Below are 288,358 nucleotides of genomic sequence, written 5' to 3'. Positions count from 1 at the left end.
GCCTTGGCAGCTCTCTTTCGGAAGGGTTTGTCAGAAGCCGTAAAAGATACTATGGTGGGATTTCCTGTTCCCTCTGGTCTGGACGATTCTATGTCATTAGCCATTCAGGTTGATCGGCGTTTATGTGAACGCAGGACTGCACGAGAGGTGTTGCCACCTGTTGAACAAGTGTCTGAACCTATGCAATGTGATAGAGTTTTGTCCAGGGAGCAACGTCAGAAGTTCAAAAAGCGTAATAAGCTGTGTTTTTTTGTGGAGATGCCTCGCATATTATTTCTGTCTGTCCTAAACGAGAGAAACGTTTTGCACACACGTTTTCTGTGGGTGGTGTTCAACCTAAGTTTCTTCTGGCAATTACTCTGATCTGCTCCCTGTCCACATTTTCCGCCAAGGCTTTTGTGGATTCGGGAGCAGCCCTGAACCTAATGGACTTGGATTTTGCTAAATGTTGTGGATTTCCTATGACACCTCTGCGGACGCCTATCCCTTTGAGGGGGATTGATGCTACTCCTTTGGTGAAAAATAAACCTCAGTTTTGGACCCAGGTGGTAATGCGGGTCGCCCCAAACCATCAAGAAAATTGCAGATTTTTGGTGTTGCATAATTTGCATGATACCATTGTTCTGGGGTTTCCCTGGTTGCAAATTCATAATCCAGTTTTGGACTGGAAATCTGTGTCTGTGGTGAGTTGGGGTTGTCGGTGTGCCCTTAGTGAGGCTCCGTTTTTTTCCACCTCTCCTCAGTCGCATGATGTTCCTGACTATTTGGCGGACTTTTATGATGTATTTAGTGAGAATGAGTCTGCGTCTTTGCCTCCTCATAGGAGTTATGACTGTGCAATTGAACTGAGCCCGGGGTGTAAATTTCCTAAGGGTCGGCTCTTCAATTTATCTGTACCCGAGCACGAGGCTATGCGATCCTATATTAAGGAGGCGTTGGAGAAGGGTCATATTAGACCATCCTCTTCACCATTAGGTGCTGGGTTTTTTTGGTGCCAAAAAGGATGGTTCATTAAGGCCTTGTATTGATTATCGTGCCCTCAACAAAATTACTATTAAATATCAGTATCCGTTACCCCTGATTTCGGATCTATTCTCCAGAGTTAAAGGTGCTTGCTGGTTTACCAAGCTTGACCTCAGGGGGGCGTATAATCTTATCCGCATTAAGCATGGGGATGAATGGAAGATGGCGTTTCATACTCTAGAGGGACATTTTGAGTACCTGGTGATGCCTTTTGGGCTCACTAATGCCCCTTCTGTCTTCCAGTGCTTCATGAACGACATTTTCCGAGACTTTGTGGATACATTTTTGATTATCTATCTGGATGATATTTTGATCTTCTCCAAGGATTGGGATTCACATGTGGAACATGTTCAGACGGTGTTCCGGATCTTGAGGGAGAATTCCCTGTATGTCAAAGGATCAAAATGCCTTTTTGGGGTACAGAGGATTTCATTTTTGGGATTTATTTTGTCTCCGTCAACTATTGAAATGGACCCAGCCAAGGTACAGGCCATTTATGATTGGGTTCAGCCCACTTCTTTGAAGGCCCTTCAGAAGTTTTTGGGTTTAGCTAATTTTTATCGGAAATTTATAGCAAAATGTTCTAGTATTGCCAAGCCATTGACTGATCTGACTAAGAAGGGTGCTGATGTGTTGAATTGGACTCCGGAGGCTGTTTCTTCCTTTCAGGAGCTGAAGCGAAGATTCACTTCTTCCCCGGTTTAGCGGCAACCTGATGTCTCACTACCGTTCCAGGTAGAGGTGGACGCTTCTGAGATTGGTGCAGGAGCTGTTTTGTCCCAAAAGGATCCTGTAACATCTAAAATGAATCCCTGTGCTTTCTTTTCCCGAAAGTTCTCCCCATCTGAACGTAACTATGATGTGGGGAATCGGGAACTGTTGGCCATGAAATGGGCATTTGAGGAGTGGAGACATTGGTTGGAGGGAGCTAAACATCAAGTCATGGTCCTCACTGACCACAAGAATTTGATTTACCTGGAGTCGGCCAAACGCTTGAACCCTAGACAGGCTAGATGGGCCTTGTTTTTTACACGTTTTGATTTTGTGGTCTCTTTTCTTCCTGGCACTAAGAATGTCAAGGCTGACGCTCTTTCTAGGAGCTTCTTTGCTGATTCTCCTGTGGTGACCAAGCCTGCTACCATCTTAGGCAAAGGGGTAGTTCTTTCTGCCATCTCGCCCGATTTGAGACGTGCTCTGGAAGAGTTCCAGGAGGACAAACCTGAGCGTTGTCCCAGTGGAAAGTTGTATGTTCCTGACCAGTGGAAGAAGAGAGTGATGTCTGAAGTTCATTGCTCTGCATTGGCTGGTCATCCAGGTATTTTTGGTACTAGAGATCTGGTGAGTCGGTCTTTTTGGTGGCCCGCCTTGTCTCGTGATGTCAGAAATTTTGTGCAGTCCTGTGGGACTTGCTCCCGGTCTAAACCTTGTTCTCGCTCTAGTGGGTTGTTGATGCCTTTGCCGGTCCCCAGGAGGCCATGGACCCATATTTCAATGGATTTCATCTCTGATATGCCTGTCTCTCAGAGAATAACTGTTATTTGGGTGATTTGGGATAGGTTCTCTAAGATGGTTCATCTTGTACCACTCCCTAAGTTGCCATCTTCTTCTGAGTTGGTGCCCCTGTTTTTGCAACAGGTGGTTCGCTTGCACGAGATTCCTAAGAACATTGTATCTGACAGAGGAGCTCAGTTTGTGTCTAGATTTTGGAGGATGTTCTGTTCCAAGCTGGGAATTCAGTTGTCCTTCTCCTCTGCGTTTCACCCTCAGACCAATGGGCAGACGGAGAGAACAAACCAGACCTTGGAGTCGTATTTGAGATGTTTTATTTCCGCTGATCAGGATGATTGGGTTTCATTTTTGCCCTTGGCCGAATTTGCTTTAAATAATAGAGCTAGTTCTGCCACTTTGATGTCACCTTTTTTGTAACTTTGGGTTTCATCCTCGATTTTCTTCAGGGCAGGTGGAGCCTTCTGCCTGCCCAGTTGTTGACACTGTGGTGGAGAGAATGCACCAGATCTGGGACCAAGTGGTGGATAAGTTATCTCTCTCCCAGGAAAAGGCCCAGCGGTTTTCCAACTGACATAGGACCGTTGGTTCCCAGTTTAAGGTGGGTGATATGGTTTGGTTATCATCAAAAAATATCGCTATGAAGGTAGCTTTTCCTAAGTTTAAGCCTAGATTTATTGGGCCTTACAAGATTTTGGAGATCATTAATCCGGTCTCTTTTCGGTTGGCTCTTCCTGTCACATTTAAAATCCATAATGTGTTTCATAAGTCCTTGTTGAAGAGGTTTGTTGAACCAGTAGTTCCTGGGGTGGCACCTCCGGACCCTGTATTGGTTGAAGGTAACATGGAATATGAGGTAGAGAAGATACTGGATTCCCGTCTGGCTAGACAGAGACTCCAGTATTTGGTTAAGTGGAAGGGTTATGGTCAGGAGTATAATTCCTGGGTCTCTGCCTCTGATATTCATGCCAAAAGATTGGTGCGTGCCTTTCATCGGGCTCACCCTGATCGCCCTGGTGGCATGGATGAGGGTTCGGTGACCCCTCCTCAAGGGGGAGGTACTGTTATGAGTTCATTTTCCCCTTCACCATTGAAGTCTGATGAACTCCCTCTTCTGGTGAAGGAAGGTAGTGAGGCTGATTACCAAGCACCTGAGCTGGGAGAGGATGACTGGGCGACGGGGATCTCTGACTGGATATAAGGCAGCCGACGCCTTCTGCCTCGCTGGTGATTTCTCTGTGGAATTCTAGGAGACCAGTCTGATTCCTGCTCCTCAAAAGCTAAGTTTTCTGCTTTGCCTTTTTGCATTTGTGTTTTGGTTTTAGTTTACCTTGCTTTTCTGGATTCTGCCATTCCCTGCTGGGGTGAGCTGAATTCCTTTTTTGTCGGTTTGCTCTGTCTTCAGAAAATACCTGAGTACTGACATAGTCTTTTTGAAGCCTAGCGTCTTCAGGGCCTTTTTCCCTGTCAGTCTGTTGGCTCTTATTTTGATAGGGTTTTTCGTGGATTGCAGACAGCAGCTTTCCTATCCTGTCCTATCTAGTTAGCTTGGGCCCCATCATTTGCTCAGTCTATCTTTCTGTCTGTGTGAGTGTTTTTTCAACTTGCTTCACCGTCATTATATGTTGGGGGCTGCCTATTGCTTTGGGGTCTGCTCTGGGGCAGTTTAGATTTCCCTTTCTGTCTTTAGGCTAGGCAGTTCTCCGGCTGTGATCGAGGGGTCTAGGGCATCGTAGGAACCCCCCACGGCTACTGCTAGTTGTTGATAGGTTCAGGGGTCTGCAATCCGATAGCTGCCAACTTCTCTGGTTTTCTGGACTTAGCTAGCATTTCTGTTTTTGCCTCCTACGGTGACTCATTCATAACACCTGCCTTCCTAAAGCTAAGTTTTCTCTGCTATTGTTCATATGAGTTTTGTCTGGTTTACTTAGTTTTTGTCTTCAGCCAGCCCTGGCTGGGACTGGGCTGAATCCCCATTTTGTCTCTGATCAGTTGATCTCTTTTGCTCTGTCTTCAGAATATACCTGAGTGCTGATATAGTGATATGAAGTCTAGCGACTTCAGGGCCTTTTTCTATCAGACGTGTTGGACATTCTTTTTGGCAGGGTTTTTTGCGTGATTGCAGACAGCAGCTTTTCTTTCCTGTCCTTTCTAGTTAGCGAGGGCCCCATCGTTTGCTCAGCCTATCTTTCTACCTGTGTCTGTGTTTTCATCTTGTTTCACCGACAATACATGTTGGGGTCTGCTCTGGGGCAGTTTAGATTTTCCCTTTCTTTCTTTAGGCTTATTTAGTTCTCCGGCCGTGACGAGGCGTCTAGGACCACCGTAGGCACGCTCCACGGCTACTGCTAGTTGTTGTGGATAGGATCAGGGGTCTGCAATCCGCTAGTTACCAACCTCTCCGGTTTTCTGGGCTTAGGTTGCTTTTTGTTTTTTCCTCCTCGGTGACTCATTCATAACACACGGTCCATACCACGATATACTCTAAAACCTCAGGACATAGTTCACATTTCACATGACACAATATATGTAAAAGACGCATAACATTATTCATACTATATAAGTTTCATACTGCCCGGAGATGGGCTAAAGGCAAATGTCATTTCATGCTGGTATGGCGACATTTTCCAGAAATGTATTTTGCATAAGACATTGGGAAAGCGGAAGAACTCTGCTGAGATTGCTTCTTTCTTCATCTGAATCCAATATGAGAATATGACTCTGGAGCGCAAAGAACTTCTGTAGACAGTGTGAGGTAGCGCTGTTATTCAGATAGGGGATCCTCGCTAGGCAGCGAACAAAACACATCCGGCACCGTGTTTTCATAAATCATAACATAGTACATGCGGTTTATTCCTCCATCATAAACCCACAGAAGCAACATAAACGGCATATAACAGCATAGCGTCCATTATAGCTTCAATCTGGTAGCAATGTCCAGCATACACAGGCTCTTCAGCCTCATAATTATCTCACCCACGTCGGGGTTCTCTGATGGCTGTTGCTCCATGCTGCAGATATCCACTCTCTCCTCTGGGACTCTCAGACGCTGGCAGCCATTACACCCAGCCACACACAGGCTGTTAGCCAGGAGACAACTCTCCTCACGGGACCTTCCGCTCTGGAACAACCAGGTCCCTGCATTCACTTCATGTGACCTACCCTGGCCACATTATATGGTCCATAGCCACGCCCACCGGGTCACATGACTATGACCTCATCACAGGTCCTTCACACACTCACATAGTCTTTTACAATAGGGTTCTTAAACACAGCCCCTTGGTGGGTTTGTAGGTACCCAGGTCCGCCAAACTCTCTAGTTACCTGGAGACTTCTCCCTTACACCTTGAAACAACACCTCAGCAATATCATTGCTGATCAATACGCATACATAAGTCTCCATCTTAAGGCCACCCACCTTGAGATACATAACCATCCTTCAGGATTCTGCCACTCATCCTTTCTCTTGGGACATCCACACAGCGCCCCCTAGTGGACACAGTGGTTACTACACCACAACGGATACAATATAGAATGGGGGAGAAAGCACAAGCTCTGGATTCAGGAAAGGAAAATCTACATTTTACATTAGGCTGCATTAACATCAGGAGCTGTATTCAAAGTTAGGCTTCAAGCTGGATACAACACATTTCTATTAGCTAAAATGTTTCTGTAAATGGTCTGAATACTGAATGATTGACAGCATGAAACTTCTTTGTGTAAGACATTTGTATTTAATGATGGATTTGTTTCCCCATCATTCATGTTAGGGACAATTTGAAAAGAAGCCAATTAACCTATCAGTATATTTTTGGAGTGTGGGAGGAAACCGGAGAACCCGGAGAAAACCCGCGCAGACACGGGGAGAACATACAAACTCCATGCAGATGTACGTGGTGGGATTTGCTTCAGACGTGCGAAATGCAGATTTCCACTCATCCCTCTCCCGCATACAGATGAGATTGTATGCCCCCTTAGGTCCAACTTAAAGAACCACCTGGCCCCCGACATTTGATTGTACAAATCGGGTATAAGTGGGAGGGGATAAGTGTTTCTTATAGTGATTTTATTAAATTCTTGAAAATGGAGGCATGGGCGTAAACCACCTGTTAGGCGTCAGGTTTCTCCCTTTGCACAGGAAGAATCCCGAGCCTTGCCTTCTGCGGTCTCCCATTCAGTCCTGGCCACAGAGGAGCCTGCTCAGCAAAGACGTCGTTCCCGACGCCTTGCTCAGGCTAGTGCTGTCAGGTTGGTTGCTGCTTCCATCCCTGGTTCAGCTATAGCAGCCTGCACTAGTCAGCGGCAAGCAGCTCCTGGGACTAAGCCCCTTTTTCGCTCCACTGAGCATGCCCGTGGCTTAACCTCCCATTGGAGTTCAGGGGTCACATGCTCAGGTCCCTTGTCTGTTCCGATTGGACCATCAAGAAGGTCCTGGAAGGACGCTGCTATAAAAGGATGGCATGGTTGCTCGGCCATGCGCTAGTATAGACTCTAATTGTTATTTGTGTGTATGATGATGGATACATGCATCTGGTGATTGACTCATTAAGACTCCCTCCCTCTGGTTGTGTTTGTGTTAGGGATTCAGAGTTAGAGTCAGCGCAAACGGGTGGCTATGCTCACGCCACTGTGCTCCTAGTTCTCGGCACACACTATCGTCCTATGGTGTTGCCCCCTGAGGGGCACTAACGTACCGCGGAAAGTGACAGCCACCACCTGTGCAGTGCCGTGCGCAACCTGTGCGCTTATCTGGCCCAATCAGGGGCGATTGGCAGCGTCCGCCTGAGCGGCACTGTGCACACTTGCACGCTCATCTGTAATTATATCTGTTTTCCTGGCAACGCAGTTGCGCTGCCGCACGCTAGTGAGTCGAGAGGGTCTCTATCCCTGCATCCTGGGGGCAGAGTCCTGAGACTCTACACTAGCGCTCCATTTGCCGAATCCTCTGGAATCAACAGGCTCTGGCATTTGTGCCAGTGAACTCTGTGAAATAACAGAGTTCGCTTCTGTACACATCGGATCAGTGGTTACCCGCCGGTGTTTAGTTTGCACTCTGCCATTACCAAGCAGCAGTTTACCATCTCTGCACGGTGGACTCTGGGTTGCGATTGCACTTCCTTATATTTCATATTTAGTGCGATCCGTAACCCTAACACCACTATCCTTTTTCTTCACAAAAAATAACCCTGCCGCCACAGGAGAGAAAGATGGCCAAATGTGCCACTTACGGAGGCTATCAGAGATGTACTCCTTGATAGTGGCCCGCTCAGGGATGGAGAGATTGTACAGACAGACTTTGGGCAATTTGGCACTGGGAACAAGATCAACAGCACAATCGAATGGGCGGCGTGGTGGTAGAACCTCAGCCTCCTTTTCAGAGAACACATCCTCAAAGTCCTTCAGGTACTCCGGAATGCCCTCCAGACTGACGTATGACACAGATACTGTAACAAGACATTTCTTAGAACAATTGGGGCCCCATTTAACAATGTACCGAGATTCACAGTTTATCACAGGATTAGGTAATTGCAACTAGGGGAACCCCAACACCAGTCCTGCAGGCAGATTGTCCATAACAAAACAAATACATTCCTGGTGCAAGGAACTCACTTTAAGGAGAAACTCCTCTGAAACAAATTTGATGCCATTCTTAGCCAGTGATGTTTTGTCAATGGCAACAACATGAATAGGAGTCTCTAGCCTAACTGTCCCTAACTTACACCTGGACACCAAGTCAGAGTTAATAAAGTTCATGGATGACCCGCAATCTACGAAGGCAGAAGTGGATGCGGAGCCACTCCCACAACAAAGTTCCACTTCCAACAAAATTTTTGAAAATGCAGAAAAAGGTACCTGAGAGTCTGTGTGACTTCCATGACAATCACCCAGACTCAGCCGCTTGTTGGTCGGTGGACAGTAGGAGCAGTCCTTTTTCCAATGTCCGGGATATCTGCGGTAAAAACACAATTTTCCTTCACGCCGCTGTCTCCTCTCCTTCTCCTCGATGTTGGTGGTCTCCACCTCCATAGGTTCAGATGGAGGCAAAACAGGACCAGCAGAGAGCAACAAAACCTCTCGCTGTGCGACACCTCTCGCCCGCAGCCCCGATGCATACGTATAGCCTGAGTCATAGCTTCCTCCATTGAGCTGGAAGGTGGATGGAGAACAGAGCGTCCTTCAGGTAATTCGCCAGTCCACAACTGAACTGACATCTCTACAGACATCCATTCAGGGACAGTAGGGGGCAGCGAGAAAGCCCAAGATTGAGGACCCTCCCTTAGTGAGGAGATAATTATCCCTACCCGCTGAGTCTCATCCCCAGACGATCAAGGTCTAAGAGAAAACAATTTACAACTCTCCCTGAACATATGAAATGTATCTTTTTCGCCAGAAAAGGTGTCAGGAAGCTAACCGAGGGTTTGGGAGAGTGCACAACAACATCAACTGAATCAACAGGTCGACTATCAGCAAGTTTTTTCTGTAAGAGTATGAGACGTGGCAAGGGCCCGATGTTCCACAGAAAAAACCCACATCTTCCCGGTCAACCTGGACACCTCATCTGCCAAGTTACAAAGCGGATCCATGACCAGAGGAAAAAAAATGCAAAATCCCCTTTAAATGGGTGGGTCAGCTATAATATAATGTACTGCTGTAGTGCAGTAGAGCGCAACCTCCACCAAGGGGTGCTGGTGAGGGAAGAGAGGTTGCACACACAGCGTAGTAACAGAGAGCAGCAGCACAGGTGTCACAGGTAATGAAAGAGTGGTCAGACAAGCTGAATCAGAAAATGTCAGGAGCAGAAGTACCAAAGGTCACAGCAGTACACGTAGTCAGAAACAAGCCAGAAGCACGAGCTACCGGAAACGTAGTATCCAAAATGTGAGACGGAAGACGTAGTCGGTGTACAAGCCAGTGAGTCAAAGCCAGTCGGAGACCGTGGTATGAGAGACGGAAAACAAGAGGCAGTGTCCAGACATCAGATAGTGTCATACACAAGTAAGGGAAGTCAGAGGCAGAATGATCACTAGTAGTGATGGGCGAGCAATAAAATGCTCGGGTGCTCGTTGCTCGGGTTGAACAAATTGGAATACTCGAGTACTCGGACAGAACAATGAGCCAAATGTAAGTCTATGGGAGACCCTAGCATTTTTGCCGCGATCCCCCTGGGGGTCCTTTAAAGGTCTAAAAACGTCTGAAAATGATGGAGACACTGCTCAAATGACACGGTGACATCATGTGGTTCGCCCCTGGAAGCATTCCTGACTCCTAGTTCACAAGTTTTTCAGAGTTTCATGCCATTTTTACCGATGCGCCTAAAAAAATAACAAACCGAAAACAAAATGGATTTTGCTGGGAAATATGTTAAGGTACATCCTTTCCAGGTTAATGACTTGCATATAAGGCAAAATAATTAACCCCAGACCAAAATGTTCCTCCCCTACTTGGGCTATGTTCAGACGCAGCATTTTTGAAGCGTTTTTCAACTTTAACATTGCTTTCAACCAATACAAATGCATTCACTGGGAAATGTCATTGTAACATTTAACAACCCTAGCTGGCCATGTGGTGTGTGACACATAAGCAGACACATCTTGTTTCACTTTTGAAGGAGGGATTCTTAAAGTCACAGAGCCTATTTTTACAGGGGCATCAGGCGGCATTAATCTTCTTGAAGGGCCATTATTAATCAGTGGGACTCCTAAAATGTTATTAACTATGCAGTGAGAGGATGGGCTGCCAAGAATTATGACGCACCACAATACCCCTTTCACGAAAGGTACAGGAGGGCTTCCTGAAAAATGTTGCATTGAATGCAAGGCCTGGCCTGCCCGAAAGTTACATGCACCCCAATAAGCTTTTCAAGCCACGTACTGGATGTCCACCGGAAAATCCACCTCACATTATTCATTTCGTAATCCCAAACTAATTTCTTATGCATTGTCTGCAAGGCCTACCCTGCTGCCAAGTTATCTGCACCCCCAATATGCCTTTGAAACCACATACTGGATGGGCACAGGAAAATCCACTTCACATTATTCATTTTGTACTCCCATTCTATTTTCTTATGCATAGACTGCAAGGCCTACCCTGCTACCAAGTCATATGCACCCCAATATCCCCAATCCCCCCTTGGAAGAAACATGTAGGAGAGCCTATTAGCAAAAAATGACAGCTGCCTTTCCGTGCTTCAGCAGTGATTGAAGATTCCGGCTCACCCACTGGTGTGTGATGTCCCCACACGTTGGAACTTCACACTCCATATGTTGGAAAGGATTTGTGTCACTGTTTTGCACTATAGGAATGGAGAAAAGCGCAAATAGGGTCTTATCCAACAAACAGGGTAAAAAAGGTATTAAAATTCTACTCACCTGATATAGGAGAGGTATAGCGCATGGAATTATTAGTCAGCTGCTGCACGTCCAAAAGGTCAGACAAGTGACCGCCGAGACATGGAAAGGATTTGTGAGCAGAAGCGGGCAGTTGTTGAATATCAGCATAAACAAGGCCGTCGTGTTTCAGGTTTGACACCACACATAAGACCTCAGGAGTGGATATGGATGTCAGAGATACGTAGCATCCTCCAAAACTTAGAGGAGTCCAGCAAGATGGTGAGCGGCGAAGACGCCATAATTAGAGTCACTATCCCGCTCATCTGCATTCTTAAAAGCTCTTTGCTCACAATGAAAGAGGATGCATTGCAGTTGGAGCACGAGGACAAGGATCAAGGAACCATACAGGGTGATGACACTGCCCAGCCTCATGTCATCGCAACGTGGATTGGTTGACAATGAGGAAGAGGAGGAAGAACAGGAGCTACTTTCATGCGCTATAGACAGAACTACAACAACAACTGTCATACCATCTGTTCAGCGTGGATGGCCTGAGGAAAGAGAACAAGAAGAAGAGGAGGAGGAGGACTCCTTGGTCAGTCGTCCTGTTGGTGAGGACACGGAAGGCTTGCCTGTTACCAGTCTGGCACGCATGGCTGACATTATATTGCGCTGCCTTTACCGTGATCCTCGTATTGTCAAAATATTTGGTAACAGTCATTACTGGCTAGTGACACTTTTAAACCCACATGTTAGGCAGCGCTCACCAAGTGTATTGGGGAACACTCACTTGGCAGCGGATTCACGTCACACAGGAACGCTTTCCGTTAAACAGTCTATGTGGTTTATTAAACAGCATAAACCATGTTAGACAACACAAAGAAAATAGTCTTGCATCAGACAGATTAATCCTTAATGTCCGTAGTAGAGCTTTGCTCTCTCAGTCCTGTGGCCACACAGGATGTGCTATGTCCAGTAACAGGCTCTATTGCCTCAACACAGTTGTTTCCTCCTGTCCGGGGTTACCTCTGAGGAGCTCCTGCTCCAGACACCGACTCTTGGTTAGTCCTTTCTCTCGGGGAAGCGGCTGCAGTGGGCTCACCGATCCGGACAGTGCCTTATTCACTAGGCCGCCCCACGGTTCCAGAACCACAGCCAGGCAGGGGCTTCTCCAAACGCAGGCCATCACAGACTCTGCTCACACACGTGGCCGGTCCGGGTGCTGTTCAGCGATTCGACCCTACTCCTTGGGTCTCCCAACACACCGACCTCACCAGGTCCAGGGCTTCAGCGGGTGCTATTCAGGACGTCCGTCCTGTCAGGAACACCACACTGCACTTGCTCACTGAGCCAGTGCGCATGTGCTGAGTATGCAAACTGTGCTCTAAGATACCTGTGGAGCGGGCAGCAGCAGTGAAGATGCGTGCTTCAGACCAACAGAACCTGAAGCACGTGACTGCTATGGGCATGGCCTAAACTCCAGAGAGCTAGGAGCTGCAGGAAAACTCCTAGAAAGGTAACTATGGGATAAAGTTACCAAGGGGCATAGACAGACATAAACCAGATCAGGCCGGGTCAAAGCACGAGATAGCACGACGATACCAAAGGGCTAGACAGAACGGATAGTCAGGATGTAGCCAAGAAGTCAGAAACCAGAGAAACAGATATACAGTACAGAATCAACAGGCTAACTCACAACGGGGGACCGAACCGGGTCAGAACCATAGAAGCAAGCTAGAAGGCAGGCAAACGGCACAGGAACACAGGGGTCACCACACTCGGCAGATGGCAAAAGTATAACTGAGGGGGATTGGAGTATCCCAGAGCTATAAGAAGCTCTCCCCGAACCAAAGAGAGGCCACAATAATTAACCCCAGGTGTGCAGGTCAGAACCTGCCCTGGGATCAAGACATTAACTCCTGGCGTGCAGACAAAAACCTGCACTGGGATCATGACAGTACCCCCCTCTCAACGGGGGCTTCTGGACCCCCAGGCTTCCCCGGGTATTTGGCATGGAAAGCCCAAACCAGGCGATCCGCATATACTGAGTGAGCAGGGACCATTGAGCGATCCTCCAATCCATATCCCTTGCAGTGGACCAGGTACTTCAAGGAGCGGCGCACCCGCCGAGAGTCCACAATATGTCCGACCTCATACTCCAAGTGACCCTCCACCAACACTGGAGGAACAACAGACTCGGAGTCCTCCTTGACAGACCCCATGGGTTTCAACAGAGATTTATGGAACACATTGGATATTTTTAAGGAGGCGGGGAGACACAACCTATATGCCACTGGGTTGACTATCTCCATAATCTCGTAGGGACCAATGAACTTTGGTCCCAATTTAACTGAGAGATATTACGCTTGACTTCAGCCCAGAGGTTTTTTAACCATTGAACGGACCCCTCTGCCCCTGGACAACCAGAATCCACCCGTGAAAACTCCCCAAAATGAGGATTAAACCTATAATTGATCAGGAATGGAGACATGTTAGTGGACTGACTCACCCGGTTGTTAAAAGCGAATTTGGCCAGCGGTAACACATCACACCAATCCTCCTGTCTGGCGGAGGTCAGACACCTGAGAATTTGTTCCAGGGATTGATTGGTGCGCTCTGTCTGACCATTACTCTCCGGGTGATATGCCGAGGAGATGGAGAGTGAGATGCCCAATTTCATACAGAATGCCCTCCAAAATTTGGCCACAAACTGCACACCTTTGTCAGACACCACATTCAGGGGTACCCCATGCAATCGGACCACATGCTGCACAAACAACTTAGACAATGTTTCTGCTGAGGGTAATGCTGCCAAGGGAATGAAATGGGCCTGTTTTGAAAACCTATCCACCACCACCCAGATCACGGTATTGCCCCTGGAAGGTGGAGGACCGGAAATAAAGTCCATGGAGAGATGAGTCCATGGCCTATCTGGAACCGGTAAAGGTATGAGTTCCCCAGCTGACCGGTTGTGCAAACTTTTGGAACGGGCACACACACCACAAGCAGAAATGAATTTCTTGACATCGGACCCCAGTGAAGGCCACCAAAAAACCCTGGCTAATGCCTCTCTAGTGGCCGTGATACCGGGATGAGCACTCAGCCTAGACTCATGAAACTCCTGCAGAAGTCTAGGCCGCAATAAATCTGGAACAAACAATTTATCCCCTGGCCTGGTCGCCGGAGCTAGGAACGGAGCCCTCAAAATTTCTTGCTCCAACTTAGATGAGACCCCCGCCACTACCACCCCATGGGGAAGAATGGAGGACGGCGGCTCAGGGGGAGACACCGGGTCAAAACTTCTGGACAGGGCATCCACTTTAACATTTTTGTTCCCCGGCCAAAAAGTAATGGAGAATTTAAATCGTGAAAAAAAAGTGACCAACGACCTTGTCTAGGAGTAAGCGTCTTAGCAGATTCAAGGTATGACAAATTTTTGTGATCCATGATAACAGTGATAGGATGAGCCGCCCCTTCCAAAAAGTGTCTCAATCCTTCGAATGCCAGCATGACCGCAAGAAGTTCTCTATTGCCTACATCATAGTTTCTCTCGGCGGAAGAGAACTTCTTGGAGAAGAAAGCACAGGGTTTGAGATTAGTAAGGGTGGCCAGACCCTGGGACAGCACAGCCCCCCCCCCCACTTCAGAAGCATCCACCTCCACAATGAATGGTTTGGACGGGTTTGACTGGACCAACACCGGGTGGACATGAAACATTTCTTAAGAGCTGAGAAGGACTCCTTAGCGAGTCCCGACCAATTTTTTACATCAGCCCCCTTCTGGGTAAGATCCGTGAGTGGTTTAACCACTTGTGAGAAACCTTTAATGAATCTCCGGTAATAGTTTGCAAATCCTATGAAGCGCTGGAGCCCCTTGATATCTCGAGGCTGAACCCAGTCAGCGATCGCCAACACCTTCTTAAGATCCATACGAAACCCCTCACAGGACACAATCAGCCCTAAAAAAAGACAGTTCCTGTACGAAAAATGAACATTTTTCCAATTTAACAAACAATTGATTCTCCCTGAGTCTCTGGAGAACTGTCCGTAGGTGTTGCAAATGAGACTGACTGTTCGGGGACTACACCAAAATGTCATCCAAATAAATTATAACAAAATGGCCTATCAGGTCAGAAAACACAACATTGATAAAGTTCTGGAAAAGAGCGGGGGCATTAGTTAATCCAAACGGCATAACCAGGTTTTCAAAGAGTCCCTCTGATGTGAGGAACGCAGTTTTCCACTCATCCCCTTCCTGAACCCTTATCAGGTTGTAGGCCCCCTGGAGATCTAATTTGGAGAACCATTGGGCCCCAGATAACTGGTTACACAAGTCTGGGATGAGGGGAAGCAGGTAAGTGTTGCTATCCGTTATCTTGTTAAGTTCCCGAAAGTCGAGGCACGGCCGCAAACCACCATCTTTCTTCACAAAGAAAAATCCTGCTGGCATGGGTGACACAGAAGGCCTGATATGCCCTTTGCGGAGACTCTCAGCTATGTAGTCCTTCATGGCTTGGCGCTCCGGCCCAGACAAATTGAACAACCGAGCCTTAGGTAACTTGGCCCCGGGTACGAACTCAATGGCACAATTGTAGGGTCTATGTGGTGGCAGCACCTCAGCCTCACTTTCGGAAAATACGTCTTTGAAAATCTTCAGGTACTCCGGAATACCTTCCAGACCGACAGACGACACAGATACGGATTTAACAGAGTTAACAAGAGATCCCAGGTTACAACATTTATCTTTGCATCCCCATTGAGTGATCTCCCGTGTTACCCAATCGATGGTAGGATTATGGCTTTGAAACCAAGGCATTCCCAGTACCAGTCCTGCAGGCAAGTTATCTAACACAAGACAGCTTAGTTTTTCCACATGAATGGGACCCACTTTTAGAGAAAAAACTTCAGACCTTCAACAGATACAAAAAAAGTTTTTTATAGTTCCAGCACACGATGTGAAAAAATTAAGAAAAGCCTTTATTTAATCCATAATTAAAAAATGCAATTCCAGTGATGATAAAAGCATGTGTAGGCTTACGCGTTTCGGATCATATTTGACCCTTAATCATAGCATAAAATACTGAATAAATGTTGCACTTATCAAGGAAAAGCAACCAGATGGGTGTTACCCAAGGCAGCCTTCTCTGGTTGCTTTTCCTTGATAAGTGCAACATTTATTCAGTATTTTATGCTATGATTAAGGGTCAAATATGATCCGAAACGCGTAAGCCTACACATGCTTTTATCATCACTGGAATTGCATTTTTTAATTATGGATTAAATAAAGGCTTTTCTTAATTTTTTCACATCGTGTGCTGGAACTATAAAAAACTTTTTTTCATTGAGCATTTCTCCCAGATGGGGATGGATCCACTCCGTGCACCGAGATTATGGAAAGGAGGACTGGGCAGGCTGAACCAGGTGAGCTGAAGATCTATCCTACATTGTTCTTCAACAGATACAGTCCTGGGTAAGAGAGGAAGAGTCAATTGCCACAAGATTAACAGGATCCTGAAGCCTGACTGTCCCTATCTTATTAAGATTCATAATCCGGGTATCAGTCAGGTTCACAGCAGAGCCACAGTCAACAAAAGCAGTAGTCTGAACAGGACCATTACCAAGTTCCAGTTCCTCCTGAAGCACTATTTTTGCAAGTGAGGAAAATTGTACCTGAAGGTCAGGGTAGCCTCCTCGACTACTACACAGACCTCGTCGTTTCCCGCCATCTTGGAGGATGACGGACAGGAGGGGCAGTCCTTCTTCCAATGTCCAGATTCCCCACAATAGAAACACTACTGCTTCACCTGGCGGCGTCTTCTTTCCTTCTCCTCACAGGTGACAGCGCTCATCTCCATAGCCACAGGAGTAGTCCGGGTCTCACCTCCACTGGAGAATAATGATGTTTCAAGTTGCATAACACCTCTAGCCCGCAGTCTGCGATCCATGCGAACCGCTTGGGTCATGGCATCCTCCAGGGAGTCAGGTGGAGGATGGAGTGCCATCCTTCAGACGTTCACACAGGCCTCTACGGAACAACCCCCGAAGGGCGGCATCACTTCAAGAAATCTCGACTGCCCAACGTCTAAATTCAGAGCAGAACCACTCAGCCGAGTGCTTCCCCTGACAGACACTCATCACCTTGTCCTCAGCCAAACGCACTCTATCCGGCTCATCGCAAATATGCCCTAAGGCCTCAAAAAACACATCCACAGTCATTCTCTCCGGGGCAGAAGAGGAAAGAGAAAATGCCCAGGCTTGTGGGGCCCCCCTAAGCAGGGACATAACTACGCCAACCCTCTGTTTCTCATCCCCAGAGAAACGGGGTCTCAAGGAGAAAAAGAGCTTACAGCTCTCCTTAAACGCTCTAAATTCATTTTTGTTACCAGCAAACGTATCAGGTAACTTAACCGGGGATTCGGGTGGGACTAAAATGACATCTCTAGTCCCCAACTGCCCAAACCCTGCGGAAAGAGCCCCCCTGAACAGAGTCCACAGCCTGCCGTTGGGACTGGGCCAGAGTTTGGTGTTCCAAACTTAGCTTCTGCAGCGACTGAGTCAAGCATTTCACCTGCTCAGATAAAGCATGCATTGGGTCCATGCTGCAGAAGCGGGAGAAAGAAAAAAAACAAAGTTCAGGTCAGTTATAATGTCAGGAACACCACACTGCACTTGCTCACTGAGCCAGTGCGCATGTCCTGAGTAAGACAAACTGTGCTCTAAGATAACTGTGGAGCGGGCAGCAGCAGTGAAGATGCGTGCTTCAGACCATCAGGACCTGAAGCACGTGACTGCTATGGGCATGGCCTAAACTCCAGAGAGCTAGGAGCTGCAGGAAAACTCCTAGAAAGGTAACTACGGGACAAAGTTACCAAGGCGCATAGACCAGCTCAGGCCGGGGTTAAAGCACGAGATAGCATGACAATACCAAAGTGCTAGACAGAATGGATAGTCAGGACGTAGCCAAGAAATCAGAAACCAGAGAAACAGATATACAGGAGAGAATCAACAGGCAAACTCCCAACGGGGGACAGAACTGAGTCAGAACCATAGAAACAAGCTAGAAGGCAGGCAAACGGCACAGGCACACAGGGGTCACCACACTCGACCAATGGCAAAAGTATAACTGACGGGGATTGGAGTATCCCAGAGCTATAAGAAGCTCTCCCCGAACCAAAGAAAGGCCACAATAATTAACCCCAGGTGTGCAGGTCATAACCTGCCCTGGGATCAAGACATTAACTCCTGGCGTGCAGACAAAAACCTACACTGGGATCATGACATGTCCCCTCCTGAGACCGTCCAACATTCACGCCTCACCGGGTGCTATACAGGGATCCGTCCCTACTCCCAGGGACTCCCAACACACCGGCCTTATCAGGTCCAAGGTCGCAGCAGGTGCTATTCAGGAAGGCAGCACACCTTCCAACACCTAGACCTTCCAGGACCTTCCACCCTGAACCATTCAGGTACACACTCTCTCCCCATGTGACCAGACCTCAGGCACCTTATATGGTCCATAACCACACCAAGAGTTGAGGTATGGATCACATGGTTATGACCTCACTTAAGGTCTTCTTTCATACAGCCACACACACACACAGGCTTTATCCTGGGCGATCAGACACACGCCCCTAGGTGGGTTTGTAGGTGACTGGTGTCACCCATCTCACCAAGTCACCTGGAAGCTTTCGCTGATACACTGTAGCAAACCCTCAGCAGTACCTCTGCTGATCAACGCACGTTCCAGCTTCCATCACAAGGCAACCACACTTGTGATACATATCGGCCATTCACAACCTTGCCAGTCAGCATTTTCCCTATTACAATGAAGGAACACCTGCATGCATGTCCCATACAGCGCCCCCTAGCTGTCACAGGGGTCACTGCATCATATAACCCCCTCTGTTCAAACTTGTGGGGTTGAACACTTGTCACACACTAGGTGCCTCGAGACCAGGTACCCACTGTCACCTTGCCCTACAAGTCGAGAGGACCATCTCAGTCTGTTTTGGGCATCATTCGGCATCATATTTATGTTAGTCCTCTTCCGCCCCCAGTGGTCAGTATATCGGCCTTGAGCTTTGGCCTTCCAGTCAAAGTCCGTCTGCGTCCCCAGACCCTTTTAGTCTCCACACTTTTCCCGTATGCTCCGTCACCGGACTTTTCTCTCCATGACCGGCTTTCCCGTTTGGTGCGGTCGTAAGTCCTACTTAGTGTCGAGCCCACTGTCTGGTCTGAGTCTGACTCATCTAGTACATCAAAGGAGCTACTGTCTGGGTTTCTCAGCCTCCTACTGTGAGTAGAACTGCCACTTGCAGATTTGCGACGCTCTTGTCTTGCTGAAAATCTTTGGCTACCCGCCATCTCATTATTTGGAGGGTAGCTACGGGTCCTTATACCCCGGGATGAAGGCGGCCGCCACCTGATGTTCTGCATCTGTTTCTTAATCTGCAGTCGGTTCAGCCTTAACTGCTCTATCTCCTGCAGGTACGTTACCCGATATTCTAGGAGCATTCGGAAGTTCCTAAGGCTTTCCATGGAGCCAATAATAGTGATTGGAATCATGCTATCTTCACCAGATACCTGGACTTCACCATCAGGTGGGATCCTCACCCTCGCCACACTGGATCTATTCACAAGGTTTTGCATCACTTTCCCGAGTCTTCCAACGACTCTCCCCACCAGATGTTTAGGTACAGGAATTACGTCTTCCACCAAGCCCAGCCGATTTTTAGTTTCCCTCGCCAGCTCCAGACGTCGAGCGGCTTTCACATTACTCCGCATGATCATCTCTTTAGCGTGGAGGCATTGCAGATGCATATCCGTCAGGACAGCCACCCGCTTCACTGTGTCTTCCCTGGTTGACAGTACCACCAACTGCTGAGTCTCAGGTGCCCAGTGCACCCCACACGCTTTGACCGCTTTTTTAAAAGCCTCATGCACACCCTCACCGGTACAGGCTTCTTGCACGTCTTCGGGTACGTCAGTCAAGCATTTGAAGATCGAGGGCTCACTCTCTTCATGGGCAGATGGCTCCTGGTTTACCTCGGACACTTCCCTCAAGACATCTGCCACGATCGGGTGACTGTCTTGTTCAGCTCTTAGCTCACACTATTCCTGAGACTTACCATCTTCAGGACACCTTGCCAAGATGGACATTTGCAGTTCCGCCTTGTTATTACTCAGGCACGACTGCTGTACGTCTTTGACCACCAATTTCTCCTCCTGCAGGAGACCTCTTAATGCTCCTCTGAGCACTTCCACCTCTTCCCTTAGGGTCTTATTCACACCTTGCCACTTTGTCAGGTGACCTCTGAGCTCAGAGACTTCCTTCTCCAGCTCCTCCACTCTGTGCTCGGCCGTTTGTCTCAGGGCCTTAACTGCTGAGAACTCGGACTCTAGGTGGTGCAGCCGCTCCAACTGCACGGCGTTGGCGACTTCCTTACTCACCACCTTCAAACATTCCTTCACCAGCTGTTGACATATCTCTTCGTGCCCTCTCTCCAAGTTTCATATGTGCGCTTCTACCTGGTACAAACTGTCAGCTCGCTCTTTCCACGTGCACATTTCCGTGGTCAGTTTGTCTACCTGACCCACTAGTTGTCGGGTGATAGTGGTTAAATAGGAGAGCTTCTCTTCTTTGTCTAGCTTCTCAGAGGGTGCAGTTTGTTCAGACCCTTTCTGGCCTTTACCTCTCCGGCGACGGGACGAAGACTTGCCACTTAGTCCTGAGTCAGTCTTACTGTTCTCCTTTCCACTGTCGTCACCGTCTGAATGGGAGTCACCACCTCCCGACCGGTGATCCTGTACACTTTGTGGAGTACTGTCATCACACTGGGTCCTAGCTTCTGTCTGCACAACATTGTCCTCAGCCCTAGTGGTTGCTAATGGCAATAACATGTCACCCCCGGTGTCTGTGTCACACCCCACTGTATGGAAAACACTCACGTTGCTCTCTGTTCGGGTGTCAGCTCTATTTTCTTTTTCTTCCACATCATCATCAGTCACACTGTGGTACCCGTCAGGTGACATCATGTCCGTAAGTTGGGCAGACTCACCCATCCCTCTGGTCACCCAGACGTCTGACCCGTCAATGTTGGTATGTGTTACTGCCTTCATGTATGCAGCTCCATCAGGAGTGAGTCCCCCATCCTTCTGCTGTAGAGGAATTCCCTTCTCCCACATGTCTGAAAATATCTTAGAGTCCTGGCCTATGATTACCGGACAAGATAAATTCGGGACTATAGCGACATCCTGTCCTTTACTGTCCCAGATCGTCTCAAGGATCACCCTGGCCACTGGATAGTCATTAGTGCTCCCATGGACGCAAGTGACCCTGACCTTCCTATTGGGTATTACAAATCCCTGGGGCGCCACCCTCACTAGAGACACTGAACTCCCAGAATCGATAAGTCCGCACATTTCCTCCTCATTCATCTGCAGAGCACACCCACGTAGCCTCTTGCTGGGTGGGTAGTTTATATAGCAGACTGGGCACACATAGTAGTGTTGCCCCTGGCAACCGTCTGTCTGCGCCACCCCTTTATCTTTGGGATGCTCTGTCCCCATTCACAGGGACTCCACCCCCTTTTGGGCAGCTACTCCCTTTTGTGACTCCACCCCTTTTTGGGATACCGCCCCTTTTCAGGCACCCATCACTGTTTTGGGTTACCGCCCTCTGTTTTGGGACACCACCCCCATTTAGGGACACCACCCCTCTCTGGGTACACTCCGTGGACTCCCCAAGGGCAGTCTCAGGACCAAGTTCACACAGTTCCTTATGTCTTTCTGGGCTGGTACTGGCCCTTTAAGAGGTTGCACAGTCTGTACCTCTGACGTCTCTATGACACCCCAGCAGCTCCTGCTGGCACTGCCACAGCTCCTGCTGTAGCCACAATTACCGGCACCTCCGACTGCCGCTCACAAGCAGCTGCTGTTGTCACTGCAGCTCCTGCTGTCACAAGTTCATTCATACTTCCGCTGCGCCGTCTTCATGGACCCGCCAATACACAGCAACCTTCGTAGCCCTGCCGAGTTACAGCCAGCCGCTTGTCACCTTCGTGACCCCACCGAGCCACCGCCAGTTAACTTGAGAGAAAAAAAAAACTTTGTGACCCTACAGAGTCACAGCAAAACACCTCACACGTGCCTCCTGGATCGTTGCCCCTAGCAACCAAGCTTGTAGACCTCATCCGTTGCCCCAAGCAACAAGGCTACAAAAGTGCCCTTAGCAGTCTCCACCATATGTAAGGCAGCGCTCACCGAGTGTATTGGGGAACACTCACTTGGCAGCGGATTCACGTCACACAGGAACACTTTCCGTTAAACAGTCTACGTGGTTTATTAAACAGCATAAATCATGTTAGGCAACACAAAGAAAACAGTCTTGCATCAGACAGATTAATCCTTATTGTCCGTAGTAGAGTTTCGCTCTCTCAGTCCTGTGTCCACATAGGATGTGCCATGTCCCGTAACAGGCTCTATTGCCTCAACAGTTATTTCCCCCTGTCGAGGGTTACCTCTGAGGAGCTCCTGCTCCAGACACCGACTCTTGATTAGTCCTTTCTACCGGGGAAGCGGCCGCACTGGGCTCACCCATCTGGACAGTGCCTTATTCACTAGGCCGCCCCACGGTTCCAGAACCACAGCCAGGCAGGGGCTTCCCCAAACGCAGGCCGTCATAGACTCTGCTCACACACATGGCTGGTCCGGGTGCTATTCAAGGATCCGTCCCTACTCCCAGGGTCTCCCAACACACCGGCCTCACCAGGTCCAAGGTCGCAGCAGGTGCTATTCAGGAAGGCAGCACACCTTCCAACACCTAGACCTTCCAGGACCTTCCACCCTGAACCATTCAGGTACACACTCTCTCCCCATGTCACCAGACCTTAGGCACCTTTTTTTTAAACCAGTTATTTTTATTTAGGTTTCAAAAGATTTTAAACAATAAACAGTGGATATCAATATACATGTAACAATTCACATATCTTGTAGTAATACAATCATAGCCATCCCCCCCTCCCCCCTCCCCCAATACTCCTTGTGCCGGGTATACTTGAGAATCTTAGCAATCATATCACCGCCATCCAGGCGGACCATATTTTTTCGAAAGTTCTTTCACCATGCCTTCGCCTGTAAATGCTTTCCTCTAAATGCATTACCGTACGTGTCTGAGCAATAAATTCCCTCCTAGTGGGGGGTTCCGAATCCTTCCATTTTCGTGCTATTAGTTTGCGTGCCACATACAGCAACCTCGCTATTGCCACTTTGTAATGTTCTGAGACAGGTATCCCATCCACCTCCCCCAAAACACACAGCACTGGATTCCTGTCGAGCGTACATGCATAAGCTCTCTCAATTTTGTTGATAACGACCAGCCAGTATGCCACCAGCCGCGGACACGACCATAGCATGTGTAACAGTCCGGCCTGGTCTGTGCCACATCTAGGGCAGCTAGAGTCTCCCCTCAAGCCCGCCTTGAATAGGACCAGCGGTGTTTTGTATGTTCTATGTATTACATATAATTGGGAGAGCCGTGCCTGCTCGCTTAGAGAGATCTTCGGGACATATTCAAGAATAGCCTCCCATTGTTCTGTTGTGAGGGTACCCACCTCCCTTTCCCATTTACTCTTTGCAGTGAGGTGATTGTCCCCCAGATAGGAGTGTAGTAGATCATGATATATGCTCGATATAACTCCCCTCGTCCCTCCCTTCATAAACACAAAGTCTAGTACAATGTCGCCCTGAACCGTCATGGCTCCCAATCTACACTGTGCCCTCCAAGCATGTCGAAGCATATAGTATTGAAACCCCCATACCGAAGGCAAATCAAATCCTCTCTCAATGTCTCAAAGGTCTTCAGGTCCGTTCCACTCTGCAGCTGGCACACATATCTCACTCCTTTCGCCTTCCAATTGCCCATTTGACGCAGCTTATTAAGTTCCGGCAGATGCTCATTGTCCCACACCGGTGAGTACCTAGTCAGCTCATCCACCCCTCTGATCCTTTTAATGGTGTCCCATACCTTCTGAATCATGCCTATGGTAGGATATGGTGCTCCCAGTTTCTTAAAGGTACCATCCTCTAGACCCTGGATAAGTGGGCGTCTCCCCGTCACATGTACCAGCACCCGGTGAGCTGCTCCTCCACAATCGAGCTCTCTCCATCCCCTGACATGCTGGCCCTGTACTGCCAAGAAATAGACCCATGGATTTGGTGCGGCCAGTCCTCCCTCTTCCTTTCCTTTTTGCAGAGTTCCAAATTTAATCCGTGCCTGCTTCTTGCCCCATATCAAGGATCTGAAGATAGAATCAAAGCCCCGAAACCGTTTTTTTGGTAGCCATATCGGCGAATTGTGCCAAACGTACATTAGTTGTGGCATAAGGACCATCTGAATCAGGTTAGTTCTACCCGTTACCGTTAAAGCCAATTTGCACCATGCACCTATTTTCCCTTTAAATTTCTCTAGCAGAGGAACCAAATTCAGACCCGTGAATCGGGACAGTGGAAGAGCTACCCATATCCCTAGGTATTTAAACTGTGAAACTAGCTGGAGTTGTTTCCCCCTCTCATCTATCTCCTCCGCTTCTATTGCTCTATCCACAGCCATGACATAAGACTTGTGCCAATTTATCTCCAGTCCCGAAATGCTCCCAAATTGTTTAATTACATCCATCGCGCACCCCAGTGTCTCTCCTGCACTTTCCAAAAACAACAGGATGTCGTCGGCATACAATGATATTTTTTCTTCCAGCTTCCCAAATTTAAATCCGACCACTCCCCTCTCAGCTCTGATCTTGGCCGCCAGGGGCTCCACTGCCACCGCGAACAATAGCGGGGACAGCGGACACCCCTGCCTTGTGCCCCTATGCAAGTCAAACATCCCGGACTGTTCTCCATTCACCTTAACTACCGCCTTTGGGGATGAGTACAATAACTTCACCCAGGCCATGAACGCGGGGCCGAATCCCATCAGTTCCATGATTTTCCATAAGTATTGCCATTCCACGCTATCAAATGCTTTCCTAGCGTCCAATGACATCACTATCCTCCTGCCACCATTATCAGCAGGCAGTTGCATATTAAGAAATAATCTTCTTAAGTTAACAGCCGTGGAACGGTTAGGCATAAAGCCCGACTGGTCCTCGTGTATAATGGTATGCGCAACCCCAGTGAGCCGGGTGGCCAGGATCTTAGCGAGTATTTTGACATCCGTTGTCAACAACGAAATGGGCCTGTACGACTCCGCATCCATGGGATCTTTTCCCTCCTTCGGCAGAACTACTATCACCGCTTCCTCCATTGATCTCGGCAGTGCCCCCGTCACTAAAGCCTCATCAAACACAGATTTCAATTTCGGAGCCAGCAGTTCCACTAACTCCCTGTACACCTCCCCAGGTAGACCATCAGCTCCCGGTGATTTGTTATTGGGCATAGACAGTATTGCACATTCCACCTCCTCCACAATCACAGGTTCTTCCAACCTCAACCTATCTTCCTCAGACAATTTAGGTAGTGAAATGCCTTCCAAAAAATTCTCCACATCCCCCTCTGTGTCCCGTGCTCTCGAAGTGTACAGTGCCATGTAATATGTCTTGTAGACCTCCAGTATGTCCTTTGTGTCTGTCAGAGTCGCCCCTGTTTGATCTCTCAGTTTATACACCCTGGAAGACTCCCTCTGTGCCGCAGATATCACCGCCAACAAGTGACCTACTCTCTCTCCTTCTTCAAAGAATTGGGCTTGCTGAAATGCCCTTTTCCTCTCAGCTTGCATCATGTGCAGTTTATCAACTGCCTCCTGAGCCAATTTTAGTCTATTGTGAGCTTCACTCGTTGGCGCCAAAATCATGTCTGCCTCCGCTCTTGTCAGGTCATCCTTTATTTGTTGATCTGCCAATTTAGTTTTGGTCTTACACCTCGCAATCTCACTTATAAAAAGTCCCCTCGTAAACGCCTTCATGGCATCCCATACCGTTGTGGCCTCAGTACTCCCTTCGTTCATTTGGAAGAAGTGCTCTAGCTCTTTGGTTATGCCACCCATGTCCACCACTTTAAGCCACGTCGGGTGAAGACGCCAACCTCCCCTCTGACCCTGAGCAGATCTCACCAGAAGCGTGACCACCATAGGACCATGATCCGAGAGAGTCCTCTGTAGGTATTCCACCTCCCCCACCATCCCGTCCATAGCGGTATCCCCCAAAGCCAGGTCTATCCTCGACAATGTTCCATGTGTTGCCGAATGACATGAAAAAGTCCTCTTACCCTCATTTCGTACTCTCCCCAGATCTACCAGCCCAAGTTCCCCTACATACCTGCCAAAGGCAGTCATCCTGTCCTGTCCAGCTTCCGTACCTGCCGGTCTTACTTTATCCCAATAATCATTCATAGTGTTGTTAACATCTCCCATAATCAACAACGGAGTCTCCCCCCATCTGCCCGTCAGTTCCAGTACTGCTTGTAGTTTCTTTTTAGAGTAAGGTGGAGGGATATATAAAGCCACTAAAATCATTTTGTGTCCGAACAATCTGCAAGCAATCCATACATACTGCCCTTCACTGTCTACATGCACTTCCAGCTCTTCATAATGTGTGTTTTTGTGTATTAGGACTGACACCCCCCTGGAGTACGAGGAATAAGTAGAATGATATGTCTTTAGCATCCAGGCTCTTGACAACCAGTGCATAGTGTCTCTAGTGAGATGTGTCTCCTGCAAGCACACGATCATAGGTTCACAGGATTTGATATGATTCAGAACAGCCGCCCTCTTAACCTTATCAGATATACCATGTACATTCCAACTTAACATCCGAACAGTACGGTTACTCATTGTGCATTAGAAAGAACAATCCATCATCATCAAGTAACATCATTACATTGTGGTCCTAATCATACCCGGTCAAACAGCATGAAAACCCCCATCTCCATACAAATCCGCCCCACCCACCTCCCCCCATCCCTCTCCGCTTCCCCTCCCCCCACCCTTCCCCTTTTGCAGTTGTCACTCTCTCCCCAACGTGAGAATGGGAGCTCAAAGAACCTGAGCAACGTCTCAGTATTCCGCACTTCAACATGCGTCGTGTCCTCCTCCATCATTGGCAGCCTCTCCGCCATATTGTCAACAGTATGCATAGTCCCGAACCATTAGTCAAACAATTAACCATAATACGTAGATCCCAGTGGGGAGTTCTCCCCCTCCTCTGCGCTCCTATTTCGCAGAGTAAAGCAGTGCCACAACCCTGTCCAGTGATCAGTCTAGCAGGGTCATGTGGTCATATTGCCATTATCTTCTCTCAATTTGCTCCGGTTGCGCTCCAACCACGAAGCAGCCTCAACCGGTGACGGGAAAAAAATGACCTTTCCAAAAGCTTCCACTCTTAATTTAGCAGGATAAATTGTAGAGTATTTCAAATGCAAAGAGCGGAGCTGTTTCTTCACTTCGCCATACCGCAGTCGCAACTTTTGCACCTCGGCTGAGTAATCCGGGTATATTTCGATTCGTTTGCCCTCCAGGTTAAGATCTGTCAACTTTCCAGCCTTTCGTAAGATAGTGTCCCTGTCTCTGCAATTCAGGATTCTGGCTAGCATCGTGCGAGGTCCATCTCCCGGCACTGGGGGTCTCATGGGTACGCGATGGGCACGCTCCACCGCAAACACTCTCGACAAGTTATCAGCACCAAACTTGTCCAGCAGCCAGGTTTTAATAAAGGCTGTGGGGTCAGCACCCTCAGCTCTCTCAGGGATGCCCACAATGCGCAAATTGTTCCTACATGACCGGTTTTCCAGGTCATCATTTTTATTGGCTACTACCGTGATCCTCTGAGTGTGCTGTTGTTGTGTCTTTTGCACTGAGGTTAAGTGATCTTCTGTTACACCAACTCTGTCCTCCACCTCAGTTAATCTGGCTGTAACTTCCTGCATAGATGTTTTTATGCCTCCCATTTCTTCTTTCAGGCAATTCACCTGCTTTGTTAGAGCAGTTAAGGCAGTCTTGCAGTATAAGACAGCTTGGAATACATCCCGCAGGGTGGGGTCTGCTACATCTGCACTTTCAGCTAACTGCACAGTGTCACCATCCCCCTCTTCCTCCTGCTCCAGCTCTGCATTCAGCACAGGCATCTCCTCATCGTCTTCCTCCTCATCTCTGTGCTTCTCACTCCCTCCATTTCCTTCTTCATCTGTCTCTATGCCCCTCACATACCTGTTCAGCCGGGCTGAGACTTCCAGCCTCTGTGCATAGGCTGTGTTTCTTCTTCCCGCCTCCTCCTCTCTCTCAGCACCATCTTGGACTGAGGCACTGCTGCAGGCTCCGACATCTTTCTGCCTTTTGCGGCCCATGTCTGTCTCTCTGAGTCTGGCAGAAGCTCGCCCCTGACTCCTGGGACCTTCAGACATCTGATCCTGGTAAAGGAATTAGCTGGTTCGGGCTCTGTGCAGGATAATTGAGGCTAATGGTGGCAGAGAAGCACAGCCACCCGACTTCTCACATCAAGAGCTAGGCCCCGCCCCCAGACCTTAGGCACCTTATATGATCCATAACCACACCCAGAGGTGAGGTATGGATCACATGGTTATGATCTCACTAAAGGTCTTCTTTCACACGGCCGCATACACACAGGCTTTATCCTGGGTGATCCGACACACGCCCCTAGGTGGGTTTGTAGGTGACTGGTCCCATCTATCTCACCAAGTCACCTGGAAGCTTTCCCTGATACACTGCAGCAAACCCTCAGGAGTACCTCTGCTGATCAACACATGTTCCAGCTTCCATCACAAGGCACCCACACTTGTGATATATATCGGCCATTCACAACCCTGCCGGTCACCATTTTCCCTATTGCAATGAAGGAACGCCTGCATGCATGTCCCATACAGCACCCCCTAGCTGTCACAGGGGTCACTGCATCACACATGCTACAGGGATATCTTTGTATCTCTTGTTCCAGAGGCAGACAGGTGTACCAAAATGGTGCAGTACCGGATAGCTTTTTAGAAAATGTTGAACAATGAGGTTAAGCACATGGGCCAGGCATGGTACGCAGGGCTGCCACTAGGAATTTCGGGGCCCCATACTGGCAAAATTTATGGGGCCCCCCTTGAGACTCCGCCCAGGCTCCACTCCCAGTTCCGCCTCCACCTTAGCTCCTCCTCCACCATGCAAACCTTCCAAAATCCCTCCACCCTTTCACGTCTAAGCTACTGGATTATCCTGAGCACTTCTGCCTTATGTTATCATTGGGCATTTGGTTTTACAGCAGGTCAGGATCATCCAGTAGCTTATATATACATTGCTATTGGTGAGTCGAAGTCAATAATTCCTTCCCCCTCCCCCTTCGACTCCCCAATAGCAATGTATATACACGGTAAACACAATCGCATACTGAAATGGTGGACAAAAAAAATACATGGACTTGTTATTTACTCACACAGCCGGTGTTGCCGCCGCTGTGCCCACCACCCAGTCAAGAAGAATCTAATGGTCGTCTCAGCCTGCCCACCGCTGTCGCCTCAGCCTGCCCACCAAATAAATGGAAAGTGTATATTATTGCATATATAATCACCGATTATACACTACAAAAAAATATCTTTATTGGTAATTATTAAAAACCGATAAATTATAGAACGTAACTAAGTAATTATGTAAAAAAACAAAAACAAATAAATTAGGAGTCAAAAGTAAAGGGCTGATCACCCCATTTTGTTTACTAACTTTTATACAGTCATAATTCAAAAACTCTTTAGGGTATGTTCCCACGGTCAGTAAACGCTAAGGTAAAGTAGACCCCTTAAGGAACTTATCTAGAAGTGTGGTGAGCACTTTGAACCCCCAAGTGCTTCACAGTTTATAATGTAGAGCCATAAAGATATAAAATCTAAGTTTTTTTTCACAAAAATGATCTTTTCCCCCCCTATGTTTTATTTTCCCAAGTGTAACATGAGAAATTGGACCCTAACAGTTGTTGTGCAATTTGTCCTGAGTAGGCTGATACCCCATGTAGGACTATGGGCTGAGCTGCAGGTGGAGACAGTCAACATGCTGGTACTGGTCTGCACAGTCTGTGCTGACTAAAAGGATAGGACTACGGGCTTAGCTGTAGGTGGAGACAGTCAACATGTTGGTACTGGTCACAGCACAGTCAATGCTGACTAAAAGGATAGGACTATGGACTGAGCTGCAGGTGGAGACAGTCAATGTGTCTACTAATCATGGACGCTGGAGATTTGTCACCCTTGGCCCTGGCTCACCCCATCAGCCCCCTGTCTCACTCCATCATCAGCCGGGCCCCCTGGCTCCCCCCATCATCAGCCAGGCCCCCAGGTCCCCGAGACCCCCATCATCAGCCAGGCCCCCGGCTCCCCCATGATCAGCCACCGGGCCCCCGGCTCCCCCATGAACAGCCGCCGGGCCCCTGCCTTCCTCATGAACAGCCGCCGGGCCCCTGGCTCCCTCATGAACAGCCGCCGGACCCCTGGCTCCCCTATGATCAGCCACCGGGCCCCTGGCTCCCCCATGAACAAAAGCCGGGCCCCTGACTCCCCCATGAACAGCCGCCAGACCCCTGGCTCCCTCATGAACAGCCGCCGGGCCCCTGGCTCCCTCATGAACAGCCGCTGGGCCCCTGGCTCCCTCATGATCAAAAGCCAGACCCCTGGCTCCCCCATGATCAGCCACCGGGCCCCTGGCTCCCCCATGAACAAAAGCCAGGCCCCTGGCTCCCCCATGAACAAAAGCTGGGCCCCTGGCTCCCCCAGACCTCCATCATCAGCCGGGCCCCTGGCTCCCCCAGACCTCCATCATCAGCCGGGCCCCTGGCTCCTGGGTCCCCCACCCCCCATGTTCAGCCGAGCCTCAGGCGCCCCTCAGCCCCTGGCTCCACCCAGACTCCCCATGATCAGCCGGGCCCTGACAGAGACGTAAAAAGATACTTATTACCTTACCTGTCCTGCTCACTCACCATCCATCGCACCGACATCTTCTGCCACCGGCGCAGCCGCTCCCAGTCCCATGCCGACGCCACGTGGCACGGACGTGCACACCGCTCTCTTCTTCCTGCTCAGCTGCCCTGGAATGAGGAAGTGGAGAGCAGAGGCCAGCGTGTAACATCACGTGAGGGGGCGGCGCTGGACCATGGTGCACTGCAGCACTGGGGAGGGAGGAGGGGCCCGGCAGGTGCTGCGCCGATATCCAGACCAGACCAGTCTAGCATGGATGTGTCAGGGCAGCAGAGCAGGGCTGAGGGGGGGCCCGGCCGGGACCCGAGCACGGACCGGGCTGCCAGCGTGCTTGGGCGCCGCCGGGCCCAGGCTGGCCCCCCTAATCACCGGGGCCCCATACACCTGTAAGGGCTGTCATGCCCTGATGGCGGCCCTGATGGTACGTGTGTCAGTTCGCCTCGCCTCAGAGCCGCCACCAGGTTCCTGGCATTTTCACACATAACCATGCCTGGCTGGAGATTCAGCAGTGTCAGCCACATCTGCCTGCTCTTTCAAAGCTGTCAACAACTCTTCAGCATTGTGCGGTTTGTCACCTAAGCAAATTAGCTTCAGAACAGCCTGTTGCCGCTTTGCTTTGGCAGTGCTGCAGTGCTTCCAGCTTGTGACTGATGTGCTCCTTTCGGACATGGAGGCTGAAGAGGAGGAGGAGGAGGTGCAGGAGCTGTACAAAGTGGGGGCAACCTTGATTGTCATAGGGCCCGCAATCCTGGGCGTCGGGAGGACATGTTTCATCCCAAGGTCTGACTGAGTCCCGGCTCCCACTATGTTAACCCAGTGTGCCGTCAGCGAGATGTAACGTCCCTGGCCACAAGCCCTTGTCCACATGTCCATGGTTAGGTGTACTTTCCCAGTAACTGCATTGTTGAGGGCACGGCTAATGTTGTGGGACACGTGCTTGTGTAATGCTTGGATGGCACAGCGGGAGAAATAGTGGCGGCTGGGGACCGAGTACCTTGGGATGGCCGCCACCATCAGTTTGCGGAAAACTTCCATCTCCACGAGCCTAAAAGGCAACATTTCGACTGCAAGCAGACGAGAAATATGAGGATTGAGTACTGTGGCCTGTGGGGTGTTGGCTGCGTATTTATGATTACGTTCCAATGACTTGGGTATGGACAACTGAAGGCTGCGCTGGGACACGGACATGGTCATGCTTGATGATGCTGGAATTTGACTGTGGGCAACTGCAGGTGCAGGGCAGGAGGCATCTTCGCATGCACCATGGACAGGGGATTGGCTTGCACGCACAACAGTGGAAGAAGCAGTGGTGTCACCCGCAGACACTGTTCCTGGAGCCAGGTGTTGGTCCCACAAAGTCGGGTGCTTTGCTGCCATGTGCCTGATCATGCTGGCGGTGGTAAGGCTGGTAGTTTTGCTACCCCTGCTGATGCTGGCATGACAGGTGTTACAAATGGCCTGTTTGGGGTTATCGGCAGAGTCTTTAAAAATTAACCAGACTCGGGAAGACCTAACAGTTGGACTGGCAACTTCCGTCAGGTTGGTGTTATGGGGAACGGTTGCACGCCTTCTGTCTTCAGCCACCACACTGCTTCTTCCTGCCTGGAGTGGTGCGACACCTACCTCCATCTGTGTGCTGCTGTCCTCGCTGTGCATGTTCTCCTGTGAGGTTAGGTCTGCTACTACATCATCCACCACCTCATCTTCCCCACCCTGGGCCTCCTCCTGACTTTCCGGCAATTATGTCTCATCATTGTCTACCTCTTGTGACCGTGGCTGCTCAATGATTTGTGCATCGCTACATGAAATATCATCTTGTCCCGCTTCAAATGGACCGGGCAAGAGGCACGAATCTCCAAATGGAAAACTGAACAGCTCTTCGGAGTGTCCGAGTGTGGGATCAGTTGTCTCAGAGCACTCAGCATGTTGAGAGGAAGGAGGATCAGGGTAAGGAATATGCAGTCCCGATTCACGGCAACTGTGACTTGACCGTGTTGAAGACAGGTTGCTGGTGGTGGTGCATAAGTAACTGGAAGTATTATCTGCTATCCAACTAACAACCTTTTCACACTGCTCGGGCTTCAATAGTGCTGTCTTGCCACGGTCCCCTAGGACTTTGGACACTAAGGTCCAGCTAGAAGATGTGGGTGTTTTTGGTGGCCCAATTTCATCTTGCCCACGTCCTCGGCCTGCACCATCACCATCACGTCCACTTCCCCGACCCTTGCCACGCGCTTTGCCCATTGTAAATGGACTAGAATATTAGACACGTTCAACACAAAAGGGTGATTTGGGAGGCAACTTGTATGTGATACGTGTGCTGGAAAACCACACGTTTACCTATCTGTACTTTAGGTTAAAATGTGCTTTGCCTTATCAGATTTAATAAGTACTATAACAGACTGCGAATAAAATACAATGTATAGGCCATTATATACAATAAAGTTAGAGTTTTGCACCACTTGCCTCTCTTATATGCTCTTAATTGTGAGTATTACTGGGTTCTTTGGTGCCAGTCTTATGCCTTCTACATTGCCCCTGTACACCAGAAGATAAGGCACTCTTCATAGTACCTGTGTCGAGCTATGAGTTCCGGACATTGCACAAATCTTAACAAGGGATTCCAGTAAGGCCTCCCACTGCTCTAAACAATAGGTGCATGCTGGCCCTACCAGCCCACTGAGCTTGAACTTAGTTACTCTACGTCCCTATCTGAACCCTACCGAGAAGCAGCCAATTTCACTAGCACTATTCCCTTCCCACTTCGGGCTAGTCCCAAACATTAACTGCATCTTATTCTGTTTCAGCTAACTACAGCCAGTATCTTAAAACCGTATGTACTAAGCAAATTACACTCTATCTTATGTCCAAAATCCTAATCTATATCTTACTCTATGCTGTACAGTACCAGCACTATGCATACTACCACGGTCCATACCACGATATACTCTAAAACCTCAGGACATAGTTCACATTTCACATGACACAATATATGTAAAAGACGCATAACATTCACACTATATCACACGTGATTGGTGACTTCAGGGGCAGGAGCACAATAGTACAGTCCACCACTCTTGCAGTGGCACCAGTGGTACTAGGGTTTCCTTTGCCTTGGGTAACATTCAGTTAGATTAGCAAGCCTTGTATATAAACACCTTGGCCAACACAGAGTGGCATCTTGGCACCCAGTGCTTCTCATATGCCCGTGTGTGGCACAATAGAAGAGGTGTGGTCAGCATCTTTGGTTAATACACCAAAGGTATTGGCTTGTTATCATGAGCAGGAAAAAACCCTGAATGCCCTTGACTCCTCTGTGACTTTCAGTTTGGCTCTGCTATCAGATATATTACTTATTATAGATGTGCTATATCTGCAGTCTATGGATTACTATATGCACCCAAGACAGAAGTTTCATACAGCCCGGAGATGGGCTAAAGGCACAGGTTATTTCATGCTGGTATGGCGACATTTTCCAGAAATGTATTTTGCATAAGACATTAGGAAAGAAGAAGAACTCTGCTGAGATTGCTTTCTTCTTCATCTGAATCCAATCTGAGAATATGAGTAATATGAGTCCGGAGCGCAAAGTACTTCTGGAGACGGATACATTAAAGAATGGGGGATATATTAAGATATTGCCCTGATGACAGAGAAAGCACAAGCTCTGGATTCAGGAAAGGAAAATCTACATTTTGCATTAGGCTGCATTAACATCAGGAGCTGTATTCAAAGTTAGGCTTCAAGCTGGATCCAACACATTTCTATTAGCTAAAATGTTTCTGTAAATGGTCTGAATACTGAATGATTGACAGCATGAAACTTCTTTGTGTAAGATATTTGTATTTAATGATGGATTTGTTTCCCCATCATTCATGTTAGGGACAATTTGAAAAGAAGCCAATTAACCTATCAGTATATTTTTGGAGTGTGGGAGGAAACCGGAGAACCCGGAGGAAACCCACACAGACACGGGGAGAACATACAATCTCCATGCAGACGTACATGGTCGGATTAACTTCCACAACCCAAGTACTGCAGACACCAGTGCTAACCACTGAGCCACCGTGCTGCCCGTGAGATGTTATTATGGTGGAAGACTGAGATGTGACTTTCCACCAGTCTTCTGGATGACTTGATCTATATGTTGCCATCTTGGCCGGGCCGATGGTCGGACTGATGATAGAGCTGGGTGGTCACTGATGGATCTTCTCAGGTTACAAGAACCAACTTGCTGTTACAGTAGCCACACCAAAACCTCTTGGTGTCGAGAGAATCCGTCCAACGTCCGACTCTGGGGTAGGAGATAAAGCTTACATTAAAGACTGATCCTAAATGTGCAATCACATCTAACTTCAATGACAGAGACCTTTCAGTGTCTGCCTGCAGACGCTGTGAAGCAAGCAGTGATAGTAACTAACACATACACCCCAGGACCAGTATCAGGCTCCCGTCTATCCGTCATTTATCTTACCTGTACGGGCATTTTGAGCATAGGTATATCACCGGGTAGTGGTACTCCCAACTGTGGAGTACAGTAATGGGTGGGAGGTCAGGGTGGTTCTGTGCGACCTTCCCACAATATTGCTCCCATAGCTGGTGATGGGCATATTCTCCATTGCCATCGATGACCCAGCATGCAGCATGACACATCTCATGGATCATTGTGTCTCGGAGTCGTTCTGAGGACAAAGCAGCATTTAATTGCAATCGGGAGTAAAGATGTATAGAAGATGTCAGACAGGCAAATCTATAAATTGTGCCTGATGTGAAGTTTACCTGCAGAATCGCAGACTTTATCCGATAACTGGATGATGGCATAGCGCTGCCCATTATTCTCCCGAAAACCGGTGCGACCGGCCGTTTTACACAGCCTTTTATTCCAGCTTATGTCCATATACGCAGGAAGCTACAGAGTAAAGAAGGAGAAAATACTGAATATAGAGGTATATACTATTTACACTGGATACACTAACCCTATCTCTAACCCTCCAGCCAATATCCCCCATATCACCCAATACTTATAGACTATAGAGGTATATACTATTTACACTGGATACACTAACCCTATCTCTAACCCTCCAGCCACTATCCCCCATATCACCCAATACTTATAGACTATAGAGGTATATACTAGATACACTGGATACACTAACCCTTGGTCTAACCCTTCATCCCTGTATCTCCCTATTCTGGGCTGTGTGTTATAACTTAATACCTTGTTATCAAAGACGGTCCTGTTATAAAACTTGTACAGACGCCGTATCAACTTCTCTTTGTTCTTATGGAAGTTGGTGACATATATGGATTTGGGAGAAGACAGATCTCTCAGGAAACAGCAATTGGTGGGACGCTCCTGTCTCCTAGTCACAGAACATCAGAGAGGATCACACATCAATACTGGTTATATACTAAGGCCATACACGACCTGCAGACACACAGCTGACAATTTATGGGAGAAAATGCTAATAACAGCGCCACCTAGCGACCAGATAACATGAACATGACCCAGATAATATTGTTATATAGGAATACATTACCTCGCTGTCTTCTCTTCTACAAAGCTGGATCGGGGAGAACTGTGCTCTGGAGAAAAGAACAAATATCGTCATTTACTTATGTGTCGTTCAGTTTTCCTAATCAATAAAAAGTCTCATTTCTTATTTTACAGGAAGGAGTTTATGATCCTTCGAGACTCTTTATTACAGACCTGACTCTGTATTTAGCAGGTGGGAGCCAGAGCCGCCATCTTCATATCCAAGGCTAATTGGAGACCTTGGAATAAGTGGACGATACTGAAATAAAGAAACACAAAGACCTAAACATTGAGACTGAGGGAGAAGCAGCGATATAGCGGTATAATCACAGAATGCGGCGTCCACCAATCTCCGGCAGACGCCCGGAGCCGCAGACAGCGCTGGAGAGAAGTGAGCGCTCACCTGACGGAGATTCTCATCACCGCTGCTGTCCTGTATGTCGGACGCAGAGACTATGAGGCATTTTTTATCAACCGGTAACTGGGAAAGGAAAAGAGATAAATAACGACATTTCTATAACTTGAAATTTCCATAAGTCACAATCACTGAGAATTCCAGGCCTGGAACTACTGCTGTGCACTGAAATATGGGCACTACTAAATGTACCACAGGGCGGTATTTCACGTGTCACAGCATGGGCACTGGTGGAGGAACACCCAGGAGGAAAAACTAAGACTAAATCATTTCATATCGATGCCGCCACTCACCTGGTCATTAATGCCGACATCCTCTATATCAGACTCGATAATAAAGCGACGTTTGCGCATATTATTACACATTTTGCTCAACAGAAATAGCAAAACCTTCACTCCACAAACTCTAAAAACCCTCAAAGCCTGTGACAGCGAGCGGAACTTTCATCAGCTCTTCATACTGTGACATCACAACTCGTGTGATATCAACATTCCATGTAGAACACTGATGTGACATCACCAAGTGCATCACGTTTTTTCTCCACTTCTTCCAAGAGCCATAACTTTATTATTTTTCCATCAATATAGCCATATGAAGGCTTGTTTTTGCGGGATGAATTGTACTTTTCAATGACACCATTCATTCTACCACATAGTGTACTGAAAAACGGTGAAAAAAATCCAAATGCATTGAAAGTGCAAAAAAAAAGTGCAATTCCACATTTGTTTTTTTTTCTATTTACCACGTTCACCATATGGTAAAACTAACAGGGCTTGTGCGGACACTGATAGTTGGGGCTCCTGTTGAAGAAATGTGTCTGGGCCCCCCTCCTTTTATGGCGACAAAGCTACAGATATATATGCCACACACACAAACATATATTCAGGGCCGGTTTTAGAAAAATTGGGGCCATGAACAAAATTCAAAGTGGTGCCTCCAATCCTGAAATATTCCACCAACAACACTGTTAGGCCATGTCCATGTAAAATAAGTACGTGTTACACCGATATCGGAATCACCAGTGTTTTCAATCAGTGTGTCGTCCATGTGCCATCTGTGTTTTTCCGTTAGGGATACTGGAAATGAACTTGGAAAGCTTCTCACATTGTCAATGTAAAGCACAGACGACACACGTACAGCACATGGACGGCACACGGACGGCATTTTAACACCGTGGATCCATTATATGTCCATTTTGCAAGCCGGTGAGAAAATTTCGCTATATAGATGCCATACGGATGTCACATGGATGCTTATATGCGAGAAAATTGCGTCCTTGCATTGCACACGGATGACATATGGATCACCCACATAGAGAGACACTCACATAGAGACACACACAGAGAGACACACAGACACCTATATAGAGAGACACACAAAGACACGCAGAGACACCCACATAGAGAGACACCCACATAGAGAGACATCCACATAGAGAGTCACACACACAGACACACGCACAGAGCCACCCACATAGAGAGACACACACACAGTCACACACACAAAGAGAAAAAAAATGCTAGACACCTGGGCATTGAACATGTTCAATAGCCAGTTATTATTATAACCTTGCATCCCAGTAAAAATTTGCTAGCAAAATATGACAATTGAGCCAAAGAAAATTAGAAATATCTTTGGAAAAATATTAAATTCTTTACATGTTAAATCATGGTTAAGCCATAAATGAGTGTTTTATATCAAAGTAAATGAGTATTTGATTTTTCGATAAATGGCTTCCAAGGACTGTCTGAGAGAATGCTCAAGATGTTTTTTAAAAATGGAGACAAACCCAGAAATAATTAAATGCACAAGAAAAGCACAAATAGTGTGTTAAAATCAAATTGACTATCATGGACAAAGGGAACAAGCCAGATGTTCTCTGTGACCAAAGTACTGTCACAGATAGAACACAGTTCAGAATATGCAATATTTTAATATTAGCTATAGTCAACAAATGTAACATGTACTTAACTGATCTGAGGATTTAGACCTGCACTACACGGTGACTTTTTGTATTTGTAATCTTTGATTGCAGTTGCAACTCACAAGATTGCATACTACTAAATGTATTTCTCTGCACCGCAGTCAAGCAGACATTTAATAGGCTATAGGTGTTAGGCTTGCAGTGGGACGCCCTTCCTGATCTTTTTTGCTTGTCCCCTGCTATCAATCCAACCTGGCACACACTCAAGCTCAGGGAACTTTGTGCTGAGCTTAATGTTTTCCAGAGTTAGTGCTATAGCCCTGTTTCGGGATTTGATCCAGGGACCTATTGCTGCATGGTCAGTTTTCCTCTCTGCTGGGCTCTGTCCAAATGCTGATGGTTTCTTTTGTCTTGGATTTCTTTTCTTTGTTGGCTTCTCTCTAGGTGTTTTCCATTTTCCCTGTTGGCTCTATCCTATCACATTTTCCAATAGGCTTTATATGTTCACCTTTCACTTACCTCACTTGCTGGCTATAAATATAGATTTGTGTTTGGAGTTCCTTTTCCTCAGCTAGAAGTTTACCTTGCGCAGTAAGCCCCAGTTTTTCCTGCTGCAAATCTGTGAGTTTTTCCTCCCCTGCATTTTTCCCTTCTCCACTTTTGGGGGTCTGGCAGGTTTCACTTATTCTGTTTGTCTTTTGGCTCTCTATATTTATTCTTGTCTATCCTTTGTGAACGTGTTTTGGTTTCTCACCCTGAGTTCTCATGTCTCCCTGCATGCTTTCCTATACCGTTGTTAGAATAGTGTTGTGGCCTTCTCTCTGGTTCCTCAAAAGGTACGAGAAATCCTTCTATGGCACTTTAAGGAGCCAAGTCCGAGAAGATGTATTTAGTTGTGTGGCTAGGGCCTTTTCTAGTCTATACAGGGACCAGTTGGGTACAAGTGCGACTTCTCTATTTGGTAGTTTTTTCCCTCCTCTTTTACCCTTGTGAGTGTGTGAGCATGATCATAACAGTTGGCTGGTCCCTTGTTGGCTCTATTTCCATTCCTACTCCTTATCAAGTGCCACTGATTATGCATGTGTCATGTGTTCTCCTGTAGATGGCCCCTTGGGCTGCTGAACACTGTAGTTTCCACATGGATTAATGTCACTGAGTCAACTTAATAGAATAGACTCACTGACAATCTTTTTTCCATTGCTCATCAGAGGGGCTTATATCACCGATGTTATACTAACATTAGTTTTGTACTGGGAAACAGGGGCCAGTATATGACCAATGAGTTATTCTAAATGTATTCCCAGGCCCCACTGAATTATACAAGAGAATATATCACCCACTCCATAGTAAGCAATTATTCTGATATAAGTAGACTATTTTGCATGTTAAGGAATGTTCATACAACTTTTTTGGTTTTGGATTCTGCTCCAAAATTTGTGTGAAAAGAGGTATTCTTTGATTTTAGTTGCACATATGCATCGTTGTTAGGATAAATGCAAACAAAGCATTTGTCTTGTGGCTTTTTAACAGCATTCTACAGTACCAGCTAAGTAGATATGATTTAGAAATGTTCATCTAAGTAATGCAGAGGTTTTCTGCTTGGAAATTATGTAGTTTGGATTTTACAAAGCATAGGGAGGAATCCACCTCATTTGGGGCTCTATTGCGGGTCTCTCTGTGATTACGGGCTTGAGCGCACACCGCGCATGCGCTGTGTTGCGGTGAGGCGGCCGGCGTTCTAGTGGGTGTCGCATCGCTATGTTACATGCCCGGTCATGTGACCGGATCATGTGATCTGGTGACGCGCGCCCTGAGCGCCGCCCCCCTCGCCGCGTCACAATATGGTGGTGATGCGCCACACACAGCTGTGGATATTCAGAGACACATGCAGGGGCTATTTAAAGGGGTCAGTCTTGATGCTTACATACCTCCTGATGAAACTGCAGAGGCGGTGAAACGCGCGTCGGGGTGCGTTACGGGTCTTCAACCAGGTGGCAGCATGACGACAGGTATATTTATACTATATGTACTGTGAATGAAATGATGTTTATTTAAACTACATGGGATTTATATTCTTTCCCATCTGGTGCACTAAGGGGATGAATATCATGTGAGCATAAAATTGTTTTGCTTATGAAGGAGTAATGTTTCTATATCCCCTTACATGGTGCATAATTGGGATCTGCACTACATGAGTCCATGCTATGTTTTGCCTATATGTTGTGACTCTATAGAATTTTTCTTATCCACAACAATGCTTGTTTGTGCATCCAGGTGAGGTATTTACCTCTTTATATGTGCTCTGTATCTTTTATGTGCATTATATAGTGTTTATATGATACTTTTGTATTTATTGAAATAAAATTTGTATTTTTGGATCTTTTTGCTCCTTTTTGTTCTCTTTTGGTGGTATGCTTGGAAGTTATGTAGTTTGGATTTTACAAAGCATAGGGAGGATTCCACCATAAAAACCTCATGTAACACATGCAGATTTTCTTTTCCCACAGATTTGCTGCAGTTCAGGGATAACATGCGCTTAGGATTTACAAATTTACAAATGTATCCCATTTACAGGTACTTTTAAAAATGATCAATTTTTTTCTGCAATTTTGAAATTGACCAAAGGGGATGAATGACAGGTCATCTATGGAGGTAAATGCCCCTCAGATGTTTCCATCTTCCGTATTGGTGTTTAAACATACACTTAAGATTAGGGATAGCCTTCAAGAACACACACCATTTTCTTAGAGGTCATTCCATTCACCCCCTTACTCATAGGTCTTTGCAGCTGAAATATATAATGGTTTTCTCTGGACTCTGAGGAATTTTGGGTAATTACTTGGGACTTAATAGAGCTGGTATTGGGTTTGAATTAGTGATCTGAGGCAGAGGGTGAAGAACAGGAAAGTCAGCCAAGCTATCAAAAAAGACGTCAACTTTGAAATACTTGATTATTAGAGTTGCTGTCACTTCTTGTTTCTTCTAGAAAATCCCTCTATTGCTCTATAAATAACTATTTTGGAGCATCTTAGCTTAGAACTCTGTGTTGTGGTGTTCCTCTGGTATTCCTTATGAAAAGTTATGAAAGAAGCCTGGCCTGCAAGGAAATTTTTTTGTGATGCAACTAATGGATTTTAATTATGGTGTAGCCCAATAGCGAAAGTCAATTAGTTGCTTTCCAAAAAGTCTTCATGTATGTCAGTCCTCCATCCAGAGGCGTTCATAGAAATCATGGAGCCCCAAAGCAGAAGTCCTAATTGCACCCATTCCACATAAACCTCCAAAGAAAAAAATTCTAATAATATTCAATGTGCTCACACAGGAGCATATCTCACAACTTTGCAACCCCTACAATGTAATTTTGCCCCTATTGATGTCCTTTAGCGTTCCCACGCACCACCCAGATACCCCTTTAATGGCCCCCCTAAAATATGATGCCAACAAATGTGCCCCTAAAACACAGTAACATACCCCCACAGTGAATTCTTTCACAATACCCTCTACCCTGCAGTACCCCCACCTGAAAAGTATGATACCCCCACAGTGACCTCCAACACTGTATGATTGCCCCCCATAGTCTCCCACACAGTATGATGGACCCCACACATCCCTCCACACTGTATAATGGTCTGCACACATAATGGTCACCACTAGCTATTCACACAGTATAATGGCTTTGGCACAACCTTCCACATTGTGTAATGGATACCAAACAACTATTCACATTGTATCATGGCCTATATACAATATAATGGCCACCCTACAGTCCTCCAAACAGTATAATGACCCCCCCATGCAGCCCTCCAAACAGTGTAATGGCCCCCACATGGTCCTCAAAAATTATGATGGCATGGTATTGATCTACCTCGGCCAGATCTTTGTGGTTGAGGCCCTTAAGCCCTTCCAGATGCTAAAAGAAGTCCTAAACCTTCTAAACAATTACCTTTTCCACTACTTACAATTGTGATATGCCCTTCAGACCTTGTTCCTGAGTTCACCTCCTTCCTCATGTCCCAAGTGCTATTGGATCAACCTGGATCTGGCCTTATATCCCTTTTACATGCTCTTTCAGGGCCGGACTGGGACTAAAATTCAGCCCTGGCATTTGAAGTTACACAGGCCCACTAGTCACATGGTGACTATATAATATTTTTGTACACTTGTAGGTTACAAGAAGTGAGAGGAGATTAACACGACTATATAACATGTAGTCAGAGCTGTGCCCAGTATTTCAGCTCAGTCCTATTTATTGCTTTTAGGTACAGTACTCCTCCCAAAGCTCTGTCCCCTTTTGTACGCACGATGACAGAATTCCTGGCAGAACTGCTATCCATTGCCGCCCCTATCATACCTCCCAACTTTTGAAGAAGGGGAAGAGGGACAAAGACTGCGGCGCGCCGCTGCAAATTTTAGGCCACGCCCCAGCCACACCCATTTCACAACTAGTCACACCCATGTCCACGCCCAACCGCACCCATTTAGCACTGCTGATCACACTGACTGGTACTGAGGGCACAGTGGCTGGCATTATGGGCACACTGACTGGCACTAAGGAAGAGAGAAAACAGAGAGAGAGAGAAAAAAGAAAACAGAGAGAGAGAAAGGAGAGCGAGAGAGAAAGAAAGAAAGAGGGGAAAGAAAGAACAGAGAGAGACAGAGAGAGAAATAAAGAAGTAAAGAAAAGAAAGAACAGAGAGAAAGAAAGAGAGGAAAGAAAAAGAAAGAGGGGAAAGAAAGAACAGAGAGAGAGAGAAAGAAAAAAGAAAGATTAGAGAGAGAAAGAAAGGACAGAGAGAGAAAGAAAATGAGGGAAAGACAGAATAGAGAATGAGAAAGAACAGAGAAAGAAAGAAAGAAACAGAGAGAAATAAATAAAGAAATATTCTATAAAGATAATATAGCAGCCTGGCTCCCATTGTAGTGCCCACCTGAGCCTCCCGATGCAGGACATTTCATGATCCGCTCACATGGCTGGCATCCCCGATTCCAAGGCGATCCTGCTGTCTGCGCTGTCAGAGGAGGACATGGTGATGGATCTGAAGCATCCCTAGTTCCGTCACAATCTCCTCATGAAATTATCTAATTTCCGGTCAGCTTCCAGCACATCACTTCAGGTGGAACGTCATGTGCGAGTTTTAAAATGCTCCTCGGGGCTCCGCCATGTACTCCTGTGTCCGTGGGAAAAGCCCGCTTTGTATGCTTCGTACACACTTGGCTCCGCTCCGTTCATTCCGTACACATATGGCTCCACTCCGTACACCTCATACATGCGCGGCTCCGCTCCGTACACCTCGTACACACGCGGCTCCGTTCCGAACACCTCATACACACGCGGCTCCTCTCCGTACACCTCGTACATGCGGCTCCGTTCCATACACCTCGTACACACACGGCTCCTCTCCGTACACCCCATACACACACGGCTCCTCTCCGTACACACGCGACTCCGCTCCGTAAACCCCGTACACATCTCTGCTATGTACACCTCGTACACACACGGCTCTGCTCCGTACACCTCGTACACACACGGCTCCGCTCCGTACACCTCGTACACATGCGGCTTCGCTCCTTACACCTCGTACACGCACGGCTCCGCACACCTCGTACACACATGGCTCCGCTCCGTACACCTCGTACACACACGGCTCCTCTCCGTACACCCTGTACACACACGGCTCCTCTCCGTACACCTAGTAAACCCACACGGCTCCGCTCCGTAAACCCCATACACATCTCCGCTATGTACACCTCGTACACACACGGCTCTGCTCCATACACCTCGTACACACGCGGCTCCGCTCCGTAAACCCCGTACACATCTCCGCTATGTACACCTCATACACACACGGCTCTGCTCCGTACACCTCGTACACACACGGCTCTGCTCCGTACACCTCGTACACATGCGGCTTCGCTCCGTACACCTCGTACACGCACGGCTCCGCACACCTTGTACACACATGACTCCGCTCCGTACACCTCGTACACACACACCTCCACTCCGTACACCTCGTACACACGCGGCTCCTCTCCGTACACCTCGTACACACGCGGCTCCGCTCCGTAAACCCCGTACACATCTCCGCTATGTACACCTCGTACACACACGGCTCTGCTCCGTACACCTCGTACACATGCGGCTTCGCTCCGTACACCTCGTACTCGCACGGCTCCGCACACCTCGTACACACATGGCTCCGCTCCGTACACCTCGTACACACATGGCTCCTCTCCGTACACCTCGTACACACGCGGCTCCGCTCCGTACACCTCGTACACACGGCTCCTCTCCGTACACCTCGTACACACACGGCTCCGCTCAGTACACCTCATACACACACGGCTCCTCTCCGTACACCTCGTACACGCACGGCTCCGCACACCTCGTACACACATGGCTCCGCTCCGTACACCTCGTACACACACGGCTCCTCTCCGTACACCTCGTACACACGCAGCTCCTCTCCGTACACCTCATACACACACGGCTCCTCTCCGTACACCTCGTACACACACGGCTCTGCTCCGTACACCTCGTACACACACGGCTCTGCTCCGTACACCTCGTACACATGCGGCTCCGCTCCGTACACCTCGTACACACATGCGGCTCCACTCCGTACACCTCGTACACACATGGCTCCGCTCCGTACACCTCGTACACACACGGCTCTGATCCGTACACCTCGTACACACGCAGCTCCGCTCCGTACACCTCATACACACATGCGGCTCCGCTCCGTACACCTCATACACACACGGCTCCTCTCCGTACACCTCGTACACACACGGCTCCTCTCCGTACACCTCATACACACACGGCTCCTCTCCGTACACCTCGTACACACACGGCTCTGCTCCGTACACCTCGTACACACACGGCTCTGCTCCGTACACCTCGTACACATGCGGCTCCGCTCCGTACACCTCGTACACACATGCGGCTCCACTCCGTACACCTCGTACACACATGGCTCCGCTCCGTACACCTCGTACACACACGGCTCTGATCCGTATACCTCGTACACACACAACTCTGCTACATCTATCCTGTAAACCCCTCCTGATCTCACACATACTTCCCCCATCCACCACCATGACAACCAGCACAGCCGAGTCCTGCAGACACCAAGAGGCAGGGCTGTGCGCACAGGACCTGTGATGAGGTCACAGGAGGGGCGGAGTCAGGGGGTCACACGATCAGGGGTCTGGACAAAGGCTCCTGATCATGTGACCCCTGACTCCTCCCCTCCTGTGACCTCATCAAAGGTCCTGTGTACAGAGAAGAGAGCAGGCAAGCGACGCTGTGAGTGGCTGCGGACGGGGGGGTCTCATGCTAGGGCATGGATGGAAGGCGAGGATGGAGTGCGTGGGGGGAGGTCTCATGCTAGGACGAGAATGAAGTGCCAGTGGCCCCATCAGCTGGCAAGTGGCCAGTGGCCAGATGATCAGGCGCTGCCGCCTGCGGCCCAGCGGTTGGGTATATTACCAATCCGGGCCTGTGCTCTTTTGCTGGCATGCAGCGGAGAATCCCTACATGACCTAACAATAAGCAAGTGGGAGACTGTTGTGTGGGACTGATAAACGATGTGCACTTAGAGCTCCCTTTGGAAGCCCCTCAATAACTTTCCCCTAACTATACTGAAATAGTCACACAGTTACTGTAGCTGCAATCAATCACTTCCTATAACTATCAACAAGCTTCTTACACCTCTCACCTGGAATTTTGGAGCACTCTTTCTGCAAACTGCTCCAGGTCTCTCATATTTGAAGGTGTCTTCTTCCCAACAGCAATTTTAAGACCTCTCAGCAGATATTCAGTGGGATTTAGAAACCGACTCATTGCAGCTACTTCAGAACTCTCCAGCGTTTTGTTTCCATCTATTTCTGGGTGCTTCTTGAAGTATGTTTGGGGTTGTAATAAACTGCAGGTACTGAGGATGTCACCACGGATCCGAGACAGACCAAGAGTTAAAGGTTTATTTACAAGGATTTTCTCTCCAGGCAGGGAGAAGCAGTGGGGGTTAAATGTGACAGTATAAAACAATAGAACGGCACAATGAAGCTGTAGAAAGCAATTGTCATGATACCAGCACTTCTGGGGTTACTGTTTTGATCTCAGTGCAGACTCTTACCTGCACACCTGGGGCTTATTATGGTGGCCTCTCATTGGTCCTGGGAAAGCTTCTTATAGCCTCAGGACGCTCCCATCCCTGTCAGTTATACTTTCGCCCTTGGCATAGTGTGGTGACCCCTGAGTGTGTTTGTGCTGTGTTCTGGTTGCCTGATACTTTGTGTATGACTCGGTCTGGTCTCTGGATATTGCTTGTTGGATTCTGCTTGGTACCTTCTATGTCTGTTTGGTTTTGACCCTGTCAGGAACACCGCACTGCACTTGCTCACTGAGCCGGTGCGCGTGTCCTGAGTAAGACAACCTGTGCTCAGAGATACCTGTGGAGCGGGCTGCAGCAGAGAAGATGCATGCTTCAGACCCACAGGACTTGAAGCATGTGACTGCTGGGGGCGTGGCCTAAACTCCCGAGAGCTAGGAGCTGCAGGAAAACTCCTAGAATTGTAACTATTGAACAAAGTTACTAATAGGCATAGACAGGGAAATAAACCAGATCAGGCCGGGGTCAAAGCACAAGATAGCACGACAATTACCAAAGGGCAAGACAGAACAGATAGTCAAAACGTAGCCAAGAAGTCAGAAGCCAGGGAAGCAGATATACAGTACAGAATCAACAGGCAAACTCACAATGGGGGACAGAACCGGATCAGAACCATATAAGCAAGTTATAAGACAACGAACAGGCACACAGGGCTCACAACACTCGGCCAAAGGCAAAAGTATAAATGACAGGGATTGGAGTATCTCAGGGCAATAAAAAGCTCTGCCTGAACCAAAGAGAGGCCACAATAATTAACCCCAGGTGTGCAGGTCAAAGCCTGCACTGAGCTCAAGACATTAACCCCTGAGGAGCAGGTCAAAACCTGCACTGGGATCATGACAGACCCCTGCTTGGCCCCGACTATCCGTTGTGTCTCATTCCTGGTACTTTACTGCTATCTCTGTGTATGACCTCCATTTTGCCTGACTCTGAGCATTACTGTAGTTGTTTAATATAACCGATACAATGGGTGAAAAACACTTTCCAAAGGCCCCAATGGGGATGGGCAACTCCACCCATAATCAGAATTTACGCATTAGAGGAGCATCCAGCCCTACATAGACCATGACAAAAATTGCATATAAAAATATTCCTTTTATTGATCATCACATAAAACCACAATAAACATAGTAATGATAGATGAAGTTGTCGGTGTTGAGAGACAATCAGGCACGTTCCTGGAGACAGATACTCACCCACATGGGTAAGCCTTTAAGGGCACTTTAATCTGCACCGTCACTTTATGGGAGAATTACTTTAGGACAATCACATGTACCATTCTCTTATAGTCCTGTCACCCTGCATTGGACTTTCCCTCCCTGGTTATATGTTTTGAGTCTGAAATTGCAGTATAGTCAGATCTTGTGTTTTATTTTATCATTCTACTCTCCCTTCTGGAGATTTTTTCTGTATGGTGCACATTGTAGTGCCCTGGTTGTGAGTATCTCCGGGATTTCTGTTTGTTTCTCAACACCGACCACTTCATCTATCATTACTATGTTTATTGTGGTTTTATGTGATGATTAATAAAAGGAATATTTTTATATGCAATTTTTGTCATGGTCTATGTAGGGCTGGATGCTCCTCTAATGCGTGATTTCTGATTACTGTAGTTGTGTCCTGCCGATCTCTGGAAGCAGGACTATAAGCCCCGCCCCTTGCAGTCACATGACCGTAGGTCCTTCACTGCTTGCTAAACTTCAGCATCCCCAGGTCCTGTTTGTCTGTACTTTCCGGCCGTACTTGACCCCGGGCTCCCCTACAGTGCGGGTGAGTCCCTGCTCAGCGGAGGCTGCACGCCGGCGCTGACAGGACCCTGAAATTATAACAGACCATTACGTTTTGGGGGGGTTTTTGTGCAGAGAATTATGGATTCCATACAGTCTCTGGCTGACCAGATGAAAAATCTGAGTCAGATGTTTCAGGGTTTATCTCTGGAACAGCAAGCTCTTGCTCGCTCTCAGCAGCAGGTTTCTGAGACTGTGCGAGGGGCTTTATCTGCTGGGTCTCTGGTGGCCGGGGCGAGTGATGTTGTTCTGGTGTCCCCAGAACCACCTGTTAAACTGCCTGACTTCTTTTCTGGGAACAAAAAGGAGTTCAGGATCTTCATGGAGGGTTGCAAACTTTTTTTAAGTTTGAGACCACGTTCCTCTGGAGTCGAAAACCAGAAGGTAGGGGTCATTATGTCCTTATTAAGAGGGTCCCCACAAGCTTGGGCTTTCTCCCTTCCTCCCACTGCCCCGAGAGAGTGTCTGTGAATGCATTCTTTGAGGCCCTCGGGCACATATATGATGAGCCTGACCGAGAGCGATTGGCAGAGGACATGGTGATGAGCGTCTGTCAGGGGAAACACTCGGCTGAGTGGTTTTGTACTGAATTCTGCCGCTGGGCTGCAGAGATCTCTTGGGGCGACGCCGTGCTTCGAGGACTCTTTCGCAGAAGCTTGTCTGAGCGGCTGCAGGATGCCTTGGCGTTACATCCCCCACTAACTCTATCGAGGACACCATGACCCTGGCCGTCCGGATGGACCGCAGGCTGCGGGCCAGAGGGGTGATGCAGGTGGAGACTCCATTGTTCCCCAGTGGAAAAGAGACTGCCCCTGAGCTCATGGACGTTGGCACCCTCTCCCTGAAGGATACGGAGAGGAAACACCGGAAGGACAAGCAGTTTTTGCTTTTACTGTGCTAAAACGGGACATTGGAAAAGGGAGTGTCCTGATTGCCCATCTTCGACCCGGTCGGCGGGAAATGACTAGGTCTGGGTAGTCAGCGGGGAGACTACTCAGACCCTCAGATACCCTTTTCCTCGTTTTCTAAAGTTTTACTATTACATTCCGTCCAGGGTCAAAGAATGTCAAGGCTGACGCCTTATCTCGCAGTTTTCTTCCTGTGTCTTCCCCTGAGCCACCATCCTCCATTCTGCACCCTGGGGTTGTGTTAGCAGGGATCTCGTCTAAATTGGAACGGGAAATTGAGGGGGCCCAGTCGCTGGCTCCTGCGGCCAAGCCAGGGGGCAAGTTGTTTGTCCCAGAGCAACTTCGCCTTAAACTCTTGCAGGAGTTCCATGAATCCAAGCTGTGTGCTCACCCTGGTATATCAGCCACGCGTCTGGCGGTGGCTAGGATCTTCTGGTGGCCTACCCTTGGTTCTGATATAAAGAAATTCATTTCTGGTTGTGGGGTCTGCGCTCGTTCTAAAAGCTCTCATAGCCAGCCGGCGAGGGAGCTGATGCCCTTGGCAGTTCCCGAAAGACCATGGACCCACCTGTCCATGGATTTTATTACCAATCTTCCCTCTTCCAGGGGTTATACGGTGGTATGGGTAGTGGTGGAAAGATTTTCAAAGCAGGCTCATTTTGAACCCCTTATTATTAACCTAAAGAAATTTCCGTGGCCAAACGGACATGCCTCTCATGCCTAGAACTACAACCGAAGAAAAAAACCCAATATAACTAGGATATCATAATAATATTTGTAAATTTAAAATAGTACAGTGACTAAAGGCGGACAAAATTGTCACAAAATATAGAGAGGGTTTAATTGAATGATGTCAATTTTATTACACATATATAAATATATATTAATAAAGACAAACAAAGTGCTTAATGGTGAGGTAGATAGAAAGTAACAGCTAAAGGATAATGGCAAAATACATAGATAACAAATATGGTGCCAGACAGAAAAAGCATCTCTGGATAAGATTCTACATATATCAGAGATCAAGGAGTAAATACTGGAGTTGGGATTATATAAATCGTGCTAAAATAGCTTAAGCTTAGAGCCTATATAAAATGATTCATGACGGACATCGTATAATGCACAAGCATCCGGTTTATCATAGGCAATGTTATCTAAGCATGCACTGAATCCCCAATATATAATTTCAAAATACAGATATACTGATCCTATAGCTATGTTCTTAATACACTAAGGATATAATAGCCAAGATCTATTAAAGGGGCAAAAAAACGAGTTTAAATAATCCAGAAGCTCGATTATAAGCCATGTGTATAGTTATCACGCTAATGAGTCAGGAGAGTGCTTGAGACTCTTAATATAAACCCGCAAAATTCCCATATATAAAGCTCCAAGAGTTACAAGGCAAATATACCGGCCAGATGAAAGTATATGAAATTAAATACCTTGCGACATGATCCTTGTAGAATGCAGAGCCGCCCATGAGACGCACAAAAGCCCCGACGCGCGTTTCACCGTCCTCGGTTTCGTCAGGTTTCGTCATTTTGAACCCCTGTCCGCATTACCTTCAGCTGAGACCTTATCCAGATTGTTTGTGCAGCATGTGGTCCGCTTGCATGGGGTACCCCTGAATGTGGTGTCTGATCGTGGTGTGCAGTTTGTGGCTAAGCTTTGGCATGCTTTCTGCAAAAAATTAGGGATGTCTCTGTCCTTTTCGTCTGCATACCATCCCGAGAGTAATGGTCAGACGGAACGCACTAATCAGTCTCTGGAACAGATCCTCAGATATCTGACTTCTGCTAGACAGAATGACTGGTGTGATATACTGCCGTTGGCTGAATTTGCCTTCAATAGTCGGGTGAGTCAATCCACTGGTATGTCTCCTTTCTTGATCAACTAAGGGTTTAGTCCTCATTTTGGTGAGTTTTCTCGTCTGGATTCGGGGTGTCCCGGGGCTGAGGACTCTGTTCAGCGGTTAAAAGATACATGGGCAGAAGTCCAGCGGCGTATATCTAGGTCTCAATGCAGGTATAAGTTTTTCGCAGACAGGAAACGAACACCTGGTTCCATGTTTCAGGTTGGAGAGAAAGTTTGGCTCTCCACGCAAAACATTAAGTTAAAGATTCCGTCAGCCAAGTTGGGCCCCAAATTCATTGGCCCATACAAGATTGTGGAAAAAATCAATCCAGTGGCGTACAGGCTGTACCTTCCACCCTCTTTCAAGATCCCTAACGTCTTCCATAAATCTCTACTGAAGCCTTTTGAAGGAGTCCGGGGAGAATCTGAGTCCACTGCTCCTCCGGTTTCGGTTGAGGAACATGTGGAATATGAGATTGGTCATATCGTAGATTCCAGGTTGGTACGGCGGTCAGTACAGTACCTGGTTCATTGGAAGGGGTATGGGACAGAGGACAGGTCCTGGGTGCCGGCCCGGTTGACGCATGCGGATCGCCTGGTTTGGGCTTTCCATGCTAGGTAACCGGGCAAGCCTGGGGGTCCAGAGGCCCCCCGTTGAGAGGGGGGTACTGTCATGATACCAGTGCTGGTGGACCTGCACTTCTGGGGTTAATGTTTTGATCTCAGTGCAGACTCTTACCTGCACACCTGGGGCTTGTTATGGTGGCCTCTCATTGGTTCTGGGAAAGCTTCTTATAGCCTCAGGAAGCTCCCATCCCCGTCAGTTATACTTTCACCCTTAGCAGAGTTGTGTTGACCCCTGAGTGTGTTTGTGCTGTGTTCTGGTTGCCTGATTCTTTGTGTACGACTCGGACTGTTGTCTGGATATTGCTTGTTGGATTCTGCTTGGTACCTTCTATGTCAGTTTGGTTTTGACCCCTGCTTGGCCCCGACTATGCGTTCTGTCTCATCCCTGGTACTTTACTGCTATCTCTGTGTATGACCTCCGTTTTGCCTGACTCTGAGCATTCCTGTAGTTGTGCCCTGCCGATCTCTGGAAGCAGGACGCTAAGCCCCGCCCCTTGCAGTCACATGACCGTAGGTCCTTCACTGCTTGCTAAACTTCAGCGTCCCCAGGTCCTGTTTGTCTGTACTTTCCAGCCGTACCTGACCCCGGGCCCCCTACAGTACGAGTGAGTCCCTGCTCAGCGGAGGCTGCACGCCGGCGCTGACTGGACCCTGACAGCAATCAAACAGTTATGCAGGCATTGAAATGGTTAACCTCAGAAAAATAGAACTTATCAGTCCAGAGAAAGCTTGATTGAAGGGGTCTACTTCTCACACATTGGCACCGACAACAGCGGCACTTGCATTTCTAGAGTCTCTTTTCTAAATGAAGCTGGGACCTCAGGGGTTAAAGCAGGAGCAGGGAGACGCTATGAACCTGAGTCTCCCCTGCTCTGAGTCTCTATATGATACCCCGACTGTCTCTCCACAGGAACGATGCTGCGCACACTGAGAAGTCTCTCTGCCACACTCAGGGGCCCCAGCTTGTCACTGCTTTCTCCAGGACTGCGCTCTCAGGTCACTGTCTCTGCATTGTCCTCTAGTCACGGAGGCTACCAGATCTATGTACTCACATACGGCGCTCTCTACACCTCGTCCTTCGGTCTCTGGATGACAGGTCCTCGTTCTCTGGGAACGCGGTGCTGCAGCCTGGCATCTGTCCCACGCGCTCTGGTCTGCCTCTGGCGTGCTCTGCTCTGTGTCTGACGCGCTCTGCTTTCGCGCCCTTTCCCTGCACAGCTTCCTGTCCAGCATCTCTTCTCTCTTGTCACAGCCCCCCACGGTCACATGGTTCAGTCTGTCTGGGCCCGAATGTCTTCCCCCCGGCAACCCTGCTGTCTGGCTAGGTGGTTCCAGATACAGAGCAGGAAATGTAACCTCTTTTAGGCTCTTTTTCCTCTTCACCCCCTTACAGGGTCATTTTCCTGCTGGAACACTCATGACTGACAACATAAGTCCAGCTTTCTGGCATTGTATAGCTGTAAGCCATAATCATCAACATTAACAGAAATAAACACATGAAATAGATCACTCTGTAATGACTCTATATAATATAGGAGTTTCACTTTTTGTATTGAAGAACTGAAAAAAATTAACTTTTTGATGATATTCTAATTTTGTGAGAAGCACCTGTATATAGTGAATAATGAATATAATTGAGAATGAGTGCAGCGTGGAGAGTGTGACAATAATATTAAACTAGATGCATAGTTATACTATAGGAGCCAATGTGAAGTGAATACTAGGGGAAAGTGAACTGAGTAAAATATGTGTTAAGCTGTGAAGGATCTTACATATAAATGAGCAGTGCATAGTGAATGCCAGAAAAGTGAATAGCTGGAAATCGTAATAAAAAGTACTAATAAAGGAGATGTGCAATCATACATTCATATGTGTGTCTGGGTCGCCCTCCCAGGGCCGTGGGGTACCCGATACGTGTCACAGCGGCGGTAACCCGGACTGTGGCCCTGGGCGCCCAGTTAATGGGGGGGAGATGTTATGAATGGTGGAATGTAGTTAGATGGATAGTTCGTGATGCCACCTGTGGTGTTCGGCAAGGGAGGTGTTAAGCCGACGCTGCAGACGGATCCTCTGAGACAGATGGTGTGGTGCAGCAATGATGTTATAGCCCTCCACAGGCAGGGCTGTTGTCCCAGGGCAGTGTAGATGTAGAGACACTTAGATGGTGTAGTGTCCGGCGCAGGGGATGTAGCAGTGCTAGGCGGACGGACGCAGGAAGGAATGGAGGACACCAGGGCATGTAGTTCCAAAGCTTTACTCACAGTCTGTAGTGCCCGCTTCTGTGCCGTGTCCTCTGGGTCAGGGACCCAGTCAACCTCCAGGCAAGATGGGATGCTCCCTTCCACGCTCCGCCAACTTATGTGCCTTTTCTGAACGTCTCCTCTATAGCACCTTTAAGTGTGAAGATCTCCTAGTACTGAGTTACACTGGAGTTCCTACTTACTGATGTTTCCAAGAACTCTACTTGCACGGCAGACAGCTGTAGCCTGCTTCGGGGACTCTCTACTCCTAAGTCCCGGCTCTCTATCCGTATTGCTGTTGTGCCCTTAAGTCTTAGATGGGAGTAGTGCATTTACAGCCCACTACTCCACCGGTGTCTGCTGCTAAACCATTAGTGTCCATACAAGCTCGGGGACCGGGCCCCGACCTTGCGCTTAGAACTTCTAGGCAGGGTTCTTCCTCTAACCCACATCCTCTGTGTTCCCTTTTACTCCTACGTTCCCTACTTGTCTTTTCCCTTCTATGGAATCTCAGGCTTCGGTTCAATGTTCCTCTCCTTTCCTTTCCCGTGCCAGCCGCAATGTGGTTGTGCTGAACTACTCTATTGTGTGGGGTGCGAGTGATGGAGCGTGGTCAGGAGCCTCCAACTCACCTGGATGGTGGGGCACTACACATTAGGAGAAGGTGAGTACCTCTGTTGAGACTGAGCCTCAGGGGCGCCACATGTTTGCACTCCAAAAGGTGAGCCAGACATATGCATTAACAAAAGCAGGGGGATTTGAACTACATGAAGTTTAACAATGATATTTATATATCTATGAGCAATTAAACAAACCCTAGATTTTACCTGATGAAGGCTAATTTTATGTATAGCCAAAACGCGCTGTGTTTTTATGTCTAATAATAGACTGGATATTCCTTTAAATATTCGAAGTAATTAATGAATCAGCCGGAAGCGCTCCTTGACAAACTGGAAATCCTTTTCTGCATTCTCTGACGAATCTCCTACAGGGTGGTTCGTTCCGCCTGTTTTGAGCTGCAGGCCAGCAGATCCAGACGATTACTCCTGTACCCAAACACAGGGTTATATGCTGAGCAACAAGACACCAAAAAGGTGAGAAGAATTTTTTATTTCTATCTGACATAATTAAAACTCTGCACTTAGATCTGCACCCCCCTTCTTTTTCTGGATATTCCTTCAAATACTCGAAGTAATTAATCAGCCGGAAGCGCTCCTTGACAAACTGGAAATCTTTCTCTGCACAGGATAGGATTAGATACACAGCTCAGCAGTGAGTATCACACAGGATAGGATTAGATACACAGGTCAGCAGGCAGTATCATACAGGATAGGATTAGACACATGGCTCAGCAGTCAGTATCACACAGGATAGGATTAGATACACAGCTCAGCAGTCAGTATCACACAGGATAGGATTAGATATCGCATAGGATAGGATTAGATACATGGCTCAGCAAACAGTATCACACAGGATAGGATTAGATACACGGCTCAGCAGACTGTATCACACAGGATAGGATTAGATACACAGCTCTGCAGTCAGTATCATACAGGATAGGATTAGATACACGGCTCAGCAGTCAGTATCACACAGGATAGGATTAGATACACGGCTCAGCAGTCAGTAACACACAAGATAGGATTAGGTACACGGCTCAGCAGTCAGTATCACACAGGATAGTATTAGATACACTGCTCAGCAGTCAGTATCACACAGGATAGGGTTAGATACACATCTCAGCAGATGGTATCACACAGGATAGGGTTAGATACACGGCTCAGCAGACGGTATCACACAGGATAGGATTAGATACACAGCTCTGCAGTCAGTATCACACAGGATAGGGTTAGATACACAGCTCAGCAGATGGTATCACACAGGATAAGACTAGATACACTGCTCAGCAGTCAGTATCACACAGGATAGTATTAGATACACTGCTCAGCAGTCAGTATCACACAGGATAGTATTAGATACACAGCTCAGCAGTCAGTATCACACAGGATAGGGTTAGATACACAGCTCAGCAGATGGTATCACACAGGATAAGACTAGATACACTGCTCAGCAGTCAGTATCACACAGGATAGGATTAGATACACTGCTCAGCAGTCAGTATCACACAGGATAGTATTAGATACACTGCTCAGCAGTCAGTATCACACAGGATAGGATTAGATACACGGCTCAGCAGTCAGTTTCACACAGGATAGGATTAGATACACGGCTCTGCAGTCAGTAACACAAGATAGGATTAGATACACAGCTCAGCAGTCAGTATCACACAGGATAGGATTAGATACACAGCTCAGCAGTCAGTATCACACAGGATAGGATTAGATACACTGCTCAGCAGTCAGTATCACACAGGATAGGATTAGATGCACGGCTCAGCAGACAGTATCACACAGGATAGGATTAGATACACTGCTCAGCAGTCAGTAACACACATGATAGGATTAGATGCACGGCTCAGCAGACAGTATCACACAGGATAGGATTAGATACACGGCTGAGCAGTCAGTAACACAAGATAGGATTAGATACACAGCTCAGCAGAAAGTATCACACAGGAGAGGAATAGATACACAGCTCAGCAGAAAGTATCACACAGGATAGGGTTAGATACACATGTTGTTTATCAAAAGTCTCTTGAATGAGTTGAAAATAAAATACTATCAATACTTGGGTAATTGTTAGTTAATTTGTGTTGCAAATCTGTAGTGTTGAATATATGATGTGAAATGTTTTTATGTGCAATATAATAATTATAATTTGTTATAACGAACCACAGTTGGTTACTATGCCCAGGCAGCGCCGGGCTCTTCAGCTAGTAAATAATAATAATAACCCAAAAGGTAAACAAAAAATATTCCAAGTCCTGACACTGTCCTTCAGACCTGAATTGAATTGAGAATGTCTGAGACCGTATCAAGCAGTGTATCTGATAACACCAAGTATCACAACAGACTGCCCAAGAGCTCATTCGTGCCCTGAGAGGAGATCCCTTAGGATACGAGCCCATGTTCAGAAATTGTGGTGGTTTTGACGCTGCATATTTATGCAGCGTCCAACCTGCAGCATCAAGATGTTATAGCATGGTGGATGGGATTTCTAGAATTCCCATGTCCACTATGCATGCACCGACGCCGGCAGATCACCTGTGGAAACTGGCATTTGGTGCATCTTTCAGGATCACATCATGTCAATCTCTCTTATGGAGACGTTAGTCTCTGTGAGGTTAAGTTCACACTTGCGTATGGCTGCCCTGCATATGGCTGCCCACTTCTTCCTTTCTTCCTCCCTGAAGCTCCTCCTACTTCCGCATGCATCCTGCATTGTCCTGTGTGCCGACCACATGGGAACGCAACATGTTGCATTTCTGTGCGTTCGGCGGGCACGTCAAAATGCCGCATTCGGACGTATCCACATACAACGCATGTCCCTGCATACCCAATGTTAAAGATAGGTACGCAGGACGCATGCAGAAGTAGGTGGCGTGTAGGTGGAGCTAAAGAGAGGATGTACACAGTCATACGCAAGTGTGAACTTAGCCTAACAGAAATATAATCAATAGAAATGTACTGAATGCGGTAAATCCAGAGGGTTCAGGGAACACATGCAGATTTACCTGCGTTCAATAGAACACAGCGAAAAGATGCTGCATCCAAAGCGCTGCTACTTCCTGATCGTGGGTGCATAGCCTTAGGACACCTTATGCTGTCTCATCAGCAGCATGCACTACATTGTCAGGACTGCATACAAGCACATGGGGACATACACATTACCACATTATGACTTGCTGTGATGAAATTCATGAATATTAGATCTGCATGTCATTTTAAAGGGAATCTGTCAGTAGGATCCACCCTCCTTAGCCGTCTATATGGGCATGCAGGTCATAGGAAGCTGAATAAAATGATACCTTGATGTCTGCGATCTGATGTCTTATTGAAGAGAAATCTATGTTTTGTTTAAAATGTAAATGATCTGTTCCAGGCTCTGGGGCGGATGGTGTCCGGAAGATAACTCTGCCTCCAGAGATTATTTTACATGAAGAGGAAGTAATTTACTAGTGTGAGACAGGAGAGCAGAAATTTGTCTTCTTGCAAACATATTTGTGCAGCTCTGAGCTCTGCTGTATTGTAACAACATTGCAGCGCTGTCTGCCTGTGAGCTGGAAGCTGAGTCCTCAGGAACGTGGAGATGTGTCAGGTATAATCACACACAGCTCTGCAGTGAGATCAGAAGAGCAGAGAGCGGCCGTTACACATCACACTGGGAACACCCCTTTATGTAAAGCAAGCTCTGGAGGAAGAGTTTACTTCCACGCACCATCCTCCCCAGACCCTGGAAGAGATCATTTATATAAAGTAACAAAAGATGATTTAGCCTCAAGGCATCTGATATGAGGCACACAGGGAGGACTGTTTTCAGCACTCTATAACCTGTATGCCAATATTAATCGTTTAAATAGGTCAAATGTGGTGAAAGCTTCCTTTTCATTTTTTTACTTTGATTTTTTGGATGATTTTGAATCCAGCTCTCAAGTGGTTGATGATTTTAGTTTTTGTTCATTGTTGATACATCATTTTGTTCTTAATGAATTTTACAATTTATATTAGTAAAGATTTTGAACTTGAATCTTCTATTCATTAAGATCCAATATGTGATTGAAGCATTCACTTAAATGGAATACGTCAGCAGGTTTTTGTAATCTGAGAGCAGCATAAGGCAAGAGAGGCTGATTCCAGGGATGTGTCACTTACTGGGCTGCTTGGTGCAGTATTGACAGAATCCGTGTTTGTGTGATGTAGCTATAGCAGAGATAAGACTTTTGAGCTTTGTAAAACCCCATCCACACCCATGATTGCCAGCGTCCTGTGTACACTGTGCATTGTCAACAAGCTGCCAATCAGTGGAGGGGGTGGGGTCACAAATTAGCCTGACTAGCTGGCACAGGAGATGTAGTCCCACACTGATAATCTCTTGCTGATAAAGTACTGGTTGTATTGAAATTACAGCACACAGCCTAATAAGTGACACATCTCTGTAATCAGGTTCTTGTGTCCTATATTCTACTGCTCTCAGATCAAATAGACAAGGCCAGCTCACAGATTCCCTTTTTTGAGCAGTGCATATACAAAGATAAACCCATAGGCAAACATGTGGCATAGGAGGCCTTTTTATGCAAATGATTAATCAGCAGTCTGACTGACACGTCTTTGGCACATCTTTTGGCTGACGTTACACTAGAAATTGAGGAGGCAGGCCTGGACTGGCCACAGGACAACAGGAGACTCCTCCGATGGGCCGCTGTGCAAGAGTGGGCCACCACCCTTTTATATGAGCAGTGATCGGCACATTATACTTGAATCACTATGTATAGACAGAGGCAGCATCTTATTCATTCATCAATCTACCCAGTCCATTGTTATATAAACCTGTGATTGAGGAAAATGTCTTCTTTGCATGTAGCTGAAAAGCGTGGTCTTGGAGGTGGTTACTGGTGGCACCCCAGTCTGACACTGTGAGGCGGTGTAGGTGTACTCTACAATTTAACCCAATTTCAGCCATTATTATAATACACATCTTGGACCATTGGTGACCTTACCCCTCTGCTTAACTTTTTCAAATTTGACAAGAGGAATAAGAAATCACACTCTTTAGCTAAAATATATCATAAGGAAAGTTTCTGACTTTTTTTTTTTAATACCAGAAAGGCTGTTGATAATCTCCCCTGTATTCCGTGTCTTGTAAATAATTGCCTCCATTCCACAGCCATAAACATTGTAAATCGGGAGCCTGAGGGTGAGGTAGCTACAGATGTCGGGCAATGAGAAGCTGCACTGCAGCTACAGTCCACGCTAGCTTTTGGTTGGGTATTGGTGAGGTTTTGCAATGCACATTTTTGGCGGTGAAGTTTTCCTTGCACTAACAAAGCCACATCCACACTGCATCGTCTTCCTGTGAAACCACATGCTTTTGAGGTTTTCAGCTGCTCTGTATGGTCTCACCCCAATAGAATACCACAACAAATAACTTATCTTCCTGTGCTGGGAGCACTTTTTCCCTTTCCACTTTGATATCCTTATTTTTACCTCTGGCATATGTAAATGCAGTCATTATATTGATACATGTTTTCTCTAGTAGCAGTTAACACATCATACCAAGAATTTTACATGTGTTGCTCAATTAAAAGTGTAGTTTGTTAGTACAGTACGTGCCCAGAATATTTGCTTTAGTTCACACGCCCACACTCCACTCCCCCTTACATTTATAAGGCAGTATAAAACAATGAATGTGAGTAGATTCTATACATTGAAAAGCTTTCACACTGAGAGCATGTGCTGTGCCCTACAAAAAGGCAGCTCGCAACGTAAAGTCAGTGTTCTGCATCCAACAGCTTAAATCATAGGGCAAGAAATAGAGCCCCTCACTCCAGGTCCGGGGCGTACATAGAAATCATAGCAGAAGTTCTATTTGGGCACCTCACCCAAATTTTTTTTAAAAAACTTAATTTTTGGCGGGGTAACAGAAGAGCAAATCTCACAACTTTACAGTCCTTACAAAGTCATTTTCCTCCTAGATTTCCCTGAAGCTCCTAGATTGTCCTTTCATTGCCCCCATAAAGTCAGACACCTCTCACTCAGCCAAACTAGATGTCACACTTTGGACTGACGAGGGGAAGTACCCCAAAACACTGTCTGCAAATTGAGGCTCGTTAGAGAGTCGATATGGACTTTTAGGATTGCTACTTCCCATAGGTGGCACTAGAATTCTATTCTTCCACTCTGAAGAGACAATTTGCATATTTCCCAGAGCAATATTGCAGCTTAAAAGTCTCCTCACCTTGGCATGCCAGGCTTGAGATGTCACTCTCCAGAAACATTATTATTTGGATCACGGTCAGACCCCTCTCAAACAGCCAAACCGGATCTTACACTTTGCACTGACGAGGGGCAGTACCTTAAAACATTGTCTGCATATTGAGATTTTGGTTTTGGCTTTTATCCAAAGTCATGTGACAAGGCTCATTAGAGAGACAGTATTGATTTTTAGGATTGCTACTTCCTATAGGTGGCATGTGCTTGGTCATTATATCAGTCAGTCAGCGACAAATGTGCAGCTAGGAACGCTCTCATAGACAGCCAGACAGACAGACAAGCTAACACTTGCAACAATGCAGTATCACTAGACATATCAAACTTGCATACCTTTAACCACTTAGTTAGGGAGCCAATTTTGAACTTAAAGGGGTTATCCACTACTAGGACAACCCCTTCTTGATTAAAATGTTTTGTGCCAATAAAATAATAAAGCTTATACTCCCCTCTGTTCCCGCCATGTCAGCACTCGTGGTCTCACGGCTTCCATGCTGTTGTGGCACATGTCGCCGGCCCCAATCAGCGCTGGCATCTCTGTGCCTGCCTTCAGACAAATCCAACATGAAGAGGAAGTCCGGGCTGCAACTGGTCCCTGGCTATTTCTTCCTGCTCAATTAGGCAGGAGGCAGGGACAGTGATGCTTGCACTGATTGGGCACCAGTCAGTGGCGTAGCTACAAAGTTATGGGCCCCAGTGCAAACTTTCAAATGGGGCCCCCCCATGCCAAAATACATGTACATCTCCGCTCCGTACACCTTGTACATGCGTGGCTCTGCTCTGCACACCTCGTACACGCACATCTCCACTCCGTACACCTCATACACGCACATCTCCACTCCGTACACCTCGTACAGGCGCGGCTCCGCTCCGTACACCTCGTACACATGCGGCTCCGCTCCGTACACCTCGTACACGCGCAGCTCCGCTCCATACACCTCGTACACGTGCAAATTCGCTCCGTACACCTCGTACATGTGCGGCTCCGCTCCGTACACCTCGTACACGCGCGGCTCTGCTCCGTACACCTCGTACACGCGCGGCTCCGCTCCGTACACCTCGTACACTCGCAGCTCTGCTCCGTACACCTCGTACACATGTGGCTCGGCTCCGTACACCTCGTACACGCGCAGCTCCGCTCCGTACACCTTGTACACACACAGCTCTGCTACATCCACCCTGTAAACCCCTCCTGACCCCACAAATACACTTACCCTCATCTAGCACCATGACAACCAGCACAGCAGAGTCCTGCACACACGGAGGCTCCTGATCATGTGACCCCTGACTCCTCTCCTCCTGTGACCTCATCACAGGTCCTGTGCGCACAGAGCTGCCATCGCATCAGTCCAATTGCAGCCTGGAAGCCAATCAAAGCACGGACCTGCACAGCCAATGAGCGGCTGCAGCTCCGTGATCGGGCCCCTAAGCACTCCAGGCCCCGTTGCAGCTGCGACCGCTGCAACCGCGGTAGTCACACCCCTGGCACCAGTGTCATGTGTCACAACAGCATGGGAGCCTCAGGGGATGGATTGCCGACACCGCGGAAACGGCGCAGGCATGGTAGGAGAGTATAGGCTTTATTATTTTATGGGGGAGAAGTGTGGTGCATGAGAAGAAGTTGTCCAAGTAGTGAACAACTTCTTTAATGACCAAGCCAAATTTTAAAAATCTGACCAGTGTCACTTTATGTGGTAATAACTCTGGAACGCTTCAACAAATCCCTCTGATTTTGAGAATTTTTTTTGTGACCTATTGTACTTCATGCTACTGATAAATTTTGGTTGATATGACTTGTATTTTTTAATGAAAATATCAAAATTTTGACAAAATTTGAAAATTTAGCAATTTTCAAACTTTACATTTTTATGCTCTTAAATCAGATTTTTACACCACACAAAAAAATAATAAATAACATTTTCCACATGTCTACTTTACACCTGCATCATTTTGAAACATAATTATTTTTTGTTATGAGGTAATTGGGGTTAAAAGTTTTAGCAGAAATATCTCATTTTTTCAACAAATTTTCAAAACTTGTCTCTTTAGTGACCTATTCAAATTTAAATGGACTTTGAGGGGCCTATGTATTGGAAACTCCCCAAAAATGAGGCCATTTTAAAAGCCGCACACCTCAGATACTTGGTTGTCGGGAATTTTTTAAACCCTTCAGATGCTACACAAAAATGAATGCAAAGTGGAATGAAAAAAAATTACATTTAAATTTGACCTTAAATTTTTCTCACTTTTGTAAAAGGTAACACCAAAAAGTGGAGCACTCAGTTTGTTTTTCACTTTCTTATGAGTGCAGCAATACCCCACATGTAGTCACAAATTTCTGTTTGGACCAATGGCAGGGTTCGGAACGGAAGGAGCAATATTGTAATTTTGGAACACAAAATTGGGCTGAAAGAGATGACAGGCACCATGTTACATTTGCCAGGGCCCTAAGGTGCCTAAATAACAGGAACCCCCAACAAGTGACCCCATTTTGAAAACTGCACATCTCAAGGATTTTATCCAAGTGTATATTGAGCATTTAAACCCACAGGTAGTACACAGAATTGACATTAGGTCGTCATATTGAAAAAGTTCATTTTTTTCACAAAAATCTTGCTTTAACCCCAAACTTCTCACTTTTGCATACAGTAACACCCTAAAATAGACCCCAGAGTTTGTTACCCACGTTCTTAGGAGTGCGGCAATATCCCAGTTATAGTCAAAAGGTTTTGTTTGGACAAACTACAGCGCTCGAGACAGAAGGGGCACAATTTGAATTTTGGAACGCAAATGTGGCTCTATATCATATTTGTAGAGCCCATTTAGTTCACGAGCAACAGAAACCCCAATAAATGTCTGTTTTGTAAATGATACCCTCTAATGTATTAATCTAGGGAGGTAGTGAGTGGTTTGGTTGCACCATTTTTTTTTTTTTACAGTTGATGCAACACAAGTTTGAAAAAGCACAATTTGCACTTTTTTTGCTGTCACTTTTATGAATTTGTTTTGGACGTTCAGAGGAGTACACTTCAAATTCTATTGCATCAGTTTTTGTAATAATTTTTGGCGTACATGTGGTACCCTTGGTGAAAAAAGGGCATTATTAGTTATTAGTTAGTTTTACCTGGGATGCCAATTGTCTGGGGGCAGTTTGGTGGGTTTATTTGGTGGTCCGTACCTTCATATATTAGAAAGATGCACATGTACCGTGATTTGCTCTTGCACGTTTTAAACAATTCTACACCTTATTTCGCACACCTAGAAGGAATACATTGACGGAATCACAGACAGCCCTTGAAACTTATGAGGAACTGGCCGACTGCTACATTTTGCTCTGCGGAATAGCAATTTAGAAATTAATCTTTTAGGAGGGAAATTAGGGGTCTTAATTTGTTAAAGTGATCGTAGTTGGGGTCATTTCTTGGGGGGGCCTTGGCAATTATCACTAAAATTAAGGAATCTCATAAGGGCTACATAATGGGTTTAGGACATGACAGCTGCAAATACAGGGGTACTTTGGACAGATTATTTTGTCCACAGCACAGCTGTAGAGAGTGGATTTTTGTACTAAACCCATCTTGAAGGTAAGGTCCCCAAATTTTTTTTTATTTCAAAGACATTTGTGGGGATCCATGGAATGGAATGAAAGGCAGTGGGTTTTTGGGAAATATATTGTAGGGTATATAAAGTGGTTTGGTGGGCAATTAATTGTAGACTAGTTTGCTGTAAATCTACATGTCTAGTGTGAATACCTCTCAAACTTTTACATGCTTTGAGTCATTGTCTTGTTGGAAGATGAACCTCTGCCCCAGTCTCAAACCACTGACAGACTGAAACAGGTTTTCCTCAAGAATATCCCTTTATTTCACATCACCCATTTTCCTCTAGACTTGGACCATTTTCCATGTCCCTGCTTCTGAAAAACATGATGCTGGGATGGTGTTCTTGAGGTGATGAGCTGTGTTTGTTTGCCACCAGACATAGCGTTTACCTTGGTTGCCTAAAAGTTTGATTTAGTTCTCATCTGACCACAGCATCATCCTACATAAATTTGGGGAGTCTACCATCTGTCTTTTGGCAACCTCAAAACAATACTTCAGTCTCTGCTTGGGAACTTTTGAGCAAATTCAGGGTTACTTTTGCTGCCTTCTCTGATTAATGTTCTCCTTGCCGTGGCTGAGAGTGTTGGTGGGCGGCCCTCTCTTTGCAGGTTTGTTGTGGTACCATGTTCTTTCCATTTGATGGTGCTCTGGGGATCATCAGAGATTGGGATTTTTTTTTATAACCCAACCCTGACTTGAAGTTCTAAACAACTTTGTCCCTGACTTGCTTAGAGATCTCCTTGGTCTTCATGGTGGTGTTTGGTTGGTGGTGCCTCTTGCTTAATGGTGTTGCAGCCTCTGTGCCTTTCAGAAGCTGTGTATATACTGATAGACCATGTGACACTAGATTGCACACAGGTGGACTTCCTTTCACTAAGCATGTGACTTATGAAGGGAATTGCTTGCACCAGAAATTTTTATAGGGGCCTCATAGCAAAACGGGTGAACACATATGTACATACCAATATTTATTTATTTGATCCCATAAATGTAATTTATGCCTGTACTTTTCTCACTTCACCAACTTAGAGTATTTATTGCTGATGCATCACAGACAATTCAGATTACAAAAATATGTAAACACAGGATGTAATGTAACAAAATAGGAAAAAAGCCAAAGGGCGTGAATATTTGCACAAGCCACTGAATATATATTTCACTTTATTTTTTTAATTTTCAAAGATCTACAACGATTTTCATGTACATAAAAGTCTTTTGATTACTTACAAAATTAAAGCAAATAAAATGTGCTCTAATGGAGGGAATATGGGTGTGCGTGTTTTAGCTGTTTACTCACTGGTCAAAGTGCACACAAATCTATGTTTTAATAACAAACCGCCCAGCTAAACTCACTTAGCATTGTGCTGAAGTTTTTCAGCTCTTGTTTCAAATCTACCCGAGTTAAAAACATGAATGTCCTTCATGAATGTTTTGTAGGCTTTTTAAGCTCAGCATTAGGGCTCATACTCACTCGCGAGAGACTCGCATGATCCTCGGGCAAGTCTCTCGCATGAAAACCCGGCACTGCCGCCAGCACTCGGACCGGAGCGTGCGGCAACATGTATTTCTATGCAGCCGCACTCTCCAGATGCAGTGCCGACGGCAGTGCCGGGTTTTCATGCGAGAGACTTGCCCGAGGATCATGCGAGTCTCTCGCGAGTATGAGCCCTTAGGTAGGATGTACACACAATATGGCAGAGGTCTGGCGTATCCATGGCAGGCGGTGTATATGAGAATTATCATTTTATTTGTATAAACCATATTTCTTTTATGTGTAATCCACCCTCCAGAGAAATAATATCTTAGTACAGCAGAACTAATTCTTATAGTTGTTTAGTGAGATATTGGGGCGAGTCATTAAAGCTTTTACATCAGAAAATGGGCATAAAATGCTTTGAAAAGTAACAAAATTTTTGAGCAACTCTCAGCTCCGCATTGCCCAAATACTGACATTACAGACCATATTAAACCAGTTTTCCGACATAAAAGCTCTGATTAATTGCCTGCATTGGGTTTTTTTTTCCCGATAGACAACATTAATGCAGGATTAGGAAAAGATTATAGAGACTGAAATCCCGGGGAACATTCCTCCACCCTTCTGGCACAATTTGTCTGGTAACTTCTTCTTTATGTTTTACAGGATCGTGATTTTCTATTTTCACGTTGGGCAGTATCTTATCTGACCAGAACGAGAGAAGAGAGACGTTTTCTGAAGTTCACAGGTGGATTACTATGTTTTCTTCAACAGGGGCAAAAAAAAACAAACAAATGGGAAAAAATGTTGAAAGTTTTTTTTTTTTCCGTACATTTAGATAAATGGAACAGAAGTAATCAACAAGAACAAGTTTACACATGAAAATTTGCCAACACCTGTACTCAGTTTGCAGGCAGTGATATGAAAACTCAACATATTATTATCATAGAAATGTCAGCGTTTCCCATAACCTAAATCATTAACAGTAAAAAAAAACACTCTATGCATAGAAGTATCTACCAACATGTCTGCCATAAATAATGAGCATGCGATACATGGTTATCTGTGCGCGGCTGTGTCACACGTGTGTAAAGGGAAACATTGCCACATAATAAAGATTTACAGTGCAGGAAATGAAAACCATTAAGGCAGATAATATAGTGACAATCCGGCCTTTAGCGCAGTAGAACTTTGGGATTCTCCGACACCAGATCAAACATATTTACAAATTTGTAAACAATTTCTCTTCAGTCTTCGGAAGATCATTTATTTGTGGTTTTGACTAATCTTATTGTGTACAAGCAACAAAGCAAAAAAATATGTATCCGAACAAATCCAATAGAAACACAGATGGATATTCTGTATGCAAACTGAACTTCACCCCCTTGGAGTTGCAGCCATTTTTTTCCTCCTCACACTCCAAGAACCATAACTTTTTTTAAAAAATGGAAAATTGTATCCCAAAAGTGGGGTAGAATTGAAAAAAAAAATCAAATTACACTTAGTTTTTTTTATTTACAATATTCACTTTGACCTGGTAACATCTTTATATGGTTATGGCTGTACAAAATTGATAATGCAGTTATCTTTATTCTTTTTTTACTACTTTAATAAAAAAAATAAAATTGGATTCAGTTGCCATTCTTTGAGACCCATAAGTTTTTTGGTTGACAGAGACCTTTTATTACCAGAAGCTATAAGCTTTCTACTATATTCTAGTAGTATATCCTTAAACACGCCCATGGTAATTTTTTTTCTTGTCATTATCCTGTCTGACTTTTGTGCACTTTCACTTTACCTTATTGCTAAACGTCCTACACACATTTTAATTATAGTCCTTTCTTTTGTGTTCTGAGGGTTAGATTCAATCTTTATAAGTTCTGTAATTTGAGTGATTGCCAGTCACCTTTTAATTCTAAATACCTTGTCTTATGTGCATTCTATTTTATTTTGACATATCTAATATAATAAAATATACCGTATTTTTCAGATTATTAGACTCACTCCCAACCACGTTTGGAGGAGGAAATGGTGGTGCGTCTTATCGAAATGTAACTTACTGAGGGGGGTGGCTGCTGTGCAGTGGAGTCCCAGGAGGCAGGGTCGCTGCTGCCGGAAGTAGGCGGTGGCGCAGGAGGGGGGCGATGCTGGTAGGAGGGGGTGTTCGGCTTTTTGAGGCTGCGGCAGGCTCCCGAGATCTCAATATGTGCATGCGCTCCCTCCTGCAGCCATTTTTCAGGAGTCAATTGCTTTGAAAAGTATGGGAAGTGCATGGACTACCGACATTTTCTGAAATCCCATAGCCGCCGCAGCCTTTCACTACCAAACACCCCCTCTGCCCAGCCCGGGACTCGCAGCATTGCCCCACTCCTGCCACCGCCAGCTTCTTGCAGCATTCACCCTGCCTCCTGGGAACCTGCTTCACCACAGCCGCTCCCCCCTTCCCTAGTAAGCTACCGTAAAATCATACTAGAAGACGCACCTCCATTTTATTAAGAAAACTTTTTAAATATTTTCCTCCCCAAAATTTGAGGTGCATCTTATAGTCATCAAAATATATATTTTTTTTTTAGATAGTTGGTTTAGCCTCCTTTCACTTTGTTGGTTTATATTCCATGAAGTAAGTACACACATTCGCTGTACACGTACAGGGGTTAAATTCCTGGTTTTCTTATTTCTTTCCACATAATAGATTTTAATTCCTCAAAAATGAATAACTTTCCATTTATATAGGGTTAACTTGCGCTAAAGTGTACACAGGTTATGTGCAAAATGTCCAGCTAAAACAAGTACAATGACCCCATGAGAGGGCGAATTACCTTGAATAAACTTTAGTTGGCAATTGAGGAATTATACCAAGGAAGAGAATCTTCAGGAGTGAATCCAAGGAAAAAGGTCCTTTCCACTGATAATCAGTCGCTCTGAGATAACAGTTGTCTCTGATGCAAACAAGGGGGTCTAATCTCCCTGCACGCCGCTGTCCCGGCCGGAAACTAGCGTGCGGCTGGAGATATGAAGCGCCGACCTATGCAGCTTACAGACGCTGCATAAGGGGCAAGCCTGCAAGGTCCAAAAAGACTGCAGGACCTTGCGTGACGTCACAGTCACGTGATGTGTCACGTGACAGGCAGAGAATAGCTAAGGAACGCTGTGAGAGCCAAAAACAGGCAGAAATTCTACGCGTTACGGAATTCTCGGATTCGGCAGTAGGAAACAATTTACAATCATGAATAAATCTACAGAGTTTAAAGTTTATTCAAGGTAATTCGCCCTCTCATGGGGTCATTGTACTTGATTTAGCTGGATATTTTGCATATAACCTGTGTACACTTTAGCGCAAGGTAACCCTATATATTTTTATTTTATATGTTTCTGGACAAATTGAGTGTTTTTTTTGTCCTATTACTTGCTGCTGTGCACTCTAAGGTCTTGCGCTTAGCGCCGTTAGGTATTTTATATTTATTGATCTTAATTATTTTGTACCACTTTTCTTTGTTTTTTGGTTTCTACTACCTGTCCTTTTAAGACCATAATATGACTGGTTTATCGTCCAATAGGAAGAAAAGAATATGTAATATTCAAAGATTTTTTTGTTCATCATATGAAGAATCGTTAGTTCCCCCTAATAAAGATGATATAAATCCTGCTATTAACTCATTAAAGACACTAGAGCAGCTCCTTATAAAAGAAATGAGGGATCTATGGGAGATAGCCACATTGGAAAGGTATCTCTCTATTAACACCGTTCCTAAAGGACTTGTTGTGTATAAATCACTTTCAGGTGACATTGGGGATGGTGACACTCTGGCTGAGTGGAATACTATGTTTCACGATTTTTCCAAAAAAGCAGTATCCTTTATCATTAAGAAAAGGAAGGATGGTTTAATCAAAATTAGGGACGAAATTTCCAACTTATTTGAGGCCATAAAACCATATGAATCTCATCCCGAAATATTACATCTTTCAGTAAATATTCGCAGAAGGATACATATAAAAGAAAAGGAAATCGTATAGAGGAAAAAAAAGAAATTTGGGAGGGATTGTGTATCAAATGATCCTAGCACTCAATATCACTCCACACGTTTGCACCATCCCACTACTTGGGGCACTAACTCCCATATTGAGGAGAGTCACGTCTGTTCTAGACCGTTTAACCCATTAGTGACTCTAGATGAAGTACAAGGACAGGAAAACTCTTCCTTTTTAACTTCAAGTGAAAGATTCTCGATTCATTTGACCTCAGGCATGGACGATATGAATGTTAATAATGTACAGGAGACAGTCCACACACAGGGCATAGACTCGAATATAGAAAATGTTCAACTCCAAGAGACAGTAATAGCCGCATCTACACCAGTACCTGCTATCCCCATTCAGAATAGAGTCTCTCCACTCGCTAATACAGATAATTATCCTTCCACTTCGGACACTGTTTTAGCTCAAAAGCCTATAGTTACAAACAGAAAGATTCCCCTTATGAAGAAATCAAAACGCAAAACCAAGCAAAGTCACTTGCCGTTTTTTCACGTAGGTCAAAGAAAATACGGCAGAGGGGATGTAGTGGCGGGAAACTCTCCAAAAAAAAGAATAAGCTACAACCATCAAAAGACCAAGTAAGCCATTCAGAACAAAAAATTTTCAATCTCAGTGACCACATTTTAAATGACAATGAGAGGGATTTATTGAATAAAGGACTAAAATTTGCACCTAGCATTGGATTTAACAAGTTTCAGGCTTTTATAGGCATCAAATCCTTTATGAGGAGATTGGCTATTAAGAAATTTTATATGAAAGAGAAAATGGCCTCTAGCGATGTTGGGAGTATGCCTGTAGCGGCAGATCCCTATCAACATACAGGTTTAAAAAAGAAATCTAATTTTAATCCAATCCAAGAATATTCAGAAGCTTTTGAGGCATTTCAAAATAATGTGATTCATGACATTAGGAAAATATCCGATAAGAGATGTAAAAAATTTAAATACAATCTATCTGGTAAAGAACGACTAGTTATAAGACGTCTTCAGGAGAATCATGCTATTACAATAAGATCAGCAGATAAGGGTGGTAGTATAGTAATTTTGAATTCTTCTGATTATGACAAAGAGTCCCTAAGGATACTGTCGGACTCACGCACTTACAAACTGTTGGATAATGATCCATCAGAGAAGTATCTTGCAGACATGCAACATTTAATTAAGCGGGGCCTCGATAAAAGCTATATAAAAAAAGAGGAATTTGATTTCATTAACACCACTCATCCTAGGATTCCATATTTTTACTATATTCCAAAGGTCCATAAGTGTTTAACTAATCCACCTGGCAGACCAATAATATCGGCTATTGGAGGCTTAACAGCCAATCTTTCTAAATTTGTGGACTGCCATCTACAGAAGTTAGTCCCTGCATTACCGGCGTATTTGAAAGATAGTACTCACGTGTTACGTATTTTAGAAACCATAGATTGGAAGGACCATTTTATTTTAGGGACTCTCGATATAACTTCTCTTTATACAGTCATTGAGCATGAAAAGGGATGTAAATCTGTGGAATTTTGTATGTCAAGAGCCAATATTTTACCTAGTGACCAAATCACTTTTATTATTGATTGTATTGATTTTATACTCACTCATAATTATTTTCGGTATGGAGCGAACTACTACTCCCAGCAGTGGGGGACTGCAATGGGTACCAGGTTCGCGCCCAGTTATGCAAATTTGTATGTTGGCATGTGGGAACATGAAACCATCTTCCCTGATGGCAATCTGCACGTGAATCTGGACCTATGGCACTGCTTCATAGACGATGTTGTTTTTATTTGGTCTGGGGGCCCCACCCTTCTTATGGATTTTATTAATGAATTAAATAAAAATTGTTATTTTTTAAAATTCAATGTGACTACTAGTCCTCCGGAAATTAATTTTTTGGACTTGAGGATTTTCATTGAGGATGACTCCATTCATGCAAAATTATTCCATAAACCTACTGACTCAAACAATTATATTTCACTAGAAAGTTGACACCTTCCGAGTTGGCTTCTGAACATTCCGAAGAGCCAATTTGTACGGGCTCACAGAAATTGTTCCAGGCCACAAGACTATATTACTGAGGCTGATACCCTTATTAATAAATTTGGTCAAAAAGGGTACAATATCCAATCTTTGCGAGAAACTAGAGAATGTATTGGGAATATACCACGGGGACAACTCCTCAGACATAAAATAAAAAATAAGGAAAATTCTATTATGGAGGACTGACTCAGTAGTGACTCAGTATAATTCTAATAGTCAAATCCTCAAAAAGATTGTGAATAGATACTGGAGAATTCTGAGGAATGACAAGGTTATTGGTACGGTTTTGCTAGCACGCCCAAGATTTGTTTTTAGAAGGGCAAATAACTTGGGGAATTTAATAGCCCCCTTCATCTCCAGACCCATGACAGGGGATAACTTTCAGTCACAGCAGCAGTTAAAGGGTTTCTTTCCTTGCAGAAAATGTGCACCTTGTAGGAAATTAGGCAGTAGGAAACAATTTACAATCATGAATAAATCTACAGAGATTCAAATTCATGATTTTATTACGTGTGACACGAAGGGTGTGATATATGGCATCACGTGTCCCTGCAGCAAATTATATATAGGACGAACAATACGTCCATTAAATGTCCGGATTAGTGAACACCTACGTAATATCTTCAAAAAATTTACAGGTCATCCCCTCTCTAATCATTACTTGATACATCATGGGGGTTCTATAAAGAACACTATAATTACCGGCATTCAAGTAGTTAAAAGGAGTTGGAGGAAGGGAAATTTTAATCATCAAATGTCCAGAACCGAAAGTAAATGGATTTTTGAATTAGACACTCTGATTCCAAATGGTCTCAATAGTGAGATTGAATTGTTCGCTTTTAATGTGTGATGATATGTCTCTGTTGGCTATATAAGGGTTACTTTCACTCTCTGGAGCTATCCCTGAAGAAGGAATCCGAGAATTCCATAACGCGTAGGATTTCTGCCTGTTTTTGGCTCTCACAGTGCTCCTTAGCTATTCTCTGCCTGTCACATGACACATCACGTGACTGTGACGTCACACAAGGTCCTGCAGTCTTTTTGGACCTTGCAGGCTTGCCCCTTATGCAGCGTCTGTAAGCTGCATAGGTCGGCGTTTCATATCTCCAGCCGCACGCTAGTTTCCGGCCGGGACAGCGGCGTGCAGGGAGATTAGACCCCCTTGTTTGCATCAGAGACAACTGTTATCTCAGAGCGACTGATTATCAGTGGAAAGGACCTTTTTCCTTGGATTCACTCCTGAAGATTCTCTTCCTTGGTATAATTCCTCAATTGCCAACTAAAGTTTATTCAAGGTAATTCGCCCTCTCATGGGGTCATTGTACTTGTTTTAGCTGGATATTTTGCATATAACCTGTGTACACTTTAGCGCAAGTTAACCCTATATATTTTTATTTTATATGTTTCTGGACAAATTGAGTGTTTTTTTGTCCTGTTACTTGCTGCTGTGCACTCTAAGGTCTTGCGCTTAGCGCCGTTAGGTATTTTATATTTATTAACTTTCCATTTATGCCTCTTGCAGATGTTCATTTTTAATGTACGAGTGCTAGTCATGATTTTCACCGCTGGCACTCATGCATATGATTGTCTATGGGGCCATTCAGAGGTCTGCGATTCTTCATGGGCCGCTTGGTCCTTGGAAACTCAAGCTGATGTGTCCAATTTTGATCCAAGGGTCTGATCAAAATTGGCAATGTAAGTCTATGGGTCTGTGAAAAAAAATAAGAAAAATCTGACTGCACATGAAGGACATCCAAATACTGTCAAATTTTCACAGGCTGTCAGAAAGGAGAGGAAAGAGAAACTTTTTTCCCCTCTATGTGTAGAGAAAAACTGAGGACACTCGAACCATACTCTGCTCAAAATATTCAGTCCATTTTTCTTGTACATGAAACAAAACAGACATCTGAATGAGTATCTAGCTGTGGTTTCTAAGGCCTTGTAAGAATGTGTCTTGGAGTTTTCATCAATTACGGTAATATAAAACACATTCTTCATGACAGCAGCCTAGGAGAAAGCCAAATAATATTCTAATGGAGCAACAAAATGACCTTCTCATAGGCAACATTTTTAACAGATAACAAGTCCAATTGGTAAAGTCTTGCACATGTTTGGAGAGACCATGTGGCAGCTGTGCAGATACGCCAGATAGATGTGCTAGCTCAGGTGACCGAAATAGAGACAGAGTGGGTATGAGATTTTTCGGTGTACCCACCCTTGAATTGTATAGATTTTGTAGATTCTTTGATCCATTTAGACAAGATGTTCTTGACCGTGCTTTCACTTTATTGGGACCTGAAAGTGGACAAAGAAATCCTTTGATCCTGTCACCATTATGTAGATAGACTGTGTCTAGATATTTAAAGAGGTTTTCCCATGAACAAATGTTCATTTTATTCTTTAGATCTTGGAATAATTTCCACAATTGGATCTGATTAAAAAAAATGTTCTTGTGTGGAAATAAACTGAGATACAAAGTTATAGCTCTCAGAATAAAATGATGCAAAAATAATTTTTTCGTTAAAATAGTTTTTATTGTGTAAAAGCGCCAAAACATAGTTATAAATGAGGTATCGCTGTAATTGTACTGACCCAAAGAATAAAAATGTCTGATTAATTTCACCACACGTAAAACAGCATTAAAAAATACATTTAAAAACAATTCTGAATTGCTGGTTTTTGTCCATTCTGCCTCCCAAAAATTGGAATAGAAAGCAATCAAAAATGTCATGTGCCTGAAAATGGTACCAATAAAAACATCAATTCTCCCCGTAAGAAACAAACCCTCACATGACTCTGTGGGCCCAAATATGTAAAAAATTATAGCTCTCAAAATAAGGCGATGCACAATAAAAAACATCTTTTAGTGTTTGACAGCAGCCAAACAAGAAAAAAAACTATAAAAATCTGGTATCACTGTAATCGTACCGACCTAATTAATAAAGTAATCCAATTACTTATACCACAAGAGGAACGGCATAAAAAATAAAACCAATTCTTCATCTGATGTTGATTTGTTCATTCTGCCTCCCAAAGATCATAGTAAGGCTCTGCTCACATTTATCCTCCGCCCTGTGCTGAGTGCTTACACCGGGGTTTCCGTGTAAACCTCTGAAATAAGTGATTAGGACGGAACCCCAGCGGAAGTTTCCCTATAATGAGGCAGATTTAGGCACTGTAGACAACGTCTAGCTGCCAATGATGCGGTGGTATCAGTCATTTTAGCCGTGCATTAAAGCGCGGTCTGCCACAGTTCTGAGCACCTCTGAAAAAAGTACACGGCTCATCAGAAGCCAGACAAAGTCCAGATTAACTCTGTTGCCTCATTATAGTGAATTGATCCCTCAGGGTTTCATCTGAATCATGCCACTCGAGATTTCAATGGAAACCCCAAAGTGGTCAACATAGAGTGCCGGATAAATGTGTTCACCAAACATTATGTAAAATGTTCCCAATAAAAGCTTCAACTCAATCCACAAAAAAAGCAAGTCCCCACTCAGGTCTGTCATCTGTTCCAGCGAATTATGCACTTACAAATCCAAATGCCCCCCCTACCCACTTCTGAGCCCCACAGTGTGCCTAAACCACATTTAGCATCCATGTTTGGCATTTCTGTAGTGATAAGAGCCCACCTAATTCACGGATGCATGTCTCCAGAAGCACTGGCAAGGCATAACGTGTTGGCCACTACAATGTGCTTGGCAATACAGCATACTGGTAACTACACTAGCAGATTTGCTATTCTTACCAAGCACTATCCACTGCTGCTTGAGTCTCAAAATCATCTGTGTAGTCAAATAGTCACTACACCTGTAGATAAGTTCCCAAAGGGGTATATAACTTCCAAAATGGTGTCACTTGAGGGGGAATTCTGCTCTTCTAGCAATTAGGGGTTCTGTATATGGAGTCCACAAACTTTTCTAGGAAAATCTGCATTCCAGGAGGCAAATAGTGCTCCATCCCTCCTGAGTCTCTCTATATGGATAAGTAGCACTGTACAGCCACATATGGGGGTATTGCCGGTTCAGTAGAAATTGTGCAAAAAGAAAAAAAACTCGGGTGTCATTTTTCTGTGTGAAAATGTAAAATCGGGCTAAAACTAAATTTTTGTTAAAAATATAATTTATTTTGTCTTCACTGCTCAATGATATAAGATTCTGTGACACACCTGTGGTGTCAATGATCACTGCAAACATAGATGAATTCAATGAGGAGGTGTAGTTTGTAAAATGGGGTCACTTATGAGGGGTTCTCCCATTGGGTCATGGCACCCGCAAACTAGAACAGTAAAAATCTGCACTATAATATGGTGCTCCTTCCCTTCTGAGCTTCCCTTGTTGCCTCAAAAGTAGTTCCTGATTGCATGTAGGGTATTGGCGTCATGAACAATTGCACAAACTGAGAGATCCATTTTTTCCTATTAGTCCAAAAACATTTTAGCAGTAAAAATGTAATTATTCTTTCTTCACCACCCAATAGTATAAATTTCTGTGACACAACCTGTGGTGTAAACATGCTCACTGCACCCCTAGAGGAATTCATTGAGAGTAAAATGATGTCACTTATACGGCTTCTTCCCTTCTGAGCTGTGCACGGTGCCTCAAAAGTAGTTATTTTCCCACATATGGGGTATCAGCATACTCAGGAGAACTTGCATAACATTTAGTTGCACACCTAGTGGCATAAATAACTCCAATCACTTCCTATAACCATCAACAAATTTCTTAAACCTCTCAAATGGAATTTTTGAGCACTCTTATTTTGCAAACTGCTCCTGGTCTCTCATATTTGGATATTGCCTTCTCCCAACAGCAACTTTAGAATCTCTCCACAAGTGTTCAGTGGGATTTAGATCGGACTCATTGCTGGCCACTTCAGAACTCTCCAGCTCTTTGTTTCCATCCATTTCTGGATGCTACTTGCAGTATGTTTGGGATCATTGTCCTGCTAGAAGACCCATGACCTAGGGCCCAAACCCAGCTTTCTGACCCTGGACACTACATTGCGACCCAAATTCCTTTGATAATCTTCAGATTTCATGATTCCTTTGCACACAGTCAAAGCACCCAGTACCAGAGGCAGCAAAACCACCCCAAAACATCTTTGAATCTCAATCATATTTGAACGTAGGTACTGTGTTAGGCCTCATTCTGTTTTTGCTAAACATATTTTTCACTGCCAACTATGTCCAGAGAGATTATAACCCATGGCTCTGTAGCTAAAGTTCTTAATTATGTTGCACACCATGAACAAAAGAACATCAAGATCGCTGGAGCTGGATGTGTAATCATGAGATTGCTGCTATTGTTCAACAATCTTTGTTCTCAAGTCCATAGACAGTCCTCATTATCTCTCTCTGTTCTCCATGCTTAGTGTGGCAAACACAATGCAAAGATTGAGTCAACTTTTTTTTTTATTTGGATTTAGGTGCGATTTTCATATTGCCCACAACTGTTACTTGCCACAGGCGACTTTGAAAAATCATCACGTTTGAAAGTGGCTTACCCCCAATTATGGAAATGTGCCAACAATTTTGTCAAGCCCATTTTGGGGGTTGTGTATGAAATGTTAAATTTGCCTTTTTATTGCTGCTACAATACTTACAAAGGAAATAAATGTGTAGTTGCAATAATTTTATGGGAGAAATACTTCATTTTCTGGAACAATGTCAAGGGTGCCAACACTTTCAGCCATGACTGTCTACAGAGTCCTTTGAATAGGATTGTCTGGTCTACAGCCTTATGTGTATTGAAAAATAGGCATTTTTGTGTACTCACCGTAAAATCGTTTTCTCCGAGGCAATCATTGGGGGACACAGAGACAGTGGTGTTATGCTGCTGCCACTAGGAGGACACTAAGTAAACCAGAAAAAAAGTTAGCTCCTCCCCTGCAGTATACACCCTCTCGCTGGCTGGGATTTCTCCAGTTCGTTGAAAAAAGCAGTAGGAGCATAAACAGTCAACAATAACCATAACTAAGTCAAAGCCTAAAGGTACTGTTACACTTAGCGATCCCGACCAGTGATATGACGCGGTCAGGATCGCTGGTACATCACTAAGTGGTCGCTAGTGAGTTGCCACACAGGCAGATCTCACCAGCGACATCGCAGGGGTCGGGGGTCGCTACTTACCTGTCAGACAGGGCGATCCTGACGTCCTCCCGCCCGCGTCCACGCGTCGCTCGTCGTCACAGCAGGAAGCCGACGACGAGAAACGGCCCAGGACGTTCTCGCGCGATCAGCGATAACCAGCGGGGGAGCGGTCGGAGGCAAGTATCAGACATAGCGAAATCGCTATAACGTCACAAAAACCAGTGACGTTATAGCGATATTGCTAGAGATATCGCTTAGTGTGACAGGCCCTTAAGAAAGCTACAGTGAGCCAATAGGCTAAACAGGGTGGGTGCTGTGTCCCCCAATGATTGGCTCGGAGAAAAGGATTTTATGGTGAGTACACAAAAATCTCTATTTATCCTACGCCTCATTGGGGGACACAGAAACAGTGGGACATCCTAAAGCAGTCCCTGGGTGGGGAGCATACATCTGCTAATACCCCATGGACCACTGCGGTACTGCAGATTGCCGACTGTATCTGCTGAGAGCTGCATCCGCAGAGGCCAGAGAATGAATTAAGCAATGTTTGTAAAGGTATGTAGGCTGGACCAAGTCGCAGCCTTGTGGACAGGCCTGAGAATGAATTTGGTAATGTTTTGTAAAAAGTATGCAGACTGGACCAAGTCGCAGCCTTGCAGGCCTGTTCTGTAGAGGCCTGGTGCCGAATGGCCGAAGAGGCGCCCACTGACCGAGTGCGCCTTAATCCCCGCTCGAACAGGCGCGTTCCTGACACAGTAGGATTCATGAATCGCCAAGCAAATCCACTTGGCTAGCATGGTTTTGACGTGGCTAGACCCTTCCTATGCACCTCTGGAAACATGAACAGGGCATCTGACTTATGGAAGGGAGCTGTCCGCAAGATATGCCATCTCATCGCCCTAACCACATTCAGGGTGTGGAGGGCATTATGAAGGTGATGGACTGGCGCCAGACAAAAAGGAAGGCAAAACAATTTCCTCGTTGAAATGGAAAGAGGAGATGACCTTGGGCAGGAAGGACAGGGACGTCCTGAGAACTACCTTTTCCTCAGGAACGGAGAATGGCAGGACAGGGCTGCCAATTCCGAAATTCATCTGACTGACGTAATTGCCAGTAGAAGACCACCTTCCAAGAGAGGACGGACAGTGACACATCCTGCAGTGGTTCGAAAGGAGCCTCCTGTAAGGCCCCAAGAACCAGGTTAAGGTCCCATTATTCCAATGGCCTTCTATAAGGAGGCGCCACATGGGAAACTCCCAGAATGAGCGTCTTGACCTGAAGTTTGGTGGCAATTATGCGTTGGAAAAGTACTGACAAGGCCGGACCATGATCCTTGCACCGCGAGGTTTTGCCAGGTGCGGTGATAGATGCACATGGACAAAGGCTTCCTAGCACTAATCATGGTGGAAATCATGTCGTGAGAGAACTGAGCCTGTGGTAAAAACCAGGATTCAATGGCCACGCCGTCAAAGACAGGACCTCGGAGTTCTGGTGGAAACTCGGGCCCTGTGAAAGTAGATCCATGTGATCTGGAAGACGTCGGCGACCAGTTGTATTAGTTCTGCATACCATGCTCAGCGCGGTCAATCTGGCGCGACTAGGATCACTGGTACTCCCTCCGCTCTGATCTTCTTGATGACCCTCGGAAGCAAGGAAAGAGGGGGGAAGATGTACGGGAACCGGAGCCATGGCAGAACTAGGGCGTCCGCTCCGATGGCGCATGGATCGCGCAACGAACCGAGGAACCTTGTTGTTTAGTCTTGAGGCCATGAGATCCACATCCGGAGTCCCCCAACAATGACAAATCTGCTGAAAGACTTCCGGATGAAGGGACCACTCTCACGAGGCGATGCCTTGGCAATTGAGAAAATCTGCCGTCCAATTTTCTACTCGGCCCAATGGAGGATGTGACTCACTTCGTGCATGGCCATCCTGCTACGGATACCTCCCAGGCGGTTGATAAACGCTACAGCTGTGGCGTTGTTGGATTGGATCCTGATGGGGTGATCTGCGAGGAGATGGTGGAAACTCCGCAGAGCTAATCTGATCACTCGTATTTCCAAAATGTTGACTGGGAGACGTGATTCTCGGGTCGACCAGCGACCCTTGTGCAGTGTGGTGACAAAAGACCGCACCCCAGTCGAGAAGATTTGCGTCGGTGGTTTGTTATGAATGAGTCACCGTAGGAGGCAAGAACAGAAATGCTAGCTAAGTCCAGAAAACCAGAGAAGTTGGCAGCTATCGGATTGCAGACCCCTGAACCTATCAACACAACTAGCAGTAGCCGTGGGGGGTTCCTACGATGCCCTAGACCCCTCGATCACAGCCGGAGGACTATATAGCCTAAAGACAAAGGGAAATCTAAACTGCCCCAGAGCAGACCCCAAAGCAAAAGGCAGCCCCCAACATATAATGACGGTGAAGCAAGAAGAAAGAACACTAACACAGACAGAAAGATAGACTGAGCAAAGACGGGGCCCAAGCTAACTAGATAGGAAAGGACAGGAAGGCTGCTGTCTGCAATCCGTGAAAAACCCTATGAAAATAAGAGCCAACAAACTGACAGTGAAAAAGGCCCTGAAGACGCTAGGCTTCAAAAAGCTATGTCAGTACTCAGGAATATTCTGAAGACAGAGCAACCGGCAAAAGGAGATTCAGCTCACCCTAGCAGGGAATGGCAGAATCCAGAAAAGCAAGGCAAACAAAAACAAAACACAAATGCTAACAGGCAAAGCAGAAAACTTAGCTTTAGAGGAGCAGGAATCAGACTGGTCTCCTAGAAGTCCACAGAGAAATCACCCGCAGGGCAGAAGGGCGTCGGCAGCCTTATATCTAGTCCGTGACTCCACTCAGCCAGTCATCATCATCAGGCTCAGGTGCCTGATAATCAGGCTCATTACCTTCCTTTACCAGAATAGGGAGTTCACCAGACCTCAGTGACGAAGGGGAAAATGAACTCACAACAGTACCTCCCCCTTGAGGAGGGGTCACCGAACCCTCAACCACGCCACCAGGGCGATCAGGGTGAGCCCGATGAAAGGCACGCACCAATCTTTTGGCATGAATATCAGAGGCAGAGACCCAGGAATTATCCTCCTGACCATAACCCTTCCACTTAACCAAATACTGGAGTCTCCGTCTAGCCAGACGGGAATCCAGTATTTTCTCTACCTCATATTCCATGTTACCTTCAACCAATACAGGCTCCGGAGGTGCCACCCCAGGAACAACTGGTTCAACAAACCTCTTCAACAAGGACTTATGGAACACATTATGGATCTTAAATGTGACAGGAAGAGCCAAACGAAAAGAGACCAGATTAATAATCTCCAAATCTTGTAAGGTCCAATAAATCTAGGCTTAAACTTAGGAGAAGACACCTTCATAGCAATATTTTTTGATGATAACCACACCATATCACCAATCTTAAACTGGGGTCGATTGGAAAACCGCTGGGCCTTTTCCTGGGAGAGAGATAACTTATCCACCACTTGGTCCCAGATCTGGTGCATTCTCTCCACCACAGTGTCAACAACTGGGCAGGCAGAAGGCTCCACCTGCCCTGAGGAAAATCGAGGATGAAACCCAAAGTTACAAAAAAAAGGTGACATCAAAGTGGCAGAACTAGCTCTATTATTTAAAGCAAATTCAGCCAAGGGCAAAAATGAAACCCAATCATCCTGATCAGCGGAAATAAAACATCTCAAATACGACTCCAAGGTCTGGTTTGTTCTCTCTGTCTGCCCATTGGTCTGAGGGTGAAAAGCAGAGAAGGACAACTGAATTCCCAGCTTGGAACAGAAAGTCCTCCAAAATCTAGACACAAACTGAACTCCTCTGTCAGATACAATGTTCTCAGGAATCCCGTGCAAGCGAACCACCTGTTGCAAAAACAGGGGCACCAACTCAGAGGAAGACGGCAACTTAGGGAGTGGTACAAGATGAACCATCTTAGAGAACCTATCACAAATCACCCAAATAACAGTCATTCTTTGAGAGACCGGCATATCAGAGATGAAATCCATAGAAATATGGGTCCATGGCCTCCTGGGGACTGGCAACGGCATCAACAACCCACTAGAGCGAGAACAAGATTTAGACCGGGAGCAAGTCCCACAGGACTGCACAAAATTCCTGACATCATGAGACAAGGTGGGCCACCAAAAAGAGCGACTCACCAGATCTCTAGTACCAAAAATACCTGGATGACCAGCCAATGCAGAGCAATGAACTTCAGACATCACTCTCTTCTTCCACTGGTCAGGAACATACAACTTTCCACTGGGACAACGCTCAGGCTTGTCCTCCTGGAACTCTTGCAGAGCAAGTCTCAAATCGGGCGAGATGGCAGAAAGAACTACCCCTTCGCCTAAGATGGTAGCAGGCTTGGTCACCACAGGAGAATCAGCAAAGAAGCTCCTAGAGAGGGCGTCTGCCTTGACATTCTTAGTTCCAGGAAGAAAAGAGACCACAAAATCAAAACGTGTAAAAAACAAGGCCCACCTAGCCTGTCTAGGGTTCAAGCGTTTAGCCGACTCTAGGTAAATCAAATTCTTGTGGTCAGTGAGGACCACAACTTGATGTTTAGCTCCCTCCAATAGGGTGACCGGATCTCATATGGGGGGGAAAAAAATGTCAGAATCTTGTTCGTCTGGACCCCACAAAACGATTCCCCTTTCCAGATATTGAGAGAGCCAAAATTTGAGCTCGATCAAACGACGTTAACCCGTGCCGCTCGTCGCTCAAAGTTTGAAAAAATCCAAATTGAGGTATTTTAAGATTTAGGTATTTTGCATAGTCTGTTAGACTATAAAGAATGTGACAACAACATTGCAGAAATAGCCCTGACCAAATTTTCGAACAATTTGTGGTATTTGAATGCAGAGTTGGTGGGTTTATCGTTTTTTGATCCCACCATTACAGACAATGAAAAGTTGTTAATGGCTAATAAATTGCTCAGTAGCACAGATGAACCATCAGAGCACGCTAACCTACATGAGTTGATAATTTTACATAGTTATCTAATCTATTCTAGAGCTTTTGTTAAAGTAGTTTTTGAAACGTCAGAATATAATGCTCGGCATTTGCTTACAACTTGCAGGACATATTGCTTTTGTTCTTCATCTTTTGTCAGAAGGTCATTAAAGTCGGTTACTTCCTACCTCTTAATTTTTCTTTCCTAACTTTTGGATTTACAACCCTAGCGTGCTCTGATGGTTCATCTGTGCTACTGAGCAATTTATTAGCCATTAACAACTTTTCATTGTCTGTAATGGTGGGATCAAAAAACGATAATCCCACTAACTCTGCATTCAAATACCACAAATGGTTCGAAAATTTGGTCAGGGCTATTTCTGCAATGTTGTTGTCACATTCTTTATAGTCTAACAGACTATGCAAAATACCTAAATCTTAAAATACCTCAATTTGGATTTTTTCAAACTTTGAGCGACGAGCGGCACGGGTTAACGTCGTTTGATCGAGCTCAAATTTTGGCTCTCTCAATATCTGGAAAGGGGAATCGTTTTGTGGGGTCCAGACGGACAAAATTCCGACATCGATTTTTTGCGATCACCCTAATGGACATTCTCCTCAGCCACGAGAACCACATCCTCCTCGGCCAAAAGGGGGCTATTAGTATTACCCTCGCTTTGTCCTCCCGAATCTTCCTCAGAACTGACAGAATTAAGGCTATTGGTGGGAACGCATATGGAAGGGGAAGTGCCAAGAGATCATAAAAGCGTCCAGAGCTAATGGGTCCCCGGATGGGTCTATGGAGCAGAATGTTTTCACTTTCTGATTCGTTTTGTTGGTGAATAGGTCTATGTTGGGTTTTCCCCATAGTTGTGTGATCTGATTGAAAACTTTCTGGTTCAGTTCCCATTCGCCCTGTCTCAGCTGTGTGCGATTTAAAAAGTCCACCATCACGTTGTCTAACCCTTTTATGTGTAATGCTGTTAGTGAGCCTAGGTTCCTCTCTGCCAAGTGGAAAATTGATTTTGTCACGTCCATAAGGGTACGGGATCTCGTGCCCCCCTGATGATTTAAGTAAGCGACTACCGTACTGTTGTCAGAGAATACTCTTACGTGGTGGCCTCTGAGGGTTTTTAGAAAAAACAGGAGGGCGTGCTTCACCGCTAATAGCTCCTTCATATTCGAGGCTGTCTTTTTGTTTTGTGTCCAGGCTCCTTGGTTGTCCCAGTGAGCCCCCCACCCCCTGGGGCTTGCGTCTGTAGTAAGGATCTGAGAGACCAGTATCACCCAAGGAACCCCCCCTGGCTAGGTTGGATGGTTCCGCCCACCACTGTAGAGAGCGAACTGTTATGGGTGAGATGTTTAACTGCCCTTCTAAATTCCCGTGAAGAGAAATTTCTGCCTCTAGTATCTCCCACTGGAGATCTCTTGTATGAGCTTGGGCCCACTGGACCGCTGGTAGGTATGCAGTCATTGAGCCGAGCAAGGACATGGCCTTCCTGAGTGTCATTAGTGTCCGTGTTATTGCCCCTGTTGCTAGCTGCTCTATGTGTAGCTGTTTCCCTTTGGGGAGGCGGCACTCCTGCCTGATGGAGTCTATGGTTATGCCCAAATATTCTTGCACTTGGCTCAGAATTATCTGAGATTTCAGCAGCCAACCTAGACTGGACAAAGATTCCATAGTCTGGTTCAGCTGGTTTCTGCAATGGCTCAGGGAGTTGCCCACTACTAGGAAAAGTCGTCCAAGTATGGGACTATTAGGACGTCCTGTTCTCTCAAATGTGCCATAACCTCAGATATGATTTTCGTGAATACTCTTGGGGCGATGGCCAGCCCAAATGGGAGGGCTTTGAATTGGTAATGCTTTATTTCTCCCCCTATTGTGACTGCTATTCTGAGAAACCGGTGGTAGTCCGTGTATAGGGACGTGATAGTACGCGTCTTTTAAGTCGAGTACCGCCATGTAACAAGCTGGAAACAATATCTTTACCGCGGATTTTATTGTCTACATTTTGAATGGAGGAATCACTAGATATTTGGTTAACCTTTTCAGGTTTACTATTGTCTTGAACGACCCATCTGGTTTCTTCCGCAAGAAGATAGGGGAATAGAAGCCTTCTCCTTTTTCTTGGTGGGGAACTTCCTGTAACACTGCCTTCTCCACCAGGGTCTGAATCTCCTTTTGTACTGCAACTTGCTCTTCTGTTAACTGCCTCTGTGGGGTCACTACGAAAGAGGGTTTGGGTAAGGTGTGGAATTTTAGTTTGTGACCTGTTTCTATAATGCTTAGTATCCAGGAACTGTCTGCTATCTTTTCCCAGGCTGGGTAACTCGCACTTGTCTCGCTACCCGGCACTCAGGACCGGAGTGTGCGGCTGCATGCATTTCTATGCAGCCGAGCGCTCCAGTCCAAGTGCCGGCGGCAGTGCTGGGTATTGAGACGCAAGCTCTAGCAGTTTGTGACTCTCTACTGATACATTATGGCATTTTCTAGAAAAGCACAGAAGAATAAAATGCAGGAGGTGGTTCCTAGAAATTAAGATAGAGCTTGAAAAGGTATAAAAAACAGAACAGTAAATTGAAATACATACAGTATGTATAAGAATTGCAGAGTATGAAAAATCTGAAAGAAGGGTGCAAATGAAGGTAAAAAAAAACAAAAACCACTGAAGTGCTTGTTTAACAAAGACCAGCAGAACTTCACAGATAGTCACCACAGGAGATGTTGGGGGACGGCAGAGAGCAGTATTTTTTTTTTTCCCCCTTCACATTCAAACAGTTTTTTGGACAACAAATTAACAGTTTTTGAACAGATTATAAATATTTTCTAGGCAAAAGACTACATAAAAAAAAACAGACAACTTCTGCAACTAGTTATCATAACCTTTACAAAAGAAGCCAATAAAAAAAAAAACAAAACATAATAGTATTTATTAAATAGCGTGTCGACACGTTACTAGTCCGATCCTTGTAAAGTCTGTTGAAAGTCATTAAGAAATGAAACATTTGAGAATGTGCTTTTATTAGTAATAACTATTAAAAAACAATTTAAAAACAAGTTTAGATTAAAATTGTCAGGGTCTCATAACACAATGATTTTTTAGGAGTAAAAATGTCATGGCAGAATCTGAAAAATGCCTGCACAACTGAAGGCTAGTTTAAGACTAAGTTGGTTTCAGGCTTAAAGACTTGGAGGCTACATGGCCATGACAAGATGCACAACCAGAAGATCACACGGCGATGATGAAGCATAATGTGAATGGGGAAGCATGTCAGCCAGCAAATTACCGTGTCACACAATGCAAGAAATCCAAACTAGTTAGATTTTAGAGACTTGCATGTCAGCAATGTGCCAATATTCACTTACATCATGTTCTAAAACAGAGAGATGTGATGTGTCGTGGCAAAAGCCAACGCGTAATCCCAGCCTAATGGTGTGGCAATTAAATTAGGGCCTGTCTACAGGGACCCGAAAGTCAAAATCAAGAGGACCTCTGTACTGAACATGTTTAATTGACATATCAAAAAGGCTTTCCAGAGAACTCTAATACCTTTCTCAGGTGCAATGTGAAAATATTTTACATTTGTAATTACTGGTCAAGGCAGTTCTCCACTAATGCCTTCCTGCTGCTGTGATTATGGAGCAGGACCGCCGGCCTCATAAAATTCATGGCAGCTGCAGACCGGTCACTGGGACATCTTCAGCAGTTTAAACTTGTGTGTCATTGCTAAACTTGAACACAACACGGACGAACAAAGACATACAAATATTTACAAGTTATTCCTGTGACTAAGCGCTAAAATTACCATTAATATACAGTCCACCTTCCCCGATATACTACCGATTTTAACCTATGCAGAGGTCGACTTGAATTGTACACAAAGAAGGAAGCTATTAGGACGGACAGGCCGCCTTCACTCATCCTCTGTGATTGGTGAACACCCAGAGAAGAAGCTCATATTGCTGTTGCAAAGGGCTTTCTTCTTTTTTTTCAATAAGGATGTTTGATTTTCTTGCGCGTCGGCAATCAGTGATCCACTGGGGACAATGCTTGGTTTACGCTGCAGTTTCATGGTGATCACTTGGCCTATGTCGCTTATCTCCTGCAGGACCTACAGAACAAAACAAAAAAAAAAAAAAAGAACAGCTGTGTTACTTTTCTACAAAACAGCTCTACAGTTTGCAAATATTTAAGGTGATAATTAAAAAACAAAAATATTGATCTAAGAGTAAAGTAGATCTGTGAAGTTTTTTTAAAACCTAAAATAGAATACTTCTATTCGTTACAAACACCTAAGGCCTGTTTCACACATCAGTTTTTCACCAGTCAAAATCCGCCGTTTTGTAAAAAAAACGGATCCGCCATTTTTCTTGGCGGATCCGTTTTTTCCCCATTGACTTGCATTATCAGCAGATTTTGACTGGGTTGTCCATCCCATCCGTATTTCTGCGGATCCACCAAAATTTGGGCGTCCGCTGACATCACAGGACGGACAATGCAACTTTTTTTGGCGGCCGGATCCGCATTTTTGCCTTTCGCTACAGATGTAACCCTCAATCCAATGTGGCTGCTGAACAAAATTCTCTCTCTCCTCACCGCATGACTGCAGATATCCCAAATGACATTGCAGCGACCTGACATCTTCATCACGACCATTTGCTGCTGACATTCCTGCGATAGCCCGGCCTCTTCTCACAATAGCACCGGCCTCTTCCCACGATAGCACGCCCTCTTCTTTGGACATTCCCGTGATGTCCCCGAAGAAGAGGGCGGGCTATTCCCGCGATAGCCCGGCCCATTCCCGCGATAGCACGCCCTCTTCCCGTGACATCGGCGGTATTTTTATTTCAGCGCTGTTCCTTAAGTTTCCCTCATCGGCGGATCCCGGCACACCAACGGTCCGGTGGCTCCCGTTGGTGTTTCCATGGCTACGGATCCGTTCTCCGCCTTTTTGGCGGATGACTACTGACACAAAAAACGTAAGTGTGAAAAAGGCCTAAGCAATGTATTTTTCTTTCTAGTGCCTGATATGCTATACACAAACTGACTAATAGGTATTCTCCACCATCAAGGGTCAATGGGGAATAAACCTAAGCAACTACGGCAATGTTCAATTAGAGCAGACAGCAAGTGACGAGGTCGCTCTTCCAGCTCTAGTTACATATTGCTGGCAATCTCCTCTGCTGCTTTCTACTACTCTTCATTCTCTGCCCTGCTGCTCTTGTAAGGACTGAGGGAAGCATGCTGAGAACAGACTCTGCTGTTAAAGTATCTGACAAGTTTGCACTCTAAGTGTCATGTGGTTGCATTGCTGGAACTATGAAAATGTGCTTTTTTGGCAATATTAGAAGTCAGGAACAGCCGCCAATTTGACACCTGATGGAATGTGGGCCATTTATATGGATACACCTAAATAAAATGGGAATGGTTGGTGATATCAACATCCTGTTTGTGGCACATTAGTATAAGGGAGGGGGAAAACTTTTTAAGATGGGTGGTGACCTTGGCGGCCATTTTGAAGTTGGCCATTTTGGATCCAACTTTATAAATGGCCCACCCAGGTGTATCCATATAAAAGGTCCACTATATATATATATATATATATATATATATATATATATATATATATATACACACATATATATATATATATATATATATATATATATATATATATATATATACACATATATATACACACAAACAAAAAAAACTCTTTACAATTTGACTCAGATAAAAGCATGGAAAATGATAACTACGAGCAGAACACATTGTCGTACCTTTTTGGTGGGTGTGACACAAGGTGGTGTGAAAAATGAACTTCCAGATGTTATATCACCAGGGTAGTCAATCTTCAGCGAGTTCTCAGACTCCCGGGATTGATCCTCGTTATTTGCATCATCCTTTAAAAATAATTTAAAATATAAAAATAAATATCGATTGAATAAATATGGACAGAAGAAAAAGAATTTACAGCATGTGCAGCAAAGCCAGCTAGCACAGGGTTAAATCCTAGCACTGAATAAGATGCACCCAGAGAGCTAGGACTAGACCCAGGCAGTGTGTTCACTGGTCTATCAGCTGGGGTAGCTGAGCGCAGGGCAGGTTGTGTTGGAGCTGCAGAGACAAGCCAGAGACTGTGCACACAACCTGTGCAGGCTCCTCTCAAACCAAGTATCACTGGTTGTTATGGACAATAGCCATTATGTGTGACGAAACTGGGACTAGCGCAGGCGTGTCCAAGTCATCAGTGAATGTGAGCCCACTGAGAATAAAACAGGACCTGAATTGCCATCTGGGCGAGACCCAGTTATTGCTTCGCCTTCATTAGCAAAAGACCTGCAGTTTTTGTTATGAAGGGCTGTTTCCATGTAAAAGGTGTGCAAGTTTGTGGAGATCAATAAAGCCAACACTGCTTTACCACAAGAATCCGGTGCCTGTGTGAGCTCTAGCGCCCACCTGAGAGCGTGACCCCTACACAAGCAGACTAACTTAGAACCTGGGATGACAACAGTCCATAACTTTACACAGTCTGTAAAACCCGATGCTTTTCTCTGCCATCCGTTGTGTCCAGCAGAAAAAAAAGCACCGTCTGTAACTTCACCCCCCCACCCCCCCCTTGATCCGAAAAAAAAAAATGACTGTATATTTTTATGCTTAAAATACAAAGGAAATGTGTCAGCTTTAACTTTAGGTCTTTTAGAGATAATTTCATCTTCACCTTGCTTAACTGTTCACAACAGTAATTTTGACCAAGGGTGCACAAACTTTTATATGCCACTGTACACTGGGTGTTATGCACTGCACGGTACCACATCTCTTGTCCTTTATGTTGGGTGTAATTCTCAGTTTGTGCTCTTACTCAGGGGGGCATGGTTCTATCAAGGGGTGTGGCAAAGATCCGTAAAAAAAATTAAAAAAAAATTGGACCATCTGTGAGTTTTGGGTCCAGTTGTCTGTGAAATACTGAATAGCAGTTTGGCAACTCTGCCTAGAACATAAACCACAAAGGGGGGAGGTTATCCTTATTACATTATCAAGAGCCATAACTGATTTTTCACACTCAGCCATACCAAGCACTGGCAGACAGGAAGAAAATTCCAAGTGTAGTTAAATAGCTAGAAAAAGAAAAACAACTCCAACATTGTTTTTTAGGGTTTGGTTTTTAGGACGTTTATTTTGTTGCAAAATTTACCTTGGAAGAAGATTATCTGGGTCAGTAAGGTTGCAGCAAGTGTAGGCTATGTTCACACATTGCATTTTTGCTGCAATTTTTAAGCTGCATTTTACAGCGCCAGCAAAGTATATGAGATTTCAGAAATCTCATGCACACACATTGGTTTATTTTCCTGTCTGATTTGGAAAACTGATGTGTTTTTGCAAACTGCAGCATGTCACTTGTTTCAGCGTCTTTGCATCATTTTGTCACTCATAGAAAGCAAGGAATAAGTGCAAAAACGCATTGGGGGGGGGGGGGGGGGGGGAACAAAAATCAGGTATCAGTTTTTGCTGCAAAAAGCCTAAGGAACTTAAATCAGGCTTTTTTTTTTTTTTTTTTTTTTTTAGAGGGGCCACTAAACTTTATCAACATGCACGAGACAATAAAAACGCAGAAAAAAAGCTACATGTGAACATAGCTTTATACAGTTTGTTAACCCCTTCATGACCCAGCCTATTTTGACCTTAATGACCTGGCCATTTTTTGCAATTCTGACCAGTGTCCCTTTTTGAGGTAATAACTCTGGAACGCTTCAACGCATCCTAGCGATTCTGAGATTGTTTTTTCGTGACATATTGGGCTTCATGTTAGTGGTAAACTTAGGTCGATAATTTTTGCATTTATTTGTGAAAAAAATCAGAAATTTGGCGAAAATTTCGCAATTTTCAAATTTTTATTCTGTTAAACCAGAGAGTTATGTGACACAAAATAGTTACTAAACAACATTTCCCACATGTCTACTTTACATCAGCACAATTTTGAAAACAACATTTTTTTTCTTAGGAAGTTATAAGGGTTAAAAGTTGACCAGTGATTTCTCATTTTTACAACAAAATTTACAAAACCATTTTTTTTTTTTTTTAGGGACCACCTCACATTTGAAGTCACTTTGAGGGGTCTATATGGCAGAAAATACCCAAAAGTGACACCATTCTAAAAACTGCACCCCTCAAGCTACAAAAAACTACATTCAAGAAGATTATTAACCCTTCAGGTGTTTAACAGGAACTAAAGCAACGTGGCAAGAAAAAATGGACATTTTAAATTTTTACAACAAAAAAATTTTTTAGCATCATTTTTTTCATTTTCACACGGGCAACAGGATAAAATGGATCCTAAAATTTGTTGGGCGATTTCTCTTGACTACACCGATACCTCATATGTGGTCATAAACCACTGTTTGGGCGCAAGGCACAGCTCAGAAGGGAAGGAGCGCCATTTGACTTTTTGAATGGAAAATATGCTGGAATATTTAGCGCTTGCCATGTCGCGTTTGGAGAGTCCCTGTGTGCCTAAACATTGGAGCTCCCCCACAAGTGACCCCATTTTGGAAACTACACCCCCCCAAGGAACTTATCTAGATGCATAGTGATCACTTTGAACCCCCAGGTACTTCACAAATTGATCTGTAAAAAAAAAAAGTGTACTTTTTTTCACAAAAATTTTCTTTCAGCCTCAGTTTTTTCATTTTCACATGGGCAACAGGATAAAATGGATCCTAAAATTTGTTGGGCAATTTCTCCTGAGTTCACCGACACCTCATATGTGGTCATAAACCACGGTTTGAGCGCACGGCAGGGTCCAGAAGGGAAGGAGCACCATTTGACTTTTTGAATGGAAAATTAGCTCCAATCGTTATCGGACACCATGTCGCGTTTGGAGAGCCCCTGTGCACCTAAACATTGGAGCTCCCCCACAAGTGACCCCATTTTTTTTTTGAGGGGGAAAAAAATAATTTTCAGCCAGCAATTTATTTTCACAAGGGTAGCAGGATAAATTGGACCCCAAAAGTTGTTGTACAGTTTGTCCTGAGTACGCTGGTGCCCCATATATGGGGGGGAACCATTGTTTGGGCACACGTAAGGGCTCGGAATGGAAGTAGTGACGTTTTGAAATGCAGACTTTGATGGAATGGTCTGCGGTCGTCGTTACGTTTGCAGAGCCCCTGATGTGCCTAAACAATAGAAACCCCCCACAAGTGACCCCATTTTGGAAACTAGACCTCCCAAGGAACTTATCTAGATGCCTGGTGAGCACTTTGAACCCCCAAGTGCTTCACAGAAGTTTATAACGCAGAGACGTGAAAAGGAAAAAAAAAAAATTTCCACAAAAATATTTTTTTAGCCCCCAATTTTTTATTTTCCCAAGGGTACCAGGAGAAATTAGACCCCCAAAGCTGTTGTGCAATTTTTCCTGAGTACGCCGATACCCCATATGTTGGGGTAAACCACTGTTTGGCACACGTCAGGGCTTGGAAGGGAGGGAGCACCGTTTAACTTTTTGAACGCAAAATTAGCTGGAATCAATGGTTGCACCATGTCGCGTTTGGAGACCCCCTGATGTGCCTAAACAGTGGAAACCCCACAATTCTAACTTCAACCCTAACCCCAACACACCCCTAACCACATCCCTAACCCTAATTCCAACCCTAACCCCAACCCTAATTCCAACCCTAACCCCAACCCTAATTCCAACCCTAACCCTCTTTCCAACCCTAACCCTCTTTCCAACCCTAACCCTCTTTCCAACCCTAACCCTCTTTCCAACCCTAACCCTCTTTCCAACCCTAACCCTCTTTCCAACCCTAACCCTCTTTCCAACCCTAACCCTCTTTCCAACCCTAACGGAAAAATAAAAATAATTTCTTTATTTTATTAGTTGATCCTGCCTATGGGGGTGATAAACGGGGGGTTTATTTACTTTTCATTCTATTTTGATCACTGTGAGAGTTTATCACAGTGATCAAAATGAATGAATGGAAGTTGCTGCCGGCAGGCGCACTGCACATGCAATTTTCCAATATGGCGGCGCCCATGGTCCGGGACCGCGGGACACCGGGAGGGGATGGGAGGAGGGGTGATCGGAAGTCGGGGTGGAGCGGAGGGAAGGCGGGGGGGTGAGATCGCTGTCACCAGCCATGTCCGATGCTACAGCAGCGTCGGACATGGTTGGACTGTAATATTTCATCAATTTTCATTGATGAAATATTACTATCGCTCTGACTGGCTGTTTCACTTTTAACAGCCAATCATAGCGATCGTAGTCACGTGTGGGCAAAGCCACGCCCCCTATGGCGAAGAACAAAGCCCCCTGTATCTGCGGGTCAGGTGACCTTTCAGTGACATAGGTCACCCAACCCGCAGGGGGGCTTTAAAGGAAAGGTGCCGCAATTTTATATAATTTGCAAAAAAAAGAGTAAGTAACAAAACATGTTAAAGCAAGTGTTGTACTAACCAGAATTTATGGTTTGTTTTGTAATAATGTTTTAATGTAGCCACTGGGCGCTGCCATCTTGATTTGCAGATCTGCGGAGGACTCATACAGTCTGCAAATATGGCCATCCCTGGACAGACTGCGGTCGGCTCCCGACCCCACCATGCAGCCTCATTAGCAGAGAACTGGGCACGCCCCTGTGGGCTGCACCATTCACTGCTGTAGGTGTGGCTGGGCGCCATTTTACTGTAGCCCAGCGCTATCTGCTGAGCTCCAATTTCTGCACCGTGCTTCCTGCTCCAGCTCCACTGTCCTCCTGCTCTGTCTCCGCCTCCTCACTCACACACAGCCCCAGTGATCTCCGGTAATCTGACACCTTTGCTTTTATGAGAGATTTTATGGTTGTCTGAGGAGGACAGTGACATATATAGCCCATAGTCTAGTGTATAATTGGGGGGGGCTGGAAGTTTCACCAGTGTGGGCATATCTGTAATACTGTCTCCTGTGATACTGCCTGCTGAACCGTGTATCTAATCCTCCCGTGTGATACTGCCTGCTGAACCGTGTATCTAATCCTCTCCTGTGTGATACTGTCTGCTGAACCGTGTATCTAATCCTCCCCTGTGTGATACTGACTGCTGAACCGTGTATCTAATCCTCTCCTGTATGATACGGTCTGCTGAGCTGTGTATCTAATCCTATCCTGTGTGATACTGTCTGCTGAGCCGTGTATCTAATCCTATCCTGTGTGATACTGTCTGCTGAGCCGTGTATCTAATCCTATCCTGTGTGATACTGTCTGCTGAGCCGTGTATCTAATCCTATCCTGTGTGATACTGTCTGCTGAACCGTGTATCTAATCCTCTCCTGTATGATACTGTCTGCTGAGCCGTGTATCTAATCTTCTCCTGTGTGATACTGACTGCTGAGCCGTGTATCTAATCCTCTCCTGTGTGATACTGTCTGCTGAGCCGTGTATCTAATCCTCTCCTGTGTGATACTGACTGCTGAACCGTGTATCTAATCCTCTCATGTGTGATACTGTCTGCTGAGTCGTGTATCAAATTCTCTGCTGTGTGATACTGCTCTCCTGAAATACTCTATGCTGCTGTCACCCTGCTGGTTTTATGTGTGATCTACATGGTGGTATTGTGTATGATCTATATGGCGGCATTGTGTGTGAAGTATATGGCGGTATTATTTGTGATCTGCTAAAAGGGGACCCATTCTAGGGTGGCTCTGGCTGAGCACCTGCACACGGGTCAGGGGAGGGCTGGGGAGGCAGCTGAAGAGAGGGGTCTCATTTTTATTGTTACTGTATGGCTTCATTCCCCCCCCAGCCTGCTTCCCAGTGTCACCCCGGACTGTGCCTGTCGCCTCGCTTTCACACATCGCCAGGACAGGATCTGAGGAGGGGAATGGGGTCTCTGCATGCAAAGTCTGGATCAGAACAAGCCATCAATCAGCAGAAATGTTTCCTGGATTTCTGTGCTGCTGTCTCCCTGCTCCTCCCCCATATATCTCCCTCTGTGCCCCCATAGACCAGCACACTGCTCTCCTGAAATACTCTGTGCTGCTGTCACCCTGCTCCTTCCACCATATATCTCCCTCTGTGCCCCCCATAGACCAGCACACTGCTCTCCTGAAATACTCTGTGCTGCTGTCACCCTGCTCCCAGAATCCTGGCTGCCTGCCATCCTCGGTGGCCGAAGACCCCATTCCTCTCCTCAGATCCCGTCCTGGCGATGTGTGAAAGCTAAGCGACAGGGCCCTGATATATGGTGGAAGGAGCAGGGCGACAGCAGCACAGAGTATTTCAGGAGAGCAGTGTGCTGGTCTGTGGGGGGCACCCTGTTCGGTGCCAGGGATTGTACATAGAGCGCTGTGTTTTATACACATGGATGGACCGTCTTCTTGTCTGCTCCACAGAAATCCAGGAAACATTTCTGCTGATTGATGGCCTGTTCTGATCCAGACTTTACATGCAAAGACAGTCAGTAACTTTGCAGGCCCCATCAAAATGGCTGCTCACTGTGTTCCTAGATGTCATCCTCTCTTTTCCCTTAGCAAGCACCAGGTAGGGGAGGAGAGGAGTGACACCACACCCATGTGAGCAGATTCCGCCCATACAGTGTCCATTTTAGGGCTTGATCATATATCAAAATCAAACATCATGGACACTGTACACCCATAATTACTGCAGGACAGTAATGTGAGCTAGTTGTACACTAGGTTTTTGTGCCAAATTTCAGTATCTGCTCCCCCCTAGTGTTAACAAGTGGAAATGCCAAACTTTTTAAAATTATTTTTCATATTTTACAAAATTAAAAACAAATGATAATATTTTTTAGAAAATGTAAACATTAATTCTTTACATTTTTTCAATTGCTGAAAATTTTTTTTTAGGATGGCACCTTCCCTTTAAGGTCATGACGCCACATAGGCGTCACTGGTCAGATTGGCACCAGTTTTCATGACGCCTATGTGGCACCATTGGTCGTGAAGGGGTTAAAATAAACAAAAATGGCAGACTGCAGCAATGTTGGATACATGGTGCGGGTTTGCGGTGGCTAGTGTCTCGTCATTTTATTCATTCTTCATTTAAAGTACAAAAGTATCAGAGCTAAAAAAAAAAAAAAGGGTCATCATTTTCTGAGAAGCATAATTGTTTTTTTTTCTCCAAGTCAGTGGAACTGCATTGTTAACAGGCTTGTTTTTTTGCGGGGCTAGAAGATGATTTTATTATTTGGGGCTATATACAGTGTTTTGTTTGCTTCTTCTATTTTTTCGAGCAGCCTAAGAGGAAGAAATTAAAAAATAATGTATCTGCAACGTGGGCATGCCAGCCTCCTATGGAAACCAAGCGAAAAGATTAGCCCAAGACAATCAATTAAGTGATTTGTCAGCACTGTGGCGCTACATTCAGTTTTGGCCTAGAAAGGTTAATGTGGTTTGGTTTTCATCCCAACCAAATAAAAAATAAATCAAATAAAAAATAAATTAAATAAAAAAAGATTTACCGAGAAGTTTTCCCTGTTGCGGCACTTAGAAGGGTCACAGCAGCATTCATCGGAGCAATTACGCTTAGCTTTTCTACAGCGACACATCTTGTTTCCACAACGCCCTCTACAAGAGCACTATAGTAAGACAAAAGGGCACACAAGCTTGGCATTATTACTGAGTGCCAAAATACAGCCGCTTCAAGGTCTTAAAAAGGAGATATGGCCGTATGGTTACCCCTCCACCCCACAGGAAAAAAAAGCAAAATCAAAAGAACTGAGGATTCTGAATTTCAATTTTATCTTCAGACTCATTGCCTGTCAGGCATCACAGGTCCTGTGTACTTTATGCCAATCTAACTAGGAGACATAACAGATGACTCCTTCTAAGGCTCTATTCACATTGCGTTCTTGCCCACGTTCAGTGGTCCCATCGGAACTTGCATTCGAACCCCCACAAAAACAGGGACTCTGCATATGCACCGACAGGGTCCATAATGGTGCAGACAGTCAACCTGTGCTCTGCCATGCATCATTTTCGGGAGTATACGACTACTGGAAGCAGAAACTCAGATGCAGTCTACTACGTCTGAAGGTTCACCTCTAGAAGGTGTATATGACCAAAAATTATGCACGACAGAGCACACGAGTCTGTTTGGATGCAAGCCCCGATGGGACTGATGAATGGGGGAAAGAATGCAATATTATTACAGAACACAGGCCCATTGGATCCTGAGCTGAAGGCTCACTAAGTTACGTCAGCATACTATACAAAGTCAGTCTAGTCTATTTACAGAAAAAAAAAAAAAGGAAAAAGTATTGTCAATCTTTCAAATCAGGGGTCAACATTTTTCCACTCACTCCACTGGGTGCTTTTTTGGGCGGTTTGACATTTTGGACAGGGATCCAGTTTGTATCACTGGAGTCATCTTCAGACTCTTCAGAATCAGATAATAAATCTTCCAAAATTACTGTGGCAGATCTTGCTGTTGTTCTACGAAGATTTTTAGGCTAAAAAAAAAAAAAATAAAAAAAAAAATCAATCAATCATACTACAACTAATGATCAACAATCTTCATAATCGAGTGTATCATAACGGATTCAAAAAGGATTGTAATGAATAAGAAAATGCTCACACAAGAATTGAATTTACTTAAATTATAAGATTAAATAATAAAACACTATAAACATTAAATGCATATGGATCAGGAAACAAGAATTACATACATTACATTATTCAGGTAGAAAAGTCCATCCATCTATCTCTCATCTCCGTACGTCTCTCTCTATGTCCCCCCTCTCTGTATATCTGTGTGCTCTTTGATGTCAACAAGATATGTGTAATTGAGGCTGAAACTGCCTCCAATTAGGGTAAACATGTCCTGGGAAAGCTCTATAAAATTAAGGGTACCGTTACACCTAGCGACTCACCAGCGATCCCGACCAGCGATATGACGCGGTTAGGATCGCTGGTGAATCGCTAGGTGGTCGCTAGTGAGCTGCCAAACAGGCAGATCTCACCAGCGACATCGCAGGGGACGGGGATCACTACTTACCTGTCAGACGCGGCGATCCTGCATCCTCCCGCCCGGCTCCACGCGTCGCTTGTCGTCACAGCAGGAAGCGCCGCAGGAAGTGGCCGACGAGGAATGGTCCAGGAGCTTCTCGCGCGATCAGCGATAACCAGCGGGGGAGCCGGTCGGAGGTAAGTATCACATGCAGCGATATCGCTGTAACGTCACAAAACCGGTGACTTTACAGCAATATTGCTAGCGATATCGCAGTGTGTAACGGGGGCTTAACTCTCATCCGTCAAAGGTCCTTTTGTTAGAAGATAATGTAAATGACCTGGTCATTTACATTCCTTTGTTTACAAGTATAATATATTATACTTATTTTTTAAACCAAATCAATATTTAGTAAAATAATTGGAGTGTTGAAACCATTAAAAATAACTTGCTGTATAATAAGGTAGACAAATCTCAAACAGTGCTTACTTTTGGAGGAACAAAATCGAAGGGAGAATCTGGAGAGTTAATCATCTGTGTATCAGACATATTGTACATTTTCTTTCCACTTGCAACATGAAGAAGCGCCAATTTCTTAAAGAAAATGGATAGTTGAAAAGTTAATACAAAACAAGTCAGATATTCGTTTTACTATCTGCTGAATGAAAGGCTGAAAAAAAAGGTAGTAAATCTTAAGAGAATTATCAAATGAGTGGATCCAAACTGTGCTATAAAGCAGAGCCACAGCTCTAGGAGCAGCAATGTGTCTGGACAAACAGCAAAACAGTCATTCATTGTGATTTATGAGGTTTGCAGAGATGAGACACTCCCCAATGACGCCATAATGGTCAACCCTTAGGTCAGGATATTAAAGGGGTACTCCAGGGAGATAAGAAAAGTTTGTAAGAAAATGTGTAGTGTCAGTGTGTTAATATATCACCTATTGGCATAGTCTCCTCTATCCAGCACCACCTCTTCTTCCACGTCACATGATGATTCAGACTCCAGATCACCCTGCGGCCCCGAAGTGGCTTTTACAACTTATGACTATGGAGACTCCGTAAAAAACTCCATAGACTTACACTGTAAACGAAGCTTCCAGGTCATAGAGATCCTGAGAGTCTGAATCAACATCATAGAACCATGAAATAGAGTTGGCAGGAACCTCCTTGGTCATCTGGTCCAACCCCCTGATCAAAGCAGGATTCACTAAATCATCTCAGACAGTCCAGTCTCTGTTTGAAGACCTCCATTGAATGAACTCACCACCTCTCATGGCAGCCTGTTCAACACATTGATCACCCTGTCAAAAAGTTTTTTCTAATATCTTATCTGTGTCTCCTCCCATTGTTTCAACCCAATGCTTCTAGTCTTTCCTTGTGCAAATGAGAATAAAGATTATCATTCTACACTGACAGCCCTTGAGATATTTGTAGAGCTATTAAGTCTCCTCTCAAAGTCTTTTTTGCAAGCTAAACATTCCCAAATTTTGTAACCGTTCCTCATAGGACATGGTTTGCAGACTGGTCACCATTCTGGTCACTCTTCTCTGAACTGGCTTCAGTTTTGTTGATGTCTTCTAAAATGTGGTGCCCAAAACTGGACACAGTATTACAGATGAGGTCTGACCAAAGAAGAGTAGGAGGGCAATAATAACTTCATGTGATCTAGACTATATGCTTCTGTTAACACATCCCAGAATTGTATTTGACTTTTTGCTGCTGCATCACACTGTTGACTCATGTTCAGTCTGTGATCTATTATACCCAAGTCTTTCACATGTGCTGTTTTGCCCTATTCCTCCCATTCTGTATATGCTTTTTCATTTTTATTGCCCAGATGTAGTACTTTGGTTTTTAACAGGGAATAATGCATTCTGTTAGTTGCTGCCACATTAGTTACCTCCACGTTATAGAATACTGTAGATAAGCCCGATGGCAGTGCCGGCAGCTGATAGGGATAAAATGAGGTCACAGATTCCCTTTAAGGGGGTGGGGGGCTGGGAGTTAATGGGAGTGCTTTTTACTCTGTCGCCTAATTGGGGGACACAGAACCGTGGGTGTTATGCTGCTGTCCACTAGGAGGCGACACTATGCATAATCTGAAAAAGATTAACTTTGGCTCCTCCTCTGCAGTATACACTCCTGGACGGCGTCAGCCTTCTCCAGTTTTTGCTTAGTGTCGCAAGGAGGCACACCTTTTTTCTTCCGTTTTTTTTCCTTTTTTCGTCCGGAAATACAGATGAAGAAAAGAGGGTCTCCAGCGAGACTCCCGGCATGGCTCCCTCCTCGGTCCCCTATTAGGGGTACACGGTTGAGGTGGCTATTCCCCATGTCGCTCCCTCCCCAGTCCCTCGGGTCCTGGTTCGAGGTCGAGACCCCCCTCCTTCCCCAACCCCTTTAAAGGGGTCTGGGTTGAGGTTGAGGCGAGGATGAAGACCCCCTGACGGTGACAGACGCACCCTCCCTAATCCCCCGCAGGGGCATTAGGTTGAGACGCCTCAGGTAGGGTCGGAGATCAGGCAGCATTCCGCAGCTTCCAGAGACCCCAGGCCGGCTGAGGGATCCTGATGGGGCCGGGGGAGGGTGCGGACTGGATGGCACAGCAGAGACAGGGTTTTTTCTGCGTCCCTGTCTCTGCAGCAGCAGCGGCTCCATAGCGCTTCAGGGGCCCCACATACAGAAACCGCTACCCCTGCTACCCCCACCGCTATCCAGTCGACCATTCTGGGGGGGTCTGGTACAAATCCGCCCCCCCCCCGGACTACCGCGCCGCTCTGGAGCCCACCTGGGCATCAGGCCTCTAATTTAGACCCCCCGGATGACCAAAATGACACACTGGAGTGTCATAGAAGGGGCAGATTGAGGCAGAAAGGGGGCGTTTTTACACAGCCCAGCGCGCCCTTTTCAGCTCTCCGCCCCCTCCTCCCTCTCCTCAGAGTCCCGGTGGCCATTTTTTCTGGATGAGATCCAGGAGAGGAGCATCACAGCGGTCTCCGGGGGGCACAGAACTGGGATCTGTCGGCGTTGGACCTAGGGGCACACCGGTGGGGTAAGCTCACAGCTGGGTTCTCATTACTCAGCTGTGAATCTATACTTCCTATAAGGCTCTCTGTGGGTTCCCTCTGCGTAGCCACCCCTGTACGATCCCTTATAGCCAGCCTCTGTGCACTATGCCGGGCTCAAGGAAGAGAACCAGGCAGGAATGTTTCTATGCATTCTGCACAGCCTGCAAAGCCACGCTCCCTAGTGGCAGCACGTATCCGCACTGCCGGGACTGCATCCTGAACTCTGGGTCAGAACCCCAGGGAGTCCCTACTGACGCTTCAGTGTCACAGGCCACGCCGGAATGGGCAACTCAGATGTCTCATTCCATGACAGTCCGTAGACAACCTAACTGCTACATTGCTGCAAGCTCTGCAGAGTCGGGCCCCGGCTATGGACGGTACACAGCAAACGGACAGCTTGTCTCAGGAACATGCTGCTTCCGACTCTCACAGACGTAAGCGGACCCACAGGTCTCGATCACCTGAGTCGCACTATAGCACAAGGTCGTCCCCCTCCAGGGAGAGACAGCGTCATTCCAGGTCTCCTGGGCAGTCCCCTGCCACAGACAGACAGTGCAATTTACCACAGGGATCCCCCACCACAGAAGACCCCCGCCCCAGGTCGACCTCCAGGGATCACCTTAGCGAGGCACAGGATTCGGAGGGCATCTGTGACTCCGACTCAGATAACGAAACGGACAGGTCCGTGGTACCTTCTCCCCCTAGCAATACAGCGCTAGTTGAGGACATAATTTCTGCCATTCATCGGGTGCTAAAAATTCCAGAGTCGGCCCCGGAAGTCCCAGAACATAGGATTTGCTTCGAAAGTGTTCAGAAACCACCTAAGGTCTTCCCTAATCACCATGAGTTTGAGAAAATACTTACCAAACAGTTTGCGCAGCCTGAGAAAAAATTCGCTAATCGCAAATATTTGGAAGCGAAGTACCCCTTCCCACAGAAAGACACCAAACAATGGACAGATCCACCTGAAGTGGACCCTCCGGTTTCTAGGCTAGCAGCGCAGACTTTACTCTCTCTGCCGGATAGCTCAACCCTCAGGGACGCAGCAGACCGGCAAGTAGAACGCATGGCTCGTTCTATTTTCGAAGCGGCAGGCGCCTCTCTGGGCCCTGCGTTTGCTTCAGTTTGGGCAGCCAAGGCCATCCTGGCTTGGGCCAAAAAACTACAGGAGGGTCTTCAGGCTTCAAATCCTGAGCTCTCGGACCAAGCGGTCCAGATAGCAGTGGTAGCAGACTACATGATTCATGCAGCCCTGGATTCCGCCAGAGGTGTAGCGGGAATAGCATCAAACGCCATCACGATCCGACGCATTCTCTGGCTGCGAGAATGGAAAGCGGATGCGGCCTCAAAGAAGTCCCTCACGCGACTTCCGTATTTTACTGGAAGACTTTTCGGCGAAAAGTTGGACACCATGATACCCAATGCCATTGGGGGTAAGAGTACTTCTCTCCCTCAACTAAAACCGAAACGCACGTTTAAACAAAGAAACCAGACGCGATTCCGATCCTTTCGGAATTCCTCGGGCTGGTCCGTTTCGCGCCCAGTGCAAAACCGTAACCGTTCTCCACGCAGGGACAACCCACGGACGCAGCAGCGACCGGACAGGGCTTGGCAGTCGAAAGCAGGCCAAGCGAAACCCAAGGGAGGAAAACCTCAGAACTTCGCTTCATCATGACTCGCGACCTCCGGAAGACACCCCACCAGTAGGCGGCCGACTTTTACTCTTTCAGCAAGTCTGGCTGCCTATTACAGAAGACAGGTGGGTCAGGGAAAACCGGATTACTTACCGGTAATACTCTTTTGTAGAGTCCACGACAGCACCCACTGAGAGAGGGGATCCGCCCCCGGAACAGGAAACCTACAGAGAGATAAATGGGGCGGTCCCCCTCGCTCCCTCAGTTTGTGTTACCGAGAACAACGGAGGAACCGCCATACATGTTTTAGTCAAACTGTTTGGGCGATTCATCTATCTTACCCCTATGCAGTTTTAAGCTTACTAAATTTAATCACATATCTAACTTAAATCATAATCTCCACCACCAAAGAGACCCATGTGTGAAAAATTCTTACGGGAGGGAAGTGAGCGGGTGCTGTCGTGGACTCTACAAAAGAGTATTACCGGTAAGTAATCCGGTTTTTCCTCTTCGCCACGACAGCACCCACTGAGAGATTTCCAGAGATAATCACTTGGGCGGGCACACCGTGTTAAGGACTGATCTACCAAAAGTTAGATCCTCGGTAGAGGACAAATCTAGTCTATAGTGACTATAAAAGGTAGATGGAGAAGACCAGGTTGCAGCCTTACATATTTGTTCAATTGGGACGTTCGCCCTCTCGGCCCAGGAGGATGATATGGCTCTAGTGGAGTGCGCCTTAATCCCCAGTGGATGGTCTTCTCCCTTTGCCAAATATGCCCTCGTGATCGCATCTCTAATCCACCTGGATATCGTGCTCGTTGTAACTGCAGACCCCTTTCTGCTGCCCTGGAAGGAGACAAAAAGAGACCTACTCTGCCTCCAGGGACTGGTCCTATCTTGATAGGCTAGCACGGCTCTCTTCACATCTAAGGTGTGATATTTCTCCTCGTCCTGTGTTGACGGGTTCTCATAGAATGAAGGTAGGCATATCTCTTGAGATCTATGAAATTTAGTTGCCCGTTTGGGCAGGTAGGACGGGTCCGTCTTTAAAATCAGACTGTCTTGTGTTATTAACAGGAACGGAGGGTCTACTGATAGAGCGTGAAGATCACTCACCCTCCTGGCCGATACTAAGGCCACTAGCATAGCCGTTTTCAATGAGAGGCACTTTACTGATGCTGAGCTTATGGGCTCAAACGGTGCCGGAGTGAAGGCATCCAAAACTAGAGTAAGGTTCCACGCTGGTAGCCGAGGCATATGCACCGGTTCTGCTCGTTGACAAGCCGAGATAAACCGAGTCACCCATCTATTTGCTGCCACGTTATAGTTAAACAGGGCTCCTAGGGCTGATACGTGGACCTTTAGAGTGCTCACTGAGAGTCTCAATTCTCGGCCCTTTTGTAGAAACTCTAGAATGGCCGTAATGGGTACTTCACCGGCTAGTTTTGTTGGGTGAAAGGCCAGGAACTTCCTCCACACCTTAGCATATATTTTTGTTGTGGACTCCTTCCTGCTTTGTAGCAGGGTATTGATTAGGTTCTTTGAGAAACCCTTCTGCCTCAGTAACTCCCTTTCAAATTCCAGGCCGCTAGGTGCAGGGCTTTGGCCTGTGGATGGTAGCAGGGTCCCTGCGAGAGAAGATTCTGGTGCAGCGGCAGGATCCACGGGTCGGTTACTGACATGGCTTTCAGCCATGAAAACCACGGTCTTTTTGGCCAAAACGGGGCTATCAAGATGACTCTCGCCCTCTAATGTCTTATTTTCCTGACTACTGTTGGTAGTAGCACCATTGGAGGGAAGGCATAGGCTAGAAGGAATGCCCAGGGTGCTAGGAGGGCATCTAGAATGTCTGGGTTGTCCGACCTGTAGAGTGAAGCAAACCTTTTTACGCGCCTGTTGGCTCTGGTTGCGAATAGGTCTATCTCTGGTCTGCCCCATTCTGACGCTATCATTTCGAAGACGTGTCTGCTGAGGACCCACTCGCCCTGGTATAGGGCCTGGCGACTGAGATAGTCTGCTCGGGAGTTGTCTACTCCTCTTATATGGAGAGCTGACAAGGAGAGAAGATGGACCTCGGCCATTTCCAGGATCTTTCCCGCAATAGACATCAGTGGCATTGACCGCGTGCCTCCTTGCCGGTTTATATAGGCCACTGCGGTGGTATTGTCTGTCTGGATCTTTACGTGGGTGCCCCTTAACTGCGGGAGAAAGTGAGATATCGCATAAAAAAAAAAAATCGCTGTTAGCTCCTTTACATTAGAGGAGGCCTCTATTTCATCCTCACGCCACCAGCCTTGTACCATGTGCTCCTCTAGATGGGCTCCCCAACCTAAGGGGCTGGCATCCGTGGTGAGTATTTTGGAGGGAGTCACCCACCACTGTACTCCCTTCGATAGATTGGAAGGATTTAACCACCATTTTAGGGATTCAACCACCTCGGGCGATAGGGACATCTTCCCTTCCAGCCGCCCCTGCAGTCTGTCTCCTGCAGAATAGCCCACTGCAGTTCTCTGGAGTGGAACTGAGCCCATTGCACCGCTGGAATGCACGATATCAGAGACCCCAGCAAGGACATACCCTGTCTCAATGATATTACGGGTCTTCCTGTAGTATTCTGTATCTTATCGATTATGGCCATTACTTTGGCGTTCGGCAGAAAGCACTCCTCAGTTACGGAGTCCACTTGCAGGCCCAAAAACCTCTGACAGGTCACTGGCTCTAGTCTGGACTTCTCCCAGTTAATTAGCCAACCCAGTGTTTGTAGGGATGAGATAATCCTAGCTATTCTCGCTTCACACTGTGAAACAGAATTCCCCACTATGAGTAGGTCGTCTAAGTAAGGGACAACTAGGGTGTCATTCAGCCTTACATACGACATGACTTCCAGCATCAATTTTGTAAATACCCGAGGAGCCATGGATAGCCCGAATGGCATTGCCGCAAACTGGAAATGCTGAATCCGACCTTTGAACCAGACTGCTACCCGCAGGAACCTCTGGTGCCCTCGATATATGGGGAGATGGTAGTAGGCGTCCTTTAGGTCCAAGACTGCCATATAACACCTGGGAAACAAAAGCTTTATTGCAGACTTAATCGACTCCATTTTAAACGACCTCAGTCTTAGGAAGGTATTAAGTTTCTTTAAATTTATTATAGTCCTGTAAGAGCCATCTGGTTTTGGGACTAAAAATAGAGGAGAATAAAAGCCCATCCCTATTTCGTCGTCTGGGACCTCTACTAGGACCTGTTTAGTTAGCAGTACTGCAATCTCCATCTCCAGCGCTTCCTGCTGTGTCAGGGACTTCATGGAAGTCAATAGGAAGGCGTTCGGTGGATACCGAACAAATTCTAATTTCAGGCCTGATGACACGATATTCATGGCCCATGGATTTGATGTCACCTTCTCCCATTGGCGGCTAAATTTTAATAGCCTGCCACCTACCGGTATAATGATTTTATCGGGATCTGTCTCCCCTGAAGGGACGCTTCCCTAATAGGTTGCCCCTTTGTTTGGGGTCCTTATTTCCCCAGCGGTCCTGGGGTCTAAAGTCCTTCTTTTTACCAAACGGCGGCTTCCTGTAGGCCCTCCTGTTGAACGGAACATACGGGTTAGGGAAACCCTTTTTCCTCTCCCCCGCTTTTGTCAAAATCTCATCCAGTTCCGTGCCAAACAAGTACTTACCCTGGCAGGGTATAGCACACAGTCTAGTTTTTGTTTGTGTGTCTCCTTTCCACCCCTTCAACCATAAGGCCCGCCTGCATTGGCGAGTCCTGCCGCTCTAGCCAATAACCGGAGAGAGTCCGCAGAGGAGTCGGAGAGGAAGGCCGCTGCTCCCTTAATGAGGGGCATAGAGGAAAGGAGTCGATTCCTAGCTACTCCATTCTTAATATTGTCCTCTAAGTCATTCAGCCACACCAACAATGATCTTGCCGTACATGTGGCTGCTATTGCGGGCTTAAAGGCTGCCGTACATGCCTCCCAAGATCTTTTAAGAAATGTATCGGTTTTCCGATCCAAAGAATCAGCCAAGGTTCCCGAATCCTCTACCGGCAGAAAGGATCTACGAGAGGTAGAGGCCACTGCCGCATCCACCTTGGGGGCTCTTGACCAGGCTATTAACTCCTCATCGTCAAAGGGGTACTTTACGCTTTGACGTTAAGGGGAGGAAGGTTCTTTGACCTTGTTTTTCCCACTCCCTTTTAACTAACTCTTTAACAGCTGGTACCACTGGGAAAACCCGAACCTTTCTACGGGAAATGCCTGCAAACATTATGTCCTGTGGGGTCTTGGGGTCCTTACTTTCTGGCAACCCCATGGTATTTCGGACAGACTTCACTAAATTACTGACACGGTCCGTGGGGAAACACGTTTGGTCCTCGTCCTCTGAGGAAAGGTATTCCTGGGATTTGTCGGAATCTAGTTCCCCGGTTTCAGATGGCGATTTTGACGCCAGCGAGGCTCCTCCTCTTGGCGAACATATTTCTCTTGCGGAGGAGTGACCCTCCAAACTACTGGAACCGCCTAAGGCCCGTAGCTCCTCTCTTATAATTGCCCGGATATCCTCCTTCTTTCGTGAGGACTCCTCCTGTAAGGCCTCCTCAATACATGATTGGCATAATCTCTTAGGGTGGCTGTCTGGGAGGGGCTGAGAACATAAGGCACACTCTCTATGTTTCGCCTTCTCCGTTCTTTTAGCCTAAAGGGGGTATGGACCAGAAAGAGAAGGCCATCAATTATATATTCTGACCACAAAACACTCACCCGTGAGTTTCGTCAGTAAACTACCGGCTGCGGGGTCCGCGACCCAGGCTGAGGCGAGGCATGGGACGACTTCTTTTCCTTGCGTTTTTTCTCCAAGGGCTCATCTTGCCTGGAAGGTCCACTAGATTCCTTCCTGGAGCTGCCACTTTTCCTGGTGCTACTACTTCTCCTTGTAGCACTGCTCTGTCTACTGCCATGTGGGGATTGCACTGGCTGACCTAACGGGAGCGAAGCTGGGTCATCTAAGGACGACATGACTGCGCACCCCCGCTGCGTTTGTGGCTTCTTTTTATAGCCGCTGCTATAGCTGCTCCTCTTCCTCTCTCTTTTTTTTTTTTGTCCACCTTTTTGTTTTTTTTGCGCTTCTGCGCATGCGTTCTCCCGCGATCTTTGCCTCCTGTCTGACCCCGGAAGTTCTCTTCACTTCCGGGTTGCCTCTGCTGGGGAAGCGCTCGCTCACAGCAGAGCACTGATGCGGCGGCTGTCCCGCTGTGCCTCCCGGGTATCTGCACCCCGCCACCAACAGCGGGGGCACCACTGAAATTGCCTGGCCGGTTATTGTTACCTGTAATGTGCCCCCCTCGGGGGGGGGGGGGGGGGGGGATTTCACCGTCCTCCCCAGAGAGCCTTGGCACCAATCTCACCTCCGGCCTCACCAGCTCTAGGGGGGGGGGGGGATATACCTCTCCACCCGACGCTGCCTCCGGTCCTGGGGCCCCTGCTGCTCATATTCTGCACGCAGGCAGCTACCAGACCAGGAATCCTCTTCTGCGGGTTCCTTTCCAGGAACAGGAAACCAAACTGAGGGAGCGAGGGGGACCTCCCCATTTATCTCTCTGTAGGTTTCCTGTTCCGGGGGCGGATCCCCTCTCTCAGTGGGTGCTGTCGTGGCGAAGAGGAAAATAGTGTCTTCCGGATACAAGATAGAGTTCACTTCCGTTCCACCGAGCCGGTTCTTCCTTTCTATTCCTCCAACACCACCAGAAAAGGCTTGCGCTTTCCACCAAGCGGTTTCCTCTCTCCTTCAATCAGGAGTTGTGGTGCCGGTTCCCGCGAACGAGAGATTCCGAGGATTCTACTCAAATTTGTTTGTAGTCCCCAAGAAAGGAGGCGGCGTCCGACCCATACTGGACCTAAAACAGCTCAACAATTACGTACGGGTCCGTCATTTCCGCATGGAGTCCCTCCGGTCCATCATTGCATCCATGGACCAGAGAGAATACCTCGCCTCTATAGACATACAGGATGCGTATCTCCACATACCAATTGCTCCAGCCCACCAAAGGTTTCTCAGGTTCGCGGTCAACCAAAACCACTACCAGTTTGTCGCCCTTCCGTTCGGACTCGCCACGGCTCCAAGAACGTTCACCAAAGTCATGGCGGCCACCATGGTCGTCTTGCACTCAAGAGGCATTCTAGTCGTCCCGTACCTGGACGACCTCCTCATCAAGTCTCCCACTTTCAAAGACTGCGAGGTCAGTGTCTCAATCACACTAGACACTGAGTCGCCTGGGATGGCTAGTCAACCTACAGAAATCGTCGACTATCCCAACTCAGACTCTAACATTCCTGGGAATGGTATTCGACACCGCCAGGGGCCTGGTGCTCCTTCCCAAGGACAAGACACTGGCCATCAGTCTGGGAGTTCGCACACTCCTTCGCAGTCCTCCTCGATCTCTCCGGTTTGCCATGAGAGTCCTCGGCCGGATGGCAGCAGCAATAGAGGCAGTGCCATTTGCCCAGTTTCACCTCAGGTTCCTTCAACTAGCCATACTCAGATCTTGGGACAGGAACCCCTTCTCCCTCGACAGGGAGTTCAGGTTGACATCATCAACCAGGAGGTCCCTGCATTGGTGGCTCAAACCAACCTCGCTTACACGAGGGAAGCCATTCCTCTCAGGACAATGGAAGATCCTGACTACCGATGCAAGCCTGACAGGCTGGGGGGCAGTGCACCTACATCACAGGGCACAGGGCAAGTGGTCACCGAGGGAAGTGACATTGCCCATCAATGTTCTGGAAATCAGGGCCATTCTCTTGGCACTGAGAGCCTTTCATCACTTGCTTGCAGCCTCGCACATACGGATACAGTCGGACAATGCCACGCCTGTGGCATACGTGAACCACCAAGGCGGGACCCGCAGCGCCCAGGCGATGAGAGAAGTGGCTCATATCCTCCGCTGGGCGGAAGACATGAGGTCGGTACTTTCTGCGGTACACATTCCGGGTGTAGAAAACTGGGAAGCCGACTTCCTCAGCAGGCAAGGAATGGACTCGGGGGAGTGGTCTCTCCATCCCGAGATTTTTTGCCAGATCTGTCAACGCTGGGGAACCCCGGAGGTGGACCTAATGGCATCCCATCTCAATACCAAGGTCCCCAATTTCATGGCCAGGACACACGACCCGCGGTCGCTCGGAGCGGATGCCCTGGTCCAGGACTGGTCCCAATTCCGACTCCTGTACATTTTTCCACCCCTCCCCCTAATCGCCAGGGTCGTGAGGAAGATCAAGCAAGAGGGAGTTCCGACCATCCTCATCGCGCCAGACTGGCCCAGACGTACATGGTACGCCGACATCGTCCAACTTACAGCAGACGCCACCTGGCGTCTACCCGACCGTCACGACCTTCTGTCTCAAGGTCCATTCTTCCACCAGAATTCAGGGGCTCTCAATTTGACGGCATGGCCCTTGAAACCTGGATTCTAACCCAGGCAGGTTTTTCACCGGCAGTCATTGCAACTATGATCAGGGCAAGGAAGCCGGCCTCCGCCAAGCTCTATTATCGTACCTGGAGAGCTTTCTTTTCTTGGTGCGAATCTCATGGACAAGTCCCACTCCCTTATTCCCTCCCGAAGGTACTAGGTTTTCTTCAATCGGGCCTAGATGCCAAGCTATCCCTAAGTTCGCTTAACCCCTTCACTACCAAGGGTGGTTTGCACGTTAACTACCGGGCCAATTTTTACAATTCTGACCACTGTCCCTTTATGAGGTCATAACTCTGGAACGCTTCCATGGATCCCGGTGATTCTGACATTGTTTTCTCGTGACATATTGTACTTCATGTTAGTGGTAAAATTGCATTCAAATAACTTGCGTTTATTTGTGAAAAAAACGGAAATTTGGCGAAAATTTTGAAAATTTCGCAATTTTCCAACTTTGAATTTTTATGCCCTTAAATCACAGCGATACGGCACACAAAAAACTTAATACATAACATTTCCCACATGTTTACTTTACATGAGCACAATTTTGGAACCAAAATTTTTTTTTGTTAGGAAGTTATAAGGGTTAAAAATTGACCAGCGATTTCTCATTTTTGCAACACCATTTTATTTTTAGGGACCACTTCACATTTGAAGCCACTTTGAGGGGTCTATATGATAGAAAATACCCAAAAGTGACACCATTCTAAAAAATGCACCCCTTAAGGTGCTTAAAACCACATTCAAGAAGTTTATTAACCCTTTAGGTGCGTCACAGGAATTTTTTGAATATTAAAAAAAAAAAAATGAACATTTAACTTTTTTTCACAAAAAAAATACTTCAGGTTCAATTTTCTTTATTTTACCAAGGGTAACAGGAGAAATTGGACTGCAAAAGTTATTGTGCAATTTGTCCTGAGTACGCTGATACCTGATATGTGGGGGGGAACCACTGTTTTGGCGCATGGCAGACCTCAGTAGGGAAGGAGCGCCGTTTGACTTTTTCAATGCAAAATTGGCTGGAATTCAGATCGGACGCCATGCCGCGTTTGGAGAGCCCCTGATGTACCTAAACAGTGGAAACCCCCCAAGTGACCCCATTTTGGAAACTAGACCCCCCAAGGAACTTATCTAGATATGTGGTGAGAACTTTGAACCCACAAGGGCTTCACAGAAGTTTATAACGTACAGCGGTACAATTAAAAAATCATATTTTTTCCACAAAAATGATCTTTTCACCCCCAATTTTTATTTTTCCAAGGGTAACAGGACCCTAAAAGTTATTGTGCAATTTGTCCTGAGTACGCTGATACCCCCCATGTGGGTGTAAATGACTATTTGGGCGCATAGCAGAGCTCGGAAGGGAAGCAGCGCCATTTGACGTTTTTGGCTAGAATTGAGATCGGACACCATGTCGCGATTGGAAAACCCCTGATGTACCAAAACACTAGAAACCCCACACAAATGACACCATTTTGGAAACTAGACCCCCCAAGGAACTAATCTAGATGTGTGGTGAGCACTTTGAACCCCCCAGTGCTTCACTGAAGTTTATAACGTCCGGGCGTGAAAATAAAAAAATCTTATTTTTTCCACAAACATCATCTTTTAGTCCCCTTTTTTTTATTTTCCCAAGGGTAACAGGAGAAATTGGACCCCAAAAGTTGTTGTCCAATTTGTCCTGAGTACGCTGACACCCCATATGTGGGAGAAAACTACTGTATAGACACACGTCGGGGTTCGGAAGGGAAGTAGTGACGTTTTGGAATGCAGACTTTGATGGAATGGTCTGTGGGTGTCATGTTGCCTTTGGAGAGCCCCTAATGTACCTAAACAGTGAAAATCCCCCACAAATGATCCCATTTTGGAAACTAGACCCCCTGAGGAACTTATCTAGATGTGTGGTGAGCACTTTGAACCCCCAAGGGCTTCACAGAAGTTTATAATGCCCAGGCATGAAAATAAAAAAATCGTATTTTTTCCACAAACATGATCAATTAGTCCCCAATTTTTTTATTTTCCCAAGGGTAACAGGAGAAATTGGACCCCAAAAGTTGTTGTCCAATTTGTCCTGAGTACGCTGATACCTCATATGTGGGAGAAAACTACTGTATGGGCACACGTCGGGGCTCGGAAGGGAAGTAGTGACGTTTTGGAATGCAGACTTTGATGGATTGGTCTGCGGGTGTCATGTGCGTTTGGAGAGCCCCTGATGTACCTAAACTATTGAAACTCCCCACAAGTGACCCCATTTTGGAAACTAGACCCCCCACGGAGCTTATCTAGATGTGTGGAGAGCACTTTGAACCCCCAAGTGCTTCACAGAAGTTTATAACGCCTGGGCGTGAAAATAAAACCATTTTTTTCCGCAAAATTATATTTTTGCCCCCAATTTTTTATTTTCCTAAGGGTAACAGGAGAAATTGGACCCCAAAAGTTGTTTTGTAATTTGTCCTGAGTAGGCTGATACCCTACATGTGGGGGTAAAACACTTTGGGCGCATGGCAGAGCTTGGAAGGGAAGGAGCACCATTTGACTTTTTCAACGCAGAATTGGCTGGAATTGAGATCAGACGCCATGTTGCCTTTGGAGAGCACCTGATGTGCCCAAACAGTGGAAACCCCCCAATTATAACTCCAACCCTAACCTCAACACACCCCTAACCCTAATCTGAGCCCTAGCCCTAACCCTAGCCCTAGCGGGAAAATGGAAATAAATACATTTTCTTTTAGTTTTATTACTTTTCCCTAACTAAGGGGGTGATAACGGGGGGTTTGATTTACTATTTATGGCGGTTTTTATGTTTGGCGGCTGTCACACGCTAAGAGATGCTTTTTATTGTAAAAGTAGTTTTTGCATCACCACATATTGAGAGCTATAATTTTTCCGTATTTTGACCCACCGAGTCATGTCAGGTCTTATTTTTTGCGGGACGAGTTGACGTTTTTATTGGTACCATTTTCGGGCACGTGACATTTTTTGATCGCTTTTTATTCCGATTTTTGGGACGCAGAATGAACAAAAACCAGCATTTCATGAATTTCTTTTGGGGGGGTGCGTTTACACCGTTCCACGTGCGGTAAAATTGATAAAGCGGTTTTATTCTTCGGGTCAGTACGGTTACAGCGATACCTCATTTAGGTCGTTTTTTTTATGTTTTGTTGGTTTTATGCAATGAAAACTATTTTATATAAAAAATAATTATTTTTGTATCGCTTTATTCTGCGAGCTATAACTTTATTTTTTTGCGGATGACGCTGTATGGCGGCTAATTTTTTGCGGGACAAGATGACGTTTTCAGCGGTACCATGGATATTTATATGTGTCTTTTTGATCGCGCGTTATTGCACTTTTTGTTCGGTGGTATGATAATAAATCATTTTTTGCTTCGTTTTTTATTTTTATTTTTTAAGGGGTTCGCTAAAGGGGTTAACTAATGGGACATTTTTATAGGGCAGGTCATTACGGACGCGGCGATACCAAATATGTGTACTTTTATTGTTTTTGTTTTTTTTATTTTGAAAAAATGGATTTATTGGGGAATATTTTTTTTTTTTTTTACTAATTTATTTAGCGATTTTTTTAAAATTATTTTTAACACTTTTTTTTTTTTTACTTTATTACCTTGTCCCAGGTGGGACATCACTGTCCTGTGACAGATCGCTGATCTGTCACATCACAGATCACTGTGACAGATCAGCGATCTGTCACAGGCACTGCTGCAGACTTCCTCATGCCTGCGCTTTGCAGGCACTGAGGAAGCCAGCTTCCTCAGGCCCCCGTCGCCATCTTGGATTCGGGGGCCTGGAGGAAAGGAGCCCCCAGCAGCAGCGCTGCACATTGCGCTGCTGTGGGGGGCTCAGGGAAGCACGGAGGGAGCCCCCTCCCTGCCGATGCTTCCCTTTAACCCCCGGTACACCGCGATCGCGTTTGATCGCGGTGTGCAAGGGGTTAACGTGTCGGGGGCGGTCCGTGACCGCCCCTGACACATTGTGCCGGGTGTCAGCTATGATAATTAGCTGACACCCGGCCGCGATCAGCGGCGCTCACCACGTGGGCGCCGCTGATCATGGTGACGTAATATTCCGTCCATGGTAATTAGGTCCATGGTCACATGGACGGAATATTACGTCAATTGTAGGTAAGGGGTTAAGAGTCAGGTGTCGGCGCTTTCAGTCCTTTTTCAAAAGCGCATTGCTATTAAACCGCAAGTAAGGACTTTCATCCAGGGAGTTTCCCGATTGGTTCCTCCCTACAAATGTCCGCTGGATACGTGGGACCTCAATCTGGTCCTGACAGCATTGCAAGCTCCACCCTTTGAACCTCTTAGAGGAGTTCCACTCTCCATTCTGTCTCAGAAAGTGGTTTTTCTAGTGGCGATCACCTCGTTACGCAGAGTGTCGGAATTGTCAGCACTTTCCTGCAGACGGCCTTTCCTAGCCTTTCACCAGGACAAGGTGGTCCGCACGGTACCATCCTTCCTTCCGAAGGTTGTGTCCAACTTTCACCTCAATGAGGAGATTTCACTGCCATCCCTTTGCCCGGTTCCGGTTCATAGAGTGGAGAAGGCTCTGCATACGCTTGACCTCGTCAGAGCATTGCGGATTTACGTGTCCAGGACTGCACCTTTCCGGAAATCTGATTCCCTCTTCATTCTTCCGGAAGGTAGTCGCAAGGGGCTGCCGGCTTCCAAGGCTACCCTTGCCAGGTGGATCAAGTCCACCATACATGAGGCCTACCGACTTAACAGTTCCCCTCTTCCGGCCGGTATCACGGCACACTCTACACGGGCAGTAGGGGCCTCCTGGGCCATTCGGCATCAGGCTTCGGCACAAGTGTGTAAGGCGGCCACTTGGACTAGCCTACACACGTTTACGAAACACTACAGTATTCATACCCAGTCCTCAGCGGATGCGAGCCTGGGTAGACTGGTTCTGCAGGCGGCAGTACCCCAAGTCTAGGGAACTGTCAACACAATATTCGTCCACTGCTTCCCACCCAGGGACTGCTTTGGGACATCCCACGGTTCTGTGTCCCCCAATTAGGCGACAGAGTAAAGGAGATTTTTGTGTACTCACCGTAAAATCTCTTTCTCTTAGCCTTTAATTGGGGGACACAGCTCCCACCCTGTTGCCCTTACGGGCCGTTGTTTACTGTTGAGTTCTCATATTGTTCTTTGAGCTCGTACATAGTAGCCTTCTTACAGGCATGGTTATGTTATTTGATTACGTTCCTCCTTATGCTTTGGCACAAAACTGGAGAAGGCTGACACCGTCCAGGGGTGTATACTGCAGAGGAGGAGCCAAAGTTAATCTTTTTCAGATTATGCATAGTGTCGCCTCCTAGTGGACAGCAGCATAACACCCACGGTTCTGTGTCCCCCAATTAAAGGCTAAGAGAAAGATTTTACGGTGAGTACACAAAAATCTCCTTTTTAAAAAAATGTACACAGAAAGAGCTGCTGCAAGAGGCCAAATTTTGCTAGAAAAAAAGGTGTTAAAAAGACTGTTTCAGGTCACCGGTCATACACCAGAGCAAGACTGAGTGCAGAAACAGGATGCAATATAGTTACACTATACGCTATGCTGCATCAGTAACATAGATATCAATGCAGACTGTGGTCTCACGATGTGCTGATCCAAGTCTTAAGGAAGCACCAAGGAAAGGGCAACGGTGAGGAATGTAGATGCAGGGTTCAAGAAGTCCTGGCAGTGATTATTTGGCCCCCACAGAGCTCTGATCTTACCATTAAGTGTCTGGGATTACAAGAAAAAGGGATTTCATGAGAAACAGCAATAGATCTGTAGTTAGTTCTCCAAGATGTTTGCTGTGCTTGCTTAAAAACTGAGATGGTCACACCAAATATTGATTTAATTTAGCTTTATTTTGCTAGCTCACTTTACATTTTGTTAGTCTGTTAGTATAGGACACTCCTCTTGGTCTCTGAATTCAGGGTCCCATTGCCACAAGTGTATAAAATCCAGCCCCTCACTATGGCCTTTCCTAACATTTGTGATCGGTTGGATCGCTCCACAGAGCTCACCGAATTCAAGCGTGAGCTAATAGGATGGCACAGTTTTAACAAGTTTTCTCGTGGGAGATTTCGAAAGGAAGAAACGTCACCAATTCTGAGTAGCGACAGCATTTAGCAACCACAGCAAGTCAGTCACAAACTGAGAGACCACGTAAAGTTATAGATTGGGGGACACCAAGTGCGGAGGCACACAAGTTGACAATGTTCTGCTGACTCCATACCTACACAGTCTAAACCACCTTTGCAAATAAAGGCAGGATAAAACAGGATTTTGATTGCATACCGTAAAATCTGTTTCTCAGAGTCTTCATTGGGGGACACAGGAACAGTGTGTGTACTGCTGCCAATAGGAGGTTGACACTATGCCATGAAAAAAAATGTTAACTCCACCTCCGCAGTATACACCCCTCCGGCCGGCTGTAGGACAATCAGTTAGTGAAAAAGCAGTAGGAGGAGACATTATCATACACGCTCCGTGTGATCCACGACCTCTTTACCTCCCATAACCTTTCCTTCCTGGCCCTCACTGAGACCTGGCTGACACACCCCGACACGGCCTCCCCGGCCGCACTGAGTTATGGCGGCCTCCACTTTACCCACACTCCTCGTCCTGACAGACATGGTGGAGGAGTGGGTTTCCTCCTTTCTAAAAACTGCTCCTTCCACCCTATCCAACCCCCACCCTCCCTTCTTTCAAGGTTCACTCTGTCCGTATCTACTCTCCCTCTAATCTCCAAATGGCTGTCATATACCGACCACCGGGCTCAGCCACTGCCTTCATCGACCAATTCTCCACCTGGCTCCTCTACTTTCTCTCTGCTGACTTCCCCACCATAATCATGGGGGACTTAAACATCCCCATTGACACCCACCAGCCAGCAGCCTCCAAACTCCTGTCACTTACCTTATCCTTTGGACTTACTCAGTGCTCCTCCACAGCCACCCACACAGATGGACACATATTAGACGTCATCTTCACCCGCCTCTGTTCCCTACCCAATCTCACAACCTCTCCCTTCCCCCTATCTGACCACCACCTACTCACCTTCTCATCCGTCTCACCTGCCCACCCCATGTCCAGCCACTATAGCACAGCCTCACAGAAACCTCGCACATCTAGACACTTAGACTCTCTTCTACCTCTGTCCTCCATATCTTCACGCCACAACATGGACAGTGCCACCGCTTTCTACAATGCCACCCTCACATCAGCCACACTCAGTCACCACTCTCATGCATGGCAAAGTGCGACAAATCAATAGGCAACCCTGGCACAACAACCTCACCAAAAAACTTCGACAAGCATCCAGGGTCTTGGAGCGGCGTTGGAAGAAAACACGCCTGCCAGACAACTTCACTGCTTTCAAGCAAGCTACACTTGCCTTAAAATCAGCCCTCACCTCTGCCAAACAGACCTATTTCACAAACCTTGTATCCTCAGTATCCCACAACCCAAAATAACTGTTCAGCACATTTAACTCTCTCCTCCGCCCACCACTGCCACCTCCACTCATCTCTGCTGAGGACTTTACCAACTACTTCAAAAAACAAGATCGACCAAACAAGGCAAACCTTTACTGTTCCACCACCCCAACCACTCCACACACCACACCTCTGCCCTTCCCTAATAACCTCCCTCTCAAACATCACTGAAGGAGAGCTTACTCCTTTCCAAATCACACCTCACCACCTGTGCACTTGACCCCATCCCTTCCCACCTGCTCCCCAACCTCACTAACATGATCATTCAAGCCCTAACCCATCTCTTAAACCTATCCCTAATTTCTGGTACCTTCCCCTCTGCCTTCAAACATACCACCATAACACCCATCCTCAAAAAAAAATCAAACCTTGACCCAACTGCTATGCCCAGCTATAGACCCATATCACTGCTCCCGTTTGCTTCCAAACTCCTTGAATAGCATGTCCATGCTCAACTTTCCTCCCACCTCTCATCTAACTCCCTCCTTGACATCCTCCAATCTGGCTTCCGCCCCCACCATTCCACTGAAACTGCCCTGACCAAAATTACTAATGACTTACTCACAGCCAAAGCTAACAGACCGTTCTCCATCCTCCTCCTTCTCAACCTGTCCTCTGCCTTCGACACAGTCGACCACTGCCTACTGCTACAAATTATTTCTTCCTTTGGCATCAAAGACCTTGCCCTGTCCTGGATTGCCTCATACCTTTCTGACCGCACATTCAGCGTTTTGCACTCCTACACTACCTCGTCATCCCGCCCTCTATCTGTTGAGTCCCCCAAGGCTCTGTCCTGGGGAACCTACTTTTTTCTATCTATATACTTGGCCTAGGACAACTCAAAGTCCCATGGCTTCCAGTACCATCTGTATGCAGACAACACTCAGATCTACCTCTCTGTCCCAGATGTTACCTCTCTGCTGTCCAGAATCTCGGAGTGTCTATCAGCTATATCCTCCTTTTTCACCTCTTGCTTCCTAAAACTCAATGTAGACAAAACTGAACTCATTATCTTTCCTCCATCTCGCGTATCTTCCCTACCCGATCTATTATGGTAAACGGCAACATGCTCTCTCCAGCACCTGAAATCCGCTGTCTGAGTAACTCTTGACTCTGCCCTGTCCTTCAAACCACACGTCCAAACTCTTGCCACCTCCTGTTGCCTCCAACGCAAAAATATTTCCGAAATCCGTCCCTTCCTCAGCCCTCAATCTACTAAAACTCTTGTACATGCCTCATTATCTCCCTCCTTGACTACTGCAACACTCTCCTCTGTGGCCTCCCTGCTAACTCTCTTGCACCACTCCAGTCTGTCCTCAACTCTGCTGCCCGACTAATCCACCTCTCTCCTCGCTACTCCCCTGTCTCTCCCCTCTGCAAATGCCTCCACTGGCTCCCAATTCACCAACGCATCCAGTTCAAACTACTAACTGACCTACAAAGCCATCCACAACCTTTCCCCTCCCTATATCTCTGAACTAATCTCCCAATATCTTCCCTCACGTAATCTTCGATCCTCCCAAGGCCACCTACTCTCCTCCACACTTATTCGTTCCTCACACAACCGCCTCCAAGATTTCTCCCGAATATCTCCTATCCTCTGGAATTCCATGCCTCAACACGTCCGATTATCCACCACCCTCGGATCCTTCAAACGGAATCTGAAAACCCATCTTTTCAGGAAAGCTTACAGCCTGCAATAACCATTCTGCCGCCTCACCACCGCCCGAGCCGCCACCTCAAAACCACCAGAGATGCTGCACCCCCGACCTTCTGTCTCTTCCCCACTATCCCATCGAATGTAAGTCCGCAAGGACAGGGTCCTCTCCCCTCTGTACCAGTCTGTCACTGTAAATTTGTTTACTGTTAACGATATCTATAACTTTGTATGTAACCCCCCCTTCTCATGTACAGCACCATGGAATTAATGGCGCTATATAAATAAAAAAGTCAATCATATAATCATTACTGATAATAAAATCATGGGAGGGCGCTGTGTCCCCCAATGAAGACTCTGGAAACAGATTTTACGGTAAGCAACCAAAATCCTGTTATCTCTTTCGTCTCATTGGGAGACACAGGAACCGTGGGACGTCCAAAAGCAGTCCCTGGGGAGGGAGAAGACAGAAACTTCCTTCAGGTCAGAGAACTCACCACTGCAGCCTGCAAAATTCTTCTGCCTAGGCTGGCGTCCGCTGAAGCATAGGTATGGACCTTAAAGAACCTTGAGAAGGTATGCACGGACGACGATGTAGCTGCCTTGCACAATTGCACGGCTGATGCTCTATTGTGTACCGCCCAGGAGGCGCCCACCGCCCGGGTTGAGTGAGCCTTGACCCCAGCAGGGGACACCCTGTTCACCCAGCAGGCTTCCAGAATTGCCATTCTGATCCAGCAGGCAATTGCTGCCTTAGAGGCCGGCAGGCCTCTTCTCACCCTATTAGGAATAACAAAAGAGAGAGTCTACCTTCCTGAAGGGAGCGGTCCTGGCCAGATAGACCCTTATCGCCCTGACCAGGTTTAGTTTATTCAAAGAACGCTCCAGAGGATGGGTTGGGGCAGGACAAAATGACGGAAGGATTATATCCTCGTTCAGGTGGAAGGCCGATATCACCTTGGGAAGAAAATTAGGGGGAGGCCACAAAACAACCTTGTCCTGGTGCATTGCATAAATCAAAAATGGAGGGCAACAGGACAGGGCCACCAATTCTGAAACCCGCCTAATAGAGGTGATGGCTACGAGAAATATCACCTTTCAGGACAAGACATGGGAGCTTCCTGGAGGGGTTCAAAGGGTTAATCTGTCAAGGCTTCCAAGACCAGGTTAAGATCCCATGGAGCCACTGGGGATCTGTAAGGAGCTGAATGTGCCACCCCTTGAAGAAAGCTTTTAACCTGCAGGCGGGAGGCCAAATTTCTTTGAAAAAGAAGAGAGAGCAGATACTTGGCCTTTTAAGGAACTTAGGGCAAGACCGGCATCTAATCCTGCCTGGAGAAAGGCTAGGGACAGATGGTAGGGAACAGAGCATAGGTGTGATGTGACTAGATTCGCACCAGCCAAAATAGGCCTTCCAGGCTCGATAATAGACCCTGGAAGAAGATGGCTTCCTAGCCTGGGTCATTGTATTAATGACTCTGTACAAAAATCCTGCTGCTCTCAGTATTTTGGTTTCAACAGCCATGCTGTCAAATTGAGCAACCGAGAATTCGGGTGGCAAAACGGCCCTTGAGCCAGGAGATCTTGTCTGTCGGGGAGTCTCCAGGAGATGCCTGCGAGAAGACTGATAATTTCTGCGAACCAGGCCCTCCTGGGCCAGTACGGGGCGATCAATATGACCAGCACCCCTTCCGCAATCTGGGCAGGAGGGGAAGGGGAGGGAACAGGTAAGGGAGTCTGAACTGTGTCCAGGGAATGACCAGCGTGTCGACCCCTATTACTAAAGGATCGCGGCCCCTTGAGAAAAACTGTTGGACCGTTCTGTTCTGTCGAGACGCCAGAAGGTCCACATCCGGAGTCCCCCATAACCGGCATATCTGATGGAACAAGTCCTGATGTATGGACCATTCTCCTGCTGCTAGCTGCTCCCTACTGAGGAAGTCGGCGGCCGTGTTGTCTGTGCCGGGAATGTAGAATGTAAACTGCCGAAACTGCAGGAATCGCGGTTTCTGCCCAGTTGAAGATTCTTGATACCTTGGCCAATGCCCGGGGACTCCGGGTTCCCCCTTGGTGATTGATGTATGCCACCGCTGTGGCACTGTCTGTTTGAATCCGGACTGGCTGGTCCTTGAGGTATCTTTCCCAATGTAGGAGTGCTAGAAAGACCACTCTCAGTTCTAGAATGTTGATTGTGAGGATTCTCGCCTTGACCATCACCCCTGGACCGTCAGGTGACAGAAGACTGCACCCCAGCCCAGGAGACTGGCATCTGTAATTAACACCTGCCAGTGGTCAGGGAGAAAGGGCCGTCCCAGATGAACGAGGGGGAGGTCAGCCACCACTTGAAGGACTGCCTGGTCTGAATAGAAGGGAGAAAGGGATGATCCAGTGAAGAGATGGACCTGTCCCACTGAAGGATGTTTCTCTGCAGTATGTTGGAACCAAACAGGGCAAAGGGTATTGCCTCTGAGGCTGCCACCATCCTCCCTAGGACTCATGGCTGCGCGAAAGGATAGGAGTCGGGATTTTAGCAGAGAGTGAATTCCCTGTTGGAGAGTAATCCACTCTTTCTGGGAGAAAGACCCACGAACGGCAGGTGTTGATTAGCATCCCTAAGAACTCTAGGCTTTGTGTTGGCGCAAGGCGAGATTTTTCCCTGTTGACGATCCAACCAAACCGGGACATCGTGTTTAGAACCACCGCTAGGTTTTCCCAGGCCTAGGCGAAGAAGGGTGCTTTGACATGAATATCGTTGAGATATGGTACTAATACTACGCCTCTGACCCTTAATATAGCTACCATCGCCGCCATAATTTTCGTAAAAATTCTGGGGGCTGTTGCCAGCCCAAATGGCAGGGCCACAAACTGGAAATGCTGCTGTTGGACAGCGAAACGCAAAAACCTTCGATGTCCCCGAAAAATGGGGACGTGCAGGTAGGTGTCCCGGATATCTATGGAACATAGGAATTCCTGATGAGCCATAGAAGTAATTACCGACCGAATCGACTCCATCCTGAAATGGCGCAAGCGGACCCATTTGTTTAATCTTTTGAGGTCTAGTATGGGACGAACTGAGCCATCCTTTTTAGGTATCACAAACGGGACTGAGTAAAAGCCGGTAAAACGTTCCTGCTCGGGAACGGGGATGATTACTCCTGTGCTGAGGAGTCGATTGCCGCAAAAAAACCTAAGGCCATGGCAGCGTCTTTTGGTGGTCATGATAGAAAAAAAAAAACGGTCTTGCGGAAGCGTGTTGAATTGTATCTTGCATCCTGTGGATACCACCTTCTTTACCCAGGTATCCTCTACTGAACTCCCCCAGACATCTCTGAAGAGGAGAAGGCAGCCTCCTAGCCTTGGAGAGGGACTGGGAAGGGAGCTGGATTCCCTGCAGGTGTCAGGCTGAAGAGACTCTGCCTGGCCCTGACCTGGTAGCTCTGCTGTTGGAACTGCAAGGATGCCATGAAGGGGTGGCCCGAAAGGATACCCTCCTCCTATCTCTAGGTACTTGCGACCTCTGTGGACCCTGAGCATAAGCGCCTGTCGCTGGGGCACGACGAAAGGGCTGAAAGGATTGGGCCTTACGTTTGAAAACATATTGACGAGGCTTGGCCTGAGGGAGAAGGGAGCTTGTGCCCCCAGTTGCTGATCTAACATTAATCCAAAGAGTCAGGAACCCTGAAAAGGCATATTGGACAGTGATTTCTTTGAGGACAAATCAGCATGCCAAGTCTTTAGCCAGATCGTCCGCCGGTCGGCTACCTCGTTGCTGGATGCTTGAGATGCGCAAGACGTGGTGTCCAGGGCTGCTGATACCATATACCTCCGGGCCTGAAAGATTTGATCTGCGAACTCCGCTAGTTTTGCTGGTGGGGCCCCAGCCAATATGCCCTGTCTAAGCTGTTTGGCCCATTCCGTAACAGACTTAGCTACCCAGGCTGAGGCGAAGGCCAGACACAATGTAGCAACTGCTGCCTCAAAGGCAGATTTTGCCAGGGCTTCTATCCTCCTATCATTGGGATCCATTAGGGCTGCCTCACTTGCGAGTGGGAGTACTGTATTGGTAGGGAGTCTGGACACTGGTGGATCCACCAAAGGGGAGGCGGTCCAGTTGGCGGCGAGATCTGGAGGGAAAGGATATAAAATCCCAAAAAGGCTTCCCCTCTGAAACCGCCTGGTTGGGTTTCCCCTTTCCAACACTTCCTCAAAATCCCTGTGTGAGGCGAAGACCCTGGAGGGGGACTTTTGACGCTTAAATGAAAACGCCTGATCATTAGGTTTCGATGTGGCGTCCCCAATGTTAAAGGTCTCAATGACTGAGGCAATGAGGCCCTGAACCACATCCTTGACGCCCTGGGACTGTTCTGGCCCGTACTCAGAACCCTCCTCCAAGTGTGTCTCTGATAATGCCTCGCCTGATTCCAGGGAGGAGAACCGGGAGGAGGCAGACGGCCAGAGGAATTCTGGGGGTGAGATGGAGGGAGAAGGTGACCTGGGGTGGTGGTCCTGTCTAAACCTTTTACGGCCTCTAGAAGGTCCAAAAAGGGGCTCCTTCGATGCGCCTGTGTGCACTGGAGTCTGAAGTGGCAATCTGTCAAGCATCTTTACCAAGGTATGTGATACCTTGGTAAGGTCGGCCATAAAAAAGAGGCCCATCCTGGACACTCACTGTCTCCAGTGGCGATGGATGGCCCCTGGGCGGCAGGCAGGGCTGCTTCATCCTGCTCCAGGGATAATGTGGGAGCTCTGGCAGGAAAGGCGGGGGGCTGCACCTGCTCTCTAGCGTAGGCGACACCATGAGTCTGCTGCAATCTGAGCAGAGTGGGGAGGACTGACCCGAAGGAAGCCTGTTATTGCCTTTGACACATACAAAATATTTAACCATGGTAGCTGAAGCGGATGAGGAGAAGCGGGACTGCTCTCCCTTGGGCATACTGACAGGCTTTTACCTGGTGCCGACCGTCGGGGGTAAAAAGCGGAGCGAGGGAGCAACCTGTAGTGCAGTACTCACATACCCACGACCTGTGTCGCTGCCGCCCGAAGGCTGAGTGAGAGTGAGAGTGTGTGAGAGTGTGTGTGTGTGTGTGTGAGTGAGAGTGTGAGTGAGTGAATGAGTGTGTGAGTGTGTGTGTGAGAGAGAGAGTGAGAGATATAAACAGCCCTGCCGCTGCCTAGAAGCTTTATGAAATCCCTGTTCGGAACCGGTGGGAGGGGCCCTGCTCCAGCTTCCTGGAGCACCAAGATGGCGCTGGTACAGAAAGAGGAAGCCGAGGGGCGGAGCCTACTCCGGAAGCCAGGATCTGGCGTCGGCCGTGCTGGGCTCTGCTGGAGCCCAGGAGCATAACGCTGCCACGAGAGGAAGGCTGGAAGGCCTGTGTTGCACTGCCACGCTTGAAAGTAAGTGCTGGCTCTTGAAACAAGTTAGAGCCACGGGCTGCAAGCCAGGGTAAAACGAAGGAAAAAAGGAGTCCCCTTTTTTTGTTTTATAAACTGCACCCGGGCCCCGATTAGAGCGGTCACATTCAGCCTAGGGCGGCTGGTGACCAAAATATAAACGCTGCAGCCTCTTACCTCCAAACTCCCCCATAACAGGGGTCGGTTATTTGCATGAAAAGATTGCTGTCCCAAACCTTTTCTGCAGGGCGTCTCTCTCGATCATCAGGCTCTGGAGGGCGAGTGATGGGAGACAAAGACCAGGAGCGGTCACCTGAACACGAGTCCGTGTTACGGTCCTGCCAATGGGATTCATGAGGATACAGTGTGGCAGTACACGCCGTACTCATAATCCCGGTGTGAGAATACAGATGTAGCATATCTACTCTGTATCCCTCCATGGTTACCTGAAAAGGAACAACGCACATTGAGGTAGGCATGCGTTTTGTGAGAGACCCCTGTCCACCTCCTGCTGACACTAAGCAAAACTGATTGTCCTACAGCCGGCCGGAGGGGTGTATACTGTGGAGACGGAGTTAACATTTTTTTCATGGCATAGTGTCAACCTCCTAGTGGCAGCAGCACACACCCACGGTTCCTGTGTCCCCCAATGAGGCGAAAGAGAAAAACAGTGTTGGGAGAGTCATGATATGGGTTTCGTCCCAGCCATGCGCTGCTTACAAGCATTAAGCAGTTGCTGGCACCGGAGCAGGACAGTGTAATGGTTTGATCTTTTCTGATGGGGCCATGCATACGAGGACCAGGATGGGGGCCATGCATACCAGGATAGGGATGAGGGGCCATGTGTATCAGGATGGGTATGAGGGGACCATATCTACCACGACAGGGGATATTAAGAACAGAATTGACCACATTTTTTGCTTCAGGTTTTTTTTTCCTAATTTCCTCCTCTAAAACCTATGTGCGTCTTCTAGTCTGAAAAATACTGTACTTGAAAACGTTTAACTATTACTATAGTACAAGATAGGTTGTTAACCTATAAATGATAGTGAAAAAGCTAAAATGCCTAATTTTTTTTTCTTTTCCTGTAAAATTTGAAAAATTTTATATAAAAATTACAATTAAAAAAAAAAAAAAAAAAACACTTAAACCATTCCGCCACATCACGGTGACCCGATTTGCGATAGTCCTAACCTCTAGTATAAAAACCTTACCATTTGTCAAGTGACTGACATGTGTTTTTTGTTTTAATCAAAATTATGATTACTAAGCATTCTGTTTTCATGCACTATTGGTATTTACTTACTGCAAGGAATTTGTTCATTTTGCTTGCTTATATTCCAGTTCATCTCTTTAGCTTTTTGACTTTGACAAATGCCAGAACATTACCTGCCTCACTCCATTGTGCCAAAGGATATTTCTCAAAATCTGGACTAGGTTTCTTCAGTTACAGTGAAAGACAATCTTAGTGCTTCAGCATGCAAGATATTTTGGACAGTTGCATACTTTTAAGGTTGTGGTAATAGTTTGGAGAAGATCCTTCTCAGTTCCCCATGAGTGTGACCAATGCACAAAGCAAGGTCCGTAAAAGGTATGATTGGGCGAGTTTGGTAGTGAAGAACTTGACTGGCGGCACAGCACCCTGACCACAGCCTGATATAACACCTTTGGGATGAACTAGAATGGAGATTACAAGCCCATCCTCATCATTGGTGCCTGATCTCGTAAAAACTCTTGGATGATGGGGTAAAAATCCCCTCAGACACTGAAAAGAGTGAAGCTATTACAGCTGTAAAACGGAAATTCCATATTAAAAAGGGTTCTACAGGAAATTTAAAATAATGCACATTTTAATATTAAACATTTTTCTAAATAACCATTTAGGAAAAAGTTATTCTTTATATAGTGCACTCTGTCAGGATTTCAAAGATGGCAACTGCAATGCCATATATCACTGTGCAGCCTGTCCTAGATTTCAGAAGACGCGCAGTAGGACGGTCTGTGCGAAGCACAAGACATTAAGACCGTCAGGCTGACTGGGATGGATGTTCATTCTTGGTCACATAAAGAAAGAGGTTTATCTTCTCCTTTACTCCTCTCCACTCAGTGTCCTGTCAGGTGGACTGTACTGAGGAATGTGCGGTCACTGTGTCTGACCGGACGCTGCGCTGACATGACGTCTTGCTCGTGCTTCATGCAGACCGTTCTACTGTGTGTCCTCTCAAATCTAGGACAGGCTACACAGTGGTTGTTGCCATCTTTGAAATCCTGAGAGTGCAATAGATAAAGCATACAGCTGTGGCAAAAAGTAGAGTATTATAATATATACACAGTAGTTTTACTTGGTCTACAGAAAACTATTTTCAAATGTGTTTTTAAATGTTATTTTTAAAAAGATTATCCAGCTATTTGATACTGGTGACTTGTGCTTACAACTAAGAGGTTCACAGCTGCGGTATTCTCACTTACTTGTTTGTACACATCATTTTCTTGGATAAGTTGCTGGTTTTTCTCACAAAGCTCCTTCATTTTTTCAATTTCTTCATCCTTAAAAAAGAGACAGAATTCTTTAAAATAAGCAAAGTAAATATATGAAACTCCTTGTTTTTTTTTAAAGGATTAATAGTAGGAGATAGAAACTGATATAAAGTGCACATCTTTAGAAGTTTGTGAAGGATGATGAAAATTGAATGCATAGTTGTCCTTTTCATATACACGACAACCTTACACTTGCTGTGGTCTTTCAGAACATTGTCCTTGGTAGAAATACTTAATTTAAGGTGGCACTGTCTTACCAGTAATCTCATCCCCCCATCAATCCCATAGTGTAATCTGCACAGGAGCTTCATTTCGCAGTAACCTGGTAGTTTCCCACTTGCATACCTTGCACCAGTGTCTAGAAGCCACTTGTTGACACAATGAATGAATTACCTGGAATTTCAGCCTCTCCAACAGCTGTTTCTCCCTCTCAGTCACTTCGTCCTCAGCAGGTTCTTCTACTTCTGAGACAATTGGTTGCTTCTGCTGTAACTGACTCAGCAAGTAAAGAATCTGAAGGAACAAAATATGGATGCCGGGAGTTGAAAACTTGAAATCAGCAGTTTTCGCCATTTCCCCACCCCTGCTCTTAAAGGGAATCTGTCACTTACTTTTTCGTATATAAGCTGCGGCCACCGCTATCAGGGGCTTATCTACACCATTCCGTAATGCTGTAGATAAGCCCCCGATGTAACCTGAAAGAAGAAAAACAAGTTAGATTATGCTCACCCGGGGGTCCGGTCCGATGGGTGTCGCAGTCCGGCGCCTCCCATCTTCTAGCGATGACGTCCTGCTCCTTGCTTCTGTCGCGCTCCTGCACAGGCATACTTTATCAGCCCTGTTGAGGGCAGAGCAGAGTACTGCAGTGCGCAGGCACCAGAAAGGTCAGAGAGGCCCAGCGCCTGCACACTGCAGTACTTTGCTCTGCCCTCAACAGGACAGATAAAGTACGCCTGCGCAGGAGCGCGACAGAAGCAAGGAGGAGGACATCATGGCTAGAAGATGGGAGGCTCCGGACCGCGACACCCATCGGACCGAACCCCCGGGTGAGTATAATCAAACTCATTTTTCTTATCTTTCAGGTTACATCGGGGGCTTATCTACAGCATTACAGAATGCTGTAGATAAACCCCTGATGGCGGTGGCTGCAGCTTATATACGAAAAATAGGTGACAGATTCCCTTTAACCCCTTCACCCCCAAGGGTGGTTTGCACGTTCATGATCGGGCCAATTTTTACAATTCTGACCACTGTACCTTTATGAGGTCATAACTCTGGAACGCTTCCATTGATCCCGGTGATTCTGACATTGTTTTCTCGTGACATATTGTACTTCATGTTAGTGGTAAAATTTCATTCAAATAACTTGAGTTTATTTGTGAAAAAAATGGAAATTTGGCAAAAATTTTGAAAATTTCGCAATTTTCCAACTTTGAATTTTTATGCCCTTAAATCACAGAGATACGGCACACAAAAAACTTGATAAGTAACATTTCCCACATGTTTACTTTACATCAGCACAATTTTGGAACCAAAATTTTTTTTTGTTAGGAAGTTATAAGGGTTAAAAGTTGACCAGCGATTTCTCATTTTTACAACACCATTTTATTTTTAGGACCACATCACATTTGAAGCCACTTTGAGGGGTCTATATGATAGAAAATACCCAAAAGTGACCCAAAAGTGACACCATTCTAAAAACTGCACCCCTTAAGGTGCTCAAAACCACATTCAAGAAGTTTATTAACCCTTTAGGTGCGTCACAGGAATTTTTTTGAATATTTAAAAAGAAATGAACATTAACTTTTTTTCACAAAAAAAATACTTCAGGTTCAATTTTTTTTATTTTACCAAGGGTAACAGGAGAAATTGGACTGCAAAAGTTATTGTGCAATTTGTCCTGAGTACGCTGATACCTGATTTGTGGGGGGGGGGGGGGGGGAACGACTGTTTCGGCACATGGCAGAGCTGAGAATGGAAGGAGCGCCGTTTGACTTTTTCAATGCAAAATTGGCTGGAATTCAGATCGGACGCCATGTCACGTTTGGAGAGTCCCTGATGTACCTAAACAGTGGAAACCCCCTACAAGTGACCCCATTTTGGAAACTAGACCCCCCAAGGAACTTATCTAGATATGTGGTGAGAACTTTGAACCCACAAGGGCTTTACAGAAGTTTATAACGTACAGCGGTACAATTAAAAAATCATATTTTTTCCACAAAAATGATCTTTTCACCCTCAATTCTTATTTTTCCAAGGGTAACAGGACCCTAAAAGTTATTGTGCAATTTGTCCTGAGTACGCTGATACCCCACATGTGGGGGTAAACCACTATTTGGGCGCATGGCAGAGCTCAGAAGGGAAGCAGCGCCATTTGACGTTTTTGGCTGGAATCGAGATCGGACACCATGTCGCGTTTGGAAAACTCCTGATGTACCTAAACAGTGGAAAGCCCCCACAAATGACACCATTTTGGAAACTAGACCCCCTAAGGAACTTATCTAGATGTGTGGTGAGCACTTTGACCCCCCCAGTGCTTCACAGAAGTTTATAATGCCCGGGCGTGAAAATAAATAATTCGTATTTTTTCCACAAACATGATCTTTTAGTCACCATTTTTTTATTTTCCCAAGGGTACCAGGAGAAATTGGACCCCAAAAGTTGTTGTCCAATTTGTCCTGAGTATGCTGATACCCCATATGTGGGAGAAAACTACTGTATGGGCACACGTCGGGGCTCGGAAGGGAAGTAGTGACGTTTTGGAATGCAGACTTTGATGGAATGGTCTGCGGGTGTCATGTTGCCTTTGGAGAGCCCCTAATGTACCTAAACAGTGGAAACCCCCCACAAATGACCCCATTTTGAAAACTAGACCCACTAAGGAACTTATCTAGATGTGAGGTGAGCACTTTGAACCCCCAAGGGCTTCACTGAAGTTTATAATGCCAGGGCATGAAAATAAAAAAATCGTATTTTTTCCAGAAACATGATCAATTAGTCCCCAATTTTTTCATTTTCCCAAGGGTAACAGGAGAAATTGGACCCCCAAAAGTTGTTGTCCAATTTGGCCTGAGTACGCTGACACCCCATATGTGGGAGAAAACTACTGTATGGACACACGTCGGGGCTCGGAAGGGAAGCAGTGACGTTTTGGAATGCAGACTTTGATGGAATGGTCTGCGGGTGTCATGTGCGTTTGGAGAGCCCCTGATGTACCTAAACTATTGAAACTCCCCACAAGTGACCCCATTTTGGACGCTAGACCCCCCCACGGAACTTATCTAGATGTGTGGTGAGCACTTTGAACCCCCAAGTGCTTCACAGAAGTTTATAACACTCGGACGTGAAAATAAAAAAGTCATTTTTTTCCACAAAAATGATATTTTTGCCCCAATTTTTTATTTTCCTAAGGGTAACAGGAGAAATTGGACCCCAAAAATTGTTTTGCAATTTGTTCTGAGTAGGCTGATACCCTACATGTGGGGGTAAAACACTGTTTGGGCGCATGGCAGAGCTTGGAAGGGAAGGAGCACCATTTGACTTTTTCAACTCAGAATTGGCTGGAATTGAGATCAGACGCCATGTTGCATTTGGAGAGCCCCTGATGTGCCCAAACAGTGGAAACCCCCAATTATAACTCCAACCCTAACCCCAACACACTCCTAACCCTAAGGCTGTGTGCACACGCTGCGGATTTTGCTGCGGTTCCGCAGCGGTTTTGGCTGCTGCGGACCCGCAGCAGTTTCTGCTACGGTGTACAGTACCATGATTCCCTATGGGAATCAAAAACCGCAGTGCAGACGGTGCGGAATTTTCCGCGCGAATTATCTGCGGTTTTCAATCCGCAGAAAGAATTGACATGTCAATTCTTTCTGCGGATTCTCCTGCGATTTGCCATCTCCTCTATTGAGGAGATGAAAAACCGCAGGACAAAACCGCAGAGCAATCCGCAGGTCTTTTGACCTACGGTTTCACCTGCGGATTTTACAAAATCCGCGCGGATGAATCCGCACCTAATCCGCAGCGTGTGCACACAGCCTTACCCTAACAGGAAAATGGAGATAAATACTTTTTTTTTAGTTTTATTATTTTTCCCTACCTAAGGGGGTGATATCGGGGGGGGGGTTTGATTTACTATTTATGGCGGTTTTTATGTTTGGCGGCTGTCACATGCTAAAAGACGCTTTTTATTGTAAAATAGTTTTTGCATCACCACATTTTGAGAGCTATAATTTTTCCGTATTTTGACCCACCGAGTCGTGTGAGGTCTTATTTTTTGCGGGACGAGTTGACGTTTTTATTGGTACCATTTTCGGGCACGTGACATTTTTTGATCGCTTTTTATTCCTATTTTGGGACGCAGAATGAACAAAAACCAGCGTTTCATGAATTTCTTTTGGGGGGGTGCGTTTACACCGTTCCGCGTGCGGTAAAATTGATAAAGCGGTTTTATTCTTCGGGTCAGTACGGTTACAGCGATACCTCATTTAGGTCTTTTTTTGTGTTTTTGTCGGTTTTATGCAATGAAAACTATTTTATATAAAAAATAATTATTTTTGCATCGCTTTATTCTGTGAGCTATAACTTGTTTATTTTTTCGCTGATGATGCTGTGTGGCGGCTCGTTTTTTGCGGGACAAGATGACGTTTTCAGCGGTTCCATGGATATCTATATGCGTCTTTTTGATCGCGCGTTATTACACTTTTTGTTTGGCGGTATGATAATAAATCATTTTTTTGCTTCGTTTTTTATTTTTATTTTTTAAGGGGTTCGCTAAAAGGGTTAACTAATGGGACAGTTTTATAGGGCGGGTCATTACGGACGCGGCGATACCTAATATGTGTACTTTTATTGTTTTTTTTTATTATTTCCAAAAAATGGATTTATTGAAGGAATATTTTTTTTTTTCTCTAATTTATTTGGCGATTTTTTTTAATTTATTTTTACATTTTTTTTTAATTTTTTTTTTTTACTTTATTACATAGTCCCAGGTGGGACATCACTGTCCTGTGACAGATCGCTGATCTGTCACATCACAGATCACTGTGACAGATCAGCAATCTGTCACAGGCATTGAAGAAGACTTCCTCTTGCCTGCGCTTTGCAGGCACTGAGGAAGCCAGCTTCCTCAGGTCCCCGAAGGCCCCCGTCGCCATCTTGGATCCGGGGGCCTGGAGGATAGGAGCCCCCCGCAGCAGCGCTGCACATTGCGCTGCCGTGGGGGGCTCAGGGAAGCACGGAGGGAGCCCCCTCCCTGCCGATGCTTCCCTTTAACTCCCGGTACACCGCGATCATGTTTGATCAAGATGTACAAGGGGTTAACGTGTCGGGGGCGGTCCGTGACCGCCCCTGACACATAGTGCCGGGTGTCAGCTGTGATAATCAGCTGACACCCGGCCGCGATCAGCGGCGCTCACCAACCACGTGGGCGCCGCTGATCGCGGTAGACGTACTATCCCGTCCACGGTCATACGGGCCCGGGTACCGTGGACGGGATAGTACGTCGGATGTCAGGAAGGGGTTAAATACCTTATTCTACTTTTGGACAAACCATCTAAGATGTTAACTATTGAAAAGTAAAAGACAAAAACAAGGATTCATAAGAATTTACCAAACTAAAAACTCTAACAAGGTCAGAAAATAAAAAGGTACCTTCTGCTGGTGCTGCTGCTCCAGCTCTACAAGCTGGCTCTGGTGCTCCGTCTCCATTTCAGCCATCTGATTCCGTTCTTCAAATATTATCTTCTGCATGTCCGCAGCATGAGCCTTGTTTTGTTTAAGGCTGCTCTCCAATTTACTGATCTGAACTTTGGCAGAAACCAGCTAAAAATATTGTAGAAAGAAAGCGAGAAGAGAAGAAAAAAAAAAAAAAAAAAAAAAAAAAGCAAATAAGAATGCCATTAAGACAAAACTTCCAGCTGATTTTTCAGAATAGTTACACTGTATACGTACAAGATGACCACCGCTGTATCTGGCCATGACGTAATGGTGTCCGGCAGTTTTCTCTCTCACTAGACGCCTCAGCAGTTTCTCCTTGTGCCTTTCTGCTTTAGTTTCCCCCCATATGCTCATCCCTCCACAATCCATAGGCCTAGTCAGGGTGTGTAATTTTATGCCTCACTGCAGTCAGATTTGTAGCCCCCTAGTCTTCTCCATCTACACCTTCGGCCTGGGACAGCTCATAAAATCCCACGGTTTGCAGTATCACCTCTACGCCGATGACATGCAGATCTACCTATCTGGACCTGACCTCACCTCCTTACTGACCAAAATCCCACAATGTCTGTCTGCTATCTCAGCCTTCTTTTCTGCTCGCTTTCTCAAACTGAACATGGACACAACAGTATTCATCATCTTTCCCCCATCTCACTCTACCCCTCCACCAGACCTGCACGCCCTTATCTCCCGCCTCGACTACTGCAACCTCCTACTCTCTGGCCTCCCCTCTAGCACCACTCCAGTCCATCCTATACTCTGCTGCCCGACTAATCCACCCGTCTCCCCAGCCTCCCCCCTATGCCAGGCCCTTCACTGCCCAGGGGCTCCAGTTCAAAACCCTAACCATGACATACAAAGCCATCCACAACCTGTCTCCTCCATGCATCTGTGATATAGTCTCCCGCTACCTACCCGCACGCAGCCTTCGATACCATCAAGATCTTCTCTACTCCCCCCTTATCTCTTCTTCCCACATCCGCATTCAAGAATTCTCCCGTGCTTCCCCCATACTCTGGAACACCACATTAGACTCTCACCAACAACGGAAACCTTCAAAAAGAACTTGAAGACCCACCTGTTCCGACAAGTCTACAGCCTGCAATGATCCCCAGTCTACTGAACCACCGCACAACCAGCTCTACCCTCTCCTACTGTATCCTCACCCATCCCTGTAGACTGTGAGCCCTGGAGGCCAGGGTCCTCTCTCCTTCTGTACTTGTGTGTGCCTTGTCTTGCACGTTTATTGTACTTGTCTATATTTCCCCTTTTCACATGTAAAGCGCCATGGAATAAATGGCGCTATATAAGTGTATAATTATTATTATTATATGATCAGTGTAGGAGACAAAGTAACAGATTAGTTACTATTCCACCTCTTAAAGGCATTGGGCTCTACTTTTCTTCTTATTGATGGTCCATCATTAGGATACGCCATAAATATCTGATCAGTGGGGGGATATATCGGATGAATAGGGGGCGAACCGGCAGTACCCAGCCATGACCATTATGTTCCTGCAGCATCTGAGTACTTCTAGATGTGTCTCTTTAAAGGGGTTGGCCAATTTTTAATTTTTATCTCCCTGTCCTCAAAAGAGTCAGATGTTTGATCTTTCCAGGGCGTTTTTTTTTATGGCGTTAAAGGGGTTGTTCACTACTAGGACAAATCCTTTAACTAAATGTACGGCTCAGATAAACTAAAGCCTATACTCACCTCCCGTGCCGGCTCCGTTCCAGATGCAGTGATGTGGTGTTGTGACACCTGATGCCGGTGCCCAAACAGCGCTAGCGTCACTGTTTCCACCTTCGCACAAACTGAACATGGAGTATGCCAGGGCTGCAGCTCATCGAGATTTCCTCTTCATGTTCAGTTTGTCTGAAGGCGGATACAGTGACGATTGGGCACCGACGTCACAACATCTGCATGATAGCAAGTGCAGACATCGCGAGAACTGCACCGGCATAGATGTGTGAGTGTAGGCTTTATTATTTTATCAGGGCTGAACATTTAGTTTAAGAAAGGGTTGTCCTAGTAGGGGACAACACCTTTAATTGTACTGACAGCATAACATGGATTGCACATTATTGTAGGTTTCATTCCTAGTGTGTTATACTCAGCAGTGTGAACACGCGTGCTCCCGGGGATCATGTGAGATTGTTAAGTCACACGAGCCCTGAACCCAGTCAGTGCAGACGTCACTGTCCCCGCCTTCGGATGAACAAGTAATCAACAGAAAGTCATTGCACAAAATAACGTACCTCCCCCATTAAGTATTTCAGGGCACACTTTGCTTCCATGATGTTAGTGATGGTCTCCCATCGCTGTTTCACTCGCTCTTCCTCGCTGTCAGCATCCAATAACTTTTGCTGTAGATCCGCTATCTGGGCGCTCCTGTAGGACATCATATTGTATTATAGCAGCACGCAAAAAAAAAAAAAAAAAAAAAATCAACTACTTCTGTCCAGTGGTTAAAGATCTACCTGAGCTCCATTTCAGTCTCCAGACTGTCAATCTGCTTGGTGACTGAAGCTTCTTCCTCCATGCACTCCAGCTCGGCCACGGTGTACGTCCGTCTCTTAAGTAAATCAGAGGATTGGGATTTTTTTTTTAAAAAAAAGGGTAAAATCTATCTATATATATATATCCATCAAGTGAACACCCCAGTAACATCTGCCGTTTTTAGTCCTCCAAAGGGCTCATAGCACCACAAATTACGAACAGATCTACACCCATATATCAGATGAGCTCCCAACCTCACAGGACGGTATTTTTGTAAATCATATTTATGGAAATTTACATTGATTAATACTTTACCACCAAGAAGCAGCTTTGTGTTCCTGAAGCAAAGCTCAGGACCAGTGCGAAATTCTACTTACACGGATTTTGGCGGGTATCCGCTCGCCAGCATCCTTTTTCTGTTTCAGCTGCGCTATGTCATGGGCTAGAATCTTTCTGTCCTCAAGGAGATCATTAAGATGTCGCTGAGCTTCCTCTGTACTCACGAGGACTTCCACCTCATTGCAAAGCCAATTCTGGAGGAAACAAAAACAAGTTCTACCATTACAACAAGATTGTATTCTCCGGCAGAAGGGTGGAAAAGCAATGAACTACTGGAAGGCACAGACTATCCACCGCCACTTCACCACATGGCAAATCAGGCATGGGCAACAGGACACATCCAACCAAAGAGAGGATACTGGGGGCTGAGGAAGTAATCTAATCAGGACCAGCCCAATTAGAATGGTACACGGCCTGGAGAAGCAGCCGCCCCAGTATGGAGATGTTTTCTACATTCCATATCTGCCCCTTTATTAGCAAATTAACAAGAAATTTTTAACATCTCATGTTTACAGCGGAGACCTACTGCAAAATGCGTGTGCACTTTACGCACAAATATACAAAGTACACACATACAGCACTCCGCATAAATAAATACACCCCCTTTGAGAAGATTTTATTCCATATTTCTACACAAGAACCATTTCCAAAATTTTAAGACAGAGTTTTATTAACATCAAAATGTGAATAATGTAACTTTCATGACAAAATATTCAGATTTATTTAACTTAGTTGACAAAAAAAAAAAAAAAAAACACACATACAAACTACTACATCTGGTATTTTGTATGATGCCCATGATTTTTTAATGACAGCCCCAAGTCTTCTGGGCCTTGAATGAACAAGCTGGTGACATACTGTAACATTTATCTTTCTCCATTATTCCAGAACGACCTAGCAGAGCCTGTATGCTGGCTGGAGAGCAATGACAACTTGTCTCTTCAAAATTACCCAAAGGCCCAAGATTGGGTTCAGATCAGGAGACACTTGGCCACTGAATCACTTTTACCCTATTCTTCAGAAATGCAACAGACGTGCGCTTTGCATCTATGTCATGTTGGAAAAACAGGATTTTTGGGTTGCTTACCGTAAAATCTGTTTCTCGGAGCCTTCATTGGGGGACACAGAGACCATGGGTGTATGCTGCTGCCACTAGGAGGCTGACACTATGCACAAAAAAAGGTTAGCTCCTCCTCCGCAGTATACACCCCACCAACCGGCAGGAATTTCCTCAGTTAGTGAGAAAGCAGTAGGAGAAGTAACAGAATAGATTGAAACAGAACAGACAACTCAACTGTACATAACCAACAACATAAGAACAGGAGTTGTAGAACATGGGAGGGTGCTGTGTCCCCCAATGAAGGCTCCGAGAAACAGATTTTACGGTAAGCAACCCAGAAATCCTGTTTTCTCGTTCGCCTTATTGGGGGACACAGAGACCATGGGACGTCCCAAAGCAGTCTCTGGGGTGGGAAACAAACTTCCATCAGGCCAGTGGACTCACCACCGCTGCCTGCAGGATCCTTCTACCTAGGCTGGCCTCCGCTGAAGCGTAGGTGTGGACCTTCTAGAATGTCACAAACGTGTGAACAGATGACCAGGTTGCAGCTTTGCAAAGTTGCAGCGCGGAAGCTCTGTGGCGCACCGTCCAGGAGGCACCCACTGCCCGGGTAGAGTGAGCTCTAATTCCCTGAGGGGCCACTCGATGCTTGATCCGGTAGGCCTCCAAAATTGCCTACCTGATCCAGCGAGCAATAGTAGCTTTGGAGGCTGGCTGACCTTTCCGCGCCCCATCTGGAATGATGAAAAGAGAGTCTGACTCCCTCAAACGAGTCGTTCTAGCTAGGTAGACCTTCTTTGCCCTGACCAAGTCCAGCTTGTTCAAGGAGCGCTCCCGAGGGTGAGTTGGACCCGGACAAAGGACGGGAGAACAATATCCTCATCCAGGTGAAAAGTGGACACCACCTTAGGAAGGAAAGAAAGCAGAGTCCGTAGAACTACCTTGTCCTGGTGGAGCACCAAGAAAAGGGAACGACAAGAAATGGCTGCCAAATCCGACACGCGCCGGATGGAGGTGACGGCTACTAGGAAGGCTACTTTCCATGAAAGGATAGGGAAACTTCCCTGAGAGGTTCAAAGGGAGGACCTTGCAGAACCTCGAGAACCAGATTAAGATCCAATGGATGTACGGGCGCACGGTAGGAGGAGCCGCATGAGCCACTCCCTGAAGGAAGGTCTTGACCCGAGGACGGGAGGCCAGTGTGTTCTGGAACAAAATGGATAGCGCCGAGACTTGACCTTTTAAAGAGCTGAGGGCAAGGCCCGCATCAAGGCCTGCCTGAAGAAACGCCAGAACAGAAAGGGGAGAAAATGATATGGGCGGAATGTTATTGGCCTCACACCAAGTGAAATAGGCTTTCTGGCCCAGATCATGGTATGAATAACCTGATCGCTTCAAAACCTTGGACTCAATAGCCACGCCGTCAAATTGGGCGGCCGAGAATTGAGGTGGCAAATCGGGCCCTGAGACCGCAGATCTGCCCTGTCTGGAACCTTCCAGGAGGAGTCCGCGAGAAGGTTGACGATGTCCGCGAACCAAGACCTTCTGGGCCATGTCGGGGCGATGAGGATGACTGGACTTCCTTCTGCTTTGATTTTCTTCAACAGCTTGGGAAGAAGGGGAAGGGGAGGGAACAGGTAGGGGAGCTCGAACTAAGACCAAGGAATGGTCAAAGCATCGGCGCCCCTGGCGAGAGGATCTCGAGCCCTGGATACAAACTGTGGGACTTTCCTGTTGAGGCGAGACGCCAGCAGGTCAACGTCCGGAGTTCCCGAACGACGGCAAAGCTGATGAAATACATTCGGATGTAAGGACCACTCTCCCGCCGCGGGACTCCCGCGGCTGAGAAAATCGGCAGCCCAGTTGTCCATGCCGGGAATGTGCACCGCGGATATTGGTGGAACTGAAACCTCTGCCGAGTGAAGAATTTTGGACACTTCCGCTAGGGCTGAGGCACTCCGTGTCCCCCACTGGTGGTTGATATCTGCCACCGCTGTGGCAGTCTGTCTGAATATGGATTGGCAGGCCCCTGAGAAGTCTCTCCCAGTGAACGAGAGACAGATAGATCGCCCGTATCTCGATGACGTTGATCGGCAGAGCTGTCTCTATTCGACCACCGACCCTGAACAGTGTGATTGCGAAATATTGCCCCCCCCAGCCGAGGAGGCTGGCATCCGTTGTCACAATCTGCCAGTGAATGAGAAGGAATGACCGTCCTAGGGCAATGAGAGGTGACGTCCGCCACCAAATGAGGGACTGCCTGACCTGGTATGAAAGGCGAATTGGACGATCCAGGGAAAGAACAGACCTGTTCCACAGAGACAGGATGGCCTGTTGGAGGGGTCTGGAGTGAAATTGAGCAAAGGGAATCGCTTCTGTCAACGCCACCATCCTTCATAGAACTTTCATGGTTGTTCGGAGAGATGGAAGTCGTGTGATCTGCAGCGACCGTACATCTCGCTGCAGAGAAACTATCTTCTCCTCTGGGAGAAAAACCGTCGATCGACGAGTGTCGAACAATAGGCCCAGAAACACCAGACGTTGTGTCGGAACAAGGCAGGACTTCTTTTTGTTGACGAGCCACCCAAAATTGGACAGGGTGTAGAGAACGATGGTAAGATTTTGGCGTGCCTGGTGAAAAGACGGAGCTTTGATCAGAATGTCGTCGAGGTACGGAAAAAGAACGAGACCTCTCATCCTCAACAAGGCCATCAACGCCGCCATGATCTTTGTAAAAACTCTGGGTGCGGTGGCGAGACCGAAACGGCAGTGCAACGAACTGGTAGTGGTCCTGGTGAATCGCAAAACGCAGGAATCTCTGATGCCCGGGAAAGATGGGAACATGTAGATAGGCATCTTGAATGTCTATTGAACACATGAACTCCTGCGCCTCCATGGAAGCGATTACCGACCGAAGAGACTCCATCCTGAAATGACGCAATCGGACCCTGTTGTTCAGTAACTTGAGATCCAGGATGGGACGAACTGCACCATCTTTTTTCCACACTACAAACAGGTTTGAATAAAACCCTGTGAAACGTTCTGATTCGGGAGCGGACAAAATCACCCCGGAACTGAGGAGAGAGGTGATGGATGCGAAGAAACCCGGACTAAGGCAGGGTCTTTTGGATGGACTCGAAGAAACGATCCCGGGGACGAGAAACAAACTATCTTGTATCCTGGGGATACAACTTCCCTGACCCAAGCGTCATCTACTGAGGCAAGCCAGACGTCTCTGTAGAAAAGGAGTCAACCGCCCAGTTGGGAAGGACCCTCAGGACTTCCTTGATAGTCATGCTGCTGTGGACCAACCAGATCTGGACCTGGAGGATCTGCCCTGGGATGAGTGAGATCGCCAGGAGGGAGTGGGTCTGAAGGAGACCTTCTTTCTATCCTGGCGTGCCTGCGGCCTCTGTTGGTAGACCGAAAGGGCCGAAACTGACGCCTTAGCGGAGGCCTACAAGGCTTGGACTGAGGAAGGAGGGAACTTGTGCCTCCAGTGGTGTCCCTAATAATCTGGTCCAGCTGGGATCCAAAGAGACGCGCTCCCTGAAAAGGCAGATTGGTAAGGGACTCTTTGAAGACAAATCCGCCTGCCAAGCCTTGAGCCAAATTGTACGCCAGATTGTCATCACGTTGCTGGACGTCTGAGCCGCCCAAGACGCGGCATCCAAGGAGGCAGAGAGCAGATAATCCCCTGCATGGGAGATCTGGTTAGCCAGTTTGGCCGATTGCTCCGGTTGGGCTTTATCTAGGATGCCCTTGCGGAGATCCTCCGCCCAAGTAGCTATGGCCTTTGCTACCGAAGATGAAGCAAAGGCTGGGCTTAGCGCCGCCGCTTCGAATACTGACTTTGCTAGGGATTCTATAATTCTGCCATTAGAATCCTTTAGCGACGTCACACCTGAAATCGGAAGGACCGTGTTGATAAGATAGTCTGGACACGGGAGCGTCTACAGAGGAGGAAGCCGACCAGTTGTCTGTGAGCTCTTTTGAAAATGGATAGAGCACGCCGAGACGCTTCCCTCTTTGAAAGCGTCTGGTCAGATTTTCTCTCTCTCCCTGGTAAGCATCTTGCCAAACTCAGAGTGGGAGGTGAAGACTCTGGAAGGTGTTACTGCCCGTCTGAACGAAACCTCCTGATCCGAGCGTTTCGCAGGGGAGTCTGTATTTCGAAGGTGTGGTTAATCGCAGCAATGAGGTTCTGTACCGAAACCTTCATGTCCGCGTCCTGGTCCGAATCCAGCTCTAAAATCTCTTCGGATGACGCATTCGAGAACGCTTCACCTGACTCGGGTGAGGAGGCACGGGAAGGCGACTGCTGGGAAGGACAATGTGGAGAGACCAGGCCAGGAGAGGATTCCAGCCGGAGATCCTGCCTGGGTCTTTTGCGGCTTCTGCTGGCTGGCTCAGATGGAACCCCTTGCGACCTGCTGGACCTTGCGGAAGTGTCCAGGGGCAACTTATCAAGAACGGCCACTAGGGACAGACACCCTGGTGAGGTCCGCCACTGATTGTGATAAAGAGGCCTAGCCAGGAATGGGGGGGTCCACACTCATGTGGCGCAATAGATGGTTCCTGGACGGCATCGGGCTGAATTGCAGTCTAAACCGAGGGGAGTGGGAAAGTTCTCTGTGCTGGCGGACGGGCACGTTCCGGGAGAAAGAACCCCGAGGAGATGCCGGAAGGTTGAGGGAAAGAAGGCAGAGGAGGGTGTCAGTCTGCAGTTGCAGAGCTACTCACAGTCCGGTGGCCCGAAAGGCGATGTGCCCAGCTCGTCTGAGATGCATGGCCATAGTAGAGGATAACGAGGAACCCCTTTCCGCTGCCCGGTGTCTTCCAAGGCGTCCGGCTGACAGGCTGCAAAGATGGCGGCAGCCTGAGGTAAAAGGAAAGCGCGGTTAAGGAGAGAAGAAGAAGGGCGGAGCTAGCCGCCTGACCCAGAGAGAAAACCGCCCGCTGCCCAGCTACAGACTAGGAGGGTGGGTGGTCCTAGAACGGGCGGGAGAGCAGCCCGCCTATAACAGAGGGCGGGGGGCGTGGCCGCGACGGCCGAGTAGGCCCGAAATGAAGCCAGTGACTAAATTAGTATCGGCGGCCGCCTGTCAGTGCGGGGCGGCGCGGAAGTCCTGCAGCGCTGCCACGGCCACCCAAGAAGAAACCGCCGCCCGAAAAAAGCCCTCAGGATAGAATGAGGAGGGCGGCGGCGGGTGGGGGGGGACAAGGCCCGCGCCGCAGCCGGGGCCTGGCATGTGGCGCAACAGAAAGTGTGGCGGCTGCCGGGAGGCGCAGGCAGCTGAGGACCCTGCGGCACTGCCCTGTGTCGCTCCGAAGAATCCTCCAGTGGTGTCTTCAATAAAGGTACCTTGTAAATCCAACGCTGTCTGAGTCTATTTTCCCAGTGTCCGCGCCTCGTCCGACCGACAGGCTCTGGTAGGCGAGTGGGTGGGAGGCGGGGGAGCAAGGACCATCCATATAGCTGGCACGCACCTGTGCAAAGCTCCTGGTCCAGCTGCGGAGAGCTATGAGGATACGGGGTGGCAGTACACGCCGTACTCAGTCTCTTGTGGGACTACAGATGTGACTATTCACTCTGTATCCCTCCGGGACCCTGAAAAGGAACGACGCACGACGAGGTAGATATGGGTCTAATGAAAGACCCGTGTCCACCTCCTACTGACACTAAGCTAAACTGAGGAAATTCCTGCCGGTTGGTGGGGTGTATACTGCGGAGGAGGAGCTAACTTTTTTTGTGCATAGTGTCAGCCTCCTAGTGGCAGCAGCATACACCCATGGTCTCTGTGTCCCCCAATAAGGCGAACGAGAAAGTGCAAATCTACAAAGTGCAGGTGTGATGGCAGCATCTTCTCTTCGAATATAAATCAGAACATCTGAAGTCATGACACTAGCAATGAAGTTTAACTCCTGACACCAGCAGCGATCACACAGCCACACAAGTACACTGCCACCATCATGTTTTACTGTAGGTTCCATGTATTTTTCTTTGTTCTCCCACCTTTGACACCATACAGTTTTTAAGCGATCAGTTACACAAACATTTATCTTGGTCTCATCACTATAGAATACGAAGTTAAACTGAAAATGTTTTAATGAGCGTTATATTATAAATCTTACTTTCATGTTATGGGTTAAAATAAAGTTGTGTGCAACTCAAGTCTTGTCAAAATTTTGGAAGTGGATTAAAACTGTACTTTTCAAAACTGGCATTGTGCATTAGACAAGTTGACCTCATGAGGATGTTATTTTTCCCCCACTTACCTTGACTCTGGCAGATGCTCCTTCCATGCCTTTGCTCTGGGTATCCTTCCGCCGATCCATAGCTTCCTTCTGTCTCTGAAGAGCTTCCTTTAACCTCTTATTTGCAGTTGCCGCCTAAAAAAAAAAAAAAAAATTTGTATACATCACATCAAAATTATACAATATAATATGGAAGTCATTACCACCGATACTAACCTCTTCTGTTTTCCTGCGTAGGACATTGGCTTGTTTCTGGAAGTCTCTTTCTAATTTGAGGAGTTCATACTGACGTTTACGGTCCTAAGGAAAAAAAAAAGAAAGAAACATGGCTTTATAAGAAGAACAGGACCTCTGTAGACAGATCAGGATACAATGCCTCAATGAACCTTCTCCTTAAGCTGTATCACTTCTTTAGTCTTCTGTTGCTTAAAAGAGCGAAACTTCTCGGCATCTTCCTTCATCTGCCTCATGAGCTGTACTCTCTGCATCTTCATTGCCTGTAGAAAACCATTGGACGTCTGAGTCATGGTATATATTCGAGTTTATACACCAACATGAATAGTGCGGTGATAAGAAATTGATCGATCACCTCCTCGGATTCCTCAAGGTCATTATATACTTGTAAGCCCCATTAAACACCGATCTAAACATCTTTTACCACTATGCATTTTGTTGTTCTTACTTCCCCGGAATATTTGGGAATAAACTGACCCATAAAGTGTCCCGTTTCCCATGCCAACATTGTGTGTCCCTATACAGTCCAATACCATCAGCACCGACTGGACACTGCCAGTATAGGGAAGTATCCGCCCCCACTATTGTCAATCGACGTATAGATTTCTGGAGGAATAAGTCCCAATATCATTGGGATATCAAGTATTTACAGAAATAGGCAGATCAGGGAGCCAACAGGTCCTCTGGATCCTGCCAATTTTTCTGGTCATGCTGACAACAGCTGAAAATCTGTATGATCTGAGACAGATGAGATTGTCAGACATAAATCAGCCTTTTATTATAGGGAGGAGATCCTCTGGCGTTGCGATCTATAGAAAGATTGGCGACACCAGACTCACGTGAATCTCTTGGTTCAGTTTGCCAACAGTTTTCTCAGTGGACTCTCTTAACTTCAGGAGCTTAGATTGCTCATTCAGCTTTTTCTTTAGATCGGCCATTTGACCCTCTAGCTCTTGCAATCTTTTTCGTCTTCGTTCGCTCAGTCTGTAAAAAGATTTTTTTAATTTAAACTTCAAAAACTGTGAAACTCATTGGTTCCCACTTAAATTAACAAAATTTAGCAAAATTGAAGGCATTTTCTTTTAACCTAGAGCTAATTCATCAGTAACCTCAATAAAAACAAAGAACTGTGAGACAGCTAAACTAATGGGACGTAACAGAAGTATAAAGACTGCAAGAGGAAGGGGAGGGAAAACGAAGGAGAAAACAAGACCTCTTCATAACCAGTGAGAAGTCTTGATTGTGCAGAACAGGATGAACATGGACAAACCAAAAACAATTGGCTAAAAACTTGTGCCTTGGTTTTTGGCTTGCATTGGGCCCTTTCCATGCCACAAGGTGGGCCAAGGATGGAAGCTCATTGCTTTTACTTTCAGCTGAATGATGATTAGGTTGGACCACAGTGAAGTCATCTAACTGTCAAGCTGCTCTCAGCCCATCATCAGGTCTTCTCAGCAATAATGCTCAGCCATGGGAAGCCAATAGAGAAGCTGTTCTTCTCAATACTTTCCCAAGATGTCCATTTTGGCTCGATATTAGGCACAGCTTATAGGCCATGATAAAGCAAAGCTTTTATAAACAAAAAAGCAAAGCGAAAGCTGTGAGAAGCAGCTAAATTTTGGCTCAACTATGAGTTATACCAAAATTTTGAAAGTTTTCAAAGTAGATTGGGTGGGAGGAGGGGGTGACACCTCAGCTCATCTAATTCATGGCCAGCTGTGGTGCTCCCTACGCCTACGCCAGAAAGCTCACTCCAGTCCCTAACTGATATAAGATTTCTGGCGTGGCACAGGAATCATGAATGTCTAAGCCCACCATGCCCCCTCATTAAGACTGACGAGAAAAATATAGGGATTTTTGTGTACTCACCGTAAATTCCTTTTCTCTGTGTCCCCCAATGAATGGCTCGCACAGTGGGTGTTATGCTGCTTGCCACTAGGAGGACACCAAGTAAACCAGAAAAAAAGTTAGCTCCTCCCCTGCAGTGTACACCCTCTCGCTGGATGAGATATCTCCAGTTCAGTGAAAAAGCAGTAGGAGCTTAAACAGTCAACAATAACCATAACTATGTCAAAACCTAAGAATGCTACAAATGAGCCAGTAGGTGAAACAGGGCGGGTGCTGTGTCCCCCAATAAATGGCTCGGAGAAAAGGATTTTACGGCGAGTACACAAAAATCCCCATTTCTCCTACGCCTCATTGGGGGACACAGACAGTGCGACGTCCTAAAGCAGTCCCTGGGTGGGGAGCATACATCTGCTAATACCCCATGTACCACTGAGTCAACACTGAGGTAATGCCGATCGCAGGATGCATCTGCCGAGAGCTGCATCCGCAGAGGCCCGAGAATGAATTTGGTAATGATTTGTAAAAGTATGCAGACTGGACCAAGTCACAGCCTTACAGACCTGTTCTGCCGAGGCCTGGTGCCGAATGGCCCAAGAGGCGCCCACTGACCGGGTAGAGTGCGCCTTAATCCCCGCTGGGACAGGCGTGTTCCTTAGACGGTAGTATTCCTGAATCACTGAGCGAATCCACCTGGCTAGCGTTGCCTTTGAAGCGGCTAGACCCTTTCTGCCCTTCTGGAAGAATGAACAGGGCATCTGACCTGCGGAAGGGAGCCGTCCGCGAGATGTACCGTCTCAGCGCCCTAACCACATCCAGGGTGTGGAGGGGCCTTTTCAATGCGATGGACTGGCACCGGACAAAAGGAAGACAAAAAATTTCTTCGTTGAGATGGAAAGAGGAGACGACCTTGGGCAGGAAGGACGGGGACGTCTTGAGAACTACCTTGTCCTGATGAAAATTCAAGAACGGAGCGCGGCAGGACAGGGCTGCCAATTCAGAAACTCGTCTGATAGACGTAATTGCCACTAGAAAGACCACCTACCAAGAGAGGACAGACAATAACACGTCCTGCAGCGGTTCGAAAGGGACCTCCTGTAAGGCCCCGAGAACCAGGTTAAGGTCCCATGATTCCAATGGCCTTCTATAAGGAGGCGCGACATGGGAAACTCCTTGAATGAACGTCTTGACTTGAGGTTTGGTGGCAATTTTGCGTTGGAAAAGCACTGACAAGGCAGAAATTTGGCCCTTGAGCGAGGTAAGCGCGAGGCCTGAGTTTATTCCAGATTGAAGGAACTCCAATATGGCCGGAATGGAGAACATCAGAGGGGATCGACCATGATCCTTACACCATGAAAAGAAGATTTTCCAGGTGCGGTGATAGATACGCCTGGACACAGGCTTCCTAGCACTAATCATGGTGGGAATCACATCGTGAGAGAACCCCGCCTGTGCTAAAATCCAGGATTCAACGGCCATTCCGTCAATGACAGGACCCCGGAGTTCTGGTGGTATATCGGGCCCTGAGAAAGCAGATCCGTGCGATCCGGAAGTCGCCAGGGGACATGAGCGACTAGTTGTATTAGTTCTGCATACCATGCTCGGCGCGGCCAATCTGGCGTGACTAGGATCACTGGTACACCCTCCGCTCTGATCTTCTTGATGACCCTCGGAAGCAAGGGAAGAGGGGGAAAGATGTACGCAAACCGGAACCGGTGCCATGGCAGAACTAGGGTGTTAACTCCGATGACGCATGGATCGGGCAATGAACAGAGGCACCTTGTTGTTTAGTCATGAGGCCATGAGGTCCACATCCGGAGTCCCCCAACGACGACAAATCTGCTGAAAGACTTCCGGATGAAGAGACCACTCTCCCGAGGCAATGCCTTGGCGACTGAGGAAATCTGCCGCCCAATTTTCTATGCCCGGGAAGTGGATTGCTGAGATGGATGGATGAATGGTTGGTCTCGGCCCAATGGAGAATGTGACTCAATTTGTGCATTGCCATCCTGCTCCGGGTACCTCCCTGGCGGTTGATATACGCTACAACCGTGGCGTTGTCAGATTGGATCCTGATGGGGTGGACCTGCGAGGAGATGGTGGAAACTCCGTAGAGCAAATCTGATCGCTCGTATCTCCAAAATGTTGATGGGGAGACATGACTCTCGGGGCGACCAACGACCCTTTGCTGTGTGGTGACGAAAGACCGCACCCCAGCCGAGAAGACTTGCGTCGGTGGTTACAACCAACCATCTTACAGGGAGAAAAGACCTCCCTTGATTCAGTGAGGACCTCAGTGTCCACCACATGAGGCTTTGCCTGACCCGCAGGGACAGAAGGATCAGACGGTCCAGGGACAACGGGTTCTTGTCCCAAGCTAACAGCAACACATGTTGTAAAGGATGGAGATGGAACTGCGCAAATGGAACTGCTTCCATCGCAGCTACCATTTTTCCGAGAACTCTCATGCTGAAACGAATGAAGTGAAGCTGCACGGGAAAGAGTGCACACTGCCTGTTGTAAGGCTTGTGTCTTTTCTGGAGGGAGAATGACCAACCCGCGGGAAGTGACAAGATCATTCCTAAAAAGGAAATCTGTTGAGCCGGTCTCGGGGGAAGACTTTGCGACGTTTATCTTCTACCCCAGGCGCGAAAGTGTATTTACTGTTATATCCACGGATTCCTCGCAGGCTGGAAGGGACGGACCCTTGATGAGCAGGTCGTCCAGATACGGTAACACCACTACTCCCCGAGAGTGGAGAATGGCTATGACAGTCGCCATTACCTTGGTAAAGGCCTTGGGGGCAGTGGCGAGTCCGAAAGGCAAGGCAACAAACTGGAAGTGTTCCTCGTGAATTGCAAAACGCAGGAACTGCTGGTGAGAAGGGCAAATTGGAATGTGAAGCTAAGCGTCCTTGATGTCGATGGATGCTAGGAACTCTCCTTTTTCCATGGAGGCGACAACTGATCTGAGAGATTCCATTTGGAATCACCGAACCGTGACAAACTGATTTAACAGTTTGAGATCCAGAATGGGTCACATTGACCAGTCTTTCTTTGGAACCACATAAAGGTTTGAATAAAATCCTCAACCTTTCGTGATGAGGGACCGGAATGATGACTCCGTCCTTTAAGAGAGCCTGAACAGCCTGAAGGAAGGCTCTTGTCTTTCCCTTGGGGGAGAGGAAAGGAAAAAGCGAGTTGGAGGGGGAGAAGAAAACTATCTTGTATACGGAGGACACCAGCTCCCTGACCCACTTGTCATGGACGACCACGAGCCAGGTGTGGCTGAAGGAGAGTAGGCGACCGCCTGCTCTGTCGGCGTCCGCCGGATACTGCAACGAGTCATTGGGTAGAAGATCTATGAGATCTGGCTCCCCTGGATCCAGAAGCCCTAGGTCTGGGTTTCCAGAAACGGTTAGGTCTGTATGAGACCTGGGAGCCTCTGTCTCCGCGCGGAGACGGACCTGATCCGGAAGAGAAGGTAGGAGGAGGACCAACCGGAGTTGTTGCGAAAAGATCGAAAGCGCGTCAGCTGTTGGTTGCGAAACGGCCGAACAGCCTTTTGTTGAGGAAGGAGTTTACTTTTTCCTCCGGTAGCATCAGAAATAAGCTGATCCAGTTTCTCTCCAAAAAGACAACCTGTTTGAAGGGGGAGAGAAGTCAACAATCTTTTAGATGTGGCATCCGCCCGCCAGTCACGGAGCCAAAGGGCCCTTCTAATGGAGATTGCATTAGCGGCAGTTTGGGCGTCCACTACAAAGTCTTCTGTGTGAATTATCTGCCTGGCGACCGTGGTTGCCTCCGGAGGAAGATTGGTGCCCTGGAAGGAAGTAATCAGGACTTCTGCCCAAGCGGCCATTGCCTTAGTGACCCAAATTACTGCGAAAGATGGAAAAAGCGCTGCTCCTGAAGCCTCAAAAACTGAACGGGCAAGGTAGTCAATCTGACGATCGGAGGGGTTTCAGATCGAGGAACCCTCAGAAACAGATAGAAGCGCTTTTGAAGAAAGACGTGAAACAGGCAGGTCCACCGGGACTTACAGTAACCAATCCTTCATTAGGTCTGGATCAAAAGGGCATTTAGCCCGAGTAGACTTTTGCCCTGTGAACCCCTTATGCGGACGATCTCTTGGTTTCTGGACAATTTCCTTAAAGTCTGGATGGCTGGTAAATAACCTGCGCACACGCTTGGTTTTCTTAAGTGAGATAGGATGTGCTGCAGCGGGAACATTATCCTCATCCAACTTCAGGATCCTGTTGACTGATTCTATAAGAGAATCAAGCGACTCCTGATCAGTTGGGGGATTCTGAGGGGCTGACGTGTCAGATTCGAATTCAGAGTCGTGCTCGCTGAGAACTCCAGGAGAGGGAGAGCGAGAGACAAGAGTCGCAGGTGCAGAGGCGCGAACAGGACTAGGGGACGTGTCATGGGTCCGCTTTCTAGAGACCTGACCGAGTACGGCCCCTGCTGGTATACGGTTCCCGGCCGACGCCAGAGCCTTCTTTGGGGGGTAAGGACGCTCTCTGGGTTAAAGAGTCCTCCCGGAGGGAGAATATAGCCTGGGTCAGAGACTCCACTGACCGTGACAGGGACGCAGCCCACTCAGGGGTACTAAACGCAGGAGGCCCGTCAGCAGCGGCGGCGAGGGGCGATTGAGCGCAGGCCGGGTCACAGTCCGTGCATAACGGATTAGTCTGTAAACTGGGTAGGGCAGACTTGCAAGTGGTACACACGGTAAAAAAGTGTGCTTTTTAGCCGCCCGTTTAGCCTCCTTAGATTGAGACATAGTGCTCCTGAAAGGATTAACGGCAGAGTCTGCTGCAGCTGCAGGGAACGTGCTGGGAAGGGGTTAAGCTTTAATCTGAGGCAGATGCAGCTTACCCAGTCCTATGCTGTGTCCCCTGGGAGGAATAGCGGTGGCCCTGCGGTGTCACCCGGTATCCGGCGGAATGCTGGCCTCACAGCTTCCAGATTAGGGTGAGGTAAAAGAATATGGCCCCAGAGATAATTGTGGGTCGCCCTCCCAGGGCTGTGGGGTACGCTGTACTGGGCCGGTGTCAGGGGAATGTGTCACAGCAGCGGTGACCAGGTCCGTGGCCCTGGGCGCCCAAGTAATGGGGAAATGTAGTTAATGGAATGGAATAGTTCGTGACGCCACCTGTGGTGTTTGGCAAGCAAACTGTTAAGCCAACGCTGCGTGCAGATCCTCTGGGGCTGATGATGGGTTGCAGCATAGATGGTGTAGCTCCCCACAGGTGAAGCTGTAACCCCAGGGCAGTGTAATTGAAATAGATGAGAATAGGCGCAGGCGGTGTGAGGAATGCTGGTACCCAGATGTAGCGGTGCTGACGGTGTTAGCGCAAGAATGAATGGAAGACACCAGGGCTTGCAGTTCCAAAGCTTTGCTCACAGTCCGTGGTACACACTGGTGCCTGCCTCCGTGCTGTGTCCTCCGGGGGAAGACTCAATCAACCTCCCGGGCAAGTCAGGATTCTCCTCTCCAACACTCCGCCAACATGTACCTTTCCTGAACAACTCCTCTAGTGCACCTTAAGGTGTGAAGAGCTCCAGTACCGTGGTACTCTGGAGTTCCTCCTGTCAAATGTTCCTAACAACTCTACTCGTATGGCAGACAGCTGTAGCCTCTCTCAGGGACTCCCTTCTCCGGAGTCCTGGCTCTCTTATTCAGTTGCTGTTGTGCCCTAAGTCTTAGATGGGAGTAGTGCATTTGCAGCCAACTACTCCACCGGTGTCTGCTGCAGAACCATAAGTGTCCATACAACCTCGGGGACCGGGCCCCAGCCTTGCGCTGAGAACCTATAGGCAGGGTTCCTCTTCCAACCCACGACTCCTCTCTGTTCTCTCTACTCCTTCGTTCCGTGCTGTTCCTTCTCTCTCTTATGGAAGCTTAGGTTGCAGTTCTACGTCTTTCTCCTTCTGTTCCTTTCCCGTGCCAGCTGGCACCGATCACCGAGGCAGCTGCAGCGCTCCTTCCTCTCTCCCTCTTCTAGGGATCTCCTTGCTCTCGGACCCATCCTCAGACTCTCCTGACTGACTGTCCAGACTGATCTCAGGCTGACCTCTCAGACTGATCTGTAATTCTAAACCTTCCCAACCATTTATATGAATCTCAACTCCACCCACCTCCCAGCACATCCAGTGTTCCATGCAGGGAACCACCAGAGGTGCTCTGCTACTCTCCAAGCACTGAGACGCAATGTGGTTGTGCAGAACTACCCTGTTGTGTGGGGTGCGAGTGTGGAAAGGAGCCCCCAACTTACCTAGGTGGTGGGGCACTACACCTTAGGAGAAGGTGCAGTACCTCTGTGGCAGCTGAGCCTCAGGGGCGCCACAATTGCGCGTCTCGTTAGGGATGAGAGGCACCAGGGCGAGGGGGCGGCGATAATAGCGCGGGCGGCGCTATTCAAATTGCAGCCTAGTAGGCCGGAAAAGCCGGGGGCTAAATTTCTGAGCCTACCTGCGGTAGGCGCCGATGGGCGGGACTATTAAAATTGCAGCCTAGCAGGCCGGGAACTAAATTTTTACGGGCTACCCGTGGTAGCGCCGCGGGTGGGGGGGCCGATGCACCGCCGCTGACGCTACGTCAGCGCTTCTCCCAGGGGCAAGGACCCGACCCCATACCTCAACTCCAGTGCTCAGCGCTGTCCGGCCATCCATGCAGGCTCACATCTCTTGGGCTGATGTAGCAGAGCTGGAGGAGTTCTTAAAGGGGCCATGCTCAAATCGATCCTCCCTATGATAGGGGGATGGAGAGCTATGGGGCTGATTCAGGGCCTACGTAGGCCCTGTCTAGGTCCATGGAATCCCGACTCCGGTAGGATCATCGCCAAAATTCTCTCCACTGTGCCTGCCCTCATATCCGTATGGTAGGGGAATCAGCCCCAGTTGTCGCAGGAAAGTGTACTGGGAGGTATACTCCCCGTGCTTTCCTGTTGTTGGTTCGGGGGAGAGCGGGCCGTAGAAAGGAACAGTCGCCCCCTTCACTCCGTTAATTAAAAAATAAAAATTTTCAGAAAAATAAAAAATAAAATAAAAACGGTGGGGTCTGATACCCCAGACCCAAGTGCTTCCTACAGACACTAAGCATGAACTGGAGGCACTCTCATCCAGCGAGAGGGTGTATACTGCAGGGGAGGAACTAACTTTTTTTCTGGTTTACTTAGTGTCCTCCTAGTGGCAAGCAGCATAACACCCACTGTCTCTATGTCCCCCAATGAGGCCTAGGAGAAAGTCAGTCTTGATGAATCATTGTGTCTATAGACAAGTGATGACTTTCCTGCACATTGATTGACAGCCTGCTCTGCACACACCGTCTGTCAAGGTGCAGGGCAAGAGATCGTGGTGCACTCATTGAGTACAGAGAAGTGACTGTTCCAGCCTCCCTGCTCTGCCCCAATGACTGGAAGAGAGCAAATGCGAGGAGAATAAACTATTTTCTCTGTGTAGCCCGCAGCTCCAGTAAACCAGACACTTTACATATTGATACAGCGCAAATGTACAGTTAGAGAGGATTTTTAGCCAACAGGTTCACCTTAAGCTTTGTAATGGGCGTTTTCTAGATGTAACACTTTATAATGCAGTAATAACACATATTGGAAAATACAAAAATACAACCACAATTGCAAAATAAGGATTAAACATCTGGAGAAATCATTTCCACATCACTCACTTTGCTTGATTGGTATCTTTCTTGGCTGAATGAAGAGCCAGGATTAACTCTTCCTTCTCCTTTTGTAGAGCCCCCACTTCTGTCTCTAAGGTCTTTATATTATTCTGCACACAAAGGTAATATTACAAAAAGAGAACATTAAAGCAGAAAGAAACAAACAGCTAAAGGGAGAGACGTGACAGCGGGCACACTAGCGGAGACACTAGCGTTTAAACAAGGCAGTCTCTTGGGGGTGCAGTTCTGCGATGTGTCAATGTATGGGATTCACATTTTAGGACTTTTAGTGCCACATGTACTAAAATCTGCACACAAAGTGGGAAGAAAAGGCCAGAAAGCCTAGAAACTGCACTTATTCTATTGTAAGAAATATTACATTGTGCAAGCGTTTGCTTTAGTTTGCAACATTTTCTGTTGAAGTAAAACCCAAGTGATAAATGAAAATGATTACCAGGTATTCCCCCTGCATAGGTTCTAGCTCACTGTCATTCTGCGCCATCTTTTTTGCCAGGGCTTCCTTCAGGACCAATGCTTTATTTAATTCTATTAATTCCTTGGAAAGATGTGCTTGTCTAAGGGCATGATGAGTTGTAAAGCCATCCGAAGAACGCTTCTCTCCGCTCTCCATTTTCTGAGAAAGTAAGACGAATAGAAAACACAAAATAAATATGAAATGATCCTCTTTTCCATATACACAACATTGTGAGGGTTTGTTGGCTATGGAGAAGGCCATTTATTACATCAGTGCTGTGTCACTTACAGCTTTGGAGGTGGACACAGTGCAGGCATTCAACATATCAGCCGATCACCAAGGAAAGGGGTCTTAAGTGGGTTGTCCTGATAAAGAAATACTTTTAAAGGCCCCGATACACAAAACGGTGTCCCAGCGATCCCACCAACGATCCGACGTGGATGAGATCACTGGGACATAGTTAGACTAACCAGCGATCAGGACCAGCGAGCAGCTGATATCTAGGGTAAACAGCGGGTAACTAAGAGCCGCGTGGGAGACCAACGATCAAAAAATGGCCCAGGACGATCCTGCACAATCAGCGATACCCGGCGAGGAGGGGCGGTCGCTGATGATGTCACACACAGCGAGATCGCTGATGTGTCACAAAATCAGCGATCTCGCTAGTGAGCTCGCTGTGTGTGACGGGGCCCTTAGAAAAGCACCAAGCTGCTTGGGTTCTGAATACTCAGATCTCTCCAGGATCAGCAGCCTTCTTGGGTGGTAATCTAAACGCACCAGAAGGCATAAACCTTAAAAGGGATGTCTGGTCACAAAGTTATGGCTGATCTACCCTCACTATGGAGCACCGTTATGATATTGATGACCTGACACCCCCACTGATCAACTGGTCTAAGTTCTGGTGGTGGCCAGATGTAAACCTATTGAACACAGCTGCACTGCACAACAGGCGCTTATACTGTAGATCAGCTACTATAAAAAAGGGTTAGAAGATGCCAAACTGCAGGAGAACTTCTTCATGTATAGTTTATTCCATGTCACACAACCCCACAGAGAAGGTCAATTACGGCTGGTTCTTGCATAGCTGAAGGAAGAGATCACATCTGAAACGTTGCACTAGTGATGTGCGAGCATGCTTGGGTTTAGTGTTATCTGAGCATGCTTGGGTGTTAGCAGAATTTCGCCGAGGCTTGAGTAATATGTTAGAGCAGGGTTCCTCAACTCCAGTCCTCAAAGCCCACCAACAGGTCATGTTTTCAGGATTTCCCTTGTGTTGTACAGGTGATGCAATCATCACCTCGGCAATACTAAGGAAATCCTGAAAACATGATCTGTTGGTATGCATTGAGGACTGGAGTTGGGGAACCCTGTGTTAGAATCCCCATGGCTAAATGATTCATGGCTGTTAAACAGCCCCAACACATGCGGGGATTCCCTAACAGCCATGGGGGCTCAAACATATATTACTCGAGCCCCCGCGATACACTGATCACACACGAGCATGCTTTGATAACGCTATAGCCGAGCACACTCATCACTAGTTGCTACCAGCTGTGCCAGTGTGTAGTCATGAAGAAGTCCACCTGCACCTCAGAGTGCTGACTCCTTTACATGCATGGGTTTCTACATCTATATCCTCAAAGTCCACTAACATTCCGCATCCAATGCAAGTTAATGAGATATTGTATACCTCCTCCACAAGCAGGTTGTCAGCACCTGAGAATAGGCAACCAATGCATAGTCTTATTTCTTGCACATGGATTCGTCCTATTGAATGGCAGAGGTGTGGATCCACAGCATGAGTGACAGCAATAGGGCTGAAACACCCGACAAAGGTGTTCTCCAAATAGAAATATTGTTACCAAATAAGGTGCAAAAATAAAGGCCAGCAAGGATTCCGGTTCCTGCGCAGACGCTTGTGAACATGCCCTTTGCAGGATTTTTTTTTTTAATGCATAAAGTGAGCATTTTCCAAGATGTGCATGCATTCATACAGAATTACGCTGTTCTTGACTTTTCTCTAAAGTTATTGTTCTTTACTACTTAAAAATGGGAATTTAATTTGTCTAACAGCCAAATTAAGAAAGTATCACACTTTTATTATATTTGTGTATAGGGCTAAAGGTACTGTCACACTTAGCGATGTACCAGCGATCCCGACCAGCGATATGACGCGGTCAGGATCGCTGGTACATCGCTAAGTGGTCGCTAGTGAGCTGCCACACAGGCAGATCTCACCAGCGACATCACAGGGTTCGGGGGTCACTACTTACCTGTCACACCAGGCGATCCTGCGTCCTCCCGCCCGGCTCCACGCGTCGCTCGTCGTCACAGCAGGAAGCGCCGCAGGAAGCTGACGACGAGAAACAGTCCTGGACGTTCTCACGCGATCAGCGATAACCAGCGGGGGAGCCGGTCGTAGGTAAGTATCACACACAGCGATGTCGCTACCAATATCGCTATAACGTCACTAGTTATAGCGATATTGCTAGCGATATTGCTTAGTGTGACATGCCCTTAAGAACTTAGTCACATAGTTGCCAACTACCTGCCGCTTCCGCACGGGGACGATCCCTGCCAGCTCAATCATGGACCGCTCCTGCTGGCGCTTCTTCTGATTTTGGTGCGGTCATGTCAAGAGACATCTTATCTGTCAATGGGGCAGCTCTGTTGATGACATGCTGATTGGCAGCCGGCTCCCTGCTGGCTAACTGCGAGGAGCTGGCTGTCAATCAGCATGATGTCTTCAGTGGCGCCCCATCCACAGCCCAGAAGAGCTTCTCTGTTGACAAGAAGTGAATTGGAGCAGGAGAATCTCTGGCAGTTAATAACTACCTGCCTCTGGTAGTTAATAACTACCTGCCAGTTAGTTCTTATCTCCATATGCAATAATAATTAAAGCCCTGGACAGCCCCTTTAATAATAAAATTAAGATAAAATAAAGAATAATAAAAACACAAGTGTGAACAAAAAGATGGACAATTTTTGCAATTGTAATATAAAAATATATTATTTTTTTGGTTCATAGAGAAACTCCAATTCCATACAAGTAATACCTCTTCACAAGCAGGAGAGTGTGCGACTTCATCCACCATGGCTTCAATAGACGCAGCAATTCCGGAACTTTCATCCTGGTAAAAAGGAAGAATTGTAGACAGACAAGAATCAGTCAGGACATGCTGCTCCACAGGAGCGCTCTCTGAACAATTCAGAGCACAGAGAAGGAAAAAACAAGGCAGATGAAATAATCTATCAGCTGGAACAAAATATATCTACAACAATAAGCAAAGATATAATAGGAGCCCAAAATATCTTTTCCTGGGATTAAAACGATGCACATAAGGAAAGACCTGGAACAATCTGGATGATGTTGAAAGGGAGCCTATCAGCCAAACTGACAGTATATACTAACATATTTAGCCTTGTAAGAGATAACCCCAATAATTCATATAAAAAACATTTAGTAGTGTTCAATTCGTTGCTTCTGTTCTGTATAAACTGAAGTTTAATGAAAAATGATAACTTAAGTCCTCACTACGGCAAGGGCGCACCACCCCACCCACTGGTTTTGAATGGCCTAGGCTCCCTCACAGATTAATCCCAACAATAGCCAGAGCTTTCTCTGCTTATAGTGTTGGTTTTACTGGACTGAGCACTATCAATGAGACACGCTGGGTATGATGCAAAACCAGTGGCAGAACAGTGCGCTGAGCCCACTAATTGACGTTTTGGTCAAATATGCCAGTTTGTGCATAATGGGGACAGCAATTTTTAAAAGGGCTCTCTCTTTAAATGAACTGTAACAAAGACTAAAATGAAACAATCTAGACAATACCCAAAGAAAGCCAGGGGCACAGCAGCACCAGTACTTAGAAATGTGCCCCAAATGCCAATATTCTCTGTAAGGGCTTTAAGCCTGTCACATATTACAACTTACTTGTGTCATAGACTAAGACGGCATAATGGTAATAAAGGGTGGTTTCAGAATCAAATGCATCATATACATTGCAAAGCTATTTATTATGGCCTAGAAAGTTACCGTATATACCCATGTATAAGCCGAGATTATCAGCCCATTTTTTGGGGCTGAAAGTCCCCCTTTCGGCTTATACACGAGTCATATACCTGGAGGGTCGGCGGGGGAGGGGGAATGCCAGAGATCATACTTACCTGTCCTGGTGCGGTCTCTGCAGCCTCGCAACTCCACTGTCTCTCCCTTCCTGTCTTCAGCGGTCACGTGGTACCACTCAAACTCATGAATATGTGCATATTCATGAGTGTAATGAGCTGTACCATGTGACTGCTGAAGGCAGGAAGGGAGACCATGGAGAAGCGGGGCTGCAGAGACCGCGCCAGGAGGGGGTAAGTATAGCGATATTCACCTGTCCGGGGTCCTTCGCTGCTCACCGCTGTCTGCTGCGTCCTGTGTCAGTGACGTTTAGGCAGCAGGGGGCGCGATGACGTGGTTAGTGCGCGCTGCGCCCTCTGCTGGCTGAGCAGTCACTGACACATGAAGAGCAGACAGCGGTGAGCAGTGATGGACCCCAGGGACAGGTGAATCTCTCAGGTGCTGAGTCCTGAGCAGGAGAGGCGAGCATGGCATTTTTTTGCAGCAGCATATGGGGGCATAATCTACGGAGCATCTTATGGGGCCATAACCTTTATGGAGCATTTTATGGGGCATATAATTCTATGGAGCATCTTATGGGGGCATTATTAGCCTTTGTGCAGCATTATATGGGGTGTATTTTGTATGGAGCATCTTATGGGGCCCATCATGAACTGTATAGAGCATAATATGGGGCTCCTGATTAAATATGGATATTCAAAAACATTTAACCTACTGATGCCTCAATTAATTTTACTTCTATTGGCATCTTTTTATTTTTGAAATTTACCAGTAGTTGCTGCATTTTCCACCCTAGGCTTATACGCGAGTCAATAAGTTTTCCCAGTTTTTTGTGGCAAAAATGGGGGGGGGGGGGGGGGTGGCTGGCTTATACACGAGTATATATGGTATCTAAAACGCTGGTTCTTACCTGAAGGTGGACGATGACCTGCTGCAAGTTGCGAATAATCTCTACATTCTCCTTTAGTTCTTGGTCTTCTAATGTCTCGACCATCTTCTGCAGGTCCACCTTACAGCTGAACGGGAAGAATTCAGTTAATTAACAGGACGAGGAACAGGTTCTCTATAGAAAGTACAAGGCAGACCACAAGACTCACGCTGCGTGTTGCTTAAGTTCCTCCATTTTTGTGTTAAGTTTGTCGTTCTCCTGTTCAGTCTAAAAGTGACAAAGGAAAAAAAAAAAAAAATTCACATGTGAGGAGATCTTGGAAATAAAGACAGTTCGATACATCGGAATGGTGTCGCTGTGCTAACAAGATCATGAATGGGGCGAATTTGATTTCCAAAAGTCCACGTCAAATGTATGGGATAGATTTTCACACACAGAACTGAACACACCATTCAAATGGAGTTGTTCCACGAACACAATTACACTGCAGGCCACGATTTGACATTATGCAGTAGGTGGCGTTCATTAATGGCTGGAGGTCTTGACCCTTTTCAGAAAATAGAAATTCAGGTGTAGTTTATTTAAAAAAAAAAAAAACCTTTACTCACCCTCTCTAGGTAGAGATCTGACTCTCCACCGCTGCTCTTGTTGGCGATAATAATCTTTATTTTTATATAGCGTTAACATTCTGCAGCGCTTTACAGTTTGTACACATTGTCATCGCTGTCCCCGATGGGGGGCTCACAATCTAGATTCCCCATTAGTATGTCTTTGGAATGTGGGAGGAAACCGGAGAATCCAGGACACATGCAAACACAGGGAGAACATACAGACTCCTAGCAGATGTTTTCCTTGGTGGGATTTGAACAGACTCCAGCGCTGTAAGGATGCAGTGCTGACCACTGAGCCACCGTTCTGCCCAGATGCGCTTGGCTGCAGTGCTGATTTCAGGTCTACAGCCATCTGTGAGCTCAGTGGCTCTGCTCACGTAGATTGGACACCACACTGAGCTGCTGATTGGCTGGTGATGTGATGCCAATATCGAGGTTTTTTTTTTTTAATAAACTGGGACCAGGATTTTCAAGAAGGTGACAATCCCTATAAATTGCTGACCTATCTTTCTTACCAAAACTACTGGTCACTAAGATTGTTGTTTTGCAGGTAAGATCAGTGTTCATATCAGTTGGACGGCCGGCTGATAAGCCGTTTGCCAGAGCTTATGGCAATTTTTTAGCCACATGTGGCAGCCACTATGTATTCTTACCTTATGTCCTATCACTAAGGGAATCATTGGGGAAGGAGGTCTCTGCAATTGATCTCCCCCCTGCAATAATACATATATAATGTATCCTATGGAAAGGTGATACCACGTTGGGCCAAAATGTAAAAGATTGTGGGCCAATTTTGATATTCAGAGAAAATGGGTGGGGGAATCTGCCTAGGCTGGGCAGAACTCCAATATTGCTGGAAAAGTTAGGGTTGTGGGGATGATAGATAGCAGTATACAGGGGAATACAAAGAATGCAATGACTCAAAGGAAAGACATAGTACGGTATCAAAAGTACAGAAACAGAAGTGAAACATTCAGAGTCAAGATGGTGGGAAGTTAACAAAAAGGGTAAAATCTCAAAACAAAGGGAAAAGGATAACAACGTATAATAAAACAAGGAGAATGCATGGCCAAGTAGAGCAATAGATCATGGCATGAGCGCACCAGTTCAGTAGCATACCTATGCCCAGCTTGCGGAGAAAATGGAGGTTAGTAGGCGCCATGGGCGCAGAGATGTTTGGAGAGCACAAGGGGAGAGCGTGGCGTTTTAGGGAGAAGAGGAAACGCTGGTCAGGTGAATGATGGTCAGGAGGTGAAAGTCATATCTGGGGAGCACGTTAGGATGGGGCATGTTGTAAACCGCCTTGTAGGAAACCAAAGGAGAGCGCCAGACCGGATACGCAGGACTTGTAGTATTAATATGCACCGTCTTCCAGGGGGGCCAGCTCTAGTAGAGATTTGATATCTTTTCAAGGGTCAAATATAACTTGCGTTTCACATCCACGAGTCCTACTGCATGTAGAGGTTGTTTTCAGAAGCACATTTCTGCATGTCGCCAACTCATGACAATTGGACCTAGTTAGGAGTGTTTTTTTGCAAGCACTTTAATACAACTCGAAAGTCAAGTTATACAATTTGATGAAGCTGACAACTCCTGACTAAAGGCCATCTATAATTTCTTGCAAAGGTTTGCCAACACATGGCACATTTGTTGCCAGGGAAAATCCATCCCATCTGTCTGGATGTGATTGCCATTCATAATCTTAGATGTAGAGAATAACTGCACCAGGTTGGCCAATTACAAATCTTTTCATGAAATTTGTGATCAAAATGCCTTCCTATACAAAACCCAGATGGCCATTCAGGGAGCAGCTTACCAGGATAATTCTCTCAAGGATCTGAGCAGTTTGTTCTGCAGCCTCACTCAGCTCTCGACTGAGTTTACCATTCTCTTCCTCCAAGGTCTTCGTCTTCACCAGCAGAGACTGCAGATTCTCAGAAGGCTCCATGCTGATAGTACAGAAAGGGAAATAATATAAGTGGCATGTTAAGACAGGGACTCCCGGTCACCCAGTGAGCTCTCTAGATACATGGAGGAGTCAGAATGTGAAGATTGAGCACTCCTTGACTAGAGCAGAATCTCAAGCATATCTACAGGACTTCCATGTATTTCCAGACTGGAGTCCCTTGCAAGCAACAGGCAGCTGCATATACAGAAACCGCAGCGTGAGCAGTTCTATGCCGCTTCCTACATGTATCAGAATGACAGAACTGGCATTGCACAATTTGCTCAGCCGTTTCCTCAACCACCTCACACATCATTGTGGCCTCAATATGATAATCCTTTCTAGAGATGGAACAGGTGACTACCCCCGGATGGTTGATGTGCTGCAACGGCGCTGGTGGCTGATCAAGTGCATCTCACGCAATTCACCACTATGGGAGTTTTGAAGACTGGTGAGAAATTGAGTGCGGGTGTGGGCAGAACTCCAATGGTGGCGTGTCAAAAGGCACATGTGCAGCCACCTCTTCTATCACTGCTGCTAGTAGGGCTCTAGTCAGAACAGGGAATCCTTGTTGGAAAATTGGTGCGGCAAAGTAGAAGTTTATGGCATATCCTGTGGAGGTGCCACCAATGTATCTGGTGGAGATGCCAAAAGGGTCTTTCAGGAGACAACCCCTTTAAACCAGTTTTGTACTAACACCAACCTACTAATTTTATTATCTTACTTGATCAGGACAGGTAGCGTCCCTCCATGGGCTTGCAGCAACAAAACCTGCAGATCTTGCACCTGTGGAAATATAGTCACATTGTGAGATCCTGACAATACAGAGGAGACGGTTCCTTCATGCTTCTTCAGACACCGGAACATACAAGTACCTGCTGTCTAAGCTTCTGAAGCTCTGCCGCCTGAGGGTCCGTGTTGACTATAGGTTTATTCTTGATTTTCCTGGCTCTATCTGCATATCTGAGAGTATTAAGGGTCTCCTCCATGTTTGAGTCAGCAGGGCTGACACATGCGATCATGAGAGTGTGACTGTTACCACCGAGGGAATCTGTGCAAAAATACATATGTGTAATTTCTTCCAAAATTAGAGAGCTTTCTAACATGCACTAATAAGATTCAAGATTATAGCAAAGGAAAACCATGTTAACAACGTAAATGGGTTGTCTGGGGATTGACCATTTATTCTAAAACGTTGGAATAGTTTTTTCTGTACTGTACAGAGCACGACTGAAGCCGTGAGGCTCGCGTTTTGCTACTGTACAGTCCTTAGCTGGCTGCAGCCATGATGACGGGACACAAGGCCTCCCTGGCTGGTCACCACTGATCAATGATTAGCTGCAGTGTACACGTCTTTGCCACAGCAAAACCACTGCAGCCAGAACTGGAAATCACTGCAATGGGAGTGGAAGGGTATCTGTGGAGTGATATACCACCTATTCTCCAAGCAATAGGATAGGCCTTTCATATTAAATGAGTCAGACCAGGACCAATCAACTGAAGCCACTACATTGTGGCGAGTGCTGCGCCTTTGCCAATAGCGGCACAGCAGAACGCATGCATACTCCAGAAAATATCGGGGTCCAGAGAGCCAGCCCCCCGACAATGCAATATTCATAAGATATACTATGGCTTTGTCAATGTGCAATAAGCAGAACTTCAGAGTCTTACCTTGCAGAAGACGCGTTAGCTTGGAGTCTCTGTAGGGTACAAAGCTCCCCTTCTTGGAGTCATCTCCCAGAGCGCTGATGACGTTGCCCAGACACAACAAGCCCCGGTTAATGCTGATACCTGCGGGACAGGAAGCCACAAGTTACATAACAGAATGTACGTACAGTGAAGTGTTAATTTATAGAAACATAACTCCATAGGGGGTACTGAATTGCTTTGCCCCCCACGCAAATCCAATAAGGTTTATATCACTTTAGATAAAGCATATGTCTGCTCCCTATCACTTGTGCCTTTGATCAAAATTATGTTTACTAAATACCCTTATTACTACCTTCATGCAATTTTTGCAATTTGTTTTTTACCCTTTTATTTTAGGATATTTATTTTTGTAAAGGTCATGTGTTCATATGCATTTACATTTTGCATACACATTAATTTACTTTTTCAGCTCAGACCTAGTTTCTCATTTAGTGCAATGTGCATTCTGTGCATATAAGGGTGTGACCGCCCTGTTTCTGAGTTGAGAAATCCATCCTGTCTGGCCTATGCTTTACTGGTGGGTCAGTCCCTCAGTCCTGGTTCACATTTACGTCACTTGACAAGTGGAAAGGTTTTAAACACAAGAGTTAGGACTGTCCCACAAGGGTTGCCTTGACGTGGCGGGATGGCTTGTACATTATTTTGATCAAAATTATGTTTACTAAATACCCTTATAATTATTACCTTCATGGATTTTTCGCAATTTGTTTTTTACTCTTATTTTAGGATATTTGTTTTTTGCTTTTTGTTTTCTCTGTGTAAAGGTCATGTGTTTCTATGCATTTACATCTTGCATACACATTAATTTACTTTTCAGCTCAGACCTAGTTTTTCATTTACATTAGTTCAATGTGCATTCTGTGCATATAAGGGTGTGATCACCCTGTTTCTGAGTTGGAAAATCCATCCTATCTGGCCTATGTTTTTACTGGTGGGTCAGTCCCTCAGTACTGGTTCACATTTACGTCACTTGACAAGTGAAAAGGTTTTAAATACAAGAGTTAGGACTGTCCCACAAGGGTTGCCGTGACGTGGCGGGATGGCTTCTACATTCTTTTGATCAAAATTATGTTTACTAAATACCCTTATTATTATTACCTCCATGCAATTTTTGCAAATTATTTTTTACTTTTTTATTTTAGGATATTTGTTTTTTTGTTTTCTTTAAGAGGGTTGCCCAGAGTAAACATTTTCACCAAAAAGTCAATATTTGAGCACAAAAAATGGAACGTTGTGGCATTGATAACATTGTGTACTATTTTGTTTAACCCCTTTCTGACATACTGGTGATTTTCAGTATACGTAGTGACGCACTGCGATGTATAGCACAATCATATGATCACAGCTTCAAGAAAAAAAATACACATTTGGCATCACTGCGCTCGTTAAATCCTGATCAAAATATAAAATTAATCTGAACATATATAATTATATATAGCCACAATTCATGGGACCGCGAGCCACATGTGGCTCCCGAGCTACTGGTTGGGGACCACTGCTCTAGAACATAGGAACTGCATTGATGCCATAGAACCAATGTGCCAATAACATTCCTTTTTTTCATAGCAATTTTTGCAGATGCATATTTCATGTATACACTATATAGCACTTTTTCCATTTTTTTCCTCCCATTTTCTATGGCAGCAATGCAATTCCTATATTCTGGTGTAATCATTCTGGAGAATTATATTGCCAGGTCAGTTTAAGGCTATGTACCCACGTATACAGAAGATTACCAACTGAAAACCGGACTCCTTCCCAGAAAACGCGCGGTTTTTTATGCGTTTTTTCCGGAGCGTCCCAAGTCTCATAGAAAGTAGTTAGAAATGCATATTTTTCCTCGAAATTAATGAGCAGGCTGCGTTTTTTACCGCGATTTTTTTTGCAGAAAAAACCACATCAATATGCACAAAAAGTGCAGAACTCATTAAGATGAATGGGATGCTTCTTGTAAGCGTTTTTGCTGGTAAAAATGCTTAAAAACGCTTACGTGTGCACACACACCCTTACCGTATAGTGAACATGGCATAAAAACCTGCAAAAAAAAAAACCCACTAAATTGTGGATCTGCGCTTTTTTGCAATTTCAACACACTTGGATTTTTTTTTCCGGCTTTCCAATGCATCAAATGACATTATTTTGTCACTCAAAAGCACAAATCGTAGTGAAAAGAAAGCCCTTTACATGGGGACAGAATAAAAAAAAAAAAATAAATAAATATATATGGCTTGTGGAAAGGGAGGAGAAAAATGAAGAGAAAAAAAACAAAACAAAACACTGCAGCGTGAAGTGGTTAATTTATCAACACTTTGTGGGGATCTCCCTTTATATTAAAGGGAACCTGTCACCAGGTTTGGCAAATATGAGTTATGGCCTTTGAGGGCCGACATACAGCATTCTATAATGCCGTAATTATAGAACACTAGTCTCAGCCCTGAAACGCGGTGGCCATAACTCCTATCTGCCAAACCTGGTGACAGGATCCCTTTAACCCCTTTTGCCTGTGGCAGAATAGTACATTCTTCTATTGTCATTACAGCAGAAGGCAGTACTCATGTGGTGACAGCACAAGAATAGCGGTGTGTTGGCAAGCATCATATGATACCGGCTGTGATAGTTTTCGTTGTGGCTGGTTTTTGGTTGTCAAAGTTCTAAAAATCCTGCCAACATGCCTCCAAGTCAGGAATCACAAAACACACCATACAGTTACAACATATTTGCCACAGAACAGTACTATAAGCAATAATATAAAACAGAGCTCAAAAAAAAAAAAAAAAAAAAAAAAAAAAAGCGCAATAATTCTGAGAGTGTATGCAGGCTAAAGCGTTCATTCCCGGCACCCTAAAGTAATGTCTGTTTCACTCTTATTTCATTAATTAAGTTTCACATGAAAATAAGAAACTTGTAATATATCTCAGAGAAGTCAGCTTGATTCTCCTCCTGATCCTTCAGTGGCAATTCCTGGGTAAACACAGCTTTCAGTGAACACAGATTGCTACATTACGGAGATAGGAGATGGCAGTGACAGCAAGCCGCTATACAGGAGGAGGGAGAAGCTCTGCCTCTAGCTCCTCCAACACACCGCAAAGGAGATGGCAGCGACACCAAGCCGCTATACAGGAGGAGCTCTGCCTCTAGCTCCTCCCACCCACACTACAGAAGAGAAGGCCATTACTACCGACACCAAGCCGCTCTACAGGAGGAGCTGTGCCTCTAGCTCCTCCCACCCGCACTACAGAAGAGATGGCCATTACTACCGACACCAAGCCGCTATACAGGAGGAGCTCTGCCTCTAGCTCCTCCAACACACCGCATAGAAGATGGCAATGACACCAAGCTGCTCTACAGGAGGAGCTCTGCCTCTAGCTCCTCCCACCCACACTACAGAAGAGAAGGCCATTACTACCGACACCAAGCCGCTCTACAGGAGGAGCTGTGCCTCTAGCTCCTCCCACCCGCACTACAGAAGAGATGGCCATTACTACCGACACCAAGCCGCTATACAGGAGGAGCTCTGCCTCTAGCTCCTCCAACACACCGCATAGAAGATGGCAATGACACCAAGCTGCTCTACAGGAGGAGCTCTGCCTCTAGCTCCTCCCACCCACACTACAGAAGAGAAGGCCATTACTACCGACACCAAGCCGCTCTACAGGAGGAGCTGTGCCTCTAGCTCCTCCCACCCGCACTACAGAAGAGATGGCCATTACTACCGACACCAAGCCGCTCTACAGGAGGAGCTGTGCCTCTAGCTCCTCCCACCCGCACTACAGAAGAGATGGCCATTACAACCGACACCAAGCCGCTCTACAGGAGGAGCTCTGCCTCTAGCTCCTCCCACCCGCACTACAGAAGAGATGGCCATTACTACCGACACCAAGCCGCTCTACAGGAGGAGCTGTGCCTCTAGCTCCTCCCACCCGCACTACAGAAGAGATGGCCATTACAACCGACACCAAGCCGCTCTACAGGAGGAGCTCTGCCTCTAGCTCCTCCCACCCGCACTACAGAAGAGAAGGCCATTACTACCGACACCAAGCCGCTCTACAGGAGGAGCTGTGCCTGTAGCTCCTCCCACCCGCACTACAGAAGAGATGGCCATTACTACCGACACCAAGCCGCTCTACAGGAGGAGCTCTGCCTCTAGCTCCTCCCACCCGCACTACAGAAGAGATGGCCATTACTACCGACACCAAGCCGCTCTACAGGAGGAGCTCTGCCTCTAGCTCCTCCCACCCGCACTACAGAAGAGATGGCCATTACTACCGACACCAAGCCGCTCTACAGGAGGAGCTCTGCCTCTAGCTCCTCCCACCCGCACTACAGAAGAGATGGCCATTACTACCGACACCAAGCCGCTCTACAGGAGGAGCTCTGCCTCTAGCTCCTCCCACCCGCACTACAGAAGAGATGGCCATTACTACCGACACCAAGCCGCTCTACAGGAGGAGCTCTGCCTCTAGCTCCTCCCACCCGCACTACAGAAGAGATGGCCATTACTTCCCACACCAAGCCGCTCTACAGGAGAGAGGAGCTTTGCCTCTAGCTCCTCCCACCCGCACTACAGAAGAGATGGCCATTACTACCGACACCAAGCCGCTATACAGGAGGGAGGAGCTCTGCTTCTAGCTCCTCCCACACACACTACATGGATTCTCACCAGTATTAACTCCTCTATCTTCATGTTAACATTTGAAGTGTAAAATAAATTAAACAATCTGAAATGTTGCTAAATGCTGTACTAAAAAGAAAAATATACATTTTCTATAAAAAATATTCTATGTTTACCTTCCTTCAGCCGATCACCTTCAGCTTTGGTCTTCTTTTGCCTTTCTGACCCAGCCAGATCGACGAGGTGCAGTTTGGAGCGAAAGCTACCATTTCTATAAAAGTGAAGGTGGATTATCGCTATTATATATGTATATAAAAAGGGAATTTATCAACAGGACCCCAAAGCATGTCAGCTATGGTGAAGCCATTCCCGTACTTCTCTCCTCCTCGTCTCTGCTCTATAGCGATTGTGAAGATGGCGTGTGAGCGAGAGGACTGGGAGTTCATAGCCGTAGAAGCCACGGTGCGGGAGCTGTTCCCCTGCTCCAAGCAGCTGATGGTATCCACGGCGGTCTTCACATCTCGCTCCGTCAAGCCGCAGATCTGAAGGGGGATAAGAACACTTAGCTCTATACGATCAGACCGCAGCTCCGATGCAATACCGAGGGGCCAAGATTTACCTTTATGCCTTCCTTGGGGTCTTCACGGATGCTAATTGGAGACGCTTTATCCCGGGGAAGATATAATAAGTCAAGAATTTCCTCATTATAAATCTTTTAAAAAAAAAAGGAGAGACTACAATAAGAATTTATTGCGATTTTATAACACCGAGACCTAAGACACTTGTCTTCATGTTATCCAGGCTAGATAATGCTATGTGCGCTAAGGACAAGTGTGAGATCATTATAAAGAGCGCCAGCCCATGACGTGGATGATATTATACAGCACTGCTCTTGGCCGTTTTATGGTAGCACTGCATTCTGGACAGGACAAATTCACCCCCCCTCATTTTAACGGTAGCTTGATAAAAAAGAAAGAAAAAAAAAAATCCATAAAGAATTAGTGACGCCCAATTCTACAATCAGAACTTTAACTTAACAGCAAGTTCAAAAATAAATTCAGGATCTATGTTCCCATGTAATCTCATGGCGCCACACTGGCAGAGCAGGCAATCACTCACTTTACGATCAGTTAATGTTTGGCCTTTGAAACCCCCATAAGAAAATGAAGTGACCCCCCCCGATTGGTGGAGAGTTGCATCCCCTTCACTGGTTGCTGGGATAGCCAATCGGCCGGGAGCGTGGCAGTCAGAGATCAGCGCTGCACCCACTTGATAGTCCCAGGGGTGGGATCACCACTGACCATATAGTGGCGACTCATTTTGTAAAATGAGAAAAGACTCTTTAAAAGGGTTTTTAGATTTCAACCACCTCACTCATCATTGTGGCCGCAATACGATAATCCGTTAGTTAGTGGTAAACTTTCAACCAGCGTCTTACTCATCTTAACCGGGTTCTGTGCAGTTTCACCCGCTGCACTGGTGTCTTGTTGGCAGTGTTGATGTCATGCCTACAGTGCTGCAGCCAATCACTGAACTCAGCAGCTCTGTGTATACAGATGGCAGAAGCTGATCGGGTCACTGATTGGCTGCCGACGTGATGTCAGCACTGCAGACAACAGGAGCAGCAGCAGAAATTAGCACTGGACCTGGGGAGGGCAAGTAAAAACACAGAATGTTTGTTTACAACAAAACGGCATCTGGGGAAGATTTTTCTGAAAAGCTCTTGTATACCAGGTGACAATAACTTTACAAGTTTGCAGAAAAAGGACTTGTAAATGTACCTCCAAATAAGAAACTTTAAGAAGAAATTCCCAGTCGGTCCTTTGTTCAATTTCCCGAAATAAGGCCTTTACAACTCTCGGGATGACGCCCACTGTTGGTTCATTCTCTTGGTCATGGGTGTACGCTCCTCCCATGGAGAAGGTCTTTCCAGATCCAGTTTGTCCATAAGCAAGAACTGTAGCGTTGTACCCTGAGGAAATCCAGCGGCTCTTATTACACACTGATCTCATGTCTAATGAGATGTAACGGGAGGCGTTCTGCTACACTACACAGCCCGTGTCACCGCACTGCTACAAGGAGCTTGTGGTCAATGGGAAAAGTATCACAAATAAGACCACAAAATCCATAGATGATCAGCCGTGAGGTCCTCCCCTATGTACCAGTACTTTCTATCTGGGGGCAGCACGGTGGCTCAGTAGTTAGCATTGCAGTGCTGGGATCCTGGGTTCAAATCCCACCAAGGACAACATCTGCAAGGAGTTTGTATGTTCTCCCCGTGTTTGGAGTGTGGGAGGAAACCCACACAAAGACATTCTGAGAGGGAACCTAGTTTTGGATGAAGATCCAGAAAGTTCTTCCGTTTGAAGGTTTAAACACAATTCGATTGTCAGCGGTCTATCAGCCAAAAACTGTTGATTTTCAGCAAATTACAAAATATTTTTTTTGCTGTACCAACAGTTGAGCATTCGGGATGCAGTTGTCAATTTTCACAAGAAAATTGATTTAAAAAAGAAAAATATCACAACTATTGTACAACACACGTTTCAGCTATATAAGCCTTCATCAGGTATCTATTACAATATACCACGTATGAAATATTTTATACCTTAATCTATTAGTTATGGATGTGGTTTCCCAAACTGGGCATCCAATCACTATTACCCTTTTCCTTTTATGGGTCTCATTAAGTGAATATTTAAATGTTTGTATCCAAGTATTCTGAAATCCAACTGACTGTATAAACCAAATCAGGACCAATGTTAGTGGAAAACTAGAAATATACAGTGACTATGAGCCCCTGATTTTTTTTTTTTTAAAAAATAACCAAAACTTGCAACATACTGCTACTAAGACATGTTGTTGGAAATCAAAGGCCATGTGCACACGGTGCGGATTCTGCTGCAGATCCACAGCATTTCTGGCCCTGCGGTTCCGCAGCAGTTTCTGCTGCGTTGTACAGTACCATTGTTTTCAATTGTAAAACAAAAAACGCTGTGAACATGCTGCAGATTTTTCCGTGCAGATTACAATCCGCAGCATGTCTATTCTTTGTGCGGAATCCGCTGCGGTTTCACACCTTATCATTATGAGATGTGAAACCGCAGGCCTTAGGACCTGCAGATTTACCTGCGGTTTTTTACAAATCCTCAACTCTCAAAAGGTCTGGTGGCTTTTGTTTGACATGATGAATATTCAATTAATCATGAAAGAGGTGATCCCACAGAGGGAGCAAAAACAAATTGGAGTACGGAATCACATGGCACCACATACAGGTGCTTCTCACAAAATTAGAATATCATCAAAAAGTTAATTTCCGTTCAATACAGAAAGTGAAACTTATATTAGATAGAGTCATTACAGAGTGATTTCATGTGTTTAATGCTGTTAATGTTGATGATTATTGCTTACAGCCAATGAAACCCAAAAGTCATTATCTCAGTAAATTAGAATACTTTATTACACCAGTGAGAAAAAATGATTTTAAAATCCAAAATGTTGGCCTACTGAAATGTATTTTCAGTAAATGCATTCAATACTTGGTTGGGGCTCCTTTTGCATCATTGCAGCGTGGCATGGAGGCGATCAGCCTGTGGCACTGCCGAGGGGTTATGGAAGCCCAGGATGCTTTGATAGCAGCTTTCAGCTCGTCTGCATTGTTGGGTCTGGTGTCTCTCATCTTCCTCTTGACAATACCCGATAGGTTCTCTATGGGGTTAAGGTCAGGAGAGTTTGCTGGCCAATCAAGCACAGTGATACTGTTGTTTGTAAACCAGGTATTGGCACTTTTGGCAGTGTGGCAGGTGACAAGTCCTGCTGGAGAATGACATTTCCATCTCCAAAAAGCTTGTCGGCAGAGGGAAGCATGAAGTGCTCTCAAATTTCCTGGTAGTCGGCTGTGCTGACTTTGGTCTTGATAAAACACAGTGGACCTACACCAGCAGATGACATGGTTCCCCAAACCATCACTGATTGTGGAAACTTCACACTAGACCTCAAGCAGCTTGGATTGTGTGCCTCTCCACTCTTCCTCCAGACTCTGAGACTTTGATTTCCAAATGAAATGCAAAATTTACTTTAATCTGAAAACAACACCTTGGACCACTGAGCAACAGTCCAGATATTTTTCTCCTTGGCTCAGGTAAGACGTTTCTGGTGTTGTCTATTGGTCATGAGTGGCTTGACACAAGGAATGCGACACTTGTAGCCCATGTCCTGGATACGTCTGTGTGTGGTGGCTCTTGAAGCAATGACTCCAGCAGTAGTCCACTCCTTGTGAATCTCCCCCAAAGTTTTGAATGGCCTTTTCTTAACAATCCTTTCAAAGCTGCGGTTATCCCGGTTGCTTGTGCACCTTTTTCTACCACACTTTTTCCTTCCACTCAACTTTCCATTAATATGCTTGGATTCAGCACTCTGAAAAGCCAGCTTCTATAGCAATGACCTTTTGTGGCTTACCCTCCTTGTGGAGTGTGTCAATGACTGCCTTCTGGATATTTGTCAAGTCAGCAGTCTTCCCCATGATTGCAGCACCAACTGAAACAGACTAAAGGACCTTTTTAAATGCTTAGGAAGCCTTTGCAGGTGTTATTCTAATTTACTGAGATAATGACTTTTTGGTTTCATTGGCTGCAAGTCATAATTATCAACATTAACAGAAATAAATACTTCAAATAGAACATTCTGTGTGTAATGATTCTATATGAGATTCACTTTTTGTATTGAAGAACTGAAATTAACTTTTTGATGATATTCTAATTTTGTGAGAAGCATATGTATATGACAAAATCTGAGTGACATGTCAGTTCTTGGTCGAACCTGAACAAGATTGGTGTTTTTGTCATTTATACAGTATACTTTATCCCATGATCAGTGATTTTACAGTCAGTTTTTTTCCCCCCACATTTGTAGATTTCAGCTAATTTTTGGAATGAATAACGTTATCGGTATTCTAAAAACATTCCCTTTATTATGCACCAAGCTGGGTGCTATGCGGTTCTTTGCTTTTCCTGTTCTGAATATGTTAGGTCTCTCTGGCATCAGTTCATTCAATATTGGATCCTTATTAAGTAGACACCAATATTTGTTTAAAATATTACAAATAGTTTGATTAACCCTACTGTATGTGGTAATTAAGCTATACTTTTTTTTTGGGGGGGGGGGGTGATTATTAGTTTTCCACTAACACTGGTCCCTCATTTGGTTTATACAGTCATTTGGATTTCACAATACTTAGATACAAGCAAATATTCATTTCAAGGGACCCACAAGAGGAAAAGGGTAATGATTGGATGCCCAGTTTGGGAAACTGCACCCATAACTAATGGATTAATGCATAAAATAGTTCATACAAGATATATTGTATTAGATACCTGATGAAGGCTTATTTTGCTAAAATGAGTTGGGTACAATGATTTTATTTATTTATTTTTTTTAAATCCATTCACTTGTGAAAATTGACAATTGCACCCCGAGTGCTCAACTGTTACCACAGAGAGAACACCATAGAGGAAAGAGCAAGCACAAACAAGGGATCACCCAATAAGATCATAAAAAATTTATTATACGACAAAATTTCACAACACTGCGAAAAAACACTTAAAATTGCAAACAAGCAATAATAGAAACTGGACCCATAATAAGGTCATGCCCTTGCTGCTTGACAATAAATGCTCGCTCTAAATCAGAGGGACACTGAGTAGATAATAAATGTTGAACATGTAGTATACAAGGCTGAAAATTTCAAACTTTAACAAGTCACAAGACACAGTGAAAAATTCCAATATAATGAATTACTAAATATACAATGCACGCACTAATGTTGGTATTGGAACCCTCCTTGGAAATTGCACATATGTGATAGCCCAGAAAAGCTCCCTTTATATTGTCCACTAGAAGGGACCTTGAATACTGAGCCCAGAAAATGAGCTTAAATAGCAAAAAAAATCCTAGCATTCACACTGAATCAAAATACATTAGGATTCATGGATCAAAGAGAGGGGCCACTTCCAGGACCTCAAAATATCATTTAGCAGTTTAAAGCACCTCTATCCCTCTCAAGTGAGATGGGATAATGTACAACCTGTATATTGAAGAATGGCTGGTTAAAGTGCCTGAAATAAGCCTAAGGGCATGATGGTAGAAGTGGAGCGCAGTGGAGAAAAGCAAGGGCAGAAGAGAGCTCTCTTCTGCCCTTGCCCTTTTAAATGTTTTTAAAGTGTTTTTTCCGCAGTGTTGTGAAATTTTGTCGTATAATAAAGGTCATATATTTTTTATGATATTGGGTGATCCCTTGTTTGTGCATGCTCTTTTCTCTATTGTGTTCAATTGGCTGTTATGAATGGGTCACCGAAGGGGGAAAAAACCTAAACATGCTAAGCCCAGAAAAACCAGAGTGGTTGGTAACTATGCAGATTCCTGATCTTACCACACAACTAGCAGTAGCCATGGAGCATGACTACAATGTTCCTAGACGCCTCGTCACGGCCGGAGAACTAGATAAGCCTAAGGCTATGTGCACACGTTGCGGATTCCGCTGCGGTTTTTTCCGCGCGGAAACGCAGGTAAAACCGCAGGTAAAGTGACCTGCGGTTTTGCTGCGTTTTGGCCTGCGGTTTCACACCTCTACTATGTTAAAGGTGTGAAACCGCAGCAGAATCCGCAGAAATAATTGACATGCTGCGGAAAAAAACCCACAGCAAAACCGCGCGGAAAAAAATGCAGCGTGAGCACTGCCTTTTTGAAAACCCATAGGCTAACATGGTAAAGTACCATGTCTGCGGAACAGCTGCGGTTCCGCAGGGCCAAAACCACAGCGTGTGCACAGCCTAAAGCAAGAAAAGGGAAAACTAACTGTCCCAGTGCAGACCCCAAAGGAATAGATAGCCCCCACACATGTATTGACGGTGAAATAAGATGAAAACACAAACACAGGTAGGAAAATAGGCTGAGCAAACGATGGGGCCCAAACTAACTAGACAGGAAAGGAAAGGGAAGACACTGTCTGCAACCTGCAAAAAACCCTACAAAAATAATGTCCAACACTTCTGATAGCAAAATTAACCCTGAAGTCACTAGTCTTCTCCCACTATATCAGCATTCTGAAATATTCTGAGACAGAGCAAAAAGAGGCCAATCTAATAAGGGACAAAAAGCAAATTGGCAAATACAGATAACTAAGAGTGGAAATTCAGCACAGCCCAGCCGGGGCTGGTTGACCACACAAAAAACTGAATAGACCAAGAAAATCAAGTGTGAACATTAGCAGAAAAACTTAGCTTCAGATGACTGGAACAGAGCTGAAAACCAAGAGCTGACAAGCCAGAAGGAATCACCAGCAACTGAATAGGGCGTCGGCTGTCTTAAATCCAATCTGAGACTCCTGAGATCCAATCGTCATCCTCATTCTCAGGTGGCAGATCTCCACCGATCAAATCAGCCTCACTAGCTCCCATCACCACTAGAGGGAGTCTGGAAGGAGAACTCACAACTGGTGAACCAGAGAATGAACTCACAACAGTTGGCTGTTTAGCATGCATTAGGTGATCCCTAACAGTGGTGGCCTCCTACATCCTTACTTACCACAGAGAGAAAAACAATTTTCCAAAAATCAACAGTTTTTGGCTGATAGAACGCTGACAATCGAATTGGGATTTAAACCTTCAAATGGAAGCGCCTTCTGGATCTTCAACTAAAAGTACGTACATGTGGTGGAATTTCTGGGAGAGGAACACTATCTGCCACAGTACATCTGATGGGCAGCATGCCAGAGAAGGGATCGCCTTCACTTATAAACAATATCTAGAGGTCTGCCCAATCTACACAACCTGCTCCGGTGAGCAAAATTCATTTCTACTCACTTCAATATTATACAGTTCGATAGCGCTCCATCTCCCCCCCCCCCCCCCCCATCTTCTTTCCCAGAATTTATATAAGAAATCTAGATTGTGAGCCCCAGTGGGGACAGAGATAATGTCCGCAAAGTGCTGAGATATTAACGGCGCTGTATAACTGAATAATAATTATGTATATGTAAACCATCCTCACATGTACTGACCCTGGAAGTAATTAAATAACAGATGAATGAGGTGCCAATAAAAGACTACCTGTAATGTCGGCACATTTCTGCATCATTTGATGGTCACAAGTTCTGGCCCCACCGCAGGTTTTATGGCTTGGACTAACATTATCACAGGGATCTAAGCAGCTGCGGCTTCGGTACACGCACAACCAGGTCAGGACTGACGGCTGTGTGAGTCAATTGTAGGGTATTCAAGAATTATAGTGCTCAGTCCTGCAAAATAGGAATTATTATGCATTGCTTATATAGCGCCATCATGCTGCAGTGCTTTACAGACATCACCGTCCCCATTGGGGCTCACAATCGAAATTCCCCATCAGTAAGTCTTTGGAGTGTGGAAGGAAACGCACGGGGGGTAAAAACTCCTTGGTGGGATTTGAACTTAGGACCCCATTGCTGTAAAGCAACACTGAGCCACCGTGCTGCCCTTGAACGTTCCTTCAAAGGTTGGACATTTAAGTAGAGAAGCTCGCTTTATTACCAGGCAGAAAATGGTGAATAAAATCACAGCAGATCAGTTTATGGCCCCAGTCCGGAGCCTTCGTCAGGGAGTTACCAGATAAATTTGCCATTACTCAACTGATCATTTTCTGCTTACGAACAAAAAAAAAACAAAACCTTCTTTGCTATTAATGCACAACCCTGAAAGGAGCGCTCACGCCTATCTGGGCACTCTCAATGCTCATTTTTACCCTACAATTCATTCTAACTTGCAGCCAACGAGGAATGACCGGTGTAGGAAGAGCAGCAGGAGACCACACACCTAAGACCAGGTGAGATCGGAGGCGAGCTACCACCAATTTTACACCACCATCATTACCGTTCTGTAACTGACATAGACCAAGCCCTGTACTGTTAGATTTAGAGACCGTTCATGTCTGAATGAGGCCCAAGAAGGTCTCAGAGTTCACGAAAAGATAATCCTTGCATGTGTAACCAGTAAGAAAACATCAAAGTGTTCACTGAGGGCTGATACATTAGTGACCTGCCGGCCAGTCCTAGGTCACCCCGTCTTCACCCCAGCACTTCCCTTGCTCTTAGACTTACCTTTAAACAGGCCTTGTATGAGTGGCGACACCGAGACGTTATACACCTCCTCCTGCTCGGCTGACGGATCGAACACAAAATCGTACGTGAAGGATTTTTCATTACCAACAATCACCTGCACATTAGAAATGGTGTCAGAATGTGCATGGAACGACATCCGACAGGATGGACGGACATTGTGGTATTCACCCACCTGAGGTTCCCCGGGCACAAAGGTAAGGCACGTCTTACAGCCTTCATTGATCTCCTTCTGTACCAGGGGACGGCACCTTAGCGCTACTCGTACTGGAATACCCTCATCCTTTCCCATGTTGCAACCAAACAAGCCTAGAAGAGGGAACAAAAACCAGGGGTCATGACATAGTGACCTCAGCCATAGGTGTGCACATGATGGTGGTACGGGGAACTTGACTTTTCAAATGTCACTTTAATGACAGGACAAAGTGGTAACACTGAGCCCAGACACAACAAGGAACAGCAACGCTCAATGGAGGGCAGGAGATCCTTCTACCAGCTGATCCTAGGGTGGTCCAGGGATGCCCACACACACACACTCAGGGACAGAGCTCTCATAGGACCAGAGTCCCCTCACACTTACAATGGAGTAATACAGTGTTCACATCAAAGATGCCAGACTGTGGCGAGTGAGATCTGTAACCACAAAGCACCATGAGGAGTGGTGGGCTCTTCATCAGGAGTACACGCACTCATCTAAATACATATTTGTATTGTGGCCCCAATCAAGATCCTGACTGCAACTTGTGTCCAAAGCTACAGTACCAGATATTCCATGCTGCCATTACTGAAGCTCAGAGGCCCCATGGCTACAATGCAGACATGGAAACGTGGCCTCAGGACAGCCGTGTGAACCTCCTGCTGCCTAAATGTAAGCAGCCACCTAATGCTCTCCTAAGCAATGCCAGGAGCCTGTGCCACCTGGGATGGGCATGGCCAGAAGACCATGCTCCATATTACAATATTACAGGGAGGTCTGTAGCCCATGGAGCAGTTAGGCTGGGTTCACATTGCGCAAGGTGCCATCCGTTTAACGGATCCGTTACTATGCGGCACTAACCCAATGTAACGGATCCATTAACACACCTATTAGCATCTATTATGGCAACGCATCCTAACATGTCCAAACCGGCATGCGTTAGCGATGGTCCGCTATTTTGTGACGCACCTTCGAACACGGTCTAATGCACAGCGAACGGATTAATTCACTGTGCATAGACCTCTATTGCTATCACCATGCTACCATTCGTGAGCGCAATCGGTCAAAAAAAAGACAAAAAGGATATCAGCGTTAGTGCATCTGTTTAACGCATACGTTAAATGGATGGCACTAACGCTATGTGAACCTAGCCTTAGGACATCAGACATACAGGGAGGACAGCGGGATAGAGAGGTTACAAAGCATGAGAGACACCAGAGAACATCACATGTGCAATACAGATAGAACAATGGCGGGTTCTAGAGCAGGTGATCCAGGCTGCCCGCACTGGGGTGGTTCAGGAGTTTTCACAAGTGCGTCATGCAAGTTATAAACAGCAGATATCCATGTAAATGACTAAGGCTGGAGTCACACATAGCGACTTACCAGCGATCCCGACAACGATATCAACGTGTCAGGATCGCTGGTGAGCTGTCAAACAGACAGCTTCACCAGCGATCAGCACAGCGACGTCGAGCGCCCGGCATTGCTGTGTTCGTTAGTGCTGATGCCATGGATCCATGTAAAAAATAGAATTAAAATAAAAAATATTGTTATTCTCACCTTCCGACGTCTTGCGCAGCCATCCCACCTCTCTCCACGCTCCCGGTCCCAGTGATCCTTTGTGAGAATTACTGCGATGACGTCCGTTCTCGCGGTCATTCTCGCAAAGGATTACTGGGCTCGGAGCGTGGAGAGAGGTGGGATGGCTGCGCAAGACGTCGGAAGGTGAGAATAACAATATTTTTTTTTATTATTTTACACCTGATCGCTGGTCTCCCGCTGTCACACGCAGCGATGCGTGCTGGCCAGCAGGAGATCAGCGTCGAAAAAAAATGTCCAGAGGTTTCTTGCAGCGATCAGCGATACCGGCAGGGGGGCCGGTCGCTGATCGCTGTCACACACAGCGATCTCGCTGGTGAGATCGCTGTTATGTCACAAAAGTTGTGACTCAGCAGCGATCTCGCTACCGAGATCGCTATGTGTGACTGGGCCTTTAGTGCTGCTCTGAGGTTGTGGGGTAGGGGTCACTGGCAGAAGCTTGGTGCAACTAATACCGCACATATAATACCGGGACGGCGTCACACATCAGTTCATACATCACATATAGCACTATGGGGGGCGCCATCATGTTGTTAGCACATTGTACCGATGTCTGCAGATGGACATGGCACAGGAATGGTCACATCCGAATGTGAGATCAGAGACCACAACACAGTGTCGCCACACTCTGCCGAGCACCGTCCCGTCACGGCTGACCAATGCCCTGCAGAATAATAACGCTGCTAAACGTAAACGACTGGCACCAGAGCGCAATGGCTGGCGCACACATATATACACACACACACATGGCACCAGGGAGGGCTGGCACACATATATACACTATATATATATATACACACATATATATACACACATGGCACCAGGGAGGGCTGGCGCACACATATATACACACACACACATGGCACCAGGGAGGGCTGGCACACATATATACACTATATATATATATACACACATATATATACACACACGGCACCAGGGAGGGCTGGCACACACATATATACACACACACACATGGCACCAGGGAGCAATGGCTGGCACACATAACACACACACACACACGGCGCCAGGGTGGGCTGGCACACAGACAGAATTCGCTACATAACAATGATATCGGTTATGTCTCCGCGCTTGCTCCGGTTCCCGGGATGTACGGGGAGGCGGCGGCCACGTCCGAGACCTGGGGATCCAGCACAGCACGTACCCGGGAGCGCCCGTCCTCTCTCTCACCCGAGCCTGAATCTCCCGCCTGCTGCTGTCCTCTCGGCCCTGCCGCTGTGCTCCCGTTGTACGCAGCCAGATCCTTTCCCTACAACCGCCAAGTAATTCAAATTCACAATGTCTCAAACCGAACGCACCAATCAGTGCGCACGTATGTCACCAGCCGCCCAGCACGCGCACGCAGCGCTGACTATTTATCCGCCATCTTTGTTAGGGTAACGTGCCCAGAAGGTGGCTATGATTAAACACCAAGAAAAAAAAAAATCACCTGACACCAATGTCGACTTCTGGGAATGATTCGCTGTGCGCGTACAATAGAGGAATCGGCAAAACAGTCGCTCCGGATTTTATGATCGATTTAATCAGCGCGTTCCCAAAGCTCTTCACAGAACACTACGCATGCGCAATATTTAAAGCCAGTGAGCAGTATATACCCCTATCAGCGGTGGTGCGCATGCGCTCTGTGCGGGCGGTGAGCGGTGCTCTGGGTGTGGGTGGGCCCTAGTGTCTGGTCCCGGACGGTAGTGATGGGTAAAATGCGTTTTTTTGGTGAGCCGGCTCTTTTGGATCGGCACACCAAAAAGAGCCGGCTCTTTTGGCTCCGAAAACGGCTCTTCATTTCCTATTACCTTTGGCTTTAAATTTGAAGCCAAATTCTGGTATGTGTTAACCCATGATTGTATACCTTTTAGTAAAAATCTACACATGTGCCAATTTATGACATAAAACAGAATAGTTTCCAGAATAACCAGATTTTATATTTGCTGTAAAAACTTTAACAAACACAAAATGAACATGCAAAATAGCAACAAGATCCTAATTATCAGTGCCACATTTTAAAGCTACCTTCACACTTCGCAAGTTCGCTGTGGGCTGTCTGCTGCAAACAGTCTGCAGCAAAACTGCAGTGTCACATGTCGCATCTGCATCCAGGCGGATTTAGATAAGGAATTTGTGCCGTTGTGGGTCGGGCGGTGACAGCACGGAGCTGTGCGATCGGTCCCCGGAGGCCAATCACGGAGTTCTGTGCGCATGTCATGCGTGCGCACAGAACTGCCTGTCGCATCTCCGGCCCCGCCCCCTGAGGCAGGGGCATAAGAGAAAATGCAGCGCTGGAGCCGGGAAAGGTAAGAATTGAGCCTACCCCTTTAAACCTGATAATTTCCAAAATAACAGCGTGTGTGTTAACTTAAAAACAATCACAAGAGGGCAAGGAATGCTTGTCACAGATTGGAGGGGGGCGGGGCTGTGAGTCAGTGCTATGTGCGGCAGCAGGAGGAGCATGCATTCTTTCTCAGTCTCCTGGATAAGATCAGAGTGACTACTGCCGGGAGGGGCGGGGCAAGAGGGGACTGACTGTGGAACGTGAACTGGCAAAGAGCCATTTAAATTTCAATTGGCTCCCTGCCAGGAGCCGGCTCATATGATTCACTATAAAGAGCCGGCTCTTAGAGCCGGCTCCTTCGGGAGCTACCCATCACTACCGGACGGTGTCACACTCTGTCGGCTGTGGTCAGGAGTGATGGCGTCTATCCTTCCTGCTGCGGCCAATGATCATTTTTTTCTCTTATTTTTTACTTCTTCTTCCAGGACCCAGAACTTTTCTATTTTTCTGCTGACATTTGTTTTGTGGGGGACGAGCTGCAGAGTGGAATGATTCGTCCATTATACCATATAGTGTACTGGAAAATGGGGGAATAAGCTCCAAGGGCGGCGGCGTGACGTAGGAGGCTGCGGCGTGATGGAGGCTGAGGCGTGACGTAGGAAGCTGAGGCGTGAGGTAGGAGGCTGCGGCGTGATGGAGGCTGAGACGTGACGTAGGAGGCTGCAGCGTGACAGAGGCTGAGAGGCTGCGGCGTGATGGAGGCTGAGGCGTGAGGTAGGAAGCTGAGGCGTGAGGTAGGAGGCTGCGGCGTGATGGAGGCTGAGACGTGACGTAGGAGGCTGAGACGTGACGGAGGCTGCGGCGTGATGGAGGCTGAGGCGTGACGTAGGAGGCTGCGGCGTGATGGAGGCTGAGACGTGACGTAGGAGGCTGCGGCGTGATGGAGGCTGAGGCGTGACGTAGGAGGATGCAGCGTGATGGAGGCTGCGGCGTGACGGAGGAGGCTGAGTCGTGACGTAGGAGGCTGCGGCGTGATGGAGGCTGAGGCGTGACGTAGGAGGATGCAGCGTGATGGAGGCTGCGGCGTGACGGAGGAGGCTGAGGCGTGACAGGCTGAGAGGCTGCGGCGTGACGGAGGAGGCTGAGGCGTGACGTAGGAGGCTGCGGCGTGATGGAGGCTGAGGCGTGACGTAGGAAGCTGAGTCGTGACGTCTGAGGCGTGACGTAGGAAGCTGAGGCGTGACGTAGGAGGCTGCAGCGTGACGTAGGCTGAGAGGCTGAGGCGTGACGTAGGAGGCTGAGGCGTGACGTAGGAGGCTGCGGCGTGACGTAGGAGGCTGAGGTGCGATGGAGGCTGAGTCGTGACATAGGAGGCTGCGGCGTGACGTAGGAAGCTGAGGCGTGACGTAGGAGGCTGCGGCGTGACGGAGGCTGAGAGGCTGAGGCGTGACGTAGGAGGCTGAGGCGTGACGTAGGAGGCTGAGGCGTGACGTAGGAGGCTGAGGCGTGACGTAGGAAGCTGAGGCGTGACGTAGGAAGCTGAGGCGTGACGTAGGAGGCTGCGGCGTGACGTAGGCTGAGAGGCTGCGGCGTGACGTAGGAGGCTGAGGCGTGACGTAGGAGGCTGCGGCGCGATGGAGGCTGAGTCGTGACGTAGGAGGCTGCGGTGTGACTGAGGAGGCTGAAGCATGACGTGGGAGGCTGCTGCCACAGCAATGATTGTTGGTGTATTGCGTTTTGGCCATGCACTAAGATGATGGGATAATGGTTGAACATGACAAATTCAGGCTTGTAGGAAATGATAGAATTGGTTCCTGTCTCTGCTTTTAATTGCGCCTGCAGCTGTGACTGCTGTATGTATGTGGGGCCTCGAGCCTGTGATCGTTCACTGCTTGTACTACAGACTTCAGTGCTGCAGCATCTAGTACAACTCCTCTCCTATGAAGCCCATACGTGCCCTCCTGGCCCCCCCATCAGCACCCTGGATATCCACAATGATGGAATAGTGAAGGCTGCAGACAATCCGTGGCTGCATCCAACCTGTGGTGAAGAGATCCGTCTTGTGGTTCTTGTGTAATTAGTGTTAGAAGTTTTCAGTTAGTGATATGCCCGTGCTCTGCGTCGGAACTGTAGATCTCTGCACCTTCAGTGACCCGCCTCCTATTTTAAATACTGCAATTGTGCAGTTAATAGTGTGGTCATTAAAGAAAAAAAACGTAGCTTCAGTAAAATGGCGGAGGCGCATGAGCGTTCGCAACTATCACTTCCCAATAGACACTACTGTGCATGTGCCATTTTGCTGGAAAGCAATGCTCCTAATCAGATGAGAACATTGCTTGCCCGATAGACGCTACTGCGCTTGGGTCAGCACCATTTTGCGAGAGTTAAGTTTTTTTTTAACCCCTTAACGACCGCCGATACGCCTTTTAACGGCGGTAATTAAGGGTACTTAAACCACAGCGCCGTTAATTCACGGCGCTGTGATTTAAGTGAATAGCGCCCCCCAGTGTCGGATTTTCTCCGGGGTCTCGGCTGCCAGGGGTAGCCGAGACCCCAGAGAACATGAATCGGTCGGCTTTTACCGACCCCCGCTTTTGCGATCGCCGTTATTAACCCTATAACGGCGACCGCAAAAAAAAAAAAGCCGCGATTTTACATTTAATTTCTCTTTTCTCTGATGTGATCGCACATCAGAGGATAGAGAAATAGGGTCCCCGGTCCCCTCCCGGTACCTCTCCCTTGTCGTCCGTCCCCTCCCGGTGGTCCCGCGCCCGCCGGCGTCATCCGATGGGCGCCGCCATCTTGAAAATGGCGGGCGCATGCGCAGTGCGCCCGCCGGGAATCTGCTGGCTCCGGCTGGCAGATTCCATTCATTATTTTGATCACTATGATAAACGATCATAGTGATCAAAATAATAAAAATAGTACATAACCCCCCCGTTTATCACCCCCTTATATAGGCGCACACAATGAAATAAAAAAAATATATATTTTTTCAGTTTTCCATAAGGGTTAGGGTTAGGCTAGGGTTAGGCTAGGGTTAGGCTAGGGTTAGGGTTAGGCTAGGGTTAGGCTAGGGTTAGGGTTAGGCTAGGGTAAGGGTTAGGGTTGGGCTAGGGTTAAGGGCTAGGGTTAAGGGTTTGGGTTGGGCTAGGGTTAGGGCAAACTAGGATTAGGGTTGGGATTAGGGTTAGGGGTGTGTTGGGGTTAGGGTTGGAGCAAGAATTGAGGGGTTTCCACTATTTACCAACTTTGGGGGTCTAAAAATTGGGGTCTAAAAAATCACTTTTGTGGAAATAAAAAAGACTTTTTATTTTCACGGCTCTGCGTTTATAAACTTCTGTGACGCGCTTGGGGGTTCAAAGTGCTCACCACACATCTAGATAAGTTCCTTAGGGGGTCTAATTTCCAAAATGGGGTCACTTGTGGGGGGTTTCCACTGTTTAGGCCCATCAGGGGCTCTGCAAATGCAACATGATGCCCGCAGACCATTCCATCAAAGTCTGCTTTCCAAAATGGCACTCCTTCCCTTCCGAGCTCTCCCATGCGCCCAAACAGTGGTTCCCCCCACATATGGGGTATCAGTGTACTCAGGACAAATCGCATAATAACTGTGGGGGTATGATTTCTCCTGTTACCCTTGTAAAAATAAAAATTTGGGCGCGAAAAGATCATTTTTGTGGAAAAAAAATGGATTTCTTATTTTCACGGCTCTACGTTATAAACTTCTGTGAAGCACTTGAAGGTTCAAAGTGCTCACCACACATCTAGATAAGTTCCTTCATGGGTCTAGTTTCCAAAATGGAGTCACTTGTTGGGAGTTTCCACTGTTTAGGCCCATCAGGGGCTCTGCAAACGCAACATGATGCCCGCAGACCATTCCATCAAAGTCTACATTCCAAAATGGCACTCCTTCCCTTCCAAGCTCTCCCATGCACCCAAACAGTGGTTCCTCCCCACATATGGGGTATCAGCGTACTCAGGACAAATCGCATAATAACTGTGGGGGTATGATTTCTCCTGTTACCCTTGTAAAAATAAAAATTTGGGGGTGAAAAGATCATTTTTGTGGAAAAAAAAATGGATTTCTTATTTTCACGGCTCTACGTTATAAACTTCTGTGAAGCACTTGAAGGTTCAAAGTGCTCACCACACATCTAGATAAGTTCCTTCATGGGTCTAGTTTCCAAAATGGAGTCACTTGTTGGGGGTTTCCACTGTTTAGGCCCATCAGGGGCTCTGCAAACGCAACATGATGCCCGCAGACCATTCCATCAAAGTCTGCATTCCAAAATGGCACTCCTTCCCTTCCAAGCTCTCCCATGCACCCAAACAGTGGTTCCTCCCCACACATGGGGTATCAGCGTACTCAGGACAAATCGCATAATAACTGTGGGGGTATGATTTCTCCTGTTACCCTTGTAAAAATAAAAATTTGGGGGCGAAAAGATCATTTTTGTGGAAAAAAAAATGGATTTCTTATTTTCACGGCTCTACGTTATAAACTTCTGTGAAGCACTTGAAGGTTCAAAGTGCTCACCACACATCTAGATAAGTTCCTTAATGGGTCTAGTTTCCAAAATGGGGTCACGTGTTGGAGTTTTCCACTGTTTAGGCACATTAAGGGCTCTCCGAACGCAACATGGCATCCGATCTTAATTCCAGCCAATTCTGCGTTGAAAAAGTCAAACGGTGCTCCATCCCTTGCGAGCTCTGCCGCGTGCTGAAAAAGGGGTTTACCCCCACATATGGGGTATCGGCGTATTCAGGAGAAATTGTACAACAAATTTTGTGGTTGATTTTCTCTTTTAACACTTGTGAAAATAAAAAAAATTGGTTCTGAAGTAATTTTTTTCCAAAAAAAAGTTAAATGTTAATTTTTTCCATCCACATTGCTTTCGTTCCTGTGAAGCACTTAAAGGGTTAATAAACTTCTTGAATGTGGTTTTGAGCACCTTGAGGGGTCTAGTTTTTAGAATGGTGCCACTTTTGGGTATTTTCTGTCATGTACACCCCTCAAAATGACTTTAAATATGATGTGGTCCCTAAAAAAAAATGGCTTTGTAAATTTTGTTGTAAAAATGAGAAATCGCTGGTCAACTTTCAACCCTTATAACTTCCTAACAAAAAAAAATTTTGCATCCAAAATTGTGCTGATGTAAAGTAGACATGTGGGAAATGTTATTTATTAAGAAATTTATGTGACACATCTCTCTGATTTAAGGGCATAAAAGTTTTAAAATTGCAAAATTTTAAAATTTTTTGCCATATTTCTGTTTTTTTCATAAATAAACACAAGACTTATCGAAGAAATTTTACCACTAACATGAGGTACAATATGTCACGAAAAAACAATCTCAGAATCAGCAGGATCCATTAAAGCGTTCCAGAGTTATAACCTCATAAAGGGACAGTGGTCAGAATTGTAAAAATTGGCCTGGTCATTAAGCTGCAAACTGGCTCTGTCGCTAAGGGGTTAAAGATCACATTAACTGCACAAGTGTAGTATTTGTCATTTAAGTCGAAATGATGGCGATGAGGCCAGAGCACAAAATAAAGTCTCCCCACAGGCCACCCTGGAACACGAGCCTCTCATTAAGTGAAAACTTGTAACACTGATTACACAACAACCACAAGACAGATTTCATCAACCAAGGTATCATATTAATCAGTAAAGGCTGTGGGCCCACGTTACGTTTTTGCCTCTGTGAGTGGCTGCGGTGGGTCCCTGGGAGGGCGAGGATGGGGTGCATGGGGGTGTGTGGCTTATCTCCCTGCAGTGCGGGAAAAAATAGAGTCCCGGGCGGAACAGCGGGTGGGCGGAGCAAAAACGGGACTGTCCCGCGAAATCCGGGACGGTTGGGAGCTATGAGTTATATTATACTCGCCCAGGTGCGGTCCGGGTCCGGTTTTGGTCCGATGGGTGTCACGGTCTGGCGCCTCCCAATTTTTCAAATGGTGACGGCCTCTTCTTTGCTTCCTTTCCTGGCTCCTGCGCAGGCGCACTGCTCTGCCCTGTTGAGAGCAGAGTTCTGCAGTGCACAGGCGCCGAGAAAGGTCAGAGAGGTCCTGCGCACTGCAGTACTTTACTCTGCCCTCAACAGGGCAGATAAAATACGCCTGCGCAGGGGCGCAACAGAAGCAAGGAGGAGGACATCATCGCTAGAAGAAGGGAGGCGCAGACCGGACCGCGACACCCATCGAACCAAAACCGGGACCCCCCCTGGGTGAGTATAATCTAACTTGTTTATCTTATCTTTCAGGTTTCATTGGGGGCTCAGTCAGGGCTTCTTTTCCTTTAGTAAGCTGTTGATCATCAAGCAATATACGATGACTTGGGTCCACATAAACAGCTGCCAGAATATTTTTATTTTCCAATAGCTGTGTCTCTCTCCGTTTCATTGAAGGAGAAATGCCATCTGCGATTAAATCTCCTCTTTGGGACAGGCAAAATAGCAAGTTCTTCCACTCCCTTATGAAAATGCCAGGAGTTAAATCCTCAGCTTGTAATTTTTTTTAGTCACGGTAAATAGGTGATTAAGCAATTCCTTCAATTCAGCCACCTGTTTCCATTGACCTTCATTTAGGGTTACCTGAGGGTTCGCCATATCTATAAGAAACGGTTTTAGCCAGGATCAAAATTAGGGGGGGAGGGGGCAGAACCTCATACTGTTCCGCAAAATCTCATACTGCACACCTCAGCTGCTGCAGAACCTTATACTGCACACTCCTACACTTGAAAATAAAGCCTGCACCTTAAGATGTGGTGAATGCAGTCTATTTATTCCAACTATCAATTGATGTTGATGTGTTACTGAAGACGAGCAATGCCTGTCCTGGGCGTCCTTTTGTGCAGCTATGAGGTGTACCTGACTGGTGCTAAAAAAAAAAAAAGGAGTGTTAGTCTGTGTGCTACCCGACTTTCATTCTTTTTGGTACAGATAAGATATGGATAGACAGGTATGGATAAATGGATAGAGCAGATTTATAATCTGCTTTTGCTATTGAAAACATTATCTATGAGCTCAAAAACCTTTCAGGTGATGCGGTTTTTTAAAAAGCTGATCTGCTTTTGCAGCTGAAAAACATATCCTCAAAAAACGCAGCAAAAACGCTGTGTGTGAATGTAGCCTTAGATCAGGAATAGAACAGCCATTTATAGGACATTTCATAACTTTCCCAAATTCCTATGAGAAAATATTCAGCACATTCTTCATTGAACCACTGTACCCAATTTATTATATATTTTAGGAGTCGGACCATTTTATACCGACTCCGACTCCACCAAAATGAGCTCCGACTCCACGACTCCGACTCCACAGCCCTGCTTGTGGGGTCTGTTTGGGTTGGGGGGGTTAATGCACGCTTGTGGGGTCTGGTTGGGTCCTGGGGGGGTTAATGCACGTCTGGTTGGGTCTCCGGGGGGGTGTTAATGCACGCTCCCGGGGTCTGGCTGGGTACTGGGAGGTTAGTGCACGCTTGTGGTGTCTGGTAGTCCCGAGAGAGGGGATTAATGCACGCTTGTGGTGTCTGGTAGTCCCAGGAGAGTGGGGGGTTGATGATGCACGCTTGTGGTGACTGGTAGTCCCGGGAGAGGGGGGGGTTGATGATGCACGCTTGTGGTGACTGGTAGTCCCGGGAGAGGAGGGTTGATGATGCACGCTTGTGGTGTCTGGTAGTCCCGGGAGAGGGGGGTTAATGATGCATGCTTGTAGTCCCGGGAGAGGGGGATTAATGATGCACGCTTGGGGTGTCTGGTAGTCCTGGGAGAGGGGGGTTAATGATGCATGCTTGGGGTGTCTGGTAGTCATGGGAGAGGGGGGTTAATGACGCACGCCTGGGGTGTCTGGTAGTCCTGGGAGAGGGGGGTTAATGATGCACGCTTGGGGTGTCTGGTAGTCCTGGGAGAGGGGGGTAAATGATGCATGCTTGGGGTAGTCCTGGGAGAGGGGGGTTAATGATGCACGCTTGGGGTGTCTGGTAGTCCCGGGAGAGGGGGGTTAATGATGCACACTTGGGGTGTCTGGTAGTCCCGGGAGAGGGGGGGTTAATGATGCACGCTTGGGGTGTCTGGTAGTCCCGGGAGAGGGGGGTTAATGATGCATGCTTGTGAGGTCTGGTTGGGGGTTAATGCACGCTTGTGGGCTCTGGTTATACTTTGGGGGAGTACTAATGCATGCTTGTGGGGTCTGCTTGGGCTCCCAGGAGGGTTAATGCACGCTTGCCGTGTCTGGTTGGGTCCCGGGGGGGGTTAATGCACGCTTGCAGTGTCTGGTTGGGTCCCGGGGGGGTTAGTGCATGCTTGCCGTGTTTGGTTGGGTCCCGGTGGGGGGCTTAATGCACGCTCACGATGTTGGGTTGGGTCCCGGGGGGGGGGAGGTTAATGCACACGCTTGCAGGGTCGGGTAGTCCCGGGGGGGTTAATGCACGCTTGTGGGTTCTGTTTGGGTCCCGGGGGGGGGTTAATGCACGCTTGTGAGGTCTGGTTGGGCTCCCGGGGGATTAATGCACGTCTGCGGGGTCTGGTTGGGTCTCCGGGGTGGTTAATGTATGCTTGTGAGTTCTGTTTGGGTTTCCGGCGGGATTAATGCATGCTTGTGGGGTCTGGGTGGGCTCCTCACTGTGGGGGGGATTAATGCATGTTTTTGTGGCTTGGTTGGGCTCCATGGGGGGTTAATGCATGCTTTTGGGGTCTAGTTGGACCCCGGGGGGTTAATGCACGTTTGCGGGGTCTGGGTGGACCCTGCATTAACCCACCCCAGAAGCCCACCAGATCCCACAAGCGCGGAGGGTTTAATGCACGCTTGTGTGTCTGGTTGGGCTCACGCGGAGGGGGTTAATGCATGCTTTTGTGGTCTGGTGGGCTCCTTGGGGGTCTAATGCAGGGCCCAACCAGACCTCTCAAGCGTGCATTAACCCTCCCCCAGGGCCCTACCGGACCCCACAAGCATGCGTTAAGCGACCCCCAGAAGCCCAACCAGACCCCACGAGCGTGCATTATCCCCAGTAGGGCCCCCCCCCGGGGACAAATAGACCCCACAAGCGTGCATTAACTCCTCCAGGTATGGTTGGGATCTTGGGACGGGGGGATTTAATGCACAATTGTGGTGTCTGAGTGTCTTGGGGACTTGATGCTTTGGCAATGGGGCCTGTCTGCATCTGTTGTGACTTGAAAGGGGGGGATTGATTTTGGGGTAGGCGCTCGACTGGTAGGGCTTTTTGTTTGGGGAAGAGGTGCCATCTGGTGGGGGTTTATACTTGGGGGGGGTGTCTGACGGGAGGTGGACATCCGACTGGGGTTTATGATGGGGAAGCTGGACATCCGATGGGACTTATGCTGGGAGGGGGTGGACGTCCGATGGGGGTTTATGCTTAAGGGGGGTGGACGTCCGATGAGGTTTATGCTGGGGAGGGGTCAGGGGTGGACGTTGATGAGGTTTTATGCGGGGGGCGAATGTGCAATGACAGTTTTAAGCTGGGAATGGCATCCAGTAGGGGCTTTTGCTTATGGGGGGGTGGACGTCCGATAGGGGCTTAGGCTTAAGGGGGGGTGGACGTCCAATGGGGTTTATGCTGGGAGTGGCGTTCGATAGGGGCTTATGCTTAAGGGGGGTGGACGTCCGATGAGGGTTTATGCTTGGGGGTGTTTGGACGTCCGATGGGGGCTCATGCTTGGAGGCGTGTGGGCGTCTGATGGGGGTTTATGGGTTTATGCTTGGGGGTTGGACGTCCAATGGGGTTAATGCTGTAATGGGGGGGAGGGGCGTCTTCAGGACAGGTATATCCTACCAGGCAGTGAGGGGGCTCCATTAAATAAATGAAGGGACAAGACAAATATGTCCTAGTTTTCCCCTGAGCAATATGGACATCACCTGGGGAAACCTTCATATTCATGCGGCCTCCACGTTTGACAGAGGCTCCTGCAACCCTACTCTTAAAAAAAAAAAAAAAAAATCCAGGCTCTCATCTAGCCTCGGCCACACCACCAGCACCCTGAAAATCATGCACGCCAACTTTCTAGTGCTTCCTGCCCTCTACCTATCAGGGTAAGAGTACTTTTCTTCTGCAACAGAAGCCTAAACTCCTGCTTCCCAAGAGGTGCACAGTCCAATTGTGGTTGTTTCGGAAATGTTCAGTTCAAAAAAAGCAACTAACAGGACAACTCTCCTACCCGCCAGAAAAAGAAACCTTCCTTCAGGCCCAACCCCCACCTGGCATCCACAAACCCATCAGCGCTGGTCTACTACGCCTGGATCTTGTAGACTCCCTTTGGCATGACGGGGCGTTCCCACCTTGGATGTCTCTCAGGGTTGGCTGCCGTCTCCTTAACTATTCAAGGCTGGTATTATGATATCTGGTCCTAGACACCGGAAGCAGGCCCGGGGGCCGAGCCACAGACCCATCAGTCCTGCCCGCATGCACCAACAGCATATTACAGTTGTACAATACATATGAAATGCATTACATGAAACAAGCAAAAGTTTTCAATGCAAAAAAATGCACTTTTATAAAATTAGAAAGGTTTCTATATATGTAAGAATGTTATTTAGCCAATATTTCTGTAAGTAAAAGTCTGAGATTTCAGTGGGAAATCTTAATTTGTTCCTCTTAAACTGGTTCAGATTGTAAATAAAACATTGCTCTGATCTAAGTCTCCATGTTGTAATTTAGCCTTTTATTTCATGCATGGACAAGCCCATGATGCATCTGTGTAACACATGGAAGGTGCTGTAATAACTGGGTTAGGCTAGTTTCACACTAGCCCCCTGCTGTGCCCCCCTTCCGGTCATCTCCTACTATCGCACATCGCTGCATGCGATCTGCGCACCGTATCTTTAGCATAGGGTGCGCAGACCATGCGCTAGTAGGATTTTGTGTGCGCTGCGCTCTTTTGACGGTGCGCCGAGCACACCAAAATGCAACGTGGTGCGTTCAGCGCACCGTCAAAAGGGCGCAGCGCACGCAAAATCCTACTAGCGCACGGTCTGCGCACCCTATGCTAAAGATAGGGTGCGCAGATTGCATGCAGCGATGTGCGATCGTAGGAGGAGATGACCGGAGGTGGTGCGGCTTAGCGGCGCTCTGTGTAGATACGCTACTGTGAAACTAGCCTTAGACAGGTAAACCACTTTTGAGACAGTGAAGTTCACTTGTACAAGCTGCATAGATGTAAGCCTGCCTAAAGGGAACATGTCACCAGGATTCCCCATAAAAAACGATACAAACTGGTGTGCATGGAGCGTGTAAGCGCACGTTCACACTGGCCACTGAACAGAAAAAAAAACACAAGCATGATTGAATACCCTGCAGTAAATGGCATAGTGCATGAAAATAATATACGGGATTTAGTTAACACGTTCTTTATTAAAAAAGCCAAAGTCATCCCGCCACTTCACGGTGACGTAATTGGGACAGTCCTAACTAATATTAAAAACCTTACCGCTTTGTCCTGTGACTTGCTTGTGGATAAGGACTGAGAAGGATTAGGCCCAAATAGTGGACACACAGGAATGGGAAACCACATCAATATATAAAGGTTTTTAATATTAGTTATCACTGTCCCAATTAGGGTCACTGTGAAGTGGTAGATGGCTTATGGCTTTTGCATTTTTTTTAAATCGAGCGTGTTAACCAAGTACCTTATATTTTCATGCATTATTGCTGTTTACTACAGGGTATTCAATCATTGTTTATGCCCCCCCCTATATAAAGTACTACCACTACCTGTATGTCGCCATATACAGCATTCTAGAATGCTGTATATATAGTACGACCACTACCTGTATACCCTCTATATACAGCATTTTATAAAGCACGTCCACTATCTGAATGCCCTTATATATACACAACATTCTAGAATGCCCATCTGCATAACTTTGTTTTTTTTATTAGATTTGCCTGCGGGGCAGTCCCATCCAATGGGCTTCGCTAGTCTTAATCTGCTGCCTCCTCTTCTATCACTGTCCTTCTTTCTTTGAGTCGATGACGCGTCCTAAGTCCATCCACACAGTATCTTCCATCGCGTTCCAGTGCTGACTTCTCTCTGCGCTTTGCAATATTTTGCTTTGTGATTGGCAGGGCAGAGACGTGTTCCTGCACAGAAGCGTCATGGGGGAGGTTGTGTGGATGATGTAGGATGCATCATCCACAGGAAGGAGGACTACTGGAAGAAGAACAGTGACAAACATGATACCAGACCGCCTCGTAGGTGAGTATAAGATGTTATTCTCATTTGCCTCAGACCACACGTGAGGTCGTTTCGAGACTGTGCCTCAGACCACACGTGAGGACGTTTCGGACTGTGCCTCAGACCACACGTGAGGACGTTTCGGACTGTGCCTCAGACCACACGTGAGGACGTTTCGAGACCGTGCCTCAGACCACACGTGAGGACGTTTCGGACTGTGCCTCAGACCACACGTGAGGACGTTTCGAGACTGTGCCTCAGACCACGCGTGAGGACGTTTCAAGACTGTGCCTCAGACCACACGTGAGGTCGTTTCGAGACTGTGCCTCAGACCACACGTGAGGACGTTTCGAGACTGTGCCTCAGACCACGCGTGAGGATGTTTCGAGACTGTGCCTCAGACCACACGTGAGGACGTTTCGGACTGTGCCTCAGACCACACGTGAGGACGTTTCGGACTGTGCCTCAGACCACACGTGAGGACGTTTCGAGACCGTCCCTCAGACCACACGTGAGGACGTTTCGAGACCGTCCCTCAGACCACACGTGAGGACGTTTCGAGACCGTGCCTCAGACCACACGTGAGGACGTTTCGAGACCGTGCCTCAGACCACACGTGAGGACGTTTTGAGACCGTGCCTCAGACCACACGTGAGGACGTTTCGAGACCGTGCCTCAGACCACACGTGAGGACGTTTCGAGACCGTGCCTCAGACCACACGTGAGGACGTTTTGAGACTGTGCCTCAGACCACGCGTGAGGACGTTTCGAGACTGTGCCTCAGACCACACGTGAGGACGTTTCGAGACTGTGCCTCAGACCACACGTGAGGACGTTTCGAGACTGTGCCTCAGACCACACGTGAGGACTTTTCGAGACCGTCCCTCAGACCACACGTGAGGACGTTTCGAGACCGTGCCTCAGACCACACGTGAGGACGTTTCGAGACCGTGCCTCAGACCACACGTGAGGACGTTTCGAGACCGTGCCTCAGACCACACGTGAGGACGTTTCGAGACCGTGCCTCAGACCACACGTGAGGACGTTTCGAGACCGTGCCTCAGACCACACGTGAGGACGTTCCGAGACCGTGCCTCAGACCACACGTGAGGACGTTCCGAGACCGTGCCTCAGACCACACGTGAGGACGTTTCGAGACCACCCGCCAGACATCAGACCACACGGGAGAACATTCCTACGCTGTGCCTGCCATGCCTCAAAGTGGCACAGAAAGCAGAGTAGAAAGTTGGTCATTGTATTTTAACCCCTTCATGACCAAGCCTATTTTGACCTTAATGACCAGGTCATTTTTTGCAATTGTGACCAGTGTCCCTTTTTGAGGTAATAACTCTGGAACACTTCAACAGATCCTAGCGATTCTGAGATTATTTTTTCGTGACATATTGGGCTTCATGTTAGTGGTAAATTTAGGTAGATAATTTTTGCATTTATTTGTGATAAAATCAGAAATTTGGCGAAAATTTTGCAGTTTTCAAATTTTTAATTTTTATTCTGTTAAACCAGAGAGTTATGTACCACAAAATAGTTACTAAATAACATTTCCCACATGTCTACTTTACATCAGCACAATTTTGGAAACAAAATTATTTTTTATTAGGAAGTTATCAGGGTTAAAAGTTGACCAGTGATTTCTCATTTTTACAACAAAATGTACAAAAAAACACTTTTTTTTTTTTTTAGGGACCTCCTCACATTTGAAGTCACTTTGAGGGGTCTATATGGCAGAAAATACCCAAAAGTGACACCATTCTAAAAACTGCACCCCTCAAGCTACTCAAAACTACATTCAGGAAGATTAACCCTTCAGGTGCTTCACAGGAACTAAAGCAACGTGGAAGGAAAAATGGACATTTTAATTTTTCCAACAAAAATTTTCTTTTAGCATCAATTTTTTTTTATTTTCACACGGCAACAGGATAAAATGGATCCTAAAATTTGTTGGGCAATTTCTCCTGAGTACATGGATACCTGTTTGGGTGCACAGCAGGGCTCAGAAGGGAAGGAACACCATTTGACTTTTTGAATGGAAAATATGCTGGAATATTTAGCGGTTGCCATGTCGCGTTTGGAGAGCCCCTGTGTGCCTAAACATTGGAGCTCCCCGACAAGTGACCCCATTTTGGAAACTACACCCCAAGGAACTTGTCTAGATGCATAGTGACCACTTTGAACCCCCAGGTGCTTCACAAATTGATCCGTAAAAAAAAATACTTTTGGCACAAAAATTTTCTTTTAGCCTCAGTTTTTTCATTTTCACATGGGCAACAGGATAAAATGGATCCTAAAATTTGTTGGGCAATTTCTCCTGAGTACACGGATACCTCATATGTGGTCATAAACCACTCTTTCGGTGCACGGAAGGGAAGGAGCGCCATTTCACTTTTTGAATGGAAAATTAGCTCCAATCGTTATTGGAAGCCATGTCACGTTTGGAGAGCCCCTATGTGCCTAAACAGTGAAAAAACCCCACAAGTGACACCATTTTGGAAACTAGACCCCTTAAGGAACTTATCTAGATGTCTGGTGAGCACTTTGAAACCCCAAGTACTTTACAAAAGTTTATAAAACAGAGCAGTGAAAATAAAAAATCATTTTTTTCGTCAAAAATCATTTTTTAGCACGCTATTTTTTATTTTCCTAAGGCTATGTGCACACGGTGTGGATTCTGCTGTGGAAGCGCAGCGGTTTGGTTCTGCGGTTCCGCAGCAGATTCTGCAGCGTTTGACAGTACCATTATTTTCTATGGAAAAAAGAAAAACCTGTGCACGTGCTGCGGATTTTACCGCGCGGTTTTGCTGCGGTTTACAATCCGCAGCATGTCAATTCTTTTTGCGGTTCAGCTGCATTACTTTCTGCACCCATTGACTTCTATTGATTCTTGCAATTCCGCAACAAAACCGCGGAGATAAAAATATCTGCTGTTATTGCTGCGGAATTGGGTGCAAAACCGCAGCAGAAGGAAGTGATGTAGGGAGGAAGAGGAAGTGTGTGGGCGGAGTGTAGTATAGGGAAGAAGAAGGACGTCGCCATCTTTAACATCATGGAAGGCTACCGTCGCATGGGGATCGATGTGGGCCGTCTCATTGATTTGGTATGTATGCATGAATGTATGTGTGTGCGTCAGTCTGTGTTCGTCAGTCTGTATGTGTCTGTCTGTGTGCGTCAGTCTGTGTGCGTCAGTCCCCATGCGACGGTAGGCCCACAACTGTGCTCAGTTGCTGTATGGGACTGCTGCTCCCATCCGACTATAGGATGGGAGAGTAGTCCCTGCGACGACCGTGCACAGTTGTGAAATGGTAAAAAAAAAAAAAAAACATACATGACACATACAATACATGTAACATACAACATTAAACACATACTCCCCAGCTAGAGATGCTCCTGCCCTTTTTCGCGGAGTTTCCCGGTGTTCGGGCGCTCCGGGACCTCGCTTTCCGGCACTCTAGCTGTGTGTGACCTTTCCCACGCAGCAGTGCCGTAGAGTACCGGAGTCTATGAACTCCTGTAAACTCTCTCACGCATGCGCAGTACACACTGCAGGAGCTTAGCTCCTGTCAGTGTGTTTCTGCAGCCATGGAGGATGGTCACATCTCAGGATGTGACTGTTTTCCATGGCAGATCGTCGTGGGACCCTCGTTTATGGACTGCATCGGACCAGGGAGTATGAATTTGGTTTATTATTTTATCTTTTTTCTAGGAGAACGAGGGCGTCGCAATGGATTGAGTGTAAAATAAGATTTTTGGTCAAAAAACTTGTCTTTTTATTTCATTAAAGGTTTTTTTTTTGTCTGTGTTTTCTTTCAAATTTTACTTTTTTGGATTAATAATAGATCGGCGTCTTCTTGACGCCTCTCCATTATTAACCGGGCTTAATGTCACCGATCAAAGGTGACATTAACCCCTTTATTACCCCACATTCCGCCGCCGCGGTGCGGGAGTGGAAAGAGAGGGGCTAAGTGCCGGAATTGGCGCATCAATAGATGCGCCGTTTCTGGGGCGGCTGCGGGCTATTTGTAGCCGGGGGGGGGCAATATGCATGGCCCCTTCCTAGGCTATGAATATCAGCTCGCAGCTGTCTGCGTAGCCTTTCTGGCCCAAAAATATAGGGGGACCCCACGTCAATTTTTTTTTTTGGGTGGTTCCCCTATTTCTAGAGTCAGAAAGGCTGCGCAGACAGCTGTGGGCTGATATAGCAAGGCTACAAATATTAACCCTCAGCTGTCTGCTTAGCCTTTCTGGCCCTAAAATATAGGGGGACCCCACGTAAAAAAAATTTTGGGTGGTCCCACCATTTTTAGAGACCGAAAGGCTGCGCATACATTAACCCTTCCCAGCCAACACGTAATTGGGGAACCCAGAACGTATTTTAGATTCTATTTGTGATATTGATTATGGTTGGGATTATGGTAGGGATTGTACAAAGTGTAGGGATTATGATAGGGATTATGGTCGGGATTATGGTAGGGATTGTCCAAAGTGTAGGGAATATGATAGGGATTATGGTAGGGATTGTCCAAAGTGTAGGGTTTATGGTAGGGATTGTCCAAAGTGTAGGGATTATGGTAGGGATTGTCCAAAGTGTAGGGATTATGATAGGGATTATGGTAGGGATTGTCCAAAGTGTAGGGATTATGATAGGGATTATGGTAGGGATTGTCCAAAGTGTAGGGATTATGGTATGGATTGTCCAAAGTGTAGGGATTATGATAGGGATTATGGTAGGGATTGTACAAAGTGTAGGGATTATGGTAGGAATTGTCTAAAGTGTAAGGATTATGATAGGGATTATGGTAGGGATTGTCCAAAGTGTAGGGATTATGATAGGGATTATGGTAGGGATTATGGTAGGGATTGTACAAAGTGTAGGGATTATGATAGGGATTATGGTCGGGATTATGGTAGGGATTGTCCAAAGTGTAGGGATTATGATAGGGATTATGGTAGGGATTGTCCAAAGTGTAGGGTTTATGGTAGGGATTGTCCAAAGTGTAGGGATTATGGTAGGGATTGTCCAAAGTGTAGGGATTATGATAGGGATTATGGTAGGGATTGTCCAAAGTGTAGGGATTATGATAGGGATTTTGGTAGGGATTATGGTAGGGATTGTCCAAAGTGTAGGGATTATGGTATGGATTGTTCAAAGTGTAGGGATTATGATAGGGATTATGGTAGGGATTGTACAAAGTGTAGGGATTATGGTAGGGATTGTCTAAAGTGTAAGGATTATGATAGGGATTTTGGTAGGGATTGTCCAAAGTGTAGGGAATATGATAGGGATTATGGTAGGGATTATGTTAGGGATTGTCCAAAGTATAGGGATTATGGTAGGGATTGTCCAAAATGTAGGGATTATGATAGGGATTATGGTAGGGATTGTACAAAGTGTAGGGATTATGGTAGGGATTATGGTAGGGATTGTCCAAAGTGTAGGGATTATGATAGGGATTAAGGTAGGGATTGTACAAAGTGTAGGGATTATGGTAGGGATTGTCCAAAGTGTAGGGATTATGGTAGGGATTGTCCAAAGTGTAGGGATTATGATAGGGATTGTCCAAAGTAGGGATTATTGTAGGGATTATGGTAGGGATTGTGCAAAGTGTAGGGATTATGGTAGGGATTGTCCAAAGTGTAGGGATTATGGTAGGGATTGTCCAAAGTGTAGGGATTATGATAGGGATTATGGTAGGGATTGTCCAAAGTGTAGGGATTATGGTAGGGATTGTCCAAAGTGTAGGGATTATGGTAGGGATTGTACAAAGTGTAGGGATTATGATAGGGATTATGGAAGGGATTACGGTAAGGGAAAAGATTAGGGTAAAGGTTATGGGTAGTGTAAGCTTAGGGGTAGGGTTAGGTTTGTTTTTTTTGCATAATGCTTTTTCCTTGTTTTTTTTTTTTTTTCGGGTAAACATAGTATCTAATGATCGGAATCTCTACATTGTAGGTCCGTGATTTTCCACCTATATGGGACCACTCGGACGAGGCCTACAAGGACAGCTATTGCGATCACTGCTGGACCAAAGTGGTACGCCAGTTGTATCCTGACTGGGATTCTTGTAACAAAACAACACAGTTGCAAATAGGTAATTCTAATGTTCGTTACACTACAAAAATTGGTGTATCAAAATATTATAATTAATGTTTTGTTGCTTTTTTTCTTAGAGAAAGATGTAAAGCAGTGATGGAGATCCGTGAAGGACAGATTCCATAAATATGTGGCAAGCTGCAATAAAAGTGGATCCTCTCCCACCCGACACTCTTTCCCTTTTTATGAGGAACTACAATTTTTGGTAACTGGCGTAGGTAAATAATTTTTATTTATACAAAGTCTTTGAAAGCAATCTCTCCTCTATTTGTAGGTGGTATAACACAATCGGCTGCGTATTAAACGCTGCATACAACTGCACCGTTATTTTAATTTGTTGTGCCCACATAGAACAGCATAGTAGAAGACGTGATGAAATTCCCTCTCCACTATGTGTACAAACAGTGGAGGTTGTAGAGCTACGACCCCGGACATGTGACACGTGTTTTGTCCCCACAGCATGTCACTTGTCTTGCGTTTGCACTCTGTCTCAGAAAGATTTTGAGATTATGTTTTTTTTTCTCTCAAACAGCACTCAAGGCAACATTGTCCCTCCGGCAGAGGAAGATTAGGAAGAGGCATCTGGACCTTCAACTGTAGCTCCTGCGACCTGTTCTTCAGCTGGTGAAGATGGTTCTGGTGGTGGCCCATTGTCTGCAGATGCTGGGGCATCGTCGTCCGCCGCTGCTGAAAATTGTGTTGTAGTGGAAACAGTTGGTAGAGGAAGGGCTGGCGGTCCGGTGTCAGGAGAGCCAAACCAAAAAAAAACCCCAAAAAACCCAGAGGATTAAACAATAAAAGAAGCAAATGAGATGCTAGCCTTGATAAAAAAAAGTCAACCACGGAAGATGAATTTGATTTTTTCGCTTTACAAATCGCTAACAAGGCTCGCTCTCTGCCACCGGATCGCCAGAACATTTTCACAAGCACGGTCCAAATGTCGCTTACAGCGTTGCATGATCCCACACCTATTTTGCCATATGATGACATTTTGATGTCGGTTTTCGGACTTTTCCGGAAAAAAAACCAAGGCCAACCACAAAATCTACAATATCAAGCCAGTCGCCCATACACTAGTGAGCTGCTTGGACCCCCAACCAATCAAACTTACAATCAGGATGCCGCAACAAACTATGGGTACTACCCACAGTACCAGAATTTGAACAAAATAATAAAGTTTCTGGTTGACCTTTTTGTTGTTGGCCGAAAATGTTTGTGGCCATATGTTATCTTTCAAATTGAAAAATTAATGACAATGTTTGTCATAAAGTTTATTGTTTTTCTAATAAATTTTTTTGGTTACTTTTACTTAGTGTTCTTTCTCCAAATTAGAAGGGGGCTACACAACGGCTACATACGGCCAGTGTCATGGATACATCATTCATGACAACACTATTGGGTAGAGTCAAAGTATGGTGATGGTGTAAGTTGAGGGGACTATGGGACCTACATAAATTAAAATAAACCGCTCCTTGTGCAAGTTTTGAAATGATGACCATACAATTCGAAATTCAAATTTTTTTAATTGCGTAAGGATACATAGAAACTATAATTTTAGCATAGTACATGCTCAGTCCAATCAATAGACCAGCGGTCTAAAAGTACCAACAAATGTTTCCTTCTCCATAGTGGGGGTCGGGTGGTCCGGCCTGTGCCCATAGAAAGTATGTTGTTATGAATCCAAAAAAAAAAAAAATAGCAAAAGAAAAAGAGGGGTCCTTCTTTGCTGCCGCTCAATCTTCTTCTTCTCTGATCATTCACTGCTGTTCAGACTGCCCAACACCAGCACAGGAGTATTGCCAGTGCACGGCACCTTCTGGACTCATAAAATAGTTAGTAAAGGTTTCTCTCACACGCACACCCGAGTTGGATGGTCTTCCCACATGGCACACTGGATTACATTGTGGCTGCTGGTACTCCACATCTACCTCGGAGCTGTACTCACGAGAATAGTTGTGGAGTACGCAGCAGGCCTTAATCACGGTGTCAATGGTGTCTGGATCCAACTGGATGGCAGTGTGAAAGATCCTCCACTGACTAGTCATGATCCCGAAGGTGCATTCCACATATCTTTGTGCACGACTCAGCCGATAATTAAAAATCCTCCGCCGGGCAGTCAATCCCCTTCGTGGGTTTGGGCGCAGCAGGGTTGTCATTAATGGAAAGGCCTCATCCGATACCATCACAAAGGGCACTGGATGTGTGGAACCCGGCAAAGGTCTTGGGGCTGGGAGCGTTCCACCATCTCGAAGAATTTGCTGTCCAACATGTGATGTTCGCAACACCCGAGAATCCCCAGTACTGCCATAAGCACCAACGTCGATGGCAACAAACTTGCAATGTGTATCAGCCACCGCCATCAGGACCACCGAAAAATACTTCTTATAATTAAAGAAGCGTGATCCTGATCGTGGTGGCTTCTGCACTCTTACATGTTTACCATCAACTGCACCTATGCAGTTTGGGAAATTGGCCACAGACTAAAAGCCTGCTGCGACCTGCAGCCAAGTCTCCTCGGTTGGGGAAGGCATCACCGTGGGCTGCAATTTCTGCCAGATGACGTCACATGTGCACCTCACAATCTGAGAGATAGTGGATTTACCAACTCTAAATTGGAGGTGTAGGGATGTGTAGTTCTGTCCTGTGGCCAAATACCTGAAAAGAAAAAAAAAAAAAAAATTAGAAATGTCACACAAAAAATGTAATATAACCTACCAGCATGTATGGGCGCTATAGAGGCCTAATCTGCCTTTCAGGTCTTCTATGAAGTATTCTATGTTGTCGCTAACAGCCCATTGTAAAAAGAAAGCTGGAAAAAAACACGGTGGCTGAGTGGTTAGCGCTGCAGCCTTGCAGCGCTGGGGTCCTGGGTTCGAATCCCACCAAGGACAACATCTGCAAGGAGTTTGTATGTTCTCCCTGTGTTTGCGTGGGTTTCCTCCGGGCACTCCGGTTTCCTCCCACATTCTAAAGACATACTGCTAGGGAATTTAGATTGTGAGCCCCATCGGGGACAGTGATGATAATATGTGCAAATTGTAAAGCGCTGTGGAATATGTTAGCGCTATATAGAAATAAAGATTATATAAAAATAAAGATTATATATACATAGACCCATTAATTAGAGTGTGTCAGTATCTCCGTTACAAAGTGAACACAAAAAAAAATGGTTACTTAATGATTACATACTTTTATACACATTTTAAATGGTAAAATAGCTAGAGTTATTTTGCAACTTACCGCCTCAAATCATTATAAAGAACATGAAAATGCCCTTTGTCGGTTCTGTCAACTAAGAGTGGGTGCACCCAAAATTTATGCCCTTGCTTTCTCCTTCTGCGCTGCTGCTGCAGGGACTGAAAAAAAATATACTTTTAGTACACAGCACACTCCAAAAACAAATATATGTGAACAATTTTATGATTCATAACCTCTCAAAAATATTCTTAATCCAAAACATAATCTAAACTCTGATTTCCCAAAAAAAACATCCAAAATCTATTCATAATCCAACCAAACCACAACACTAATCCAAAACACACCAATAAACCCTAATCCCATACCCAATCCATAATCCCATACACAATCCAAAGTCTATAATCAAAACACTAATCAATAACCTAACCCAATCACAACCCTAATCCAAAACCCAACCATAACCCTATTCCCAACAAACCCCAAGCCTATCCATAATCTAATCCAAAACATAATCACGTTCCTTATCCAAAAAAATGCACATGGTGCGGATTCTGGTGCGGATCCGCAGCGTTTCTGGCCCTGCGGGTCCACAGCAGTTTCTGCTGTTTTGTACAGTATCATTTTTTCCAATGGTAAAACCAAAAATGCTGTGCACATGCTACGGATTTTTCCGTGCCGATTTGCTGCGGGTTAATTACAATCTGCAGCATGTCAATTGTTTGTGCGGATTCTGCTGCGTTTTCACATCTCCTCAAGGTGTGAAACCACAGGGCTAAACCACAGCCTAAATCGCAGGTAAACCACAGGTCTTTTTGACCTGCGTTTTTTCCAAAATCGGCGCAGAAAAATACGCACCACCGAAAACTACGTGTGCACATAGCTACACGAACGTAATCAAACCCTAATCTATTACCTGCTGTCTGTGCTGCATCAGGATTTGCAGCAAATACCCCAGCATGAGGATTCGGAAGGGCATTTCTGTCAGTCATCATTCTTTTTTTGTTAAAAAGAAAATGGAGGCTGGGGGGGGTTGGAGCAGGAAATGACATCACCTTTTTTTTTTTTCCTGGAGTGTAGTTTGTCCAACTTTATTTATATTTTTCTTGTAGAAAACCGCAGACAAATCTGCAAAAAAAACGCAGTAAAAACAGCAGGAAAACCGCACGTGCAGTTTCTGCCAAGAGGTGCGGTTTTTGCCAAACCAAAAACGCAGAACATTTTACTACGTGTGCACATAGCCTTAGGGTAATAGGAGAAATTAGCCCCCCAAAGCTGTTGTGCAATTTTTCCTGAGTACGCTGATACCCCATATGTTGGGGTAAACCACTGTTTGGGCACACGGGGCTTGGAAGGGAGGGAGCACCGTTTGACTTTTTGAACTCAAAATTGGCTGGAATCAATGGTGGCACCATGTTGCATTTGGAGACCCCCTGATGGGCCTAAACAGTGGAAACCCCTCAATTCTAACTCCAACCCTAACCCCAATACACCCCTAACCCCAACACATCCCTATTTCCTACCCTAACCCCAACACACCCCTAATCCCAACCCTAACCACAAGCCTAACCCTAACCCCAAACACCCCTAACCCTAATTCCCACCCTAGCCCTAATTCCAACCCTAATTCTAACCCTAATTCCAACCCAAACCCTAGTTGCACCCTAACCCTAATTTCAACCCTATTTCCAACCCTAACCCTAATTCTAACCCTAATGGAAAAATAAAAATATTTTCTTTATTTCATTATATGTGCCTACCTATGGTGATGATAAAGGGGGGGGTTTATTTTTATTTTACTTTGATCGCTGTGAAAGTTTATCACAGTGATCAAAATGAATGAATGAATGAAATCAGCAGCCGCAGATTCCGGTGGGCACACTGCGCATGCGCCCGCCATTTTCTAAGATGGCGGCGCCCATGATCCGGGACCGCGGGACACCGGGAGCGGCACTCGGAAAGGTACCGGGGGGTGGGAGGGGAGGTGATCGGAAGGCGGGGGGAGCAGATGGTGACAGCGGCAGCCGATCGCCACAGTCATTCAGCGGCAGGGGGCAGATTGCCCCCGTTAACCGTGTGGGGGGGGTCAGATCAGTGTCTCCAGCCATGTCCAATGCTACTGCAGCATTGGCCATGGCTGGTTTGTAATGTTTCATCAAATGTCATTGATGAAATATTACTATCGCTCTGATTGGCTGTTTCACTTTTAACAGCCAATCAGAACGATCGTAGCCACGTGGGGGCGAAGCCACCCCCCCTGTGGTGAAGTACAAAGCCCCCTGTATCTGCCGGTCTGGTGACCTTTCATTGACCCCTGTCACCCGACCCGCAGGGGGGCTTTAAATCCATGACACAGCATATGCATCATTGGTCAGATTGGCACCGGCTTTCATGACGCATATGCTGTCACTGGTCGGGAAGGAGTTAAGTCACTACTTGTAGGGGGTCATTACTGTATATACAGGAGATGTGGTGGGTACATACTTCATATAAAGATCTGTGTGGCTCGGTAGTGTACAGTGATGTGAAATACATTTTGCCCACCCCTTCTGATTTTTTACTCTCTTGCATGTTTGTCATACTTAAATGTTTCAGAGTAACAAACAAATTAAAATATTTGACAAAGATAGCACAAGTAAACACAAAATTCAATTTGTAAATGAAGGTCTTTATTATTAATTGGGAAGAAAATACAGGGCCCTGTGTGAAAGTTATTGCCCCCTACTTTTTTTTTAACTGTGGTTTGTCACATCTTTGAAAAGCAAAGTTCAGTTTCCCTAGCCCTACCCAGGCCTGATTACTGCCACACCTATCCTCAATCAAAAAATCACTTAAATAGGACCTGCCTGACAAAGTGAAGTAGACAAAAAGATCTTCAAAAGGTAGACATCATGCTGCGATCCAAAGAAATGCATTAACAAATGAGATGGAATGTAATTCAGATCTATCAGTCTGGAAAAGGTTATAAAGCCATTTCTAAAGCTTTGATATTCCAGCGAACCACCGTGAGACCCATTATCCAAAAATGGAGAAAACATGGTACAGTGGTGAAACTTCCTAGGAGTGGTCTGGTCATTAAAGTTAAAAAATACTGGGGGGGATGAAAAGGTTATTGAAATTGACATTTTTTTAGGTTAATTTTACATGAAAAAAATATTTTCTTCAACTGTACAATATAGGAACATAGAGATACATTGCACATAGCAATGCATCTCTGTACTTATATCCTCTGCTTCTCAACTCACAACCTGCAGTACAGCTCACTATTAACAAATGTTGCAATATTTTTTCAACATATTATTGCATATTATTGCATTATTTTTCATAATAATAATAATCTTTATTTTTATATAGCGCTAACATATTCCGCAGCGCTTTACAGTTTGAACATACTATCATCACTGTCCCCGATGGGGCTCACAATCTAAATTCCCTATCAGTATGTCTTTAGAACGTGGGAGGAAACCGGAGTACCCGGAGGAAACCCACGCAAACACGGGGAGAACATACAAACTCCTTGCAGATGTTGTCCTTGGTGGGATTCGAACCCAGGACCTCAGCGCTGCAAGGCTGCAGCGCTAACCACTGAGCCACCGTGCCGCCCATGATTTTAATGTTTTGAATAAAGTTTTTAGTTTATTTCTATTTTTTAATGGTGATGCAGAGTTTTTTCTTTATATATACTCCATTCCGATGTCATCACTGATACATTTGTGCTCAAAAGTTTACATACCGCCGTAGAACTTTTGCTTTCTTGGCCTTTTTTCAGAGAATATGAATGATAACATCAAAACTTTTTGGTGGTCAGCTTTACCATCTGAGAAAATAAAGAACCTTATCCATAACTACCACAAACGACTTCAAGCAGTCAATTGATATTAGAGGGGGCAATATATGGTATTTAAAAAATGTGGTATGTAAACTATGATCAGGGTGATTTGGATGTTTTTGGTTGTCATTATAATTAAAAAAGAGAAAACACAGTAGTATGACAATAAATAGCTTCACCCAAACACTAACCATGAGTGGAGAAAAAGTTTTGATGTTATCATTCATATTCTCTGAAAAAAGGCCAAGAAAGCAATAATTCTGCAGGGGTATGTAAACTTTTGAGCACAACTATATCATCACTAATATATACCTGACAGGGGCTCATACATTCTGTATGTACAATAATATATACCTGACAGGAGCCATACAGTCCATATCTACAATAATATATACCTGACAGGAGCCCGTACAGTCTGTATCTACAATAATATATACCTGACAGTAGCCCATACAGTCCATATCTACAATAATATATACCTGACAGGAGCCCGTACAGTCTGTATCTACAATAATATATACCTGACAGTAGCCCGTACAGTCTGTATCTACAATAATATATACCTGACAGGAGCCCGTACAGTCTATATCTACAGTAATATATACCTGACAGGAGCCCGTACAGTCTGTATCTACAATAATATATACCTGACAGGAGCCCATACAGTCTATATCTACAATAATATATACCTGACAGGAGCCCTTACAGTCTATATCTACAATAATATATACCTGACAGGAGCCCGTACAGTCTATATCAACAATAATATATACATGACAGGAGCCCATACAGTCTATATCTACAATAATATATACCTGACAGGAGCCCGTACAGTCTATATCTACAATAATATATACCTGACAGGAGCCACACAGTCTATATCTACAATAATATATACCTGACAGGAGCCCATACAGTCTATATCTACAATAATATATACCTGACAGAAGCCCATACAGTCTATATCTACAATAATATATACCTGACAGGAGCCCGTACAGTCTATATCTACAATAATATATACCTGACAGGAGCCCATACAGTCTATATATACAATAATATACACCTGACAGGAGCCCGTACAGTCTATATCTACAATAATATATACCTGACAGGAGCCCGTACAGTCTATATATACAAAAATATACACCTGACAGGAGCCCTTACAGTCTATATCTACAATAATATATACCTGACAGGAGCCCATACAGTCTATATCTACAATAATAAATACCTGACAGGAGCCCATACAGTCTATATATACAATAATATATACCTGACAGGAGCCCATACAGTCTATATCTACAATAATATATACCTGACAGGAGCCCGTACAGTCTGCATCTACAATAATATATACCTGACAGGAGCCCATACAGTCTATATCTACAATAATATATACCTGACAGGAGCCGTACAGTCTATATCTACAATAATATATACCTGACAGGAGCCCGTACAGTCTATATCTACAATAATATATACCTGACAGGAGCCCTTACAGTCTATATCTACAATAATATATACCTGACAGAAGCCCATACAGTCTATATATACAATAATATATACCTGACAGGAGCCCGTACAGTCTGTATCTACAATAATATATACCTGACAGGAGCCCATAGAGTCTATATCTACAGTAATATATACCTGACAGGAGCCCGTACAGTCTGTATCTACAGTAATACATGCCCCCATCCACCTTCCCTATGCCATGGACTTTTATAGCCCCATCCTGGATCTGCCCCATCCACCTTTCCTACAGCCCCTTCCCAACATCCCTACAGTCCCTATCCCAATTCCCTTCTGTACACCTGCTTTGGCAAAACTAATGTATATTTAGTCCTGCCAATAAAGCTTCTTTGAATCTTTGAATCTTGAATCTATATACCTCACAGCAGCCCGTACAGTCTGTATCTACAATAATATATACCTGACAGGAGCCCGTACAGTCTGTATCTACAATAATATATACCTGACAGGAGCCCATAGAGTCTATATCTACAGTAATATATACCTGACAGGAGCCCGTACAGTCTGTATCTACAGTAATATATACCTCACAGCAGCCCGTACAGTCTGTGTCTACAATAATATATACCTGACAGGAGCCCGTACAGTCTGTATCTACAATAATATATACCTGACAGGAGCCCATAGTCTATATCTACAGTAATATATACCTGACAGGAGCCCGTACAGTCTGTATCTACAGTAATATATACCTCACAGCAGCCCGTACAGTCTGTGTCTACAATAATATATACCTGACAGGAGCCCGTACAGTCTGTATCTACAATAATATATACCTGACAGGAGCCCATAGTCTATATCTACAGTAATATATACCTGACAGGAGCCCGCACAGTCTGTATCTACAGTAATATATACCTCACAGCAGCCCGTACAGTCTGTATCTACAATAATATATACCTGACAGGAGCCCATACAGTCTATATCTACAATAATATGTACCTGACAGGAGCCCGTACAGTCTGTATCTGCAATAATATATACCTGACAGGAGCCCATACAGTCTATATCTACAGTAATATATACATGACAGGAGCCCATAGTCTATATCTACAATAATATATACCTGACAGGAGCCCATACAGTCTGTATCTACAATAATATATACCTGACAGGAGCCCGTACAGTCTGTATCTACAGTAATATATACCTGACAGGAGCCCATACAGTCTATATCTACAGTAATATATACATGACAGGAGCCCATAGTCTATATCTACAATAATATATACCTGACAGGAGCCCATACAGTCTGTATCTACAATAATATATACCTGACAGGAGCCCGTACAGTCTGTATCTACAGTAATATATACCTGAAAGGGGCTCATACATTCTGTATCTACAATAATATATACCTGACAGGAGCCCATACAGTCTGTATCTACAATAATATATACCTGACAGAAGCCCATACAGTCTATATCTACAATAATATATACCTGACAGGAGCCCGTACACTCTATATCTACAATAATATATACCTGACAGGAGCCCATAGAGTCTATATCTACAGTAATATATACTTGACAGGAGCCCATACAGTCTATATCTACAATAATATATACCAGACTGGAGCCCATACAGTCTATATCTACAATAATGTGTACCTGACAGGAGCCTGTACAGTCTGTATCTACAATAAGATATACCTGACAGGACCCCATACAGTCTATATCTACAGTAATATATACATGACAGGAGCCCATAGAGTCTATATCTACAGTAATATATACTTGACAGGAGCCCATACAGTCTATATCTACAATAATATATACCTGACAGGAGCCCATACAGTCTATATCAACAATAATATACACCTGACAGGAGCCCGTACAGTCTATCTTCAGTAATATAAACCTGACAGGAGCCCATAGAGTCTATATCTACAGTAATATATACTTGACAGGAGCCCATACAGTCTATATCTACTGTGATGGTGTGATATGTTATGTGGATGTCATTTTTTGTATATTCCTATTTTTTTTTTCACGGGGTCCTTCTCTCTCTGAAGTGCTGTCTGAACACGATCCTGACCACTCCGGAACTGACTTGCCCAGCTCCTGTTCTCCCCCGACCCCCTTCCTTGTCCAGGGAAAGTCAAACAAGTTGAGGCGGTTTCCAGGCCCCCCAGAGGAGAACAAAGGGCCTTAGGGATTAATGCACTACAGGGGGTCATCAAGAGACAGATACAGTGAGGCTGTAGACTTACAATGTAATAAGAAAAACACTATGAAAATAACTGGAATTGTTAAAAATTGGAATATACAAAAAATGACATCCACATAACATATCACACCATCACAACCTCTCCCCCCCATAATAAGTGAGCACGCCATGAGGTCTACACAGACCTCTGGCCTGCTCACTTTAGTCCACATTGCTCAGTTATTTATAATTCCTTGTACAGTGGCAGGGGTAGGTTGACCTGGGGAGCCTATGTTTCTTCTTGTCGAGACAGTCCATCGGCGTTCTGGTGTTGGCTTCCCCGCTTGTATTGGATGGAGAAGCTGTAGGGTTGTAAGGACAAGCTCCACCGCAGCAATCTTCCATTGTCCCCTGATACACGATTCAGCCATGTGAGGGGGTTGTGGTCTGTAACAATCGTAAAGTCTCTGCCATACAAGTATGGCTGCAATTTTTTTTAGCACCCATACGATTGCAAGGCACTCCTTTTCAATAGTGGCATAGGCAACTTCCCGATCCAGTAGTTTCCGACTGGCAAAAGCAACAGGATGTTCTTCTCCGGCGGCATTCACTTGGCTAAGTACTGCCCCAATCCCAAAAGTGGATGCATCTGTCTGCACGAGGAACCTGCGTTTATAATCCGGGGCAGCAGTGACGAGGGCAGTCTTTAACGCTGAAAAGGCATCCTCGCATGCCGTCGTCCACGTCACATTCCTAGGCATGTTCTTGCGGGTCAGGTCGGTTAGGGGCTTGGCCAAGGTGCGACTCTGATGCGGTTCGTGGTGGTTGCTCCCCGGTGGGGTCCGGATGACGTAGTGCTTGAAGGGCCTGTAGTCGGGTGACTGCTCCCACAAATTGGCACTGTAACTCCCCAATGTCGTTCCCAAAGAGGATATCTGCAGGAAGTCCTCCCATAACCCCAATACAACACAGTTTTTCTCCACAACCATAATCCAAACGCACAGAAGCTCGCTGTATATATTTGCGGGCACCCCCCGCCAGGACAATGGGAATTCCCGGACCCTGGTAAATTGCTTCGGGTCGAACCACACGGGGGTCAGCGATAGTCAAGAGTGCCCCCGTGTCTCTAAATCCTGACACTTTGTATGCATCAATAAAGACATCCTGCAGGTGGCGTTGCCGTTGCTCTGAGTAGCTAAAGGACAGAGGCCGGAGTCCGTACACTCCAGGAGGGGTATCTATGGTGCCGTGGTCGGTGGTCCACTCTGGTGGGGGTGGTGGTAGCTCTTCCTCAGGTGTGGTGGAGTGTACAAGATGTACTGGACGAGGTGGGGCTGCATGGGGCTCCCTCCGAATCCTGGAGGGACAGCCAGACTGCAAATGTCCAGGTTGCCCACACCCATAATACCTCCTATCTGTGACACCCCCAGGTCGTGGTCGGAACTGTTGGGGCCTTGGATTGTGAGGCGTGATTGTCATCGGCTTGCGACTAGGTGGAAGGGCAGATATAATTGGAGGGGGACGGGGCGCGGGAGCAGGCCATGGTTCATTGTCCAGAAGCCTCCTCCATTGCGGCCGGATAGTAAGGGCTTCATCGGCCAGGGCTGCAGCTCTATCCACGGTACACGGCGTGCGCTCCCGGACCCATTCCCGTACCTCTGCAGGGAACTTGGCAAGAAATTGTTCTATAAGGAATGCCTGTATAACATCTTCCACAGTAAAGGCGTTTTCTGCTTCCAGCCATCTCCGACATGCCTCGAACATCTTATGTGCATACAGTCATGGCCAAAAGTATTGACACCCCTGCAATTCTGTCAGATAATATTCAGTTTCTTCCTGAAAATGATTGCAAACACAAATTCTTTGGTATTATTATCTTCATTTAATTTGTCTTAAATGAAAAAACACAAAAAGAATTGTCCTAAAGCCAAATTGAATATAATTCCACACCAAACATAAAAAAGAGGGTGGACAAAAGTATTGGCACTGTTCGAAAAATCACGTGATGCTTCTCTAATTTGTGTAATTAACAGCACCTGTAACTTACCTGTGGCACCTAACAGGTGTTGGCAATAACTAAATCACACTTGCAGCCAGTTGACATGGATTAAAGTTGACTCAACCTCTGTCCTGTGTCTTTGTGTGTACCACATTGAGCATGGAGAAAAGAAAGAAGACCAAAGAACTGTCTGAGGACTTGAGAAACCAAATTGTGAGGAAGCATGAGCAATCTCAAGGCTACAAGTCCATCTTCAAAGACCTGAATGTTCCTGTGTCTACCGTGCGCAGTGTCATCAAGAAGTTTAAAGCCCATGGCACTGTGGCTAACCTCCCTAGATGTGGCCGGAAAAGAAAAATTGACAAGAGATTTCAACGCAAGATTGTGTGGATGTTGGATAAAGAACCTCGACTAACATCCAAACAAGTTCAAGCTGCCCTGCAGTCCGAGGGTACAACAGTGTCAACCCTTACTATCCTTTGGCGTCTTAATGAAAAGGGACTGTATGGTAGGAGACCCAGGAAGACCCCACTTCTTACCCCGAGACATAAAAAAGCCAGGCTGGAGTTTGCCAAAACTTACCTGAAAAAGCCTAAAACATTTTGGAAGAATGTTCTCTGGTCAGATGAGACAAAAGTAGAGCTTTTAGGGCAAAAGCATCAACATAGAGTTTACAGGAGAAAAAAGAGGCATTCAAAGAAAAGTACACGGTCCCTACAGTCAAACATGGCGGAGGTTCCCTGATGTTTTGGGGTTGCTTTGCTGCCTCTGGCACTGGACTGCTTGACCGTGTGCATGGCATTATGAAGTCAGAAGACTACCAACAAATTTTGCAGCATAATTTAGAGCCCAGTGTGAGAAAGCTGGGTCTACCTCAGAGGTCATGGGTCTTCCAGCAGGACAATAACCCAAAACACACTTCAAAAAGCACTAGAAAATGGTTTGAGAGAAAGCACTGGAGACTTCTAAGGTGGCCAGCAATGAGTCCAGACCTGAATCCCATAGAACACCTGTGGAGAGATCTAAAAATGGCAGTTTGGAGAAGGCACCCTTCAAATATCAGGGACCTGGAGTAGTTTGCCAAAGAAGAATGGTCTAAAATTCCAGCAGAGCATTGTAAGAAACTCATTGATGGTTACCGGAAGCGGTTGGTCGCAGTTATTTTGGCTAAAGGTTGTGCAATCAAGTATTAGGCTGAGGGTGCCAATACTTTTGTCCGGCCCATTTTTGGAGTTTTGTGTGAAATGATCAATGTTTTGCTTTTTGCTTCATTCTCTTTTGTGTTTTTCATTTAAGACAAATTAAATGAAGATAATAATACCAAAGAATTTGTGTTTGCAATCATTTTCAGGAAGAAACTGAATATTATCTGACAGAATTGCAGGGGTGTCAATACTTTTGGCCATGACTGTACATCCTAAACGAACCCCCCGTGGTGCATGGGAGGTCTCGGAACTTGGCCCTATATGAGTCTGGGGTGATAGCATGGTAATCCAGGATAGTCCGCTTTACAATGTTATAATCCCGATTCCGCAGTGCATCAATGGTTCGGTAAGCCTCCGCCATGCTTCCGTTCAGGAGCCCCACTAACAAACGCATCCATCTAGAGTGGGGCACCTCCATCACAGCACACAGCTGCTCAAAGTCTTTGAAGAACCCCTCCACATTTCCAGAAGCCTCATCAAATGGCTTAAACTCTGTCCGGGTGATCCGTACAGGCTCCCGGATTGTTGGGGTTACACTCCACATTGCGCTACTCCCTCTTTCAAGCTCCATTGCTTCCTGTCTCCGCTGTGCCCGGCGGGCAGCCTCCTCCTTGTACTCCTGAGAGACGCCGGGGCCCAGAACCGCCATCTCTTCTTCGTACCACACCAACCACTGGCTTTTCTGGAAGGGGATCCCTGTCTCCAGTGCTCGTCCTTCAGACATCTGGGAGGAGGTGGCCGGGCTAGCGCCCACCAGTAGGTCAATTAAGGCCTCTTTAGTCAGTCCCTGGTAGTTCAGGCCCAGGTCTCTGGCTCTCTCCTGTAAACTGCATACAGTCCAATTTCTGTACTCACTCTGTGGGTGGTTCTCCATTGGGTTACGCTCTGTTGATCCCACTGCTGCCACCAGTTGTCACGGGTCCTTCTCACTCTGAAGTGCTGTCTGAACACGATCCTGACCACTCTGGAACTGACTTGCCCAGCTCCTGTTCTCCCCCGACCCCTTCCTTGTCCAGGGAAAGTCAAACAAGTTGAGGCGGTTTCCAGGCCCCCCAAAGGATAACAAAGGGCCTTAGGGATTAATGCACTACAGGGGGTCATCAAGAGACAGATACAATGAGGCTGTAGACTTACAATGTAATAAGAAAAACACTATGAAAATAACTGGAATTGTTAAAAATAGGAATATACAAAAAATGACATCCACATAACATATCACACCATCACACCTGGAAGGAGCCCATACAGTCTAGCACCTTCAGTAGTGAGCTGGCTAGACTGTATGGGCTGCAGTTAGGACCTGGAAGGAGCCCTTACAGTCTAGGCTCAACCCAGCCTGCAATGACAGTTGAGCCTAGACTGTATGGGCTCCTTCCAGGTCCTAATTTACCTTGCAGGCTGTGAGGGGCTGCGGTGATCAGGAGCATCCGTGTCTGCAGGACTCTCTCTGCTGTGCTGATCGTTATGGTGCTGGATGAGGGAAGTTTATGTGTGGGGTCAGAAGGGGTTTACAAGGTGTATGGAGCGGAGCCGTGTGTGTACGAGGTGTACGGAGCAGAGCCGTGTGTGTATGGAGCAGAGCCACGTGTGCAGCGTCGGACTGGAACACCTTGGGCCCACCAGAGAAAATCATTCTTGGGGCCCACTACGTAGCTGCATAGAGTTAAAAACCAGACCACCAATTATGCGGTAAAACACGCTAATATCCGGGTGTAATATAAGGTTGTACATGTCTTAATTATGTAGCAGGAGTTGGGGTAGCCCCCTCATATAATATAAAGCAGCCCCCTCACATAGTATAATGAAGCCATCTAATAGAATATAATGCAGCCATCTCATAGAATATAATACTGCCCCCCTCATAGGGTATAATACTGCCCCCCTCATAGGGTATAATGCACCCCCTCATAGGGTATAATACTGCCCCCCTCATAGGGTATAATACTGCCCCCCTCATAGGGTATAATGCACCCCCTCATAGGGTATAATACTGCCCCCCTCATAGGGTATAATACTGCCCCCCTCATAGGGTATAATAGTGCCCCCCTCATAGGGTATAATGCACCCCATCATAGGGAATAATGCACCCCCTCATAGGGTATAATGCTGCCCCCTCATAGGGTATAATACTGCCCCCCTCATAGGGTATAATACTGCCCCCCTCATAGGGAATAATGCACCCCCTCATAGGGAATAATGCTGCCCTCCTCATAGGGTATAATGCTGCCTCCTCATAGGGTATAATGCTGCCCTCCTCATAGGGTATAATGCTGCCTCCTCATAGGGTATAATACTGCCCCCCTCATAGGGTATAATGCTGCCTCCTCATAGGGTATAATGCTGCCTCCTCATAGGGTATAATGCTGCCCTCCTCATAGGGTATAATGCTGCCTCCTCATAGGGTATAATACTGCCCCCCTCATAGGGTATAATGCTGCCCCCTCATAGGGTATAATGCTGCCCCCTCATAGGGTATAATGCTGCCCCCTCATAGGGTATAATGCTATATAGATATATAGATATAGAGTTAGATAGATATAGATAGAAAGATAGATGTAGAAATAGATAGATATAGAGATAGATAGTAGATAATGGATAGAAAGTAGATAATGGATAGATATAGATAGAAAGATTCATAGAGATAGAGATAGATAGAGATAGATATAAAGATAGATATAGAAAGAAATATAGATAGATAGATCGATAGGTAGATAGATATAGAGACAGATAGAAAATAGATAATGGATAGATAGATAGATAGATAGATAGATATAGAGATAGATAGCTATAGATAGAAAGATATAGAGATAGATAGATATATAGATAGAGATAGATAAGAGATATACAGATATAATAATAATAATTATAATAATAATAATATAGACATATATAGATAGATATAGAGATAAATATATATAGATAGATGGCTATAAATAAAAATAGATATAGAGATATATATAGAGATAATAGATATAGAGATAATAGATATAGAGATAGATAGATATAGAGACAGATAGCTATAGAAAGATAGATATAGAGATAGATATAGAGATAATATCTAGATATAGAGATATGTATAGAGATAGATAGATATAGAGTTAGAAAGATAGATATAGAGAGAGATAGAGATAGATAGAGATAGCTAGATAGATAGATATAAATAATAGAGATAATAGATAGATATAATAGATAGATATAGAGATAGATGGATAGATCAATAGATAGATAAAGAGAGAGATAGATAGATAGATAATGAGATATAGAGATAGATATAGAGATATAGTGTTAGATAGAAAGATAGATATAGAGATAGATAGATATAGAGATAGATATGGATATAGAGATAGATATGGATATAGAGATAACAGATAGATATAGAGATAGATAGATATAGAGATAATATATAGATAGATAGATATAGAGATAGCTATAGAGAGAGATATAGAGATAGATATAGAGAGAAACAGATATAGATATAGAGATAGATATAGAGATAGATAGGTAGATAGATATAGAGATAATAGATAGATATAGAGATAGATAGATATAGATATAAAGATAGAGAGAGCGGTAGATAGAGAGAGAGATAGAGAGAGAGATAGATACAGAGATTGATAAATAGATAGAGAGATAGATATAGATATAGATAATAGATAGAGATAGATAGATAAAGATAGATAATAAATATAGAGATAACAGATAGATATAGAGATAGAGTAAGATAAAGATATAGAGATAGGTAGATATAGATAATAGAGATAGCTAGATAGATAGACATAATAGATAGATAGAAAGATAGATATAGAGATAGATGTAGAGATAGAAAGATAGATATAGAGCGATAGATAGATAGAGATAGATATAGATAATAGATAGAGATAAATAGATAGATAGATAGAGAAAGATAGATAGATATAGAAAGAAAGATAGATAGATAGATATACAGAGAGATAGATATAGAGATAAATAGACAGATAGATAGAGAGAGATATAGAGAGAAATAGATATAGATATAGAGATAATAGATATATATAGAGATAGATAGATATAGCTATAGAGAGAGATAGATACAGAGAAAAGATATAGAGATAGATAACGGATAGATAAATAGATAGATAGGTATAGAGATAGATAGATATAGATATTAGATAGAGATATATATAGATAAAGATAGATAGATATAGATGGTAGCTAGATAGATGCAGAGATGCATATGGAGCTGGTGTGTAGGTATACGGAGCGGAGCCGCGTGTGTGTGAGGTGTACGGAGCAGAGCCGCGTGTGTACGAGGTGTACGGAGCGGAGCCGTGTGTGTGTACGGAGCGGAGACGTGTGTGTACGAGGTGTACGGAGCGGAGCCGCAGGTGTACGAAGCAAAGCCGCGTGTGTACGATATGTACGGAGCAGAGATGCATATGGAGCTGGTGTGTAGGTATACGGAGCGGAGCCGCGTGTGTGTGAGGTGTACGGAGCAGAGCCGCGTGTGTACGAGGTGTACGGAGCGGAGCCACGTGTGTATGAGGTGTACGGAACGGAGCTCTGTGTGTACAAAGTGTACGGAGCTGAGCCGAGCTGTGTGTGTACGGGGTGTACCGAGTGGAGCCGCATGTGTATGGAGTGGAGCCATGTGTGTACGAGTGGTACGGAGCGGAGCCGCGTGTGTGTGCGGGGCGTACGAAATGGAACCCTGTGTGTACGAAGCTGAGCCGTGTGTGTACGGGGTGTACAGAGTGGAGCCGCCTGTGTATGGAGCGGAACCACGTGTGTACGAGGTGTATGGAGTGGAACCGCGTGTGTACGTGGTGTATGGAGCAAAGCCGCATGTGTTCAAGGTTTATGGAGTGGAGCCATGTTTGTACAAGGTGTACAGAGCGTGGCCGCATGTGTACGAGGTTTACGTAGTGGAGACATGTGTGCGCGAGGTGTACGGAGAGGTGCCATGCGTGTACGAGGTGTATAGTGGGGAGCATTTATACCTCCCATCACGGATACAGCAGGACAGTCCCGATTTTGAGTCTGCCCCACTGCCCCAGCCGGGAGGTTACTTTTCCCACGGACACAGGAGTACACGGCGGAGCCACGAGGAGCACTTTAAAATTCGCAAGTGACGTTCCACTGGAAATGATGTGCTGGAAGTTGACCGGAAATTAGGTAATTTCGGGAGGAGATTGTGACGGAACCATGGAGGCACTTCAGGGAATGCTTCATATGCATCACCGTGTCCTCCTCCGACAGCACAGACAGCGGGATTGCCTTGGACTCGGGGATGTTGGCCATGTGAGCGGATCATGATATGTCCTGCATCAGGAGGCTCAGGTGGGCACTAAAATGTGAGCTGGGCTGCTATAGTATCTTTATAGAATTTTTATTTCTTTCTCTCTCTCTTGTCTTCTCTCTGTTCTTTCTTTCTCTCTCTAATCTTTCTTTCTCTCTGTTCTTTCTTTCCTCTCTCTCTGTTCTTTCTTTCCTCTCTCTGTTCTTTCTTTCCTCTCTCTGTTGTTTCTTTCCCCTCTTTGTTTCTCTCTCTAATCTTTCTTTCTCTCTGTTCTTTTTCTCTCTGTTCTTTCTTTCTCTCTGTGTTCTATCTTTCCCCTTTCTTTTTTTCTCTCTGTAGTTTTTTTCTGTCCCCTCATTCTTTCTCTCTATTCTTTCTTTCCACTTTCTTTCTCTTTCTCTCTGTTCTTTCTTTTGCTCTGTTCTTTTCTCTTTCATTCCCCTCTTTCCTTCTCTCTCTGTTCTTCCTTTCTTTCGCTCTGTTCTTTATTTCTCTCTATGATCTCTTTTTTCCCTCTCGTCTTTCTCTCTGTTTTCTTTCCCCTCTTTCTTTCTCTCTCCCTCTCTGTTCTTTCCTTCTTTCCCCTATTTTTTTTCCTCTCTCTGTTGTTTTTTTCTGTGCCCTCTTTCTTTCTGTTTCTTTCTTTCCCCTCTTTCTTTCTCTCTGTTCTCTATTTCCCCTCTTCCTTTCTTTTTCTGTTCTTTCTCTCTCTGTTCTCTCTGTTCTTTTTTCTGTCCCCTTTTTTTCTCTATCTTTTCTTTCTTTCCCCTCTTTCTTTCTCTGTTCTCTCTTTCTTTCCCCCTGTTCTTTCTTTCTCTGTTTTCTTTTTTTCTCTCTCTGTTCTTTCTGTTCCTCAGTACCAGCCACTGTGCCCATAATGCCAGCCACTGTACCCTCGGTACCAGTCAGTGTGATCAGCAGTGCTAAAAGGGTACGGTTGGGGCGTGGACATGGGTGTGAATAGTTGTGAAATGGGTGTGGTCAGGGGTGTGGCCTACATTTTGCCACAGCACACTGCATGCGTCACAGCCTTTGTCCCTCTTTCCCTTCTTCTAAAGTTGGGAGGTATGTATAACTTATTTTTCAGGTTACATCGGGGCTTATCTACAGCATTGCAGAATGCTGTAGATAAGCCCGATGGCGGTGATGGCAGCTAACAGTCGGAAAAATAGGTGACAGATTCCCTTTAAGGGGAAACTGTCATCAACTAAGCATACTGGCATAAAGGTGCTGTCCTACTGATTTTAGGTCCCTTCACTGTAAAAACCTGCAGCCTGGTTGTTCTTGTGTGCCATAAGGCCTGTTTCACATTTCCGTTTGTTTCCATCAGTCAAAATCCGCCGTTTTGGAAAAAAAACGGATCCGCCATTTTTTCTGGCGGATCCGTTTTTTAACCATTGACTTGTATTAGCGGTGGATTTTGACGGATGGTAATCCGTTGGATCCGTTTTTTGACTGATCCGCCAAAATGTTGGCGTCCACTGACTTGAGTGGACTGACAATGAAACGTTTTTTGTCTGCACGGATCCGCGTTTTTACACTGAGTTTGCCCGTAAGAATTTCCTTGCCGGATATTTAACCCCGAATCCCGTCCTGGCGGCAGAAAAATCTCTCTCTCGCTCGGCAGCGGTTCCTTTAACTTTCCGACTTCAGCGGATCCGTCAAAACAACGGTCCAGTGACATACGTTGGTGTCACAACGGAAACGGATCCGTCTTTTGCATTTTTCACAGATTGCAACTGACCAAAAAAAACGGAACTGACCAAAAAAACGGAAGGTCTGCGGCCAGAAGGTGATGACGGCAGGGCCACTGTGGAGGAGCCATTAGGACGCAGACACTGCCGGAGGACGGAGCTGAGACCGTGGGAATGTGCTATCCGTCACCGTATTGTACTTGTATTGGCCTACAACCCCTCCGGTCAGGGATATCCGTCATGTTATAGCGCCCCCGTGTGGAGCACGGCAATAGCCGCACACCTGTAGAGATCCCAGGGATCACGGAGGCGGAGCGTGCAGCGAGGGGACGCCGGAAACTGCCGACGCCGGAGCTGCTCGGTGTGACAACCGGAAGTGGGGAGAGCGGAGGGACGGTGTGCGGCGGCTTGTCTGTCCCCGGGACCGGTGAGTGCGGCGGTATGTGACGTCACGAGTGTCCGCATTTACGTCATTCTGAGATGTGTACTTTCCGTTCCAGGGATGGAGGGGCGCGCAGCTTATGAGGAGTACCCCTACCCCGTGGTGTTCCTGCCCCCCTACGAGAACCCTCCGGCATGGATACCCCTCCAGGAGGTAATGGTGCCAGTGCGGGGTGAAGAGGCTCCTACCATGGGGTATAAAGGGGGCGCTCACCCCGGCAGGAGCCGCACTGCTCTGTAGTCTCCATGGTCACAGAGTCCCTGTGCTTGGCGCCTGTGGGTGTTCATATTAGAATCCACAGTGGGGATGAAACTTATCCTTAGCTCATGTACATGCTGTAAATGGTACAGAGGCGCTCTATCAGTATTGGGGTGCTGTATGGGTTCTGTGGGGTCGCTCTCTGGATATGGCAGCATGAGGGGGAGGTACAGGGATGCGAGGGGGCTCTGTATGGGGTCGTGAGGGGGACACTATGGGTATGGGTGAACTCTAGGCACATGGGGGCATGTGGGAGCACACTAGAGGTAAGGAGTGCGTGGGTGCATTCTGGGGCATGCGGGAGCACACTAGAGGTAAGGCGTGCGTGGGTGAACTCTAGGCATATGGGGGCATGCGGGAGCACACTAGAGGTAAGGAGTGCGTGGGTGAACTCTAGGCATATGGGGGCATGCGGGAGCACACTAGAGGTAAGGCGTGCGTGGGTGAACTCTAGGCATATGGGGGCATGCGGGAGCACACTAGAGGTAAGGCGTGCGTGGGTGAACTCTAGGCATATGGGGGCATGCGGGAGCACACTAGAGGTAAGGAGTGCGTGGGTGAACTCTAGGCATATGGGGGCATGCGGGAGCACACTAGAGGTAAGGCGTGCGTGGGTGAACTCTAGGCATATGGGGGCATGCGGGAGCACACTAGAGGTAAGGAGTGCGTGGGTGCATTCTGGGGTATGGGGGCATGCGGGAGCACACTAGAGGTAAGGAGTGCGTGGGTGCATTCTGGGGTATGGGGGCATGCGGGAGCACACTAGAGGTAAGGAGTGCGTGGGTGCATTCTGGGGTATGGGGGCATGCGGGAGCACACTAGAGGTAAGGAGTGCGTGGGTGCATTCTGGGGTATGGGGGCATGCGGGAGCACACTAGAGGTAAGGAGTGCGTGGGTGCATTCTGGGGTATGGGGGCATGCGGGAGCACACTAGAGGTAAGGAGTGCGTGGGTGCATTCTGGGGTATAGGGGCATGCAGGAGCACACTAGAGGTAAGGAGTGCGTTTGTGCATTCTAGAGTATGGAGGCCTTTGGGGGGCACACTAAAGGTAAGGAGTGCGTGGTTGCATTCTGGGGTATAGGGGCATGCAGGAGCACACTAGAGGTAAGGAGTGCGTGGGTGCATTCTAGAGTACGGAGGCATGCGGGAGCACACTAGAGGTAAGGAGTTCGTGGGTGCATTCTGGGGCATGGGGGCATGCGGGAGCACACTACAAGTAAGGAGTACGTGGGTGCATTCTGGGGTATGGGGGCATGCGGGAGCACACTAGAGGTAAGGAGTGCGTGGGTGCATTCTGGGGTATGGGGGCATGCGGGAGCACACTAGAGGTAAGGAGTGCGTGGGTGCATTCTGGGGCATGCGGGAGCACACTAGAGGTAAGGCGTGCGTTGGTGAACTCTAGGCATATGGGGGGCATGCGGGAGCACACTAGAACTAAGGTGTGTGTGAGTGGGGTATGGAGGCATGCGGGAGCACACTATTGGTAAGGAGTGCGTGGGTGCATTCTAGAGTACGGAGGCATGCGGGAGCACACTAGAGGTAAGGAGTGCATTGTGGGGTATGGGGGCATGCGGGAGCACACTAGAGGTAAGGAGTGCGTGGCTGCATTCTGGGGTATGGGGGCATGCGGGAGCACACTAGAGGTGAGTGCGTGGGTGCATTCTGGGGTATGGGGGCATGCGGGAGCACACTAGAGGTAAGGCGTGCGTGGGTGCATTCTGGGGTATAGGGGCATGCGGGAGCACACTAGAGGTAATGAGTGCGTGGGTGCATTCTGGAGTATGGGGGCATGTGGGAGCACACTAGAGGTAAGGAGTGCGTGGGTGCATTCTGGGGCATGCGGGAGCACACTAGAGGTAAGGCGTGCGTGGGTGAACTCTAGGCATATGGGGGCATGCGGGAGCACACTAGAGGTAAGGCGTGCGTGGGTGAACTCTAGGCATATGGGGGCATGCGGGAGCACACTAGAGGTAAGGAGTGCGTGGGTGAACTCTAGGCATATGGGGGCATGCGGGAGCACACTAGAGGTAAGGCGTGCGTGGGTGAACTCTAGGCATATGGGGGCATGCGGGAGCACACTAGAGGTAAGGAGTGCGTGGGTGAACTCTAGGCATATGGGGGCATGCGGGAGCACACTAGAGGTAAGGCGTGCGTGGGTGAACTCTAGGCATATGGGGGCATGCGGGAGCACACTAGAGGTAAGGAGTGCGTGGGTGCATTCTGGGGTATGGGGGCATGCGGGAGCACACTAGAGGTAAGGAGTGCGTGGGTGCATTCTGGGGTATGGGGGCATGCGGGAGCACACTAGAGGTAAGGAGTGCGTGGGTGCATTCTGGGGTATGGGGGCATGCGGGAGCACACTAGAGGTAAGGAGTGCGTGGGTGCATTCTGGGGTATGGGGGCATGCGGGAGCACACTAGAGGTAAGGAGTGCGTGGGTGCATTCTGGGGTATGGGGGCATGCGGGAGCACACTAGAGGTAAGGAGTGCGTGGGTGCATTCTGGGGTATGGGGGCATGCGGGAGCACACTAGAGGTAAGGAGTGCGTGGGTGCATTCTGGGGTATAGGGGCATGCAGGAGCACACTAGAGGTAAGGAGTGCGTTTGTGCATTCTAGAGTACGGAGGCCTTTGGGGGGCACACTAAAGGTAAGGAGTGCGTGGTTGCATTCTGGGGTATAGGGGCATGCAGGAGCACACTAGAGGTAAGGAGTGCGTGGGTGCATTCTAGAGTACGGAGGCATGCGGGAGCACACTAGAGGTAAGGAGTTCGTGGGTGCATTCTGGGGCATGGGGGCATGCGGGAGCACACTACAAGTAAGGAGTACGTGGGTGCATTCTGGGGTATGGGGGCATGCGGGAGCACACTAGAGGTAAGGAGTGCGTGGGTGCATTCTGGGGTATGGGGGCATGCGGGAGCACACTAGAGGTAAGGCGTGCGTTGGTGAACTCTAGGCATATGGGGGGCATGCGGGAGCACACTAGAACTAAGGTGTGTGTGAGTGGGGTATGGAGGCATGCGGGAGCACACTATTGGTAAGGAGTGCGTGGGTGCATTCTAGAGTACGGAGGCATGCGGGAGCACACTAGAGGTAAGGAGTGCATTGTGGGGTATGGGGGCATGCGGGAGCACACTAGAGGTAAGGAGTGCGTGGCTGCATTCTGGGGTATGGGGGCATGCGGGATTACACTAGAGGTGAGTGCGTGGGTGCATTCTGGGGTATGGGGGCATGCGGGAGCACACTAGAGGTAAGGCGTGCGTGGGTGAACTCTAGGCATATGGGGGCATGCGGGAGCACACTATTGGTAAGGAGTGCGTGGGTGCTTTCTAGAGTACGGAGGCATGCGGGAGCACACTACAGGTAAGGAGTGCATTCTGGGGTATGGGGGCATGCAGGAGCACACTAGAGGTAAGGTGTGCGTGGGGGCATGCAGGAGCACACTAGAGGTAAGGAGTGCGTGGGTGCATTCTGGGGTATGGGGGGGCATGCGGGAGCACACTAGAGGTAAGGAGTGCGTGGGTGCATTCTGGGGTATAGGGGCATGCGGGAGCACACTAGAGGTAATGAGTGCGTGGGTGCATTCTGGAGTATGGGGGCATGTGGGAGCACACTAGAGGTAAGGAGTGCGTGGGTGCATTCTGGGGCATGCGGGAGCACACTAGAGGTAAGGCGTGCGTGGGTGAACTCTAGGCATATGGGGGCATGCGGGAGCACACTATTGGTAAGGAGTGCGTGGGTGCTTTCTAGAGTACGGAGGCATGCGGGAGCACACTACAGGTAAGGAGTGCATTCTGGGGTATGGGGGCATGCGGGAGCACACTAGAGGTAAGGAGTGCGTGGGTGCATTCTGGGGTATGGGGGCATGCGGGAGCACACTAGAGGTAAGGAGTGCGTGGGTGCATTCTGGGGTATGGAGGCATGTGGGAGCACACTAGAGGGAAGGAGTGCGTGGGTGCATTCTGGGGAATGGGGGGCATGCGGGAGCACGCTAGAGGTAAGGAGTGCGTGGGTGCATTCTGGGGTATGGGGGGGCATGCGGGAGCACACTAGAGGTAAGGAGTGCGTGGGTGCATTCTGGGGTATAGGGGCATGCGGGAGCACACTAGAGGTAAGGAGTGCGTGGGTGCATTCTGGGGTATGGAGGCATGTGGGTGCACACTAGAGGTAAGGAGTGCATGGGTGCATTCTGGGGTATGGAGGCATGCGGGAGCACACTAGAGGTAAGGAGTGCGTGGGTGCATTCTGGGGTATGGAGGCATGCGGGAGCACACTAGAGGTAAGGAGTGCGTGGGTGCATTCTGGGGTATGGGGGCATGCGGGAGCACACTAGAGGTAAGGAGTGCGTGGGTTCATTCTGGGGTATGGGGGCATGCGGGAGCACACTAGAGGTAAGGAGTGCGTGGGTGCATTCTGGGGTATGGGGGCATGCGGGAGCACACTAGAGGTAAGGAGTGCGTGGGTGCATTCTGGGGTATGGGGGCATGCGGGAGCACACTAGAGGTACGGAGTGCGTGGGTGCATTCTGGGGTATGGGGGCATGCGGGAGCACACCTAGAGGTAAGGAGTGCGTGGGTGCATTCTGGGGTATGGGGGCATGCGGGAGCAAACTAGAGGTAAGGAGTGCATTCTGGGGTATGGGGGCATGCGGGAGCACACTAGAGGTACGGAGTGCGTGGGTGCATTCTGGGGTATGGGGGCATGCGGGAGCACACTAGAGGTAAGGAGTGCGTGGGTGCATTCTGGGGTATGGGGGCATGCGGGAGCACACCTAGAGGTAAGGAGTGCGTGGGTGCATTCTGGGGTATGGGGGCATGCGGGAGCAAACTAGAGGTAAGGAGTGCATTCTGGGGTATGGGGGCATGCGGGAGCACACTAGAGGTACGGAGTGCGTGGGTGCATTCTGGGGTATGGGGGCATGCGGGAGCACAACTAGAGGTAAGGAGTGCGTGGGTGCATTCTGGGGTATGGGGGCATGCGGGAGCAAACTAGAGGTAAGGAGTGCATTCTGGGGTATGGGGGCATGCGGGAGCACACGAGAGTTAAGGAGTGCATGGGTGCATCCTGGGGTATGGGGGCATGCGGGAGCACACTAGAGGTGAAGGGTGCACTCTAAAGGTATGTCATTTGTACCAGACTTTAGATTTTTCAGCAGTTTGCAATCTCACAGCAAATCTACAACCAAAACCACGAGTTTATACGGATTTCCTTGTATGCAGTGAACATGATAAAATCTGTGAAAATCCAGATACAATTGACTTGCATCAGATGTGAAATTCTGCTTGGGTTTGATTCTTCAGCCCGTGGCTGGGATTTGCTATATTCTCTACCTTGCAGCTGCTGTAATGTGCTGTGGGTTTTTCATCAGTAAATGTTATGGTTATGTGCACACATGGTTTTTCAGGTTAGCATGTTCCTTAACCTGCCTGAAAAAAAGTGTTAAAAAGAATAAACATATGCACTGTTAGGTCCAGAAACACTTGGACAGTGACCGAATCTTGGTGATTTCTTCTCTGCAGGCCACCATTTATTTATTTAAATGAAACAAATCAGATACAATTGAAGTGGAGACTTTCAGGTTTAATTTTAAGCTGTTCAACAAAAATCTCCTGGGAACCGTTTAGAACTGCAGACAGTTTTCTGCAAAGCCTCATTTCAGGGGCTCAAAAGTAATTGGACAAATTAACTTTACCATAAATAAAATGTTCATTTTTAACGCTTTGTAGAGAATCCTTTGCAGGTAATGACTTCCTGAATTCTGGAAACCATGGAAGCCACCAAACACTTTTTTATCCTTTGTGACATTTGCTGCCTTTACTGCAGTGACTTCAGTTGTTACTTGTTTGTGGGTCTTTATGCCTTAAAGGGAACCTGTCACCAGGTCTTTCCCATATGAGGTAAGACCACCACCTTTCAGCCCTGATATTAAGTATTCTATAATGCTACATATATATGCCCCAAATCCATCATGCAACAAGAGAAAAACACCTTTTATTATCGCCTACAGTGCGGTCAGGTCCAATGGGCGTCACTGTCTTGGTCTGGTGCCTCCCTTCTTCTTGCGATTTCCATCCTCCTTCTTTCTTCGTGTGGATGATGCGTCCTCCATCATCCACAGTGTCCTAGCATCACGCTCCTGCACAGGCATACTCCTCTGCTCTGACGAGGGCAGAGTAAAGTATTGCAGTGCGCATGCATCGATTCTCTGGCCTTTTCCTGTGCATGCGCACTGCTGTACTCCGCTCTGCCCTCGACAGGGCAAAAGAGCGCGATGCCGAGGAGACTGTGTAGATGACATAGGGACGCATCATCCACACGAAGAAAGAAGGACGGCAATCGCAAGAAGAAGGGAGGCATCGGACCGAGACTAGCAGCGTACATGTGACCCAACCGCCCCTTAGGCGAGTATAATAAAAGGTGTTTTTCTTGTCTTGTAGGTTGGATTGGGGGCATATATACAGCATATTAGAATGCTGTATATCAGGGCTGGTGACAGGTTCCATATAGAGCATGTATGCAAATCATATTGTTTCTTCCGAGAAGAAGAGGACAAGAACTCTAGCGCCACCTATTGGAAGCAGCGATCCTAAAAGGCAATATTGACTCTTTAACGAGCCTTGCAATATGACTTGGGATAAAAGCCAAACCAGAAACTCAATTTGCATCTTGTCCACAAGGAGAAACGTTATCCCTTATACCCCAGTCTAGAGCCTCTCTCGTGGACAAACCAGATCTCATACTTTGCACTGATGAGGGGCAACACCCCAAAACACATTGTCTGCAAACTGAGCTTCAGGTTTGACTTTTATCCTAAGTCATATTGCAAGGCTTGATAAAGAGTCTGTGTTAACTTTTCGGATCGCTGCTTCCAATAGATGGCGCTAGAGTTCTAGTCCTCTTCTCTATGAAGATAAAATTTGCATATTTAATTTCCCAGAGGAGCATGCATGGCTTATAAGTTTCCTCACTCTGACATGCCAGACTTGGCTTGTCACTCTCCAAAAAGAAAAACTTTACCCTTTAGGTTCCAGTCTTAAGCATGTGAAATGCTGCTTGATGGGTTGAGATCTGGTGACTATCTCGGCCATTGCAGAATATTCCACTTAGTCATAACCTCCCTGGTTGCATTCACAGTATGTTTTGGGTACTTGTCCATCTGTACAGTAAAGAGCTGTCCAATCAACTTTGATGCATATGGTTGAATCTGAGTAGAAAGTATCGCCCTGTACACACAGGATTCATCCGGCTGCTTCTGTCTTCAGTCACATCATCAATACATTAGTGACCCAGTGCCATTGGAAGTCATGCATTTCCACGCCATCACACTGCCTCTACCATGTGTTACAGAGGATGTGGTGAACTTTGGATCATGAGTCTTCTCCATACTTTCTTCTTGCCATCATTCTGGTACAGGTTAATCTTAGTTTCATCTGTCCAAAGAATACTTTTCCAGAACTTGGCAGCTTCTTGACATGCTTTTTGGCAAAGTCTAATCTGGCCATTCTATTTTTAAGGCTGATTAATGGTTTGCACCTTGTTGAGAATCCTCTGTTTGCTCTCATGAAGTCTTCTCTTTATAGTAGACTTAGATATTGAAACACCATGTTCCTGAAGAGTCTTCTTCACTTGGGTGGTTGTTGGGAAGGGGTATTACTTCACCATGGAAAAGAATTCTGTGATCATCCACCACTTTGTCTTCCAAGGACGTCCAGGCCATTTTGAGTTCCCAACGTCACTAGTGTGTTTTCTTTTTGTTTTTTTTGTAGAATGTACAAAATTGTTGCTTTGGCCACTTATAACATTTCTGCTATCTTGCTTATGGATTTCTTATTTTTTACTTCAGCCTAATGATGGTCTGTTTCTCATCTATTGAGAGTTCCTTTGACCACATGTTGTGGGTTCACAGCAACAGCTTGCAAATGCCACATCTGAAATCAGCTCCAAACCTTTTTTTTCTTTAATTGTACAATTCCTTTTGGTCCCTTTTTAAAAAGAGGCAACTACATGTTAAAGAGCTGTAATTCGTAAATCCATACTCCACTAAGTATGTGAATATCCTCAAATTAAAGCTGAGTCTTCCTTAAGTCCATATTGACTATATAACTGTATCTTGAATATGTTTTGGTAAATGGCAAAACTTGGGACACTGTCCAAATACTTCTAGACTTACCGTAAGTGTATTCAGGTTGCTTGTAAATCTGCAAAATAGTTAAGAGTTGACCTGACCATCATTCAGGTGGTTTACGCTTCAAAGCAGCTCAAGTTTAAAAAACGCCCAAAAACCATCTGCAAAGACTACAAAAAAGACTGCCAGTGCTTTCCTGCACTATAGTTCCTCAAACACTGAGTGGAAACCGCCTTTAAAGGGACTATAGTTTCTTTTCAGAAAACCCCTGTTCCCTGACTGCAATTTGCTTAAAAACAAAAACATGCTGCGCTTTATTCACCCTCCCCAGGTCCAGTGCTGAGTCTCCGCCACTATTCTCGATGTCATTGTCTTCGCCAGCTTAGCGGCCAATCACAGAGTTCAGCTGATCAGACTGTTAACTCGGTCACAGCTACTCAACTCGGTGTTTGGCTGCAGCAGTGGCGACTGTTAGCGCTGCAGACAATGACACCAGGAGCAATGGTGGAGTCTCAACAGTGGACCCGGGGAAGGGGAGTAAAGTGCAGTGTATATTTGAAAAAACAAAAATCTGCAACCTGGGTTTAGGGGACTTCTAAGATTGAAAAACCCCTGAAAGTATATGCTGATGCTTTCTCATCATATATTCTCAACGTCCTGTAAATTCAGGCTTTATTTTTTTATTCTAAATAGGTGTGAATGAGGAGGAGACGTCAATGTCACTTACATATAGATTTATATGATGTGACGGGGAAGAATCTGACCTGAATCCACATACAGGGATTGACATCTCTACATGTATGATCCAGCGGAAATAACAATGTTAACACGGTCTCTCATCATTCAGAGAGAGCGCAGCATAGGGACATGACCCCACCATTTTAACCCCTTCAGCCTCGGAATTTTTCATTTTTTCCTTCCATTTTTCAAAGTGCCATTGCTTTTTTATTTTTCCATCCACAAAAAAAGTTCAATTCCACAATTTTTTTCTTTACCATGTTCACTAATATGATAAAACTGACCTGGTATTATGATTCCCCAGGTCAGTATGAGTTCGCTGATACCAAACATGTATAGTTTATAGAGGTGGAGAAAAATTCAGAAATTTGTAAGAAAGAAAAGTTTTTGCATTTGCAATTTTCCGAGACCCGTAACGTTCTAATTTTTTGGAATCTGGGGCTGGGTTATTACTTATTCTTTGTTCCCCAAGCTGACGTTTTTATTGATACCATTTTGGGCTAGATAAAATGTATTGATCAGCTGTTATTTCATTTTATTGCAATGTTGCGGCGACCAAAACCTTAATTCTGGCGTTTTTTGTTTTTTTTTGTTACACCATTTACCGATCAGATAAATTTACTTTTATATATTGATCGTACACTTCTGAACGCAGTGATGCCAAATATGTGTATTTTTTATTGTCTTATTTTGAACGGGGCAAAAAGGGGGTGATTTGAACTTTTTATACATTTAAAAACTTAGAAGACTTGAATTTGCGATCGTCTGATCTCCTGTGCTACACGGAGGGCTTCATTCATCCCTGCTATGTGTAGCAGAAATCATCTCTTATGAACGCTGGCCACAAGCCGGCGATCATAGCTGTACAATGACAAGCACAGAAGTTTTCTACAGTCCTGATCATGACAACATATTCGCCTCGTGATCATGTGACAGGGGCGCCAATGGGCGGGTCTTATGACACACTTTCGGCGCAATCGAGTTACATGCCACTTCAAGAGATTGACAGCAGCATTTAACAAGTTAACTGCCGCGGTTGGATCTCTATTTTGCCCTCGGCTGTTAGGGGCATATGTCAGATGATCAAACAGCTGTCATGTGCTGGCAAAGATGCGGTCTCGGCATCAGAGCCCGCATCAAATGCTTGGACATGACCTTGGACATACTTATACGTCCAAGGTCGTAAAGGGGTTAAACCTGCAGTGTTGTATATGTCTGGTGCAGGTCTAATTTTATTGTTAAAATCATTTTCATACTGATTTGGCTGCGGAAACTGCCTGAAAACTTATCAGAAAACGCTTGAGCATGTAAACATAAGTTGCTGTTCATATGGTCAGGCTTTTGAATATCATTTAACCACTTCAGGTTTCTAAAAATGTCAAACAGTTGAAAGAAGCGACCTGACTATTGTGGTGTTTTCTGCTCTGAAGACACTCTGTACTTTACAAAACAAGTCAATGGGAAAACTCAGGAGAAGCACAGACTTCTTTTTAGAGCGTTTTGTCAAACTTTCTGCTTAAAAATCCGTTAGCCATTACATCGTTATTAAATGAAAAAATTGACCTGAACAAGACAATACAGAACCATAGGAAAGGCTACCCCGCGGGCAGATAAAACCATCAGGGAGCAACCAGAAAAAAGATCAACACAAGACATTTCCGGAAACTGTTTATTCCAGAAGTGTCTTCTGCTTGAAGAACTCAGTGGGTTTGCCGGAGTTTAAAATATATTGTGTGCACATGGCCTTAAAGGAAATCTGTCAGCAGGTTTGTGCTATGACATCTGACAGCAGCAAAATGTAATGACAGAGACCCTGATTCCAGCAATGTATCACTTTGTATACTGGATGCAGAAGTTGTGATTATCACCGCTTTCTGTTCTGCAGATCTATCAGAGCTCAGTTGCTGAGCTGTGTATAACCCCCCACTCCACAGCTTTCTATATACATTGTATAGTGACAGTGACAGAGGGCTGCTAACTAGTGCTGGGGGTGAGGTTGGACTAGGAGGCACAAGGACAGTTGTCCTGTAGTGATCTCCTGTTAAAATACTGATTGTATTCAAGCAGCAAAACACAGCCCTGAAATCAGGGTCTCTTCTACTACATTATGGTGTTCCCAGATTAGATAGCAAAAATCAATTCCCTTTAAGTGGTTTTTAGTTGCACTTAATGGGAATGTTGTAGTGAGCAGAGGCTATTGGGTGGGCAATCACAATCAATCTGTACCCTGATAATGGCACAGCCGCTGGGTTTTGACTCTGATAGGGACTGATATCACCGCTATGAACCATTTTCTTCTGTGACTGCAGCTTCCATGGGTTTTCCCAAACAAAGCATAAAAGATAAGAATTAACAACTGAACAATCCACAGAGGTTTCTTGTGAGACAAAATGTCAGGAAAAATGGAATAGGTTTTTACACTTATTTTGTGTGTCAAATGTGCAAATTAAAAATTTTTTGAACATTTTTTTTTCCTAGTAAAAGAAAAAAACAAACTATAGAAATAGATTACTATAAGGCTATGTGCACACGTTGTGGATTTGTTGCATTTCCGCAACATTTTTTCTGCTCTGAAATGCTCCAGAAATTCAAGACTTAAGCAATGTTAATCAATGGCATTGCTGAATTGTGCACATGCTGCAGAAATTTCCGTTCTTGTTTGCAGCGTTATATTTTGGGCAGCATGTCAATTCTTTTTGCTGATCTGCAGCGTTTCTGCACCCATTGACTTCCATTGAGTCAGTCAAATCCACAGCAAAACCGCAGATGTAAAATGGTTTGCGGATTTGCTGCCAAAAACGCTGCAGAAAAGTAAATGTCAGTAGGAGGAAGAGTGTGTGGGCATAGAAATGTGTGTGTTTGTGTGTACCCATGCGACGAACAGCCCATAGTGATTGTACTTAGGCATCATCTGATGGGACTACTTCTCCCATCCGGCTATGTCTGCTGTCACATATAACAAGACAGGATGAGCCGATGGGACAGTAGTCTCATCAGCCGGTGCCTGAGTTCAATTGTAGTAAAAAAAAAAAAAAAAATCAAAACATTAACATAATCGCATACAATATACATACTCACCAAACACCTAATCCCTGACGCCCACGTCTTCTGCAAGCAATCAAAAAATAATAAACCAACATATACTCCCTGTCCGCCATAATCTATTTATTACCGAGTGTCCCACAGCAGTGTCACCTGGCTGCCGGCGATACACTGACAGGAGGTTATCGATCCCGCAGTGTATCACTGCGCCGTCATGAGAGTTCACTGGAGTTCATCAGCTCCAATGTTCTCACATACGGCACTGCTGAGTGGGAAAGTTCTTAAAGGGAATCTGTCACCCATTTTTAGTGATATCATGTAAAGATATCACCCAATTGGGCGTCCCATAAGGATTCTATTAGGATTTTTTTATTCCCCCTGACCCGCACCTTTGATGCATAAATACCTTTGTTATCTTGTTGGAGAGGTATGCAAATCGCCGCGGTCCGATGGGTGGGGCTTAGTCGCCTTCCCCCCCCCCCCCCCCCCGGCTTGCTGAACGTAATCTTCATCTGTGAATATCACAGATAACGTTTTTCGTGCTTGTGCATTGAAATGGCCTCCGGCGCCTGTGCAGTATGCTTTGCTCAACTGTGGGTGGAGCATATAATCGGTACTGCGCATGCGCCGGTATTTTCCAGCGCAGTCTATGCCCCGGAAGTCTTCACATGCAGGACACACTTGCGGGGCATAGACCGCGCTGGAAAATGTGCATCTGTGGCTTTAACTCTTTATGTACCGTTTTATTAATGAGGGTGTCTGACTGACACCTGTTCATTACTAAGCCTCTGGCTTGGTATTACATATATAGTATATTCACTTAAATTTGTGTGTAAACATTATATTTGAACATGATATGTAATGATATTATGGTCTTTAATGGAGAATGAAAAAAGAGGTGGAGCAAGTAAATGACAGGACAACTTTTTTTTTAATATATATTTAGCTTACAAAAACTTACACAAATCCACATCAGAACCGTGCAGAATTTCAACTGCATTCTCTGCCAAGAGAGGCAGAAACTGCACAGAAATTTCCACAAGCAAATCCGCAGCGTGCGCACATAGCCTAATGTGTATAAGAAAACGGGCGCAAACAAATGGAGCAAATAGAAATTCAAGATTACTATTTGCAGGCCACCAAAAAAGGTATGGTTGTTAAAACACATCATGGCTAAAATCGCAAAACCATTGTGTGTAGTCCTTTTAGGACCAAAACTCCAATCAACCTCGTGTTAATGATTGTATTTGTCTGCTACTGTTACAGCGCGTCTACAACGCTGATTACAACAACGAGCTGACGCGTTTTCTTCCTCGCTCCATCCTTCTGAAGAAGCCGCCAGGGGCACAGGTTTGTACATAGGAGCTCCTGTTACACTGTGTGTATATAACATCAGATGTCTGTCATGGGAAGAACATTATATACACATACATTTCAGATGTCAACCACTACAGTGTGTTACTTAGGCCTCTTTCACACATCCGGTTTTTGTCATCCGGCATGATGCGGCGAAATTTTTAATAACCGGATCCAGCACCGGATCCGGTTTTGTCCCATAAGCTTTCATGGGCGCCGCATCGTGCCGGATGGTTATGCGTCGTGTCCGGTTGTTGCCGGACACGGCATAAATTAGCCGTCCGGCATCTGCAAAAAACGTTCCCTGCAACGTTTTTTGTCAGCGCCGGACCGGCTTTTTCCACAGCGCATGCCCGGACTCTGTGAATGTTAACCCCACAAGTGCCCGGCGAGAGAGAGAGAGATCTCTGTCACCCGGACACTTGTGAGAGATCTCTCTCGCTGGGCACTTGTGGGGTTAACACTCACAGTGTCTGGGTGAGAGAGAGAGATCTCTCTGTGGGGTTAAACCCACAAGTGCCCGGCAAGAGAGAGAGATTCTCTTGCCTGGACACTAAGTGTTAACCCCCCATGTCTCTCTCTCTCCACCCCCCCTCCCCTCTCCTATCCTCTCCTCCCCTCACCTCCCTTTCAGCAGCTGTCTCATTGGCTGCCTCTGTCCACCTGGTCCTGCGGCTCCTTTAATAATGTCCGAGCCGTATCGTCTCGCCGCACACACATCCGGTGTCACGGCTGCAGGCCGGATCTGGCGGCCCGGCTTTTCGCCGCACGCCGCCGGACCCCACACACCGGATGTGTGAAAGTAGCCTTATGGTGGTTTTCAACACTTTGTTGTGTTTTTTGGTGGCACATTGTTTTTTATTTTGTGTTTTTATTTTTGTTCTTTAATTGTACATCAATTTTTTTTTTTCTTTCGTCGGGGCCAATCGTTTATATACACCATCCTACCTGCTTACTTTCCATCTATCTTCGCTCTTCTCTGGTTCTATGAAGCCAGAGCTGTTGATCAAAGAAGTGGAGGTGGGAAGGTGTATATAAATGATGCACCGAGCGGTGGGACTTGACTTGAACAGTCATTTTGTGCTGACAGTCTGACAGTAGCATTTATGATGTCATTGCCGGTGTGCGTGCAATACTCAAATTATATCAAGAAACATATTAGCTCAGGACAACAACAAAAAAAAAGCCCTCAAATCGCTCCTCGAGTGGGAAAAATAAAAGGATGGCAACACATTCTTTTTATTTTTACAACCTACTGAATTTTTTATTTTTTTTTTTCGTCTCTACAGCTTGGCTTTAACATCAGAGGTGGAAAAGCGTCCCAACTTGGTATCTTTATTTCCAAGGTATGGCTGTTGTACATTATAAGCGTGGCATCATTCCGTAGAAATGATCAGGAAATGCCGCATTGTTTCTATTACTCCTGACCATATGAGGCCGGGGTCACACTTGGGCTATGTGCACACGTAGATTTTGGTTCTGCGGATTTGGAAAAAGTAAATTGTCAGGTCAAAAGACCTGCCCTGTGGATTAGCTTGCGGTTTAGCCCTGCGATTTCTCACTTCTACAATGGAGAAGGTGTGAAACCGCTGCGGATTCCGCACAAAGAATTGATACGCTGCGGATTTGAACCTGCAGCAAATCCGAGTGGAAAAATCTGCAGCATGTGCACAGCGTTTTTCAGTTTACCATTGAAAACAATGGTACTTTACAACACAGCAGAAACTGCTGCGGACCCGCAGAGCCTGAAACGCTGCGGATCCGCAGCAGAATCCGCACCGTGTGCACATAGCCTTACACTTGTGTCGGGGGCTGCGATTGGCACTTTCATTGCAGATTACTTCATATTTGACAGGAAGAAAGACACTCTGCACTTCCCATCAAAACACCACATTGCTGCAGAACCTGACGGACCCTATTATATGTCAGTGGGGTCCAGTGAGCTGTTAGTGTCTGTCTAGTGTCACATCAAGCAGGCCATCAGTTTCTGACTGTTCGGTATACACCTGCCTATTCCCCCCCCCCACGGTACAGCAGCTTTCTGAAGTTACACAACATATATTGCCAAGACGTTTGCTGTAACTTGTAGAACCTTGTCAGAATATTTTCGGAGAAGTGATCCACTGTCTGGAGGGTTTCTTCACAGCGTAAAGCTAGAGACCCTGAAGTGTCACGTAATGTAGCCGTGGCCAAAGAAAAATCCAACCTGACAGATCACATATAAGACAAATGTCTGTAATCACAAGCAATTGGTCAGATATCTAATATATAATTGCCAGTGGGCTCTGTCACAGCTTCCAGCGATTGTGTCGCTATCCCACAATCCACCGCGGCCGGAAGCTGTGAGATAGAAACGGCACCACCATATTGGAACACCCAAGTTATGGGTATTCCGATATGGCGGCCGGCGTTCAATGAGCGGCGCGGGATTCAAATCCCCCTGCCAAGCCGCGTGGCTCCGCTCATTGGCTGAGGATTCAAATCCTGCGTGGAACCGCTCAGCCGGCGAGGCGGGGGATTACATACCTGACCGGGAGGAGTGTTGCCGCGGCGCTTCTCTTCTCACCGGAGGCCGGGGCAGGAGTGCGGTGCCGGTAGCATAAGAGAGGTAGCATGCATACCAGGATAGGGGGGTTCGGCGACCATGCATATCAGGATTGGGGGTGAGAGGACCATGCATACCAGGATAGGGGGGTGAGGGGTAGCTTGCATACCAGGATAGGGGGGTGAGGGGTAGCTTATATACTAGGATTGGGGGCTGAGGGGGACCATGTATACCAGGATTGACCAAGCATATCAGGATTGGGGGGTGAGGGGACCATGCATATCAGGATTGGGGGGTGAGGGGACCATGCATACCAGGAAAGGGGGGTGAGAGGGGACCATGCATACCAGGAAAGGGGGGGTGAGGGGACCATGCATACCAGGAAAGGGGGGGGTGAGAGGGCCATGCATACCAGGAAAGGGGGGGGGTGAGAGGGCCATGCATACCAGGATAGGGGGGGGTGAGAAGACTATGCATTGGCTTAGCGGCCGAGGATTTGAATCCTGCGCCGCTCATTGGCTGAGCGCCAGGGGCACCGCTCATTGGCTCAGCCGGCGGATTCAAATCCTCCGCCAAAGCTGCACCACTGCCCGGCGGATGATCATTTCACCGCACTCCCGATGCCATAGCATCGGGCCTATTTCTAGTAATTTATAGTGGTGAGCGAACGTGCTGGGATAAGGTGTTATCTGAGCATGCTCAGGTGCTAACCGAATGTCTTTGGCATGCTCGAATATTATGTTCCAGTCCCTGCGGCTGCAAGTCTCACAGCTGTTAGACCGCCGCAACATATATAGGCATAAGACATGCACTCGTTGAGACTCCAACATATATTTCGAACACACCGAAGACACTCGGTTAGCACCCGAGCATGCTCAGATTACACCTTATCACAGTACGTTTGCTCATCACTAATAATTTACCAATGATGGCTGACAAATGTTTCTAAACCTTCTCAGGTATTTTTTGTCTGAATAGGCCCATGCTATACCTCCATGAACCCCTAACATAAGCCCACTCTATGCACAGAAGTATTAGGACACACATTTTAAATTATTGAATAAAATCTAGCCCTCAAAATGTTGTCGGCCTTTACTAAAATTTGTGTAACAGTGGGTTGTTCTGTGGTCCTGTAATAGGATCGTATTGTGTAACAGGTCAGTTTATAATTTTTTTTTTTTTTTTTTTTTTTTTTCCTCCTCCTAATCGTTCCATTATCAACTATGAGTGGATTATTACAAAACTCTGCTAGGAGCTTCCTGGCAGGGCTTCCATTGCTGAGCAGCTGCTTGCAAGCAGTACATCACCAAGCACAATGCCAAGTGTCAGATGGCGTGGAGTGAAGCCGCCACCACTGGACTCTGGAGCAGTGGGGGGCATGTTCTTTGAAGTGATGAATCTCGTTTCTTTGTTTGGCATTTAATAACCATGTCTGGGTTTGGTAAATGCCAGGAGACCACTGGAGGTGGAAGAAGATTAATGCTATGGCGATGTTTGTCAGGGGTTGACCTCAGCCCCTTAATGCCAGGGAAGAGAAATCTTAGTGCTTCAGCATACAGACATTTTTGATAATTGTTCGCTGCCAACTCAGTGGGAACAGTTTGGGGAAAACTTTTCCTGTTTCAACATGCCTGAGCCCTAGTGTACAAAGCCAGGTCTATAAAGTTGGGTGAGTTACTTGCATAAATGTCAATCACCAATAGCCCTGAAAAAATCTACACCCTTTTCATACAAAAAAAGAAAAAAAAAAAGGCTTAACCACTGAACACTTTTGTCTGATATTGTAAGTCCTGCAACCAATGTAAGTAACTCCAAGTGTTGGAAGAAAATGAAAACATTAGAAGTGGCTGTAATCCTTGTTTGTGTAGGTCATCCCCGACTCGGACGCTCATCGCGCTGGCCTGCAGGAAGGAGACCAGGTGCTTACTGTCAACAATGTGGACTTCCAGGATATTGAACACAGCAAGGTACCAGCACCGACTGCCATCCTGCAGTAACCACCATTTTAACATATGCAGTATCTTTTTTTTTTTTTTAAATCAGTAGCATATATGAAAATAAGAGACTTTCTAATATATTTTATCCTAGAAATCATCTTCATTCTCCTCTAAGGCTTAACATTCATTCTCAATTCGCAGGAAAGTCTGCACTCAGTGAATATAGACTTTACCATTACTGAGACTGAAGATGGCAGTTGGTGCTGATAAAGTTCTATGGAGAATTGCAGCAGAATGTCTGTCTTCCTCTAGCTCCTCCCCTCCATAGAGATTTGAGCACCAACTGCCATCTTGTCTCTCAGTAATAGAAACATCTGTCTTGAATAGATTTTACCCAGGAATTGAGTGTGAAAGACAAACTGATTTCTTTCATAAGATAAATTACAAAGTTGCTTAGTTTTGTGTGTACTATGAATAAGAATTAAAATGACAGTTACTCATCATTGGTTTCCATTTTTAAGAAGAATTGACCATTCAATGTTGGCGTTAGGTTCACTGTGCATGTTGTTAAGGTTTAGTTGCCCAAAAAAAGTATGATTTAACTTCCTTAGGTTTTTGCGCCGAAACGGATACCGGTGTTTTTGCTGCATTTTTGCACTTACCCATTGTTTCCTATGGGTGAAAAAACGCCTAAAGAAGTGACATGTTGCAGTTTTCAAAAACGCAGCACTTTTCCAAATCAGTCAGGAAAATTAAACTAAGGTGTGTGCATGAGATTTCTGAAATCTGACTTTGCTGGAACAGTAAAACGCAGTTTAAAACTTGCAAAAATGCAATGTGTGAACTTGGCCTTAGAGCAAAAAACTGATGCATGCCCCTCCTGCCAGACTAGTGGTCATTGCTGCTGCAGGGAGCCATGACCTGACTGGAAGCGTCATGTGGCAATTTTGAAAGTCTGGTTTCTGCATTATTTGGGGGCTGATTTAGCCCCTTAATTACCGCCGATACACCTTTTAACGGCGGCAGTTAAGAGTGCGCCCACCGAGATTGGCCGGCCTGCACCCGGCAACAATAGGAAATTTTTCCTATTGGAATTTTTCTTATTGGTTAATTTTGATCACTGTGATCAAAATAAAAAAATTGTAAATCAACCCCCCTTTATCACCCCCTTAGGTAAAAGTATTTATTTCCAATTTTCGGTTGGGGTTATAGCTAGGGTTAAGGTTATGGTTGGGGTTATAGTTAAGGTTGGGACTAGGGTTAGGGCTGTGTTAAGGATGGAGTTAGAATTGGGGGGTTTCCACTGTTTAGGTACATCAGGGGGTCTCCAAACGTGTCATGGCACCACCATTGAATCCTGCCAATTTTGCATTCAAAAAGTCAACGATGCTCCCTCCCTTCTGAGCCCCGACATGTGCCCAAACAGTGGCTTTCCCTCACATACGAGGCATCGGGGGTTTTCAGGAGAAATTTCACAACAAATTTTGTGGTCCATACCCTTGTGAAAATAAAAAAAAAAAAAAAGTTTGGTTCCAAAGTAAAATTTTTGTGAAAAATGTAAATTGTTCATTTTTTCCTTCCACATTGCTTTAGTTCTTAAAGCACCTGAAGGGTTAATAAACTTCTTGAATGTGGTTTTTTGCACCTTGAGGGGTGCAGTTTTTAGAATGGTGTCACTTTGGGTTATTTTCTGTTACTGACACCACCCCCCAAACTCCAAATGTGAGGTGGTCCCTAAAAAAATGGTTTTGGAAATTTTGTTGGAAAAATGAGAAATCGCTGGTCAACTTTTAACCCTTAACGTCCTAACGAAAAAAAGTTTCAAAAATTGTGCTGATGTAAAGTAGACATGTGGGAAATGTTATTAAATATTTTGTGTGACATATCTGATTTAAGGGCACAAAAGTTTGAAAATTGCAAAATTTTCTAAATTTGTCAAATTTCCGTTTTTTTCATAAATAAACAAAGTCATAAAAAAAGTTACCACTAACTTGAAGTACAATATGTCACGAGAAAAACGGTCAGAATCAGCGGGATCCGTTGAAGCGTTCCAAAGATATAACCTCAGACTGACAGTGGTCAGAATTGTAAAAATTGGCTCTGTCACTAAGGGGTTAACCAGGGGTGTGTTAAGCAGTATATTAACATACTGCATCGTGGCACGCACTTATACAGCACTCGTGAATATGGAGAACTACCTGGCAGCAGGTTTACTTTTATCTTCCAGTGATAAAATCAGTGTGTGATCAGCAGGAGATTATCAAAACTACAGGAAGCAGCCCAGTAAATGTCCCAGCGCTGGAATCAGGGTCTCGGTCTCTGCACTATGCTGCTCTCCAATTAGGTAGAAAAAAACTTAGTGACAGGTTCCCTTTAAGCTAGAACAGGTCAATATGCAGAGTTTTATTTGTGGGGGTATTTTTAATGTTTGGGATTTTGAGTGTAGGGGTGGGGGAGACAGCATTTCAAGTTTTGCCTCAACCAACAGAAACGTTACACTTGGCCCTGCTCCCAAGCCATATGTTGTACAGAAGGCCGGGTGTGACGAGTGCTCTTTGTACTGTCCTTGTGCTAATCTCCAGCGATAAGTCTCTTCCACTAAACCGTCATCTTTCATCATCGCTGACAGCGACACACCTAACCGGTTAGCTGAGATCCTGTAGGACAAGGCATCATATTGATCTTCGTCAGCATCACTTATTATACCCTGATGATCTCACCAATATTGTGATTAGGGTAATGTGGGTTGTAGGGTGACTGTAATCGGCGCAGTTATAACACTCACTCTATGTTTCCATGCTGTATGAAGGCACGCCAAGACTTGGTATATAATTTTTTTTTGTTTTTCTCCTTTAGGCAGTAGAGATATTGAAAACTGCCAGAGAAATCTATATGCAAGTCCGATATTTCCCATACAGTAAGTATCTGGACAGGCTGTGCCCCTACTCCAGGCCCTGAGCTAATCTATCTCAGCTTGGTGGTCAGAAGACAGGTACTTGCCAAACTTGTTCCAACTACAGTCTTAGATCTTGTGTAGTGATCGAGTATAATCATTGCTCGGGTGACCGAGTATTTTGGCGTGCTCAGAGATTTAGTTTTCACCCGTCTCAGCTGCATGATTTGCGACTTGTAGACAGGCTGAAAACATGTGGAAATTCCCTAACAAACAGGCATGCCACACATGTATTCAGCCTGTCCAGCAGCCGCAAATCATGCAGCTGAGATGGGTGAAAACTAAATCTCCGAGCACTACAAAATAGTCGGAGACCTCGGGAAAACCCAAAGCAACGAGTATACTCGCTCATCACTAATCTTGTGGTTTCTTCAAGTATGTGATCATAATAACACTGAATGCCAGAAGACCTTCCCTATCTGTAGTTTTTAATCAAGATCTAAAACTGATCTCCTTTCCTTCCCTGTGAAATATCCTCCATAGCTTCTGAGTGCGATTACTAGTCTGCAATATGTATCTAAAGGTGATCATGTCGTCCCCTATTTTAGATAGTGATTGATCCCCTTTAGGGCTCATACTCACAGGCGAGAAAGTTAGACAGTCATGTATCTCTATGCAGATGAACACTCCGGTCCCGAGTGCTGGTTACTGATGTGCGAGTTGTGAGTATGAGCCCTTACAGTCTAAATACCCTGTTAAAATGTGTTTATTTCTGAAGTAGTAGCGGTTTCCTTGCTGAGGACAGGGACCTCGTCGCATTGTTGGCGCAGCTGTGCTATTTTCCAGGCTAGATAGACTTGTTTGTTTAGCTGAAGCAGGAGAACATTTTCCGAACACCAACAAAAACTTAGTTACTACACCTAGTTGCTGTATGCTCAGACACCAGCCTCGCATCAAGGACAATAGAAAAAATTGGAGTCTGGCTCAACAGGACTGGATTTTTTTTTTTCCTATTTTTCAAAAGAAAATATAGTGCGTACAAAAGAGAATTTTCATGGTCAACATGATCCAGTCGATGCATTTTGACTGCACTAAGCAGTCTTACTCATTTCTCTAGCTTTCTCGTGTGGTTATATGGTGTAGTGAAAAAAGGTACGATAGTCCTGACAGCGTAGTATCAGCAGCCCAGATATTCTGCTCCAACGTCCCTCCATGTTCTCAGCAGCACCTATCCTGTTTACACAGGTCCGTGTGTTACTGAGAAGGATGAATTTTAAGTTTGCTTAAAAAAAAAAATCCTGTCACTCAACAAATGACCATTTTGTAAAATGTTGATATTTGATCATCTGAAATGAGCATTACTAAGAATGTTCATTCCCATTATTGTCTTATCTAAATCGGTTCTAGGGGGGGGGGGAAATCACCTTTATGGTAGAACATGCCACAGTCCTAATCCAAAGTAGAACATCTAGGAGTGAAAGCAGAGGCGCACAGATGGCGAGTATGGGTCCATTGCTTCCTATATGTGCCATATGGCAGCTCACATGAGGGTATAACACGACCGAGTGCTCTATTTGATGTTTTATTGGATAGCAACTGGACCAGTGTTATTCTGTGGAAGCTCATAATTGTTTTTTTTTTTTTATTCTGCCATTTCAGCAAGAGAAAACAAATCGCATCATGTTGTGACTGGCAGCGAGACTCGACTCACATGCAATCATACAAGTCTATGGATGCGTGTGAAATATCTGAGTGCAGTGCGATTACTGCGGCCACAATGGAGAAATCACATTCTCAGCCTTCTGCGCTTCTCTCTGACAGTGTTTGATGAGGGAGTATTTGCATAATCGACAGAGACTTGATAGCTGCGACATCCCGGCCTTAGGCTGTCACTCGCCTGCGATTGCCGTTATTACGCAGCAAAATACATGGGCATTTTGTAAGGAACAGAGAATACATTTACAGGAATTGTTATTTGTCCTTCCAGATTATCAGAGACAGAAAGAAAGGACTGTTCACTAGCGTCTCATCATTGGATTCTTCTGTCCACGACAATGCCGGCAGCAAGAATGATTGACAGTCACTTATCACTCCAGAGACCTGACTCCTGATCCGAGTGCTGGGCCGAGGGCACGCGCTTATTGTTTTCTGGGATTTTAAGCAGCATCTGATGACACATTGTAACTGACACAAAACTACATGGTTTTCGGTGGCCTCCTCCACCTTTTTAATAGGGCGCTATCTACTGACACTTTAATTCATTAAATATAAAGTTATGTAAAAAAATAGCTGTCTAACATCACTAATGTGTTTTAATTACTGTTTTTGGCAGAAACGATCACACATGGGAAAAAAATTGATGTTTAGCTGTAGGCGAGTAATGGGCAATCAACAGTCAGGACAGCACGCTGCTAACTGGATGCAGATAACGCGTTTAATGAAAGGGGGTGTCCTAATTAGTGAGGTCATTCATTCTGCAAAGACACAGGTGTCAATTAGGGCTCTTATCAAAAGGAGGGCAACACATGTTGTACCTGCTTGGCTTTAGTCCTTGCTCAGTGAGTAAGATGGAGGGGTGTTTCAGAGCTTATATTGAAGGAGAAAGAACTTTGATCAAGAAGTTGATTGGAGAGGGGAAAATAAAGAAGTGCTAAATATAATTGAATGTAAAAAAAAAAAAAAAAAAGAAGTCCAATTCTTTAAAATCCAAAACATGTGGTAGGAAAAGAAATACTGTCATCTACATAGGTCATAGAATCACAACAAAAATAGCAAAGAAACATCCAGTGACCTGCTCCAGGAAAATCAAAGAAGATCTTCAGTTACCTGGGCGTCCTGCAAGCATCAGAAAACACTTATGTGACTCCAAACTATTTGCAAGAAAACCTCGTGAAGTGCTGTTGATGAAAAAAGACGTGTCGGAAAGGTCACATTGACTGGCCTAAAAAGAAGCGGCACAACGTTCTATGGACAGAGGAGAGCAAGACTGACTGCAGCTTTTATATCCAGAAAGAACAGTTTGTGAGACAACCCATAACCACTGAAGGCTGTAACACATGGAGGGGCAAGCATCACATACCAGGCACCTTGGACCAGTTCAAATGTTAAAATAGTGGAAGAGGTCATGTTGCTGAAGAAGAAATGACCTTTAAATGGGTGTTTCAGCAGGACAATTACCCCAAACATACTAATCCCCCCTATCCCATTGAGAATTTGTGGCGTGACACAAAAAAATGCTCGTTTAGGCTATGTGCCCACGCTAGCGTTTTTAAACGCTCAGGAAAAGGATCCCCTTCCCAGAAAACGCGCGTCTTTTTCCACACGATTTTTGACGCGCAATGCGGGAATTAATGAGCATGCTGCGTTTTCAGCCGCTAAGTGATTCCTGAGTGGTTAAAAACGCATGCATTGGCACAAAAAGCCAAAACCGCATGCTAATTAATTGGATGCATCTTTTAAGCGTTTCTGCAGTGTCTGAGCCGGCGGAAACGCTTAACAAAACGCATCGTGGGCACACAGCCTCAGATACAAAATCTAAGAATGCAAAAGAGCTGGCAGCACGGGCTGGAATATCTGTTCGCAGACTCCCAGCCACACAGATGTATCCGAGATAAAGGTTATACAACTAAACATTAGTCCAGTGATTAACACAAAAGCAAAGTCTGGAAACAAGATCTGAGTTTGGAAATGATATTTTTTTGAGCCAGCTCTCTTCTTTTTCAGTTTAAAGTGTGGTATTTAGTTCATGCTTTCATGTGGTATTTAATGTGCAGCTCCAAGTTTGTGTATATGTAAATAAATGCTATTCCGAGGATTGAGCTTTTTCGCCCTTGTTTATATACACCGCTATTTGCACATATCTTCTGTGATTTAAGGCAGTATTTGATAAAGACACATCATAACCGGCCCAGAGCGATATGGTTTTGGGTTGCCTACGACACCTTTCATAGTGCACTTTCTACTGACCCTTTGATTTCTTAAATCTATTTTTATAACTGTTGGCTTCTTACTATGATCTGATGATATTGGTGTATTGGCAAATAAAACACTTACCACCATTTACCAGAATGCATGACATCCCATAGAAAGGCACTAAGTAATAGACACACAGGAGCTAGGATGTCACTTTTTATGACAGTTGTCAATTCTTAAAAAAAACAAACAGCTTTTCTAAAAAAAATTATCCAAAAAGGGTTTTTCTATTAGTTAATAACTCTGAATCCTAAATCTTAATATAAAATTGCATGTTGGTCATTTAAAAAAAACAATAATTAAGAATAATTAAAATATAAAACACTTAAAAGCATTTTAGGCACTTCTAGAAAGGGAGAATTGGAATTTCAGGCTGTAGTTTCACTTCTGCTTTACACCAGAGTCACATGTCAGTTGGATGAATCTTAAAGAAGTAGCACTCCCATGAATATATATATTTTTCATTAAATGTGTGCATATGATGTAGTTTGAGTATTACTATATTCCCTGACCGCTGCTCCTCTATTCTGAGTCTCCAGATCACTATGCATGAGCCAGAAGTCTCTCCTGCACACGTCCTGATACCGGTACTGGAAAATCCAGTATGGTTTACAGCAAGTGATCTACTAGCTAGAAATAATATCTTCACCAGCAAGCTAGACAAATACTAGAAATTAAAACTAATAAACTTTATTTTAATTTGATTAAAAAGGGACTTAGTCCATTTTAAAAAATGCACATGTACAAAAACACAAACACACAAAAGAACCGCTAAATGCGGTAAGACCAAACTTCAAAAACTTTCCGGTTTATTCTTAGTGTCGTAGTCCAAATAATACACAGGCACTCCTTCAGAGTATCCGCTTAGTATAAATTTGTTTGGAACAAGCACTCTCTTATAATGCCGTAAATTGTCTACATTAAATCCATTGCTTTTAAATCGATGTGTTACTTCTGTGTTACATCCATCATTCACACTCACAATGATTTTTGACAATTTTTACAACAACAGCCTATACTATACACAATGGCATGGCACACAGTCTGAGATTCTTCAACTCGGTGTGAACCTATACATTGCTCTACTTATGCAGTTCACCACCTCCACAGACTTCTTTTAGAAAAAAAAATCTCTTATATCATGGAAAGATCTCACCCAAATATTACTCAGTAACGGGTTCCTCCATGTGACGCTCCCATCTCCCTACACGTTTCACCGTCCAGATCATCAGGGGAGTCTCTGGGTCAAACTTAATGCCTTCATGGAAAAAGTGTCATCACAGGGCTGTTCATTTGCTTGCTTTTTATAACATGCACTCATTAGTATGTTCCCGCCTCCTACAAGTAGGCCGGGTGTATGCCCATGACCACTTCCTGTTGATGCGTTACCATAGTGATAGACCTATTACTCATATGTTTCCAATACCACCTTCTGACTCATTCAAATTAAACCCTTATCACAGGTGTACTTAGACATATTACTAATCTATGATTGCCCAGGAATCAACCTCATAGGGTATACACTCATGCGCGCTCTTTATACTTCGTTCAGCTTATCGGGTTGCCTGGTAACGCGCTGACGTCACTCCTCTCTCCTTCCTTTCTGGCGTGGACGCACCGCGCCTGCGCGCTCTACCGTGTCAAATCCAACCCTCTTTCCTATGTCAGAGCGCCTATTTCCTCCCATCACTGAGTCACCATCCAGGGGCACACCGCGCCTGCGCACTCCATATGCAGCCGCTTCTTACAAGCTCCATCCTCTGAGTGCATATAATCCCATCACAGGGTTATCACACGGGAGCATTTGTATATCTATCTACCCTTCACATGCACTTCATCTAACACTTTCTTTGCGTCTGTCAGCTTATGTCAATTTTCATATAAGTATAATCAGCGTTATTTAACGAAGCGACAGTATATGAAAACTTTAGTATTTTTTTTTTTTTTAAAAGTCAATAACGATCTATAACCGCATATAATTACAATTAACATATTTTAGCGTTATATGGCAGATGTCCCCTGCTATTTGATAGTAAATGGCATATATATACTTTAATCACTATTATTAACGGAAGTGTTCCCTCTACAATCCCCAGGATACATGTGGGCATAGATTTTACCCTTGTATAAGATATTGGAGTTAATACATAACAGTCATTTTGGGCATACTTCACAAATTCATCATCCGATATTGAGATCTTTAAGTAATAAAACTGTTTCAATGCTTCTTGATTTTCTCTTTTCAACTATCTCTATCGATCACCTAGGACTATGTACAGTACTTGACTTGGACTTGATACATCTACCTTCGAGACAAAACTTCTTGTCGTCTCTGTCTCACTTTAGTTTATTAAACGGCTTAGGCCTGTTTCACACTTCCGTTTTTGTGTCCGCCAAACGGATCCGTTTCCGTTTTTTGACGGAAACTGATGCAAACGGATCCGTTTTTTTAAAAACGGATCCGTTTTTTTGACGGATCCGCGGTAACCGTAATGGAAGTCTATGGGACAAAAAAAACGGATCCTGCAAAAAATGGCGGATCCGTTTTTTTACGGAAAACAACGGATTTTGACGGATTTGAAAAAACGGAAGTGTGAAACAGGCCTAACCCCACACTTAAGGGAACAAAAAAAGACCATAAGTTCTATTAAAAAGGTGTAACCCCTTCGGTCTCCCTCCAGAGTAACCCCACTACCCTTTAACCCCTATACAGGGATCTGGCTTTACGTGGGGCACAGTGGAGTTTGTCCTCTGGGGCTCAGCACTCATTGTATGTGGTAGGATAGGTTATATAAAAAAAAAAAAAAAAAGCCGCAAAGGATAGTTGGTCGTTCAGGCCTGTTGGTTGGAGTGTCCTCAACCAGAAAATCCATTTACATTCTTTCTGGAGGATCACTCTATCCCAATCTCCTCCTCTATGGGGGTAAGGAACTTTCTCAATCCCAATAAATTGAATTTTACTATAATCACCTTGATGTATCCTATTGATGTGGTTTGCTATGGCTGTATCTCTTCGATTCACCACATCACCAACATGTTCAGGTATCCTCTTCCTGAACTCTTCTGGTTTTCCCTACATATTCCATCCCACATATACAGGTTGCCTTATAAATCACCCCACTAGTGCGACAATTAATAAACTGTCTAATAGTGTAAATTTTCTTGTTGTTCGTACTCAAAAGTTTTCCCTTGCGTTACTGACTGACATGCTATACAGTTACCGCATCTATAGCACCCTTTTACCTCCCTTTCTAACCAGGTGCGTGCTGGAATCTCTCTGAAATGACTGTGCATGAGTCTATCTTTTAAAGATTTATTCTTTTTATATGTCACTTGTGGTTTGGAGCCTAACGTTTTCTCAATATCTGTATCCATTTTAAGGACTGGCCAGTGTCGTTCTAAAATTTCTTTGAATTTTTCTGACCCATTCGAGAACTTAGTAATAAACCGTGTGACCTCTTTGTCTTCTTTTTTTTCTTTTTTCCTTAATAGTTCTTTTCGATCTTTCTTTAAAGATTCCCCATAAGCGGCCTTCAAAACATGATCTGTGTATCCTCTCTCCCGGAATCTCTCCCTCATATCATCGGCTTGTTCTTTAAATTTCTTAGGGTTTGAGCAGTTACGACGTAACCTCAAATATTGTCCTTTTGGTATCCCTCTTTTTTGTGGAAGAGGATGATTGCTCTCCCATCTTAGAAGTGAGTTAGTAGCTGTTGGTTTCCTATAATTGCTCGTTTCTAGGATTCCATCAATTCCCTTTTTGACACACACATCCAAAAATCTCATTTCTGATCTATGTACCTCATATGTGAATCTAAGGCCTAAATCATTACAATTAAGGTCATTCACAAAAGAGACAAATTCAGATTCTGTGCTCCTCCAAATCACAAAAATATCATCAATATAGCGTAGCCATAGGGCTACGCTATCATGTCGAGAATTCATATCGTTAAACACAATTTTTTCCTCCCACCAGCCCAGGAGCAAATTTGCATAAGTGGGCGCACATGGGCAGCCCATTGCAGTGCCCCTGAGGTGGTGGAAGTACTTATTCCCAAAGAGAAAGACATTATTTGTAAGGCAGAATTTCAAAGCTTTTAAAACGAAATCATTATGTTTCATAAAGAAGCGTCCCCGAGACTTAAGATAGTATTCCACGGCCATCAGGCCTTTTTCGTGGGGTATCGAGGAGTACAAAGCCTCCACATCTATGCTCCCAAAAATCATGTCTTCCTCCAGGCATATACCATCCAATCTACATAGAAGATCACCTGTATCTCTAATATATGAACTCAAGTTCATCACAAAAGGTCTTAATATCTGGTCAAGATACATTCCTAGATTCTGGGTCACACTATTAATACCTGCCACTATGGTTCGACCCTTTAAAGGGGTAAGACCTTTATGGATTTTTGGGAGGCAGTAAAAAGTCGCCATAGTAGGATGTGAGGGAATCAGGAAGTCTTTTTCTTTTTTATCAATGACTTCCGAATCAAAGCCTTCATTAACTAACATCCTAAGAGAATCACATATACTCACTATGGGGTTAGATGATAATATCTCATAACTCAACCTGTCCTCTAATATAGAGAGGCACATGTTCTTGTAGCTAGACGTATCCATAACAACAATGTTCCCTCCTTTGTCGGAGCTTTTTATAATGACACTCCTGTCATTCTCAAGTCTCTTTAGACTTTCCATCTCCTCTTTCCCCAAGTTATAGAATCTTGAGTTCAAGACATCTCCTGATTTCATCAAATCATTTGTAACAAGATTAACAAAGATATCAATTGAGTTAACATCACCTGTGGGGGGGGGGGGCATAACCGTACTTTTTTTCTTTAGGTCTGTAAATGGGCCCTCACCTCTAAGATTAGGATTATCATCCCCCAGGTGAAACAGGAACCGTACATCCTGTAATAAATCTTCGGAGATACCCAGTTCTTGGGAAAACCTCTGATCTTGTTTAGAAAAATGCTTTTTCCATTTTAATTTACGGGCAAACAGGTGTAGATCTTTCACTGTTTCCAAGATGTCTATGTCTGACGTTGGTACAAAAGAAAGGCCTTTAATAGAGGCTCCCATAAGAGGTCACCGAAGAGAGATTTTTTTAGACCTAAGTTATCCATTAAGAAACCGCTTAAATCCACACAGCGGACCAGAGGGCCAGAGGTAATTAATTTATCACAACGCCCCCTGACTGAAACTGAGATGTGTGTGCTTAGTAAAGGCCTTTCTTTTGTACCAACGTCAGACATAGACATCTTGGAAACAGTGAAAGATCTACACCTGTTTGCCCGTAAATTAAAATGGAAAAAGCATTTTTCTAAACAAGATCAGAGGTTTTCCCAAGAACTGGGTATCTCCGAAGATTTATTACAGGATGTACGGTTCCTGTTTCACCTGGGGGATGATAATTCTAATCTTAGAGGTGAGGGCCCATTTACAGACCTAAAGAAAAAAAGTACGGTTATGCCCCCCCCCCCCCACAGGTGATGTTAACTCAATTGATATCTTTGTTAATCTTGTTACAAATGATTTGATGAAATCAGGAGATCTCTTGAACTCAAGATTCTATAACTTGGGGAAAGAGGAGATGGAAAGTCTAAAGAGACTTGAGAATGACAGGAGTGTCATTATAAAAAGCTCCGACAAAGGAGGGAACATTGTTGTTATGGATACGTCTAGCTACAAGAACATGTGCCTCTCTATATTAGAGGACAGGTTGAGTTATGAGATATTATCATCTATCCCCATAGTGAGTATATGTGATTCTCTTAGGTTGTTAGTTAATGAAGGCTTTGATTCGGAAGTCATTGATAAAAAAGAAAAAGACTTCCTGATTCCCTCACATCCTACTATGGCGACTTTTTACTGCCTCCCAAAAATCCATAAAGGTCTTACCCCTTTAAAGGGTAGACCCATAGTGGCAGGTATTAATAGTGTGACCCAGAATCTAGGAATGTATCTTGACCAGATATTAAGACCTTTTGTGATGAACTTGAGTTCATATATTAGAGATACAGGTGATCATCTATGTAGATTGGATGGTATATGCCTGGAGGAAGACATGATTTTTGGGAGCATAGATGTGGAGGCTTTGTACTCCTCGATACCCCATGAAAAAGGCCTGATGGCCGTGGAATACTATCTTAAGTCTCGGGGACGCTTCTTTATGAAACATAATGATTTCGTTTTAAAAGCTTTGAAATTCTGCCTTACAAATAATGTCTTTCTCTTTGGGAATAAGTACTTCCACCAGCTCAGGGGCACTGCAATGGGCTGCCCATGTGCGCCCGCTTATGCAAATTTGCTCCTGGGCTGGTGGGAGGAAAAAATTGTGTTTAACGATATGAATTCTCGACATGATAGCGTAGCCCTATGGCTACGCTATATTGATGATATTTTTGTGATTTGGAGGAGCACAGAATCTGAATTTGTCTCTTTTGTGAATGACCTTAATTGTAATGATTTAGGCCTTAGATTCACATATGAGGTACATAGATCAGAAATGAGATTTTTGGATGTGTGTGTCAAAAAGGGAATTGATGGAATCCTAGAAACGAGCAATTATAGGAAACCAACAGCTACTAACTCACTTCTAAGATGGGAGAGCAATCATCCTCTTCCACAAAAAAGAGGGATACCAAAAGGACAATATTTGAGGTTACGTCGTAACTGCTCAAACCCTCAGAAATTTAAAGAACAAGCCGATGATATGAGGGAGAGATTCCGGGAGAGAGGATACCCAGATCATGTTTTGAAGGCCGCTTATGGGGAATCTTTAAAGAAAGATCGAAAAGAACTATTAAGGAAAAAAGAAAAAAAAGACAAAGAGGTCACACGGTTTATTACTAAGTTCTCGAATGGGTCAGAAAAATTCAAAGAAATTTTAGAACGACACTGGCCAGTCCTTAAAATGGATACAGATATTGAGAAAACGTTAGGCTCCAAACCACAAGTGACATATAAAAAGAATAAATCTTTAAAAGATAGACTCATGCACAGTCATTTCAGAGAGATTCCAGCACGCACCTGGTTAGAAAGGGAGGTAAAAGGGTGCTATAGATGCGGTAACTGTATAGCATGTCAGTCAGTAACGTAAGGGAAAACTTTTGAGTACGAACAACAAGAAAATTTACACTATTAGACAGTTTATTAATTGTCGCACTAGTGGGGTGATTTATAAGGCAACCTGTATATGTGGGATGGAATATGTAGGGAAAACCAGAAGAGAGTTCAGGAAGAGGATACGTGAACATGTTGGTGATGTGGTGAATCGAAGAGATACAGCCATAGCAAACCACATCAATAGGATACATCAAGGTGATTATAGTAAAATTCAATTTATTGGGATTGAGAAAGTTCCTTACCCCCATAGAGGAGGAAATTGGGATAGAGTGATCCTCCAGAAAGAATGTAAATGGATTTTCTGGTTGAGGACACTCCAACCAACAGGCCTGAATGACCAACTATCCTTTGCGGCTTTTTTTTTTTTTTTTTTTTTTTTTTTTATATATATAACCTATCCTACCACATACAATGAGTGCTGAGCCCCAGAGGACAAACTCCACTGTGCCCCACGTAAAGCCAGATCCCTGTATAGGGGTTAAAGGGTAGTGGGGTTACTCTGGAGGGAGACCGAAGGGGTTACACCTTTTTAATAGAACTTATGGTCTTTTTTTGTTCCCTTAAGTGTGGGGTAAGCCGTTTAATAAACTAAAGTGAGACAGAGACGACAAGAAGTTTTGTCTCGAAGGTAGATGTATCAAGTCCAAGTCAAGTACTGTACATAGTCCTAGGTGATCGATAGAGATAGTTGAAAAGAGAAAATCAAGAAGTATTGAAACAGTTTTATTACTTAAAGATCTCAATATCGGATGATGAATTTGTGAAGTATGCCCAAAATGACTGTTATGTATTAACTCCAATATCTTATACAAGGGTAAAATCTATGCCCACATGTATCCTGGGGATTGTAGAGGGAACACTTCCGTTAATAATAGTGATTAAAGTATATATATGCCATTTACTATCAAATAGCAGGGGACATCTGCCATATAACGCTAAAATATGTTAATTGTAATTATATGCGGTTATAGATCGTTGACTTTTTAAAAAAAAAATACTAAAGTTTTCATATACTGTCGCTTCGTTAAATAACGCTGATTATACTTATATGAAAATTGACATAAGCTGACGCAAAGAAAGTGTTAGATGAAGCGCATGTGAAGGGTAGATAGATATACAAATGCTCCCGTGTGATAACCCTGTGATGGGATTATATGCACTCAGAGGATGGAGCTTGTAAGAAGCGGCTGCATATGGAGTGCGCAGGCGCGGTGTGCCCCTGGATGGTGACTCAGTGATGGGAGGAAATAGGCGCTCTGACATAGGAAAGAGGGTTGGACTTGACACGGTAGAGCGCGCAGGCGCGGTGCGTCCACGCCAGAAAGGAAGGAGAGAGGAGTGACGTCAGCGCGTTACCAGGCAACCCGATAAGCTGAACGAAGTATAAAGAGCGCGCATGAGTGTATACCCTATGAGAAGGTTGATTCCTGCGCAATCATAGATTAGTAAAGCCTGTTTCACACTTCCGTTTTTTCAAATCCGTCAAAATCCGTTGTTTTCCGTAAAAAAACGGATCCGCCATTTTTTGCAGGATCCGTTTTTTTGTCCCATAGACTTCCATTACGGTTACCGCGGATCCGTCAAAAAAACGGATCCGTTGGCATCCGTTTCCGTCAAAAAAACGGAAACAGATCCGTTTGGCGGATACAAAAACGGAAGTGTGAAACAGGCCTAATATGTCTAAGTACACCTGTGATAAGGGTTTAATTTGAATGAGTCAGAAGGTGGTATTGGAAACATATGAGTAATAGGTCTATCACTATGGTAACGCATCAACAGGAAGTGGTCATGGGCATACACCCGGCCTACTTGTAGGAGGCGGGAACATACTAATGAGTGCATGTTATAAAAAGCAAGCAAATGAACAGCCCTGTGATGACACTTTTTCCATGAAGGCATTAAGTTTGACCCAGAGACTCCCCTGATGATCTGGACGGTGAAACGCGTAGGGAGATGGGAGCGTCACATGGAGGAACCCGTTACTGAGTAATATTTGGGTGAGATCTTTCCATGATATAAGAGATTTTTTTTTCTAAAAGAAGTCTGTGGAGGTGGTGAACTGCATAAGTAGAGCAATGTATAGGTTCACACCGAGTTGAAGAATCTCAGACTGTGTGCCATGCCATTGTGTATAGTATAGGCTGTTGTTGTAAAAATTGTCAAAAATCATTGTGAGTGTGAATGATGGATGTAACACAGAAGTAACACATCAATTTAAAAGCAATGGATTTAATATAGACAATTTACGGCATTATAAGAGAGTGCTTGTTCCAAACAAATTTATACTAAGCGGATACTCTGAAGGAGTGCCTGTGGATTATTTGGACTACGACACTAAGAATAAACCGGAAAGTTTTTGAAGTTTGGTCTTACCGCATTTAGCGGTTCTTTTGTTTGTGTTTTTGTACATGTGCATTTTTTAAAATGGACCAAGACCCTTTTAATCAAATTAAAATAAAGTTTATTAGTTTTAATTTCTAGTATTTGTCTAGCTTGCTGGTGAAGATGGAAAATCCGGTACCAAATGTTATTGGCATTGTGCGTCAGTGTGACATACTTGCCACACGGATGACGCACACGAGCGATGTCAGTAGTGTTACTGCTCTTCAGTCGCCAGGTCTCACGCAGCATCTGTGTGCGGTAGGTATTGTCATTTGTGCTGCTGTAAAAAAAATAAAAAATGGAAGTGTGAATGGGGCCTTACAATGTAAGCCTATGGGATATCATACTGACGCTCCATAGACTTATATTGTAAAAGCCACTTCCGTGTCAACGTAGAGCACAGGGTGACCTAGCCAGACTGCAGAGTGATGATGTCAATGAGAAGACCGACGGTAGGAGAGCATATTAAAACACACACACTACATTACATGCACACATTTAATAAAAAAAATATTCATGGGAGTGCTTCTTTAAGTCTATACTCTAAGGCAGGGTTCCCCAACTCCAGTCCTCAAGGCCCACCAACAGATCATATTTTCAGGATTTCCTTATTATTGCTCAGGGGATAATTGCTTCACCTGTGCAATACAAAGGAAATCCTGAAAACATGATCTGTTGGTGGGCCTTGAGGACTGGAGTTGGGGAACCCTGCTCTAAGGCAGTGTTCTGCTGTGTTCATAAGTAGCAGAAAACCGCACTGCACCAAACCTACTCATTGACAATGTCTTTCATTAATGATTAATCTGTTGCCAAGGAGAAAGCTGTTAAAACTAAATATAAAAATTCAAGTGATAATAAACAGATTCAGGCTCAGCGCTCCCGACAGGTTTGTAGAATGAAGAGTCTGAGGTCCTCGACAATTTGGAAGACAACCATCTGCATTCAGCTCATTCTATTACAATGATATGGATTCACTTCAGTTAATTACTGTCAGATTGTCCAGATCACCAGTCCCATATATTTAGGCACTTTCCACTAGTCTCCATCTCCAGTCCAAAACATAAACCCCCCTGATCTAGTGAAAGTGGGCTGTAAACCAAAATGGACGTCAAAAGCCACTACGGTTCTGAGTAGCTTTAAGAGTGCGATGTAAGCCTTTCCTTTAGATTAATAAAGCAGTGTTTGTGTGCCATGAGCGTCATTTCAGGAAAAGGAAGCGATCTGTAAACCGTGTATTCCTCTGCATCGCACCTTGGTTGTTGATCATCGCTTTGCCTTCTTCCCCTCCTCGTCGTCACTGTCTCCTCGGTCGTCTTTATCCTCGCACACCTGACTCTCATCCACATGTTCTAGGGACTCTGCTCTCTGCAGGGAGAGCTCATCAAGGGATATGCGGGGTAACGTGTTCTGTTCTGGGTTCAGCCAGGGCTTAAACTCTGGGTTATTCTTTTTCTTCCAGGCTGGGTATTGTAAGCAAGCCTTGTGCAGTTTTCGCAGAACCTGGATTAACAAGGGTCAGCAAGAAGGGAGAGCAGAGACCGGGATCAGATGTAGCAGACAGAAGAGGACAGGCCACCTAGACTGATCAGTATTCAGATATGTCAGTGATGTCCAGTGTACTTACAGTGCTTTGCGAGAGTATTTGGCCCCCTGGAACTTTTCAACCTTTTCCCACATATCATGCTTCAAACATAAAGACACCAAATGTAAATTTTTGGTGAAGAATCAACAAGTGGAACACAACTGTGAAGTTGAACAAAATTTATTGGTCATTTTAAATTTTTGTGGAAATTCAAAAATTGAAAAGTAGGGCGTGCAATATTATTCGGCCTCTTTACTTTCTGTGCAGTAAACACACTCCAGAAGTTCACTGTGGATCTCTGAATGATCCCATGTTGTCCTAAATGACTAATGATAAATATAATCCACCTGTGTGTAGTCAAGTCTCCGTATAAGTGCACCTGCTCTGTGATAGTCTCAGGGTTCTGTTTGAAGCACAGAGAGCATCATGAAGACTAAGGAACACAACAGGCAGGTCCGTGATACTGTTGGGGAGAAGTTTAAAGCCGGATTTGGATACAACATGATTTCCAAATCTTTAAACATCCCAAGGAGCACTGTGCAAGTGATCATATTGAAATGGAAGGAGTATCATACCACTGCAAACCTACCAAGACCCGGCCGTCCCTCTAAACTTTCATCTCAAACAAGGAGAAGACTGATCAGAGATGCAGCCAAGAGGCCCATGATCACTCTGGATGAACTGCAGAGATCTACAGCTGAGGTGGGACAGTCTGTCCATAGGACAACAATCAGTTGTACACTGCGCAAATCTGGTCTTTATGGAAGAGTGACAAGAAGAAAGTAATTTCTCAAAGATATCCATAAAAAGTGTCGTTTAAAGTTTGCAACAAGCCACCTGGGAGACACACCAAACACGTGGAAGAAGGTGCTCTGGTCAGATGAAACCAAAATCAAACTTTTTGGCAACAATGCCAAACAATATGTTTGGTGTAAAGGCAACACAGCTCATTACCCAGAACACACCATCCCCACTGTCAAACATGGTGGTGGCAGCACCATGGTTTGGGCCTGCTTTTCTTCAGCAGGGACAGGGAAGATGGATGGAGCCAAATACAGGACCATTCTTGAAGAAAACCTGTTGGAGTCTGCAAAAGACCTGAGACTGGGACGGAGATTTGTCTTCCAACAAGACAATGATCCCAAACATAAAGCAAAATCTACAATGGAATGGTTCACAAATAAACGTTTCCAGGTGTTAGAATGACCAAGTCAAAGTCCAGACCTGAATCCAATCAAGAATCCGTGGAAAGAGCTGAAAACTACTGTTCACAAACGATCTCCATCGAACCTCACTGAGCTCGAGCTGTTTGCCAAGGAAGAATGGGCAAGAATTTCAGTCTCTCGATGTACAAAACTGAGAGACATACCCCAAGCGACTTGCAGCTGTAATCACAGCAATAGGTGGCACAACAAAGTATTAGGTTAAAGGGGCCGAATAATATTGCACGCCCCACTTTTCAGTTTTTGAATTTCCACAAAAATTTAAAATAACCAATAAATTTCATTCAACTTCACAATTGTGTCCCACTTGTTGATTCTTCACCAAAAATTTACATTTGGGATCTTTATGTTTGAAGCATGATATGTGGGAAAAGGTTGAAAAGTTCCAGGGGGCCGAATACTTTCGCAAGGCACTGTAGATTTGGAAAAATATGAGAAGTCAGCTCACCACTTTTAGTCCATCTTGATGTCCAGCTTGCTTCATATTGCTCCACACAGACAACGGCTCAATGCCGCTAATGATCAACGTGTTTCGACCTGTGGGTCTTAATCATGATCATTAGCGGCATTGAGCCAGTGTGTGTATTGTGCTGGACATTGTTTAAATGGAATTTTAACCATTGTTTGCATTAAAAGTTTTATCTTTTGATTATTCGCTGGACGTTATTCTTCATTACTTATATTTGTGGGTAACACGAGACCGCCGCACCAACACCGCACAGCAAAAAACATGTGCAATTGATATACCAATGTTTTTTAATATTGGTGTATTTGTTGTTTTACATAATATATATTTTAATTTTTTTTTAAACGCACCATGCTTTTTGTTTAGTTCTTCCATAGGCTGAGAACTAGGCTAAGAAGAAAATAAAGCCAGAGGAAAAAAATAAATTTGTTGCAAACCCCAATGAAAAGCATTTGAAAAAGGTCCTTGAACATTATTTTTTATTTTTTTTTTTTTAAAAAGCATATGCATGAAGGAGACCGCTTTGCTTTTACACAGCTGTCAGGCACGTTGCATTTGCAGTGGGTTTTTTTTTCAGCTTTTAATACAAATTTGTATTTGCATTTCACAGTACCAGCAAAGTCAGTGAGATTTCAGAAATTGGTTTTTTTTTGCCTGACTGTTTTGTCATAAGAGCCTGGTTTTTGCTAAATGCAGCATGTCACTTCTCTCAGCGTTTTCCACCCATTTGTCAATGGGTAGTGCAAAAACTAAGCAAAGAACGAAGGTATCAGGTTTTGCTGCAAAAACCTTATGAAGTTGAATCAGATTATTTTTTTATGCACTAAACTTGATCAGCATGCACAAGAGACAAATGTACCCTGACGAAAACGCAGCAGCAAAAACTACGAAAAAAGCACCAAAAACTAAGCAAATCCTGCATTTTAGAAGCAGCTTACACTTTCCATTAAAAAAAAAAAAACAAAACACGTGTGAACATAACCTGTATTAGGCCATGTCCCTTGCTGCGTTAACCTAAAAAAGGTCTGATATTACAGCCGTGATCGAGATGCGACAATGTACCTGTATTACCCCTAATAGCAGCCTAGTAATATACAAATTACAGACCTAAGCACTCTCACCTTTGGTGCCAAATACTGGGAGGATTTATTAACAACCCATTTTGGTAAGGAACCTAAAAAGGCAAAAAGAAGTAAACAAGCTGACTTACTGCACATGGAGAGCAACCAACTTTTAATGGGTATTGAGGTTCTAACAAGTTACCAGATAGAATGGCCTCTCACCAGTCGCTAGACCCATAGGGTCTTGTGTCCCCCCTATCATTAGAGGGGTGGCTCAGCGTGTGAACTGGCGCTGTATTCAAAGGATGTAGGCAAGTACAGCACACAGCTATCTCCATCAGGTCCACAGGCTGTCAATAATGGAGCAGCAGTGCACATGCTCAATCAACGCTTTGAAATGTGGAATTTGGAAGCCTTGTGACTGGTGGGCTCTCCAGTGAGCCCCCTACAATCAGACACCTTTTTCATAAAGTCTGATGTTTTCACAGGTTCATTTTGCTTTGTGTTCTTCTGAAAGACTCTAATGCCGGGGTCATACTTGCGATTGTGATGAGAGTCTATCGCATCAATACCTGGCACTGCCGCCAGCACTTGGGCCTGGAGCGTTCAGCTGCATGGAAATACATGCAGCCACACACTCCAGTCTGAGTGCAGGCGGCAGTGCCGGGTAGTGAACCACGAGTTTCTCGCATCACATTCGCAAGGGTGACCCCGGCATTAGAGTGATTGTACAGATAAAACAAGTTATCAACTATACACAGGATAGTTGACTTATTGAACAGTGGGGTCCGACCACTGGGACCAGCACCAAGTGGCAGAATGGGGAACTTTCATCCCTATTAGAATGAGGCAGCAGTGCGCATGTCAGACCACCGCTCTAGTCATTCCCTATGGAGCTGCCAAGCGCTGCTGTTTTTTCTCCAGAAGCCCAATAGAGAATGAATGGAGAGAGCGAATGGAGAAACGGTCCAGCGTCCAACCTGCCACATCATCTTCAGGGATAGAAATCCCTTGATCTGCTGATCGTTACAGGTCCAAGCGGTCGGGCATCTACCAATCAGCACAATATCACCTGTCCTGTTGATAGGCGATAACGGGGTAGTCTGGTTCTTACCCTTGGTTACTGTATGAACAATAAATGGACAGGGACGTTAGCAATACATGTGTGTAAATTAAGCATGTAGATTAGATGTGTTGTGAATTCTGATCTGAATTACATGCTGTTATACCCAATGATTGTGGTGAACCTGAAGCTTACCTCTAGGATCTACCTGGGCCAGGTACGTAAGAGTAGAGCTTGTAGGACCATTGACTTTAATAAGGTATCCCGCAAGGAAGGACACTGCCCGGATCAAGTCTCGTCTGGGTGGATACATCTGGGACAGACATTCAGAGGTTAATTCATACCTTATTTCACAATCGTCCAGTTACCATCTAGCACAATATGTTTTTATGCAAATGTTCTTCTCCATTGTTCAATCCCTGGAAACACCCAATGGAAGGATTTTATTTAAGAATATAAAAAAAATTGGATGATTTGGACCATCCATTTAACTGATCTGGTTTGTTTTTTTTGTCTCCACAGACATCAGTTGGCAATTTGCATCCTGAGATAGGAATCCAAGTCTGCATTTTGTTTTTTTAATCAAACTGATGAATCTGTGTCCAAGCTAAAATTGATCTTTTAGAGGGTCAGTTTGCACTCTGATTTCAGACATTGTTTTTTTGTTTTTTTTAAAGTGGACAGAATTCAAGAAAAAAAAAAAAAAATCAGTCGCGTGAATAATCGTTAGATGAAGAGTCCACGTAAATGTACTGGTTTAGAAATTACCACCATTATTACATTTAAGAAGAAAGTGGAGTATATGTACGCCAGAAATCCAGAGGGAAAGAAGGATTCTCATTTTTAACTGGTTTGGCACATATTACTCCAGTAGACGCATAAAATGCCAGTCTGGATAAATTACCACCTTCGTCTTATTTTCCCCCTTTTTTAAATAACCGCCAATTTCAAAACAGTCGTGAACAAGTAGCAAATATACAGCAGCAATTTCCCACAGCTCTGGCAAATCATTGCGTCCGGCCTATCTAATAAGGGCTCTCAGACTTACACTATGCTTCACAGAGAAATTGATGATCATATAGCAATCGGGCAATACCAGCCAGGAGCGTAATGTCACCACGTCACGATTCTTCACAGGTTTAGGGCACTTCCCTAGGAAGAATGAAAATGTTCACAACATGAGAGGAATAGAAGGACAACAGTGGAGGAGCTGGACTGTCTTCTAGATATGATGTGGTTTTCTACTCATCTACTACTGCTTTCAACTCACAGGAGTAATATCCCACATCGGCATTCACCGAGAGCCGAGCAATGTCCCGAGTTTCTATCATGTTTACGTCCCACTTCTTGCGATAGTCTGTATCATGTAAAACATCATATACAATTTCGGCTGGGACATCTGGGAATTTCATGGACCCCTGAAAATAGAAGAAAAAAAATGCTTATGACTAGGACAAGATCTATTACAGCCAGGATACAGTACGAAGGGATGAAAGTGCACCTAACATTTCAGAAAACATCTGACACGTGGCCAGGTTCATCAAAGCTTAATTTTGGCACAGCTGGAGGCGGTGCTAACATTATGCGATTTTCGGCACTCGTGCCATTTTCACCCAGTTCCGGCAAAGCTGGCGCATAGTGACCGCCACTCGTCAAATTCATGTATTCGCTACGCCACAAATTAGTGACGGGCAGTCTGGCTCTTTTTGGTGATCTAAATCATTTGGTAACACTCACCAAAAAGAGATCCCAAGCAGCTACCTATTATATTTGTTCACCACAAGTAAACGCATATTTAAAATCAACTTACCGCAGCTGAAACCCCTCCCACCTACCGCTAGCCAATGAAATGACTGGGTTGGCGAGGTTTCATCTGCTGAATATCATTATTTTACACCCATGAGCGCCATTTAGGGACTATCAATGACTCTCACTGGGATGCCTGCTACGATCGTTTACAGTAGGGAGCCGGCTCTTTAGAACGGCTCATTTGCGAACGATCCACCACTAACACAAGTCTTACTCAGGTAAGGACTGGAGTAGGATTTGTGGTGAGGCACTTACAGAACTGTTCCAGATTACCTGAAACACGTATATGTTGCATGCCATGTAAGCTGTAGCACTGAAGTTCTATCCTCCACCAAGCACTTTGTGAATAAAAGCCATTTCACAGTTTGTTGAGCTGGATCCCTTTTTTTTTTTTTTTTGACAAACAGAAGTCCATGCCTCTTCATAAATCAGGAACATCAGACTCCGGCACATGTTCTCATCAAAACCAGCATGAAAAATGCTGATTTTGATAAACTGGGCCTAGATATTTGATCATGGAGGATCAAGTTGCTGAGGCATGTTTGTATTTGCTACAGTGTGCACTGTATTTGCCTGTTGTGTAGTTAATGCCTCCATCAACCAGAGCGAAGAACAAGGCCTTCCCTGCAAAGGAAGCACCGCTGAGGACTATAATGTGGCGACTGTCCATCACTTCTCCCCTCCAGTGTACCACCATGTGTGCACTTTGTCTCCTTCACTATTTGCAGGCAGATGTGGGTGGTCAGCCTGGTGAGCGTGAATGGGACAGATGGATTAGGAGATGATATTTGGTGGCATACTTTCGAGGATAGCATTGAGTGGTGGGAGATTGTGTATAGTCTCCCTATAACACGTTATGAGCACACTGGAGTTATACAAGTCGGCAACTTTCTTTATCTGAATCTTGAAGCAGACGTTGCGGTGGGGACAGAGATGGAGAAGAATTGATGCTACTTCCTACATACGGTGAGAACCAGGCGCGATTCCAATCAACACTCATAGGTGCTTAGAACAGCTCAGAATGGGAAAACATTGTCTTATTAAACAGAAAGCTGCTGAAAAAAAGTCACAAAATTAACCAGCCAGAGGGTCTACATATGATGTGAGCTATAACCCCTTCAAATCCAGGCATTTTATGTTTATGCACATAATTTTTTCCATGTGTCATCAGTGTGACACATACCGGCACCTAGGAAAAGCATTACAATTAGCGTTGTTCCCAGGTGCAGAATACAGCTCTCATCATTGTCGCCTGGTCTCCCTCCGATCAGCGATGCTCGTGAGACATGTAGTCAGCACCACCGTCTGTGCATCGCGCTTATAAAAGTTCTTAATTTTTTTTTAATCTATGTGTGAGGTCTCCCTTAATTTTTCTAACCAGCTGAGGGAAAGCCAACATCCGCTGTTACTATTCTGGGAAGGGGTAATAGCCATGAAGTTTCCCAGGCTATTAATATCAGCTCACAGGTGTTTGTTTAGCCTTTATTGGTTATTACCCCCCCTCCAAAAATGATGTGGTTTCCCCCCTATATTTACTTAGCAACAAAGGCAAAACAGACATCTGGGGGCTGATATTAATAGGCTGGGACAGGAACATGGATATTGGGCCCCCTCCCAGAATAAGATCAGCCCTCAGTCACCCCAGAAATGGTGCATCCATTAGATGCACCAATTCAGGCACTTAGCCTCCATTCTTCCCACTTGCACTGGTGCGGAGGCAAGTGGGTAATAGTTGTGGGGTTGATGTCAGCTATTTTTGGTTCACTTACATCAAGCCCAGGAGTTAGTAAAGGAGAGGTGTCTACTAGACAACTTCATTATTACCCGCAAAGTAAAAATTTAATAAAGACACAGAGTAAAATCCTTTTATGAAAAATAAACCCTCCCTGACCATCTTTTACCCATTTATTAACAAAAAAAAATTAAATGCAAAAAGTTATAGTCACCTTTCCGCCGATAATCCATAATGCTCCTGTTCCACGATGATCCCCAACTCAGCTACATCTAGATGCTGTGGTGAGCAATGACATCAGTGATGCGACAGTTCTCGACGTCATCCTGAACAGGCTGAGCGTGATAACCGCTGCCTATGACCGGCGGAAACCTTATCACAGCCAATTACACGAAGCCACGTTCTCACGATCAGCTCAGCATGTTCCAGCTGACGTAGTGAGCTGTCATCACTGATGTCATCGCTCACCACACCATCTGGATGTAGCAGAGATGGGGCTCGTCATGGGACATGAGCATTATGCATTATTGGCAGAAAGGGGAGTATAACTTTGCTTTTTTATTTTAATTTTTTGGTTAATAAATGGGTAAAAAGGTTTGGAGAATGTTTATTTCAGTTAAAGGATTTTACATGGTCTGTGTCTTTATTAAATTTGACTATGGTGTTAGTAATGGGGGTGTCAAATAGACACCTCTATATTACTAACCGCTGGACTTTATGTCAGCGGACAAAAAAATAGCTGACCTTAACCCCACAACTATTACCCCACTTGCTACTTGGATGTGCCATTTTTTTGGGAAGCTGAAAGCTGATGATCTTAGTCTGGAAGGAGGAAAATATCCATGGCTCCGTCCCAGTCTATTACTATCAGCCCGCAGCTTTAGCCTTTGCTGGTTAGTAATTATAAGGGAGTCTGCACATCATTTTTTTTCAGGCGGTTCACCCTATGATAGCCAGTAAAGGCTAAGGAAACAGTTTTGAGTTGATATTAATAGCCTGGGAAGCATCAGGGCTAGTGGCCCCTTCCCAGAATATTAACACCAGCCCCCAGTTGTCAGCTTTCCCTCAGCTGGTTAGGAAAATTAATGGGGGCCCCAGTTTTTCTTTATTTTATAAGTGCAATACACCGAAGGCGGTGCTGTCTACAAGTCTCATCAGCGTCATCTGGTCTCGCTGATTTCAGGGAGACCAGGCACCAATGATGAGAGCTGCATTCAGTAGTCGGCACCTGGGAACAGCACTAACTGTACTGCTTTTACCACGCGCCGGTATTTGTCACACTGATGCAGCACACGAACACGGATAGCACCAGTACTAGTTTTTCCAGTACTGGAAAAATCAGGATGTGTGAAGGGGGCCTTATAGGAGGTGTTACCTGTCACTTTATCCTGCCTATGATGATATCAAAGCCTTGGTAAAAACTATCAAAAGGACAGGATGTACATGTCTAAAAAGTCTCAGTGGCCAGTGTTAACATTGCAAGATTACAAATTTTGCTTCTTTTTAATAAATGATCATGGTATGAAGAAAAAAAAAACCAATGCCAATTAAAAAAAGAAATAAGTGCATCGCACAAGCCCAATTTGAACAATAGGTCATTTTCTGATGATGGCATCCTTATAAAGAGGTGCATTAACGCTTGGTGCATAGGTCCTGTCATGTGGACATCACAGATTATTAAAACACAGACATGTGACCCTTTGGCTGTGATGTGCTCTCGGAAAACTACATTGTACGGACTTTTAAACATCTGTTCGGCGGATTCATCAGAGTACAGACTATCCACCACAGCCCTCTGCACCTTCATTTCAGTTAACATTAGGTCGTCACCATCAACAGATCAAAACTTGAAGACAAGTCAACAGTTTCCTCATATCCACATTGTAACGCGTTGCACTAAATCTAGCATTGTAATGTATGAGGGCATCATATACTGTATGTACGCAGAATACACTCAGGTCACACCTACAATGAATGCGTCTGCAGTTATCCACAGACATGACTGCTCACCAACGTCCACATTATTTCTATAGGGGGGAGACAAACTGTTGGCAGATGCCAAGTGACATGGCTTATATGATAGACAAGGTCAGATACATAAAAATATATTTTTCTAATTATCCATTAGGTGTCTCCACCATGAGATTATCACTGAGCAAAAAAATGTTAGATGGTGCAAAACCCATCCCAGGTGGGTGCCAGCTGCCAGGGACAGGACTCCAGGGTTCGCCGCAGTATCACTACAGCCCATCAAAGAAATGCTTGACTCATTGGTGGCATATCACTTCTGTGATACCTGATCATTATATGGCTATATTATCTGGGTCCACATCTGCCACGCTGACCAGGATCTGCAAGGACTGTTCTTATTGGCTTCCTCTATTGCTCTTCCCCCACTTACTCCTGATTGTACCCATTCTTGTTCCCATTATTTGGTCAGCCCACCTGGCACCAAACATTTACATGAAGCAGAGTTACATACATCTCTGTAGGTATTAGTACCCTGCTTGCGCCCAGGATTTGAAAGCCATATGTTGCCTAATACATATACTTAGCCTGTGCTTGTCCCTTTTCATCTAATTTTTTTTTTTTTTATTTAAAATTTTTAGAAACCTTTAATAAAAAGTTATTACTTTTTTTTCTGGAATGTACGGTTTTAAAGGGATTTTGTAAACAGGTTTATGCTACCTCATCTGAGAGCATAATGAAACAAGCTAATGAAAAGCAGCAACATGGCTAAACATCCATACAATTATATCCAAATAATGTCAAATCTTTGGTTTGTGTTTCTACATATTATATGAGACACTTTTCTTTTTAGGCATATACATATTTAGCTAGAGACAAAAATTTATTATTGGTCATTGCCAAGTAACTAGTTTGGAGGTGGTCATATTGGCATTCCTCCGTACCTGCCATCTTTTGTTCCATGGGTTAGGGTACCTTTGCTTTTTATCTGCACTTTTGTGTCTGATGGTTGCACTAGATGTACCCCACATTTGTCGTTTTCTATTTAATATTTAAGTTTTCAATAAATTATATTTTTAATATAAAACGGACTCTTGATCGTGTCTGTGGTATCCACATCCCTCTTCTCAGAGAGCAGCATAACATAGGAGAAGAGACTGTGATCACAACAATTCACTACTTAGATTACTGGGTACAGCGATTCTGATACTAATCAGTTTTTAGATTCATCAACACAGCAGAGCTGAGAAAGCTAGCCCTGCCCGCACCAGACTGTACAGTACCTTGCAAAAGTATTCGGCCCCCTGGAACTTTTCAACCTTTTCGCACATGTCATGCTTCAAACATAAAGATACCAAATGTCAATTTTTGGTGAAGAATCAACAAGTGTGACAATTGTGAAGTTCAACGAAATTTATTGGTCATTTTAAATTTTTAAAAAAGTCAAAAACTGAAAAGTGGGGCGTGCAATATTATTCGGCCCCTTTAACCTAATACTTTGTTGCGCCACCTTTTGCTGCGATTACAGCTGCAAGTCGCTTGGGGTATGTCTCTATCAGTTTTGTACATCGAGAGACTGAAATTCTTGCCCATTCTTCCTTGGCAAACAGCTCGAGCTCAGTGAGGTTTGATGGAGATCGTTGGTGAACAGCAGTTTTCAGCTCTTTCCACAGATTCTCGATTGGATTCAGGTCTGGACTTTGACTTGGCCATTCTAACACCTGGATACGTTTATTTGTGAACCATTCCATTATAGATTTTGCTTTATGTTTGGGATCATTGTCTTGTTGGAAGACAAATCTCTGTCCCAGTCTCAGGTCTTTTGCAGACTCCAACAGGTTTTCTTTAAGAATGGTCCTGTATTTGGCTCCATCCATCTTCCCATCAATTTTAACCATCTTCCCTGTCCCTGCTGAAGAAAAGCAGGCCCAAACCATGATGCTGCCACCACCATGTTTGACAGTGGGGATGGTGTGTTCTGGGTGATGAGCTGTGTTGCCTTTACACCAAACATATCGTTTGGCATTGTTGCCAAAAAGTTCGATTTTGGTATCATCTGACCAGAGCACCTTCTTCCACATGTTTGGTGTGTTTCCCAGGTGGCTTGTTGCAAACTTTAAACAACACTTTTTATGGATATCTTTGAGTAATGGCTTTCTTCTTGCCACTCTTCCATAAAGGCCAGATTTGAGTAGTGTACGACTGATTGTTGTCCTATGGACAGTCTGTCCCACCTCAGCTGTAGATCTCTGCAGTTCATCCAGAGTGATCATGGGCCTCTTGGCTGTATCGCTGATCAGTCTTCTCCTTGTTTGAGATGAAAGTTTAGAGGGACGGCCGGGTCTTGGTAGATTTGCAGTGGTATGATACTCCCATTTCAATATGATCGCTTGCACAGTGCTCCTTGGGATGTTTAAAGTTTTGGAAATCATGTTGTATCCAAATCCGGCTTTAAACTTCTCCACAACAGTATCACGGACCTGCCTGTTGTGTTCCTTGGTCTTTATGATGCTCTCTGTGCATCAAACAGAACCCTGAGATTATCACAGAGCAGGTGCATTTATACGGAGACTTAATTACACACAGGTGGATTATATTTATCATTAGTCATTTAGGACAACATTGGATCATTCAGAGATCCACAATGAACTTTCTGGAGTGAGTTTGCTGCACTGAAAGTAAAGAGGCCGAATAATATTGCACGCCACACTTTTCAGTTTTTGAATTTCCACAAAAATGTAAAATTACCAATAAATTTCGTTCGACTTCACAATTGTGTTCCACTTATTGTTGATTCTACACCAAAAATTTACATTTGGACAATAGGACTTGCCGTCTCGTCGACTTTATTGCCATGGCAACAAGAAATCACATTGAGAGCGTTCTAGTTTTCCATCTGCTGGCAATTACGCAGGTGAGGAGAAGGGTCAATCTGATAATGTTATATGAGAAAATAGAAGCCATCAGATATGATTCCTTCGAAAACTTTCGAGGTATCTGGGATCCTTGGATTCAGGCACATAGAGATGATGACCTTTCCAAAATGTTATCTTTATATAATATACTGGCATGGCAGTGGCTCCTTACAATCAAAGACTCTAAAGCAGGTACACTGGTTTCCCACGTTGGTATATCTCGTATTATCGACACTCACTTTAAATTCCCCACATTCCCTTCCCATCCCTTTAAGTTTAACTTAGTTGTGTTATAACTGTCTTTCTACACATATTCTAAACAAAGATTCTGTAGTCAAGGATACCGTATGACTTTAAGTGCCTTTTTCTTTCTATGTATTCCCCCTGCGAGGGGATCCTTGTACTCGAATGTGATTGTATTTCATGTTAAGTGATGTTTTCATTTCAATAAAATTGTTGAAACTAAAAATTTACATTTGGGATCTTTATGTTTGAAGCATGATACGTGGGAAAAGGTTGAAAAGTTCCAGGGAGCCGAATACTTTCGCAAGGCACTGTATATAGATCTGTACACATTGAGCTGCTTATCATGTGGGAGGGGGCATGCTCGGATTAGTGTACTGCAGGCAATGCTAAACACAAATGATAAAACCTTCACTATAAGTAAACACCCCCACACAGTAATAAAGGACACATCATTCAACTCTGTGTCTCAGTCCCCATCTCATGCTGTCTTCAGATTATATAGCTAAAGCCTGCTGGCAGGTTCCCTTTAAGAGCTGTAAAATAACATTTGCCTCTTTTCTTTTTTACATGATGCGTAGAGACTAAATTAAATATCTTTTTTTATACTGCTATCCTTTTTTTTTTTCCTAATATCAGAAGAAAATAAGGAAGCACAAGATAGTTCTGTCTTTTACATTTCTTTCAGATTTATTTTAAGACCTCAGCGTCACTGACATACATTTTAAATTCTGTTCCTGTTACAATTATTTGTATTGAATGTTTTTTTTTGTTTTTTTTTTATCAAGTTCATATATTTATGACTTTATGGGTAGGCACAAAGACCTTTGGATGGCATTTTAATATAAAAACACATTTTAATTATCATGACTTCCCCCTGTAATTGCATGAACTGCAGAGCAGATCTGGGTCTGCTGAGGCCAACAGCTGCTGCTCCCTCCGGCCCCAGTCAATAACATGGCAATTTCTTTCAGCGTTTTTGCTGTAGATGTAAAAAAATAAAAAATTGCATATTAAGCAGGGTGTTTCCTACCAACACATCAGGACTTGTAGCAGATTTTTCTGCTGCAAATCCTGAACGTGTGCACATATCCTAAAACTTGCTTGCAGAGTCAAAGGCAGACCGTGATATGTTCAGGTGGGCAGTGCCCATGTAAAGTAGTATTCCCATGCATTTTAGCATCTGCTGTGCAGTTTAGGTAATAGCCTTGAATCAAGGAGTCTTTCAGCACACCAGCACAGCTTGGCGGTGACACTACACTGGCCGTTTCACCTACAAAAGACTCCGCCACGGTGTAATTTTGCTACCGAAATGCTGCCGATTCGCTGCAGATTTCTCTCTGCATTGCAAAGGGTGAAGTGTGCTGTGAAAAGCAGCTGCATAAATTGACATATTATGAAATTGGAAGCATAGATTTGTTTTATGCAGCTTGGGGGTATGAGATTTTATTTAAAAAAAAAAAAAAAAAAAACAAACATCCACAACGGGGGAGGAGTGCATGGCAGATTGAAAATCTGATGCGTTCCCAGACTACTTGGAAGTACCCGAATATTAGGTATTTCAAGATGTTAAAGTTGAAATGGTTAAAAAAAAAAAACAAAGTTGGCTATAATGGAAGTGTTTGTAGAACACAGTTCCCGGCTAGCAAGGTACAATAAACCCAATGTGCAGTAGTGCAGGAGGCACAGAAGATGCCATGAAGATAAGCCCCGCACACCATGAACTGCAGCTATATGGAGATTTTTGGCACTTCTCTCTGATCAGCCCTATTCTGCCGTCTGTGATAGTCGCCCTGTGTCGTCAGATTTCATGAATCAGAAGCTGGGGGTGTACATTACATATAGCACAGGCGGCTCGGTGCCCGGAGCGCAGACATCACAACTTCCTCTATTTTTGTGACAAACTTCCTGTACAGTCACAGAAAATCTATTTAATTTTACTGCATTTCAACAACTTCCTCTGAAAAGCATAAGGCAGACTTCATACAAAGATTTTCTTTTTCGGTCATCTGGAAAATTGAAATAATCCCATCAGCCCTGTTCACACAGCAGTGATGACATGCCGTCAGCCAGGCAACAAACTGAGTCTAAGTGCCAGAAACAAAATCCTGCTTCACCCTACCAGTGTCGGACTGGGATGCCAAGGGCCCACCAGTAGCATTGACTTTTGGGGCCCACTTTTCACCTGTATACAAATGTTACACGACCCTGGTTAACAAATTTACCTATAGCTCTATATAATGATAAGCTGGGTAGTTTGGTTAATGAATGATGAGATGCTGCTTTTTTCTGAAAAGAGTGAATCAAGTGAATTAGGACAAGTACTGCCCATACAGTAAGGTTGGGGGCCCCCTGATTTGCACAGGGGCCCACCGGGGGATTCCCCTGTACCCCTATGGACCAGTCCAAGCCTGCACCCTACTGATCTAGGTACAGACAACAGATCTGTCACATGGAGGGAGCATTGATCCCTGGGATTTTCTACCTCGAGGTAACAGAAGAGCATTGCTGCAGGGTTGAAGAGTGAAAAATACAATTTTCTTTTCCAAGCTTGTACCTTGGCATTAGTGAGGGCAGGAAACCTAAGAGTCTGGGACCATTAAGCTCTGACTACGTTTCCATATCCTGTCGCTGATTTAAAGAGCATCTGTCATCAGATTTCACAAAAACTGCATGGATAATTAAAGAGATTTTCCACACCAGGGTAAACTTTCACCAAACGGCGCGGCATACGGAATACTAACAAACGTGTAACACTCACACTGTTAGGATTTGGCTCTGCCAGTCGATCTGAGCAGTCGGGAACTCGTGATCACAAGTATGGGATTTTAATGCTTGTGCTCATGAGCAGACGAGCTCATCCACTTCTATTCATTTTCTACTGAGAGAAGCTAGTCAGCACAAGTATGGGGGCTTACAGTTAGGGGATGACCAATCAAAAGGGCAAGCAGAGCCAAATCCTAGCACTGTGCACGTTACACACTGTTGCGCTGCAGACACACGTCCATGTGTCGCAGCCTGTGATGCACTGACCAGCTACGGTTCTCCTGACCCGAACGCAGCAGCCTCTTTGGCGTATACGAGTTCGGGTTAGGATACCAATGGCCAATCCGTACTCGGACCACGACAAGAGGGTGTATAAATCCAGCCTTAGTATTCAGGGAGCTTCACGATAGCGCTGAGGAGGTTTTCCATCCCAGCACAAGTGTCACACAACCATTTTTCTCTCATCTGAGAAGATCGGGCCAATTATGCTAATCACAGCGTGTGCTCTGAATTGCTAAGACGTGAAGAAATAATAAAAACATCCTGCCAACCCATCAGAGGGTCATCAGAGCGTGATCTGATTTCATCCACGGACCCATAGACATAAATGGACAAGTGCGATCAAATAACTGGATGCATCTCATACACGCTGCAATTTTATTTCCTCGGACCAACGGGGAAAAAAAAATATCAGACATGTGTACAACCCCAATACAATAACATAGAAGCTATGATGGCAAGCACTTGTCTGATTATTAGTCTTGGGCATGAGCCGTAAATAGACCCTGTTAGGTGGCCTGTGACCATTATAATACTTAATACAACCGCATATATTTGAGTCTACACGTCAGCTCGCCGGGTGCTGATGATCCAGGACAGGACTAGCCCTCACCGACACGTCCGGGATCAGTAGCTGCAGTCAGGCCCCTGGGATGATTGATGGAACAGAAGTGCAGATGTCGGCAGTGTGGGGGCTGTCAATCATGTCTGGGGAAGAGACTGCAGCTCCTGATCCTGGACTAGTGTCAGTGAGTGACCGCCTCGCCAGACTAGTCCTGATCTGGATGACTAGTGTGGCGCCCCCAGGAGTATGGTCACCACAGTGGCATTGCCTTCCTCTAGGGAGGGTGATGTCAGGCTTGGAGGCAATGAAGGGTCTCTCTAGCAGTTAACCATGTCATGCAACACAGTTCCCACTCCGGGCCAGCAGAGGGAGCTCTGAACCAGAATTGGGGGAGGAGTGCTCTCTGAGGGCCAGGAAGGGAAATTAGTTAGTGTGAGGAGAGCAAAGAGTGTAGACATGTGGAGAAAAGCTGGAGGTTGAGCTGAGGATAGAGAGCTCCCTCCCAGTGAAAGCGCATGGTCTGGAGCCTGGTCTCCACAGTTGTATGGATACTGAAGGTCCTACAACAGAAACCAGAGGAAGAGGAAGCTGTAAATGCTCTATTCCCACCTAAGACTCAGAGGCACAACAGCGACGGGTGAGCCAAGAGAGATAGAGGGCTACAGCTGTCTGCCATACGAGGTAGTTCTAAGAGAAGATAAGTAGGAGGAACTTCAGTGTAACATAGTACTGGATGTACCTCAAGCCAGCACTAGGAAGGAGACTACACAACCCATCTGATAGAGAGATCCCTGAGTTGCTTCCAGGCTAGCCTGCTCCTGTGCCATCTGTAATCAGGACCCTGGACTGCGTTTGCCCAGTAAAGGTAAAGAAACTGCACCCTGTTGTGTCCTTTGCCTCCTTCCTGCAACATCCTCAGCACTGCTACATCTGTGCCAAACACTGCACCCTCTTCCTAAACATTCAGCTACACTGCCCTGGGACTACAGCCCTACCTGTGGAAGGCTACAACATCATAGCTGCACTACACCATTTGTCCCAGAGGATCTGTCTGCAGCGTCGGCTTACATCTTCATTGCCGAACACCACAGGTGGCGTCACAATTCACTTATAAACTTTATTCCCAACTCAACCCCTTTTACATGGGCGCCCAGGGCCACGGACCAGGTCACCGCTGCTGTGACATTCCCCTCTGAAGGACCGGCCGGGTACAGAGTACCCCACTGCCCTGGGAGGGCGACCCACTAGCACCCGGCAGGCTGATGTGTAGACATTCATTTTACTCAGCTATATGCAGTCATATTAAAAGTAATGGAAGTGGAAACCCTGCATAAAGGACCAAAACGTCATAAGCAGTTGGCAGGTTCCTTTTATAGGGAGTTTACAAGAGTTGGGGACTTCATAGGGTCCCTTTAGAGACAGATTATATGTCTATTGTGACAGTTCATGTACAGCAGCTTCACCAGATACAAGAGGCCAGGGGTGCGCTCAGCCTTACATATAGGCCACGGCTCCAAGGCAGTCAGTGTCTGTAGATCTGAACTATGGACAGGAGTGAGTCAGAGACGGATCAGTGCCTGATACTGGGAGCACGGGGAGAGGAAGAACAGCGGACTGGTATCTGGGCGTGTACATATGACACCTGTATGGCGGTCTCCTTTGTTCGTGTCACTGTACACAGCCCCCCGGAGCAGCCTGTGTATGGGGAGGATCCACTCCTCGGAGGGCATTCTACAGCTCCAAGGGCATCAGCTGTCTTGTGGCACTGATGCCTCCATGTGTAGGAGCGCCTCCTACTGGTCTCTGACAGTGCCACGGTCAGTAAAGAGGCAGTGACTAGAGTAGCTCCAGCTAAGCCATGTCTTCTAGAGGCAGCACTCACCACACGGCACCCACGTCAGAGCCCACCACCACCACACGGCACCCACCACCACACGGCACCCAGGTCAGAGCCCACCACCACCACACGGCACCCAGGTCAGAGCCCACCACCACCACACGGCACCCAGGTCAGAGCCCACCACCACACGGCACCCAGCACCCACGTCAGAGCCCACCATCACATGGCACCAAGCACCCACGTCAGAGCCCACCACCACACGGCACCCACATAAGAGTCCACCACACTGCACCCACCACCACACGGCACCCAGGTCAGAGCCCACCACCACCACACGGCACCCAGGTCAGAGCCCACCACCACCACATGGCACCCAGGTCAGAGCCCACCACCACCACACGGCACCCAGGTCAGAGCCCACCACCACCACACGGCACCCAGCACCCACGTCAGAGCCCACCATCACATGGCACCAAGCACCCACGTCAGAGCCCACCATCACATGGCACCAAGCACCCACGTCAGAGCCCACCACCACACGGCACCCACGTCAGAGCCCACCACCACACGGCACCCACGTCAGAGCCCACCACCACACGGCACCCACGTCAGAGCCCACCACCGCCATCACACAGCACCCACATAAGAGTCCACCACACGGCACCCACGTCAGAGCCCACCACCACCACACGGCACCCACCACCACACGGCACCCAGGTCAGAGCCCACCACCACACGGCACCCAGCACCCACGTCAGAGCCCACCATCACATGGCACCAAGCACCCACGTCAGAGCCCACCATCACATGGCACCAAGCACCCACGTCAGAGCCCACCACCACACGGCACCCACGTCAGAGCCCACCACCGCCATCACACAGCACCCACATAAGAGTCCACCACCACACGGCACCCAGGTCAGAGCCCACCACCACCACACGGCACCCAGCACAGAGCCCACCACCACATGGCACCCAGGTCAGAGCCCACATCAGAGTCCACCACACGGCGCCCGGCACCCACATCAGAGCCCATCACCACCACACATAACCTAGCACCCAGACCAGCGCCTCCGCTCACCTTGACGGTGTGCACCAGGCAGCTCTTCCCGCTGGGGGGCTTCATCCACACCCCGATGCCCGGCTTGCTGTAGTAACTGCTCCAGCCCTCGCTGGACTCGCATTGTGCCTGGAAGGACTGGAACAGGGAGTCATCGGGCACCTCGGGCACTTCCCGGGCCATGGGCAGGGCGCTGACTAGTGCTGAACGGAAGCGTCTTTTCCAGCTGTGAGGACGGCGCGTCCTGTGCCCGGTACACACCAGCTCGCTGCAGCCGCCCCGGAGAGCGCGTCACATGCACAGCGGCTGACTTACGAGCAGCCGCCACAGTCCCAGGTCCGCGCTGTGCTCCGGCTGCCGGGACAATACAGGTAACAGGTGTCAGGCTCGGGGCGTCACCGCCCTGGCAGCTGCTGACCACGCCCAGTGCTGGCGCCCGGCGCTGATTGGTCGGTACATGACCGGCTTTTCTTCCTCTTCTCTCAGAAGTTCTGCGTGTGGCACGGTCGCCATGGTGATCATAGGGGGAGGTCCAGGTAGTGACTGGGATGGCCCCTTCAGGCTGGTGCGTGCAGCAATGGTAGCACATGATAGACTGCAGCGCTCTAATTCCGAGACTGTTGTTTTCATGACACGTTGCACCTCATGACAGTGATTCAGATTTTCCAGACGCAGAATGAACCAAACCCAACAATTCAGTTGTTTTTATGTTATTTCTTTTGCGCCATTCACCGTGTGGTAAAAGTGATAAGACCGATTTGTCCGTCGGGTCGGTACGATGACGGCAATACCAGATTTATAGGGTTTTTTTGTGCTTTGCTCTTTTTGCAAACTAAAAAAAAATATTTTAGTAAAATGAATTTGCTTTTGCATCGTCCTATTTTGAGAACTGTAGCGTTTTTTTATTTTTTGCTGATTGGGCCATATTAGGGCTTGTTGTTTTGCGGGACGGTTTGGCGTCTTAATTTATACCATTTTATTTTACATATGGCTTTTTATTCACTTTTTTTCTGAGTCACTATGATGAAAAAGCGATGGATTTGGCGTTTGTTTTTTACGGCGGTTCGCCAAACAGAATAAATAATATGCCAGTTTTATAGAGCGGCTCGCTCCGGTCTCTTTTTATATTTATTTTTGTTTTATCACAATCGCTGCATTTTTAGTGGCAAAATGGATTTTTGTGATTTGTGTGCACTTTTTTGTGGGTTTTTACATATTTTCTTCTTCTTTTCACTGTGGAACATGTATAATTTTCATTTTGATTACTTGTCTCCTACGTGCAGTGCTTGTATACAGCTGTGTATGAGACGGTCAGTGACTCAGCTGGATCTCACAGGCCACCGAACTCCGGTAACCATCGACACCGGCGATTCTCATCGTGGAGGTCTGATGGTTACTAAGGGGGTCTTGTGACTCCCTTGCAACAAGTTAAATACCTCTGCTGCGATTGACAGCGGTATGTATGGGGCTAATTGGCCCCTGCTCGGTTGCAAAATTGATACTGCAGGGTGTCAGCTGTCATGTACAGCTGACACCTGTGGGAATCAGCGGCGCTGTTCCCTTATTCCCCATCGCAGGTTTAATGCATATCGGTGGTCGTTAAAGGGTTAAGGGTATAAAAATCAAAAGTTTGAAAATTGCAAAATTTTCAATTTCTTGGTCAAATTTTTGATAATTTCTTAAATAAATGCAAATATCAACCAAAATGTACCACTTTCTGATTTAAACGGAATCTGTCACCCCTTTTTTGAGATATCATATAATGATATCATTCAATTGTGTGTCACATAAGGATTCTCTTAGTACTTTTGCTTCCCCCTGACCCCGCACCTTTCATGCATAAATACCTTTTTTATATCGGTTCAGATGTATGTAAACTGCCGCTGTCCGGTCCGATGGGCGGGGCTTATTCACCTGCTCCCCCCCTCCCTGTCTTGCTCTACACAAGAAATGCATAGAGCAAGATGGGGGGGGAAAGCAGGTGAATAAGCCCCGCCCATCAGACCAAGTGATGTACAGTACCATTCAAGGCTATGTAAAACAAAAACCGCTGTGCACATGCTGCAGATTTTTCCGCGCAGATTTGGTGCAGATTTAAAACTGCAGCATGTCACATCTTTTGTGCAGCTCTGCAGCAGTTTTTCATCTGCTCCATTATAATAATCTGCAGGGGAAATCTGCACTAAATCTGCAGGTAAAACGCAGGTCATTTTACCTGCAGATTTAGCAAAATGTGCACGGAAAATTCCACAGCAGAATCAGCACCGTGTGCACATAGCCTAAGACCTGCTGCTGCAATAGATTGTGGATGCCATGTTGCATTTGCAGAGTCCTTGACCTGTCAAAACATCAGAAATCCCCCATAAGTGACCCCATTTTTTAACTTGCACCCCCCAAAAAAAAATTCATTTATGGGTGTAATGAGTCTTTCGAGCTCACATTTTAAATGATTTAGTTCATAATTTGTGTGAAAAAATAAAATTTCCTTTTTTTCCCGCATAACTGTAATTTTTAGGACAAGAGGACACATTTTTCTACAATGGTGAGAGGTGAGGAAATGGACCCCAACATTTATAAAGCTATTTTTCCTGTGCTCAAATGTAACCCCATTTACCAAATGATGGGATGGAGCACCCTGTTGTTTTTTAGGTCACAAATTAAGCAGGAATGATTATAGCTGGCTGGAAAAGAGTGTAACGTGCACTTTAAAATTGACATCCCTACAGTAGTTTATCTGTGGCTTTAGTGTCCATTTAAAAGCAATATTGTAATCTCCGGAAATAATGGTATTACTGTGTTGATCCCAAGCCATGAAATATGCAGCATACTTTTAGTATAATATATATATTATATATACACACATATACATACTATATATACACACACACATACAGCACAATGCCTCCAGCTTCACATTTGCCAGTAAAACTCCAGTCATTCCATGGATGTGTGGTAGCGACGGAAGCTTTCTCTAACGCAGAGGCCAGGTTTATCAGGACACGTGTCACACTGGTAACCGCTTTCCCTGCTAAATCCATCTTTGTAAAACACCCGCTCATCTCTTTTGAGGTCTATTTTTTTGGTTGTAGGTGGCACTTGTGAGGGAATATGCTGACTGGAGAAAATTCTGTTGGTCTCGCTAGATGATTCTCCCCCACCCTCTAATGGTCTCCAACTATTTTTTTTTTTTTTTTTCTTGGTACTCAAGGTAAAATCATTGGTTCCAAGTTCTTCAGTACAACACAAAAGTGTTATATCGGGCCACTCCCACATCGGCCTCTATGTCAGCCGCAGGACTGAGAGGAGTAGTACTGCCGCCGCCTGCAAACAAAGAGCACAGTCAAGATGAGAGAAATGAACGGCAGCTTGCCATACTATAGCAATGCTCAGCTGCTCTAGGTACCTGGCTGCAAGGAGAACTTGAGCAAAGGATCTGTGAAGCGTCCTGGAAGTTGGGCTACACTTTTGTATATACTAATTGCATTCTCCTAAGGCAATGAATCTTATACTACTGGAAAAATCTGCAGGAGATTAGCACCTTCACACATGCTTCCTCACAAGTTTTGCCTCATTGGAATGCTTCAGAAGAAGCACCTTTTATGGGCATGAAAGCTACAAGAGCCTGACAGTCTCTCTCCTGGACAACTGGAATGAGCAATTGCAGGGGGGCGTCAAGACAAGTGATTTTTTTTTTTGGATCCACAAAGATGCAAACATAATTTATGAATATATTAATGGATGTCTCCTGTGCCTGAGAATGCTTCTGTCTTCAGTCACAGCATCAATAACCACTAGTGACGGAACGCCGTTGGAAGCCATACATGCCCGTGCCATCACACTGCCTCCACCATGTGGTACAGAGGATGTGGTGTGCTTTGGATCATGAGCCAGGCCAAGTCTTCTCCATACTTTCTTCTTCCCATCATTCTGGTACAAGTCGATCTTAGTTTTGCTTTTCCAGAAACAGGCGGCTTCTTTGGTTGTTTTTTGGCATATTCTAATTTGGCCTTTCATTTCGTAAGACTGATTAATGTTTTGCACCTTGTGGTGAACCCTCTTTACTTGGCTCTCATGAAGTCTTCTCTTTACAGTAGACTTAGATACTGAAATACCTACTTCCTGGAGAGTCTTCTTCAATTGGGTGGATGCTGTGAAGGGGTTTCTCTTTATCATGGAAAGGATTCTGTGATCATCCACCACGGTTGTCTTTTGTGGATGTCCGGGCCTTTTTGAGTTCCCAAGCTCACCAGTGCTCGCTGTTAAGATTGCTCATTATAACCCTATTTGAGTTCCCTAAGGTGTCTGATTTTTGAAATAGGATCACTTTGGGGGTTTTATACTATTCTAGCACCCTAGGGTCTCTGCATGTGGCATCACCCACACACCGTTATTGCCAGATTTTTGCTCCAAAAGCCAAATTTCAATTCATTGCTTAAAAGCCCTCAATGTGCACAAATGATAGTTTTTAACCACATATTAGGTATTTCTGTCTTCAGGAGAAATTGCTTTACAGATTGTGAGGTCTATTTTGCCCTTGTGAAAATAAAAAATTTGGGGCAAAAATTTTTTCTTATTCTCAATTATTTTTATTGCAGCACTGTGGCTCAGAGATTAGCATTGTAACTTTGCAGCACTTGGGGTGCTGGGTTCAAGGGCAACATCTGTGAGGAGTTTGTATGTTCTCCCCCTGTTTGCGTGGGTTCCCTCTGGTTTCTTCCCACACTCCATATTCATACTGATAGGGAATCTAGATTGTGAGGCCCAATGAGGACAGTGATGATAATGTCTGTAAAGCGCTGCGGGAATTAATGGCGCTATATAAGAATGTTAAATAAATTGCATTTTAACAGTAAAACTCCGACAAAAAGCTTTCCCAGGATCCCACCAAGCCTGCATTAGATAATATATTAAAAAGTCTCGTCACTTCTTATGAATCGCTATCATACTTAAAAAAAACAAAACAAAAAAAAGAAACAAGCAGTCTTTCAAAATTTATATTAACAAAGAAATACTGACCAGCATAAGGGGCAGAGGAGATCACCTAAGTCTCATGCTGCGCTCCCACCAATACATTCAGCAAAAATACAGTCATCCTCTCTAAAAACAACAGTTCAGTGCAAAAAAACCTTTAAGTTTAAGTTTTTAATTTCCACTATTCTGCATTGTAAAATTCTGTGAACCACCATTATGTGGGTTAAAAATGCTTACCACATCCCTAGATAAATTCCTTCATCATAACTTTTCCAAAATGTGATCACTTTGGGGAGGTGGGTTTTCTGCTGTCCTAGCACCTCAAGGGGCTTTGCAAGTAGCACCCTCAAACTATTCCAGACAAACGTGCACCACAAATAGCGTTTCTTTACTTTCAAGCCCTGACGTGTGTCAAACATGCCGCATTCAGTAGAAATTTCTTTACAAATTGAGGGGTCCATTTTTTCTTATTGGCCCTTGTGAAAATGAAAATTTTGTCTTTAAGCCATTTTAGTGGTAAAAATATAGTTTTTCAATTTTGTATCTTAATGGTATAAATTTGTTTTTTAAAGTACCCGTAGATGACTGACGGGTGTAGCTTCCAAAATGGAGTCAGTTGTGGGGGTTTTTGCATTTTGGGGGCTCTGCAGCTGCAACATGGCATTCACAACTTATTCCCAGCCAAATTGTATTCCTTTTGTTCAGAGCTCAAACACTATTTTTTGTTACCAAATTTGTGATATCAGAGTACTTAGAAGAAACTGCTTTCCATATTATGGTGCCCATTTTCCTTCCACTAACCTTGTAGAATGACTGGTTAGTCTATGTTCACAAGCAGCATTTTTTTTGGCGGCCTAAACCTGCTCTCAGTTAAGAGCGCTGCATTTGGAGCGCCCTGTTTAAACACTTTCCACTTTATTTTTTTGTCCTTTTTTGGTGCAGATTTTTTGTGTGATTTGTCTCCAGTACGTGTTTAATAAAGTTAGATTTATTCACTAAGGGTATGTTTCCATGTGGCGTATTTCATCTGGATTTGCTGCGGATTGAACGCTGCGTACAACGAACACATGCGGTATCACCGCGCATAGAAAGGGGGACGGCACATTGGGCGGAGCAGGGTTTCCGCAGCGTCCAAAGCGCCGGCAATACGCTGCGTGGAAACCTAAAGATGCTGCAAAAACATACAACTAAGCGTTTATGCACTCATTACTTTCTATGCTAGAAAGAAATAAACACCGAAAGAATTGACATGTTGCAGATTTAAAAAATGCTGTTATTTTCCATTTCAGTCAGGAAAAAAATAAACAAGCGTGTGCATGAGATTTCTGAAATCTCATCGCTTTTGTCGTTACTGTAAAAAACAGCTTTCAATTTTTAAAAAATGTCAGCAAAATAATTAAAAAAGCAAGAACACGTGAGCACAGCCTAAAATGTTCCCAATAAGGTTTTGAACACCTTGAGGGTTGCAGTTTTTAAAAAGCTTTTAACTATTTTGTGTGGTATGACTGTTATAAGGGTATAAAACGTCTAAGTTTGAAAATTGTAAATTTTTCTAAAGTTTGGCCGAAAGGCTAATATTTTTACTAATAAATTAAAATCTTATAAATCTATATGTACCACTAGACAAAACGTGGGTTGATTAACCTTCAATTCGGTGCTTATTACAATGGAGTATACCGGATTAATCCCTACTTCATCAGAAAATGGATTATTTTTTTGTAAAGGAATATTACACCAAGAATAAGCTAATTATGCAAATTGTCTCTTCAGAGAGGAAGAGGACTAGAACTCTAGTGCCACCTATTGGAGGTAGCAATCCTAAAAGTCAATGTTGACCCTTTAACGAGCCTAGTTACATGACTTAGGATAAAAGCCAAGCCAGAATCTCCATTTGCAGACACTGTGTTTCGGGGTACTGCCCCTCATCAGTGCAAATTAGGAGAAGATCTGGTTTGGCTGTGAGAGAGGCGTCTGACCGATATCCAAGAAGTATAATTTCTCCTTGCGGAGAATGACATGCTAAGCATGTCGAGGTGAGGAGACTTAAAGCCGCAATGCTCCTCCGGGAAATATGCTAATTATGCAAATTGTCTCTTCAGAGAGGAAGAGGACTAGAACTCTAGTGCCACCTATTAGAGGTAGCAATCCTAAAAGTCAATGTTGACCCTTTAACGAGCCTAGTTACATGACTTAGGATAAAAGCCAAGCCAGAATCTCCATTTGCAGACACTGTGTTTCGGGGTACTGCCCCTCATCAGTGCAAAGTGGGAGAAGAATAAGCACACAAGGAATGTTGTTTGATTACTTTTAATTTTCTATCCTCAAATAAAAATAAAAGCTTTTACACACCAGAGTGAAGTATAGCAACGTTTCGGGTAACGTACCCTTCGTCAGACTAAGTAGGTATGTGTGGAATGTCCTTGGATGAAACAAATGCAAGTCAAAATTTTCCTTTGGAGGTCCCTGGAGGAGCTCCAAATGAACCAAATAATGATGACTAATGCCAGTTCCTATGGTTGGGGGACCAATACAGGGTCACAGAATGTACAGGGAAGATGGGACAGTTCTTCCTCTGATAATTCTTCCGATCTCAGGGAGCTGGAGCCGACAATCATTCTAAAAGCTTGACACATTTTCTCCATAAAGTAGCATGTCAACATGTCAAAATAAGATCAGACAATACTACAGTAGTGGCCTACTTCCTCCGGGGGGGGGGGGGGACAGGTCAGCAAATTTAATGAGGAAGATCAGTCAGATCATAGACCGCCGTGGAAAGCCCTCCCCTATTGGTGATTAATTTAAAGGGGATAGACAACAAGAGAACAGATTTCTTTAGTTGCCAGCCTCTGATCCAGTCAAAATGGTGTCTAAATCTGACAGTGTACAAGATCTGAAAGAATCTAGATTTATATGTGACAAAAACGAACAAAAACCATGTCTCTTTTTCTTTCTAAATCGACAGAACGAACCTTTAGCAATAGATGTCCTCAGCCTGAAGGGGTAATTCTCTTTCGACTTATGCCTTTCCACCACTAAATTTAATATCAAAAGGTACTGAGGAAGATAACGGAGGACAGAGACAGTTATCCTCCTAGCTCCACACTTGCTGAGGGGGGCTTGGCATTTATAGATAACTAGATGGTGGCCCGATTCTAACGCATCAGAATTAGACGATTATATAGTAGATGTTCTTGCAGGAGTCAGTGCCTTGGCCTCTTTCTTAAGTTCCGGGTCCTGTTGATCACCCCAGGGCAGAAAATCTGAGATTAACTGCTTGGCTCTTCAACAGAAATTACTTTTAAATAAGGGCCTTTCAGATGAGGTAATGTCCACACTGCTGAGCTGTAGAATGCCAGTCATCTCACAAATATATTTCAGGACTTGGAAAGCCTTTTTGTGTGGTTCAGGGATAGACCCATGTCATACAGCACAAATCCCTATTCCATCAATTTTATACAATTAGGTTTTGAAAAGGGCTTAGGTGTTAAAACTTTTAAATTACAGGTCTATGCCCTTAGCTTTCTTTTTCAACATAAGATCACTTAGACTCATAACTCCCAACTGTTCTGAATTCAGTGGGAGTCCCTATGTCCCAGTACGTAATTGGGTCGCCCTCCCAGTACTGTGGGGTACTCGGTACCGGACCGGTGTCAATGGGATGTGTCACAGCAGTGGTGACCCGGACCGTGGCCCTGGGCGCCCAAGTAATGGGGGAATGTAGTTAATGGAATGGAATAGTTCGTGACGCCACCTGTGGTGTTCGGCAAGTGAGATGTTAAGCCGACGCTGCATGCAGATCCACTGGGAATGATGGTAGGCTGCAGCAAAGGTGTAAAAGCTCCCCACAGGTGAAGCTGTAGTCCCAGGGCAGTGTAGAAGTGGTTGACACGGGGATGTAGCAGTGCTGTAAGGGTAGGAAGCAAACAAGACACAGCGGGGTGCAATTTCTGTACCTTTACTTGATAACTGCAGTCCAGGGTCCAGATTACAGATGGTAACGGAGCAGGCTAGCCTGGAAGCAATTCAGGGATTCTCTCTCAGCAGAAGGGCTGTGCAGTCTCCTTCCCTAGCGCTTATTTGAATGAAGTACTCCAAGTACAGAGTTACACTGAAGTTCCTCCTGTCAGATGTTCCCAAGAACCTTACTTGCACGGCAGACAGCTGTAGCCTCTCTCGGGGACTGCTCGCTCTTGAGTCCTGGCTCACTATCCAAGCTGCTGTTGTGCCTAAAGTCTTAGATGGGAGTAGGGCATTTACAGCCTCCTACTCCTCTGGTATCTGTTGTAGGACCGTTAGTATCCGTACAACCGTGGAGACCAGGCTCCAGTTCATGCGCTCACTGTGAGGGAGCTCTCCTTTCCCAGCTCAACCTCCATCTTCTCTCTACATGTCTGCACACTTTACCCTCCGCAGACTAACTGACTACTCCTTCCTCTTGGCCCTCAGAGAGCACTCCTCCCCTTAATTCCGGTTCAGAGCTCCCCCTGCTGGCCTGGAGTGGAACTGTGTTGCATGTATGGATTGACTGCGAGAGAGACCCATCATTGCCTCCAAGCCTGGCATTACCCTCCCCTGGAGGAAGGCAAAGCCACTGTGGCGACCATACTCCTGGGGGCGCCACATTCCTCCCTAATGCAAGTCAGCACTCCAGGGCTGAACAAAAACATGAACATATAAACAGTTACAATAATAACAATTGCACAAGATTTAAAAATGTACAAAAATCAAGTGCTTCAAAAATGGTTCTATGATGATAAGTCCAAGCATCAATGTCCATGGTCCATTCCTGGGCAAATGGCAAAAGTTTTTGACCACACACTAGTCCTGTGGTTCAGTGTCCATAAAACAAATTCCAAAGGAAACTCTTACAGGTTACCTGTAGGCACAAAACTTGAAAAAAACAGTTACATATTTACATACACAATTTCAACATTTACATTTATTTTGCTATATACGATATCTGAGGGGTGGTATACCTTGTGTGGTGCGGGTAGACCTGCATAAGACTGGTGTAGTGGGTAATGTACTGGATTCACTACTGGGGGTTCTATGTAACACAGGGATACTAGACTGACTGTGACCTCTTAGACTCACCAGGGGCACAACAGGTTCACCACTGGCAGGGTGAGGGTTCTCTGGCTCCACTGCTGGTGTGGCATCTGGTACCAGATTTTCCTGATTCTCTTGAGTCACATCTTCCTGTGCTACCAATTGGGGAAATATCAACACAGGCACCACTATAGCATCGTTTACTTTAGTCCAATTCGCAGGGAATTCTACAAGCACTGTGCTGACCTTCTCTTCTTCCACTATGGGTTGGATGTTATCTGGTTCTTCTCTTTCTTTTAACTGGTCAGGGCATAACTTCAAATGATCTCTTGATACCGCTGTGGAGGTCTCTCCTCCATCTTTACTAACAAGGCATACCTTAGTATTATCAAAGTTCGAGGGCAGATTGGTATAAGGTTCAGCCTACCACTGATCATCCAATTTGTGCAATCTTCTCTTCCTTTTCAAGACTTGCTCTCCCGGCGACAAAGGAATGGCAGGTGCATTTTGATTGTAAAACTTCTCCTGCTTTTGTCTTGCCTGAGCCAGACTCCTTTCCACGCATTTTTGAACTCTTCGGTACTGTTGCTGCCTCTCTGTGTCCCAGTCAGCATCTGGTGATGTTACTTCAGGTGTCAGGACTCCCATGTCTAAATCAATAGGCAGCTTACCAGGTCTTGCTCTCATTAAATAGGCTGGGGTACAGTTGGTAGAGTTCACTGGAATATGGTTGTAGAGGTCTACCAGATCGGGCAACTTCTCTGGCCACAGATTCCTCTCCTCCAAGGGCAAAGTCTTCAGGAGGTCAATCACTACCTGGTTCATCTTATCGCACATGCCATTGGTCTGTGGGTGGTACGGTGTTGTCCTGATCTTCTTACAACCATACAGGTCACAGAATTCTTGGAACACTTCTGCCTCGAAAGCTGGACCTTGATCCATAAGCACTCTTTCAGGATACCCATGTGGTCTACAGAAGTGCTGTTGGAATGCTCGGGCTGCAGTCCTGGCTGTCTGATCTTTGACAGGCACAACTACCAGGAATCTTGAGTAGTGGTCCACAACGTTAAGAGCATAGATGTAGCCTGACCGGCTCGGAACCAGTTTCACATGGTCCAGGGCTACCAAATCAAGGGGCTGTTTGGTGAGGATTGGCTGTAGAGGAGCTCTCTGGCTGTCTCGATCCTTTCTGCGCAGGTTACATTGTCCACATTCCCGGCACCACCTCTCAATGGCTTTCCTCACACCAGCCCAGTAGAACCTCTCTCGGAGCAACGCTTACAACTTCTTCCGTCCGAAGTGTCCAGCTCCATTGTGGTATGCTTCCAGGACCATTGATGCCTCTCTCTTTGGGACTATCGCCTGCCAAACCAGCTCATGAGTGCGGGCATTGATACTCCTCTGACACAGCTTCCCTTCATAAATGAACAGCCGGCCTCTCTCCTTCCACAACTGCTGAGTTTCTTCAGGAGCATCCGACTCTAGACGTGAGTCAGCTCGTGTCAGCAGCTCCTTCACCAGGCGGACTGCAAGGTCACTATCTTGCGTTTCTGCCCAATCATGATGGGGCAATGGATTCAGGGTGACCTCCTTCAAGCCAGACCGTCTGTTTCTCACTCATTGAGCACGTTGGGCCACAAGTGGCCGGTGGAAGGGAGGCAATTCTATTTCCTCAAGAGCCTCAGGGTCTTCTCCTGTGTCTGGCAGATTAGGCATCCTGGACAGTGCGTCAGCATTGGCATTCTTGTGCCCTGCTCGGTACTTGATAGTAAACTCATAGTTAGACAGCCGAGCCATCCATCGTTGCTCCAGTGCACCTAGTTTTGCAGTGTCCAAGTGCGTCAACGGGTTGTTGTCCGTGAAGATAGTGAACTTGGCGGAGGCTAGGTAATGTTTGAACCTTTTGGTGACAGCCCAGACTATGGCAAGGAACTCCAGCTTGAAAGAACTGTAGTTGTCAGGGTTCCTTTCAGTGGGGCGCAGCTTCCTGCTGGCATAGGAGATCACTCTTTCCTTTCCATTCTGTACCTGCGACAGTACTGCTCCTAGTCCCACATTGCTGGCATCAGTGTACAGCACAAAGGGTTTGTCATAATCTGGGTAGGCCAGAACTTCATCACAGGGTGAGAGCCATCTTCAGCCGAGTGAAGGATCTCTCTAACTCTTCAGTCCATTCAAAGGTGGAATTTTTCTGTTTGGTCTTCTTGGACTTCCCCACCAGAAGGTTTTGCATAGGGGTGGCTATCTCGGTAAAGCCTTTGATGAATCTTCGGTAGTAGCCTACCAGTCCAAGGAATTGGCGTACTTCATGAAGGTTGCTGGGCTTCAGCCAGTCCCAGATGACTGTGACCTTGTCAGGATCTGGTGCCACACCTTCTGCACTGACCACATGACCGAGGTACTGTACCTTGGGCTTCAGGAGGTGGCATTTGGAATTCTTCACCTTCAGGCCAAAATTGGACAAAGCTTCAAACACTTCAGCCAGGTGTTCCAGATGATCTTCATAGGTTTTGGAGAAAACAATGACATCATCCAGGTACAAGAGGACCGTCTCAAAGTTCATGTGTCCCAGGCAGCACTCCATCAGCCGTTGAAATGTTCCTGGAGCAGTGCAGAGCCCAAATGGCATATAATTGAACTCACAGAGACCCATTGGAGTGGTAAATGCTGTTTTCTCCTTGTCTGCCTCTGCCACGGGAACCTGCCAATACCCACTGATGGTGGAAAAGTAATTAGCAGTTTTAAGTGCAGCTATTGATTCCTCAATTCTGGGTAATGGGTAGGCATCTTTATGTGTAATGCTGTTAATTTTCCTGTAATCAACACACAGTCTCATGGTACCATCCTTTTTCTTTACAAAAACTATTGGAGCTGTCCATGGGCTACAACTGTCTCTGATAACCCCAGCTTCCTTCATCTCTCTCAACATACTCTTAGCACACTGGTATTGTGTTG

At 45.8% G+C, this 288,358-nt stretch overlaps 3 protein-coding genes and 2 long non-coding RNA genes across 9 annotated transcripts; 3 read left to right on the top strand and 2 right to left on the bottom strand.

Annotated features, from left to right (window-relative positions):
* Positions 1–45,941: 45,941 nt before the first annotated feature.
* LOC141059922 (uncharacterized) lies at positions 45,942–67,866 on the top strand. 2 transcript variants are annotated; one of them, XR_012222631.1, is made up of 4 exons: positions 45,942–45,989; positions 55,265–55,367; positions 66,903–66,984; positions 67,075–67,866. It is a non-coding gene; the product is annotated as an uncharacterized lncRNA (long non-coding RNA). The 2 variants fall into 2 exon arrangements; XR_012222630.1 differs by lacking the exon at positions 45,942–45,989 and having other exon boundaries at positions 55,233–55,367.
* An 18,508-nt stretch (positions 67,867–86,374) lies between these two features.
* KIF4A (kinesin family member 4A) lies at positions 86,375–180,127 on the bottom strand. 3 transcript variants are annotated; one of them, XM_073556128.1, is made up of 31 exons: positions 179,982–180,127; positions 176,912–177,045; positions 176,719–176,833; positions 169,373–169,563; positions 168,211–168,303; positions 167,967–168,133; positions 167,768–167,862; positions 162,941–163,060; positions 162,145–162,320; positions 161,994–162,055; positions 161,141–161,273; positions 158,922–158,980; positions 158,735–158,840; positions 156,752–156,826; positions 153,675–153,854; positions 153,227–153,330; positions 144,529–144,673; positions 143,842–143,952; positions 143,672–143,755; positions 143,477–143,590; positions 136,176–136,331; positions 135,780–135,874; positions 135,558–135,690; positions 133,236–133,406; positions 127,977–128,096; positions 127,515–127,592; positions 98,800–98,904; positions 97,664–97,813; positions 96,824–96,940; positions 89,152–89,274; positions 86,375–87,482 (listed from the first exon to the last, which is right to left on the bottom strand). In XM_073556128.1, the coding sequence occupies exons 2-31, from the start codon at positions 177,026–177,028 to the stop codon at positions 87,285–87,287; spliced, it is 3,693 nt and encodes a 1,230-aa protein (XP_073412229.1). In that variant the 5' UTR covers positions 177,029–177,045; positions 179,982–180,127; the 3' UTR covers positions 86,375–87,284. The 3 variants fall into 3 exon arrangements, with proteins under 3 accessions (XP_073412229.1, XP_073412227.1, XP_073412228.1); XM_073556126.1 differs by lacking the exon at positions 179,982–180,127 and adding an exon at positions 179,697–179,896; XM_073556127.1 differs by lacking the exon at positions 179,982–180,127 and adding an exon at positions 179,723–179,896.
* Positions 180,128–197,978: 17,851 nt separating this feature from the next.
* On the top strand, positions 197,979–200,419 carry LOC141059770 (uncharacterized). Its single transcript, XR_012222594.1, has 3 exons — positions 197,979–199,109; positions 199,189–199,329; positions 199,644–200,419. It is a non-coding gene; the product is annotated as an uncharacterized lncRNA (long non-coding RNA).
* A 19,752-nt stretch (positions 200,420–220,171) lies between these two features.
* Positions 220,172–245,140, top strand: PDZD11 (PDZ domain containing 11). 2 transcript variants are annotated; one of them, XM_073556124.1, is made up of 7 exons: positions 220,172–220,419; positions 220,493–220,587; positions 233,862–233,945; positions 235,241–235,297; positions 238,365–238,463; positions 241,290–241,350; positions 242,986–245,140. In XM_073556124.1, the coding sequence occupies exons 2-7, from the start codon at positions 220,495–220,497 to the stop codon at positions 243,171–243,173; spliced, it is 582 nt and encodes a 193-aa protein (XP_073412225.1). In that variant the 5' UTR covers positions 220,172–220,419; positions 220,493–220,494; the 3' UTR covers positions 243,174–245,140. The 2 variants fall into 2 exon arrangements, with proteins under 2 accessions (XP_073412225.1, XP_073412226.1); XM_073556125.1 differs by having other exon boundaries at positions 220,222–220,419; positions 243,314–245,140.
* A 10,401-nt stretch (positions 245,141–255,541) lies between these two features.
* On the bottom strand, positions 255,542–275,699 carry LOC141059919 (START domain-containing protein 10-like). The gene is made up of 6 exons (XM_073556123.1): positions 275,405–275,699; positions 261,477–261,624; positions 261,255–261,358; positions 260,402–260,519; positions 259,204–259,256; positions 255,542–256,311 (listed from the first exon to the last, which is right to left on the bottom strand). The coding sequence occupies exons 1-6, from the start codon at positions 275,564–275,566 to the stop codon at positions 256,075–256,077; spliced, it is 822 nt and encodes a 273-aa protein (XP_073412224.1). The 5' UTR covers positions 275,567–275,699; the 3' UTR covers positions 255,542–256,074.
* Between the last annotated feature and the right edge of the window lie 12,659 nt (positions 275,700–288,358).

Source organism: Dendrobates tinctorius, unplaced genomic scaffold (genome assembly GCF_039654945.1).
Source record: "Dendrobates tinctorius isolate UK_male_01 unplaced genomic scaffold, ASM3965494v1 ptg000231l, whole genome shotgun sequence".
Classification (NCBI taxonomy): domain Eukaryota; kingdom Metazoa; phylum Chordata; class Amphibia; order Anura; family Dendrobatidae; genus Dendrobates; species Dendrobates tinctorius.
The sequence above is the reverse complement of the archived record's forward strand: the minus strand, read 5'-3'. Positions and strand labels throughout refer to the sequence as shown.

Coding starts and splice junctions, on each gene's coding strand:
- KIF4A (XM_073556128.1), bottom strand. CDS start 177,028: ATGGGAAAGGATGAGGGTATTCCAGTACGAGTAGCGCTAAGGTGCCGT. Junction 135,691..135,779: donor GAGACTGAAATGGAGCTCAG/GTAGATCTTTAA, acceptor GATGTCCTACAG/GAGCGCCCAGATAGCGGATC. Junction 98,905..127,514: donor AAAATGATGTGTACAAACAA/GTAAGTGAGAAT, acceptor ATTTTCTTTAAG/AAATTGGCGCTTCTTCATGT.
- PDZD11 (XM_073556124.1), top strand. CDS start 220,495: ATGGAGGGGCGCGCAGCTTATGAGGAGTACCCCTACCCCGTGGTGTTC. Junction 238,464..241,289: donor AGGATATTGAACACAGCAAG/GTACCAGCACCG, acceptor TTTCTCCTTTAG/GCAGTAGAGATATTGAAAAC. Junction 241,351..242,985: donor AGTCCGATATTTCCCATACA/GTAAGTATCTGG, acceptor CTGCCATTTCAG/CAAGAGAAAACAAATCGCAT.
- LOC141059919 (XM_073556123.1), bottom strand. CDS start 275,566: ATGGCCCGGGAAGTGCCCGAGGTGCCCGATGACTCCCTGTTCCAGTCC. Junction 261,625..275,404: donor GCCTGGTGCACACCGTCAAG/GTGAGCGGAGGC, acceptor TTCTATTTTCAG/GGGTCCATGAAATTCCCAGA. Junction 260,520..261,254: donor ATTTCTCTGTGAAGCATAGT/GTAAGTCTGAGA, acceptor TGTCTGTCCCAG/ATGTATCCACCCAGACGAGA.